Genomic DNA, 260789 nt, shown 5'->3' on the forward strand with positions numbered 1-260789 from the left:
TCACACCTGTAATCTCAGCACTTTAGGAGGCCGAGTCTGGCAGATCACGAGGTCAAGAGATAGAGACCATCCTGACCAACGTGGTGAAACCCCGTCTCTACTAAAAATACAAATTTGCTGGGTGTGGTGGTGCATGCCTGTAGTCCCAGCTACTCGGGAGGCTGAGGCAGGAGAATCGCTTGAATCCAGGAGGTGGGGGTTGCAGTGAGCTGAGACCGTGCCACTGCATTCCAGCCTGGTGACAGAGCGAGACTCTGTCTCAAAAAAAAGAAAAAGAAAAAAAAAAAGAAATTTTCTCAATTCCAACCTTATTTTGGGGGTTTACAATCAGCCTGCTTTTTCAGCCCTGCAGGGTACTTAATTTTTTGTCTCTTGATTTCCTTTTGGTTTTTCTTACAAACTTACTAATTGTTTCCTGAGCTCATCTCTTTCTTGTAATTCTTTGAGGAAAGTACCAATAATTTCCAGCACTCTTTGTGACATGTCTTCTATATGTCCTCCGGATCCATTTTCCACCCTACTCCTGGAGGTTGATCTGTAAGGATGGCATCAAGCTCCCTTGCCCTCTTGTGCCTAGTTGGTTTTGGCTAATGGGGAGCCATTGAAGGAGAGAGGAGGCAAGAGGAACAAGGTGAGAGTATTTATTTTCTGGCTCCTTCTCAGCAAAGTTGCCTTAGGCTTGCTGTCTCCTTTAAATAAAGATCACATCTTATCCGTAATTCTCTCCCTCTGGTTTAACTACTCCCTCAAGCTTAATTCCTTGAATGCAGGGGCGGTAACAGCCCTGTAATTAATTGGTAGCCCCATGCACTACACTATTTCCTATGGTTTCCTGTCCATAACTTTCTAAATTGTCCTTTTGCCAAACTTCTTTTGAATTACCCTAACTTGAATTGCCATCTGTTTCTTGCTGACCCTGATACTCACATAAATACCCTGATTATTTCCACTTACTTTTTTTTTTTTTTCCTTCCAGGGATCAACTTTTGTTTTAACTAGAATCCTTTTAGTTGAAAATCAAGAAACATAATTTGACCTATCTTAGGCCAAAAGTAGCATTTATTACCTTGAAAATGAAACTACGCAAAGAACACAGTTGAGCCTCAGAGAGTTTAGAACTAGGACTCTCTAGCTAGTCTTTAGAATAAAAGCAGTTCTCTTTCTTCAGTTTCAACTAGGAAAACCCTAGGTAAGGACCTGGCCCAGTCTGGATCACATGCTTAAGCCTGTGCCCAGACAGAAGCAGTGCCTACTAGCGGATTGGCAGCCCTGGGAGAACCGCATGGTGGGAATGAGAGCAGCAGTCCCCAAAATTAAATGGCTGTTAGTCCCATATATTTTCAATCACTCCCTGATTGTAATGACTCCACAGCAGAAAAAACACATGGGAATTTATATCTACTGCTAACTTCTTAAGTTCTGGATTTGGGGCTCTTATATTGTCAAAGTTTTCTACGAACTCTGAGAATATCTCTATGCGTGCAAAGTCCACAAAGATATGGTCACCTCTTTGGGAAACAGGGGTAGAGGTAGAGAGAGGAGGTGTGAAAAAGCAATTGTGCACAACGGAGGTCAAGTTTACCAGGAAATTGTAGTCGGATTTCCAGATAGTGCTGAGATAGGGTAATCATGAATTCGTAGAGAATCTAACTGCCTCGTTGTATGACTTTTCTTCTAGCAGCATTTGGCTGCTGGGGTGCAAATACTGGAAAAACTAAGTTGTTTCATTCAAAACAGACGTGGGGGTTTTTCTAAATTTTTCTATGTATGGTAAAAAGCAGATAAGGGACAGCGTTGAGGGTACTGGTATGAGTGCTACTACTAGTAATATGATGTTTGTAGAATCTCAGCTGGAAACAGAGAGACATGAAAAGAGGCTTATGGATTGGGAGAAAGACAGGTGAGAGAACTGGGGATCTCGTTTAATGTAAAAACTGTGGTCGGGGTGACAGTTGAACAAACCAGTATGTATTTATCTGCAGACACAAATAGTAAATATATACATTCCTTTATTAGGGTATGAACAAAATGATGAAGCTATGATAGTTTATTTCAACATACTGAACCAAAAAAATAAGAAAACTAATTTATTTGGAAAAGAAACAAATTCTGTACATGCAGGGTTGGCTTGATTGACGATAACGTATTTCAGAAAAAAAAAAAAAAATTTAGATAGACTACACATAATAAAACTTTCTATGTACACAGCAAATAGTAAATACTTTGGTAAATGACCAGACATTTGAAAAAATGAAAACACAGTTGTAAAACAAAGTACGTAAGAATATTGTGACCTTATTTAACTGTACAAAAAGCAATCATTCTCTCCAGTCTTCCATTTTCACTTACATTTTCTTTAACAGGATTAAGCCCCAAATTGAAGGGATTAAATCCTTTCTTCCTAATCCCTCGAGAATATCAGATTCTCTTTCAAATCTTTAACTGTTTACAAAGGAGCAGAGCACTTAAAGGGAAATGGTGGGAAACAAAGAGATTTCAATTCTGTGCCACTCATCCAGATTCTAATGGGGAATATTTCCCAAGTCCACTATCAATTCACTCAACTTGGTTTAAAAACATAATACCTGATTGTAGGACTAATTTGGTTTTTATTTAGCCCATCTGCAGCTTTAGCATTAAAAATCAGGTCCTGACATTAGCCCTTAGCTCAATATCTACAAATGAAATTTGGGAATTATATGACAGTGATATTAGCATATTTAAATGTAAAATGCAAAATGATTAATTTTTAAATATGCAAACTGCTACATTTTCTCAATAATCAATTCATGCACAAATAAAAAATGGCAATAGAAAAAGCAGAAAAATATGGATGTTTCTAAATGAGACAATTATAAAAATTTCATATATTAATATCAAGACAAGACTGGGGTCAGCTTACATTGTAAGAAAAACTATTACTGTATATGACTGGACAGCAAAACCCAGTCCTGTCTAAAAGCAATGGATCAAACTGTCTTCTCAAGTCCTTCCTGGCCATATTTCTATGTGCTACAATGAAACATTTTTAATAAATGCAATCTATCATAGAACTACAAGTTTTTATATTCCTAAATAATGAACTTAACTTTATTATAGCAATGATTTAAATACATGTGCTGTAAAAAAGAGAAAACAGTTGTAAACACACTCTTAATTTTTTTCTTTACCTGCAAGATATTTTTAAAAGATTACACAACTTCTTGATTCTTTAAGAACTAAGAACCAAAGTATTGAACATAATAAATAAATGTGCAACCTGGAGGCCTGGAAAAAGAGACAGAATACCAAATAACAAACCAGTGCATTAAAAATCCAGTATGTCAGTATTAAGACTTCTTCATCCAAATCCAGTTAGGTTTATTGCTATTATAAATAAGCTTCACATTAAGGCATCAGTCATTACCTACGAAAAAGATTTAGATTCAAAACAAGGAATATACACTGTACAACTTTTTTTCTCTCATTCTGATGTCATTACAGATATTATCAGTTTTAAATGTTAAGTCTTTGTATGGCAATATATAAATATCTTTAAACATATTACCTGAATATAGTTCAAATGTTTCTCTATATTTTGATACCTTAATTAATGTATATATTTAAAGTATATTCAATTAATGAGGAAACAGACAAAAGCAAATCAACGTAGATGGCAAAGGACTAAATATGAGACATTACAACCTCTAAAAAAAAATACTGTACAGTGACGATGAGCAGATCTTGGCCAAGTCATTTAACTTCCCTGAGCCTCATTCTTTCCATCTGTAATATTTCAATTACAGTTGCTCTGTCAAGCTGTTTTGAGATCAAATGAGATGATGTAAAAACACCTAGCAAACTGTGAAGCACTGCAAAAATTAATGGTATTATCGTAGGCCAAAAGATCTCAAGTTTCTGACAGTCTCTCTAACAAATAAAGTTATGGCCTGCTCCTTTTGCATTCACTTGAGAACTCCCAGTTTTGATTAGATTGTTATGGAAAGAATGGAGCCAAAATTTATGCAAAGATAAAATCTCTAAGTTTTAGCATTCAGAACTGTATAAAGTACAGTTTGTTGGGAGTGGGAAACAACTGCTTGAAGGGGTATACAGAACACCAAATAATAATGTATTAAAAATTCAGTATTTCAGTATTAAGACTTCTTCATCCAAAGACAGGTTTAACTTTAACTAGGCTCAGGCTACCTCTTGATACTTACTAAAAACAAATAGGGGCAGAATTCTCAAAAACCTTGGTTCCCGGCCTTTCATCAGTCTCTTCTAGAGAAACCTCCTTTTCCCTCATCATTGGCTAGCATGTAGCATAGTCACATTAAAAGAACTATCTCTTAACAACAGCTCAAGAGTTATAAAACCATAAAGAAACACAGCCAAAGTCAATTGCTGGTACATTATTCAGCCTGGCATAAATTTGAAATGATTCAATAATCCCTACCATGTTCTCCCTTTCAGTCCATAAGCCCTTCATCTACGTATAAATGGTTCTGGGCCAGCTTTTTCCAATCTTTGTTCTGAGGAACACTAGCTGGGTGAGATGTTAACAGGTAAAAAACATCTGTGTTAAGTATGTTGGGAATATGCAGGGCGAGATAAATTTATGTACCACACTGAACTGCTCAGTCTTTGATGTACTGACTGTACTTGCTAAAGAATGAAGTGTTCAGCATTTCCCAAACTCATCTGACCATAGAATCCCATTTTTCCCCTACAAAATATCTGGAGGGGCTAATAGTTCTTAGAATATTATTTGAAAATGCTATTCTGGCCTGATTCTAAACATTCCAGGGCTAAATCTGGCAATAGTTATGTTTTTAATTTCTGAAGAAGAATCATTTTTCTTACAAGGTCATCTACCATGATAACCTCCTGGTTTCCACTCTGTAAGTAGGCTTCCCAAAGCAACTAAAAACTAAATTTTCTTTACTACATACTAAGGAATTCAAAGAACTTATTCTTGCGTTAATGAGAATTAAGTTCTTTTTAAGGAGATACTTATATTCTTCCCCTAAGCATTAAAAATACAAAGATCTAATTCTAGATCCTAGGACCTAGAATCACAATTACTTTAAGGAAAAGAAAGTATTTTATTACAACATCACTGCAATTAATATTATCAACGACATAATAATTAGTAATGGTGCTAACAGTAGTAGTGTTGGTTAAGCATTTATTTTTGCATCCTAATCCTCATATCCACTCTATGAATTTAGGACCTACTATTACTCCCATTTTAAAGATAAGTACACTGAGGTTTACCAAGATTAACTGACTTGCCAAGGGTCACACATTGGAGTAAGGGCAGAACCTTAAACTCACGTCTGACCCCTCACCCCATGCTCTTAACCACATAATGCCATCTTTTATTTCAGTGACAAGACAAAAGTGTTTAGGCCACACTCTTGCTGTTAAACAGGAAAATTACATAAATGCAAATTGTGTGGAATAAGTTTTGGATTTCCTTTTGAGCAAACCCCCAGTCCTTTAAAGGATATACTTTAAAATTTTTTTTAAAGCAGAGGAAAATAGACTACTATTTACCAATGACAAGTTTATAGAGTTTTAAAACAAGAGGTTTTTTAAAAATCTGCATCCAAGGTGAAGACGTTATCTGTGGTTTCTGCCATAACTGCAAAACGCTGATACTCCGAAACTCGTTTCTCAAAGAAATTTGTTTTTCCTTCTAAAGAAATGTTTTCCATAAAATCAAAAGGATTTTCTGCCTGAAAAATCTAAAAAGGAAAGAAATATCATTAGACATTCTGAACAGATCAAATTACATCCCACAATAAGAGCAAAGATGACCAAAACAGAGGTCAGGTTTCTGGAAACTTGTCTAGTCAGTTACAAGATCCCATCATTCCCCTAAGACCCTGGAGGCACTCAAGGCTGACAAATCGTAAGATGACCCAAGATCGACCACTAACCTCCTCAAGAAACTCTACTAGCATCTCTGGCATTCTCATAAATAGAAAAAAACACAACTATTTCAGGAATTGAAATATTTAATACTGCCCAATTGAAAATGTTCTCACAGCTTGAGATATCCAATACACCATGAGCATTTTTCATAGGTATTACTATTAGTCACACATACATGATACTATAAAATGTTAAATTAGCAACAATCTACTGTGGTTCTAAATATGTTTCTTAGTTAATAAGAGAACAGATAATCAACAAATTGTCATTAAGGGACCATGATCAGGGAAGACACAATAAATGTTATCCATAGTCACTAGATGTCTCCAAATAAAAAGGGGGACTATGCTAACAAGAAGCTTTTTTACTACTTCAGAATTCAAGAAGCAAGCCCAGGCATGGTGGCTCAAGCCTGTAATCCCAGCACTTTGGGAGGCCGAGGTGGGTGGCATCACCTGAAATCAGGAATTCGAGAACAGCCTGACTGACATGATGAAACCCGTCTCTACTAAAAATACAAAAATTAGCTAGGCATCGTGGCAGGTGCCTGTAATCTAAGCTACTCAGGAGGCTGAGGCAGGAGAACTGCTTGAACCTGAGAGGCAGAGGTTGCAGTGAGCCGAGATCACGCCATTGCACTGCAATCTGGCTGACAGAGCAAGACTCCATCTCAAAAAAAAGAAAAAGAATTCAAGAAGCAGACTTGGAGATACAGCTTGATGGAAAGTGTGGGATATTTCAGTGATTCACAAGGGTAACAGAAGAGGATTTCTCAATTTAGGAGTATCCCAGCAAAAAATAAGAACACCACAGATAAACATATATTCAAGTAATCCAATTTTAAATATGGGCAGAGTGTCTAAATAGACAAACTAATACTTCTTTAAAGAGGATATACAAAATGAAAAGATGTTCAACATCACTATCCATTAGAGACAAGCAAATCAAGATCACAATGAGATATCACTTCATACCTACTCGGATGGCTATACTTTTTTAAAAAACAGGTAATAAGTGTTGGTGAGGATGTGGAGGAATTGGAACCCTCATACAGGGTGGGAATATAAAATTGTGCAGCTGCTTTAGAAAACAATCTGGAGTTCTTCTAATGATTAAACATGGAGTTACCATATGACCCAGCAATTTCACTCCTAGGTGTATACTTAAGAGGTATGAAAATACATCCACACAAAAATCTGTACATGAACGTTCATAGTAGCATTATTCACAATAGCTCAAAAGAGGAAACAACTTAAATGCCCATCGAATGGATAAATAAAATTTGGTATATCCATACAGTGGAATATTATTTGGTCATATAAGGGTATAAAGCACTGATACATGCTATAACATGAAGGTACCATGAAAACGTTACACTAAGGAAAGAAGAGAAACACAAAAGACCACATATTATTATGATTCCATTTGTATGAAATAGAATATACAGAAGAGGCAAATCTACAGACACAAAAATTAGATTAGTGGTTGCCTAAGACAAGGTGGGTAAGGGGAGGAAAGGGGAGTGACTGACTGCTAATAGAGATAGAGTTTCTTTTTGGGGTGATAAAAATGTTCTAAAATAGGTTGTTATGATGGTTGCACAACTCTGTGACTACGCTAAAAACTATTAATTGTACATTTTAAATGGGTGAATTGCAAGCTATGTGATTTATATCTTTAAATAAAGCTTTAAATATCTATATATCTTTTTTCCAAAAACTCGTATGCTGTGTGTGGCTGAGTGAAATTCTATGAAATTCCCCCATCAGAAATTGTATGTAAAAAGTGAGGGAAGATTGGAGCTGTGATACACAGCAAGATACAGTGAAAGGGCACTGAACCAACAGTCACAGACTCATTGGATTTTAGAACTGAAGACTTTTCAAAAAATTAGATCTAAGTCATTCACAGCACGGACAAAGTAACCAAGACCAAACTAAATTAAATGGCTTGTTTTTGGTGGTTTTTTTGTATGTTTTTTTTTTTTTTGAGACAGAGTTTCGGTCTTTTTGCCCAGGTTGGGGTGCAATGGCACAATCTTGGCTTACTGCAACCTGCCTCCTGGGTTCAAGCAATTCTCTCACCTCAGCCTCCTGAGTAGCTAGGATTCTAGTCACCCACCTCCATGCCCAGCTAATTGTTGTATTTTTAGTAGAGACAGGGTTTCAACATGTTGGCCAGGCCAGTCTTCAACTCCTGACCCCAGGCGATCCACTCGCTTCGGCCTCCCAAAGTGTTGGGATTACAGGCGTGAGCCCCTGTGCCCAGCCTTATTATTTTTATTTGTAGAGATAGGGTCTTGCTATATTGCTGAAACTAGTGTGGAACTCCTGTGTCAAGCAATCCTCCTGCCTTGGCCTCCAAAGTGCTAGGATTACAGGAGTCAGCCACAACGCCCAGCTCCTACGAGTTTTGATATATAGTAATCATATTGTCATTTACTTTATATTTTCAATTAATTTTTATTTTCATTTTAAATCACATTTTAAAGGAGATATACATATATGCAGAGAGAGAGAGACAGAGAGAGAGAGAGGGAGAAAGGGTCTCACTCTGTTGCTCAGGCTAGAGTGCCGTGGCACAATCTCAGCTCACAGCAACCTCTGCCTTCCGGGTTCAAGTGATCCTCCTAGCTCAGCCACCCGAGTAACTAGGACTACAGGCATGCCAACATGCCTGGCTAATTTTTTGTAGAAATAGGATTTCACCATGTTGCCTACGCTGGTCTCAAACTCCTAGTCTCAAGTGATTCTTCCACCTCAGCCTCCCAAAGTTCTGGGATTACAGGTGTGAGCCACTGCACCTGACCTAAAGGATATATTTTTTAATCTCTAAGTAGATGAAGCTTTTGGCAATTATTAAATCAATTTCTACTTTTATTGCATTAAAAATCTAAGGCCTGTATAATTTCTGCATTTTAGAATTTATTCAGATATTTTGAAGCCTGTGGAAAAACAAAGTTTTACATTGTGTTTAGATCTTTTTCTGCAGGAGGTGGCATGTTTTACATACCTACAGTTAGCAAGTTCCCAAAAGGAAAATCAGACCCAAGGGTCAGCAGTTTTCTAATAAGCAGCAGAACATGAACATGTGGATGTGAGGATATGGTAACGGGTTAAAGAATAGCGAATTCACTATAAGGCTTAAATAAGCAAATTCATTTTCTAATAACAAAAATATTGGTAAAAGTTATGAGCAAATACAATTTCTTTTAATACACATAGTTTATAAGTTTTTTTGTTTTGTTTTGTTTTTGAGACGGAGTCTCACTCTGTCGCCCAGCCTGGAGTGCAGTGGCACGATCTCAGTTCACTGCAAGCTCCGCCTCCCAGGTTCACGCCATTCTCCTGCCTCAGCCTCCAGAGTAGCTGGGACTATAGGTGCCCGCCACCACGCCTGGCTAATTTTTTGTATTTTTAGTAGAGACGGGGTTTCACCATGTTAGCCAGGATGGTCTCGATCTCCTGACCTTGTGATCCACCCGCCTCAGCCTCCCAAAGTGCTGGGATTACAGGCGTGAGGTTTATAAGTTTAAGAGATTATATTAATATAGTTATAATCTTGATTTCTCATTAATTAGTAAACACAGACAAGATCTTGCAACTAAAACGTTAAAATGTAGTTCATCTTACCAAAAAAACCTACGCCACACTTGACTCTTTAAGTACCTGGGTGGTTATCAGAATATAATTCTGCTATATCTGCTAATACAACATTAGCAAAATAGGTAATGATTACCACAGCATCATAGATTTCATAAGGATTCTCATTAAAGACAATTTAAATTTACATTTTTCACGACAAGAAATCAAAATCTGTAATTTCTAATTACCATGGTATAGTACATAGTGAATTTCTGTGTTTCACTTAAGTACAAAGTGACCATCTAGTGTGAGTTTATGTGTCTAATATTATTTTAAGTGCTTTAAGAGTATCAACTCATCAACAATCCTTTGTAGTAAATATTATTACTATCTCTATTTTATAGATGAGGAAATTGAGATAGTTAAGCAACTTGCCAAAGGTCACACAGCTAGAAAGTGGTGGAACAAGGATTCAAACCCAGATAGTGTGGCCGCAGGCTCCATGTCTTAAGTAATAGGAAAATAACACGTAATGAAATTCAGGTACATTATCTCTGATAAATGACAAAAATAACTTGGATAACTCTGTTCAAAGAGTTACATTATGACAGTTAATGTCTTCCTAATAACTATTCCATATTTAAAAATATTAACTCCCAAACTACAACATAGACACATGGAGATTTATAATATGCATACCTGAATATACATATGCATATTAAACCTAACCCCTTGAAAATAATCCTATTAAATATATAGCTGAGGCCGGGCGCGGTGGCTCAAGCCTGTAATCCCAGCACTTTGGGAGGCCGAGACGGGCGGATCACAAGGTCAGGAGATCGAGACCATCCTGGCTAACCCGGTGAAACCCCGTCTCTACTAAAAAATACAAAAAACTAGCCGGGCGAGGTGGTGGGCGCCTGTAATCCCAGCTACTTGGGAGGCTGAGGCAGGAGAATGGCGTAAACCCGGGAGGCGGAGCTTGCAGTGAGCTGAGATCCGGCCACTGCACTCTAGCCTGGGCGACAGAGCGAGACTCCGTCTCAAAAAAAATAAATAAATAAATAAATAAAAAATAAATAAATAAATAAATATATAGCTGAAATTATTGCAAAATAATTTATTGAGCTTATTAGTTCTAATATTTTACCAGCCTCCTACTTCAGTTATTAATTTTAAATTTCAAAGGATTTTGTAAAACCTTGTTCATATGAAACAAGTCTCTGTCATGGACATTTAAAAAATAGAACAGTATGTTACAAATGCTTTCAGTAAAATATATTTTAGGGTCCTTGCTTTCCTATAATATTTTAACTAGTAGTATCACATTTTTAAACACATTACCTTTGAGAATCCAAGTTCCACAAGTAATCTGTCAGCTACAAACTCAATGTACTGTTTCATCAAAATGCAATTCATTCCAATGAGGCCAACTGGCAAGGCTTCTGTTAAAAACTCCTGGGATGAAAACAAAAACAGAATAAAGTATAAACAAAACTATAAATATGTATGTTCCAAATAGAAATAAAACTTTTGTTTTATTTCTAAGACTGATTTTGTCCAAGGAAATATATTAGGATAAATTCTTTCAATGTAGCAAATGATGTCCGTATGTTTAAAAATGGTTGGGGTATTACTATTCACATTTTTTCACGTTTTCAAAGAGCCAAAATAAATGGAAATGAACTACCAAATTACTGGATTTCTTAAAGTAGCAGATATAAGACTTGGATTTGTATGCTTTCTCAATAGAAAAAAAAAGATACTTTGTTCTAAAATATCTGGAAAAAGATTCAAAGATGATCATCATAAAGAAGATGACCATGGAAGGGAGCTGGGAAAGAGAGAAAAACTCAATTAACAAAGAAAATGAGAAAAAAGAAAGAAACAGATTTGGGGGTTGGGAGATAAAATGAGCTCTAACCATACTGAAAGACTATGTAGTGGTAAAGTGTTAAGAGGAAAAATAAAAATATATTAACCACTTGGATTTAGTTCTCAAAATGACTAAAGATACCAAAGTGCCTGTTATGCCTTTTTCCTCTTCCAGTATACAAACTATGCCTGTTAAACTATGCGGTGTTACCAAAAAAAAAAAATAATTTTAGAATGATAAAAACACATCGTAAGTAGAACATCTAGCTCCTTCTAGTAAGAAATCTTCACATACTCTAACTTAATTGTTACTTTTCATTAATTTACTTATTCTTTCTATAAAAATTTGTGTATGCTTCAAGCTAGGTACCTCGCTACATTATTAAAAATACAAAACAAATAAAAAATCATCACTGTTCTCTAGTCACTAAAAATATAAAAATACAAAGCTACTATAATTAGCTGATTATAGCATAAAATTTGACAGAGATCAGTAAGACAGAAAAACAGCCCTGAAACAGGTTTTAGTATACATAAAACCTTAATATATAATAAAGACTGACTGAATAAAGCAAATTGTAAACTGACATAATAATTGTAATATATCATGTACTGGCAATGTCAGATCGACCATAATAAAATTGCTGGTATTTTTATTGACCTACAAAATGACCTACAAAATTTTTATTGACCTACGAAATTTCATATGAGTCAATATAATGGTGGAACAAACATCAGAGAAAGAGAGATGTGCTAATTACACAAACTTCCTGGTTTACCTGCTCAATTTGGACAGCATCAACAATGATCTCCCTGACCCTTTCTTCTGAAGGCTTATTTACTAAGTATTGGAACATCAGGCAAGCAAAGTCACAGTGAAGTCCCTAAAAGAGAAGAAAAACATCACTGTCAAATAACTGTTCATCAGCTATTTGCACACAGTGATGGGTCAAGCATCATATAAAGTGGTTCTAGGAATACAACGCAGAACTTCTGGAAAATGGAAGAGGGGTTAATAGGACTAGGAACTTCCTTCCTTCAAATCTCATTAAATGCCAATACAATAACCTATAACAAAAACGTTCAATGCCAGCAAATCTTAGTTCATCAACATTATAGAAAAACTAATTTATGAACAAACAATCTGCAAATAAAAGCATTTTGGAAAGGAAAATAAAGCAAGAAAGCCTGAAATGAAAATTCACTAATTTTTAAATTTCAAAAATAATTAAGGAATGATTGAAAAATAATGAGTAGTATTTAAATAACAGATTTCAAAAATACAACATTTGTAATTAAATAAGAAAGGCTAGCCGGGCGCGGTGGCTCAAGCCTGTAATCCCAGCACTTTGGGAGGCCGAGGCGGGCGGATCACGACGTCAGAAGATCAAGACCATCCTGGCTAATCCGGTGAAACTCCGTCTCTACTAAAAAATACAAAAAACTAGCTGGGCGACGTGGCGGGCGCCTGTAGTCCCAGCTACTCGGGAGGCTGAGGCAGGAGAATGGCGTAAACCCAGGGGGCGGAGCTTGCAGTGAGCCGAGATCGCGCCACTGCACTCCAGCCTTGGCGACAGAGCGAGACTCCGTCTAAAAAAAAAAAAAAAAAAAAAAAAAGAAAGGCTCAAGATAAAAATAAATTCAGTTCCAATGAAAATGGAAACTGACGTGGGGCTCAGTGGCTCATGCCTGTAACCAGCACTTTGGGAGGTCAAGGTGGGCGGATTGCTTGAGTCCAGGAGTTCAAGACCAGCCTGGGCAACATGGCAAAACCCAGTCTCTACAAAATAAATAAATAAATAAATAAATAGAAATAAAAAATACCAATAAGCAAATAATAAGAAAATGGAAACTGAACAATGATGAGTATCACCTGAAGCGATATAAAGCAGAGATGATCTTACAGATAACTCAACCAAAAATGAAAATAAACTTGTGAAATACCCCTGAGTATGGTTATACAAATGCAATAAATAGTATAGAATCTTAAGTAATTGGAGAATAGGCCAAGGAGAGTCAACCTAAAATAATCAGGACTCCAAAACACAGAATAGATAGTATAGAGCTAAATATCAAAAAAACAAAAAGAAAATTTCAAAAATTCAAAATGAAAAGAGAGAGAGGTCGGATATAGAAAGATGGAATTCCCAGGCCGGGCATGGTGGCTCATGTCTGTAATACAGCACTTTGGGAGGCCAAGGTGGGCAGATTCCTTGAGTTCAGGAATTTGAGACCAGCCTGGGCAACCTGACAAAACCTCATCTCTACAAAAAATACAAAAATTAGTCGGGCATGGTGGTGCATGCCTGTAGTCCCAGCTACTCAGGAGGCTGAGGCAGGATGATCCCTTGAACCTGGGAGGTCAAGGCTATAGTAAGCTGAGGTCATGCCACTGTACTCCAGCCTGGGTGACAGTAAGACCCTGTTTCAAAAAAAAAGGAAGAAAGAAGAAATTACCATCAAGGCTGAAAGATGTTAAAGTGTTGATGAAAACTGACAGGTAACTTATTACAGAGCGCAATACCAATCAAAATCTCAATGGAATTGGTGTGTGTGTGTGTGTGTGTGTGCTTGTAATTTATTTTAAAAGGCTTTAGAGCAGAAAAGAAAGGAAAGTACACAGAGGTCAAGTCCCAAGCGGGCACAGAGGTCAAGTGCCTAAATGGGATTGTTTTTAATTCAAAAGTTAATCTGGAAGGCTGGGCACAGGGGCTCATGCATATAATCCCAGTACTTTGGGAGGCCAAGGTGGGCAAATCACTTGAGCCTAGGAGTTCCAGACCAGCCTGGGCAACACAGTGAGACCCTGTATCTACAAAAATTTTTTTTTAAATTAACTGAATGTGGTGGTACATGTGTGTAGTTCCAGCTACTTAGGAGGCTGAGGTGGGAGGACTGCTTGAGCCCTGGAGGTCAAAGCTACAGTGAGCCAGGATCATGCCACTTGCACTCAGCCTGGGTGACAAAGAGAGACCCTGTCTCACAAAAAAAAAAAAAAAGAATAGACTAAATGGACAGAATCTTGTAAGAACACTTTCAAAAGAAAAGTTTCAATATTTACCCTACAAATTATTAAAATATATGAAACTATAATAATTAAAATGGTTTGTTATAGAATAAAATCTGATAGGTCAATAAGGAAGAAAAAATAGCCATGAAACTGATTTTAGCCTAATAAAACCTTAATAGATAATAAAGAAGACAGTGCAAGTCAATGAAGAAAGGATGGATTACTTAACAAGGCAAATTGAAAAAACTTCCTAAGAGTGTTTGAAATAAAATTAAGTTAAACTCTAATGTATTATTTACTATATTATATTTATGCTACATCCTACTTAGACTAAACAAATTCCAACTGTACTAGAGAGTTAAAGGTTAAAAAACCGAGAAGAAAATATGTGTAATTAATTTATCTCTGGAAGAGGATTACATAAAATTTAAGGTTTTGTATGTTAAAAGAACAAAAATTAAAAAGCAAAGGAAAAATCGGGAAAATATATGAAATAAATATAAGCAAATGTATATTTTATATTATATTTGTGCTATAAATATAACAAATGTTATAAACGTATACTTGTTGAAAGGACCCAATCAGTCACTGTACATTGGGAATACATCAATGAACAAGCAAGCATGACCTCTTCCTTTAAGGATAATAGACTACTGAAGAAATAACCTTAAAATAGTGAGAGCACTCAGAGTTAAATAAGAAAAATGTTAATATTAAACCGGAAACAAAAGCAAAAGATAAAAGTAGGCAACTACAGAAAAAATACAAATGACTAGTATCATTATGAAAAAAGTGTTCAATTTAAGTAATAAACAATGCAAATAAAACCAATAATGAAATACCAATTACCCCTATCAAATTTGCCAAACATTTAGCAAATTAATCTAAATTCTGGTGAGAGTATGGTAGAAAATGTTTATACATTGCTAGGTGGGGCTGAAAATTGTTATAAAATTACTGGAAAAAAATCTGCAAGTATGTATGTATGCATGGCTTTATAACTTAGTAATTCTACTTTTTGTGATCAAGCTTAGGAAAATAATATAAAGGGAGGACAAAGCTCATATATATGTAAAGGTATTCATTTTACACCATAGTAAAACAAAAAACCTGGAAATAATCTAAATTTCTAATTATCAAAGTCAAATAAATGATTCATTCATTAGCTCATATATCTAACAAAACTACTATTTTCAAAAGGTGCTTAATGCCATAGAAAAATGATTGCAGTATTTTGCCAAGTGGAAAAAGAACATCTCAACTCCTAAATATATGAATGATTAAAATATGTTTATATATCTAAATAGAATTAAATGTAGAAAAAAGTCTATAAAGAAATCAACAAAACAGTAAATGTGGTTCTCTGTGTGTTGAGATTTTTTATTCTCTCAATTCTCTATAACAATCCTATATGACATTTCTAACAAAAGTTATTAAAAATTTAAAGACATGAAAAAGCAAAAAGTAATTATACGAAGCATTTTATGGCATTTAAAAAAATACTTTCACATACGCTATTTCATGGCATTCTAACAAAATGGTTAATTTTTATAGTTGAAGAAACCAAAGTTCAGAGAAGTTAAGGATTAGCATAGGCAATAAATGTTAACTGAATGGCTATAATAGCCAAAACATTGAGAACAGAAAGATAAATACAACAAAGTCCCTGCACTAAGGAGCTTAAAGTCTAGCAGAAGAGAGAAATAAGAAGTACAATACATACTATGGACTCCAAGATATGGACAGTTGCAGGTTTCAAGCAGATACATAAAAGAAAGAGTGGCCAATTTCACCTAATTGATCAGGAAAGTTTTGAGATGTCCCTTCTGAGAAGGTAATCCAAAAAAGGTTAAAGAAAAAAAAAAGTGGTAAGAAAGATGGAAAGGGTATAGCAAGCAGAGGGAGACCAGGTTTAGTTACTGATTGGATGTGGCTGAAAAAGAAGCAGCAATCTAAAATGACTCCTAGATTTCAAATTAGATGACTGGAAAAGAAGGATAGAGACACTCAATGAAATAGGAAAAACAGAAGGAACAACAAATTTTTGGAGAAAGATGATGAGTTTGATTTCTGAAATAACAGGTTTGAGACACCTGGGGGAACTTCAAGGAGAAAATGTCGAACATGCACTAGCATACATGGGTTTGGCACTTAGGAAAGAATACCTGGGTCAAAGGGTAAGTTTTAGGAGTTATGAGCATTTAGATGGTAGCTGATTTCATGACAGTAAATAAGATCAGCCAGGAGGGCATATACAGTGAAGGAGCAAGGCCAGCGCGGGAACCTAGGAGGACACTGATATTAAGAATGACCAGGAGACTGAGGAGAAATGGTAAGAGACACAGGAGGAAAATGCAGTGTCTTAAAAGCAAGATGACGTGACTTCCTATTTTAATTACCAGGATACCTGTGTCACCATAGTATTTTTCAGGAGAAAGAAAAATAAATGGGCTGGGTACAGTGATTCATGCCTGTAATCCAGCACTTTGGGAGGCTGAGGCAGGCAGATCGCTTGAGCCCAGGAGTTCAAGACCAGCCTGGGCAACATGGTGAAGCCCTGTCTCTAAAAAAAAAAAATACCAAAATTAGGTCAGGTGTAGTGGCACCTGCAACAAGGGAAGGCACCTGCAACAGTCCCAGCAACGAGGGAGGCTGAAATGGGAGGGTTGCTTGAGTCCAGGGAAGGCGAGGCTACACTGAGCCATGATCGTGCCACTGTACTCTAGCCTGGGTGACAGAATGAGATCCTATCTCAAAAAAAAAAAAAAGATAGAAAAGAAAAATAGATGAACATCAAATATGAATACAAATATAGCTAGAAAAACATTCCGTTCCTTACTTCATCTCTGCTGATGAGTTCATTGGAAAAAGTGAGTCCTGGCATAAGACCTCTCTTCTTTAGCCAGAATATAGCAGCAAAAGATCCTGAGAAGAAAATTCCTTCTACAGCAGCAAAGGCCACCACTCTTTCCCCTGGGAGACATAAAATCATTTCAGTTTTTGAAATATCAGATACCGCAAACATTTAGATATATATATGCAAATATGTATATTTGATAAATAAATTTAATAAATAAATATTTATTGATATATATGGTGTATATATATCAATAAATACCACGACTGTTTGCAAAGAAACAAAATACACAAGTTAGTGCCATGGCCAAAGATCTCCATAGGAGAAAATGTGCCACCTCTACCTACTGGAGCAGAAAGGTATGCCTCCTTCAAATCCTCTGTCAGACAATGGACTTCTATAGGTCTTGGTGTCTGGACAAAGAAGGACCTTCCATACTCAAAACAACAAGTGATTTATGTGTGCCCCACACATGACTGTGAGTGCAGGTACATGCATATGTGTGCAGTATGTATACATATGTGTGTGTGTACTAGACTGGTGAGTAGAAGGTAGACTTTATGACAAGTGTCTTCCTCTGAAAGTAGGAGAGGTTGCTTAAGTTTGTATTTTCAGAAACTTATGGTATCTTACAGACCATCTGCAAACATTTCAAAAACCATTGGCATGGATCTGCAATTAAAAAAAAATAGATAAGCCCAACTGAGGATAATAAGTATATCTATTAGATAAAATATCCCCATAACATAAGCAAAAGTACGTTTTCTGCTAAATACAAAAGGGCCAATTTTAAAGGTTACTCATTGTTAGGCAAGGACTTCATAGAAATCCATCTCCTATTAAGAAACTGTCTACAGTGGCATCATATCTGTAACATTATGCAGGATGATCAGAGCTCTAACCCAAAAGGTCATTCACAAGGTGCTTATGTCACCACACTGCATATGCTTAAGAAAAGTATTTATATATGTCTAAGGAGAAAGGTTTGGTCTATTAGACTGTGAGATACAGGCAGCTGAGTGCTTGAGTGCATTACAAACCTTTTTCATAGATGACATCACGGTTTATACCTCAGTACATGTCACAGGACCACACACAAAGAAGTCACTTAATAAACAAGTCCTGAACTGACTCAATGGAACCTATAGAAGTACTAGATGGGAGAAGACATTAAAATCCACTCTAGGCTAAGTGCTGCAGTGGCTCACATCTGAAATATCAGCACTTTGGTAAACCGAGGAAGGAGGATCACTTGAATGCAGGAGTTAGAGACCAGCCTGGGCAACATAGCAAAACCCCATCTCTACAAAAAATTTAAAAATTAGCTGGGTGTGGTGGTGCATACCTGTAGTCACAGCTACCTGGGAGGTTGATGTGGGAGGAATGCTTGAGCCCAGGAGGTCAAGGCTGCAGTGTGCTATGATCACACCACTGCACTCCAGCTGGGCGACAGAGTGAGCCCATTTCAAAAATCATCATCAGCATAATCACTATTCTTAAGATAGAGACTTGTCATTAGTTTAACATATAACTTACTGTATCTTTTATCTTACTATTAAGATAACTTATAGTTATTGATACATTTTTCATTGACATTAAGGTAACATCAAAAGGATAATTATCTGTAAGGGAAGTAGACTATAATTAAATACAAACGTGAATAAAAGAAAAATTGGTATTTTTATTTTTATTAGAGAGTGGGGTCTTGCTCGTCACCCACGCTGTAGTGCAATGGCGCATTAATGGTTCAAACAGTCTCAAACTGCTGGGCTCAAACAATGCTCTCACCTCAGCCTCTGACGTAGCTGGGACTACAGGCGTGCGTCACCATGCCTGGCTAATTTTTTTATTTCTTTAGAGCTAAGGTCTCTCTATGTCACCCTGGCTGGTTTGAACTTCTGGCTCAAGCCATCCTCTCATCCCAGCCTCACAAGTAGCTGGGATTATAGGCACAAGCCACCGTGCCTAGTGGAAAATTGGTATTGTAACCATGCTATACATTCATGTGAATACTAAAGAATGAAAATCATAACATAGTTATAGAAGGCTATTCTTTTTTGGAGAAGATTAAAGGATTACAGGCGGCATATTTTACAATTTTTTGAGATATATGTGAAATAAAAAGAGGGTTCCGGAACATTTCTCCTAAAAACTATAGTGAATGTAAAGGCCTCATGATTCATTTTAGAGAGGGGAAGGTTGGATATATTTTTAAGATACAGCTGACCTCTATGATGGCAACGTACTAAGATTGTGTAGCTAATATTTTTTGAGGCTTGAAATAAAATTTCATTACATATATTAAGTTTTAATCTATGTATTTTAAAGTTCTTTAAAAATATTTTAAAAATTAAACAAGATGTCTCAATTTTTAAAAATCTATACAGATATATAATAAGGAAAATTTTTGCTCTATAGGAATTGAATCTTGTTATAACATAAACTTTCAGACAAACCAATAATTTTTAAAGAAATATTCTTAGTTTCTCTTTAGCTAAAAATAAAGGCTTATAAGAGTCTGGATATAAGGAAAGAATAGTTGCTATGCTGGATCTCAGTGCAAAAGGCACTAAGAAGGTCACCAAAAATGTTAGGCAAAACCCTAAGCCAGATGAAAGAGCTGTCCTTGTCAACTTATAGCTAGTAACGGTGCAGGTAGCCCAATCAGTTCATAAAATAGCACTTCCTCAGCTGGTTAAAGGAAAGTAACAGTGTGCAGCAAAGCAAGGCGATATTTCCATGTTACTGTCTTTTAGCTCCACTCCCAAAAACGAGAGTTACCAATGCACTCTTCACCCTTTTCCCTTTCCCTGTTCCACTCTACATTCATTCAACTCCCCCTCCACAATTTTAGAACGTGTTCTTTCCTCTGAGACCCTAAATTAGAACCCGAAATGGGGTTTCCCTTGAGATTAAGCAATATGAAGAATCTAGCTGGAGTCCTCATGTAGTTACATAGTGACTGCCAGCCTTCTCTGTTTTCTCTATTTCTAGGTTGTCCTTCTTGGGTAGTTCATGAAATACATGCTTCCTGTGGGCTTGCTCATCATTTTTCATCACTACTTGTCCATACTAGTATTTTCAGTGTATATGGAACACTCTGCCTTTTCCCTTCTTTTTTCTCTAAAGCCAGCATTTCCCATAGTGTTTCTGAAGCTCCTTGTGAGGGAATCAACTGAATACAAAAATGCAGATTTCTCAGTCCCATCTGGGCCTCCTACATCACTTTTGGCAGGATTCTTAAGAGTTTTTCCACAAATTCTCCAGATGATTTTTACATATATTGAGAACCAGTGCTTTTCTCATTCCTATTTAATTTTTTTTTGAGTCTGGGTCTTGCTCTGTCACCCAGGCTGGAGCACAGTGGATCATAGCTCACTGTAGCCTCAAACACCTGGGCTTAAGTGGTCCTCCTCCCTCAGCCTCCCAAGTAGCAGGGTCTACAGATGCATGCCACCATACCTGGCTAGTTTTTAAATTTGTTGTAGAGATGGGGGTCTTGCTTTGTTGCCCAGACTGGTCTTAAACTGCTGGCCTCAAGTGATCAACCTCAGTCTCCCAAAGCACTGGGATTACAGGCGTGAGTCACCATGCCCGGCTGCCTTTCTCATTTTTGAAATTAACTAAAGGCAAGGAGGCAAACATATCTGCTTCATCCCTGGTGTACTACATGCTGGCCCATATATGCACTACATCACTGGTTCTTCAGTGTGGTCCAGGAGTCCCTGAGAGATCTACAGACCCAGGAGACCTGTGAGGTCAAAACTATTTTCATAATAACATTAAGGCATTATTTATTTTTTTTAACTACCAGTCTCTCATACTTTACAATGGTATTTTCTAGAAGCTACATGACATATTCATAATAATCTGAAAAGCTAAATAAAATATTCCTCCCTTTTCTAACTATAATATGTATTTAAATGAGGCATATACTACATACATATACACTGCAACAAATCGAATGCAAAGGCAGATATGGTACGCCAACTGTTTTCTATTAAGTCGGACATTTAAAAGATTTATAGAAATTTAAAAGCATGCTATTTTTTTTTTTTTTGGGAAAATACAGAAACGTATATAAAAATGTTATCTGTATTAAAATGTAATGGGTTGATTATTGCTATCTTAGAATGCACTAATACATATTTTTAAATTATCTCAATGTTAATTTCTAATGCAGAAATATCAATACCTATAACCTACCCAAGTAAAGGCACTTTGGAGCTCTTAATAATTTTTAGGAGTACAAAGAGGCCTGAGACCAAAAATTTTGAGACTTGCTTCCTCACATAATGAATAAAACCAAAAAGTAAAGAACACCAATTAAAAACAGATAAGAATGAGATGTGTACTTAGAGCTATCCAAATGAAAGATAGAAATATTTTAATTAAATTTAGTAAATATTTATTGAGCAACTATTATGTGTAAGACATAATATGATACACTTCCTTAAAAAAATGCTATGGGATCTCAAGTCAGCCAGAAGGGTGTTTGCATTTAGCTTACCTATGAAAAATAAGCCTGTTATTACAAATTGTTTTTTTGTCCTGGTTGATTACACTAATCTTTAGTTTTTGAGAAACTAGATATTTGTTTCCTCAAAAATGTTAAGTTTTCACTTGCTTTAAATTCCTAAAATAGGCCAGGCGTGGTGGCTCATGCCTGCAATCCTAGCACTTTGGGAGGCCGAGGTGGGCGGATCATCTGAGATCAAGAGTTCAAGACTAACCTGGCCAACATGGTGAAACCCCTATCTCTACTAAAAAATACAAAAATAAGCTGGGCATGGTAGCAGGTGCCTGTAATCCCAGCTACTTAGGAGGCTGAGGCAGGGAGAACTGCTTGAACTTGGGAGGCAGCAGTTGCAGTGAGCCAAGATCACAGATCACGCCACCGCACTCCAGCCTGGGTGACAGAGTGACACTCTGTCTAAAAAAAAAATAAAAATTCCTAAAATAAACTTAAAAGCCAGGTACAAACTGTGAATTGCTATAATACTCTTGTTATTGCTATATGACTGACTCCTATTTAACTGTCATTATGCACTAACATCTTAACTTTTCAACTTCCAACTTATTAAGTAGAATAAGATAACAGCTTTATTTTACCAACACTTTCTAATTAATTATTAGGAATAATGATTTTGGTAAAGGTGCATTTGAGATATTTGTACTCCTTTTCCATGCTGTAACTTTGATTAGTACTGGCTAGTCACACCACATAAAATATTGTCATATCACCTGAGGCAAATCTGATCATATATAAATTAGAGCCACATACCAAAAGTAGATTTTCTATCTGCTATCCATCGCAAGGCCCAATCTGCTTTTTTCTTAACATATGGCATGGTTTCAATTGCATTAAATAAAAATTCCCTGTAAAAACAAAAGAATGAACAGCAAAGTTATTCACTTGTTTTTCTTTTTTTTTTGAGACAGAGTCTTGTACTCTCGCCCAGGCTGGAGTGCAGTGGCGCCATCTTGGCTCACTGCAAGCTCCGCCTCCCGGGTTCACGCCATTCTCCTGCCTCAGCCTCCCTAGTAGCTGGGACTACAGGTGCCCGCTACCACACCCAGCTAATTTTTTTGTATTTTTAGTAGAGACAGGGTTTCACTGTGTTAGCCAGTATGGTCTCGATCTCCTGACCTGGTGGATCCACCTGCCTTGGCCTCCCAACGTGCTGGGATTACAGCCCTGAGCCACCATGCCTGGCCTCACTTGTTTTTCTTAATTGGACTAAACTTAATCAGAGATAATAACTGTAACTCTATGGTATGATACCAGATCGGCAGTTTTTATACATTTTTACATGCCCATAAAATAGAAATAAAACTCAAATTATTAGTTTGAATCTGATTCATACAAAACCAGCTAAATCTGAGTATTCAATTTCTAAACAGAAGATGCTACTGAACAGTTCTTAAAGATAAAATATCTAAAGGTTAACTGGTTCTATAACAAGTTTTTTTTTTAACTCAATACATTATTAAGCAATAGAAAATATTATGCTCAGAAACTTCCATACTTGAATCTTTCCTTAACATTGAATTTTGGAATAAATTCTGATCTGAATATAACCAAGCAATATTTTGTAAATAAAATCCCAACAATACCTTTTCTTGGGATCTCTGATGTAAGTGTCTATCAGCAAACTGTACATCTCTGAATGAACATTCTCGATGAGAATTTGAAAGCCATAGAAACAGCGAGCCTCTGGAACCTGCACCTCCTGACTAAAGCGCTCCACCTAAGAAGAAAGGGAAACAGACATATCCAGTTCTATAGGCTCTCATTAAACACTGCAAATCAGAATCCGGACATCAGCATTATCACTTAAAAACTGCCTGTCACATAACAAACAGGTCAGAAAGACCTTATGGATTATTTTAAGCAGTATCATAGGCAGTACTGTTTATCCATCAATTATCCATGGTAAATTAGTTGCACAGTATATATATACACACATACATATCTATATACACACACACATTTTTTTTTTTTTTGAGATGGAGTCTCGCTCTGTCGCCAGGCTGGAGTGCAGTGGTGCCATCTTGGCTCACTGCAACCTCTGCCACCCGGGTTCAAGAAATTGTCCTGCCTCAGCCTCCCAAATACCTGGGACTACAGGCACGTGCCAACACACCCAGCTAATTTTTGTATTTTTAGTAGAAATGGGTTTTCACCATGTTGGTCAGGATGGTCTCAATCTCTTGACCCCGTTATCCGCCCACTTCGGCCTCCCAAAGTGCTGGGATTACAGGCATGAGCCACCGCACCTGGCCTATCTTTCTATTCTTTTTAAAAAGAAATTATGCCTTCTGATCAACCATAATTAAGTTTCAAAATGGGGAGCCAGAACCCAGTATTCTATTACAGAGCTCCAAAGGTTATTAAGGTGTGGGTTCTCTATTAAGCTTACCATCTGAGGGTAAAAATCAAACTCATGTTACTGCACGGTAAATAGTTTTGATTGGTATAATTTATGCTTGATTTAATAACATTTGCTGGTCAAAGGATAAGCAATTCATCAGAAAAACATTTAAAGAGTTAAGCTTCATCTAGTTCATTTTTTAGACATCTTTCCTCTGGCTCAATTTAATAATCTTAATGACATTATCATCATTTAACTGCTAAAGGAGAACAAAAGTTAAATCAAGAAAAATCTTACCAAATTTTCATTTACAATTCCATCACTGGCTGCAAAAAAGGCTAAGATGTGAGAGATGAAGTACTTCTCATCTGCTTTAAGCTTGTTCCAGTGAGGGAGATCCTTTGATAAGTCGACCTGGAATAAAAAGATTTTCAAAAATTTTAATTTGGAGTTAAGTTCTTCTCAACGTGTTTGGGAAACTGTTGGGAAACTAACTTCCATTGTAAAGTTAAGTAGGAATATCCCACTACCAGTAAACTATGGAAAAAGAAAGATGTTAGCATTGCAAAGAAATAGAACAAAAATGTTATGCTAATAAGTGTATTATATTGAGAATTTTTGTTAAATGATAGATTACAGCTACTCTTGGTGGGGGAGGGGGAACAACTAAACTACATGAGGCAAAGGAAATGTTAATTTATTACACCATGGTAACCATTTTACTATATATATGTATCTTATAACATCATGTCATATACCTTAAACATACACAATAAAATTTATCTTTTAAAAATTACAACAGAATCAAATTTTCTGGCTAATTAAGAAGCTGGCCAGGATGTACTTTAAAAATATCCAAATTAACATAATCTAGTGGCACCAGAGCAAATGAAAGAAGGGCTAAAAGGGGAGTAGGGAGAGTAAAAACTAGTCAAGAAGGCACTGAAGTGAATAAGCTAATGATTCTCAACAGTCATTGCTTTAACATTTTATACAATATTTGCTATGGTGTTAGATAATTAAGCACCTATTAACCAACTGTAGCTGCTACTTTACTGCCAGGTAATCAATCTACTTTTATATCCAGAAGTAATGCCAGGCAGGTAACAACCTGAGTTTTGTTTTGAGACGGAGTCTCGCTCTGTTGCCAGGCTGGAGTGCAGTGGCATGATCTTGGTTCATTGCAACCTCCGCCTCCTGGGTTCCAGCAATCCTTCTGCCTCAGCCTCCTGAGTAGCTGGGACTACAGGCAGGTGCCACTATGGCCAGCTAATTATTTATATTTTTTAGTAGAGATGGAGTTTCACCATGTTGGCCAGGATGGTCTCGATCTCTTGATCTCATGATCTGTTAGCCTCGGCCTCCCAAAGTGCTGGGATTACAGGCGTGAGTCACCACACCTGGCCTTGTCTTGTTTTTTTAAAGAGACGGGGTCTCACTATGTTGCCCAGGCTGGTCTCAATCTGCTGGCCTCATGCAATCCTCCTACCTCGGCCTCTCAAAGTGTTGGGATTACAGGTGTGAGCTACCACAGGTGACCAACAATCTGGTTTTTTGTTTGTTTGTTTTTGTTTTTGTTTTTGTTTTTGAGACGGAGTCTCGCTCTGTCGCCCAGGCTGGAGTGCAGTGGCCGGATCTCAGCTCACTGCAAGCTCCCCCTCCCGGGTTCGCGCCATTCTCCTGCCTCAGCCTCCCAAGCAGTTTATACGTAGGCATGGTTTCCATTGGGAATGGAAATATTTTTGAAAATGTTCATTAGAATTAGTCTTTGGAATTAAGGGAGATGTACTTTAGAATTTGGTGAAACCTACAATTTAAAAATTGTCTATTTTTTAAATTTTTGAGATGGGGTTTTACTCTGTCACCCAGTCTGGAATGCGGTGGCACAATCTCAGCTCACTGCAACCTCTGCCTCCTAGGCTCGAGCAATCCTCCCATCTCAGCCTCCAGAGGCACAGGTGGGACCACAGGCGCACAAAACCATGCCTGGCTAATTTTTTGTATTTTTGGTAGTGACAGGGTTTTGCCATGTTGCCCAGGCTGGTCTTGAACTCCTGAGCTCAAGTGATCTGCCCGCCTCGGCCTCCCAAAGTGCTGGGAGTACAGGCCTAAGCCTCTGCACCCAGCCAAAAATTGTCTTTCAATGTACCCTGTCTTAGTCAGTTCTGGGGGCTATAACAAATTACCATTGACTGGGTTGCTTAAACAGCATACTGTTATTCTTCTTTTTTAACATTTCTGGAAGCTAAATGCCCAAGATCAGGATGCCAGCCTAGTTGGGTTCTTGGTGAAGGCCCTCTTCCTAATTTACAGATGGCCACCTTCTTGCTGTATCCTGACATAGCAGAGAGAGAGAGATCATATCTCTCATGTCTCTTCTTATAAGGGCACTAATCCTATTCATGAGGGCTCCACCCACATGATCTAATTACCTCCCAAGATCCCACCTCCAAACAGCATCACACAGCATATGTAGACATCATTTTGACAGGGACAGGAGGCAGGGAAATTCTGGGCAGAAGAAGGTGGTCCCCGGCGAGGGCTCCACCCTCAATCCTGGAACTGCAGCCCAAAGTGACAACATGCATTCCTGTTCTCCCACTCGAATGTTGCCTTTTCCAAAACCACCCGTGGCCCTGCTACCCCACCCTATGCCCATAAAAACCCCAGGCTCTACCAGCAGAGAAGAGGAGAGGAGAAGAGGAGAAGCAGCTGGATGACAGAGACTATGGTTGAACATCAGAGAGAAGCAGCTTAACTTCAGAGGGACAGCTTGACAGCATCCTTTGGAGAGGAGTCCACTCTATCCTCTTTCCAGCTCCCCTTCCCACTGAGAGCCACTTTCATCAGCAATAAAATCCTCTGTATTCACCACCCTTCGATTTGTTCATGTAATCTGATTTTTCCTGGATGCTGAACAAGAGCTCGGGTGCCACAGGTGTGGATGCTAAAGGCTGTCACACTGACCCTCTGCCCTCACTGGTGGAGACCAACTGTTTCATGTGAAAAGGCAGATGGCCCACTGAACTGTTAAAACAAGCCATCCACGGACAGCAAAAGCTAAAAGAGAGTTGACTATAACACATTCCTTCTGGGTCTTCAAGGGTTGTGGGTACTCCCCACAGATACTGCCACGAGGCCTGCATGGAGTTTTGCTCCTGCTGGTGCCCAAAAGAACTTGCCCAAGCTCCTGCACCTGCTCACCTGCATGCTCCCTCCCTCAAGGGGTTGAGCACAGTGGGTTCAAGTGAGTGGAGTTTGCCCCTGCCAGCGCCAAAGCGGCCAGCTAGCTCCAGCATGTGCATTCCAGTTCCCACCTGCGAAGGGATCAGAGAAACTATCCTGCTTCAATTTTGTCAGAAAAAATCTTTTAAATATTTCTCAGGATTAACTTCATAAACAGTTGAAATATGTAACTGTCCTTGTCTTTTGCCTTTCTTCTATTTACTCTAACAAAGCCTCACCTTGGCACAGTAGCTCATGCCTGTAATCCCAGCACTTTGGGAGGCCGAGGCACGCAGATCACAAGGTCAGGCATTCAAGACCAGTCTGGCCAACATGGTGAAACCCCGTCTCTACTAAAAATAAAAATAATTAGCTGGGCGTGGAGGCAGGTGCTTGTAATCCCAGCTACTTGGGAGGCTGAGGCAGAAGAATCGCTTGAACCTGGGAGGCAGAGGTTGCAGTGAGCTGAGATTGCGCCACTGCACTCCAGCCCAGGGGACATTGGGAGGCTGAGGCAGGAGAATCACTTGAACCCAGGAGGCGGAAGTTGTAGTGAGCCAAGATTGTGCCACTTGGCAACAGAGAGAAACTCTGTCTCGAAACAACAACAATAACAAAACAAAAAACACAAAGCCTCAATCTCTTTGACCTTTCCAAAAAGGACTTAATGTCCCAACTTTTTAATCACATGCTATTTTCCAAACCCTTTTTCCCATTGATTTATTCTTTAAGTGTTTGCTGAGTACTTACGCTATTTTCCAAACCCTTTTTCCCATTAATTTATTCTTTAAGTGTTTGCTGAGCACTTACTGCACACCTGACACTGTGCTAAGCACTGGGGATACAACGGAGCAGGGTGGAGGAAACATTTGTCTTCATCTTTTAATATGCAACCTAAAAATCAAGTTCTGTTCTATTAAAAGCGCAACTTAGGTTTAACTGAAGGACATCTTCTTCATTCTAGTATACTATAACCCCTCACTTTTTTTTTTTTTTTGAGACAGTCTCACTCTGTTGCCCAGGCTGGAATACAGTGGCATGATCTTGGCTCACTGCAGCCTCTGCTACCCGGGCTCACGCGATTCTCCTGCCTCAACCTCCGAGTAGCTGGGATTATAGGCACCTGCTGCCACACCTGGCTAATTTTTGTATTTTTAGTAGAGACAGGGTTTTACCATGTTGTCCGGGCTGGTCTCGAACTCCTGACCTCAAGTGATCTGTCCACCTTAGCCTCCCAAAGTGCTGGGATTACAGGTGTGAGCCACATAAAATATATGTTTGATATTAAATGTTAATATTGTAAGATGCTTCCTTTTAAATATTAAAATTATGTCTTTGAACACTCACTTTCAAAGGTCTTGTAAATTTTATTTACACTACATTAGTCATATTTCCTTCCTGCCTAGCTTTTTCTTATTTGAGCAAATTCTCAATTTCATCATTTAAATACTGATTCCAAAATCCAAACTATATAATTATCGTAATTGCCTGAGTGGCTTTAAAGAAAAAAGTCCCAAACCCCAGACTTTTGTCTTTTGATCAGGGTTTCTGTTGATCAGCCATATTTAAGAATTAAGCTCAACCATTTAAGCTTATCAAATGGTAATTTACATAATTTGTAAATGAAAAATATGTGGAACTAAAAATGTGTTTGACTTATCTTCAAAATACGTATTTGAATCTTCCTATAATTACCTAAAAAACATGTATCAACCTGTAGATTTCAGTTTTTAAAAATTAGTGCTTCTTTGTTACAGGTCACATATTATCTTTGCTAAAGGATGCAAGTTAATTTCCAAATGAATTTCAAGAATCCTAAGAATCCTAAGTACCTTTTTAACATGATGAACCAAAAAGCCACCTGTGTATTCCACTTGTTCTCTGAACTGTATCGTACAAAAAAACTTTCTAAAAACCACAGACAGTTAGGGACAGTCAGGTGTGTCGAGCATTATGACCCAGTATGAAAATATTGGGTGTTTGTTTTTGTGTGGTTTGGTTTTTTGCTGTATATGTCAACTATAATATAACAAAGATGTTGACAATATATAACACTACAATGTAACAAAGATGGCAAATGGGTAAAATTAGTGTAATAGAACTTCAAACATTGGTGCCTTCTGATTTCTCAGTTAAATTTTCCCCCTTCTGTGCATAAAATAATAGTTTACATTTATTTAGTGCTTACTAAGTGCCAACTACCATTTTAAACATCTCATTAATCCTCATAACAACCCAAATAGCCAAGTACAACTAGCCCAATTTACTGATGAGGATACACAGAGAGGTCATGCAACTTTCCCAGTCCCATATCTAGTAAGTAGTGGCACAGGATTTGTACCTAGGCAGTCTGACCCCATAGCCTGCATTCTTAACAGCATGTGTTTAACATTTATAGAATTAACTTCTTGAAAAAATAGATAGATTCAAATCTATCTATCCAAATAGATACATCTATCTAAAAAGATACATATACGAACATATACAGAACAAGAGTGCTGTACAGGTAACACCCATCAAAGATCAAGACAATAACTATTTGTTCAGTTAGACTACAGGGCAATCATTTTCATGACCACTGTCCTTACCAACCAGCAAATATTTTCTAGTTTGCTGTGTTCAACTGATCTCCTAGGTGGAATTAACAGAAAGCATTCTACAGCTGGTCTTTCAGTGGCAACTCTGTCACGTCTGATGTAGCTGAGGGCACGGCCAAACTGGGAGCAGCACTGTGAATTCCACCTGGCTGACTCAGGAGTGAGTCCATGAAGAGTTTGAAGATCAAACTCTTCATGCAGCGCCTCCCTTTGTACAATCAGATAAGTCTCTCAGTTGGAAGCAGAGTTGCTCCAGCTTTCACTCATTTTTTGACTAGAGCTGCAATTTTACTTATTCTGCCGACCTTATAAGACTAGTGAGACTAGTCTTACTTGGCCATATCAAACTCAAAGTCTGTTTAAAATTTGAAAATGTTGGCCGGGCGCGGTGGCTCACGCCTGTAATCCCAGCACTTTGGGAGGCTGAAGTGGATGGATCACAAGGTCAGGAGTTTGAGACCAGCCTGGCCAACATGGTGAAACCCCATCTCTACTATAAATACAAAACTTAGCCGGGCGTGGCAGTGGGTGCCTGTAATCCCAGCTCTCGGGAGGCTGAGGCAGGAGAATCGCTTGAACCCGGGAGGTGGAGTTTGCAGTGAGCCGAGATCGTGCCACTGCACTCTAGCCTGGGTGACAGAGTGAGACTCTGTCTCAAAAAGAAAAAAAAAAGAAAAGAAAAAGAAAAAAGAAAATGTTCTAATACATTGGAAATAAAAATCTGGGAGAATTAGATGCCATTGTTGCAGCAGAAAACTAGTTTATAGATAGTAATCTAAACTAAAACATTGAGAACATCGTATTTAGTCTCAGTAATTCCAAAACTTATCTTCTGCAACTGATCTTCTTCAACGTATAAGTTAAAGTTTTTCAATATCCTGTAAAACAAGAAAGGAACACTGCACTATAGGACATGAATGCTATGAAGGCAATGCCACGTACCTCTTCCGCTGTCCAGAAGGAAGCCTGTGCCTGTTTATACATTTTCCAAATATCAGGGTACTGGATTGGAAAGATGACAAACCGGCGAGAACTCTTTCTTAGGAGGGGCTCTTCATTTGACTTTATTTCATTGTCGTTGGTATCTGAAGATGATCTCTTTGAAAAATAAAGTACAAACATGCTTTTTATATAGACATTTCTCCTTTATTCATACCTAAACATACATCTAGGGAAGTCAGGGAGACGGCACTGGTTTGAGAGCCTGTCTGCCTGGGTTGAATCCTTACTGTTACCTGGTAGCTGACTAATACTGTTAGGAAGTGCGTGTGTCACCATAGGAAGCTGCTTAACTTCTCTAACCCTCAGTCTCCTCAGCTGTAAAGTAATTCCTGCCTCATAGGTTTATTCTGATGATTAAAAGTGCTTTAAACAAAGCCTGGTATACAATAAGCACTCAAAAATTATTGTAATTATTGCTAGTTTGAGGATAAGTAGAAAGCTAGATCCATAAATGTCATGATGGACAAATTTCTAAGTTTGTGAACAAAATGTCCCTTTAGAGTCTCTCTGATATAGAATGCTGGAATGAATAAGCTACTGGTATAAGCTACTTTATTTTAATGTTTTTTCTTTCTGCTCTTCACTGAAATACTATAATATTTATCTGAAAACTCATTACCTACAACTTAACCTTTGTTCATCTTAACCTTCTGATACTCCAATTTGTTACTTCTATTTACATTTTAACATTACTGCATATGATCTCACTGTGGGCTGTCTCAAAGCTTTGTGAATAAAATGAGAAACACAAACCTGTATTCATACTGCTTCAAAATATGACTGCACTCTAAGAGCAAATGGTGCCATGTATATATATTTAAAATAGCGGGAACATCAGAAGAGGATCAGAAGAGTCGCACATGCATGAGAATGAGTATAAACAAAGGACAGACCAATAAGCTAAACATGTATAAACCAGGATTAGAACACATACAAATTCTAGACTCCTAACCAAAACTGTCTCTCTCTACTGTGACAGGCCCATTATGTTCCTTACTCCAGCCTCCACCCATTGTCACCTCACCAAAGCAAGTGTTATAGAGGAGGAGGCTAAGCCTTAGCAAGAAGAAAGCCCAAAATACAAGCATAAGGCTATGCAAATACAGGGGGACTTGCATGCTTTATACCTACTGCCATCACAGTACAGATTGTCTTGATTTTAACTATTTGTTTAAAGGTGTGGGCCTCCTCAGATACAACACTTGAGCCCTGGAGAAGAGGAACCAATTTTTATTTGTTGTGATGTTCCCAGAACTTAGTATCGTGCCAAGCATGTTAGCTAAGTAAATGGGCTGCTAATTTCTCTTCTTCCTGTACTCAGATTTCTAGGTACCTTTAGAAAATTGTAATTTAACATAGGACCTCAATACATCAGTGACACAACACAATAACCACTAAATCAATCACGTTTTCCCCTCTTCATATTACCCCAAAGGCCTGGGTTAGGTTCTAGATATAAGTACATAGCTCATTGCAATGTAATTCCCTGTTAATTGTCTATAGTTTCCTGTGCTTCTTGAAAGTAAAAACCATTTCCCCCTTGTAGAATCCCTGTGCTTAGCACAGTACCTGGCACTTAGTTGGTACTCATTCCACAAACATTTGAGTAATTTTTTTTTTAAGACTGGGTCTTGCTCTGTCACCCAGGCTAGAGTATATAGATCATAGCAGTGTGATCACAGATCACTGCAGTCTCAAACTCCTGTGCTCAAGTGATACTCCTGTCTCAGCCTCCCAAGTAGCTAGGACTATGTGCACACATCACCACGCCTGGATAATTTTTAAATTTTTTGTAGAGATGGGCATCATGCTATGCTGCCCAGACTGGTCTCAAACTCCTGGCCTTTGCTAGTTTTGTTACTGAAATTTGGGATATACTGAAAGTATGAAAGTTGGGAACTTCCATACTTTTGTTACTGAAAGTTGGGAAGGACACCACAAGTAGTCACTCTTCAGCACCAAATGCCCTGATGATGAATGAAGTTTTTAAATTATGATAAATAAATGATCTGCTGAAGACTAGTACCTTTAAGTTAGAATGAAAGTCACATTTGTATATACATTCCCCTGTTCTATCCTGAAAACCTGTAGATTAAGAGGAGGAGCTGGATTAGGAGTGTATTACAAAGGATTTTGCAATGTGAAGAGAAGGAGGTTAACCAACATCAACCCTTGAGCTGGGCTAGAGATGACATATTATTTCATAATGCTTAGATACGTGCGCAAACATACATTTAAATACAACTTCAGAAATTTCATGCATCTTGAAACTCTAGGCTCTCCAGAGTACCATCTGTGGACCTAATCTAACAACCCATATTTTAGAAGAAAAAAACAATGTGAAAAAAGATATGATGAGCAGGGCACAGTGGCTCATGCCTATAATCCTAGCACTTTGGGAGGCCGAGGCGGGCGGATCATGAGGTCAAGAGATCGAGACCATCCTGGCCAATGTGGTGAAACCCCCTCTCCACTAAAAGTACAAAAATGAGCTGGGTGTGGTGGCACGTGCCTGTAGTCCCAGCTACTCGGAAGGCTGAGGCAGGAGAATCACTTGAACCTGGGAGGCAGAGGTTGCAGTGAGCTGAGATCACGCCACTGCACTCAAGCCTGGCGACACAGCAAGACTCCATCTCAAAAAAAAAAAAAAAAAGGTATGATGGTATGTGACATTTTTGAAGAATTAGAAGTCATTTTCTATTTGAAGAACTAGAAGTCTGGACTTCATGGTAGTGGGGGACAATGGGAGGAGATGAAACCTAAAAGGCAGCAGAGAACACTTCCCAGTGAACTCTGTGATCCCCTTAATGTCACAAACACCAGGAGAAAATTTCACTTTTAAATGTTTTTATCCTTTTAAAATAGTAATAAAAATAACCAAAACAAATGTTTTATACTGTACAGAAAGGAAATCAGCAAATCATCAATGCATAAACTTGTGTTTCCAGGTTATCTTTTTTTTTTTTTTTTTGGATGACCTCAGATGAAAGTTTCTCTTGGTATCTCTGCTTAACTGAAGAATACCATGAGAGTGAAAAATAGGCAGTTAAAAAAAAAAATTTAGGCCGGGCGCGGTGGCTCAACCCTGTAATCCCAGCACTTTGGGAGGCCAAGGCGGGTGGATCACGAGGTCAGGAGATCGAGACCATCCTGGCTAACATGGTGAAACCCCGTCTCTACTAAAAATACAAAAAACTAGCCGGGCGTGGTGGCGGGCGCCTGTAGTCCCAGCTACTCGGAGGCTGAGGCAGGAGAATGGCGTAAACCCAGGAGGCGGAGCTTGCAGTGAGCCGAGATCGCGCCACTGCACTCCAGCCTGGGTGACACAGCAAGACTCCGTCTCAAAAAAAAAAAAAAAAAAAAGAATTTAAAACCCTGTAACCATTTGTACGGATTTTTCAGAGTTGAACCAAGCTTTTAATTTTTTTTCCAAAGCCAAACAAAATTGAAAAAAGAATATTTATAGTGACAATAATACAGTAGAGGCTTTATTATGCAAAGCAATCCAAACAGGTACTTGAAAATTGGCTAAAGGTAGGAATCATAAGAAAATGGTGTATTCCTTAAACTATGTGACTTAAACACATCATTTTTTTTTTTGAGACAGTCTCGCTCTGTCACCCAGGCTAGAGTGCAATGGCATGATCTCGGCTCACTGCAACCTCCGTCTCCCGGTTCAAGCAATTCTTCTGCCTCAGCCTCCTGAGTAGCTGGGATTACAAGTGCCCGCCACCATGCCCAGCTAACTATGGCACTTTTAGTAGAGATGGGGTTTCACCATGTTGGCCAGGCTGGTCTCAAACTTCTGACCTCAGGTGATTTACCCGCCTCAGGCTCCCAAAGTGCTGGGATTACAGGTGTGAGCCACTGTGCCCAGCCTAAACACATACATTTATTTATATTTATTTTTACTAATCTTCTGCCATATGGTCAAACTTTTTTAAACTTGGCTCACCGACTAAAGCCCCAAGTGTTTTGAATATTCCACACTATAATGTATCACCTACACTTTCTAGCTTTAAAATTTTTCTTTTTTTAGAGACAGAGTATTGCTCTTTCACCCAGCCTGGAGTGCAGTGGTATGATCATAGCTCACTGCAGCATCAAATTCCTGGGCTCTAGGGATCTTCCTGCCTCAGCCTGCAGAATAGCTGGGACTACAGACACATGCCTAGTTAATTTTTTTTAATTTTTGTAGAGATGGGGTCTTGCTATGTTGCCTAGGCTGGTCTCGAACTCCTGGCCTCAAGCGATCCTCCTGCTACAGCCTCCCAAAGTGCTGGGAGTACAGGTATGAGCCACCTCACCCAGCCTCTAGTGGGAACAGAAATATATTGGTGCCAGCTGGATGTGGTGGCTGGCCAGGTGTGGTGGCTCATGCCTGTAATCCCAGCATTTTGGAAGGCTAAGGTAGGCGGGCAGATCACTTGAGGTCAGGAGTCCAAGACCAGCCTGGCCAACATGTTGAAACCCCATCTTTACTAAAAATACAAAAATTAGCCACGCGTGCCGGCGCGTGCTTGTAATTCCAGCTACTTGGGAGGCTGAGGTGGGAAGACTGCTTGAACCCAGGAGGCAGAGGTTGCAACGAACCAAGATCACTGCACTCCAGCCTGGGCAACAGAGCAAGACTCCATCTCAAAAAACAAAACAAAACAAAAAGAAATATATGGATGCATGAGAGAGCAGCCTACTAGCCACAGAAACTTCAAAGCTCATGGGTATCTATATTTTTATAGGGTTAGTAAAGGAGCAAAATTGGTTAGTAGTAATCTGATTTTTAAAAAATTGTGGAGCAGGTCGAAGTGGGCTGCTTATATATAAAACACTTTGGCATCTAATAACTCTAACATGTATGCTATTGGGAGCCACTCAAGGTTTTTAATCAGGCAAATAACATAATCAGATGTATGTTTTAAGATTGCTTTTGTAGAAACATTGCTAGATTAGAAGAGAAATTAGAGGCAGATAGAACAATGAAAAGATTATTGTACTACCCATCTCTTGCCTGAACTAGAAACACACAAAAAAATTGATTTAAGTGATATTCAGAAGTAGAATGAATTATTCTTGCTAAAAATTTGAATTTGGGACAAGGGGACAAGGAACAGTTAAAGATGCCCTTGATGTTTCCAGCTCCAGTAACTGGGTGATAACAAGACATAAAAAATACATAGAAGGTGCTCAGTACCTGGAGAATAAATGAATAAATCAGACAAAAATTTTGCTTCTCACATTAGATGTTTAACAGAAGTTTAACTCCTCCCACCAAGCCAGGTGATAACAACAAAGTTACAAACACAATATCCTTACAAAGTCAACTAGGTCATTAGAAAAGATAACGAATTCAGGTCGTGTGCGGTGGCTCACGCCTGTAATCCCAGCACTTTGGGAGGCCAAGGCGGGCGGATCACCAGGTCAAGAGATTGAGACCATCTTGGTCAACATGGCGAAATCCCGTCTCTACTAAAAATACAAAAATTATCTGGGCATGGTGGCGTGCACCTGTAATCCCAGCTACTCGGGAGGCTGAGGCAGGAGAATCACTTGAACCCAGGAGGCAGAGGTTGCAGTGAGGCGAGATGGTGCCACTGCACTCCAGCCTGGCAACAGAGTGAGACTCTGGCTCAAAAAAAAAAAAAAAGAAAAAAGAAAAGAAAGGAAAAATATAATGAATTCAGTTTCAAGATGTCCAGTAAGCAGTTAAAAATATAACACTGCAGAACAGGAGTGATGGAGATCCCATTAGTGGTTGCCAAGGGAATGGATGTGATTATCCAGAGAGAACATACAGAGTAGCAACACAACTGAGGATACAGCTTTAGAGAATGCTGATATTTAAAGGGCAGATGAAAGAAGAGGAGCCAGCTGAGATTAAAACAGACTGAAATGGATGCAGGACAAGGAAAAGCAAAAGTAGGAATGATGTGATTTGCTAAAGCAAAGGATCCAGACTTTTAAGATAAATCAGACTAAGAAGTTAGGAATCAATTTTATGGCCAAAGATCTTCAAACATTGGAGGTCTGGAAGGCTCATACTCCAATTCTCCCCATTTGCCCCCATTTGCTGGCGTTCACTGCAGGGTACAGTTTGAAAATCTGTACCCCACAGATCTGGGGGAACAAATAGTCATGGAGAGTTTCTGAATGGGAATTAACATGAATAGAGGTTGCATTAGGAAGACTAATCAGAAACCCACGTATAGGATTAATTGATAAAAAACTAGATTTTGCAAGCAACTAAGGAACTAATTTCAAAGATGGAAATGAGGACTTGAATAAAGATGTGGCAGTTAGCATGAAAAAAGCAGCTTCAACAAGACTTCACCAGCCTAAGGTGTTGGCCAGGCTTTTTGGTAGGAACTGCGCCCCTTTTGGGAGTTTTTTGGGGGTTACAGGGTCAGTAACACAGAGGCACTGGTCTAATGAAGGATTAACTTGGCAATGGTAATTAGGATTGAATGGCAGGTAATATAGGAGATAGAGAAACAACAAAATTATTGTAGCTGCACAGGTGTGAAGCGATGAGAATTTGAAATAAAGTTTAGAAGTAGGCATTCCTTAGTGACATTCTACTGTCTTTTCCAGAATGGTACTTTCAGTTTCTGACTGACTCAATTTCTGGTCATCCAGTTGGGAGATATGCCTGGGCATGTCAGGACAACAATTTAGGTCAAGATTCCCCAGCAAGCATCTATGATGCCCCAGTCTAGGCTGGCATCATACCAGGCTCTTACCTCTCATCCAGCCCCAATTCTACCACTTCTGTTTCTTTGCCTTTATGTCTCTTCTACTTCTGTAAAATATCTGCATGTTGTCATAGTCATACACTACTTGTAAGTATCATTTTCATCCCACAAAATCTGACAGAACAAATGGGATACTGGCCCAGGTGCAAGAACTTGGTTTTAAATTTAGCTCCACTACTGAGTCCTGGGCATGCCATTTAATGTTTTCTGGCCTAAACTTTACGTTGAAAATAGACTACGAATTACATTAGCAATAGTTAACTCTGAGAAATTGACAAAAACTATGGACCCCTTTCTCAGAAGATTAACATCTGCACATAGAAAATCTACATACCACTTCAGACTTATAAAGTCCCTTCTAGTCTACCTATGGACTCTTTAACACAGTAGGGGGTTTTTGTTTTTGTTTTAATATGTGTACCAGGATCAGCTGAAGTACTTGTTAAAAATGCAGATCTCAAGAGATTTTGATTCACTATGTTTGGGGTGTGGGTCCAGCAATTTACATTTTTTACAAAATACTCCAAGTAAGTCTGATGTAGGTCTCCTACCACGTATGCACTCTGGCATCTAGAAAAACAAAGTGCTTCAGGCATCCCAGCATCTCAAGTTAAAAACTTTTGGACCACTAAAATTCATTCTGAATCTAAAATTCTGTCTGTCTTTGCGGGTCTGTATCGAGGTAGGAGTAATAAATAAAATTTAATATCCAGGTGTTAAGCCTGAATCACTGCTGGTGTCATTAGCATAAACAGCAAAGTCTGAATTTTCCCCTTTGAGTAAGGAAGTTGGTACTAAACGCATTTGTTTAAAAACAGGAAGAAAAAGCTTGAGGGATATTTACAGTTAGTTACTAAATGCTTACAAAAATCAAGTCAAATAAAATAAAATCCCAAACCTGGAATCTACAACTTTCCAAAGAAATGTAGGGCCAAGCATGAATTTCTTGGGGGTGGAAACGTTTGTTTCCTCCAAATCTTCACAGTATTAAAACAAGACACCACAGCAACAGGTTCCAGTAGTACAAAAAGCATTTCTCTTGTTCACAAACGACTTAGAAGTATTTGCAAAATGACAGTTTGCAAATTATATAGCAACAGTTTGAACTACCATACAATCCTAGAGTCTAACAAATTCTGGTTTATTTTAGGTACTTTTATCAGCGTAAGATCTGTGGACAGGATGAACAACTTAGGCTTAAAAGCACTTACAACTTTCGTGGCACTTTGCATAAAGCATTTTCCTTAATTCTCTGTGAAGTATCACTTCCATTGTATAAAGGAAGAAAGTGACTCCAAGATTCAGTTAGTTAAGGAGCCGGGCCGGAGCAAAACCGGCCTCCTACTCTGATTTTTTCATTGGGAGGAGGTCATGAGGATTTCGTGTCCCCTTCTACGTGTCATCTTCACCCCATCCACCTGTGTCAATTTCCACACGCGTTCTCCATCCCAAATGGTCTGCACCTCTCCAGCAGAGCCGCCACAGTCCTCTTTCCTTGCCTCAGTTTCCCTAGCCAGGGCTCCAAAACAGGGAAGGAGGGTGGGAGAGCGTGAGGCGGATAAACGCAGGGGTAAGTCTCACGCCGGCCTGAGGCCTCCAAGCGTCGTCCTTGGCTGGCTCCGGGGCAGAGCAGCGGAGCGGGACGCAAACCCAAAGTCAGCTCCTTCCTCCGCCCTCCCCGGGGACGGCCTCCTCGGCGCTCGCAACGACGAAGCCAGGCTGCGGCGAGGGAGGGCGGACAGGCCTGTCCTGACCGCGACGAATAACATTTCCTACAGCGGTCCTGCAACTTGCAATCTAACGGGCTGGCGTGTCTGCGGGGAGGGGGAAGAAGCGACAGCAACATTTACCTCATCCAGATCCAGCCCGGCCGCTTCCGGCCTTTCCGGGTCACCCATCGCGCAGACTCCGCCGAAGCTACAGGCGCTGAGGGAACTGAGCTAAGCAGGCTACCTCCAACTACGACAGGCCGCAGGTGGTCCGCTGGTCCGCTGGGTCCGCCCCGCCCCCAGCGCTAGGGACCCGGCCGGCCCCGCCCCGCCGCGCCGGCCCTGCTTTCTCGCCAGTCCATCGAGTGACTCTCCCAGCGCCGGCCTGGCCCCGCCTCCCCCACCTCGGGGCTCCGCCTAACCTCGGCCAGCCCCGCCTCCCCGCCTGCGGCCTAAGGGAATCTCCCCGCCCGGGCCGACCCGCTTCCCCAACCTGCGGCCTAAGGGATCCTCCCAGTCTCTGCCCGCCCTGCCTCCCAGCCTGCGGCCTTAGGGATTCTCCCAGTCTCGGCAGGCCCCGCCTCCCCTGCCTCGGGGCTCCGCCTATCCCGGCCAGCCCCACTTCCCCGCCTGCGGCCTAAGGAAATCTCCCCGCCTCCGCTGGCCCCGCCTTACTCTATTGCACCGCCCAGTGGCCCGGCTTTCCCCTGAGGGACGCCGCCGGCTCTGGACGGCCCAGCCTACTCCAGCTGGCCCCACCTCACCGCATCGGTCCCGCCTCCTCCGCTCGCCCCCTCCGGGCGCCCACTCCTGAGGACATCGCCTAGAGCCCTCGCGGTCTCTTTTTACTGCCGGCCCCGTGAGGGAGTCGGCTCGCTGCCCACCCTGCCCGGTCCCACCTCGCCTCGCCCTCCCCGGGTTCTAGCCACCTGGTGCGGCAGGTGTCTTGCAGGTCGGCTTGAGATTCCCGAGCTCACCCTCGTGGTGCACCAGGAACACGGTGCTTTGCGCTAGCCCGGCCTGTCCTGAGACACTGCGGGAGGCCAAGAGAACGCGCTGTTGCTGTGTGAAGCGCCGGGGACGGGGCAGCTACACCGCCAAACACTTCGGTAGGGAAAGGGCTGGCTGGTTTCGTGCGTAAGCAACCGAAAAGGGGAAGTGGCTGGGGGAAAGTGTGTGTGTGAATGCGGGTGAGTGAGGGGGAGAGGGACAAGTTACTAAAGTCAGGAAAACATTTTGAAAAAAAAAAAATTGTTTTGAAAAAAAATAGTTTGGTCTAACAAAAATAAAATGGAAGAGAGATTTAAGTAGTTTGAAGCTGAAAGACTGACGGGATCTTGCCGTGACCCGAACAGCATGCACCTGTTTTGTGGATGGCTGAAGGATGGTAAATAGGATCAAGATCTCACTGTAAGCGTTGAAAATGCCGAAAGCTCTTTCTCAAACCTGCCATAGAGTGGGGGTAGACAGTCCTTCTTAAAGCAACTACTGGGGTCAAATGCTAAGTGAAATTTTTTTCATCTGTGAACTTTAATAGCCACATAGATTCTACTAAGCAACTGAGTCTCAATTTACTATAGGCCACTTGGCAAATAATCAGATTCATTCACTTAATGTCATCAAACAATATTGTGTGTCGGGCATCATGTTTAGGCATTCATGATACAAACATGAATGAGTTTGGTGAAAAAGAATCATCGTGGGCATGCATTCTAGTTCCCTCACTTGTTAGCCATGCTACCTTGGGTCAACCTCTCTGAGACTCAGCTTTCTCATCTACAGGGTAAGAATAATAATCCCTTCCTCATAAGGTTGTTGTGTGAATTTAATAATATATTACTTGTTAAAACACTTATGGGGTGGGAAATTACCTTGATGCAATGGTAGCTTCCACGTACAAGTCAGGCCATCCCAGAGGGTCATGGAACTCGAGACCAGGAGTTCGAGACCAGCCTGACCAACATGGCAAAACCCCATCTCTACTAAAAATACAAAAATTAGCTGGTCGTGGTGGCGCATGCCTATAATTCCAGCTACTTGAGAGGCCGAGGCAGGAGAATCGCTTGAATCCGGGAGGCAGAGGTTGCAGTGAGCTTAGATCGCGCCATTGCACTCCTGCCTTGATGTCAAGAGCGAAACTCCGTCTCAAAAAACAAAACAAAACAAAAAAAATGTCCTTGGCTTTGCAGTCGTAAACGAAATACATTACAATTCTTCAACTGAAGAAGATAGGCAAAAATTGTTATGGTGTTTTGTTTGTTTTATGTGTGGGTTGTTTTTTGTTGTTGTTAAAATGGAGCAAAATAACAAATATAAAGATAAGACCTCAATGAGCATGGCACTAATGGAGAAGGGATTCTTCACAAAACCATATTTCTTCCCCCATCCTGTCTTCATTTGATGTGGATCAAAAGATAACATTGGCCATTTGGTTAAAAAATGCACTACGCTTTTATGCATTATAACTATGGCGTATACAATATGCCATAAAGACTATATGAAGATGTAGAATTCTGTTACTCCTAGAGATCTTGTAGTTACACATTTAATTGTTTACATAGTTACATTGTAACTAATATATACTTTACATACAATAAAGTAATGGGGAAGAGGAAAATGAAAGGATAGAGAAAATTATAGTAGTCAGGGTGTGGTGGAACCAAATTGCAGTTTTCTAAATGAAAATACATTCTTGGTACCTAAGAACAGAGTTCTGTATTAAAGTAGCAGACTCCTTTTTCAGTCAAGACCTCCTGTCCTTGGAACACATTAATTGTATCTTTAGCCTCCCTCTCCTACTTTACAGGTGTGTCCATTTCATTGATTGGTTGCACATGAAGTCTAGAATCTGATCAGCCTCATTGCCTAACCCTGTTCACAATAGGCTTTCATTAATTTACTAAGCAGTATATGCCTTTTTTTTTTTTTTAAGATGGAGTCTCATTCTGTCACCCAGGCTGGAGTGCAGTGGCGGGATCTTGGCTCACCGCAGCCTCTGCCTCCCAGGTTCAAGTGATTCTCCTGCCTCAGCTTCCCAAGTAGCTGGGATTACAGGCGCCTGCCACTACACCCAGCTAATTTTTGTATTTTTTTAGTAGAAACGGAGTTTCACCATGTTGGCCAGGCTGATGTCGAACTCCTAACCTCAAGTGATCCGCCCGCTTTGGCCTCCCAAAGTGCTGGGATTACAAGTGTGAGCTACTGCGCCCAGCTGGAATATGCCTTTTAATCTTAAACTGCACCACAGACCCATTCTGCCCTGCCACTTTCAAATTAATAGGATTGTTGTTCTCGATCTTGCCTCCTTCCTTGGGCTTTCCGTCAGCCAGTCTTCTTAGCTGCCACTTCACAAAATGGGTGTCAGTTCTGTGCCAAACAAGCATACAAGCTGTACCCTATTAAATCATTTTAAAACATAACAGCAAGGGGAAAGAGATTGAGGGGACTAACATATTTTGGTTAGGATGTGGGAAGGGGAGAGAGTGGAAGGATTATACCGTCTGAATCTTAATGTTACTGTTCATGTACTGTTTGATGCATCAGCCTTCCTTGCTGGTGGAAGGACCATATGGTCACTATGAGGACCATAGTGAGGATGAGCAAGAGTGCTCAGCAGGTAGAAGGTGGAGCCAGCACACATTTTTCTTTTGGAGAACTGCTGGAACCTGACTCCAGCTATAACTGGATTTATAACCAGTTATAATAAACCTACTGAGCAGTTATGGATGGTATCTGTGTTTCTTGGACAGAGCACGTGTGGGGCCAGAGTGGATCTCACCAGTGAGTGGCTGATTTAGGGATAACGTAGTTGTCAATCTGGCAGTAACATGATCATTCCCTTATGAATATTTAAGATTTACTGGGGGCTGGGCACGGTGGCTCACGCCTGTAATCCCAGCACTTTGGGAGGCCGAAGCTGGCGGATCACCTGAGGTCAGGAGTTCAAGACCAGCCTGGCCAACGTGGAGAAACCCAGTCTCTACTAAAAATATAAAATTAGCCGGGCGTGGTGGTGCAAGCCTGTAATCCCAGCTACTCGGGAGGCTGAGGCAGGAGAATTGCTTGAACCTGGGAGGCGGAAGTTGTGATGAGCCACGATTGCACCACTGCACTCCAGCTTGGGAAACAAGAGCGAAACTCCATCTCAAAAAAAAAAAAAAAAAAAAAAAAAGATTTACTTGGTCTTTCCTGCCCTTTTAATCTAAAAATGGAACTCTCATGTGTTCCATTATTTTTGTGTATGTTCAATACACATATGTTCCGTTCATCCTATTTTTAACATGCCTCACAACATAATTATTTATACATAATACATCTTACAAATTTCATTATGTCTAACAAGTCATTTGCTCCCATACTTAGTTTCTCTCAATTTCTGTGGCAGAATTGAATATTCTTAAATAACATAGCAAAAACACACAACAGTACTTAGAATAGTGTAGTCTGGATGAGTTTCCCCCAGGATGTTCAAAGTTATTGGGAGAGCAAATGAAAACAACAACGTGTGCAACTGAAAGATCTCAAGGAGTAAGAGGATTCTGCATCTTCATATGGACTTTATGGCATGTTTTATTTTCCAAAAATGGCCATACACTATTTCTGGTACCATATGCTGTTCCAGAACTTGGATACACCTCCCATTAAAAGGTGATGTCTAATGTGCTTTCTTTTGCATATGGGCCATCAATACTAACTTTTTTTTGTTTGTTTGAGACGGAGTCTTGCTTGGGCGCCCGGCTGGAGTGCAGTGGCACAATCTCGGCTTACTACAACCTCCGCCTTCTGGATTCAAGCGTTTCTCCTGCCTCAGCCTCCTGAGTAGCTGGGATTAGAGGCACGCACTACCACGTCTGGCTAATTTTTTGTATTTTTAGTAGAGACAGGGTTTCACCATGTTAGCAAGGGTCGTTTTGATCCCTTGACCTTGTGATCCGCCCGGTGACCCATTTCTCAAGCTTGATGTCTCAACACCCCTGCCTTTTTTTTTTTTTTTTTTGAGACAGAGTCTCGACTCTGTCGCCCAGACTGGAGTGCAGTAGCGTGATCTCAGCTCACTGCCATCTCCGCCTCCCAGATTCAAGGGGTTCTCCTGCCTCAGCCTCTGAGTAGCTGAGACTATAGGCACGCGCCACTATGTCCAGCTAATTTTTGTATTTTTGTAGAGATGGGTTTTCACCATGTTGACCAGGCTGGTCTCAAATTCCTGACCTCAAGTGATGGGCCTCCCCTGGCCTCCCAAAGTGCTGGAATTACAGGTGTGAGCCACCATGCCTGACCTCAACCCCTTTTAAATAAAAAAATTTTCACAGCCACTTTGATACTGACTTAAACTACATATGTATTGTTACTTAAGTATGTACAAACCTAAGACCAGTAACAAACTCCTTATTCTTGGAGCTTTACACAACTAAAAGTAGATTTATAAATTAAATACAAACAAGACGATAGAAATGATAAAATTCCAGTTTGCAACCAAAAGCAATGAATGATGATGTTGCTTTGCTGAAACTATATTGCATCAGTGTGAATTTTATAGTGACCATTAATGAAGCATGTTTTTTTTGCATCCTAGCCATGGGATAGATAACTTTTTCTATAACTCTTTTTATCAGTTGCCTTTCATAAGGAACAAATGTGTCATTTACATATTAAATTCTATTCTTTAAATTTTTGTCTATTTGACATAAGTGCCATCATAAATGGTTAACCAGGTAATTCAAGATACTGCATGTATATTAAGAATCAAAATAAGATGCTTGTGGAAAATTGGCAGATCCTGAACCCTAGTTTGAAAACCACTAAACAGGTCTATATTTAATGAGCCATTCTTTTATAATTCAGGAAGGCCTCCAGTGTGAAGGAAGGTGAGAATTTTGGAGTTAGGTTGGTTTAGAGCTAATTGGAATAGGCCAAGTGCAGGATAAAGCAAGCTTGAAATAAGGCAGTGGTAGTGAGGAATGCAAGAAGAATCCGTGCATGTGAGTTAAGTAAATGTACTCAAGATGACTTGATCAGTGGTTGGATATGGACTTTAGGGTAGAGGGAGGATTCTAGGATGACTATAAGTTTCTTTTTTCCTTCTTCTTTTTTTTTTTTTTTTTTTGAGATGTAGTTTTGTTCTTGTTGCCCAGGTTGGAGTGTAATGGCACAATCTCGGCTCACTGCAACCTCCGCCTCCTGAGTTCAAGCAATTGCCCTGCCTCAGCCTCTCAAGTAGCTGGGATTACAGGCATGTGCCACCATGCCCGGCTAATTTTTGTATTTTTAGTAGAGACGAGATTTCTCCATGTTGGTCAGGCTGGTCTCGAACTCCCGACCTCAGGTGATCTGCCTGCCTCAGCCTCCCGAAGTGCTGGGATTACAGGCATGAGCCACCGTGCCTGTCAATGACTACAAGTTTCTAATCCAGAGACTAGGCAGTTAGCAGTGCCTTTTGCCAATGAAGTCTTAGTAGGAAGACAGTGAGTTGTTTGGACATGTCAAGATGATGATTCTCATGAAATCCAGTTGGGGGTTTCTAGTTATGTGGTTCAGAACTGATGGGCTCAGCCGTAGATCTGATCCAACTGTGACAACCTGAAAGCCATACTTAGCAACCCTTCACATTAATAGTAAGTAAAGCAGTTTTTGCAAAAGAATTAGCAAGCAATATATATTTTTTCTAAAAAATTTCAAGTTTAGTACAAAGAACATTTTCCCTCTTAACTATTTCAGAATAAGTTGCTAATATGTCGAGGCTAAATGCAGAAAAAAAGAAGTGAGGCAATTTTCTTTTACTCATAAGTGTGAGAGCATTGGAAAGACAGGAGTTTTGGGTCATAAGAGTTGGATAATAAGACAACACTTCAAAGGTGCAGAGTTCCAGGTGAGATAAAATCAACAAGTTACAACAGTATGTTCCTAAATTGCATTGAAGTTGGTCATTTGAATCCATTGAATGAATTTTAACATTCTACTGGGCACTGGAGAGGAAAAGGTAATTGAGATGGAGTTCCTACAGTAAAGGAACCTAGAATAGAGGAAAAGGTAATTGAGATGCAGTTCCTACACTAAAGGAACTTAGAGTAAACGGTAATTGAGATGGAGTTCCTACACTAAAGGAACTTAGAGTAGAGGAAAAGGTAATTGAGATGGAGTTCCTACACTATAGAAACCTACAGAGTAGAAGGGGAAATCAAGCAGACACGTTATTCAGAGGGAGTACAAAGAAAGAAAGACAGCTTTGTCAAGGTGGAGGGTGGAGGGCAGGTCAAGGAGAGCACCTCAAAGAGGTGGGTAAACCGGATTCTGAATTATGAATAGGAACTAACCATTCCAAGATGAGGGGCCATGGAGAGTGGGCAGTAAGGTCAGAGGGAGCAGTATTTATACAGTCTCCAAGGTGACAGAGGTCATAACCTACCAGGGAACTGCAAGTCTTTCAGTATAACAAGATAGCAAGTAAATATAAGGCTGTAAAGCAGGATACCAATCATGAAGGGCCTTGTCGAGTTTGAACTTCATTTTACATTAGCCATCTGTGGAAAGTCAGTGTATTTTAAACAGGTGAGGGAGTAAAATGATTAATATGCATTTTAGAACTTGTTCTGCCTCTACATATTAAAGGAAACAAAACAAACAGAAACCAGTTAGTAAGCTATTGACATAATCTAGGTAGAAGGTGGTGGATGTGGATGTGGAGAGAAGTAGATTAACTCAAGAGTTCAATATTTAGTAACTGTAGGGCTTGATGGTTAATATGAACATAGGGGTAAAGAGGGAATTGAATGATTCCACATTTCTGATATGGGAACTAGATAATTTACTGATTCATAAATTATTTTTGACCAGGCATTGTGGTACACACTGGGCTTAAGAGAAGCGAACAAGGATAGAGTTTCTGATAGCCTCTGCTATTGTGGAGGGTCACTAGGAGAAGTCAGACAGTGAGCACGTAAACTAGTTTTGGATAGTACATGGATGGACCAAGAGTGGTGAGAGTTGGAATATCTGTGAAGCTGTTAAGGTGAAGTCATAGCTGTGGGAGGGCAGGGGCCCTCTTGTTACTGTACTTAACTTGCATTGGTTTAGGGCATTAGCAGTAGGGGAAAGTACAGAATGACCAAAATTTGCCCAGAAACCATAGTTCTTTTTCACTTTCTCAGATCACTTAAACACTTCAGCTGCTGTACCTTAAACTTGGCAAGATTTTGCCTCCCTTAAACAGGTGTCCCAAGATCTGCTGAAGTTTTATTTTAAAAATAAGAGAATCAGTGTTTTACAATGCTTCCAAGAAGTTCATGTGATCAAGAAAACGTACATCTCATCCAAGTCAAGGACCATAGCTTTTCTATATAGTGCTCTACTGATGCACTTATTATAGGTAATATAGTGGTTCCAGATATTTGGCACCTTTTATAAATAAATTCTTTCATTCAAAAATTATGAGTGAGGGCCAGGTGCGGTGGCTCACGCCTGTAATCCCAGCACTTTGGGATGCCGAGACGGGCTAATCACCTGAGGTCATGAGTTCAAGACCAGCCTGGCCAACATGGTGAAACCCCGTCTCTACAAAAATACAAAAATTGGCCCAGCATGATGGTGAGTGCCTGTAATCCCAGCTACTCAGGAGACTGAGGTGCGAGAATTGCTTGAGCCTGGGAGGCAGAGGATGCAGTGAGCCAAGATTGCACCTCTGCACTCCAGCCTGGGCAAAAGAGCGAGACTCCATCTCAAAAAAAAAAAAAGTGCTTACTTTGATCAAGGCCCTGTATTTCAGGTTACAGAATTTCTTTTAACATCTTAAACTTTATCAACATTGGACGTATCTTTTTAAATGCATGCTTCTCCACTTTCTTCCAGAGCATATAGAACAGTTTTGAGTGGATAACTATCCTGACGTAAATGTTAGCCTTGAGTGCTATGTTTGAATTGGGTAAGGCTGATGGCATGTCATCCTTATGTAGCAGGCGCAATATTTGCAGTATTCAGACTTCTAGACCTGGTGCTAACCAAATGTTTCTACATTAAATGGCTTAATTCTGTTGTGTTTTTTAATGTTTTCTAGCTTCCTTGATCTTAATTTCGCTATTTCTGGTCTGTGTTAAAGCAGGAACCTGATGATCAAAAACTCTTAAGAATTAAACCCTCTCCTTCTAATCACTGTACTTGGACTTCAGTGCCTATATTTTGAGGTTACTATGACTTTTTTTTTTTTTTTTTTTTGAGACGGAGTCTGGCTCTGTCTCCAGGCTGGAGTGCAGTGGCGTGATCTCATCTCACTGCAACCTCCGAACCCCTGGTTCAAGTGATACTCCTGCCTCAGCCTCCCAAGTAGCTGGGATTACAGGCACGCGCCACCACACCCAGCTAATTTTTTTATTTTTAGTAGAGATGGGGTTTCACCGTGTTAGCCAGGATGGTCTCGATCTCCTGACCTCATGATCCGCCCGCCTCGGCCTCCCAAAGTGTTGGGATTACAGGCGTGAGCCACGTCGCCGGGTTGACTGTTTTGTTTTTACTCACTCTTCCATACCCCAACCTGTTTCTTGGTAGTTGAGGATCACTATGACTGTTTTTATGTAGGCAGAATTTTAAAGAAAACAACACAAATTCAGGTATTTGTTCCATAAAGGTACTAAAAAGTAAATGTATTAAAGGTGATTGTCATATAAGCCTTCCATTTCTACAGGTAGTAACAGTGCCTGTGATTTCACTAGACAAAACTGAACATATAAAAACGTAGTCGGCTACCTGGGAGCCTGAGGCACTTTGTTTACAGATAGTTTCTTAGGGCTAACTCAAAACACATCTAACCAGAACCATGCCATAAGCTTGCCAGAGAATCACAATGCATTTAAACATCATAAATAGCCAAATTTCATCTTCCCCATTGAAGACAGCATTTCAGATACAAGTACATGGGCTGGTAATGTTTTTCCTGAAGAGATCCTACTTGTATCAAAGTCAGCCTGTAGCTGATTTAAAGTTTAAACACTGATTTAAAGTTTAGCAGCTAGAAATAGAGTCTGAAAAAGATTTAGAAAACTGAGTTATTTTACCCATGAAACACACACATCTGCCCTTTTAGAGCAAGCAGCTCTTTATACCTTATGAGAAAACTTAAGAACAAAAAGTTAGCTTTTCACTTTAAGGTACCATGGATGATTTTAGACAGTTCTTATATTATCAGAGTTCAAATTGTTATCCTTGGGGATAATTGCGCAGGACAAAAGTGTTTTTTAGAAATATTTAGCAAAAATGTATGAATTACTGCCTTTTCATAATGCAGCCAGGACTTTCATTGGAATGTTTGATTATCCTATGATCAACTCACTTATAGCTTCCACAGAATAGTACTGCACAACGTGTAGTATATGCAAGTTCCAGAATGCTTGGAGTTGTACCTCACTTTAGCACTAATTAGCTGTGTAACTTTGCGGAAGTTGTTTAACCTGTGTCTCCATTCCTCTTGAGGATCATAATAGTCTCTTTCTCACGGGGTAAAATAATGTATGTGGAACACTCAACAAGATGCATGGCACATACTAAGTACTATGATAAAAGTAATTTAGAGAAACAGAAGATACTTTGTTTAATCCAAGATACCTTGAGGTAAATTTAAAAGTCACATTTTAAATACATTCCTATTGTTTTTCATAAAACTATCACTTCTGTGGTAATCAAATGGTGTTTAAATAATCTGTTTATGCCTACTTATATAGGTTGATATAAACAGTAAAAATATTTTCATTCACTACCCAAGCACAGTCTATTGAAAGCACTTCAACCAGCCCCTTATCAGGAGGAAGAATCCAATCTAGGACTAGTTTCTCAACAGATGTACTTTTCCATAGGTTGTAAGTAGTTGTAAGTAGGAAAGGTTTGTCTCTCCGGAGCTTTCAGCGGGACATTTATATTTGTAAATAGAAAGGAAATATTCTTTGGGCAGTGTTTCACAATCACCTGGGATAATCTGAACGAAGATTTCTGGCCTCTACCGAAGACTTACTGAATCAGAAAGGAGGCAAGAGGATGAGGAATGCTTAAGAATCTGCATTAACAGACTCTACAACTGAATCTTACTACAGACGCATGGAAACTACTGCCTCAAGGGATTATCTCAACTTGAGTTTAAATATAGGAATTGCTGACTACCTTTAAACATGTAAAAATAGTAGCTTTATGGGAGGGATGTTGTTTGGGGGCAGCTACTAAATAGTGAAATCATTCCTTTAAAATACCCTCTCAAGTCTGCCCCAGTTATCCATTATTCTGGGTAGTCTTGGTATTCAGATGATTTAGGGAAAAAAATAGTAGTAGCAAACTCTGAAAACACTCAGTAAAGTTCATCCTTGGTCTTCTCTTCCTAAATTTGTTTTCAATTGTTAGATTTAAACACTAAACAAGACCAAAAGAGAACTTTATTTTACATGTCTTTATTTTACATTTAGAACCATTTTATGATTTACTTAAAAAAAAATCTGTTTTTAATATTACTAAAAGTATTTTTTAACCAAAATCTTGATTTAGGAAGACTTAAGACATTGTGCATTATTTTAAATATTTTCATTTCAGTAACTATTAAAAATAAATTCACAATTAGGGTTTCAAATGTCCTAATCATACCTAGTTTGTTCTCATTTAATATTTTATCAATCCCATCATGTGCATACAGAGGTTAAGGTGATATATAAGTTTTATATCTTTCAAACACATTGATGCTAATCAGCTCGTGATCTAATTACTATTTCATTTATTCAGAAATAGCATTTAGACATAAAAACCAATGTCTCACTTTGTAAAATAACCTTTGGCTAATTTACACACATCTAATACAGCGTGTTATATAAGTTTTAAGTAATACAATGAGTCACTACTATCATTCAGCTTTAAATATTTTTAGTGTTAACAGGGCTGAGAATATCATGTGGTTCAGTCTTCTGAAGGAAGTTATATAATAAAAGCATAGTGCCTTTGAACATGAAGACTATCCTCAAGGCCAGAAGTCCTACAAAGGAACTGAGAGATTCCAGAGAATTGCTCTCCTCATTTTTAATATGTAAAGTGACTGTTTTAAGTCACTTCACTGAAGACTTAGTGAAGAAAACAGTATTATTATGCCACTGAATAAAGCTACTTAAACCAGAGTAATTTTGGGATATTAATCCTAGGCTACATAATTAATGGGTCATCAAAAAAAAACCTGTCAGTTATTAGGTGTAAGTTAACTTCCTATACCAAGTAAGGGGTCACACTTCACTTCCCCCATTTGTAAAAAGAAAAGGTGGCCAGGCCAGTGCCATTTAGGATTCTCTGCTAACTGTAAAATGTGGACTGATTTTCTTCTGTTTCTTATAGTCCAGGTGTATATAAACTTCCAGTTCTTTAAATCAAAATTTTTATGCACATAGCCATGTCAGTGTATTGCCCTTAGTTTAAAAATGTACAACTACATAAATAAAAACTATTGTTTCTTCAATATTACTTGACATTTCTTCTGTAATTTCTTTATTTAAAAAAGTAAATGTAACAAGATACTTAAAAAAGGCTAGATACAAAAGTAGTTAAGCTGCTCACGAACATTTAAAATTTTCCAAAATGTATCTTCAATAATCATGATCTTATAAAACATTTTACAGTTATCAGAAAGTGCCCAGGCTGAGTTTACATAACTGAAATACCTTAGTACAAATGTCTAGTTAGAACTGAAGTGCAGTAACCTCTTGACTGACTGCTCGTTGAAATAGGGATACAAAGAAAAAGTTGATTGTGATTAAAGTATTGTGCATTGGCCCCATCATATGTACAAAAAAAGTGCCCTCACTCAAATGAGCAAATTACATGCAAAATATTAGTGATATCATTTAATATCCTAGAGCTCAATGCAGTCAAACCGCAATAAAAGTGGTTTTTGTAGGTAAAAGTGATTTCATCTCTTAAGATCTGAATGTCGAACTTTTTTACAAGTTCCATATACATGATACACAATTGCAGCCAACCACAAATTAAACACCATAAAAAAAGTTAAAATGAAAACACAGAACATACTTAATTTTTTATTTTGAAATTCCCTATTCCCTCTATACAAGAACCTTTGCTGAAACAGTTTCCACAAAGGCAGCAGTGAATTTTCAGAACATTTACATTTTTTCCCCCTCAGCAAAAAGATAAATCACAGTGTAAATTATGTTGTTCTGCTGTCATCTTTGGCTGGGGTTAGACCCAGAAGTTGGTGACTAGCAAACCAATATAGCCAAATGTTGCTAGTGCTCCTCAGGCCTTTAAGCTATAAACTGAGAAAGGAATGTCTGCATTTTATCTCTTTAAGGTACCACCAGGGGGGTATGACAGCATTAACTTCCATAAACTTTTATAGACAAATGGAAAAAATCTACAAAATTCGCTAGTAATATTACACAGCAATACACACTTTTTATACTCTACACAAAACCAAAATTCTTGGTCTTAATGGCGAGTAACAATTTCTGTTTGAGAATCTGTTTAGAGGAATAGAGTGGGACGTAAAGTCGAGAAATGCAAGTATTTGCAGTAGGAAGATGTTGGTCATCTGGTGGTCTTATTGTGATTGAGGGCATAGGCTGGAATCCTTCTTCACTGGCTGGCAATGATGGGCTTGATGTCCAAAAGTAAACCTAAACAGGAATTTAACAGGTTAATATTTAACTCTTAACTCTGGCAATATATACACAAAGCCCTATTGTTATGAAAGGAGATATTATTTTGAATTGGGTTTTAAATATATTTTCTTATACTAAAAAGGAAAGGGATCATTCATACCTCAAGACAGGTTTTTGTTGTTTTTTTTTCCCCAAGGGAGTAAGTCCAGAGTAGAGGGAAAAAAGGTGACTTTCTGTTACAGAGCCTCAGTATTTTCATCTGTAACATGAGGCTGTTGGACTAAATGGTTTCTAAGAGCCTTTCTTGCAGCTAAATTCCATAAACTGTCTATTAGTGGGAAAAAGGCTACCAAACAAAAGATATAGTCTTAGGTTCAAAACTCACACAGGTTATCTTAAAAAGTTATTTTGCATTAAGGAGCAAAATAAATAATAAAGCAAATAATAAAGCAAAAAAAGTATTTACTGCTACATTGTGATACGGAATCATTTTATAATAGTAATTATTGGGGAACATCTATGCATCAAAATTCATGCAATAAGCCATATTAACACTAAGTTATATCATATATCTATAATAAAACTTTGTGCAACACAGTGTAAATGATGCTCAGTAAATGTTAACTTAAGCTTTTTAACTTAACCAAAGATACGCCTCCCTGAAATATTTCACTGAACATGTAACATTCCTCATCAATCCATCCCTTCATACATACATATGCATGTGTCTCTCTCTCTTAAGGAAAAGCTTTTTTTAATCTAATCATTTTAAAACGCACAATTTAACAATGAAGTATATCCAACTTCCTAGAATGACTAGGAAACCTAAACAAACTTATGATTTCCTGAAGCACAGTTGCATGGGAAAGCTCATCTAGAATTCTATATAAAGGGACAGAAAAAGAAAAAAGAGAAAACCTAAGTATCAGGATCTATAAAATCTGAAAAGAAATAGAAAACTGGTACTCTGGAGATGAAGCTGATCCAAACCACTCATTTCATAGATAAGAAACAAGCTTAATGTAAAGTGTTTCTTCAAGGATGATTGTGGTTAACCAGGGTAGATGACCTCACTGCTGGATCTCCAAGAAGTTGGAAGAAGAGAAATACTTTTACTAGTGAATTATACACTCCAAGAGGGAAATAAACTGTAGCGTTACCCAGTAACTCTGGAAACCTATAATTTGCAGGACTAATTAATTCATGGGAGAACTGTTTCAGAAACCCCATTCTTATGTCCTCTAGATGCATCAGGATGAAACGAACAATATGTGAAGGATGACTTCCCAAAAAGAGGAGAAGGGTAAGGGGGAGGAAGATACCATGATATACTGCTTACACCCTAAACACAGATTTTCAATAAGAGTTTAAGGTTCACAAATTAAAGCTGTTGTCAGGAAATTCTGAGGTCTTCATAGAAGGTTTTCTTTTTTCTAAGATTGAGTCATTAGCAAATTTTTTCAGTAGAAGGCAGAAACTCATGAGATTTAAGTTGGCTGACTGGACTGAGGAAATACTGGTTTAAAAACGGCAGAAAATTAAAACTAGGGAATAGATTAAAACAGATAACTTAGAACTTATACCGGATAGCCAATCATTTCTATTTCTGTTTTTAGTGGTTCTTACAGACTTGATATGGCCCTTGTCTTAAGGAAACAAGGTGCCCTGAATCTAAAGACTGACTAAAGGTGGCAGAACTTAAGCTATTTAGGTGATCCTGAAACCAACAGGGACAGTTATGGTATATGGCCCTAGTGGGATCTTTAACAGCCACAAGACTGGGGAAGTCAAATGCTGACCAATTATATCAAACCTACCTGGTGAACAAACTAAGTCAAAATTACCAGGGTGGCTAAAAGCTGAGAAATGAACTGGGTGGCAGTTAGGACTGCTGAACAAACCCATCTCACCATAGCAGAGAAATATTAGAATACACTTAAGAGCCATGTAAAGATGAGTTCCCCTCCTTCCCTCCACCACCTCCAAAATAAACTCTTGCCTGAATGAAGGTAACTGGGAATCTGCAAGTTTTTTCTTTCCTGCACAAGTAACCACTTCCCCCTTATTCAAATAAAATAAAGGATATATCTAGAAATCTGATCATTTTAAAATATTTCCATGAGTGGTGTAGTTTAGAACTAAGGCTGATTAGACAGGGGAAACGTTCCAGGAACCATGAAGAGTACGAGTATAGAAAGGATCTTCCAAGGGTTTTTACATAAAGAATGTCCTTCCAATTTCTACAAGAAAGTCAGCAGCATACTGCCTTTCAAGATGAATGGGCAGGATGACTTGGTTATGGTTTTACTTGATGGGTGGACATCAGTTCCACTGAGAGGCAGACTTTCCACTAAGATCAAAGCTGCTGTTGTCTAATTTATGATTCTAAGTTAGCTGGGGCTCTGTACTAATAACATTCTGAACGATTTAGTACCCACATATCACAATTAAGCTACTCTCTTCCTAGTATGCAGATAACAATCAAGATAATACTCAGAAATTCTGTCAACACTTGGCACTAGTCAAAAGGATTAAGGATGTATACAGGGAGAAGCATATGTAGGCAGTACAAGAAAGAAAGATAAAAAGCCATGTTGCAACAATCAACTGTTATCTTCTGGGACTAAGGACAGCATATTAACAGCTAAATGTACTTCACTCTGCTTACAGCTTTAGTAATACTTCAGATATTGTTATAGAGCAGAAAAACAAAAACTGCCTTATTTGTGACCTTCTATAATTGCCCTACCCCAAATTAAAATGACCAACCATTACAAACCTAAAAGGCCATCATACATGGTATTTTTAAATTTTATAACCTTCTACAAGTCTTGTGAAATTTTGTGAAATAAATTTTAACTTACAAGATCTTGTCGTTCTGTCATGCTCATCTTCTCTACTATTGACCAGAACCAACGCTTGAACTGCAGAAGCTTCTCAGCATTTTCTCCTAAGAATGAAGAATGTAAATAAAATACACTATACCAGTTGTTGTTATTATCTGTAGAACATTACTAATCTTCTTATAATAAAAGGATGCAAGATTAAAACATTATTTAAGACTTGGGGGGAGTGTCTAATTCCTAATACAGGAAATTAATAGCATTTGCATAATGTAAAACCTCTACAGTTCATTAGTCAATCCTGACTCAATATGACCAAAACAAGACAAATGAACCACCAGCCTTAAACTTGGTATTTGCATGACCTTAATCTCATCTGTATGTCATTATTCTTATGATCTCAAGAAATGCAGATTCTCATTCTTTCACCGGGTGGGGAATGCAGAGAGGGGAGACCAGAGATTCTGCCTGTCTAAAATGCTTTCAGATGATGCCAATGCTGCTGATCCGAGGATCATACTTGGAGTGGCAAGATCTTAGGCAGTTTCTTTCGATACTCTGTCTTCCTTCCTAAATTTTTGGTTTGTAAATAAGACAAATTCTTATTAGTATTAAAAACTGTATTACAAGGTAGCACAAAAAATATTACAATTTATAATTTGGCTGAAGCTGCTTGCAAAATAGGAAAAATAAAGGGGAAAAAATCAGTACCTTTGTGTACATAATAATCTTGGAATATAGGTATAATCCTTTCACAGAGAACTTCTTGGAGCTTCTAATGTACAGTCACAGCTAAAAAGCCTATTCCTAGACCATAGGACTTTCAAAAGAAAGAATTGCAGCAAATCAAACACTGGAGACAAAGGTTTTTCTTTCAAGAGGATTATCACTACCACTCCTTATTCTTCCTAGATTCCTGGAATCTAGGAAGTGTTTGTGTGCTACTGTGTTTTTAGAAGTGCGATTTGGGTCCAGCTCTATAAAGCAATCATCATACAAATTCTTTCATTAGGGAGTTTAAGCAACATGAATCAGAAAAGCCCAGAGTTGTCACAGGGATTACTTTTTCTTAGTCAGTATATACGCATCCTTTTTTACACAGTTGCTCACCATGAAAAATTTTTGTCTGTATTCATATTTTTTGAAATGTAGAAAAATTAAGCAGTAAAAAAGAGTTAAGAATAACCTAATGCTAAGCCATCAAAATACTATTTACTTCAAAAATACCTTTAAAACTAATGTAAAAAAATTGTTTTAATGCTTGAGTAATACAAGCAATTTCCCAAACCCTATAAAGAGATCTAAGAACTTCAAACTCAGAAAATGCTGACTGACCTATCTATAGAGTTCATTCTTTAAACTTTTTAAAAATGTCCTACCTGATTCATCATTGAAAGAGGTAAAACTGATCAGCATTTGCACGTTGACTTCACCGCAGCCATTTACCAAAAGCCTAAAATCTTCTGCCGTTAAATCTTCTAATGAATTTTTTGGAAGCACATCTAGTAGACCTTTCCTCATTGCCTAGGGAATTTCAGAAACAATAATACTTCATTTTCCATGTAACATTTATTTATATTATTAAAGCACAAGATCTAATTTTAGCAGCCTTCTCTAAGAATGTTAGTTCCCATTTTAAACCAGAAAGGAAAAAAATTCAGTCCTGTATTTTTTATTAAGATTCAAAAGAGAGAAAGGCAGGAAGTGGGGAGGGAAGGCACAGTGAATAAGCTATAGGTTCAAAAGTGAAGTAGTAGTGTTATATACCAGTGGTTTAACAATTTTAAAAGTTATGTTAATAACAAACAGGCTAGTCATCAAGAATAGCTTCAGTCTTCAAAAGTGGTATCCTGTCAGCATCTCAGGAAAGATACATTGACAATAAACCTCCCAGATACAAACTCAAAAGCTAGATGTTTACTGAGAAATTATCATGTGCCAGGAATTGTCTTAGTACCTTACCTAATTCAATTTAATCTTACCCTCATTTTGCAGAGGAGGGATACAAGGCACAAAAAACCTAATTTGGTAACATCATACAGCTAGAGGGTGGTAGAGCCATGATTTAAACTCTAACAGTACGACTCCAAAGCCTGCACAATTATTGTAGCACGGGGATCAGAAACACTGAACACCACCAGTCATAAAGCTATATAAACATTTTACAGGCTGGGTGCGGTGGCTCATGCCTGTAATCCCAACACTTTGGGAGGCCGAGATGGGCGGATCACGAGATCAAGACCACCCTGGCCAACATGGTGAAACCCCGTCTCTACTAAAAATACAAAAATCAGCTGGGCGTGCTGGTGCGCACCTATAGTCCCAGCTACTCAGGAGGCTGAGACAGGAGAATAACTTGAACCCAGGAGGCAGAGGGTGCACTGAGCCAAGGTTGGGTCACTATACTCTAGCCTGGTGACAGAGTGAGACTCTATCTCAAAAAAAAAAAAAAAAAAATTTAACCCTGGATGGGGAAAGAATTAACATAGTAGGACTGATGTTACTCTTTAGAAGGGCCTGACTGTACAGCTGGCGTTGGCTGGTGTCTGAGAACTTGGTTTTTGCAATATTCCAACATTACTGGACGAGGCTGTTTTGAATGTCTGGAGCAATGAACCATGCTGTATCAGACTGCCTGGACTATTTGTGCAAACAATGCAGTTCAAGATGAATGTGTGCTTTCTTCAGGGATTCTGGAATTTCAGTAATCATGGCTGGTTGTGCAGACAGAAAATGCCAATGGAACTAGCCTCAAATAAAAACACTGAGCTCTGACTCCAAAGTGGGCTTCCCTAAGCACAAACAATGTATACATGTTGATACATTTCACTGGTGGAAGAATTGTGTTCTTTGCAATAACTCATCCCCCTGCTTGAGAGAGAATTTTGAAACCCTGCACCTGGATTCCTCAAGACTCGGCCTAATATTTCTTTTTTCCCCTACTGATCTTGCTGTGGGTCCTTTTGCTACAATAAACCATAGTTGTTAAGTACAACTGCTTCTGAGTCCTGTGAGTTCTTTTAGCAGGTTACCCAAATTAGCTTTGGTAATAAAACTAAAGGTGTTTGTGGTATCGAAAAGATTGGTTTGGGTCCTACCACTAACATTGTAGGACAAAGGACTAAGATATATTATTTTACACATACATTTTAAAATATAAAGACAATTCTTTATCTGACCAGAACGTAAGCGATGGAAACATTTTGGTATAAAAAGCCTTTGTTCCTCTCAGTCTGTCTCAGTAACTCTACCACTAAAACAGTAGGACCCTACAACAGTCATTCTGGTACCATAAGCACCTTTTCCACACTTTCATTTGCCAACGCTACTGTCTCACGATGGCGTGGTTTTTCCAATAGTTTTATCAAAAAGAAAATGAGTACTTGGTCTGAATTCTTAAAATTAGGTGCAATTTACATTGTAAATAAAATATTTTGGTCTAAAAACTTTGGCCTTTTATAAATAAGCTGAATATACTTAGCTAGGTTACCACACATGAAGACACAAATAGCCTCACTGGATCACACAACACTTTCTAGAAACACTTACATGTAAGGGCTGTTCTGCAACTACCAACATTCTGTGTTCTGCATATTTCCGCACATACTCATATACATTCTGTGGAGTGACTGGTATATTTACACCATTAGGAATGAGTTCGACCTGTGAAAAATTTACCAGTGCTATTTAAAGGCAATTTTGTCAAAGCAGTAAAACATTAACTGTTTATAAAACTAGTTCCTAAAATATTTAAATATAAACACAGTTCTTTATTTGACCAGAATCTAAGAGATGGAAACATTTTAGGCCATAAAAAAGTACAAGCTGCTGGGCGCAGTGGCTCACGCCTGTAATCCCAACACTCTGGGAGGCCGAGGTGGGTGGATCACAAGGTCAGGAGATTGAGACCATCCTGGTCAACATGGTGAAACCCCATCTCTACTAAAAATACAAAAATTAGGTGGGCATGGTGGCATATGCCTGTCATCCCAGCTACTGGGGAGGCTGAAGCAGAAGAATTGCTTGAACCAGGGAGTCAGAGGTTGCAGTGAACTGAGATGGTGCCACTGCACTCCAGCCTGGTGACAGAGCAAGGCTCCATCTCAAAAAAAAAAAAAAAGTACAAGCCCTTCTACCTCAGTCTGGCTCACTAACTCTTGATCCATCTTTAACACCTACAGTATCCATTTCTCCTATGTGTTCACACATGTTCTTCTCTTTCAGTCCCTAACTAAACTGTCTATACATAAGACAAGCACAGTAGATTAACCAAATTCTCTTGCCAGAATCAGAAAAGTGCATATTTGCTTTACCTGTCCTCCACCTTCTTCTTTACACAGGTCAATTGCAAATGCCAAATCCATTGCTGAGAAAACAGCATCAGCATCTGAACTCTGAGAAGCGAGGATTAGTTGCCGCAAACTCTCATACATTACAGGGTCAAAAAAAGCAAAATCATGCCAATTGACCTAAAAAAGTAATCATATGAAACTCAGTTATGAAAGAAACAGCTTCATTCAATTAATTAGTAAATTAAAATCTGATAAAGAATTTTATCTAATTTGAAGATATACCGACATAGAATAACTTCCCACTCGGTATATAACTGTTTAAAGAGGTAAGTTTAATAAATATTTGGCTCTGACAATATTTGCTTTTCAAAGCATAAGAAGGGTTATATTTTGAAAAAATATAAAGCCAAAAGCATAATAGTTTTAAAGTTCTAAAACTGCAAAACTTTGCACTACTTATTAAACACCAATTATGGGATTAAACACCAATTATGGGGAGCAGCTGGCTCTGAACTTAATATACATCTTATTCTTGATAGTAACATAAAATACAGATTATTAAATTCAATGATAAATCTGACACTCAAGGATATTTAGTAACTTGCCCCAAGGTCACTTTATTGGGTTAAACTTGGGTCTATTTGATTAGCTGTTTCCTAAACCCTGCTGAAGACTCAATGTATCAACCATTTTATGTTGCCAAGCTTTGAGTCTAGTTCTTTAAATAAGGACATTTTAGCTGGAACACTTTAAGAATTTAATAGGGTCAGAGTTAAAAAGAAAAAATCATATGATATTCATGTACTAATAGAAAATTATTCATCAGGTCTGATTAAAGAGAATTATTAGGAGACTACAGCTTTAACATGCTTATTTATCAGATGTGTGACATGTACCTCTGGAAAAAAACTAACATAAGTCCTCAAAGCCACTGGCTGGACACGGTGACTCACACCTATAATCCCAGCACTTTGGGAGGCCGATGGGGGGGAATCACTTGAGGTCAGGAGTTTGAGAACAGACTGGCCAACATGGTGAAACTCCATCTCTACTAAAAATACAAAAATTAGCCAGGCGTGGTTGTGTGCGCCTACAGTCCCAGCTACTTGGGAGGCTGATACGGGAGAATCGCTTGAACCTGGGAGGTGGAGGTTTACAGTGAGCTGAGGTCACACCACTGCACTCCAGCATGAGCACCGGGGCGGGACTCTATCTCACAAAAATTGATTAATTAAAGCCTTGATAGGTTCTTGGCTGCAACTTTGAAATGACAACAGCAGGTTCTCAAATAACATTATTTCATTATAAAGTTGATAAGAAAAAAATGGTTGCATTTCAATTAGAGTTGCAGTTTCCAAGAACTTGTTAACGACAATAAGAACTTACTCAATCCCAGCTACTCGGTAGGCTAACGCATGAGAATCACTTAAACCTGGGGGGTGGAGGTTGCAGTGAGCAGAGATTGTGCCACTGCACTCCAGCCTGGGTGACAGAGACCGTCTCAAAAAAAAAAAAAAAAAAAAAAAGGACTTAATCTATTCCATTTATTTTGTGTCAAGTAATTTCTCTAAAGTATTTTTAGGAACGTGGGCAGTTTTGTTTTAAATCAAAAGCTGCATAATTAGCATTGTATATTAATTTTAAAGCAAATGGTTTTTCTTTTCCCCCTGCCATCATAAAGGGAAGTGAAGGCTATCAAACTATCAAAACGCATAAAGAAGATAAGCTAATTCCATCATCCACAGATCAATATTGAGCATGCTGTGTTGTACTTCTTACATTCTTTGGCCACCCCCATGTACCTCTTGTATGTATTTTTGAAGTTGGAATGCTCTTTTTTTTTTTTTTGAGACAGGGTCTCGCTGTCACCCAGGCTGGAGTGCAGTGGTGCAGTCATGCCTCACTGAAGCCTCAAACTCCTGGGTTCAAGCAGATCCTCCTACCTCAGTCTCCCAAGTATAGCTGGGAGCACAAGTGCATGCCACCACACTCAGTTAACTTCTTACATTTTTGGTTGAGTCAGAGTCTCTTGTGCTATCCAGGCTGGTCTCGAACTCCTGGGCTCAAGAGATGCTTCTGCCCTGGCCTCCCAAAGTGTTGGGATTACAGGTGTCAGGCATGAGCCACTGTGCCTGGCCTGGAAGGCTCTTTTCAATACTACTACCTTCTCTACCACCCGGTACAACTAATAATAGTGGATACAATTTACTGAGCACTTACTATTTGCCAGGTACTTACGATGTTGTGTTTCTTACCAATTTATAAATGGGGAAACATGGCAGAAATGTCAGCATATTTGTTGGCAACAGGACGTAGGTCTGTCAGACCCCCAGCCCCGCCTGTGTTATCCACTCTGCTATGCCATCTCCCCATAGTCTTTTTCTGTCATTAATTTGTTATTAATTTTATTTTTGTTGACCATAATTGTATAATTAAATGTTTTAAAGTTACTTATAATGGCTGTAATGCTTTAAGATTTAATAGTTAATTAATGCTATAAACAGTATGCTAGCATTTGATTATTTTATAAAAGAAAATTTCTGCAATTGTGAATACAATTAAGTTCATCAAAATCACTTACTTTTCTACCAAGCAATACTTTAATTACATGTCTATTCAATGTGATAGGACATAGTTCATTCTGTAACAGACATAGTCCAAGAATCCTAAAAACAAAGACAGAGAAATAAGATTTAAATAATTCTAGAATACATATATCCCCCACACATATTTTGAGAAATTCTCTACAGCCTCCTTTCTATTCAGCATAAAGTACAGCACATACACTTTTCAAAAAACAAACAACAACAACAACAAAAAAAAACCAGGAATACCAGGCTGAGAATGTTTTGTTTTTGAGACAGGGTCTCACTCTGCCACCCAGGCTGAAGTGCAGTGGCACAGTCAGGTGATCCTCCTACCCCAGCCTCCCAAGTAGCTGGGACTATAGGAATGCAGCACCGTGCCCGCTAATTTTTTTTTTTTTTTTTTTTTAGTAAAGACAGGGTTTGGCCATGTTGCCCAGCCAGGTCTCCAACTCCTGGGCTCAAGTGATCCTCCCGGCTCAGTCTCCCAAAGTGCTGAGATTACAGGCGTGAGCCACCACACCCAGCCTACATACATTTTAAAACAAATATACTTTAGAAAATCTCATAAATTGAAATGTTTTAAAAAGATTCAAACCCAAGATTAAAGTTCTTTTACCTGCCAATGTTTCTGAAACAATTCAACCTTGCTTCTGTGTTCTTGCCAGGCCTTGGAGTGTAAAATCCTCTTTTCCCAGGTTGGTAAAACAAAGGGGCATTGTCATCACCATCGTCTGTATCATCTAAGTCCATATCTACTACACTTCGACTAGAGCCATGACGCTTTCGGTTTTCCTGCTAACAAAGAATATCAGAGAGTGAGCCCCAAGATTCATTGAAAAAACAAAACATACGAAATTGTTCTCTGAAATCATTCAAATGAAGTCAGGTAGGAAGAGCAACATAAATATTTAAACATATGTGTATAACAATGTTAAAGGTAAATCAACTTTTAATTTGCCCTTTCGGAATGTGACACACAAAGCTTGTGTATTATTAGGTCTTTAACATCTCTGTTGTTAAAGTCATTTTATGAAACCTGGGTAAGCTTCTTTCACTTTATTACCTGAAAATTCTTTTCACTGGATACAGAATTCTGTCATCACTTTGCTGAATTTCTGGACTTTTGGCTTCCAAAAGTGAGAAATCCACTGTCTTTCAAATCACTGTTACCCTATAGGTAAAGAACCATTCTTTGGCTGCTTTCAAGACTATTTCTTTATTTTACAGAAGTTTGATGATAATGTGTCTGGACACAGTTTTCTTTCAGTTTCTTCTGTTGAGTTCACTGACTCTTGAATCTGGAAATCTATGTCTTTTAACAAATTTAGGAAGTGTCCAGCCATGACTTATTTCTTCAAATATTTTTTCTATAGCAGTTTCTTCTCTTCCCCTGAGTATTTCAGTGACATACATGTTAGGTCTTTTAAAGCTGTCCCACAGGTCTCCCTGAAACTATTTTTTTGTTTTAAGTATTTTCTCTATCTGTTCTTCGGAAAGGGTAATTTCCATCTATCTTCAAGCTGACTGACACTTTCCTCCAACACCTTCATTCAGTTATTGACCCATCCTGTGAATTTTTTTCTTTCCAATATTGCACTTTTAATTATAAAAATTTCCCTTTGTTCTCTTTTGAAGTTCCTATGTGTCTGCTGAGAACCTCTATCTTTCCATTCACTAGTGTTCACCATTATCTTGCAGAACACAGGATAGTCTCTGATAATTCCAACAAGTGGGTCATCTCGTGGTTGCCATCTATTGGTTCTTTTCCTGAGAGGTGGGTCCAGTCTTTCCTGGTTCTTTGTATGCTGAGTAATTTTAGAGTGTGTCCTGGACATTGCGAAGTAGTTGTGAAAACTCTGAGTCTTAGTAAATCAATATGAATTTAGCAGGCAATCAACCTAGTTAGGTTCAAATTGGAAGTCTCACCTTCTATGTGCAATTGTTTCAATGCCAACTAAAAAGCCTCCCTTATGCTATAGCATGATATGTCACTTGTTTTCGTAATGTTGCCACCAGTTACTTCTTTGAAGAATGAGTCCTAGAACTCCTGACCTCGTGACTCACCCGCCTCGGACTCCCAAAGCTGGGATTACAGACTTGAGCCACTGTGCCCAGCGAATTAGCCCTAGGATTCTATACATCTTTCCCTCTCTGCTCTTCAATTTGTTACATATTCAAAGTAAAGCTTAATTCAAGCTGTGCTCAAATGGACACCAACCAATGGGTGGCATTACACTGAGCCGTAATTAAGCCAACCTTATTATTTGATTCTATGCCTAATACCGATATATTTACCTTTGCTTCTGTCTCTCTACTGTAAACATTCATTTTATTTATAAAGACAGTTTCTTCGGAAATCCTGCTTTCATCCCCTTTATTTAAATTTCCTTACAATTTAAATTCTGTGATTATCAGCACATGAATAAAATGTTCCTTACCTGTACCTTTTCTGAGGAGTCTACTAATCCAAGATCCAGGATACTATCAGCTCCATTTTCCCTGAAAACAAAAAGTCTTTCACATTCCAGATAACGGAGACTTCTAGTGTATAATTTAAATTTAAAAGGACTTACTTAAAAAATACATTCAAGTTTTGGAGTCAATAAATATCCAATGCATCCGCTAGTACTAATGCAGTATGAGCAGAGAAGCTGGTAATACAAATCTTTAAAAAAGTATATCACTAGATCCTACATGTATGATTCAAGATAATGGACTAAAGGCTACCTGACAAAATGAATGTGGTCTTCATAGCGGTGCTGGAACACTTCTACAATGCTCAGAGGGAGCACTATAGAAGAACAGAAAAATGTTCAGAAAGCAATCCAATAGGAATCAAATTCTCTAGTGAATTTAATGATTCTAGAACACTAATAAATTCACGGTTTACTCCAGAAAGCCAGGTGAAAGCCGTCAATATTGTTGAATATTGGTTGCATTCAACAGAAAACATGACTAAATATGCAACTCTTAACATATATTCACAAAAATTGTTTTACCAAAAAGGTACACTGTTCTTGATTTTTCTATAATGGACTAAGCTATATCAGTGTGCTGTAGCTCCAGAGACAGGGCAGAGGAATAAACAAACAGTACATAAAATCCAGAGAAGAAAACCAGGAGCATCAGCAAAGAAAATACAGTTCTCTCAATAGTCTTTGGCTTGGACCATTAAAGGCTCTGGAAGTGGCTGTTTAGCTCTAGTGCACAGCCTACCAGCTTATACATCTCTAGGACTGTATCTAATCTAAATTCCTAACTCAAAATCATGATTAGGAAGAAAAAAATACAAATTTTCATCTAAAATAATAAACACTTCAAAGCTTCAAACTGGGTATCAGAGTAGCCCCAGGATAGAAACTACAGCATAAATGTGACCAATTTTTTTTTTTTTTTTTTTTAAGACAGAGTCTCACTCTATCACACAGGCTAGAGTACAGTGGCGCAATCTCAGCTCACTACAACCTCTGTCTCCCGGGTTTAAGCAATTCTCCCTGCCTCAGCCTCCAAGTAGCTGGGATTACAGGCGCTCACCACCACACCCAGCTTATTTATTTACTTATTTTATTTATTTTTTGAGACAGAGTCTCGCTCTGTCGCCTAGGCTGGAGTGCAATGGCATGGTCTTGGCTCACTGCAACCTCTGCCTCCTGGGTTAAAGCCATTCTCTTGCCTCAGCCTCTCGAGTAGCTGGGATTACAGGTGCCTGCCATCATGCCCGGCTAATTTTTGTATTTTTCATAGAGACGGGGTTTCACCATGTTAGTCAGGCTGGTCTTGAACTCCTGACCTCGTGATCCACCCGCTTCAGCCTCCCAAAGTGCTAGGATTACAGGCATAAGCCATCGTGCCCAGACATTTAAAATTTTTTTTTTAGTACAGACACGGTTTCGCCATGTTGGCCAAGCTGGTCTTGAACTCCTGACCTCAGGTGATCTGCCCGCCTTGACCTTCCAAAGTGCTGGGATTACAGGTGCGAGCCACCACACCTGACCTTATCTTCCTAAATCACTTTTACTTGTCACCTTGGAAAAAGGGATATGTAATCTGTTAGATATTTTTTAGCTTTTATATTAAATTCATACTTTACAGAACAGAAAGCAAAAACCTGCATGAATTTTTAAGATAAATCAGGAAGACTAAAAGAAATTTCATGGTTATGGCAAGAACACAGGTATATTATGGCCTTTGCCAGGAGGGTATTCTGGTAAGTGAATTTGAGATTTACTTTCTTTCAAGTAATTTCTAAATAACCTAGATAACTATTAAAACCCTACCTTTCTAATACATGAGAAGAACTAAGCTGTCTCACTATGGAATTTAAGCTATCATTGAAAAATACATTAAAAAAATAAAAATGCATTTAAAACCTTATACTTTATGACATATTTTTTAAGATACGATGGCACCCACATACTGAAAATAAGTAGCTGATGTTTAAACTGAAATGCCTTCCCAATTGTACACATTACCGTCCATGTGCAATAATGAGTTCCATGGCCTCATCCACTCTTGCTCTCAGAGAATCTTCACTTGCTAGAAGGAGAAGCAGTTGAGCTGGGGATAATTCCAACAGCATGCCAGTGATTTTACTTGCAAATGCCTGTAAATGATGAACAAATGTTAACTTGACTACTCTCTAAAACCTCTTGTCTAATTACGTCTACAATCTTTTATTTAAAAAATTAATAATAAAACAAGAAACTTGGGTAACAAATACAAAAATTTCAGAACCAGGTCTTTTATGAAACTGGAAGATCAATCGTAGAAAAATTTGGCAGGGAATAAACAGTCCTTGCACTACCACATCTTGTTAAGGCTACTTATAATATTTGTATGACAAGTTTTCTTTTTAGGTTTTTTTATATCTCTGAGTTAAACATACATATACTCAACTTCCATATATATTTTTTTCTTCATCAGAGAGCCAGAAATATCTTTTACTTAGGGTTAAAAAAAAAGGGGGGGGGATAGGGTAAAGAAAAAGATACCTATGTTTAAGGCTGAGGACTTAACTAGAAGAAATAATAGTTTTCTGTTATTCCTTCACTATAAAATGTGTACATACAGTTATGCATAAAGACAAAAAACATAACTAATTTGTGTATTTCATATCATATAAAGAAAAACTCTTGATAGAACATTCAAAATAAAGTTCTTCCTGCTATACTAATCAGCATTAATGTGTTCCAACTACAGTTTGCTAACAGTCTGCTCCAAAAGTAGTAATAATTTGTTCAAATAAAGATACAAATAAATATAATGCACAGCAAATTATTTAGTATGCAAGGAAGGTAGAACGGAGACAGTGTCCCAACATAAGGTGGGTGGAGGAAAAAATAAATTCAAGCTATACAGTTACCCTTCAGTAAGCACTGCCTTATTCCCTCCTGAGCTTCCTTCTTACTGCAGAGCTAAAAAGAGTCCTCAACCATGTGGTTTTGCCAGTAGCTGACAATTTTTTTTAAACACCACCTTTAATTCAAAAGCAAAAAAATAACACAGCCAGTTAAGAGGTAACTAAGTACACAGTACACACTGGTTGCATTGCTTGTACACGAGGATAAAGTCTCTCTCCAAGTGCCTGCCGATGTGCTGGCAAAGGATCGGGATCATCACTGGGATTCCCTTCAGAGGCTGGCCTAAAGGGCCTAGTGTCGATGGAAAGCTGTCTTCTAAAGTCTCTGTAAGAGAAGGAAAACTATTATGACTTCATTTCCTTTGACTAACAAGTAAAAATATCAGCACAACTAGTAAAAAAGTTAGAAAACTAGAGCATACAGGTTGTTCAGTTATGGTACCAAGGTGGCAGAATGCCAAAACAGATGATGGTTAGGAAATAAAGATTATCTAGATTTTGTTACTTAATTTAAAAATTTTATTGTAAGGAGTAGGACCTTAACATACCAGATATCAAGAGTCCACACACAATTCTGGAAATTTTAGTCAAAAGTAAAATGCAATCCATCCTAACAAGAGAAAACCTCAAAGATTTTAAATAGCAGAATCTGCCAAAATTAATTTTTTTTTTTTTTTTTCTGAGATAGAGTTTTGCTCTTGTTTCCCAGGCTGGAATGCAAGGCAATGGCACGATCTCCGCTCACAGCAACCTCTGCCTCCCAGGCTCAAAGAATTCTCCTGCCTCAGCCTCCCAAGTAGCTGGGATTACAGGCATGCGCCACCACACCTGGCTAATTTTGTGTTTTTAGTAGAGACAGGGTTTCACCATGTTGGTCAGGCTGGTCTTGAACTCCTGACCTCAGATGATCCACCCACCTTGGCCTCCCAAAGTGCTGGGATTATAGGCGTGAGCCACCACATGTGGCCTGAAAAATTAAGATTGTTTAAGATAAACTTAGGAGAGAATGATACAGGTAAAAAAATTCAAACAGTAACTTGAGTCAGATAAAGAGAAAATAATTTCAACTGCCTCTGGGTTTTTAAAGCAGAACTTTTTATTAGTTAATAGACTATTCTTAGTTACTGTATTTTATTAACAGACTATTCTTAGTTACTATACATATGTTCAAAATTAAAACTTTACTTTTCTAAAAAACAATCCATAATTAAGATTCTTTCATTTACAGGCCTATCTCTAATTCATCCAAAAAGGTGGTACTGAATCAAAGACACAAAATTTACCTATCCCGGTCCCTCCGAGAACCTGCTCGCAAACCACTACTCCTCCTCATTTCCCTTTCTCTCTCCCTTTCCCGATCTCTCTCTCCTCGGTTCCTTAATCTCTGCATTAAACCTAGAAGAAAATAAGAAATATACTGTATTTAGATGAATGCAAATTCAACTACCTTAAATTTCAAAGTCAATGCAAAGAAATGAGACAAACGTAAAGAAAACATGACAGCTAAAGATTATCCTTCCCTCGCATCTATGTTGTTAACGCCTTTCTCTCCCTATGGGTTTTCAGGGTTAAAGGTGACTGTGTAGAATATACCTGGCACAAAATAGATGTTCACTCAATATTTGTTAATTTTCTCCCTTGTCATGTCAAAGTTGTGAAATAATATACAGCAAGTGAGGTTATGATAGTGTCACTATAAATAATGCTGAAATTTCTTACATGACTAATTTAAATATCATCTGTTCTTAGTTTTTGGCATGAAAGCATTAAAGGCCACCAGAGTATTACCTATGATTATGTTTAAATTCCTAAGCCCAAGCCAGAGTACGGTTTCCTGTAAGTGTACAAAAAAGATAGTTTTGAAATGTTATGATTTCCCAGTTTCCTCGAGTTTCGTCATTCACATCTCCTCATTTCTTTTCATTATAACATTAAAGAAAGTGAAATGGTGAAACTGATGAAAAGCTGAGGAACTCTCACCATCAATCCTTTCTATAGCTCATTCAGTCTCCATCCACCTACAAGTCTGATAATCTTCTGCTCCTACTTGATGTGAATCTCCTAAGGCTTTTGTAATTTTCACAAATTTTAAAATTTGCTCATTGTAATCTTAAAACTTAGCTAAGAGTCCTAACCCCAAAGTGCTGATCCTCAGTGAGGTAATAAGCTTGCACCAGGATTCTTTTTTTTGTAAGTCTTACTAAACAGTGAGCTTAGTGACACAGTTGATTTACACTTGGCTGCAAAATCTTCTTCTCACTGGGGAACAGCAACAAGTTTGGAAATCGTAATTTGAACAGCACTGCTCTTAAAATAGCATTTTCTTCTCAAATATCCATGTGGGTTAACTATTGAAGTGGAGGAAATGCTGCAATTTGCTCCGTGAATTTTTATATCACTATGTATTTTACAACCTCTTACCCACCCGCAACATGTAACAATTGAGATGAAAAACTAGTACAATCACAAACATTTATCAAAATCAATTTATCAAAATAAACGTAAAGAAACTGTCGTCAATTAGAATAGTTTAAATAACATTAAATCAATCTAGAATAAAATTATGTAAAAATGTAAATTTATACTCTCACACATATATAAACCATGATTACCACTGTTGGTTTGAGGGACAAGGAATTTTATGATGCTTGTTATCTGTAGACTACTTACTTGTGTGGGTGCCTTTGTTGGCATTTTGGATACACTCTAGATTTGGCAATTTTTCATTTGACAAAAATGCTTGTGCAATGGCTGTATAAAAACTTCGTGCTACACCACTGCCCTCTCCTGGCTCATCCTTAAATGTGACTTTTACTCTGTGTACAGCCATTGGTGTAGTAGCACATCTTCGACCAAAGTGATTGTTAAGCTGCCTCATAGTCTGCTGAATGAGAAGATCTCGATCCCGATCAACCTATTAAAACACATCAAGAAGTAGTAAATTCAATGTTGGAAAGTAGTTAGAATTTTTTGTAGTTTGAATTTTTCTATTTTCAATCTGAAAATCTAGTTTTAGCTTTTCCTTGAGAGTTTAAAAAACTACAAAGTAATCAGAGTTCTCAGAAGCTTATCCATTACGAAATACAATGTTTAAACCATTAAAGCACACAAGAATGTCTTGCAAATTAAATCAGGACAACAGAATTTAATTCAATTCTAACACTTTCTTTCAAAGGTTTATTGGAAAACAATAATCTTGTTCAATTTTGGGATACACCAGAATACCAAATAATCAGAGATGTTAAAAAAAAACAGAAAAAAACACAGATGAATTCCTTGATGACAAGCTAAGTGGGCGGGAGGCTGGAGGGGAATTAACCAAACTGGAAAATTGTTTGCATCTTTTCTCACAAAGATATATATAATCATTAATGAGTGTGTCTATCACCTATAGCTACATAAAAAGCCTCTGAAATCTGAGAGAAAGCCAACTTAGAAAAAAAAATGGGCACATCTACTGAGTTAAATACAACTATCCTAAATATATGAAATAATGTTTAACGTTGCTCAAAATAAGATAAATTCAAATTAAAACTATACTGAGGTGCTACTTCTTACCTATCAGATTAGCAAAAATCTAGAAGTTTAACAAATGCTGGCAAGACTGAGGCAAATCATGCATTCTCACATTGATGGTGAAAATGCAAAATTATGCAACTGCTATGCAGAAGTATCCGTCAATGTCTAGCAAAATCATATGCACACACTCTTTGACCCAGCAATTCCACGTCTAAGCATCTATCTCAGGGACACACTAGCAAAAAAACACAAGGCCATTCATCACACTATCTGTAATAGCAAAAGACTGGAAATAAGCCTGAATACCTAGCCTGTAAGGGATTAGCTGCAAAAACTGCGATAACAACTATAAAAGTGCAGTATATTAAGCAGCTATAAAAGGAAGGTAGAACATTTCACATTTTCTCTGGGATATACTATTAACTGAGAAAAGCAAGATGGAATAAAATGTATAGTATGTTTGGGGAGGTGGGAGGAAGTATGTAATTAATACACACATATGCTTATATGTTTTAAAAGGGAGGGAAGGAAATAAACTTGAAAAAATGGGTAAAAGAGACAAGAATAGACTTATATCCATTCTTTTGTAGAGTTCACTCTGCCACACTGTAGATATTTTACACTGATTACAAAATAAAACCAAAAGAGGAAAAAGGAATCCCTAAAATCTGAAAGCAAAAGGTCCTGATCATATAGAGCTGGTAGCAAAACCTACAAAGAGAAATTACTTCAAGTGACTTTAAAATAAACCTCCTTTAACTGTGTTATCTCTAACTGTATATGATCTAAGGACAAACATATGCAAATAAATCTTTAATTATTTTGAATAATCATTTTGTTAGTGGTAGTGTTGATGTTATAATTCTTTTTAAGAGACAGAGTCTCTCACATTATGTTGCCCAGGCTGTCCTCGAATTCCTGGACTCAAGCCATCCTTCCACCTCAGATTCCAGTGATGTAATTCTGACTGCTACTGTGTATGTTGTGGCATTAAAACAAATGAGTAATTTGATTAATGTTGTTGGGAAGTTGGATATTCAGTCTGAAAGAAAGGAGATAAAGACTTAAGATCTAAGAAGCAAGGCCAGGTGTGGTGGCTCACACCTCTAATCCCAGCACTTTGGGAGGCCAGGGCAGGTGGATCACCTGAGGTCGGGAGTTTGAGACCAGCCTGGCCAACATGGTGAAACCCTGTCTCTGTTAAAAATACAAAAATTAGCCAGGCATGGTTGCAGACACCTGTAATCCCAGCTACTCAGGAGGCTGAAGCAGGAGAGTCTCCTGAACCCAAGAGGTGGAGGTTGTAGTGAGCCAAGATCATGCCACTATGCTCTGGCCTGGGTGACAAAGCAAGACTCCACCTCAAAAAAAAAAAAAAAAAAAAAATCTAAAAAGCAAAAATAACAAAAACAATCTTGTGGTCCTACATCTTGAATTTGAATTGGGAGTATCAATATTAATTCATTATTTTATTTTTTTAAAAAAAGAACAAAATAAAATGCACTGCCAAACTGTTATCAATTAAAAAGGCCTAGAAACCATGATCGACCCAGTAGCAATTTGCAACCTTAGAGCACAGACTGTAATCTCAAAACACAATTTCCTACTAAAAGGAATCAAGGCTACTTTAAGAAATGGCTGATTTAAGGTCTGCGACAGGAAATGCACAAGATGAAACATACCAGGAAGTAAGAAAGTTATCAAAAATTACTGGGCCAATGCCAAAAGGACTGAGGAATCAAAATTGACTCAAGACTCCCATTAGCCAAAGAAGACACAATTTGAGCATCAATATGAATAATAATCTCAATGGAATTAAATACATAAAAAAATGTTTAAATCAAGGCATGCATAATGATACTTAAAAACTAAAACAAAAAAATTCATAGAGGATGCTAGGGAACCAAACTGCCAGAGAAAACCACTATTCTAAATTTGATGGTTACAATAAGAAAAAAATAAAAAGAAACCACACACACACACACACACACACACACACACACACACACACACACACACAAATAAAAAATAAATTGGGCAGTTTAACATTTCTTTTATTTTCTTTAATTTTTTAATTATAAGTACATATACCTAAGTAAAGCTATTATTATTTTGTATGTTTTAAAATTTATATAAATAGCATGCTACAGGTATAGTATAAGAAAATCTAAATACCTTTACCTCTAGTGATAAATCTCTTGACTGCTGGTTTCTCAGTTTTTCCATTTCTCTACGGAATTTTGATTCTTTTACCTCAAAACCACCCAATTCAGTCAGGATCTTAAAAAAAAAAAAAAAAGCATGACAGATTATTCCCTGAAATATGTGCTTATCAGGCAGAATGGAATTTAAAGTGCACAAAATACATACTGATCCAGGTTCTGCTCCAACATCTTCCATGAATACCCTGCCGAACAGTTCTAAAGAAAGGCGCCAACGTCCTAGCAGCATATCATGGGAAATAACCATTCCCATAAAGCTACACTGTGGCCTGTAAGAAGTTTAAGGGAAGGGGCGGGGGGGAGGAAATACTTTAGCCAATTTCAAAGACTGATGTTTTTTGTTCAATGGTAGTAACTTACTTTTTTTTTTTTTTTTTTAAATATTCTGAGGTCTTAACTTCCTCAAACTGCATCCTAACAGAGAACTTTTCCATAGCTACTTGTTCCCCACAGAACTTATTATTTTTCCTCCCTTATTCCTTCTGTCTTCTACATACGGATAAATCCCTGGGCTATGTCTTACCTTCATCTTTCATTTTATCTCCTCTCCTTAAAGTCCAATGTCCATCTCCATTTAGGTGACTCCCAGATCCACCTCTACTTCAAACTTGCACCATGAACCAGAATTTCCATTTGTTAAATAAATATGTCCACGTCAATGATGCTCAATTCAAACTCAGCATGGCTAAAACTTAATATGGCTTCTTCACCACAATGACAATTCTGATTTTTTTTCAATAGTACCATCTCTTTCCCTAATGCCCTGACTTAGAGCAGATTTTAATTTTTCTTCCTCCTGTTCCATCAAAGTAATCAAGTCCATCTTAAGTTTCTCTTCCTTTCCACCATGTCCTTTCTATCCCCAAAGTCAACATTCTGCCTCAGCATCTTTCCCCCAACTAACTGAAACTATTAATAATGACAAACACCTTTCTAACTGGCCTCCTTACCTCTAATTCTCTCCAGTCTGTTTCTGCACATTCTAACCACCTCAATTCAATCCATACTGCTTCTAGGAAGCTTGGGCCACCCAAGTCCACCCAAGCCTTATGTGGTTGTTAGACAATGTATATACAATGTATCTTATTTTCAAACTAGGTTTTAACTCCAATCTAAGCAAAAAAATTATTATGCCATGTAACCAAAAAACAGAGAGTCAACAAATCATACTGAGCCACAGTATATACTAACAAATTTTTATTAGATAAATAAAGAACCTACCTCTTGTAAGAGAATTACAGACTTGGAAAAGGAGCACAGATAAGTGTGAATCACAAATCTAGAAAGTTCAACTCTTTCTAATTATTCAGTTTCCCCTTAGCTGAGCTGCTAACAGCAAGTCTATAAATAGTAACTAAACATGGATATACATTTTTAACACTGTACTGAACAATAAAAACAAAGGGTCTTAGCAAATACCTGAAAGATGTGAGAGGTGGCCCTTCACTTTCAGTAAGTCCTATTTCTGCTAGTAAGCTACTTTTTAATTGTGCAGCAAGATCATGAGCAGATGGCCCTGGTTTTGAACTCTCAGCTTCTTCTGGCAGCACGGGCTGTTCTTCCCCTTCTTTTTTTTGCCGGTTTTGCATGTTCATTACATTTTTCAGATTGGCAGCATAAGACATTTTTGTTGGAAGAACCTATGAATATTTACATTTAAAAGTTACAAATGAAGGGAAAAAAACTAACGAGATTTTGTCCTCAACTTAGTAATACAGGAATCATATGCAAGTTTTTTTCCCTTTCTGGAGCTTCAATGGTTCTGATGGCCCTAGCTGACCACCAATTCCAATGCATTTACCAAACCAACCTCAGACAACAATTTTTTTTTTTTTTTTTTGAGACGGAGTCTCACTCTGTTGCCTAGGCGGGAGTACAGTGGCACAGTCTTGGCTTACTGCAACCTCCGTCTCCTGGGTTCAAGCGATTCTCCTGCCTCAGCCTCCCAAGTAGCTGGGGTTACAGGCGCCCACCACCATGCCCAGCTAATTTTTTTGTAATTTTAGTGGTAGATGGGGTTTGGCTATGTTGGCCAGTATGGTCTTGAACTCTTTTTTTTTTTTTTTACTCCGAGACGGAGTCTGGCTCTGTTGCCCAGGCTGGAGTGCAGTGGCCGGATCTCAGCTCACTGCAAGCCCCGCCTCCCGGGTTCACGCCATTCTCCTGCCTCAGCCTCCCAAGTAGCTGGGACTACAGGTGCCCGCCACCTCGCCCGGCTAATTTTTTTTTTTTGTATTTTAGTAGAGACGGGGTTTCACCGTGTTAGCCAGGATGGTCTCGATCTCCTGAACTCGTGATCCGCCCGTCTCGGCCTCCCGAAGTGCTGGGATTACAGGCTTGAGCCACCGCGCCCGGCCGGTCTTGAACTCTTGACCTCCAGTGATCCACCCACCTCACCCACCTAGCACTGGGATTACAGGCGTGAGCCACCACATCCGGCTTTCCCCCCGGCCCCCCTTAAATTCACTTTTTGGCCTGAGCACAGTGGCTCACGCCTGTAATCCTAGCACTCTGGGAGGCTGAAGTGGCTGGATCACTTGAGGTCAGAACTTGGAAACCAGCCTGGCCAACATAGCGAAACCCTGTCTTTACTAAAAATACAAAATAATTATCCGTGCGTGGTGGCGGGCACCTGTAATCTCAGCTACTTGGGAGACTGAGGCAGGAGAATAGCTTGAACCCAGGAGGAAGAGGTTGCAGTGAGCCAAGAATGTGCCACTACACTCTAGCCTGGGTGACAGAGCAAGACCCCATCTCACAAAAATAAATAAAATAAAATACAATAAAATAAATTCACTTCTTGCCTTGGAACTTCAGAGAACTTTTAAATAAATCTTTATAATATCGGTGGTACTTAAGTCTCATATATTTTTAATATTTTCAGTACTGCATTCTCTTTTTTATTACTGAGATAATAAAAAACATTCTGTTCAACTACATGTCTTCTAAACCTGCTTTTTAATGTTTTACTACGTTTTCAGTGGACAAACAGTAGAGTATAATTTTAGGCTCCCAAATCGGAGCTATATCTGAAAACTAGATCTACCACTTAACTAGTTGTGTGACACAGACATTCCCACATGAAGTTTACTTACTCTCTTCAAGACTCAATTTCTTACCCAAAAAATCAGGGTGATAATGCATTCTACCAAACATAGTTACGAAGATGGAGACCAATGCCCAGGAGACAGATTTAGCCCACAAATATTAGGTATCATCATTAATGCTATCTTATTTATCTAGTCTTGATTAAAATTAGTTCAGCAAGTTAAAGTTGTAGCCAAAATTACACATGCTCATCTACAGACTTTTATTATACATGAAAAATTTAAATTTTCAGCCACATACAGCAGTCAGCTCTGTGAAACAGACAAAGCACATAAGGAGGATGGTATTTTATGGATGAAGTGATCTGACAGCAAGTTAATGACAGTGTTGGAATTCTTCCTACATTATATCACAAGGCAGGAAATTCTGACACTTCATTTCAGAAAATATAATAGTCTAAATTAATGCATTTCTAAAAATCTATATGCTGGGACAAGTTGTCCTTAATAAATATTATATTGCAAAAACTTTTACTGTCTTACCTCTAGGCAGTTTCTATCCACTGTAACCTCCATTAAACATTTCCCACTACTGGCAGATGAAGAATAAAGACCCTGACTTGGACGGCCAAAAAGATCCTCCTTTCTAGCATTTGGCTGAAATTTTAACAGAAATATTCTAGTTACATTGAATACTTTAAAGAAAATAAACTCAATCAGAAAGAAACCTTAAGACTAACTTGTTTAATTCACCTGCAACAGATGTGGCTGATCAGCCAAGGGGATGGCTTCAGCCAGAGGCACTTCAAATGGATTTGGGGGTATACACCCAAGGAATGTCATGGAGTCTGAACGTCGGAAAAATGGATGGTTTTGGCCGGTTTCTGCAGGAAGAGAGTCATCATCCTTATCATTCAAGGTAGCACCTAAACATAAAAAGATAAAATGTTTTGTTTTTTAGGAAAATTATTTAATTACTGGATTAGGGTAACAGACCTTTAATCTGCTCAATCCAAAATTCCTACTACCTCTTTTATAAAATTTTAATGCCACACAAAAACAAGTTTATAGTCCAAACTTTTGGTATTTTAAAGTAAATGTAACAGTTTAATATGGTTACAATGTAAGTTTTATGTTATGTGCAAATTTTATGTTATGCGTATGTTACAATAAAAAATGCAAAATAAAAATCAGCATTTAACAATATTGTGCCATTTTGTATTGGACAGAGGTTTCCCATATCCTCCTCTTTATCTTTTGAGATACCCACCACCCAAATACAGTTAGATTCATGAGTATGTTCAGGACCCAACTCACTGACAACTCCAAACAGAGGAGATGATCAGGAGCTGAAACCTGAGCATTTGCTAAACAGAGAGTAATGTCTGAACAATTTACATATCTTGATAGTAAGTCAGTACACTAGCACCAAATCTCCTCAATGGAGTAAAACTTTGGCAGTGCCTTGTTTGCATATCACATATCAACGGCAGTGAGCTATGGCTGGGGTTCTCAAAAAATGGCAGTTAGGCCACTTGTCTTTCCACAGGTTGAATAAAAGTACTAGTTGATAATAACAAACTGGCGAATGCATTATTTAGCCCCATTTGAAATAACTGAAACCCACAAATAAACTCCACTAGACCCCAAAGTGTGATACTGAAACTTTTGGATAAAAGCATGGAGTTGGGATATTTTCTCTTTTCATTGTATTAATTGCTAGCATTCTGATATTTAGGAGCTGTAACTGGTAATTCTCATTTTCTTGACTAAATCTATTTTGCATCAATATTAACAAAGGTTTTGCTAAGATTTTATTAAATGTAATAACAGTACATTAGGAGTAAAGGTAAACATAATACTAAGATAAATATAAGATAGAAGATAAAGAAAAAATACTGTTGGAAAGTTTGTAACATTTCTTTAATACATCCTTAGTTTTGCAATGTATAATGCAAGAATGTGTAAGCACAAATGGACAGAAAATGTAAGAAATGAGACATAGAGAAGAAAAGAGAAATTCCCACCCAGACAGAAAATAATGAAGTTAAAAAGCTTGAAGGGGAACTACTGAGGCAGCCATTTCTTGAAGTAGATTAGCAGATTTTCTGTGCACTAACTTTGATTGGTGTCATCATCATTTTCATGTTCTGAATCTTCATTATCAATACCCAGTTCCAAGAGTTCTCGTGTCCTTTAAAAAGACAAGTGAGTCATTTTACCTAAAGTATTTGTATAATATGAACAGTAGCAAAAGTCAGGGAAAACACAAGCAAAAACACACTAAAAAGGTCACTAATGTATCTAACCAATTTCAAACATTGCAATATATTGTCAGAATCTGGGAAATGGTAGAGTGAACAGGTTTATGTACTATTATTACAAAATGGACTCAACAGAAGAAAAAGCAAATCACCTAAGAAATAGCGAGCACCTACATAAACTCTAACAGAAAACATGGACTGGGCATGGTAACTCATGCCTGTAATCCCAACACTTTGGGAGGCTAAGGCAGGGGGATCACTTAGGCCAGGACTTAAGACCAGCCTGAGAAACATCATGAGACACTGTCTCTCCAAAACATTAAGAAATTAGCCAGGCATGGTAGCACACGCCTGTAAGTCCTATCTACTTGGAAGGCTAAGGCAGGAGGATCTCTTGAGCCCAGGAGTTCAAGGCTGCAGTGAGCTTTGATTGCACCACCACATTCCAGCCTGGGAAACACAGTCAGACCCCATCCCTTTAAAAAAAAAAAAAAAAAGGAAAAAATGAAGATGACAGATAATCAGGCCAAACTATCTCAAGCATGAAGTTTAACCAGATTCTTAGGTTTCCTATTTTAAGTGAAGAGTGGCAATGGGGAAAGGCTGGATAAATTCAAGCCCACTTTCCCACATGAAATGGTCCTGTGCTAGTTCTCTTTTGCAATGCTATTCTCCTTACTTCAAATTTTGACAATGTACTAATAGAGACCATACCAAGCAAGTATTTCTCAAATCAATCTCATGGCAAGAATGGATACCTTTTGCGTTCTAGTTGAGGTGTATCCAATGTTGTCTGCTGATTCATTGCCTTAATCCAGTATATAAGTGCTTGAAAAACATATGCCACATGCTTCAATGAGCAAACATCCAAAACTGGAAGAACATCAGAATGCTCATCATTATGAGACCGCATTAGAGACAGAGCATAATTTAGGAAGTCTCCTCGTGCAGACATCATCCCTTGACGGGCACTAAGCAAGGTGGCACGTCTATAAGAACAGAAAGAAATGGCAATGTTTATTAGAAGAACACAAATGTGAAATTTACTATCATAAATAAGCAAAATTAGCTGAGAATATTCATAAATACAAAGTAGTTAAGCCTGCTGCTCAGCTTTAGAAATATAACCACTATGCATGATTTACAGTCTTATACTTTGTATAGAAAAGGAATTCCAGTATCCTTTGGAAGGGCAAAAGGAACTCCTTCCCTGAAGAGAGTGATTCTCAAACTTCAGGGTCCATCAAAGTCACCTGGAGGGCTTATTAAAACAGACCTCTGGTCTAATCCCCAGAGTTTTAGTAGGTCTGGGGTAGAGCCCCAGAATATGCATTTCTAAATAGCTCTTACGTGAGGTTGATGGTGCTGTTATCTAGGGACCATACTTTGAAAATCACTTCACTAAAATGACACCAAAAACACAAGCAATGAAAGAAAACATAGATATCCTGGGCAACATGGTGAAACCCTGTCTCTACTAAAAGTACAAAAATTAGCTGGGCATGGTGGCAGGCGCCTGTAATCCCAGCTACCTGAGAACTGCTTGAAACTGGGAGGTGAAGGTTGCAGTGAGCCCAGATCACGCCACTGCACTCAGCCTTGGCAACAGAGCAAGACCCTGTCTCAAAAAAGAAACAAACCAACAAACACCCAGATATAAATTGGAATTTATGAAAATTAAAATTGTACTTTCAAAGGTACCATCAAGAAAGTGAAAAGATATCCCGGAGAATGGGACAAAATCTTCCCAAATTATATATTTGATAATGGGCTTATAAGCAGAATAAAGAACTCATACACCTCAATTTTAAAAGACAAGCCAATTTCAAAAATGGGCAAGGCCGGGTGCAGAGGCTTACACCTGTAATCCCAGCACTTTGGGAGACCAAGGTGGGTGGATCACTTCAGGTCACGAGTTCAAGACTAGCCTGGCCAAAATGGCAAAACTCCATCTCTACTAAAAATACAAAAAAGTTGGCTGGGCGTGGTGGCAGGTGCCTGTAATCCCAGATACTCAGGGGGCTGAGGCAGGTGACTCGCTTGAGCCCGGGAGGCGGAGGTTGCAGTGAGCCAAGATCACACCACTGTACTCCAGCCTGGACAATAAGAGCCAAACTCGTTTCAACAATAACAACAAAAAAAGGTGGGGGAGGGGGGGTAGGATCCAAATAAGACATTTCTCCAAAGAAGATAAACGAATGGCCAGTTAGCCCATGCAAAGATGATCAACATCACTGACCATTAGGGAAATGCAAATCAAAGATACTAGGTCACACCCACTGGGATAGTTATAACAAAAGACAGATAGTAAGTGTTGGTGAAAATGTAGAAAAACTAAAACTCTCATACATACACTGCTACTAGAGAATGTCTTCCTCTTTGGAAAACAGTATTGCCAGTTCTTCAAAGGGTTACAAACAGTTACCATATGGCCCAGCAGTTCCATAACTAGGTATACATTCAAGAGAACTGAAAATACACATCTACACAAAAATCTATACACAAAAGTTCATATGAACATTATGCATAATAGTGGAAAGGTGAAAACAACCCAAATGTACAACCGATGAATGGATAAACAAAATATAGTATGCTCATACAATGAAATATTACTAGGAAATGAAAAATAATGAAGTACTGATGTATGCTAAATATAGATGAACCTGAAAATCATTATGCTAAGTTAAAGAACCCAGTCACAAAAGACCACATACTGTATGACTCCATTTACAGGAAATATCCAGAATCTATTGAGAGGGAAAACAGATTAACGGTTGCTTAGGAAGGGGAAGGGGGGGAAGTAGGGGAAAATGAAGAATGATTGCTAATAGGTTTTCTGTAGAGAAGATTAAAATATTCCAAAATTCATTATGATGGTTATACAGGGCTGGAAAACTATGGAATTGGACACTTTAAATGGGTAAATTATATATGATATGTGAATCATTACATTAAAGCTGACAGAACACCGCCACCAATCATGATCCGTTATCAGAATTCTATGTTCTCTGGGGTAAGGACTACAGCCTAACAAAGATAAGGCTTTCGTCTTTGTGAAGCAGCCTTTCTAGGACAGGAAAGCTGCCACCTCTCAAATCTCTATCTTTAGTACAGATATCTTTACCAACCATTCAATTCTGCATAATTGACATTTCTACCATTTTTTCCCCAGTTCTCACGTGTTCAAAAGCAAGTTTGTCCATTACACTACTCTAGGTTTTTCTCTTTAATTTTCCTATTAGTTATTCAGGATCAAGGTCTAAATATAAATGATGCCCCTGCTACTTAATCCCTCAACAAGGCCCTAAATTCTGTTTTTGATTTCAATGCTTCTCTCCCCTCCTTTTGGTCTTCACTGCTCTACTTTAGTAACTATTACCTCTACTGTAGATGCCTATCACTGTCTTTCTAAGTAATCTCTTAGACCTTTGTCTTTCCTCACTTTATGATCTGCCCAGAGTAACAAAGTTGTTTATCCTGAGGTCGAGATAGAACCAAATCCTTGGATTTTGACTTTAGGTATGAGGTACTTTTACTATATTACTGCTGTTGCTCTGTTGTTCAATATTTGAGCTGATACCTACTCCTGAAAAAGGTCACTTTTTTAACTGAATAGAAAAGAATATAACAAATACATAGATATATATTTTAATTATAATTCAACAGGCTAGGGGAGGCAGAAAAAAAGAAAGGTGATTTGAGAAAAAAAGAGCAGCACTGGTAATCGCACATACTTTCCCCCTCCTGAGTACAAAGTACATTCATAACCAATCATAGTCAAATAACTTTCTAAGAGGAGAGGGGGAGGTCTTGAGGATAATGAGACAAACATAGAGACCAATAACTTCAAAAATAAAAAGGCTTTAGTATCAGATTCCTATGATATGAATGGATTTTTAAAAATAGCTTGGATGGTAACTAGCCTATTCTGCCTCAACAAGTAATGCAAGCAAGTCATTTCTTTCTCCCTTCACAGTAAGATGAGGTCTTACATAACAGCAACTAAAAAGCTTTACCCTTCTAGGATACAAAGATTCTATCTAAACACACAAGTATAGATACTCCTCGACTGAAGATGTGGTTATGTCCTGATAAACTCATCATAAGTGCATTTAATACCCCCAATAAACCCATCATAAAGTAAAAAAAAATTATAAATTGGGGACCAGGCAAGGTGGCTCGCACCTGGAATCCCAGCACTTTGGGAGGCCAAGACGGGCGGATCACACGGTCAGGAGATCTAGACCATCCTGGCTAACACGGCGAAACCCCCTCTCTACTAAAAATACAAAAAATTAGCCGGGCGCGGTGGCGGGCACCTGTAGTCCCAGCTACTCAGGAGGCTGAGGCGGGAGAATGGCGTGAACCCGGGAGGCGGAGCTTGCAGTGAGTCAAGATGGCGCCACTGCACTCCAGCCTGGGTGAGAGCGCGAGACTCCATCTCAACAACAACAAAAAAATTGTAAGTTGGAGATCCATTTTAAGTTGGGGACGTTCTGTATATATGAAGAATTTCATACCGTCTGCCTTCAAGTGTTCGTAAGCTAGCTTCTTCTCGCGCAGTCATCCTCTCTCTTCTCGCTGAATTCTGAGAAGCGTGAAGAGGATGATTTGGATGTCCAGGATCACCAGCAGATGCTAATGCAGAACCATAACGTAATTGAGCTTCAGTAGAATCCATAATACTGACCATCCAGTTCCAAGTGGGAATAAGCTTTTCTTCTACATAGTTCTATGAAGACCAAACTAAAATAGTTAAAACTATCCAAACATAGCTAAATTCGATACAGCAGCAGTATGTCAACTTTTAAACATTTGTAACATTTAATTCCCCTAATACTGGAATTCTCATAATTGACAGCCAAAAAAATACACTGGAATGAGAAACTTTTCAGTGCTTTCATACCTGTAAGTTTACTGCATCTTGGTAAGTCAATTTCACGGCTGCTGGAATCTGAGAGTATACTAGGTGATTATACTTAGGAATAAGGCCCATCAAGTCCGAGATTTGTCTAATGACAATGCTGTAAGCCCTGGCTAAACTGCTTGCAGATGTTAGATAACTGCTGGCGTTGCTAGCTTCCAAAGCAGCTGCTGCAGCTGCAGCACTTGTACTGATGGTACCACTCCGGCGTAAGTTGGAAGGATCAATATAAATCAAACCCGCTGAACTTGCTATAAGGAAAAACGACAACGACAATGAGCTAATGTTAGTTCTTAATTGTGTTTCTCTGGGATTATATATACTTATGTAAATCTAAATGGTCAATTGTGGTAGTCAAGCAAAAAACTTTGCCCAAACCACACTATTTTGGGGAGGGGAGTATGGAGGGGACAAGAATTAATATAAAGTTCTCAACTGGGGGAAATCTGATCCCCATAGCACCCCCCCACACACCCTGCCAAAGGGTCTATACATTTGGCAGTATCTGCAGACATTCTTGGTTATCACAACTGTGGGAGCCAAGGGGAGGGGAAGAAGGGTGAGAGGGGTTTTACTGGCATCTAGTGGGTGTAGGTTAGGGATGCTGCTTAACATCCCACAATGCACAAGACAGCCTCCCACAATTATCCAGCCCAAAAATGCAATAATGCAAAGACTGGGAAACCCAGCTATAATCATATGTACATAATTTTTATATTTGAAACTCAACAAAACAATGAGGAACTATCATAAAACTAATTTTATCCCCAGATGAACATGCATAAGTTTAAAAATCTATCTAAGTATTCTTAGGAATACCAAGTTTTCAGACTTGCCTGCTGGTGTCGATGTACTGGAAGGGGCTGTACTGGCTGCTCGCTGATGCTGGGTGTTGCGGACAGCCCACTGCATTGAGCGGGGAGCTTGGGCAGCACCATTGGCATGGGAGCTATTTGTGGTTCTTTCTAATGGTTCATCGAGCATAAAGGTCTCCTGTTCTATGTCGTCACTCTGACTACTGCTGCTATCAGAATCACTCGAGTCATTCGATTGAGAATCATCTTCAGAAAAGAAGGCAGGAACACTGCTTGCTCCTAAAATTTTTATTTTTAAAACCAAAAACATTGTGAGTTTAATAATTAAAATTACAATCTACTCCCTCATTCAGGAAAACATACATATTAAACATACATATTAAACACAATCCCAGACTGTATTTAATAATCCACAAAACCCACCACTAAAATAGTTTTTATTAGAAAATAACTTAAGTCTGGCTCTGTGGCTTAGGCAGGAGTGCAGTGTCACCATCTCGGCTCACTGCAACCTCTGCCTCCTGGGTTCAAGTTATTCGTATGCCTCAGTCTCCTAAATAAATAACTTTTAGTTGGGTGTAGGCACATGCCTATAATCCCAACAACTGAGGAGGCTGAGGTGGGACGACTCCTTGAGCTCAGGAACTCAAGACCAGTCTGGGCAACATAGCAAGATCCCATCTCTTAAAAAAAAAAAAAAAAAATTAGCCCGATGTGCTGGCTTGCACCTGTAGTCCCAGCTACTCAGGGGGCTGAGGTAGGAGCTCAGGAGGTCAAGGCTGGAAAGAACTCTGACTGCACCACTGGAATATCCAGCCTGGGTGACAGAGTGAGACCCAATTCCAAAAAAAAACAAAAGACAAGAAAATACAAATCTTTTAAATAAACTTTAAAATTCATTCATTATTTAATAACCAGAAAAGCTGGAGAGTTACTAAAATAATACTTTCTTTTCTAATACCCAGAGAACAAGGATGAAGTTATAAAAATGCTTAGCTGCCCTTGCGTATATCACACAAAGTATGAACAAATCCACACTGAATACACACACACAGCCTTAGCATAAGCAAGAAGGTTGTTGGGATAAGGCAACATACCTGCTTCTGAACCAGCAGTTGCTGCAGTGACAACGCTTCTGCGCCCACTAGCATTATCTTGGTTGCTGTGGTTACTTTCACTATCGCTTTCTGTTTCAGCTGCTGCTAACAAGTCCAGCTCCATATCACTCCCTAAAAAAATACATTTAAATAAGAAAAAAGCACACACTCACTATGGTTTAAAACAGGGTCTGATAAGCCAGAATATCATAAGGGTGGTAACTAAGAAGGCATGGGGGGTGGGAGTTGGGGAGAAGGGGAATTGTGTGAGAGAGAAGGGATAACTACTAAAAAAAGACTCAGTAACTACTCAACCTTAGAAGAATGGCTAGGGAAATTATGGTAGTCAACAGACTAGCACATCAGGGCAGTGCAGGGGAGGACTGAAAGTAAATATACAAGTTATCAGCATCTGGGTGTAATTATGGGTGATTTATTTTCCTTTAATTTCCAAATGTTTCATAATGCACCTATGATTTAGTTTTTAAAAGTCTTTTAAGAAACTGACTTAAAAAGAAAAAATGGAAATTATTTTATATATGTATTATATATAGCACCTAAATTTTCCAAATAGATGCTATAGAAACCCTTGGCAGAAAGTTTAAATTGACCATTTCACTACACATTCAAATGAGGTTTCTCGCTGTATTTAATATCTCCCTTTAAAAGTACCTGATTTACTCATACTGAGTAATTTCTCAAATAACCTGCATACCGTCTTCATCATGCTCATCATGTTGTCCCTCTGCCTCAGCATTTTCTTCCCCATGTTCTTCCTGTTCATCGTGATGATCCTCTTCTCCAGCCACACCCTCCACCACCTCAACCTAAATCCAGAATCTTATTTGTAGACAATCAAAGTACATAATAAACCTTTATCTCTACCAGCGTTCTCCCAAAGTAGCTAGTTAACTAAAATGCAAAGATCCCTAACCATAGAGAATTCAAAATCATGTATCAAGCAGTTTTGAAAATCTTCATCTGTTAGTGACAATTTGCTATCAAAAATTACATCCTGGCCAGGCACAGTGGCTCACACCTATAATCCCAACATTCTGGGAGGCCGAGATGGAGACGGGCGGATCACAAAGTCAAGAGATCAAAACCATCCTGGCCAACATGGTGAGACCCCAAATCTGCTAAAAACACAAAAATTAGCCAGGTGTGGTGCGTGCCTGTAGTCTCAGCTACTCGGGAGGCTGAGGCAGGAGAATCGCTTGAACCCGGGAGGCAGAGGTTGCAGTGAGCTGAGATCGCACCACTGCACTCCAGCCTGGGTGACAGAGTGAGACTCCGTCTCAAAAAAAAACAAAAACAAAAACAAAAACAAAAACAAAAAAACAGAATACCTTTGCTGTTAACACTGAGACTATCTCAACTCTTAATCCTTAGGTAAAGACAACTTTGTGTCCAATTTCCTAATATCCAGTAAGTCACAAATTATTAAAATAATTTTACTATGTATAACCACAAATGAGAATATATAACAAACACCTAAAAACTGGATGCAAATGCATATAGTAGTCTCAAGCTACTATTAATGTAATTTCTAGTGACTACTCTTCTTTTCCCACAAAATAAAAGCTTTTTAAATCTACCACAATTAAAATCACCTCTTCCACATCCGCTGAAACAATATCATCCTGTTCTTCATCTCTGCCCCGAACAGGCTGTGACTGGCTGATGCGCCTCTGTTGTGGATTCCTGATGATGTAGGATGACTGAGACTGACTGGAGCTGTAAAGAATCAGAAGCTTATGAGTATACTGCTGCCACAGCTCAGATATGCAACACATATTTTTATCTAACTCATTTATTACATCTGAGACACTTGCTAGAATGTGACTTTAAATCTGAGCTGAGAATTCTTGGAAACCAACAATACTTAATCTATAATATATCAGAAAATATAAATCTCAGAATGTTTTTTTCTTTTTAAGTCATTTCAAATCTGTGTTGATGCACATATTTGTATGAGTCCATCCCATCGAAAAATTCTACAGGAAAATTTTTCCTCCTCCACCAGCAGGTCTCAGTTTCCAAAGGCTCTGACAGCACCATTTGTCCATTAACAGGAAGTGTTTAATACAAGTGATCTAACTTTTAGGAGATCTGACATGATTTCTACTTTGAATGAGCTTATTAACTAATGACTTGCTGATGTTTGTGGGGAAAATATCAGTTCAAAAGCATGATTTTAAAATAGAGTCATAACCAAAGGTAAAGTGGCAAAAGTTTCACTTCCCTAAACACCTGACTTGGAAACAACCAAGAAAAGACAGTTGACTGGATTATAAAAGGAAAAGGGAGAACCAGAAAATACAGCTTAAAATACAGGCCAGAAATCTGAAATTGGCTAAATAACCCTGTCACCTATTATTTATAAAGAAATGGGGGGTAAAAGATGTTGAAATCAAAAGATCTTTAAGTGATTGCACTGACAGGTTCTTTCCTTATCTCAGTTGCTATGAGAAATGAGAATCAAACCAATTACACCTGAGAGTTGACTGAAACATCATGCTTTCAAACAAACAGATAAGTGGTCTCAATATGATGTTTAACACTAGAACTGTAAGTAACTGGTAAAACGGAGATTATGGATTACAAAAGTGGGAAAGGCTAAGAGAAAATCTGTAGAGATGAAAAAGGGTATTTCCAATCACTAAAGAGATTTCAATATTAAAACATAAAAGTCAGCATTGTGTGAAGCCACAACTAATGAGTATTTCTTTTTTAAAACAAACATCCTGGAACAAACATCCAAAGAACTATAGTCCCCTCAAAGTGCTTACTTTAAGAAGTTATGCACTTAGTATGTGTAATACTGCCAAAACAGGCTGGGTATAGTGGCTAATGCGTGTAATCCCAATGTTCTGAGAGGCTGAGGTGGGAGGATTGCTTGAGGACAGGAATTTAAGATCAACTTGGGCAACATGGCGAGACCCAATCTCTACAAGAAATTTAAAAAGAGTAATTTAAAAATACCAATACATAAAACATATTACATGAACATTCCTTACCTGAAATGCTTGGGACCAGAGTGTTTGATCTTGTGTGTGTCGGTTTTTTTTTGGGTTTTTTTGTTTGTTTGTTTGTTTGTTTTGGAGTATCTACATTACATATATTTACCAGTTGAGCATCCTCAATCCCAAAATCCAAAATGCTCCAACAAGCATTTCCTCTGAGCATCATGATGGTGCTCAGAAAGTTTCAGGTTTTGCAGCATTTCAGATTTCACACTTTCAGATTAGGAATACTCAACCTGTGTAACTCCCCAGTTACCTGTGTGACTTCAACTTTTTTCCCAACAGACTTGCTGGCACAGTGAAGCACAACAGTCCTGAAACCTCGTCTAAAAAGTCCTGTTAATACACTTCTAAGTTTTGGGGACTTCTAGTTCCGGCAATTTGGCAGACTGTGCAGAGAAACCACTCTTGTTAAGGAACACACATATATGCTAGATATTTAAAAAAAAAAAAAAAAGGACAGCTATGCTGGTGATAAAGAGAAATGATTATCCTGTATAAAACTTGGAGAGAATAGTCCCAAAGGTACCTACTGATGTCTCTTGGGCTAGAAGGGCTTCAAGGAACCACAGATTTCACATGAGAGTCCGGAGGCTAAGCAAAGGATAAAAAGTCATCACAGTAATCTCCTCTTCTGTCCCCCTCACATATACAAAGCTGAACATAAATCTTAAAAGGACAACACCATGAAGCAGTGAAACAGAAAAATCATACCTCAAGAGACTTACCTATGTCAGCCATGAATGGATGCAGAAGTTCTCTTTTGAGAACTTCTAACTACAAGTCTGCATTTTAGAGAGTTTTGGACTGCACTCTACACTATAAAGTCTGGTTCAGTGTTGGTTAACTGTGTGGCGGCTCAACACTATCAGCAAGCACCAAGCAGTCTTCCTCTCTACTCTGCCATCTACTATCCAGGAGGATACAAAAAAAAGGAAGGATCTGTCAAGACAAGTCTAGCATCTAAACTTTAACTAGCTGTGTTACACTGGAGAAGTTGCCTAACTTTTCTGAGCCGTAGTTTCCCCATTTTACAAACTAGAATGATAGTGGTTATCTATGACGTATTGGGAAAATTAAAACAGGTAATGTGTCTACAATACTTAGGAAAGTTCCTAGTACATACTAAAATTTCAGTAACTATTAGTTACTGTTATATGAAAGACATGGAAATAAAGTAGAAACAGATTATTTGTTAAGAACATAACAAGAACATTTTCAAGAGGTGGAAAGAAGCAACGGAAAAAACCACTCTTAAGACTTCACACTCAATGGGGTGATATACACCATCTATAATCCAACACAAGTGAAATCCCAGAGAATGGTCAAGTCTGTGTTTTTAAACTTAAGATATCCTTGGAATACTAGTCAAAATACACCCTTTATGGGTAAGAATGTACTGTACTATCATAGAACTTTTAACAGTTGAAGAAAACATTAGCACTATTTCTTGATTATAACATGAGATCTCCTGCTGGGAAGATTTAGGAAGTTGCCTCAAGAAACAAACAAAGGGAATGGAATAAAGAGAGTTTAAGAGTATATAATACTTTAATAACGAAACTAAGAACAAGATGACACAAAATCTTGAAACTTACTAGGAACAGTTTCATGGGCAGTGTTTAGAGATGAGATGATCCCAAAATCTGTTCAACAGCCATCAATTTTTTATGTTCCAGAACAAGATCAAGGGAAGGATACTAAGAATTCACAAACTAATACCACTTAAGTAACTAATGAGTTCCTCACAGGGTATCAAGACCAGGAAAATCATATGGAGTTCAAGCAGATCTCACTAACAGAATCATTTAATAACGGGATAGATTTGACAAGTCTGAAGATATACAGCTTGATTTATAAGTTTTCAACAAGTCCTGGAGGTATATCAGTATCAAGGACACTATGGGAGAGCTCTGTCAGACAAAACTGGATTTAAAGGGACACCTGACATTAAAGGAAAAATTGGGACACATATACTGGCATATAGGAGAATAGTGAGAGCAGATACTCAACACCAACCCAGATCAAACCCAAGGATGACAACTTGGGAGCTATCCCAAATACTAAAGCAGGCCGCCCTTAGTAACAGAGACGTTCTCCAGAAAAGGAGGAGAAGGGTCTTTAGATCCTAAAGGTCCCTATTAAAACATCATCACACGTGCACATGGTTATAAAATCAGACTTGAAAAAGCAAAATACACTAAATATTTGCCAAAGATCTAGAGCATTACTACTGAAAAGTCTGGTACCTAAACCAGCAGAAGTGGCATCACCTGAGAACTTGAAAGACATACAAAGTTGGAGGCCCCACCTCCCGACCTCTAGAGTGGGCATTTATATTTTAATAAGAGCCCCAAGTCATTTTCATACATATTAAAGTTTGAGAAGCAGTGTGCTAAAGAACGTCAGAAAGTTTTAAGTTGCTCAACATCCTGATTCAACAAGCTTACAGTGTAATTAGGGAAACTATCAAACAAATAGAAAAGATAAATGAAACTTAAGAACAAATAATCTTATAATTAGAAACATTTATAATGGAGTTATTTTAGCCCTGTCCTTGATAATATCGTTGTTGTAGAAAAATATTTAAAATTCCAGCTTTTTGGCTGTTATTTATGTTATACAAATGATCAGGTACACCACCTGAGTGCTTATGCAAAGGTTTTAGAAGTCAAACACGACATTTCCAAGGAAAGGATTAATTGGAATCTGTTACCTGGTAGCAATTTTACCTGCTAGACTGATCAGATGACGGTCGTGGTGGTAGTGGTTCCACTGAAAATAATTCTTCACTGCCCTGCATGGCATCTATGCTAGTACTAGCCAGGGTAAATGGTGCAGTTGGACGAGCAATCCCCATTCTGACAGGAACAATCAGTGACTCTGCTACGTTGCACAATTCTTCCACAGCATAAGGTAGCAATGCTTGGAATACACGCTTGCATTTTCCAATTGGCTGTGGAATAAAGTTGCTAGAACAAAAAGAGAAATATAAGCAACCTATCTCTTCATATACATAAATCACTATCACAAAAACAGTGTGAAAATGGTATCCAAGCCAAAATCAAAAAGGATGCCTTACTTTTTCTTTTTGGATGAAGCCATTTCCACACTCAGAATGACAAAAACTCTTGCCACTGAACGTAGAAACCTCATTGTCACAGCAATAGCTTCTTCTCTACGTCCAGGTGTGTATTTGTTTTGGAGTTCTTTCACTAGTGTACCTAGTAGAGTATCTAAAAGCTTTACAAAATTATATTCACTCTATTAATGTTAAGATATTTCATACGATGTTTAGACATTCATAAAGTTATAAGTTCTAACGTTTTTTAAGCATTAACATTTCATAAAACCTCAAAACAAATTTAACCAAAACATTTATAAGGTCAATTTATGAAATATACCTGCCAATGTGCTTGACATATAGTGATTCCTAAATGTATGATTTCTTATTTTTTGTCCCACAGTCCTCAGTATATCAACTAATATTTAGAAGAACAATACCAAATATATCAAATCAGAGGAAGAATATGTTTAACTCAGTCTGGGGCACTTTCCAAAACAGCAAGGCAGACTCAACTGTTGAAATGAATAAATTCATAATCCCATCTCTCCCTCACGGAACCTCTGTTACTTTCTAGTCTCTTTTCTGTGTGTAGTTTCTTGTATAAATATTAGCTACAGAAAACACCCAATTTTCATAGTTTGGTTGTTGTTTTTAATGTTATTTACAATAAGATTTATTTTTAAATTACTGCATCACATTCCAGTAAGTGGTCAGGTTATAATTTGATTCAAGATTACACTATTATTGGGCTGATAAAAGTATTTTTCTGTTTTTAAATTTTACATTATTCTGTGACATGCCTTTATTTTTCTCATATCATAAATTTCTTTATGACAGGTTCTGAGGGCACTGATAGTTTTATGGCTTTCCAGAGAGAAGAAGAGATGCAATCCCACCCCATCCCTATCTGAGTGTGTTATTACCATAACCTCATTAGCACTGGATCTTGAGGTTTAAATTCTTTCCTAGTTTCACAGCAAAGAAGAGTACTTTAAAAGCATACTTTTCAGGTACTTGCAATACATATTCAAAGAACTTACCAAAATATCTGCTGTACACTTAACTATAAGGCAATGAGTGAAACAGTCCAGTCGAATTGTGCCACTTTGCTGATTGAGGTATACTTGCTCCTCTGGCAAAAGATGGCCTATTCTACTGCTGGCACTAAGACTTGAGGAGGAAGGAAAAACAGAATGAACTGTAAAAGGTCTACACTAATGTAGGAAATACATAAAGCTAAAAAGGTTTTAATGAATACGTACGGGTCTTTATTCTCCTGCGACCCAAACATAATCATAGATTTCAAGGCATTCCAGTCCTGAAGAACACGCTCCAATGCAAGCTGGGCAAATCTTGGAGGCTCTAAATCATGATCAGGCATATCTGAATCTAAAATGAAAAAGAAATATGACCAAAACAAAAATAAAACATATTGCTTCCCACAAGTGTCATAAATGTCTAATTTACTCACCTTCAGGACTGGCTGTTTTTCGGTTACGATCTTCCCTGATTCGAGGTGGTCTGTACTGGCAATGCTCCACCGTCTGCCTTGCGACTGTCTGTACTAAGAACAGTAAGAGATGCTCTCCCCTGCAAAATAGAATGTTGTCGTGAGAAGGGAGGCCGAAAAGCTACTCAGGTATGCTGCGCTCTTCTGATTTAACTTACTGTAAGTCCTAAAAATCCTACTTGCCTGCTGTTTGGCAGAGTAACCAGATTAGTAGCAGTGAGCAGGCGATAAAGTAGATCAAGACGAGCCGATTTCTGTCCAGCAATAAGAGTTTTACATTTACATTTCTCCCAACAATCACAGTAGGCTGTTGGTGACGTCCGTTTGAGTCTATAGAGAATTTATACACAAGTACAAAAACTGAAAGTTTTTAAACATACAAAGGTTTATGTTGACATTATGAAGGTATAACTCACTGAAACCAGAGAGAGCCCTTGTTAATTCCTAAATGCAAAGTATAACTGTCAAAGCTTATATAACAAAAGGATTACTTGGTAGTAATGACATCTATAAACCAACACAGAATTCCTATGAGAAGAGGTACTCTAAGGTATAGCCACTTTTGGAATTTCTTCCCTAATTCCCCACCGCTCCAGTCCAGTTCAAGTGGTCCTCCCATATGACCTAATGAACCCTATAACTCTATGGGCAGATATTTCTTGCTTGTGGCCTCTGATAGGATTGGGAACACTGTCAGGACTATTCACCACCACCACCCTGGCATCTAGTACCCTTGGCAAACAATCAATAACAACAGATTATCACACTTTTAGGTGCTTAAAATAAGGAAGACAAAAATACCAACCAGAATTCTTTTAACAAAAATTATAAATAAGCAATGCAATATCTATTAAAATTTTTCACTTGTCCTATACAATTACTTAATGGTATAGTAGATGGTTTTTACAGTCCAATTCTCTATTATAACATTTGTAGCCATTTATACTGAAGTCCCTATCCATAATCCTAAAACACCACAGATGTTAGTGCTAGGTATTTCATTGCTTCTCAGGTCTGTGAAAACCAACAAAACTAGTTGTGGTAACTGTTGCTGAATGAAAGATTGTTGCATTTAGTTTAAGTAAGACACAGTCCAAACATTCACCATGATTCCTTCCAGGCCTATGGCAATTTTCTCCTAGTATACCCTACTACAGGGCACCTGAGACCTCTGCTGCATAATACACTCGGGAACATTCTGTAGATATATTTCTCAAAATACTAATCTGATCCTAGTTACAATGTATAATCACCTACTTTTATTTAAGGAGGGCAATGTTACCACTAGCAAAGAAACCAAACATTTCACAGTATAGTTTAAATCAAGAATCACATTATTATACATAAACTGACTTAAATAAGAGAAACATAACCTCATGCTTTCTAAATTAAAACATGACTATCGATTATTTCCATACAGCAATATAAATCTAAACAGTTTATAATATTAAACTAAAGAAAACTAGAATTGTACTCACTTGCAATCATGACCTTTATGACAAACCCTTGCACATTCCGTACAACAACAAAGTGACTCCAGCAAGCCACAAGTTCGACACTCAAAAATATCCTAAAATTAAGAGTGTACTTTTAAAGGAATAATTATAAGTATGCGTATATCTCATCATAATTATCATTTCTGGTATTTTCTAAAACAATTCAATCTCAAAATTATTGTGCTTTGGAAAACTAGGACTTATAAAGGGCTACAGCAAATACACAGTTTATAATATACAAATAGAAATATTACCAGTTGAAAAAAATAATTTGTATCATCCCCAAAAAGGCACTGTAGTTATAAAATCTGTATCAAGATTTGCAGATCAGATTATACTACCCAGTGAAAATTTCCACTTTTCATGGTATGCCATATTTAACTGAGCAATCAGCTCTTCTGCCTCATTTACTTAGGAATTAAATCAACTTTCTTCATATCAGACTTAACAATTCCAAAGCTGAAAACTGTAAGTCTAGTGATAGTCATAGGGAAAAAAGACACAAAGATATGATTAACACAGGAAAATGTAAAAATAACTTACCTGGTTAATGTGCTCTGCTCCAGTCCATGTAAAACTGCAAGTGTCATTACAACATAAGACATATAAAGGAGAGTCATCAGGGTTGGTACCTGATGGGCAAACCATTCCCATGAATACATCTTCCTCTTTTTCACTTGAGGATACTTCAGCTAAAAAAGCAAGAACACATCAGTTCATCTTGCAGCAAAGGACTTAATTAGCCATCCAATGTCTTCAAATGGAAGGCCTTAGCATACACACAGTATAAACCAGAAATTATATATCAATTTTAAAAAGTGATATACAAAGATGACATGCAAAGAAATCTAACCAACTCTGGAACAATGTAAAGCATAATTATATCATACCCACATACGACGCCCATAAATAAACACACTATACATCAGCCATCTGAATCCTTAGCTCTGTTTCAGGCGGTTAAGACTCAAGTCCCGGCTCTATTTAGCAAATTATAGACCATCTCATAAACTATCAGTATTTTAAAAAGATAACTACTTTAATCTTTCAAAGGCTGGAAGGTAAGAATTGATATTCCTTAATGCTTTCTATTTAGTAGGAATTCTAAGTCAGAAATAACAAGACATTTGTCTATTATTCTGTAAAGTTATATCACTTAACACCAATTAACTACCAAGAGGTTCTATGAGTAACCCATCTTATTTTCCAAAGATTTTACACTGTTCATTATGGAGTATTTTTAAATCAATAAATTTATATTAGTTGTATTTTGATGGAAAGTTGGAAGATACAGTACACTTCAAGAAAGAATAACACATGAATTTCACACACACACACAAATCTTGATCGTTTCCAACCAATTGTATCATTTACATATATGGAAATTCAGTCTGAATAATTATAATATGTGTACAGAAGAGAATCTATCCAAACCGAAAAATATGTAACTCATTTAGGATCTGAAATAAATTACCTTTTGCAATTTTCTGAGCAGTTTCCAAGATGGTAATTGCAGCAGGATAAGCTCGGCCACTTACAGCTGACATAAATGGGGTCATCCCTCTTGCATCCCTAAAATAAGAAAAATTATATGTAAAAATATTAATTACTACTTATTTTCCTTCCTGATAAAATAAATGTTCATGATAAAACAAAAACCTAAATTTTGTTTTAGTCTTTCACATATAAATATACAACTCAATCAAGCTAAACATAAAAGCCAGTTTGTATTCATTTAGTGTACACTACATGATATTGAGACGGTCTCTTTCACTCAACAGAGCTTAGTAGTAGAGGGAGTATCGTGCTGGATTTTGATAAATTGTTTTAAATTTACATAACTGTTGTCCATATAGTGTCAGAAGATAAACTTTAATAGTAAAAGCTAAGCTAAGCTAAATCTTCATATGAAAACTGTATCAAAACCTCTTACTTGGCAGAAAGAAGTTCTCGTAGATAGGGCTGGAGAACCACACTGTCACATAACAATTTTAATATAAAATGAGCATTCGCCTTTCGATCCTTGGATTCTACTACAGATGGCTCTGTGGAAGGACCTGTAATTAAGCAGATCCATTTGGTACAAAACAAGAATGAAGAAGACACAGTAAAGGAATATTCTGGGCTACTCTGCCTATGGGGTACATAAGCACATAGATAATAGGGCACACTGCCTATGGGGTAGCTAGCCCTGCTCTGCAAGGAGCAGTTACAATTTTTTTTAAAGAATATCCTGGAATAATATATCAGGCATATAAGCCACCAGAACAATACTCTAGTATCAGTAATAAATTAACTTCATCACAAAGAATTTAAACCTATGAACAACATTTTACAAATCTCGTCTGATTTCTAAGTGTATGTACATAGACACCACATATTTGCACTGACAGATGGAAGGTAATTCAGAGAATTAGATGTTTTTCAAGCAAAGAAAAGTCTCTGTGAAATAAAGTGTAGATCTGTAGAACCCTATATCCAAACTGTGTCCTTTTTTCTTCCAGATGACTAGGCAGACAAAGAGTACAGATTCTTACCTGGAATAGTGGAGGTGCTTGGTCCTTGACCAGTACCGGTCGCTGCTGTGGTAAGAGATCCCACAGCGGGGGCCAGGATAAAATCAATGTCACCATCTTTCAGTAAACAGAACAGTAGGATGTATATCATTATAGGCAACATATTCCTAACATGTTCTCTTAACTGGCCTTAAGGCTTTTCTCTGCAAGCCAAAGGTCAAACAGGATAGAGTTTAAGTGGAAACTTCTTTTCCAAACTATAAGAGAAGGAATCCACTAGGCAAATCTATTGACTTATCTTGATAAATTACTAATAAAGGGATTATTGAGCTTCTTACCGGTACAGAAATAAATATTTCAGTAAAAGTGGAACACCTGACAAGAGTTCTGGAATTTTAATTTTTAAAATATAAATACCTTAAATCTAATTTTTATAGCTAAACTAGTTATAATATTCATCATACTACTTTGAAATCTCTCAAATTTCTACATATCCCTTTAAAATGTTAAAATTATTTCCTTTCATGACCTGCTCTTTTTGTTAAACACTAAATGAAATTAAATAACAGCTCTTACCAGGATCCATCGCAGGAGGGTCAGGAACCCAACTAGGGGGAGCTATGGGGGGTGAAACTGGATCCTGGTGGTCACTGGATGAAGCTCCAGCTTCATGTCTACCCAAACCAGCTGCTCTCAACGAACGTCTCATCATTTCCCGTAATCTCAAACTAAAAGAACATGAACAAAATCAGAGCTCACTACCATATCTACACATAATGAAATGGTGTACAGAACTTCTCATCTGAGAAGATGAAAGTATGTCCTACAAGCAAGCACTCCAGGCAAGGGAAGTGAAGTACAAATGCCAATTCTGGAATCACAGAATAAGTCAGAGAGGGATAGAAATAAAACTGGGGGCTCCTAGTACACCGTTCAGCACTAAAGTCACTATCTTAAGCTCCCACACAAACTTAAGCACAGGGAACGAAAGCTGCGGTGAAGTAAGATTAGAAATAATCTTTCATACAGTTCAGATAAAAGAACAGCTAAACATTAAAACGAAAAGTTTCTATCCCCCATTTATAATCAGTAATAATTAAGTTTAATAGTAGACATCAGCAATCATACTGATTAGCACAAAACCAGTATTGTTCAACACTAAATCCCTTTTATAATCTCAAAAGCAACTGAACTAATATCCACGCAATGAGTAGTTTTAAAACAAACACCAATTTAGATTTTTACACACAAAAAAAGAATTTTTAACAGTATAACTTGCATCCCAAAGAAATAAATGAATGAAACTAGAGTTTATAAAATGTGTTGTTAGATTAATGTGTGGGCATGATTTTTTTTCCTCCTGCTATAAAAAAAAAAAATACTGTACAGGTGTACACATTACTAAAAAGAAAAAGAAATAATCACAAACACAGAACTCGTTAGGGGAAGTGGGAACTACCTGTATGAAAATCTATACTTTACCTTTGAATAAAACCTTACAACGGCTACAAAATTAATACATTTAGAACTAACAATGATTTAAGAGAGAGCACAAAAGGCAAATCCCTTCACTCAGTCACAATTTTAGAGCTTGTAAATGGATAAAGAGTAAAAATTTCATGTTGAGGGCCAGACAACACATAAGGGACTTCATTCTCCCATGTAGAATTAATCTCAGACATGACATTCTCATGTGAAAGACCTAACACCTTACTAGATACGCATAATACATCTAGAAATAATTTCAAGTTTTATTAATGTTTAAATCTCTAATTGCAATTGTTATTTAACTGAGGATAAATGTGTTTTTCCATATCAATACATTTTTAATTTTATAAGGAACTTTTTTTAAAAAGGCATTCACAAAAATTACTTTTAGAGGCTATGTTCAGGAACATATCTATTTTATAAGACTTATTTATGACTTTTTTTGGAATAAAAACACTCTAGAAGATTCTGCAATGTAAATGTTACTGTCTCAAATAATATATTTGCCATTATAGTATTCACTATTAAAAAATAACTATAGTTAATTCTTTTATAGTATCAATATCTTCTTTTTTCCAATTTAGAAACTGGAGTTTAAGAGTTTTTATAATGTGGATGGGAGCATGGCACAGTGACTGTTTCAGTCCAGGTCACTTCCCTGTCCAAAGACATCACCGAGAGGAAAAGGAAGACTCCTTACCAGTAACAGCACACACCATGGTGACTGTTCACACTGTGATGCTCCTATACAATTTTAATTAAGCTCAACAGACACCTGGTATCCTAATGTGTCTTGCTCAAAGCACAAAGAAAAAAAAAATCAGCAATAATTGGGAGACACTACAAATAACCTGAAAATAAATGCATGTTTTGGCCTTTTCAAGAATGCTTACACCAGAGTCATAAACTCAATGGCTAATGGGTCAGAAAGGTAAAATAAGGGCAGTCAGGTGTAAGAAATAGGGGTAGTGACAAGCTAGAGGCACACATGCTTATCTAAAGGCATTCAAATTAAAGGAAAAAAAAAATTTAACATTGCGCAGGCCAAACAAAAAACATGTGGGCTATTCTCCAACTTCTAGCTTAAAGCAGATTAAGAATAAATGAAGATAAATTGAGACCATAGTCTCATCTTGAACTTGCAAACTCCCAACTTTGTTGCTGTGATGTAGTCAATTCAATATTAAATGAGGGGGTCATTCCTTGTCATTTTTAAAATTGTCCTTAACCTCTTTTCTTCATTAGGTCTTGGGAACATTTTTAAGTACAATGCCCAGCTCCTCATATAGATTCTTAAAAAACAAAAAACAAAAAACAAAAAAAGAAAATTATTCTTCAAGATGTTGTACACAATTCATGAAGATTCACCTGTATCCTCAGTGGCTGAGGACAATACTGAGGAGATACCACCTTGGCTGCTAAGATTCAGAGTTTTGACATTTCTTCGTATAGGCTTGCCTGGAGTCATCGTATTTTCTGACAATATGGAAGAATTCAAGGATGATGTAATTTCCTCTTTGTAAGCACGTTATATCCATGCTACAGAAGCCTTAGAATCCAGTCATGTTCAAACATAACACTGTGACAAAAAAGCGAAGGTCATGTGTCTTCCAGATTAACAATCTCTAGAGTACATACACCTGCAATCAGATGCATCAATCAAGCTTTCCACTAAATCTGCCCTTTGTACTCAGGAACTATTGAGTCACATAATAAAACTTCTGAGTCAAATCATCATCTGAAGGCATTTAACAGTATTCCATTCAATATTGAAATTGCATCAGTTTTGAGCTTACAGCTCATGAATCCCAGCCTGCATACTCATCAAGGGGCATCGCCTAGAAAATCCATTGGAGGCTAGAGGAGGGTTTCACTTCAATGAAGCAGTCTGTGGACTTCCTACTGCCCGGCGTGGATAATAAGACTCCTGTGCTTTCATCTGTTCAACCAGCAGCCCTGAGTTTGAACTGGTTAAGAGCACTGCAGTGAAATCTTCGGCAAATTCCTCAAAGGAGCTTACTCTGCAAATTATTTCTGTGAGCAACACATCACCCACTCTTGAAGCTCCTTTTAGTCTTTGCCTTCAAAATAATCCTGACATGAAAAAAAGATGGCAGCACTGGCATTGGACCAACCATATCAGAGTCCAACTTGATTTGCACCTGTAATTTCCCTGAGGAAATGAAATACCTGAAATAATTCAGACACTAATTTCTTCATGAAGAATTTAAGTTGCTTCCCACTTTAGACCAAACACTTTGTCTGCCTAATATAGTCCTGAATAAATAAACTGGTGATAATTTCCATTTTGTTTAGTCTATATAACGCTTTTGCACTGTTTCAATTATAATTTGGTCACCCACGAATACTTTTTGATAAATCTCACTTCAGGATGTTTTTGAACCTGGGAAAGTATCAACTTGGATCAACTTGGTAGCCTTCCTGTTGCCAATTTAAGAATACACATTTTTAAAGGAATAGTTAACTACGAAACAGAAAATAGGCAAGGAGAATCTTCATTTTAAGCAGACTTTGCAACCTACCACATTAGCACATAGTAAGCAGTGCTTCCATTAATGATCTTGTCAAGCAGACAATAAATTTTTTTCCTACAGAAAGAAAACTATATCCTGAATTCTTTATATTCATTATCTAGTCAAATACCTAGCAATATTTAATGTGTTATAAAAGTTTGTCCATCCCAAAACTCAGCCTGAAAATTTAAACATCAAACATCCATAATATACATCAGCCTTTCATTTTTTTCCCAGATCAAGATATCTGAGAAACTGACCTAAATAAGCAATCTGAAAAGATTAAGGTTCCTTCAATTATTATACTACTTGTTCTTCAAATAAGACAGTAACTTCCTAGGAAGCAAGATGATGAATTTAGAACAAATTAAAAGAAACAAATTTAAACTACTTGTCTAAATTATCTCAAATTTATTAAGTGTCCCAGCTCTACCTTAAACTTTAATTTGTTAGATTATTTTTCCCAGGGTGTTATTGGGAGGAACAAAAATGAAACAAAAAAGGACCCACCAATTCATGTACACGACAGGTAAGAGATACACTGCTCTCTGTACTTGGTTTTTTCCTCCAATTAAAGTTTCCTGGTAAAAATCACATTACCTTCGGCTACTTGACGATCCAGCCCGATTACCTGGGCCATTACTTGAGACAACTGATATTGCATTTGCAATGGCCTCAACAGCAGAAAGCCTTTCTGCAAATGTATTTCTTTCAGAACGCTCCGCTTCTGAAAAATGAGAAAAAATTAAGATCAATTTAAGTTTTAAAACTAATACACTGAGTATGTACAGTCCACTAAACACTAATTTCTATATATTTAGTACTCTAATTCACATATTAGATAACCAATTGTTCAATTTTTCCTCCTTAGAGCAACTAACACTTAAGACAGATTGAACTATAAGATCTTTCATATGTGATTTATTTCCTTATTCCGCCTTACTTCTCAATCCACGAAGGGAAAAAATAAGGTCATTAATAAGAAGACTGAAATTTAGCTTTCACAATTAAAATAGAAAAAGACCTACTTACCAGTATTTCAGTCTTAGTTTATGTATTATGTATAATACTTACTGATTCAATGATAATGATAGAAAGGTCAGAAACCTGCAAACCACTATTCAAAAATGTAGCTACCAGAATATCATCAGCAAATTTAAAATTAAAAAAAAAAAATTATGAATTACATATTTACACTGTTCTCAATTTCTGCCTTCATTTAGCCAATTAAAAAGTTTATGTCAAAAAAAAAAAAAAGCTTATTTACCTTCCAAAAAAACACCTCACTAAGTGATTTTTCTCCTCTATATTCTAAAAATTTAGATAAAAGTTGCCTCAATGTAACTTGGCTTAACTTGCTAAATAATTCTCATGTAATAAATGTCATCTGCAATTATAAAATCAGTAAAGTTCATTTAGTATTATATATCCAGTTTGTATATATCATATAGTATTAAAGACAATAAAAACACACTAGTGGAAAATTTTGTTACATACCCATCTTTACCTTCCGAGAAAGTAAAAAAAAAAAAAAAAAGGACACACAAATCTTTATAGTGATTTGCTTTTCTTTAACAACTGTTACATTTTCAAAATTGCCTAAAAACTCCCTTTAAAGACCTTGCTATAGTTCTTAATCTCACCCTCTTCTTCTTTAGTTTCTTTATTGCTGGTTGGAAAGCAAACTGATACACAAGCATGCAAAATATTTCGATTTCCATCACATCTGTGGCTGATGAATGTCTGTAGCATCTGTAGATTCTGCTCTAAAACAACCGCTTGCTCAAGATTCATTAGATATTGTCGACAGGCCTCATAGTCACAGCGCAGAATGTGTTGCATTAAGGTTTGTTTCTGTGCTCAGACAAATTAGGGGGAAAAAACCTCAATGAATTTGAGTAGCACATTACATATATTAAAAATTTCTCATGGCCAACACAATAATATATAATCAGATTTGCAAATAAGTAGAGACAGTTTCAGGTGGCCTATCAAAAGAAACAGAACTTAAGGGTAGACTTTAAGCAGAACATACAATCGACAGGAATAGAGAAGGGAGGATAAACTTTATGTTAAGGACAAGTACATATTTTTAGCTTTCTCAACTAACTCAACTCTGCAACTGAAACGGGAAAGCAGCCACATACAATGCATAAATTAATAGGAGTGGCTGGATTTGGCCTTTGGGCCATAGTCTGCCAATCCCTGGTTTTTACTTCATGTTATATAACTATCTAATTAGAACCCTATTAATAATGATAGCCAATTAAGCAAAGGATATAAATTTTATTCCAGGCTTACTCTCACCTTCTTAGGCTTTTGTGTGTGTGTCAGACAGCGTCTCACTCTGTCATCCAGGCTGCAGTGCAGTGATGTGAACACAGCCCACTACAGCATCAACCTCCTGGGCTCAAGTAATCCTCCCACCTCAGCCTCCCATGTAGCTGGCATGTACCACCACAGCAGGCTTATTTTTTGTGGAGGCAGAGTTTTGCCATGTTGCCCAGGCTGGTCTCAAACTCCTGGGCTCAAGTGATGCCCCACCTCAGCCTCCCAAAGTGCTGGGCATGTGCAACCTACACCCAGCCCTCTTATGCTGTTAAAGTTTATATGAAAACCAAAACCTTCCATTCTGCAGGAATCATGACAGGTGTAATTTAATTAACAAAGACACAGTGGTATTGGTAAGTATTTATAGAACATATCATTTGCTTTCTGACAAATAGCATGAACATACCAAGAAGTTCATTCTTTCAGAATGGAAAACTGTAGTTGTGGAATATTTAATGAACTGAATATAAAGCTTTAGTTTTATAAAATAAAGTCATTCATTTTAACTATAACTAGAAAAAGGCAGGTGGGAAAAGAGCATGTGGGAGTATAAAGGAAAAAAGAAAACTGCATTTGAACAACTTGTCACCTTCTGGAAAACTGTCAAAATAAGCTCTCTCCTCTCCCCAACTTGAGAGCGGGTGGAGAATAGATGTCCACACAGGAAAACACACTTAAACAACTATTTTCACTAACAACCACACGTGAGATAGGCCACTTTGACTGTGGAACTAACTATGGCTCTGAAGTCACCTCATCAATAGCAAGCTCCAGTACACGAAGAGCTTAATACTAAACGTTCCAAAACATAGGGAAATTTATACATAATATGTTAAGAGAAAATGTCAAACAAAGTCTCCCTGAAAACAAAGAACACAGTACTTTCAAAGGGCAACTAAAATCAAGATATTTTGTGGTACACTGCTGTCATATACACTAGTTTCATGCAATAGCCAATTATTTAGTCAGAAGCAGCTACTACTCTACAGGAAACTCATCTCCAACCTGCCAGACTGTAGATGGGCTCTCACACTGAGGGTATCAATACTACTTAGTTGTGTTACAAGCAGAAAAGTTTACTCTGCATCATTGTATGTTACATCTGTCACTTATTCTTATAGCAAAAGGCAGAGTGAGTTCGATAAAAAATTTCTTGTGGGACTACTGTGTGGTAGGCCCTAGTCACTGAGGTATAAAGACTAATGATGACACACCTTATCCCTACCTGTGGGATGATGACTCTACCTGTCAGATGCTGACAAAGTGAAGAGGTCACAGAATCAAATGGCTACACTTGAAGTAATATAAATGAGTGAAGGAGGCTGTGTGTAAAAGAGATAACAGAAGTTGTATACTAAATGGCATCACTAGCACTTGGAGCAACAAACTCTAAGTAGTGAGAACTGCAATGAATTGTAAAGACCAGTCTAATGTTTTTGGGATATAGATTACAAGGCCCAATCTCACCAGATCTTCTATCTTTTGAGAGCAACTGAGAATCTAGATTTTAAATATAAATCCTGTGGTTTTTCAGTATTGGTAACCCATCAAGAATTCTAAAATGATATGAAGGCTATTTCTAGACATCAAGTTCAGACCACAGCTACCTCTGTATCATCACCTCCTTTAGTTTGAAACCACTAGTGCAATAGGTTACAAGCAAACCTAAGCTAAGAATGAGTCTGGGTCTCTATTTTAGATGCAGTTCTAAAAAGTACTGTTCACCTCCAACCTAATGGAGGGTGAATATGCCCCCATATTAAACTCCATTTCCATCCTTTATAGAAAAACTGCTCAAAAAAGTTGTATTTATCTTCAGCTCCTCACCTCTCATTTTCTCCTAAGTTCACTCTAACAATGCTTTCATCCCCGCTATCAACAATGACCTAGATGGAGCTAAATCCAACAGTCAATACTCAGTATTCACTTCACTGACCTACTGCATCATTTGACACAGTTGGTCCCAGCATCCTGATTGACACGTGCTCTTCATTTGACTTCCAGGACACAATTCATTCTAGCTTTCCTCCAGCCCTGTGGATGTTCCTTCTCGATCTCTTGTGCTCGTTTCCCTTTATCACCCTGACATTTAAATGTTGAGACTATTCTCAAGGCTCAGTCCTTGGACCTTTTCTCCTCACAACCTCTATGATCTTGTTCAGTATAATTTCTCTAAAAAAAAAACTCCCAAGTAAATTTCTCCAGCTTGAGCCTTCCTCTGTTAGTCAGACGTATACATCTAACTTTCTACTCACCATCTCCTCTTGGTTCAGGAATCTATCGATAATCTTCTAATAGACAACTTAAATTTCACCTGTCTAAAACCAAATTCTTGAACCTTCACCTTCACTTCTTCTATCAGAAGAGACATCTATTACAATGTCTTCACATTCACTTCCTCTATTGGAAGAGATATCTTAAACTTCACATGTCTAAAACCAAACTCTTGAATCTTCACCTCTACAGTCTTCAACTCAATGACAACTTCATTCTTCCAAAATCATTAACCCTCTTGCTTCGTCTATTTGATACCCTACATTTAGCCACTAGCAAATGCATTAGTTCTGCCTTAAAAAGATACCTAGTACAGTTATGTGCTTCATAAAAACATTATGGTCAATGATGGACCACATATATGACTGTGGTACTGTAAGATTATAATGGAGCTGAAAAGTTCCTATTGCCTAGTGACATCATAGCTGTCGTTAAATCATACTGTTTGTGGCAATGCTGGCATAAACAAACCTACTGTACTGCCAATCATATAAAAGTACAGTACATACAATTTATGTACAGTATAACATTTGATAATGATAAAAAAACTAGGTCACTGATTTCTAAAGTATTTACTATACTTTCTTTGGTTATTTTAGAGTGTACTTCTTCTATTTTTTTTTTTAAAGTTAACTAAAACAGCCTAAGGCAGGTCCTTCAGGAGGTATTACAGAAGAAGGCACTGTAAATTGTACATTTTTTTAAAAGGCAATAAAAAATTTTAAAAATAGAAAAAGTGCTTAATACCTGGGTGATGTAACAATCTGTACAAAAAACCCTGTACATGAGTTTACCTTGCAGTAAAAGCTCACACGTACTCCCAAGCCTAAAAGTTTTTTTTTTTTTTTCAAAAAAGAAAATAAAACTCTGACAAAAACAAAACAAACAAAAACCTTAAGGATATAGGAAAGAAAACATTTTAGATAGCTACACTGTGTGTGTGTTTTAAGACAGTCTCACTCTGTCACCCAGGCTGGAGTGCAGTGGCATGATCTCAGCTCACTGCAACCTCCACCTCCAACTACCAGGTTCAAGCCGTTCTTGTGCCTGAGCCTCTTAAGTAGCTGAAATTACAGGCACAACCACGCCCGGTTTTTTTTTTTTTTTTTAAATTATTATTATTATACTTTGAGTTCTAGGGTACATGTGCATAACGTGCAGGTTTGTTACATATGTGTACTTGTAGCATGTTGCTGTGCTGCACCCATCAACTCGTCAGCACCCATCAACTCGTCATTTACATCAGGTATAACTCCCAATGCAATCCCTCCCCCCTCCCCGCTCCCCGCTCCCCGTGATAGGCCCCGGTGTGTGATGTTCCCCTTCCCGAGTCCAAGTGATCTCATTGTTCAGTTCCCACCTATGAGTGAGAACATGCGGTGTTTGGTTTTCTGTTCTTGCGATAGTTTGCTAAGAATGATGGTTTCCAGCTGCATCCATGTCCCTACAAAGGACACAAACTCATCCTTTTTTATGGCTGCATAGTATTCCATGGTGTATATGTGCCACATTTTCTTAATCCAGTCTGTCACTGATGGACATTTGGGTTGATTCCAAGTCTTTGCTATTGTGAATAGTGCCGCAATAAACATACGTGTGCATAATTTTTGTATTTTTTATAGAGACAGGGTTTTGCTATGTTGCCCAGGCTGGCCTCAAACTCCTTGCCTAAGTGATCCACCCACTTTGGCCTCCCAAAGTGCTGGGATTACAGGTACCATCCACTGTGCCTGACTGTGTACAATGTGTTTTAAGTGTATTATTACAAACAAATCAACAGTTTTAAAAAAATTTAGTGTAGCCTAAGTGTACAGTGTTTATAAAGTCTACGGCAGTGTACAGTAGTAACATAAGCCTTCATATTCACTTACCACTCACTCACTGACTTACCCAGAGCAACTTTCAATCTTCTAACCTTCATTTGTGGTAAATGCCCTATCAGGTGCACCTTTTTTTTTTTTATCCTTTAGACCATATTTTTACTATACCTTTCCTATGTTTATGTAAACAAATACTTATCACTGTGTTACAAATGCCTACAGTATCCAGTGTAGAAATAAACTATATAGGTTTGTACCCTAGGAGCAATAGGCTATACCATCTAGGTTCATGTAAGTGCACTATATGATGTTTGTACAACAATGAAATCACCTAACAATGTGTTTCTCAGAATGTATCCCTGTCATTAAGCAACACAAGACAATGTATTTAGAATCTAGTCACATTTCACTCATAACTCCATCCCCTGGGCTAAGTCACTATCATCTCCCACCTGGATTATTATCATATCCCTCCTAACTGGCACTCCTACTTACTCACATTCACCCTAGTACTCTCAGCACGTCGTAAGTGATCCTTTTAAGATGTTCAGTGATACCAGGTCAATCTTGGCTGAAATTGCTCCAATAGCTTCTAATGCACTGTCTCCACATCTAACAAATACTCAATGACAACATGTTTAAAACTACATTCATCCTTTTCCCTTATCCCATTTGTTCCCCCCTGTTATATTTCCTCCCTACCATCAAACATGTCCAAATCAGAAGCTTTATTAATTCTTCCATTTACAGCTAAAATCCAGTTACCAAGCTTTGTAGGTTCTAGTTCCTTAAGATCTCTTAAATCCATCCCCTCCTTCCTTGTTTCCAAAAGTTGACGTTTACTTTGTTTCTAACCTGGATTATTGCCTTAACTTCTTTTTTCTTTTTTTAGTGTTTCTTTTGTTTTGTTTTGTTTTGTTTTGAGATGCAGTCACGCTCTGTTACCCAGGCTGGAGTGCAGTGGTGCGATCTTGGCTCACTGCAACCTCCGCCTCCAGGGTTCAAGTGATTCTTGTGCCTCAGCCTCCTGAGTAGCTGGGATTACAGACGTGCGCCATCATGCCCAGCTAATTTTTGTATTTTCAGTAGAGACAGGGTTTCACCATGTTGGCCGGGCTGGCTTCAAACTCCTGACCTCCAGTGATCTGCCCGCATCTGCCTCCCAAAGTACTGGGATTACAGGCGTGAGCCACCACGCACAGCCTACATTAACCTTTTTATCTGATCTTTAAACTCCTGATCTCTATCAACTGCTCTCTAAACACCCACCAGCCACTGCTAATCTTTTTTAAAAAATCAAAAGCATGTCATTCAATGGCTTATAATCCTCCTCCTCCTCCTCACTTTCAGGCTAAAGTTTAGGTAATGTTAGGTGAGCACACAAACACCCTAGTGCCTCTCTCCAGCCTTTTCAGTTGCTACTCACTGACCCATAGGATACCTACCAGAATTCTGGTCATATCAAAAAAAAGTACTTTCTCCCAATTAAGATTCACAAAGGTTGCTCTTGGTGCCTGGGATAATACCTCCCAACTCCATCCCTGTGTCTAGGGGACGCCTATCTGATCTGTCCAGGTATCGTTTCTTAAAGGAAGTCTTTGGTACAGTCACAGTATGATTTATATCTCTCCCCTTTGTGCTCCTACAACATTGTGTACACCTTGCTCAAACACTTAAATTACATATAATCACTGATGTACTTGTCTATGTTGTCTTAATAGACTATTAGCTCTTTCAGGGAAGAAAGGGGCAATGAATGATCTATTTAAGATTGTTGCAAGATCTATTCAAGACTATTTAGTGGTGTTTTCTGAATAAAAATGCCTAGTAGTTTCAAAACTCAAATTACCTCTACGGCCATGATGATAATAGCAGCTTTCTTTTTGATTGTTGAATTGGCAGGAAGATTTATTAAAGAATGCACACCCATTCCAAGACTACTAATAGGTGGAAGATCCAGCCAATCGGGATCCCTTATTCCTCCCATGCAATCTTTGGCCATTGGATAGATAGTACCATTTCCATCTCGAAGAATAATGGGAGATTCCTATAATAATGGGAAAACAGTAAAGTTTGACTCCTAATCAAAAGATGTATCTGATTTTTACGACAGGCATATTTGTTTTCAAATTAGATTTTAGTAATAACAATAAGAAACCTAGTATTCAAATGTGTTAAATATTCTAAATTTTTGAATAATTTATTAACAAGCTAACCAGAGCCAGACAGACCCCCTAACTTCAGAAAAATGCCACTGTTGTCCTATCACTTTTCAAAAGCAAAAATGAGCCTCTACCTGTCCAGCAGTGAAAATGGCTACATTCCTCTCATTCTGACCAAGGAAAGCAATGCTGCTTGTAGGAAAATTATTTTCCTGTTCTGCTTTTCCTGTAGCAAGATCAAAGATACAGTATCGTACCCAATTTCCAGTCTTCAGAACAGCATGAACACCTTCAGAAGCACATAAATGAGAAGAAAAATTGTTATATATCTTATCTCTAATATAACATCTACAATACTTTAACTTCTCTGGCCACACTTGTAAGTCAATTCAAACAGATACATGCCATTCCATAATGTTACAGACAGGGAACAAAAAAATGCCAATGCCCTGAATTATTTTATCATATTCCCATTTCCTGAACAAGTATTAATGGAATATAGAATATGCCAGCTGAAAAAGTTACAAAATTTACCTTTGGAATCTACATTCACTGCTAATATTTCTGTTTTTTCAGGTATACAAAGCTTTTTAGGAGTCCTTTGGAAACAGTCGGGAACCTTCGGTGTTCCACCAGTTTTGACAACCTGCATGACACAAAAGGAATTTTGCTTTCAAACTCCATAATAAACTCAAGGAGTCAGTTCCAATATTCACTTGCTGAATGACTTCTTTACACTTACCTGCAATTCATCAATTCTAAGTAACCTACAATCCTGCAGGAGAGAAGAAGGGTCAGCATCTGGACCAGAACTGCTCTGACAATTTGTATTACTGGAAGTTCCTGGAAATTTTACAGCAACATAGGCACCATCCACTTTTAGCACCTGGAAGTATAGGCAAATTCAATGAACATTAAAATAAAATCAACATACAAATTCTATTCACTGAACTAATTTAACGTTAAAGGAATCCAATTCTTTGTATGTTTCTTCAACGATCACCAAGTTATAAAATTAACCTAGACAGACTCACCAAAGTTTTGCTATTGACATCTATATGCAAGGCTCATTTGCTAGAGAAAACTGACCCACGCAGCCACTGATTACAGTCTGTGAATGTTTTCAGCAATCAATTGAAAAACTTAAGTATATAGCCCATGGGATCCTCCCATCTCCCCTCTTAATTACATTAAAGCAGTTTTCTGTCTGACAGAACTTTCTTGAAAATGGCAACATTCTACACGGGCAGTGTCCAATGTGGCAGCCATTAGCTGTAAGTGGCTACTGAGCCCTTGAAATGAAGCTAATGTGACTAAGGTGCTGACTTTTTTAAGTTATTTGATTTTAACAAATTGAAACAGCCACATATACAGCTAGTGGCTACAATACAGTCAGCACAGGGATAGGGTCAGCAATGCACAGAAAGACAAGCACAGAACTTGAAACCAGGACAAATTTGGGTCCCGCTTCTGCTACTTGATGCTTTTTATTTTAAGCCAGTATCTTATTCTTAGAAGAAAACACCCACCCATAAACTACAGGTCTATTTTGAGAATCAAATGAAATAGTATATGAGAAAGACCTTTGTAAGCTGCAGAACCTGGTATATCTGCTCTTTCCTTTAAGTATAAATGAAAGACTATCACATTTCAGAAACTACTGAGTAATCCTGAAAACCTTTACTTTACAGACATTCTACAACTGCAAGTGCATTTTAAATATGTATCAGTAGAAGAGTGAAATTAATGGCATTCAAACTGATGATTTCTTAGAAGGCAAAACTTTCTTCAGGGTGAAGAGAAAAAGTGGAAGGTGACTTGTAAAAAGATTTTTCAGTACTATGTAAGAATTTTAAATGTCAGGGAAGATGATCTCAATTAGAACTGTCTAACAGATCCAAAGAATGGGCTGTACCAAAAAGTAATGTATCTCTGTGCAACTTTTCTACAAATCTAAAATTATTCCCAAATAATAGGTTTTTTTCTAAAAGCAACAGATCATCACAAATGCTCAAGGAGAGGCAAAATCTCTTTGTCAGGGACTGAGAAGATAGATCTGCATCAGATGCCGGGTGCAACTAAAGATACCACTGAAGCTAATCAATAAAACAGCCCTGAAGAAAGGACTCAAATATGAACCACAAATCCCTGGATAACCAAGATCATTATAGTTCTGTTAGTAATTAATTCTTAGGTATTTTGAACAAACCTTGCCAACAGGAACATTCTTGACATCTTCCACAAAAACCACTTCCCGAAGAGACCACTGCTCTTCATTCACCTTTTCTTCTTCTTTTGGTGCAGGGGTTGACCGTCGTCGTTCTTAGACAACAACAAAATGGTAAGTACCAAAAAGAAAATGTAAAAGAGACTTTATAGATTTCATCTAAATTTATAAGAAAGATTATCTTTAAATGGATACTAAGTGAAGGTTCTCAAAAATTTCCTAAGCTACTGCTTTATGAATTGGAGTTTTCTAATCAATCTGTACTTCAAATAAATTCACAGTGAAAAACAACAATAACCATTAATGTTTAACTGTATTAACACTAGTATAAACAAGTGCAAAGAAATAGGATAAAATGTATTTTGTACTCCCAAAATTAGGGTTATCTAACCAAAGTTTAAAAAGGAAGATCTGCCAGATAGTTTTAAGAAAATTATCGCATAACTACTAAAGTCTAACTTTTAATTTCCTAAATTGCAAAGCAATTACATCATAAAATTTATTTTAAGGGACTTTTGAAAAAATTCTATCCATAGTGTGGTAGTAAGTTTATAAATTCTACAAATTTTGAGCAAAAGTTGTGACCAAGACATAACCAATTTACAATAATAAGAGTCTCAACAAAAGTGAGTAGACAGACTAGCTAGTGGCAATTATTTCCTTCTATTACTATAATGAATTTCACATATCTTTTTAAAACTCTAATTCTGAAAAACAACAGAAATAGTCAACACTGTAAATACCATCTTTCTATTCAAAGAAAGTTATGCAAAAAAAAAAATCAAAGTAATAGAGATACAAATTATATAAAAAGATGTAAAAAATGATATGAGTTGCCTTAAATCAGAAACAAACTAAACACAGCTGTCTGCATGAGACCAATTTTGACCAATGTGTACAACAAATAAAACTTACTATATGGCATTGATGCACTGCTGGCAATTGAGGACGCATCACTACAGGTGGATGCTGGAGATGGTGGAGGACCCATTTCTGTTTTCACTGGCTCCTGCTTACTTTCAGGCCTGAGATAAGAAATAAGATTTTCCTTATAATTAGATAAATGAAATAATGGAAACTAGTATTTTTTAAAGACACCACAAGTATTTTCTTATAAGAGAATGAATATTAAAAATATTTTTATTAAATTGTGTATTTATACTAATTTTTTACTGTATATTTTTAAGACTCAAGAATAAAAGGTACACAATGCATACTTTCAAATAGTGGTTTAATATGGGAAGGAAAAATATAAAAGCTACCAACAACTTGAGACAATGATTCAGATAAGCTTTACCTAAAAATAACAACAAAATTTCCACTTAATTTATCAACACAGCTTTATCAAAGCCTCTTGAGCACGTAAGTTTCACACTGCAACACTGCTAAGATTTGGATATGGCAATTTAACCGGAAAAAAAAAATGGTAAAGGCAAGTAAGTAAAAAGCCCATTAGACCATTAATTTCTTAAGAGTTCAAAGAAGAAACTCTAGTCACAACGGTTTATAAAAATTTATTCTTAAATGATCTGGTGACAGGATTAAAAAACTGGCCTTCTTTGAGTTATTTAATACTCTGTTTAAGAAAATAACTACAGCAACTAAACGGCATTCTACAGATGGTACAAACATAAATATTTTTATTCATTAAAGGGTAGAAATCAGTTTTTAATCAGAAAAGCCACTGATTACTCACAAATTTGTTATTTATATACCTATTATAATCTGGACCATCATCTTAACCCTCTTGTCTCCTATTACTCTCATCAGAAATTTCACCTGAGTTTAGAAACAATCCAAAAGAAAGCTGGTATTATTTTCACTGGGATCTTAACAAGAGTGATCTGGATAAGCACACAGCGAATACTCCTGGCTGCTCCACAAGTGCTGCGATGGTGGGGAGAAGTCAATACTGACTAATCACTAGCATACCTTTAAAGTGAATGCATTTCGATGACTGGCAAACAAGGGTACTACTGACATGAAAAAGACTATGTTCTTAACATTTAATTTCACTTAGTTCTTTTGCTAATATTTGAAATGGCTGACTTAAAGGAAGATCTTGAAAAACTTCATAAATTACAGGCTTTAAATAGCATGTTCTATTCTAATCTTGTTTATATTTGTACACATCAAAATTATTTCAAATGTTCTTTACAAAGTTCGTAAGACAATGAAAATGTTTTGTTACTTTTATTTTTAGTACAAAATTCAATGTAATTAGAAGAAAAGTCTACAAATCTTTTTTTAAAAACCAAGACAGAGAAAGAACACTAAAACTAAAAGCAAAACCTTAATTAGGTATAAAGTGCAATAGCTTTGGTTTGTTAAAAATTACATTTAACTTAACAGTAATCACTGTTTCTACATTTAAGTTTGCACTTTTGACACTGAGAATGACAGCAGTAAAGTCAGTAAATTTATAATCATAACATCTGAGTATAAATGGAAAGTAAACTAAAAAAGTTTGGAACCTTAAAAAGCTGTAGGTACAGTAAAATCTCTATCATTTTTCAATGACTGAATACATTTAGAAAAAAAGAAAATACACTGATGTTTTAAATGTTATTTCTAGAACGTGATTATCACTACTCTCCCACATAACTATACTGGTCACCTATATTTTATAAGATTAAGAAAAAATGTTATTTAACAATTTTACTAAAGTTTTAAAGTTCACATACCAAACAACCAAATTACAGTACAAACGATTATTTTTAAAGATGAGTAGATGTTTCTAAAAGCACAGGTGTTAAGATCTCTGTACCACTCTCCAAACAATAAGCCAGCCCCAGAAATGTGGGGCTATACAAAATTCAGTGGTGTTTCTATTCACAAATCCCTTCAACCCAAAAAACGTTTACAAATTCTTTACAGATATTTCCCTCTTGAGTACATTAACCTGTAAAAAACCCTTTCAATAATCAAGATGTAGGGCAGGAAGTTAGGTAGAAATTAAGATGATTACACAAGGAGAGAGGAGAATGTCGGCTTAATAGTAAGGCTTAAACATATTATTACTGCCACAAAACACCTGCAAAGGATATCGCTAATAACAAAACAAGGGCATCAAAAGAACGCTACAATGTCATCTGGATATTAAAATCAACTGTTTTAATACACAAATATTAGCCAAGTTACAAACAGTAAAATTTAGCAATTCCTTTCGAATTTCCTGGGAACCTTAACAAGACCCTATCATGTTAAGAGTTTACAACTTCACTATATACCTCTAAGTCTTCCTGGATTATTCTCATTCATATGCAGAGCAAACAAGGAACTGGTGTAAAAGCACGATTAGTTAAGGTATAGTACTTACTTAGCTTCAGTGGTTTTGCTAGCTTTTTCCATGTTTTTCAAGCTTTCAGGAGATCTAAGTTGAAATCTACAGCTGTCATTCATATTCCAAACTGACTCCATTAAGACACCAACTTTAGGAATCCCAGCACTAATTGAAAATGCAACTGCTCCAGCATGATAAAGAGGGTTATTTCTCAAGCATACCTAGCAAACAAAAGAAAACCATCATCAAGATGACATAACTTTAAATATATATATACATATAAAATATTTATTTCAAATGGATGAAATATAATACATAAAAGTACTGGGCTTCCTAGTTTCCCAATATAATCTTACCCAATCAATAAGGCTGAAAAAGCATCACCTTAAAGGTCTTCATTAAGAAAATTTGTTTCTAGGCCGGGTGTGGTGGTGGCTCTCGCCTGTAATTCCACCACTTTGGGAGGCCGAGGCAGGTGGATCATGAGGTCAGGAGTTCAAGACCAGCCTGGCCAAGATGGTGAAACCCCATCTCTATTAAAAATACACAAATTAGCTGGGCGTGGTGGCACGTGCCTGTAATTCCAGCTACTTGGGAGGCTGAGGCAGAGAACTGCTTAAACCCGGGAGGCGGAGGTTGCAGTGAGCCCAGATCACACCACTGCACTCCAGCCTGGGCGACAGAATGAGACTCCATCTCAGAAAAAAAAAAAAAAGAAGAAGAAGAAGAAAAAGAAAAGAAAATTCGTTTCTAATATTAAGGAACAGGAATAATTTCAACAATTTTGCTAAAAATTTAGCATTAACTTTAAATTTTCATGCAGCAGATATCCCAACCATTCTGCTACAAACAGAGCAGAAACAGCAGAGAAGAAACTAAAAGGCATTATCACTTAAAAAGCAAAATGTGAATAAAACAATTATACTTGTCTGTTTCCTACAATTTGAAATAACTTTTTCCCTTAATTCATGATAGGCTCTATAACTTCATCTCTATAGATGTGTCTTTCTTCCAGAAGACTATTGTTTCTTGCTAGCCAGAAGGTTCCATGAATAATTTTTCTTTTAAATTAAGAAAGAATATGTAGACATTAGTGTCAGAAGTTTAACTGAGTTCAGGAGTAAATAACCTACAGAGGAAAAAAAAAAAACTCTCACTGTCAGGGACTAACCTCAGGTCATACTCTGAAAACCAATGGCCTTCAAGACAGCACTGTTAAACACACCAACAATATCTCCATCTTAGATAGAAACACTTTTTCTGGAGATACCTTTTGATTTCTCCAATATCCCCATCTTACTATGTGATAGATGACCAGAGGTATATACAAAGATCATGATTTTTTGTGGCTTATAATTAAATGAAACAAACAAAAGAAGATGGTGGTACATCTGAAAAGTGCAGGAACTGGAAACATTGGCTTAGAGGTACAGTTCTACCAAAGAATAGTTGTGTATCATTAACTCTAACTCCGTGGCATAAAATGAATAGTTCTTAAGATGACCTATAAATACAGATGCTGCTGAATACTCTAAGTGACCAACAGTTATTTTTTATGTTAAGACATGAATATTTTCCTTGTTCTGCAGCTGCAACTGCCCTCAGCCTCCAGTATTCTACAAGTTTAAAATACAACTTTGGTTCTATACCAAGGTATTTTAATATGTTATCTTTCAGCAATTTAGTGTCAAGCTTTTTTATTGATAGCTTTTCTCCAGTGCATCTTTAAAGTATTTTTTCTCCTCTCCCTGCCTACAGTAATGCCATCCTACCTGCTGATATGGCAGCTGCTGCAACATCCTGCTAGTACATGAGTGCAATTAAAGAATGTCCAGGACATCTGAAATCAGTATTTAAATTAAATAGGCAAAGGGGGGATCCTACAAAGGAGGAAAAGAGGGGCAAAGAGAGGGGGTAGGAGCAGAGGGAAAAAGAGAGAGCATACCCTGTCCAAAGAAACTAATATAAATAATGAAGGCCAATCAATAATATTCAAAATAGTGGGTAATCGCTGAAAATTTTCTGGTTAGAAGACCAATAGGCAGAAGAAAACCATGACTAAGACCAAGAAAAAAGGTGTCATGAAGAAAGAGAATAGGTACATTTTACTACCTTTGTACTGAGGAAAAAAAACCTGCATTTAAAGTGCTAGATGAAGAAATTAACACATTCTATAATTAGAAACCACCATTTTGTCTTAAGTTTTAAGGATTACGTTTTTAAACATTCATAACAGCATTTGCTGTAATGAATATAAGCATTAAGTTTTACCCAGAAGATAAACCTCAACCAGAATGTAATAAATTAGACGTTCTCAGACTCATTTGATCTCAAGACCTTTTTTCATTGTTAAGTATTACTGCATATCCCAAAAACCTTATGTTTATATGGGTCATATCTAGTTTTAATAATCAGTAAATTAAAACTGAGTAAATCAAACATATTAGTAATTGAAATTGAGAAAATTTTAAATATTTTACAGTAATAAAACCCCCACATTCATATAAACAATTTTTATGGAAAATAGATTTGCAAAAAAACAGCGGCGAGACAAGTAACATTGTTTATATTTTAGCAAATCTCTTAATGTCAGACAGCTGTATTCTCATGTCTGCTTCTGCATTCAATCTGGTGATACCTTCTTCTGACAAAGCTAATTCAGCTAATAGGAAGCTAATAGGAAGCTAATTCAGCCTGACACAAATATGTAATAGAAAAAGAAAGGAAATTTTCAGACTCTGAAGGGGTTGAGGAGAAGGCAGGAGTCTCTGGACCACACTTAGAGAACCACTGAGATATTAAGAATATCAGCTTCCAGAAAATAGTACCTGTAGAAGCCTAAAACCATCTCATTCAGGGTCAAAAACCAGAAAGTGGTAGAAATGGGGATTTGACAAAGCCCCCTGCCTCATGCTGACAACATCCCCATAGAGCAGTATCTTTCAAACTGTTTAGTCGTAAGAATCACCCGGGATGTTTGTTAAAGACAATGATGCCTGGCCCTAACACCAAACAAACTTAAACATTTCAGGTAAGAGGTTCCAGATTCTGCATTTTAAAAGTAGCAAGTGATTCTTAAAACCAGGGAACCTTGCCCCATAGGGAAACCTACTGATACTGGACCAAAATCTATACAGTATTACTCTACTGAATGAAGGAAGAATGATGTGACACATACATGTTATTGGAAACTGATTCTTCAAATGATGCTTACCTGTAAAATTGCTTACAAGGGAAGAAAGTGATTCTGAAGAGAAATGAGGTCCCTTAAGACAGGAAGACAGGCTTAATTCATCACTTACCTGGGTACCAACAGTGATGTTCGGCATTGAAGAAATACCAGCACTGGATTTAGGTTTTTTATTTTTCGCTCTAGCTTTCTCTAACATTTTCTTCCTTTGACTAAAAGGAACTACACCCCTGAAAACAAAAAACACAAATTGGTCAAATAAGCAGTAAAACAGCCCACTAAATAAATTTGAAATTACACATATTATCAGTTAAGCATTTCTGGCATTTATCCAGTAATTTCGCCTCAGAAAACTATTAACGTGTACAATTTCATCTTAATTCTAATTTGTCCATAAGATTAATAACTGGATCTACTTTTATTAAACCTTTATAATTAAATTTTATGGGAAATTCATCAATTGATTTCCTTTTTTTTTTTTGAGACAGGGCCTTGCTCTGCTGCCCAGGCTAGAGTGTAGGTGGCTGATCTCAGCTCACTGCACTCTCTACCTCCTGGGCTCAAGAGATCCTCCTGCCTCAGCCTCCCAAGTAGCTGAGGCTACAGGCACCCACCACCACACCCAGTTACTTTTTGTATTTTTTGTAAAGACTAGGTCTCACGGTATTGCCCAGGCTGGTCTCGAACTCCCAGACCTAGTAAGGGCTTAGCTTAATTAAAGTGATTGATTTGCGTTCAGTTGAAGCGATCCTCTGGCCTTGGCCTCCCAAAGTGCTGGGATTACACGTGTAAGCCACTGTACCTGGCCCTAATTGATACATTTTCTTCCAAATAATTATACTTCATTAGGAAACTCCCCTGTATATTGTTTCCAAAATGCAAATTTGCTGTTAACTCCTTAAAATACAACACAGAAAAAATGTGAGGTCACCTTCTAACAGTAAAGCTATAATTAAATAAGGTAGAGAATATTCATACAATGAAATAAAAAAAAAAATCCTATAACCTATACTTTCAATTATGTAAAAGCAAAGTACATGATTATGTAGAGGAAAAAAAGATTTAAAATACCCCCAAATGTTAATTGTAGTTATCTCTCGTGGTAGGATTCTAAAGGATTTGTGTTTCTACTTTATATTTTATAAAACTTATTAATTATATTCACTAAGTATGTACTACTTTTATAAATGTAACTGTTACAGTTTTTTAAAATGTTACTTTGTTCCAAAGTGAAATTTCCCTTCCATAAGGCATTATCTTTTAATTGACCTTCTCATGTTGGTATTCCACTACTCAAAGCATCTCTCTATACATATACAAGCATTCACTGATAAATTCCTCCTCCCTATAGACTCACCACCAATATAAATTGTTCTCCAGCTGAGCGCAGGTGTAAAGGGCACAGCAATGTAAAGAAACTATCCGCTCTCCTTGAAGTTCCGAGTAAGTCTGAGCAGTGTGCTCTAATTTAGAAGCCACAGAACTTAAAGTTTCATCCACCCATGTAGCAACCTAAAGAATAAAATATTAGAACTTTAAAAAAAATCAAGCCATCTTTTCAAAAGGATTGTGGTAAAAACTAGGGCAAGGCATATATACTTTAAAGACTGGAGTTCTAAAATGTTTTGAGTTAAATGCTATAAAAATAAGTAATTCAGAGAGGTTCTTAGTAAGACTAGAAACTAAAATATCTTCTTCACACAAATCAAAATAGCAGTTACTGAAATGAATCTCTAAGGCCATCTTTAAGGTCAGAAGTAAACATCTGCTCTACCAATTTTTAAAAGAATTTAGTGACTTTAGGCCAGGTGTCATGCCTGTAATCCCAGCACTTCGAGGGAGGATCACTGGGGGCCAGGAGTTTGAGACTAGCCTGAGCAACACAGTGAGACTCTGCCTCTGCAAAAAAGTTTTAAAAATCAGTAGGGCACAGTGGTGTGTGCCTACAGTATTAGCTACTCGGAAGGCTTGAGTTCAAGGCTGCAGTGAGCTACGACCATTGCACTGCAGCCTGGACAACAAAGCAAGACCCCAACTCAAAAAAACAAAAACAAAACAAAAGAATTCAGTGACTTTAAAGCCAAACCGATAATATGAGGCATAATATCCATACTTTCTCATTTGGTATTTCCTAGCTTCTCAACATCTTTTCTTAGCAATTTTCTCGAATATTTTTGCCTTTCCTTAAACCAGAAAGCTTTTTTTTTTTATGTGAGACGGAGTCTTGCACTGTCGCCTGGGCTGGAGTGCAGTGAGTGGTATGATCTCAGCTCACTGCAACCTCCACCTCCCAGGTTCAAGCAATTCTCCTGCCTCAGCCTCCTGAGGAGCTGGGATTACAAGCACCCGCCACCACATCCAGTTAATTTTTTGTATTTTTAGTACAGATGGGGTTTCACTATGTTGGCCAGACTGGCCTTGAACGCCTGACCTCATGATCTACCCACCTCAGCATTTCTATTTTTAAAGTTACAGTATAAACTAGCCAACAAAAATATACATTAGATTACTAAGGCTTGAGACACTTTGTATTTATGTTAACATAGAAAGATCGAAAATGAAAAGATGGAAAAGGAGCAAAAAAAGAAAAAAAGAAAACAATAATTAAAGCATGAAATGTTTATCAATGCAAAGTGTTTCATACCTTGTTATTTTCTGTAGCTACAGTTGCTCTTATGCTGTTTGCAGACAGGAGGACTATCTTTTCATTGGTTAACCCCAAAAATGTTGCTCGTGGATGATGTAATGAAGGATTCTTTGAAAGCATTAAAAAAAATTACTATTTTATATGCTGATATGTAGAGCTATTCAATCCAAGATTTCATAAAATAAAATACCTGGGCATTTCTGTAAGGCTCAGATTCACTCCATTTCCACTGATAAAGTTCTCCTTTACTGCTGACAGCCAAAAGTTCAGAATATAGAGCCCCAATACAGATGAATTTTGTTCCATCCTATAAAGTAAAATACAATACTATAAATATAAAAATTGCCAAATCTACTGATTTGAACACTGTCACTTTAATCACTTCATCAAATCTAGATTAATTATGAAAACACATAAACTACAACTACATCAAGTCTTTAGCACAGCCTACAAGGTATCCAATTAAGGTGGCCCTGGCTCCCTCCATTAACTCACCTCCATTCACACTGGCCTTCTTCCTATTCTTGGACCATGTCCACTATGACCCTACCCTTGGACCACTGTCCTTGCTGTTCCCTCTGTCTTGTTACTCTTTCTCAGGTGACATTCCCTCAAGAGACTGTCTCTGATGACGCTATGTACGGAACCACCACTCTCACATTCAGTTCCTTATGCTGCTTTCTTTTTAATCCACAGCACTTCACAACTTGACACATCTGTTTATACACTATCTCACTCAAGTATAAGCTTTGTCTTATTCACCACTGTAACTTAAGAACTTAAGTGTACAAGTAGGTGCTCAATCAATGTGCTGAATGAGTGAAGGGAAAAAAAGAAAAACAGAATAAGGAGCTGAAGCAGAGAAAAACGATGTCAAATCAAAAGATTCTTTCCCTGTAAGCTCTTTCAAGCTATGGAAACAAATGCCTATATTTAAGGTAATAATTTGTTCACTTTTATGCTGACATACATGCAGTAAGTTGAAATGCAATTAAATTATAAAAAGCTTGGCTAATAAATGTAAATAAATAATAATTTTCTTTAACATAAAACCAATGATCAGAGCCACAAAGCTACCTAGAAATCTCACAGCAAAATTTGCCAATAACAGATTTTAGGTTGCAAAAATGCTATTGGTCTATACACGGTACTTCTCCACTTTCTTTGGGATTCTGACCCCAGGGTATGATAAATAAACAGTGTCTTTCTGGTTTTCTGCCAAAATTTAATTTTATTTGATCAGATGGTAACGTTATAGTGCTCAGCTAAAACTTGTAAAGTTTACAAGATTTATTAATATAACACAATAACAACAGGTTATGCCTGACTGTTACACAGAAATAATACTAATTTTAATCTTCTATTTTACCTATACCAGTCAACCCTATTTTCAAGTCACTTTTATTGGGGGATGTAAAAGAGACCAAATTTGGAATTCTCCAAGTTAGCAATTCTTCCCTTACCTTTAGCATGGATATCTACAAACCATTACTGACTTTCTCCATAGAAGCTGCATCAAATTTTACCTTTCTACTTCATATTCTCTTCTCAATCCTACGGTTAAGAATTAACTATAATAGAATCAGACTAAGTGAGTCCCAAACCTAGATCCAACACTTATTAAGTATGTGACTTCAGGTAAACTATACAATTTCTCTGAACCCATTTCTTCATTTCTAAAATGGGTATTAAGGTAATGCAAATCATGGTAAGGGAGAGGGGACTGCACGGTAAAAACCAAATGGAGTAACATATATAGTTGACCCTTGAACAATATGGGTTTGAACTGTTAGGGTCTGCTTATGGTTCTCTTCAGCCTCTGCCATCATTGAGACAGCAAAAACAACTTCTCTTCTAACTCTTCCTTCCCCTCCTCAGCCTATTCAACGTGAAGATAATGAGAATAAAGACCTTAACGGTAATACACTTCCACTTAATGAATACTAAATATATGCTCTTTTCCTTAGGATTTTCTTAATAACATTTTCTTCTCTAACTTACTTTATTGTATAAATACAGTATATACTACATATAACATACAAAATATGTGTTAATCAACTTTATGTTGTTGCTAAGGCTCCCAGTCAACAGGAGGCTATAGTAAGTTTTGGGGGAGTTACAATTACGTGGATTTTCAACTGCATGAGGAGTGGGTGCTTCTAACCCCTTCATAGTTCAAGGGTCAGCTGGATAAAGTACACAGCACAGAGCCCAGTGCAAAAAGCACTCAATCAAATTCGACTATGACTAATCTCCTCCCCTGACTTCATCTCTGACTCAACCAGAAAATGATAGCTCTCAGGCACAGGCTTCCTCAATATTCCTAGCTCTAGATTTGCTTAATGAAAGCGCCATTCTCACCTCCTCCCTTCTCCACATCTCAGAGAAAGAAGGATTTTCCTCCCCTATTTAAAGATAACCCACAGACACATTGTAGGCAACTCCTTCTCATATCCCCCAACAACCATCCGAACAAATCTCTCCTTCAGTCCTAACATGGTACAGTGAATTACTGCCTGGGCATGTTTCACCTTACCAGTTTTCAGTGATGGCTACAACATTTTTTCCAACTGCCAAATCAATGCCCAATGTATTTCATCAATCCATCTTCTCTTTAAACTCTTCAAATGATTTGCCTCAGTTTATTATCTGTTATGGAACCCATCCTTCTCTCCTCACTTCACAGGTCACCATTCTCTACTGGTCTTCCATCTACCCTCCATCTCCCTGGCACTACTACCATGCACTACTATGCATGGTCTTCCCTCCATCTCCCTGGTACTACCATGCACTCCCTGCCACTGATTCTGTCTTTGTCCCTGTATTCAAATTGTGCTTCACCTTCAGCCTCAGTGACTGCATCCACTAGAGCATCATGCTTTTAAATGCGTAAATCTCGTATCTCCAGACTTACCTACAGCTGTCTTAAAAAGCACAATGACATCTCTAAAATGAATCTGCCATCTCCTGCAAAGCTGTGCCTTCCCTGTAGTCCCTATCTCTATGAATGACCTCACCACCCACCTGGTAATGGGAGACATGACAATCAAATTGACTGATGAGAGAAAAGAAAGAGATGAGGGGTGCTCCCAGGTTCCCATGTCTACGATGCTCTCTCAGATTTTTTTTTTTTTTGGAGATGGAGCCTTGCTCCATCGCCCAGGCTGGAGTGCAGTGGCTCGATCTCGGCTCACTGCAAGCTCCGCCTCCCGGGTTCCCGCCATTCTCCTGCCTCAGCCTCCCAAGTAGCTGGGACTACAGGCGCCTGCCACCACGCCCGGCTAATTTTTTATATTTTCAGTAGAGACGGGGTTTCACCGTGTTAGCCAGGATGGTCTCGATCTCCTGACCTCGTGATCCGCCCGCCTCGGCCTCCCGAAGTATTGGGATCACAGGCGTGAGCCACCGCGCCCTGCCAGATTCTTCTCTTTCTCTGTCCCCATAACCCTGCTTTGGCTGAGATCCTCACAATTTCCTTGATCCTCACAATTTTCTCATAACTGACTTTCGATTTTTCCTGTTTCTTTCTCCCATCATGCCAGTAATGTTCGCCTCCTTAAAACTAATCAAATACAACAAAACAAAACCCCACCAATCACATCAAGTCACTTCTCTAAGGACTCTATTGACGTCTAAATTGCTGCAAAACAATATCCTAACTCCTTGCTTGGCAAACTGCCTAGTCATCCCACCTCTTCTCCTTCTCCCCACCACAAAGCAGCAATTCTGAATTTTTCATTGTTCCTCAAACACATCATGACCTTTCGTGACTCTGGGCCCATGCCTAATACGTTTGAAATACCTTTGTGTCTTGGTCAATGCCCACCTCACCTTACAAATGCTGCTTAAATGTCGCCTCCTCTGCGACGCCTTTGCCAGATCTCTCAGGCGGTATGGGCCATTTCCCATTCTGAACCCCTATGGCACTTTATTCATACTTTCAGTCTAGCGTTGACCACACTGTGATCACATTATATTCTATTTAATGATTGTGTTCCCCACTGAATTCCTTGTGGAAAGGCCAATATCATACTCACAACTACATTACCATATGCCAGCTTGGTATATGACACAAAGCAGGAACACACTCATCAATTGTTGAATGAGCAAATGAATCTTAACTCCAGCTTCTTTGGGTAAAAATGCCTTACGAGAGCAGTACAATCCTGAACAAACCATCCCAGTAGCAAGAGCCTGGTGCATGGTGCATGGTGCATGAGGCCCTCTCGGAACTGCCTTGTCTTTATCTTTCAGAAATAGGGCAATGTCCCCCAGGGTGATAAGGCCTGGATGAGCCAATTAAACCCCTACAGGCCCTGAAAATCCACTATGGACAAATGAAGATGAATAGCACAACTATGAACCCACAGGAAGAGAACAAAAAAATTACCTACTAGGTCTTGCCTGCTTCAGATTTATCCATATTAAAGAAAATTATTATATGTACAGAAATACAAAATAAATACACAAGGACAGTATTTTAGCTCACTCATTTCATAAGTCATAGAAAATAATGTTTTTATTAAATATGAATTGCTGCTTCTGAGCAAGCTGACATCTGCTCAATCCAACTAGAGAAAGTGGCTATGCACGTTTCCTTAAAGAGCAGTAGTTTGTAGCTCTATTTTTCAACAAAAAGAAGTTGAATCAGTAAATCTGCAACTGTCCAACATAAATGGATCGTAAATTTAACTAGAAATCCTTCCTCAAAGGGGGAAGGAAAACTATTAAAAATATGAGACATGAAATAGTGGCCAAAGCTTTAAAAAACACTTGGCCCAGCAACACCAACTCTATTAACTGGCCACACCTATGTTTACTAATTTATACTGTGAAAAAGTTAGCCTGTCTATTCCTAAATTTTGCCCCACAAAACTTGGTTTTCACATATTTTCTACTATGAGCAAACACTGGTTTTATCATTAGGTAGCAGCTCCAACTCCTGTCACCAAATACAATGTACTGCATGTCATGATTGGAATGGATGGCAACTACAGGATACACTGCAATTTGGCCAACTGTGTCCATTCACACTTCATTTCTCTCTGCCTATCCACTTTTTCATATGCTTTTTATGCCGAGCTTTTCCTTTTTATGATCATTTTTCATTTTGTTCTTACTTCATATTAAATTACATTTGTGACACATCTAGTTAATCCTGGAAGTTTCCAGATGTCAATAAAAACAAATCAAAGATCTTCCCCAGCCAACTCCACTTTTAGAACCCTCTGCCTTCATTCTCCTCAGTGTGGGAAGCACAATGAAGGTGAAGCAGTATAACCAGCAAGTCTGATCAGCTGGTTCCAACAGGGAGATTGCTCCAAAGAGCTTAAACAAGGGGTCAAATGAAATGGTCCATTTCCTCTCAACACCATTCAAAGAAACAGAGTAACATACAACTCTACAATATAAAGGGAATAAATCTACTTATTGTTTCCTCTACACTACATAAAAATAGACCCAGAACAGTAAGGAATATTAATTTTTTTTAGCATGGGAACAGAACTTTGCTCTGTCGCCCAGGCTGGAGTGCAGTGGCATGATCTTGGCTCACTGCAACCTCTGCCTCCTGGGTTCCAGCGATTCGCCCACCTTAGCCTCCCGGGTTCCAGCGATTCTCCCACCTCAGCCTCCCAAGTAGCTGGGACTACAGATGCACGCTACCATGCCTGGCTAATTTTTGTATTTTTAGTAGAGACAAGGTTTCACCATGTTGGCCGGCCTGGTCTCGAACACCTGATCTCAAGTGATCTGCCTTGGCCTCCCAAAGTGGTGGGATTACAGACCTGAGCCACCAGCCCTGCCAGTTAATGTTAATTAACAGGACTGAGTTGGGTGCAGTGGCTCATGCCTGTAATCCCAGCACTTTGAGAGGCCGAGGTGGGTAGATCACGAGGTCAGGAGATCGAGACCATCCTGGCTAACATGGTGAAACCCCGTCTCTACTAAAAAATACAAAAGAATTAGCTGGGTGTGGTGGTGGGCGCCTGCAGTCCCAGCCACTCGAGAGGCTAAGGCAGGAGAATGGCGTGAACCTGGGAGGCAGAGCTTGCAGTGAGCTGAGATCGCGCCACTGCACTCCAGCCTGGGTGACAGAGCGAGACTCCACCTCGGGGGAAAAAAAAAAAAACAGTTCTGAGTTGCTGAATCACTTTTGCATCTTCATCACATAAGTCTCATCGAGCACTTTCTGAGAGCTTAGTGAAAATACAGAATGTATGCACCCCTTAAATTGAAACAGTTTTGTTGCAGAGCACAAAGCAAAGTTTTTATGTTCAGCTTCAGCAAGTTTACCTAGCATAGATTTCTCTGTAATTTTTCTCCCTCCACTCCCATCAACTTTTATTACTTAGCTCTTTGTGTTTGACTTTTAACAGTCATTGCTACTACTGTGGCTTCATCTTCCCCTTTTAAGTCCCTTTAGATTCTTTCTATTAAAATAAATTTTGGTCAGGCGTGGAGGCTCACGCCTTTAATTCCAGCACTTTGGGAGGCCGAGGCAGGCAGATCACTTGAGGGAGGCCAGGAGTTCGAGAACACCCCGGCCAATACGGCAAAACCCTGTCTCTACTAAAAATACAAAAACTAGCTGGGCATGGTGGCACATGCCTGTAATCCCAGCTACTGGGGAGGCTGAGGCACAAGAATCACTTGAACTCGGGAGGCAGTGGTTGCAGTGAGCCAAGATCATACCACTGCACTACAGCCTGGGTGACAGAGCAAGACTCTTATCTCAAAAAACTAACTAACTAACTAAATACATAAATAAATTTTATTGTGTATATTTGAAGTTTACAACATGTTATAGGATACATGTAGATATTTACATTGTTACTATAATAGATCAACATATCTATCATCTCACAGTTACTATTTTGTGACAAGAGCAGCTAAAATCTACTCAACAAAATCCATAATATGATACCATTTTATTAACTGTAATCCTCATGACATACATTACAGCTCTGGATTTGCGTCCTACATGTCTGCTGTGGATCCTTTAACCCCATTTTCCTTTCCTCACACCCCCACACTCCTTGTCAGCCCATGGTAACCACTGCTTTATTCTCTACTTCTGCATATTTGACCTTTAAATTAAAAAAAAAAAAAGACTTCACATATAAGTGAGATCACGCAGTATGTTTTTTCCCTGTGTCTTGCTTATTTCACTTAGCATAATGTCCTCTAGGTCTATCCATGTTGTGGCAAATGGATCTTTATTAAGCTGAATATTTTTCCTTTTTTTCTGTTGTGTCTGTGTGTGTGTTTTCTTTATCCATTTGTCCATGAAGGACACTTAAGTTTTTTCCATATATTACCTCATTACAAATAATACTACAATGAATATGAGAGTGCAGATACTTTTTTTTGGGGGGGGGGGGAGACAGAGTTTCGCTCTTGCTGCCCAAGGTGGAATGAAATGGCGCAATCTCAGCTCACTGCAACCTCCGCCTCCCAGGTTCACACGGCTCTCCTGCCTCAGCCTCCCGAGATGCTGGGATTACAGGCACATGCCACCACACCCAGCTAATTCTTTGTATTTTTAGTAGAGACCAGGTTTCACCACATTGGCCAGGTTGGTCTCGAACTCCTGACCTCAGGTGATCCACCCAGCTCGGCCTCCCAAACTGCTGGGATTACACACGTGGGCCACCATGCCCAGCCCAAGTGCAGATATGCATGATTTCCTCTCCTCTGCATACATACATAATAGGGATTGCTGGGTCCTACGGTGGCTCTATTTCTAACTTCTTTAGGAACTTTCATACTGCTTTCCAAAATAGCCATACCAATCTATGTTCCCAATAGCATATAAGGGTTCTCTTTTCTCTGTATCACTGTCAACATGTGCTATCTCTTGTCTTTTCCATAACAACTATCCTAATGGGTGCAAGATGGTGTGCCACAGTGGTTTTAATTTGCATTTCCCTGACAATTACTGACTTATTAAGCACCTTTTCAAATATGTTAGCCATTTTTATGTCTTCTTCGAAGAAATGTCTTATAAGGTCCTTACCCGCTTTTTAATCAGGTTATTTTTCTGCTACTGACTTCAAGTGTTCTTTATAAATTTTGAATATTAACTCCTTATGAGATGCATGGTTTGCAAATAGTTTTTCACAGTCTACAGGGTGCCTTTTTATTTTGTTGATTGTTTTCTTTACTGTACACAAAGACTTTTTGTTTCATGTAGTTCCATTTACTTATTCTTGCTTTTGAAGTTTGAGTTTTTGGTGTGAAATCCAAAAATCACTGCCATGAGCAACGTCTAGGAGCTTTCCTTAAACTTTCTTACAGTCTGTAAGGTTTCATACTTCACATTTAGGTCTTTTGTCTATTGAGTCAATTTTTATGTATTGTCTAAGATAGGAATCCAATTTTACATGTGAAAATCCAGTTTTCCCAGTACCACTTATACTATCTTTTCCCCACTGGTGCCCTTCTCAAAAATTAGTTAATAATGTATGTTTGAATTTATTTCTGGGCTCTCTATTCTGTTCCATTGGTCTATGTTTCTGTTTTTATGCCAGTACCATATGGTTTTGATTGCTTATAGCTTTGTTTATTTTAAACCAAGAAGTATGGTGCCTACAATTTTCCCATTATTGCCTTCACTATTTGGGGTATTTTATAGTTCTTTACAAATTTTAGGATTGCTTTTCTATTTCTATGAAGAATGCCACTGGAATTCTTATAGAGATTACGTATGAATCTGTACGTTATTTTGAGCAGTATAACAATACTAATTCTTCCCATCCATGAAGCTCTCTAGACTCAAGAGATCCTCTCACCTCAGCCTCCCAAAGTGCTGAGATTATAAGCACGAGCCACAGCACCTAGCCAAGATTATTTTCTTAATTTCTTTTCTAGCTAGGCTGTTACTTGTGTATAGGAATACTGCTGATTTTTGTATGCTGACCTTGTAGCCTGCAACTTTAATGAATTTATTAATTCTAACAGGTTTTTTTGTGAAATTTTGGAGGTGGTTCTACATATAAGATCATGTTATCTGCAAATAGAGATAATTGTACTTCTTCCTTTCCAATCTGGTTCTTTTATTTCTTTTTCTTGTTTGATGTTCATTAGTGCTTCTAGTACTATGATGAATGGAACTGGCAAGAGCAGGCATCCCTGCCTTACATTAAATATTAGTGGAAAACCTCTGAGTTGTTCCCTGTTGATTGTTAGCTATGGGTTTTTTCATATATGGTTTCTATTATATGGAGGAGCTTTCCTTTCACACCTAAACTGTTAAAGAGTTTTATCAAGAAACAATGCTCGACCGGGCATGGTGGCTCACGCCTGTAATCCCAGCACTTTGGGAGGCCGAGGTGAGCGGATCATGAGGTCAGGAGATCGAGACTATCCTGGCTAACACAGTGAAACCCTGTCTCTACTAAAAATATAAAAAATCTGCTGGGCGTGGTGGCGGGCGCCTGTAGTCCCAGCTACTCAGGAGGCTGAGGCAGGAGAATGGCGTGAACCCAGGAGGCAGAGCTTGCAGTGAGCCAAGATCACGCCACTGCACTCCAGCCTGGGCAACAGAGCGAGACTCCGTCTCAAAAAAAAAAGAATGCTCAACTTTTCCAAATGCTTTTTCTGCGTCAATCAAGGTGTTCATGTGATTTTCAGGTTTCATACTGCTAACACGATCTAGCACATTGATTAATGTGTATATATAAAGCCAGCCTCATGCCAGGAATAAATTCTACCTGGTCATCATGTATAATCTTTCTGATATGTATTGAATTCAGTTTCCTGAATTTTTTTGGAGGATTTCTGCATCAATGTTCAAAAATATTATTAGCCTATGGTTTTCTTTTCCTCTGGCGTCTTCGTCTGGCTTAGGCCTTGTAAAATGTGTTTGGTTCAGATTTTTATTGGAAGTAGGCTGGTATAAACACATGTATAATTACAATTTACTTGCAGACATTCAGCAACATACTAAATTTCTAAACTAGAAAAAATAAATTGCAAAAATGACCAAGAGAAAATACAGTCATGTTATAGAACCACCTAATTGAAAGATTACCTCTTCTCACCAAAGTAAATGAATTATCGAAGCTATTCCAGAAATACAAAATGTAACGAGCAGTCATACAAGTCAAAAAAACAGTAAAAAACAGTAGATGCATGGATGGTTAGACGGAAAGGTGGACAGATGGAAGGATGGAAAGAATGGCTAGAGAAGGGTGAGTAAAGGGAGCAGGGAGAAAGGAGTCGGAGGCAGAGTATGGGAGGAGAGAAGAAGGAAGAGAAGGAGGGGGAGACAAGAAAGAAAGGATGGATTTTAGGGAGTAGGGATAGCATAATAAGAAAGTTGATGTTTTGGGGTAAAAACCTTCAGAAACCAGTATAAACTTGGCTAGTTTGACTGTGAGCATCATAACCTTGGACTTAGAGCACAGACTTAGTTAGGCACTCCCTCCCCTTCTCACTTTGGTACATATAGGCTGCCCTTAATTTCCTATTACACTAAATTATTACTGTAATAAAATGTTTTCATAACTTGAGTTCATTCTAGTCCAGTCAGATAAAGGGGGCATGCATGATCTGTATCTTTTTGGTCTGTGTCCAATTCACTACCAACAGAGAACCTGGCACATAAAATACAACTCCCACATAAACGTACTTGGAAATAACCCAACAGGGCTCTCTCACCCTCCCATGATCTGCAGGAACTGCCTGTTCTCCCTTTGTGGGACAGGACCATGTTTCTCCTTGCTCTTTGCACTTTACATAAACTAACTCATTTAATTCTCATAACAAACCCATAATGTAAAAATTATTACTATCTCTATCTATATGAGAAAACCAAGGCAGAGAGAAGAAAGAACTTGATCAAGGTCACACAACTAGACAGTGGCAGGGTTAAGATAGGAAATCCAGCAGCTTGACTTCAGAGTCCACACTCTTTGTAATCATTCTGCGCAGCCTCCTGTGATTTCCCAATGCCTCCTGTGCTATTGTGTAGCTATTATGTATGTATGTATGGAAATCTATTATAGTGCTTACTCAGATTACTATTATTTTTCTTCTTCCTATAAAATCTCTTACTCTAACATCTAACAAAAGGTCTAACACATGGCATATATTTAGTCAAGGTTTCTAAATTAATAATGATTGAATGACCCTTACTTCTGTCTTTATGGAGCTTTCAAGATGCCTATAATTTTTAATTATGCTTTTATATTATATTAGTTTTGACATTTAATTCAAAGAATAATTTTGGGAAATCTTTGTATTTTACAGTCACCTCAAATATTTTCAGTTCAATATTATACCACAAAACCTTAAAGAAAAGAGAACATCCTATCATTAAAATAATTTTATTAGCTTACAAATGGTAAAACTGCCAGGCACAGTGGCTCACGCCTGTAATCCCTGCACTTTGGGAGGTTGAGGAGGGTGGATCACCTGAGGTCAGGAGTTCAAGACCATCCTGGCCAACATGGTGAAACTCCATCTCTTCTAAAAATACAAAAAACTAGCTGGACATGGTGGCGGGTGCCTGTAATCCCAGCTACTCAGGAGGCTGAGGCAGCAGAATCATTTGAACACAGGAGACAGAGGTTGCAGTGAGCCGAGATCGCATCACTACACTCCAACCTGGGCGACAAGAGCGAAATTTCGTCAAAAAAAAAAAAAAAGGTAGAATTTTGAGGAACTGGTTGCTCCTCTAAATGGATGCTGGGAAAGTAGGTACTAATCCAGCTCCTTTACCAACAGAATTAACTTTGTACCCTAACAAGAGGCAAAATGAAAATTACTATGAACATTAACAACCATACTTAATATTTAAGAGTATTGTATTAGCTCATTTCTGAAATTAAACTAGGATGCATATTTTGATTGCCCCTACTCCTTAAAAAAAGCTACTCCTTCCCATATTTAAAAAGAAACTTCATTGCTACATCTGCCATTTACAAGCCATGTGAAATAAACAAAGACATGAAGTTTCCTTCTCCATAAAAATGAATGGATCAGAGGCAAGCCAAAGGTCTTTTCCAGCTATATTCCAAGTTTACTACTGTGTACAAAACTGAGACTATCCTTTAGCAGCCTGGTATGTCAAGAACGTAGAAATAACACTTTCAGTCAAAATAATGCAAGTTACCAAGATTTTTTTAAAAAGCAAACCCCAATCAAGATTATAAAGGAAGCCACACTTTAAGAATATTACTTTGAATGAGTAATCATCACCTGTCTCCTACACTAAACCTCACAAGTTTCTTAGGACTGGCTCAATATCCAATCTTGTGATTAATATAGCCCCCATAAGTAGCAAGGTACTAGGCAATTAGCAGCAATGTCTGTGGCATGAAGGAGATAAAATGATAGATGCATGCTCTGCAACTGCTCTAGTTTCCCAGTGTCACCCTTAGTACGACATTCAAACTGTCTTGAGCTGGGAATTCCTACTGGATCCCTCATTAGACAAGCCCCTACTCTTGGCAGACCACTCTCATCTGGTGCTGGTACCTCCTCTCCCCAGTGGTAAATACCAAATGCATCCTGACACCCTATCTCCCTGCATTCTCCACCTACCTCTCTATTCCCTATCAAGCCTCCCCCCAAAACCTTCTGCTCCTCAGGAATCACTACCCCTAACTAATTTTGGGAAACCAATATAGGTCTCACATATTGCCAGTTTCTGCACATGGTATTTATCCTGTGCCTCTGTATAATACTTTGTTTTCCTAAAGTTAGTTAAAAACAAGATCTTCTTTCCCTTTAATAGCTCTCTATATTCTCTTGTAGCATTCAGCCCTGCAAACAAGCACCTAATGGTATTTATTGATCACTATGCTAATGCTTAACAGTTTAATTAAAGGCTTAAGCTGTTTTCTGTCCCAGAATTCAAGTATGATTTTTAGATTTCAATCATGTGCTAATAAAAAGTGTTTTTCGATGTTGCTATTTTAAATTTGGTGTTTAATGGAAAAAAGAATATAGGTAGGATATACTTTGTTTCACATACCACTCTTCTTCCATTCACTCAGTGGCTAAACAAACCAAGGAATAATGCACTAAAAGTCTAAAGTGCCAAGATTTCATGATGCACTTACAACTGTCTATAAAAACAAAGTGTACTTAAAAACATATCTATCATATTTTTAGCCAGGCCAACAAGGGCTAGCTAAATCTAACAGAGAGTATAATGACCAGGCTTGCTAAACTTGCACTATTCAGAAATACTTTCATTAATCAAAAATAATACATGACAAAGAAACCTAGATTAATAATACATGATGGCCCTATTAAAACATAATTCAAGAGTCCTCTTTTACTTCCTGCCAATATGAAACAGACACAGCTCCAGCATGATTCAGGCAAGAGAAATAGGAAACGGTAAATGATGTACCAAAAGAAAAAAAAAAAAGTGAAAGCCCAATGGTTTAAATCACTCCCTACCACATGAAGTAAAAGTAGAACTTGGGACATTTCTAGTTTTAGGGAAATAAGTAAAAGAATGCAATTCAGGGAAAGTTTGGCAGTTGCCAAAGAAGACAGAATAACCTTTTGCTTCCAAAGAGACTGATTAAAATTCAGGTTCCTTCTTGCATTCAAGCTTGCCACATGAGCTGAATGCAGAGGAAAATAAATGAACTACAACAAGACTCACGGTAACTATGGAAACGTAAATTTGGAAAGTTAAATAATATTTCCCTTCAATATCCCAGATTCAAGTTCTAAATCAAAGAAAGGAAAGAAATCCTTATCAGGCTCCCTTTATCTGCTAGTAGGGCCCCAAAGTTCCCATCTTCTTTTAGTTTATTTCTGCTTCAGAAAAATTCCTACCCAAATGGTTCTGGAAATAAGAAAAAAGAGACACAGTAAAAAACAAGTGAAAAACATGGGTTCCAATAGGAGCCTCTGAAGATGAACTATCAATTACATACATACCATGAACAGGATGCATCAACTCTGTTTCACTTATGGCAGTGATGGATTTTTAAAGATTCAAATCAATTACCAAATCCTAGATGTTTTCTATAATCCAGTCATTGCACTGTTCCTCAGGATGCAGAGCATACTCCCCTAGCCCATTCCTGTTCAGTCAGCTTTGTCTCCCACAGCATTCACAGCAAAGGATCTGTCAGAACTCACTGCCATTAAATGGCATAGTTAACTAATCAAGGAACACAGATCCCTAATCTTGTCATGATATACATGCTGTATCAATGACCAAAAACACACCCTGCAGAAACTGGTGTCCACTTGACTTTAGAAATTTGACAAAACAAATTTCTACCAAGGAATGTAACATCATTTATTAGAGTAATTATTACCAGAAAGGAAGTACTGGAATAGCATGCTGATGTGTTATCTAGAACTACCATCCTAATTACTCTGATTTACTTCATCAAGCAGTAAGATACGTTGCACCACTGAATACATCTCACTGAGATGACTCATGGAGTGCCAAATAAAGATACATTCTATTTATATTTTAAAACAAAACAAAAATATTGTTTTATATTTGTGTTTTTCCTTGAGTGATAGTACAAAAACCAGAATAAATAAAATGGAAACCTTGGAGGGAGGGGTTGTCAGGGATCCACTTAAATGGAAGCGGTGTGAATTTTTTCCAAATACCTTATCAGGCCACCACTGCAAATCTTCTCCTAGAGATACTGGACTTTGAACAGGTGTATTCTTCTTATCCAAGTTTGGCTCTCCTTCCTTGCTGGTAGAGCCCCTTTCATTATCAAATGAGGCTCCATCAAGCCACCTTCGTTCACGTAAACGTAAAACGGATTCACGTTCACGCAACAGCTCAGAGTCTCTCTCTAAGGGAAGAAGGAGAACTGGTATGCAATTGGGTCACACCAGTGGGATAAAAGTAAGCCACTCTCTAGTAAAGACCCTTCAGGATGCAACTAACAGCAGTTTATCTACTCATAAAAATTTATGTAAATGTATATCTAATAAGGCTGACATGCAACATTCAAAACATCAACCCTTTCAAGTGAATGTATAAAAATTATAACTAGTATTTTAAAAAATTAGAGGCAGACTTTTCTATATTTCAACTATATGGTTTTAGAGCTGAACTGCTTTATTCTGAACTATATTTGGTTTTTTTAAAAGAATTTTAAATTGTTGGCTTGCATTAGAAATGCTTACTATGAATTCAATTTATATACTAGAAAATATACACTCCTCATTTGTCTACTGGTGGGTTTAAAAAGCACATAAATTTAGAACTTCCACATGTTACACATATAAGCAAACTCAAAAAATGTACACATAGAAAAAACCCTAAAAAGGTTAAACTATGAATCCATTAATATAAGCTAAGTAGAAAGTTTTTAAAAACCAAGCCCTTGTTTAGAGTAATTTTTATAGGACAGATTTTTATGAATAAGTCTTAAAATTTTTTGAGGAACCAGACAGTCTGTTTTTTTAAAAAGGAATCTTTATAAAACGATTTCCTTACCAAAATGCTTCCCATGGCTACTGGCCTACAAACTATCTAAAGCCAGTTTTTCTTAAGTTGCTCATATATTACTTTTTAAATAACATAACCAAAATAAACTTTCTAAGAATAGGATAAATAAGGATTAGAAACAATAATTAAATTGAACTATACAAAACTGCCATATATATAGGTCAAAAGTGGTCAAGTATTAGCTATTCCATATGGTTCAAACTAAAAGTAATGCCTACATAGAATGAACATAGGAAAAGAGACATTTGGCCAGGTACGGTGGCTCATGACTGTAATCCCAGCACTTTGGGAGGCCAAGGTGGGTGGATCACTTGAGGTCAGGAGTTTGAGACCAGCCTGACCAATATGGTGAAACCATGTCACTACTAAAAATACAAAATCAGCCTGGTGAGGTGGCCAATGCCTGTAATCTCAGCTACTTGGGAGGCTGAGGCAGGAGAATCACTTGAACCAGGGAGGCAGATTGCAGTGACCCAAGATCATGCCATTGCCCTACAGCCTGAGCAACAAGAACGAAACTCCGTTTCAAAAAAGAAAGGCGGGGGGGAGGGGGGAAGAGACATTTAAAGGAGTTATTTATGTTAGATATGGAATATTTGAAAATATTACTTGATACATTTAAGGCAGTAAAGTATGCATTTATTTTTAAATTCATAATGCTATTACATAGTGCATTCAATATATTAAAAGATCACCACAGATCTGTTATTTTAAAACTTTATTCCTAAGTACTAAAAGTATATGCAGCAAGCTCTCAATATAACATGGCATATTTTCCAGTTTAAAGATCAGTAAATACAGCTAATTTCTGTTATTTGAATCAAGTAGTTTTACATTCTGGAAAGTAAAAATATTGACAATTATAATGTAAACAAGCTATACACAAACATATGCAGAGAAAGGCAGGATTAATTATTTCAAAATCTTTCTAACCTCTACCATGTACTGTATCTTTTAAGGATTTCAAACTTTTTTTTTTGGAGAAAAAAAAAAAAGCCTGCACTCCCAGGCTGGAATACAGTGGCGTGATCTCAGCTCACTGCAAGCTCCGCCTCCTGGGTTTACACCATTCTCCTGCCTCAGCCTCCCAAGTAACTGTGACTACAGGCACCCACCACCACGCCCGACTAATTTTTTTTGTATTTTTCTAGTAGACATTGGGTTTCACTGTGTTAGCCAGAATGGTCTCCATCTCCTGACCTCATGATCCACCCACCTCGGCCTCCCAAAGTGCTGGGAATACAGGCATGAGCCATCATGCCCGGCCTCAAACTTCTGAAAATAGCATTTTAGGCTGGGCGCAGTGGCTCATGCCTGTAATCACAAAACTTTGGGAGGCTAAGATGGGCGGATCACCTCAGGTCAGGAGTTCAAGACCAGCCTGGCTAACACGGTGAAACCCAGTCTCTACTAAAAATACAAAATTTATCTGGGCATGGTGGCAGGCACCTGTAATTTCAGCTACTCAGGAGGCTGAGGCAGGAGAATCTCTTGAACCCAGGAGGTGGAGGCTGCAGTGAGCTGAGATCATACCACTGTACTCCAGCCTGGGCAACAGAGTGAGACATTGTCTCAAAAAAAAAAAAAAAAAGAAGCGTTTTAATAAACTAAACATTTCTACACATTTAATATTGGTCCTAAACCCATTCTAGTAAGTTTTTTCACATTTCATTATTTTATCTAACCAGGATTTAAAATAAACAGATCACTTATTTTAAACAAATAAACTAAGACTTGTTTTCTGAATGCTGCATGTCACTGTAAAGTAGAATTCTGCTTTTAGTTCAGAATCCATATTCCTAATTAAAAATACATTTAGGTGAAGTCATAGTCCTTGACATCAATTCCACAATGTAAATAAGATCAACTCTAAAATACTATTGTGGCTCTTCAAAATAATAAATAATTTTAATGCTAAAGCATTCATAAAAAACTAATAATAACTGCAATATTAGAAGTTCAAATACAGTAAGTCGATTCTACCACTATCTTTCCATATAGCTAGCCTGCGACAATAAATAAATAAATAAATAAATAAATAAATAAATGCAAAATTACCTCGAGATGAGCCTAGCCTGGAAAGTGATGAACGACGAAATGAAGGGTAACCAAAATAGCTAATGTCTTCAGAAAACATGGCATCCGCATCAATAATGACACTTGGGTGGGCAGAATGAATGTCAGCATCAAGGAGAGACATAAGATCCTCTATAAACAGAAACAAACCACTGAAGGATACACACAAAGAGCATCTGTAGACTGCTGAAAGATCTCTAAAAATTAAAATACATTAAAAAACTAGGGACTGACATCACCTGAGGAAAAACACAACTTACATTACTAACAAATATTTTAAGAACACCAAATGCATAAATGTTGCCTGAGCTACTTACTACATAATCACAAGAAATATAGATCACTCGTTAAGATATAACACTTGTGGCCAGGCGCAGTGGCTCACGCCTGTAATCCCAGCACTTTGGGAGGCCGAGGCAGGCAGATCACAAGGTCAGGAGATGGAGACCATCCTGGACAACTCGGTGAAAACCCGTCTCTATTAAAATACAAAAAACTAGCCGGGCATGGTGGCGGATGCCGGCAGTCCCAGCTACTCAGGAGGCTGAAGCAGGAGAATGGTGTGAACACAGGAGGCAGAGCTTACAGTAAGCTGAGATCTCACACTGCACTCCAGCTTGGGTGACAGAGCAAGACTCCGTCTCAAAAAAAATAAATAAAAAAAAAAGATACAACACTTGTGACATCACAGAGATAAGACAGTCAAGATCAAAATGTAGTTCAGTTATTACATATTTTCAGTAATAAAGGCATCAAAAAACAATACTGTAGAGTCATGTGTCATCTAGTTATAAAGCTATGCACATACAGCCATGTCTTTGTTGGGATCAAGCACAAATCCACTGAGCAAAACTACTTCCCCATTTTCCCTTAAAAGAAACTTTACAATCAAATCAAGCAGTTCTACAATGAAAAATATCTACCACCTTGAAAATAATACTCAGAAAAGTCTATGTACTTTAAATTCCATTCCCCAGTTCAAAGAGCACTCCAGCACTGAGAAAAACATGACAGTGATCCACCAACCTCCAGGCAAATAAGATTCGCTGGCTGTATCATCCCCATCATCTCCATCTTCATCATCCCGGCTAAGTAAATTATTTACAGCAAGGTTCACATCAAGATTTGTTCGCTGAAGTTCTCGAATAATGACACTTCTGGATTTGCCTTGTAAAACAACTTGGGCCTGAAATAAAAAATAAAAAGAAGTGCTATGGTAATTTTCTTTTGATTAAATTATTTATCAAAATCAGCTTTCTAGGACAGGGCGTGGTGGCTCAAGCCTGTAATCCCAGCACTTTGGAAGGCCAAGGCGGGCGGATCACCTGAGGTCAGGAGTTTAAGACCAGCCTGGCCAACATGGCGAAACCCCGTCTACACTAAAAAATACAAAAATTAGCTGGGTGTGCTGGCTACACCCGTTAATTCCAGCTACTTGGGAGGCTGAGGCATGAGAACTGCTTGAATTCAGGAAACAGAGGTTGCAGTGAGCTGAGATCAAGCCACTGCACTCCAGCCTGGGCAGCAGAGTGAGACTGCCTCTCAAAAAAAAACAAAAAACAAAACAAAACAAAACAAAATAAACTTTATAGGATCAAAATAGAAAAAGTTATTTCAGAATTCATGATATGAGTCATGACTACAACCCACATATTCAGTAAAACCTCACCTTGTCCTGTTGTCTGACATTAAGTGTTCTATAAGATCCATACCTGTGAAATCAGCTCCTCTGGAATGACAGATGCTGGAATAACTGGCTGGGGCTGACTGCCCAAAAGCCCAGACCCTCGATCCCGTCCTGTCCGAATAACTCGAGTCTGCCGCCGGGAATCTCGAGCTCCAGCTGACGACCTACCAGAGGATCCTCCACCACTTCCACCCACTCCAGAACTCCAGCGGCTTCTAAATATTGGAGAATTTATAAAATTAGCATTTTTAAACAATCATTCTGATGGCTTGGGTCTCACTGTTATTATTTTCAGCTAAAATAAAATTATTTGTCTAATTGACATAACATGTTACGTAGTGTTTTGACGAAAGAATAAGGTAATAGAACTGGGCTTTAAAATAATAATACTGTTTTTTAAAGAAATGGGATCTTGCTATGTTGCCCAGGCTAGAGAGCAGTGGTTATTCACAAGTACAAACAAAATACACTACAGCCTAGAACTCCTGGGCTGAAGTGATCCTCCTGCCTCAGCCTCCTGAGTAGCTGGGGACCACAGGCATGCACTAAGATACCTGATAACTGTCCCAATTTTTTTGTGTTTTTGAGATGAGGTCTTGCTATGTGGGCCAGGCTGGTCTCAAAACTCCTGGGCTCAAGCAATCTTCCCGTCTCAGCCTCCTGAGCAGCCAGGATTACAGGTGTGTACTACCATGCCCAATCCAATTTCTTTAATGCTTAAATATAACTTCACTTTTTATAAAGATAAACATCACACTTTTGCATCCTTACAAAAAAAAATTTTTTTGAGACAGAGTCTCCCTCTGTCACCCAACCTGGGGTGCAGTGGCAACATTTTGGCTCACTGCAACCTCTGCCTCTGCCTCCTGAGTAGCTGGGATTACGGGTGTGGGCCACCACAGCCTGGCTTTTTTTTTTTTTTTCAGCCTGGCTAATTTTTATATTTTTAGTAGAGACAGGTTTTCATCATATTGGTCAGGCTAGTCTCGAACCCCTGAACTCAGGTGATCTGCCCACCTTGGCCTCCCAAAGTCCTGGGGAAATAATTTTTTAAAGCCACCTATGTATTTTTAATCACAACTACAAAATGAACACATCGGCCAGGCACGGTGGCTCACACCTGTAATCCCAACACTTTGAGAGGCCAAGATGGGTGGATCACGAGGTCAGGAGTTCAAGACTAGCCTGGCCAACATGGAGAAACCCTGTCTGTACTAAAAATAGAAAAATTAGCTGGGCATGGTGGCACGTGCCTGTAATCCCAGCTACTCCGGAGGTTGAGGAAGGAGAACTGCTTGAACCAGGACCCGGGAGACAGAGGTAGCAGTGAGCCAAGATCGCGCCACTGCACTCCAGCCTGGGTAACAGAGCGAGACTCTGTCTCAAAACAAACAAATAAATAAATAAATAAATAAATAAATAAATAAATAAAAAAATAAAATAAATAAAATAAAGTGAACACATCTTGCCTTTGCATGAAAGACCTATCAGACTTAACTACCAACGTTGTTACACAAAAACTAAAATTCAGAGTTTAGAATTCAGTGCTTCCCATGAAATAAACATTCATTTGCTAAGATAGTACTGCATTAATATTCAGCACTATCAACCACCTTGTCCAAGAGGGAGCTGCTATTTAAATATGGTAATTTTTTCCTGTGAGAAAACAACTTAGAAAGGGCATGACATCTACATCTTCACTTACTGCCCAAACATGAACATTAAGAAGATTCAAATCAACTCATCTAGATAACCATGACTGCCTTCTGTACTTAATCACATCTTAAAGAAAATGGTCACACAAGTCACTTCAGCTTTTTAAATTAGGGCAGCGTCTGTTCTCTTCAAAATGAATCTAATACTTGGAGATCATTTGACCTAGATAGAGGTATTTTACTCTCAATTCCTACTGTACTCACTGCCTAAGGCTGAAACCTTCAAACTCCCAATGCAAACAGACTTCATTTCAATTTGATTTTCCAAACCATTTCCCCCCTTTAGAAGTTTGGAATACATTAACCAATAATGATTCTTAAATCAGTATATACCAAACTTCCATGGTTTCTCCTCTCACTTGACTGGAAAGTCCAATCTCTGGTTAAACAAAAAAAACTGTTTAAATAGTTTCCTCAGTAAAATGAAAAAATAAACCTAGAGAAGCTGTTGTCATCCTTTTGATGGGCTTCTGTACTTGCTGATGCACACTACCAATTCATGTTTATGCAGTATCTGTATTTATAGCCTAAGAACTGCCCAAGATAACTCTGGAGAAAAGCAATATAGTGCATCCTCAAGGCTGCAGTATGAAACAGCATTTATTTCAGTTAATAAATGTCATGTTTAAATAACTGTTCATTAAAAAGCACATTACGTCAACAAAAAAAGGAAATTAAAAAAACAATCCAGGCTGGGTATGGTGGCTCACACCTGTAATCCCAACACTTTGGAAGGCCCAGGAGGGAGGATTACCTGAGCCCAAAAGTTTGAGATCACCCTAGGCAACATGGCAAGACCCCATCTCTACAAAAAATAAAAAAATTAGCCAGCCATGGTGGCACTCACGTGTAGTCCCAGCAGGGAGGCTGAAGTGGGAGGATGGCTTGAGCCCAGGAAGTGGAGGCTGCAGTGAGCCATGATTGTGCCACTGCACTCCAGCCTTGGCTACAGATCAAGACTCTGTCTCACAGAAAGAGACCAGAGGAGAGAGGGATAGGGAAGAGGGGAGACAGAAGAGCAAAGGGGGAAAGGGGACAGGAAGGGAGAGGGAGAGGAAAGAAAAAAGAAAACAAGCCCCACTTAACAGTAGCATCAAAAAGAATAAAGTACTTAGGAATAAAACCTAAGACTTACAACCTGAAAAGTAGAAAACACTGCTGAAAGAAATTTAAAGACGACACAGATAAGAAAGGTGTCTTGGGTTCATGAATTGAAAGACTGAATATTGCTAAGATGTCTATACCACCCAAAGCATTCAACACAATCCCTATCAAAATCCCAATGACTTTTCTTCTTTAGCAAATAAAAAATTAGCTGGGCATGGTGGCTCATGTCTGTAATCCCAGCACTTTGGGAAGCCAAGGCGGGAGGATCGTTGGAGGCCAAGGTGGGATAATCGCTTGAGCTCAGGAGTTCCAGAACAGCCCCGGCAACACAGCGAGACCTGACTCTAGAAAAAAATCAAAACATTAGCCAGGCATGGTGAAACGCGTCAATGGTCTCAGCTATGCCGGAGACTGAGGCAGGCAGAATGCCTGAGCCCAATAGGTTGAGGCTTCAGTGAGTCATCCATGTTTGTGCCACTGCATTCCAGCCTGGGTAACAGCGCAAAACTTTGTCTTAAAAACAAAACAAACACAAAAAAAGAATGGAAAAGTTTGTCCCTAAAAATTCACATGGAATCTCAGGCAAGCCCAGACAGCCAAAACAGTTTTGAAAAAGAACAAAGTTGAAGGATTCACACTTCACAATTTCAAAGCATATAACAAAGCTAAAGTATTTAAAACAGTATAGGTTGGGGATAACGACAAAAAAGACCAATGAAACAAAATGGAACCCAGAAATAAACCCTCATATATATGGCCAAATTATCTTCCACAGGTGCTAAGACCACTTGGGGGGAAAAAATGGTCTCTTCAACAAGTGGTGCTGGGAAGAGTGGATATCCACATGCAAAAGAATGAAGTTGAACCCTTATCTTACATTATATACAAAAATTAACTCAAAATGAATTAAAGACCTTAGCATAAGACCTAAAATGATAAAACTTCTAAAAGAAAACATAAGGGAAAAGCTTCACAGACTTGGTGATTATTGCTTAGATATGATGCCAAAAAACACAGGCAACAAAAGCAAAAATAAACAAATGGCACTACATCAAACTTTAAAACTTTGTGTATCAAAGGACACAATCAACAGACAACCTACAGAATGAGAGAAAATATTTGCAAATCATATATCCAGTAAGAGGATAACATCCAGAATATATAAATAACTCCTACAACTCAACCATAAAAAATTAAATAACCTGATGAAAAAATGGGCAATGGACTTGAAATGACATTTCTCCAAACATTATATATAAATGGCCAACAAGCATATGAAAAGATGTTTAACATCATTAATCATCAGAGAAATCCAAACCAAATCACAATGAAATATCAACTAATACTGATTAGGATGGCTACTATCAAGCAAAAAAAAAATTACAAGTGTTGCGAGTATGTGTAGAAACTGGAACCCATGTGCACTGTTGGTGGGACTGTGAAATGGCACAATCACTTTTGGAAAACAATATGGAGATTCCTCAAAACATTAAAAGAACTACCATATGACCCACAATTGCACTTCCGGTATATATTCAAAATAATTGAAACCAAGGTCTTAAAGATACTTGCAAACCCATGTTCAAAGCAGCATCATTCACAATTGCCAAGTAGTAGAAGCTACCCAAGTGTCCAACAAAATGTGATACATACATACAACAGACTATTATTCAGCTTTTAAAAGGAAGGAAATCCTATCACATGCTACAACATGGATGAACTTTCAGAACATTATGCTAACTGAAATAAGCCTGTCACAAAAAAAAAAAAAAAGACCTCAATGGTTCCACTTATATGAGTCATCTTAAGTAGACATTCACAGAAACAAAGTAGAATTGGTGGCTACCAGGGACTAGAGAGAGAGAAAAAAAGAGTAGTTGTTATTTAACGGGTATAAAGTTCCGACTTCACAAGATGAAAAAGTTCGAGAAAGCTGTTTCACAATAGTGTGGACATACTTAACCCTACTAAATTGTATACTTAAAAATGATTATAATGGTAAATTTTATGGTTTTACAATTAAATTTTAAATTCACTTAAAACTGAAGTTGTATTAAAGAAAGTACTACTCTAGAAAGTAGACGTTTTCAAGTTATATATTAAAACAATTATGCATCAGAAAACAACACACAACCAATGAAACACAAATAGGGAATAAAATCAACTACTAATCAACTACTTGTGTGCCTACAGTCCCAGCTACTTGGAAGGCTGAGGCAGGAGGACTGCTTGAGCCCAGGAATTTGAGGCTGCAGTGAGCTATCAACACACTACTGCACTATAGGCTGGGTGTCAGAGTGAGACCCTGTCTCTAAAAGAAGTTTCTTAAATTGTTTTTAAAATTAACTACCGGCCAGACATGGTGGCTCACGCCTGTAATCCCAGCACTTTGGGAGGCTGAGGTGGGCGGATCACTTGAGGTCAGGAGTTCAGGACCAGCCTGGCCTATATGGTGAAACCCCCATCTCTACTAAAATACAAAAATTAGCCAGATGTTGTGGTGGGCGCCTGTAGTCCCAGCTACTTGGGGGGACTGAGGCAGGAGAATCACTTGAACCCAGGAGACAGAGGTTACAGTAAGCTGAGATCGCACCACTGCACTCCAGCCTGGGTGACAGAGTGAGACTCCATCTCCAACAACAACAACAACAACAAAAATCAACTATTAAATCAGCACTTTTACTTTATAGTTTCCTATGAGTTTTAAAAACTAAGTCTTTCAGGAAAAACTATCTTCAGGCATTTTTAAAAACATTCAAGAGCTAAAATATATAAATTATTTCAATGTGTGAAAACAGGAAAAACCACATTAAAGAGTCTTAAAATGATATAATTATAACTATATATACCAGTTTGCCTATGATAGTGCCCGTTTAAGCCTATTGGCTAAGCCTAATTATTAATTTCACTCAAAAACATCCCTGTTCAGACAATAAATTATATGGTCATCACAGATAAAAGGGAAGACTCGATATTTTCACTAAGAAATTCATCACCAATTTTTTCCACAAGCAAGTACTATTACAAGCCTGATCAGAAATAGCATCCAAGTACACATCTGCTCCTGGGCAGACCTTACAGGCATCTCAAACTCAAATCTCCATGGGAGGGAGATAAGTTACGTAAACAAGGGAAGCCAAGATAAGAGGGAAGACAGGAGAGACTATCTGCCTATCTAAAAACACTCAAATTATTTTCTTTAAGCACTGCTGATTTAATCCATTACACCACCAGCAGCTGCCAGTTTACAATCTCTGCTACGCAAGCCCTCGATTGAGTTTAAAGACAACCGTCAAAGTATCTCTCTGGTTTCTCCATTCACCTGACTGTTACCATAGAGAATACAGGTATTCCCACTCTGGCCTGCCGTGTGCAGTGTTTTCTCCTATCAGAATCCAAACCACCTACCAGTCGCCATACCTCAATCACCCCTGAACATTCCTCTAACCAGCTCACTATCTATATAAAGATTAATGTGTTAAACTAAGCATATTCTAATAGAAGTCTATTGGTAGTCACAAAGGATAGTATTGGAATCAGCTGATTTCTTTTATCTATAATTACAGTGAGCAAAGTAATTTTTAATGTTAAACTAAAAAATACTGGGAAAACTTGTTTCTACTTTCTGTGGTTTGCTTATCAAATTAATCCTACAATTTTGACCCCATTACACAGTTCTCAAGGTACACAGAATGACTCAAAATGAACTAAGGATATCATGCCTAGTATGCAATTAGTCCACAGCTTGCAAACTTAAAGCCCATGGGCCAAGTCTTGTTCTTAAAGGTGGCTGGTTTAAAATGTGTCAGTATCATCAAAAACAAGAAGAGTCTGAGAAACAGTCATAGTCAAGAGGAATCTAATGAGAAATGGTGACTAAATATAATATGGAGTCTTGGATGGGATCTTAGAACAGAAAAAGGACATTACAAAAAACTAAGGAAATGTGAATAACCTATAGACAACTTTAGTATCATTACTCAATCATTAATTGTAACAAATGTACCATACTAACATAAGATTTTAATAATAGTGGAAACTAGACATAGGGTAGGTACATGGGAACTCTCAGTATGATGTTTGAAATTTTTTTGTCAATCTAAAACCATAGGCTGGGTTCACACCTGTAATCCCAGAACTTTGGGAGACCAAGGTGGGCAGATCTTGAGCTCAGGAGATCAAGACCAGTCTGGACAACCTGTCAAAACCCAGTCTCCACAAAAAAATAATTAGCTGGGCATGGTGGCACATGCCCGTAGACCCAGCTACTTGGGAGGCTGAGGTAGGAGGATGGCTTGAACCCAAGAGGTGGAGGTTGCAGTAAGCCAAAATCACGCCACTGCATTCCAACCTGGGTGACAGAGCCAGATCCTGTCTCCAAAAAAAAAAAAAAAAAAAAAAAAAACCTATCCTAAAATAGGTTATAGGTTATTTTTTAAATGTACATACACATGCGTGCACACACGTTTGAATGATGTGACTGTGTGTATTTATTTCCATGAAAATATCAATTAGTCCCAACATTTAAGATAAGAAATTATCACACAATCCAGATTTACAAGTTTTCTTGGGACAAAATAAGGCAGGGAGGGGCACACAGATTTGAACTTGCCAGCCGTGGCCCTTTATTTTCCTACAGCCAACACCAGTTTACCAGCTGCCTCCTTTAAAAACAGGGAATCCAGTTTGTCAGAATCGTGCTACAAACTATCTTACCTACCTGGCGGGGGCTCCAACTATTTGCAAGTAAAAATATACATTTCAATTCATGTGCTATTAGCTAAGAGTAAACCCTAAAGGAATATGGTAGCTCAAATCAACGAAAAGCAGCTTATACCTATCATCTATTGTTCAATGGTCACAAGTAACAGAATAGAACTTTCGACACTAAGAGGTCCATATTCACCTTACTATTTATTAAACACAAATAAACTCCCTTCTCTTCCCCAAATAAATCTGGTGCTCTTACCCTTAAAGCAGGTTTAAAATGAGTTTAACAAAAATACCTAGGAGATTTTTTAAATACTTTGCAGGATAAACTTGAATTATTAAAGAAAGAAAACAGTAGCAGCCAGAAATCTTTAGCACACAAATCTGACAAGTAGCAAAATCTTCTAAGGAAAAAGCATTAAATGGACCAGTATGTATTCCTAAAAATAATCAGTCAAAATTAATGATCAATTCCCAATTATCCATGCTGGTCGGGCATAGTGGCTCATGCCTGTTATCTCAGCACTTTGGGAAACTGGAGCAGGCAGATCGCTTGAGGTCCAGGAGTTCAAGACCAGCCTGGGCAACATGGCAAAATCTGCTCTACCAAAAATACAAAAATTAGCAGGGTGTGGTGGGACATGCCTGTAGTGGGTCAAGATCACATTACTGCACTCCCGCCCAGGCAACAGAGGGAGATCCTGTCTCTCAAAAAAATCCACGCTAAAAAACTGTACCAATAATCCCAACTCTCTCAAACGTGGCTCTCAAAGAGACCGCTCACTCCCTGATCCAGGACAACTCCCAGCAGCAAAAGTGAGTAGGCACGGACTCTGCAGGATGGGAGTGGGGACCAAGGTCTCCGAGGACAGTCTCTTTCATATTGGATTGTATTTGGTAAATTTGTGGTTTAAAGACTCCCCTTTGAGGACTCAAGATTTGCCTGTCCTAGATTCCCTAATACATGTTATAAATTGCAAGCTTCTTTAAAATTAATTGTAATTAACACAGAAATTGAAAAACAAAAAAAAAAGAGCATCATACAAATCAAGGAAACACATTATAAAGGAAAATACGTGTGATTGTAAAAAAAATCTGATTTACAAAATAATCACAATTTCACCTTCAACAAACTGCAAACAATTTTTTCATACAGGCCAAGAGAAACAATCAGAATTTAAGTGCTTACACTTTGTAAACATCTGCAAACTCAAATATAAGTAAACAAATCACTGGCATCAAGTTGGTCAGGAGGTACTACGACACTTTACAGTATTGCAATCACGGGCCTAATGCTTAAAGAATGCTTACACAGTCTGTTCTGGCAGAGAGAACAGAGGCACGAAGAGGGGGTTACGGGGAGTGTAAGCAATGGATAAGGGGACTCAGAAAACCAACGATTCTGTCTACATTTTAAAGTTTTAAAATTAGCCCTAATCTCCTTCAGAGTAGGTCTACAGAGGTTTTATTCAAACTCAAGTATACGCCTTTATTACTAGATTTGTTGTATATTTTTATTAACAAAGTCACAAAATTCTACCGTTCTACTTCAGTCATTCTGCCATACATTCTATCATAATTGGTTATTTCCAAGTTTTAAGAGGATTTAAGTCTAAGACAATTTGAGCAACATAGTAAGGTAAATGGGTTATAAACCAGAGAACAAAACAAATATCCATGAGACCATAATGATGCAAATAACATAAAAGAAAAAGAAATAAAATAGAATAAAAAATAAGGCCAGGCGCGGTGGCTGACACCTGTAATCCTAGCACTTTGGGAGGCCGAGGAGGGCAGATCACTTGAGGTCAGGAGTTCAAGACCAGACTGGCCAACATAGTGAAACCGTCTCTACTAAAAATACAAAAATTAGCCAAGCGTGGCGGTGCGCGCCTGTAATCACACCTACTCAGGAGTCTGAGGTACAAGAATCACTTGAACCCAGAAGCAGAGGCTGCAGTGACCTGACATCACACCACTGCACTCCAGCCTGGGTGACAGAGTGAGACTCTGTCTCAAATTAGATAAATAAATAAATTCATAAAAAGTAAACAAATAAAGAAATGGGGTAGAGGAGGGAAAGTTCTTCCTTACAGTTGAATTCCAATTAATAACTGTAAAAGAAATGATGAGAATCTTTTTTAAAAATCACCATTTGGCCAACACCACAGTAGCAACTGATTCAGACAAAAAAAGAATCATCAACAAATGTTAAACTCAGCAAGCAAAAGTATGATGAGAAATAGGATATTTGCAGAGTCACAAAGTATCTCCCCACAAAACACATATCAATGAAAAATAGGAAAATAGTTAACTTTATAGTGGAGAAACAGGTAAACACCATCTTAACTAATCACAGGACACCTCCTTTCCAGTAATAAAACAATAGTAACGTCACATGCCACCTGATATGATGCACTGAAAAGGGCACATCATCACTTCTGTGGTATTCTTGCAAAAAATATATCACTTAAGTTTAATCACGAGAAATGATAGACAAATCCAAACATTCTACAAAATAACCACTGGTTTTTCAAACTCATCAGGGTTGGAAAGATAAAAACAGAGGATCTGGCCCAGATTAGAGGTAACTAAAAAAGCATGGCTGCCTGGGGAACATAGTGAGAGACCCTGTCTCCACAAAAAATTTAAAAATTACCTACAAAGAAAATTTTAAAGTTAGCCAGGTGTGGTGGTGGCCCATGCCTATAGTCCTAGCTACTTGAGAGGCTGAGGCAGGAGGACTGCGTTAAGTCCCAGAGTTCAAGGTTATAGTGAGTTATCATTGTGCCACCGCACTCCGGCCTGGGCAACAGAACAAGATCCTACCACTATTTTTAAAAAAAAAAAAAAAAAAAAGCAGCAGCAGCAGCATGACAACTCAACGCAACTGGGATCCTGGACTGAATCCTGGACAAAAGGGTATTAGTGGACAACTGGAGAAATTTAAATAAACTCTGTATATTAAGCAATAATCAATGTTAATTTCTTGGTTTTGATAAGATGATTATGTAAATGTAACCATTAACATTTAGGGAAGCTGGGTGCAACATATACAGAAATTCTTTGTGCTATTTTTGTAAACTTTTTTTAAGGTCAAATTATTTCAAAATGAAAAGTAAAATTTAAAAATAAATAAGAGTAGGTCAGGTGCAGCGGCTCAGGCTTGTAATCCCAACACTTTGGGAGGCCAAGCCGGGTGGATCACCTGAGGTCCGGAGTTCGAGACCAGCCTGGCCAAAATGGTGAAACCCCATCTCTACTAAAAATACAAAAATTAGGTGGTCGTGGTGTCACACGCCTGTAGTCCCAGGTACTTGGGAGGCTGAGGCAGGAGAATCACTTGAACCCGGGAGGCAGAGGTTGTAGTGAGTCGAGATCACGCCACTGCACTCCAGTCTAGGTGACAAGAGACTCCGCCTCAAAAAAAATTAAAAATTAAAAATTAAATAGAGTATAGGATTAGGAACAAATGCCAGTATATAAACTGATAAGCAAAACCTGGAATGAGCAGACTTTTACTGTAAAGGGCCAAATCATAAACAGTTTATGCTTTGGAAGCTAGTCTGTCCCAACTACTCATCTCTGCTGTTATAGTACAAAGACAGCCACAGATAATAAGTATGGCTGTCTTTCAATAAAAACAGGGGTGGCTGGATTTGGCATGCAGGCTATACTTTACTGATCCTTGAACTAAACAAAAAAATGTTCATCTTTAAGAAAGGTACTATTTGGCAATGGTATAACAGGTAATACTTACTCTTACATGTAATCAAAATGTTTCCAGTTTTATCACATGAAATAAAATTTCATGTTATTACATGCTACTTTCAGAATTCTTTATCATACACTGTGTGCCTAGGACCATTAAAAGAGCACATATAACATTTTAATAAAGACAAGAGCTATATTTAGTATAGCTAAAGGATGTACTCAACTAAGTAACTTTCCTCACATTCCAAAATAAATTTAGTTCAGCATGAAAACACAAACGCAAAGAAAGTAATCATTTTGGCATTCCCCCTCAACTCCTTTTTTCTTTTTTGTTTTTGTTTTTGAGACAGGGGTCTCTCATTTCCATTGCCCAGGATGGTATACAGTGGCATTATCACGGCCCACTGCAGCCTCAACTTCCTGGGCTCAGATGATCCTCCCACCTCAGCCTCCTGGGTAGCTAGGACTACAGGCATGCGCAACCACATTCAGCTACTTTTTCGTATTTGTAGTAGAAATGGCGTTTTGCCATGTTGCCCAGGCCGGTCTTAAACTCCAAGACTCAACAGATCCACTCACCTTGGCCTCCCAACGTGCTGAGAGGTGTAAACCACCGTACCCAATCCCAATTTTCAAATCTAACTTTTACTTTACCTACCAATTTGTGGTCTAGAGGAAAAAAAGCCAAAAACTTTCTCCTCTATTTAATCATATTTTGAAACTAGTTAAACTGCTTCTAGTTTTCTGTGAGCAGCCTTTGAACACACATGCTGACTGAAGTAGCATAATCTAATCATTAACTGGTTACTTTCAGAAAATCTGGCCAGTTACACCAATCAAGGTATAAAATGAGTAAAAGCATCTGGCTCGAAATTTGTATATGGCTTCTTTTCTTTTTTTTTTGAGACGGAGTCTTGCTCTGTCGCCCAGGCTGGAGTGCAGTGGCGCGATCTCAGCTCACTGCAACCTACGCCTCCCAGGTTCACGCCATTCTCCTGCTTCAGCCTCCCAAGTGGCTGGGACTATAGGTGCTCTCCACTACGCCCGGCTAATTTTTTGTATTCTTTAGCAGAGACGGGGTTTCACCGTGTTAGCCAGGATGGTCTCGATCTCCGGACCTTGTGATCCGCCCGCCTCAGCCTCCTAAAGTGTTGGGATTACAGGCGTGAGCCACCGCGCCCGGCCGTATATGGTTTCTTTAGTTTAACAGTATACAAACTTTAGATAAAAGTGGCTGAGTGTAATGGCTCAGATGTGTAATCCCAAAACTCTAGGAGGCCAAAGCAGGAGAATCACTTGAGGCCAGGAGTTTAAGACCAGCCTGGGCAACACAGCAAGACCCTATTTCTACAAAAAAATAAAAATAATAAAATAAGTAAGGTTTAATTACATCATTTACAAACTTCATTAAATTGATTCAGAAAGAACTACCAGATTTGGATGCCAAAAATAAATAAATATTAGACTTTCTTTTACCCAAGAATAAGTTGTAAGAGAGGACTAAAGATAAAATCATTTAAAATTTTAAATGAAATAAATGGCATGATATTATAAACACATATAAACATTATACACATTTTTTAAAGATCAAGAGCCTAAATTAATTGTAATTAGCCTGTGTGGGTTATTTTTATCATGGTGGCTCACCCTGAGCAATATGAACTCCTGCCCAGAGTTCAGGAGAATTTTCTCACTCCATTGCTAGATATAATGTTGAAGATGATCATTCAGACTGAGAGCACTCAAAGGAAGATGATACAGACCATCAGTAAGATGGTGCCTTCAACAGGCCACAACTTACCCTAAGGTGTTGCCTGCCAGCCTGCCCAGAGTCTCAGAACCTGAGAGAAACCACGGGGAGTCGCTTGTCCTACCAGGCCTTGACGTCCTCCCTGCCCCCGAGTTGCTGTTCAACTTTGACCTGGGGGAAAACAAGAGGTAAATTTTTGAAGACCAACATTACAACCCGGTTATTTCAAATTGCATTGCTTAATTTGGAAATGATCTATAAAATCATTTCAGTTAAAGAGTAGATGTGACTTGATACTTACTAAACATGTACTATCAATCTTCTGATAGCTGCTTCTGTTAAGTGATAATCAGCTACTCTGCTACTTTTAATGTTACTACTTTGGCTGTGAATCACTGCTTGCATAAAAATTAAAATTAAACTAGAAAGTAATAGTTTCACTGTTTTAAAAGCATATAATTTTCTGTGATGCTTTAAGTTGAGGGTTACCAAAATCAAAACACAGGTTTAATATAATACCTAAGAGCTAAATACATATTAAATAGAAAGGACATAATATCTTACCCATCATTATTATCAGGTTTACCCAATTCCAATCTGTCTGGCTGTACTGAAAAACCAATCCTGCAAACTCTACCATCCTAAAAGCAAAGAAAACAGAAAAAATTCTCCAAGTAAAAATATGTATTAAAATTTGAATTTATTCAATAGATTCTGTGCCCATCACTGTCAGTCAATTCAGAAGACAACAAATAAACTCCCTTCCAAAAGGTGCTCACACCTGAGATGGGGAAATATGACATACATACACTGTCAAGAAACCAGCAGAAAATAATTTACAACATCTCGATCTGACACAATTCAAACTAAGAAAATGACCGGATTTAGGAGCCTCCCCCATTCTGTTACTAATTAGTTTTACACTCTGGCAAATCATGTAAGCTTTCTCTGGGCCAGAGGAGGAAAGAGAACTGGGAGATCTTCAAGATAACTCTTTCAAGTAACTGCTATTTTCCTGTTATAAAGGAAGAAACACAATGATGCACAATTCTATTTTAACTGTTTATTTTTCATTTCTCTGAGAGTGAATAATTTACCTCAAGAAGAAAGGCAGCATGATTTGGTCCCACCACACACTGTTTAATAGTAGCCTGTTCCAATACATTCAAAGGGGGGTGGCTGAGAGATTAAAAAAAAGAAAAAGTAAGTAAAACTATTTTTTAAATGGTAAATACGTCATAGGGTTTATTCTTAAAATCAATTAGAAAAAAAAAAGTTGGCAACACCTGTTTTTTAAACTAATATTTACTTTAAAGCAATAATTTAAAAATATCTCCATAATCATTTATATTTCCCTGTATGCCAGATTAAAAAAAAAAAAAGCATGAATGTAATTTATAATTCAAATAAGCCCAACTCATAAAAAGCTGATAGATTAAAAGATTCTTAAAGTCTAACAATCACATTAATCTTAATCATATCAGGCTGCTGCCTAAATATGAGTTTTTTCTTAATAAAGAAAAATTGTTCTTTGTCAGAAGATTTAAATATTTTAAAACTCTTACCTGTTTAAATTATATTTGTTCAGCTTCTCAGAAACTTCCCGTAACCTTTAAAACAAAACAAAACATTAACAAATCACATGGACAGATCTTTTGTAAACAAATAATTCTGACAGGTACTTGTACTATTATTTTGGTAATTTCCAATAGTAGCACACAAAACAATTGCTATGGTAAGAATGTTTTTCATATTCTAGAATGTTTTTCATATTCTTTCATTTTTGTCCCAAAAAGATCACAAGCAGACTCTGCAATTTCCTTCCCTCACCACCCCATTTGCAACCTCAGTAACAATGATAATCGTATTAATCCCATTTTCTCATTAATCCCAGGTGAGAAAACTGAAGCTTCTAGAGTTTATAGAAAAGGTAGCATAAAGTTGTTGGTACCTGAACCAATGCCCAACCAAAGGCTCATTTGTTTAAAAAAAACAAAACAAAAACTGTTATCCATGCCAAGAGATTCTTGAGTGCACATGGATATCATGAAATGAAAATAGAAAGCCTAATTGACTTAATGCATCATCTCAAGTTCTTGAACGGTCTTATAACACAATACTGAACAAACCAGAGCACCAATGTCCTTATCTATATAAAGTAAGAACAACACCTCCCATTTCTAATAGCATTTAAAACAGTATTGAACAGATTTAGAAAAATCTCAAAGGGCTACATAACAAAGAGATATTAACTTGTATTTTCTGTTACGATTTTATTGTTTCTCTTAAGAAAACAGTCTTGAATATAAAACACTGTAATAGCTAAACTAAACTAGGTACTTTGTCAACCTAAGGAAGTCATTTTACAATGTAAAGATATAATCAAATGTAGATTTTAAGAGTTCAATTCTATTATCAAAAAAATAAAAACACTGCCTGATCTGATCTTTTAAAATTTTTTTCAGAAATAATCCTTGTAAAAGCTGAGAATTGTAGAAAGCAATGGGAAAAATTAGAACATTAAATCAATAGAAAAGTCCACGAATTCTGCTCTCTAAAGAGTGACAAAAATGAATAAAATCAAATTTCAATCATTTGTACTAACAGATAAAAATGTTATACATACTCCAAAAATAAATGACATTAAAGCCAGTTTAGGACTTAAAAACTGCCACAAAGCATATATAATCTATGGGAAAATAACCTAATTATTCCAGTAAGAGATTCAATTAGGAGTCAGCTGTTCTTTAACTTTATCCTGTGAGTTCTATCCTCCTAGTGAAGGGCGTCTTTCAAAGGTGCACAGTAACTGTCTCATATTGAATTGCATTCAGTATCTAAAGTAACTTTCTTTTTTTCTGAGTCTTGCTCTGTTGCCCAGGCTGGAGTGCAATGGTGTGATCTCCGCTCATTGCAACCTCCATTTCCTGGGTTCAAGCGATTCTCATGCCTCAGCCTCCCGAGTAAGCTGGAATTACAGGCACCTGCCACCACACCGGCTAATTTTTGTATTTTAGTACAGATGCGGTTTCGTCATTTTGGCCAGGCTGGTCTCAAACTCCTGACTGCAATAGATCCACCCAACTCGGCCTCCCAAAGCACTGAGATTACACGCATGAGCCACCACGCCCAGCCTAAAGTGACTTTCAAATGCGGCCATATTTTATTTCTCTGTGAAGAAGTAGATACTTACTGGTGACCTTATTCTCACTCCTAAAGAACAGTATCTGATCATGTGTGATTTGGCCCCCAATAAAATACATTTTCATTTTTGTAGCCCAGTTTTGCATTTACTGCCATTAACAAAACATGTTTTCATTGGTTCAAGAAAGTTAAGCTTTTTCAAAGAATTCCAGTTTGCCCATTTACAGAGCACACTTCTGTGTTCCAAGATAAAACACCTTAAGAGTAATGTACTGTGGAACCCATGAGCTCTGAGAGAAGGCTGACTAGAAAATAGGGAGAAGATAAACAACAGTGGGTTTGCTCTGGAAAGTAACAGCAGCCTTTAGAAGACCTTAAGAAGCAGAAGGAGCTCTCACTTTCTTGGGTCCACATTTACTATAAGTAATCACAGTAGTGACACTTTCAGAAGATAACCTGTTCACTGGCATGCAACTAAACTCATTCATTTCCATTCCTTTGTTAGTAGCTCAAAAGTGCCTCCAGAGCTTTCACAAAATATATAGTATTGGTAGAGAAAAAAAATTGTCAAGGCCTTTTTCAAAACTGGACAATGCCTCAGAATAAGAATTAAATGTTGTTTCCATGGCTCCAAATATTCCAGGCAATTATTTGTAAAACTAAAATAAGCCTTGAGGATATCAGAATGCTAAAAGATATTTGAACTCAAGAACTCTAATTTCAGGCTATCGGGAGAGACAGCACAAATGGTTACTGCTATCAATTAAATTTTCTAATCTTAAAAGTCCTGGTGAGACCCCTAACCACATCTGAAATACATGTCTGAAATGCACATCAATTTGTATGGGAAACAATGCCACCGAACAGCAAGAAATCTGGGGTTTACTCCCAGCTCATCTACTACTACCTGGACTCACTAAAAGTCCACTAGGTCTCAAGTTCTCATCTATGTGAGAAAGAACTCTTTTAGTCATCTCTGGTTCTGAAAATTCTTATTCCTGAAATTCTGTTTTTTTGTCTCTTTTGAGACTGGGTCTCACTCTGTCGCCCAGGCTGGAGTACAGTGGTGCAATCACAGCTCACTACAACCTCATCTTCCCAGGCTCAATCTAGCTTCCTGCCTCAGCCTCCTGAGTAAATGGAACTACAGCCTGTAGCTAATTTTTCTATTTTTTGCAGAGATAGCATTTTAGCATGTTGCCCAGGCTGTACTCCTGGGCTCAACGGATCCACTCGTCTTGGCCTCCCAAAGTGCTGGGATTACAGGCATGGGCCACAGTGCCCAGCCTCAGTCCTGAAATGCTTATGAATATATGAAAAGCAAGTGTATCAATGGAAGATATATATGTAATGTTTACAAAGAAATATTCAATTTTTATCGTACCCATTTGAAACTTTCAAATGATTTTATACAGACATTTAGAATGCTTCCCCAAATATCAAATTTTTAAAAACTCTTAAATTCAGTCCATAGATTTACATAAAATGTATCATCCTTTCAAATCTCAAGACAGTTATCATGACTAAACTGGGCCCTACAAATTAGTTTACATGAATCCAGATAACAGTAACAAATAAATCTTCACCGCCAAAAAAAGTAAGCTATATTTAAGAAGTATTTATTTATCTTTTACATTATAGAGTCCTCAGTAGACAGGCAAATCACAGAATCACTGCAGGCCTGTGATAACATTCGTTTAAATTTGCTAACTTATCCATGCTGTTCCCTTCCTTTAGCCAAAAAAAAATGAAGTTTTTTTAGTTTGCTAATTATTCTATATAATAGAGATTCGCCTACTTTAAAGGATCTTCATACAATGTTTACAATAGGCAATACTACATAGGCAATATTAACAAAAGTTTACTCTCTCTTTAAAACAAAAAGAAACTCACACTGAAGCTCACCAAATTCCATTTCAGAATAAATTTTTACATGTGGTTATGATGAAAAACAATTTTAAGAGTACAGCATAATATTAGCAAATAACCTCATTGGCCAGGCACAGTGGCTCATGCCTATAATCCCAGCACTTTGGGAGGCCGAGATGGGCGGATCACCTGAGGTCAGGAGTTCAAGACGAGCCTGACCAATATGGCAAAGCCTCGTTTCTACTAAAAATACAAAAATTAGCTGGGCACGGTGGTGCATGCCTGTAGTCCCAGCTACCCAGGAGGCTAAGGCAGGAGAATCACTTGAACCCGGGAGGCAGAGAGCCAGGATCAGTGAGCCGAGATCGTGCCATTGCACTCCAGCCTGGGTGACAGAGCAAGACTCCATCTCAAAAATAATAATAATAATAATCAAATAACAAAAACAAAGAAAATAACCTCATAATAGCATTTAATCTCATTCAAGGACCGACAGGTGAACTTTGGTGAGGTGGTTGTAACACACAATGAATAAGTTAGCAAAAAGCTTCTGACAATCCTTAGTACTCTACACTTCTATTCTCTACGTTTATTCTATATTCTGATTAAATAAACTATTTCATTTCTTTAAATGTATAGATCATTTTACAGATCTAGAGGCTGAAATTTTTCTTTAAAGTAACAAAGTAAGGTAACAGCAAATTGATGTTAATTAACAGAGACAGGAAAACAGTGTAACGGTACTTGGTAGAAGCTAACATATTTCATTGCTATACTTGAAATCCCCTATAAGTTCAAGCTCATTCTCCCCAAATTTAACATTACAATTTCAAAGGTTATTTATCTTTTCACTGATCCTCAACTGGCAACAGCACTAAGTGCAGGTTCTTCAGTTTCATAATTCTCTGCCTACCTCTGTCATATATCTGAATGTTCAAATACCCCTAAACCGGACTAACCCTGACGGATCCTTTCTTGCTGAATTTCTAAAGCCAAAAAAAAAAAAGGTATAGTTAAATCCTTCAAAGGCTTCAATTCTCAAAGACAGAAAGATATTTCTGACATCACATTCTCTACAAGGTGATGGTTTCCATATACCTGGAACTGTTAAACAAGGTACATCCACTCATGTTTCGTGACTCTCAGCAATCACCTTAATGGCAAAGGTGGCATCATCTGCCACCAGTGCATTTCCTCCAGTCTCATTCCACTTATTTCCCACCCAGATCAAATGCCACCTCCTCCATGAATCTTTCCTAGTAATTTCCTTCCTACAGAAGTCTACAAATTCTCCCATACCTAGTCATTTGTGTTTCTATCTGAACTGTCTTCACAGACTCTAAGCTAAGACAGAATACAACTTGCCAAGTCTTTCCTTACCCCTCTGCTTTTATGGATACAGTTCCAACAATGAAAAAAGTACATTACTGGTACATAACTCATTTCAGAGGTAGAAAATGTTCCTGATCTTAATCTCAACAAAACTAACTCTCCAGGTCTTCCATCTCAAATTAAACATGTGAACAGTGTGAATATACAGATTTAAGATAGTTGCCCATATAACTCTTAAAAGATCACTTACCATGGAAGGAAAAAAAAACACTAATCATCATTTCCTAACAATCATATTAGGAAACTGCCTTTAAAGTGACCCCACTCCACCCCAACTCTGGATATCCACTCATGGAATAAAACTTTTACATACCTGTATAATTTTATTTTGAAGTAAAGGGCTTAATAATTCATGCAAAGAACCAATAGATACAGTCAGTGAAGGTTACCTAAAACACTAAATCACAGACTCCTGCAGAAAAAGTCTTAAAATCCACCTCTTGTCATCCATGTCAGAGAAAGCAGGTATTGCCAAAACAAAAATGCAGTACACTTAAAAAATCTGTGACCAGCTATATTCTGGTAGAAAAAGAAATACTGTAAGAATATTTCTGGCATTTCTCCAATGGCAAACTGTCTAAATCTAAAAGCCTACGTCTTGGAGTGGTGATCTTGCCTACATGTTTTTTCGTTTTGGAGCAACTACTGTGTACTACATATATGGTAGAGACGAGCACCTCTCTAACAAGACAACGTATCTCTAACCACAGAACATGGTCCACAGTTAAATATATCATGCACTTTCTTAAGTATAGAGGCAGTCAGTCCTCAATTTTTACACAGTTCTTTTACGCAACTTTTGCACCATACCATAAACACTGCCACTTCTTAAACGCTTCTTCTCATGCCAACTGTTTCATGTTATCACTGATATCAATAAATTTCACACTATCACGTGGGGTGGTCCCACCTGCCAGCCACTATACCTGAGGGAAAAGGCTATATAAACTTTGGACCCTTTCTGACGATCATTTACTGGTGCCAATATCTAGAAGGCACATCCCCACTCCAGCCCCACCCCCAGCAAACTGACATCCTGGGCTAGTTTATTCAATGCAAAGGGTATCCCAACCCCAAATCCCTTTCCACACAGTCCTGGAGGAAGCCAATGGCGAACCACCTAAGGCAAGTTCACAGGGGAGCCCAAAGGAGATCTTTGTTATAAGACCTCCTATACCAACTGAGTCTTCAGCTCATGTTGCATCATGGATTTGTTTCTGGGTGAAGGGAGCAATGCCTTTCCCCCTATGCACTCTGTATTACAACAAACATTAGGAGCTACCTTGGCCTATGAGGTTGGGAATGGCAAACAGCCAGGAAGGATTATTCCTATAGCCTTAGAAGTATCCTTTCCCCCAGATGAATTACAATCTCACACAAATATATACACTCCACTGGGGCTGGGGCTACCATAAAGAGTCACACTAGCCTTCTGTTTGCCTCAGCCCAAGCAAGAAGCACCAACCAGTGAGGAAGGAGTCTCTTCATCTGTGTATGAAAAACTTGCTCGTTATATGCCTGAAAGTTGAATTAGACACTCGATTTTCAGACACATTTTTAAAAATCCATTTTTCAATGCTTGTATCTGAATTTAACCCTGATCTTCGGTACTCCAACTCTAGGATTTCATGGAACAGTAAACGTGAAGTGAGGGTAGGAAAATGAGAGATGCAATATAATTATTTTGACAACACACACAGAAAAAAAATCACTATGTTTTCACATCAAAAAATGTAGGAAGGCCATAATCTTAGAATAAATAAATATAAATTTAGCTATATTTAAAACTCCCCATTTGGTCCTTAATTTTTCTCATCTCACAGTTGACCAAAGGAGACTTAAGAGTTTAACAATGAGGAACCAATGAGTAAGACTCTTGTGATGGCCACACAGGAACTAAAAATGTTACCAGGAACAAAAGAATTTAGGCTTCAAGAAAGCGAAGACCATATATGTTCATTTCTTTCTAGCTCTTACAGGAGGGTTTCTGTTTTTGTTTTTTTCTCAAGGAACACAGTCCTGCTCTGTCACCCAGACAGAGTGGTGGTGCAGTGGTCTAAGCATAGCTCACTGCAGCCTCAAACTCCTGGGTTCAAGAGATCCTCCTGCCTCAGCCTCCTGAGTAGCTGGGATTACAAGCGCATGTCACCACACCAGGCTAATTTTTATTTCTTGTAGAGACAAGGGTGGGGTGGGTGGGCATAGGGCGGAAGTGTCTTGCTATGTTGCACAGGCTGGTCTCAAACTCCTGGCTTCAAACGATCCTATCTGCCTTGGGCTGCCGAAGCCCTGGTATTACTGGTGTCAGCCATCATGCCCAGCCTAGGAGGGTTTTCTCTGAAAGTAAATCAGAACCTTTGGTTGTGGTGGAAAATGCATATAATATTCTTTAACACAGTTTCCTCAGCAGCTTCCTTTCTTCACCTCTTATAAGGTTTGATTCTCAAACTTGTTAAATCTCAGGACCACCTTATACTCTTAAAAACTATCGAGGACCCCAAAAATCTTTTGTTTATGTGGGCTACATCTGTTGATAACACTAAAGCTAACCAATAAAATTTCTGAATATTTAAAAAATAAACTAATTACATATTGACATAAATTACCTTCCTGTAAAAAATGTTCCCAAAAATATTTGACAGGCAGAGTTCTTTCACATTTTTGCAAACCTCTTTATTATCAGGCTTCATATAAATTAGATTCTCTGATCTGCTTCTGCCTTTATCTATCACAGTATATTGTTTTGGTATATAAAGTATATGAAGAAAAGCTGGCCCTTGATAGAAAAGTTAGAGAAAAGTGAGGTATATTTTAATATCCTTTCCAGATAACCACAGGCATTATTTCTTTGAGATTATACCAAAACTCCGCAAATGATTTCTTAAAGGTTGAGAGCAATGTGGAAATCTGAAACCTATTAATGAACTTTGAATAACTCGAACATGATTTTGTCATTTGGACCAGCATACACTGGTCATTTGGAAAACACTGATTTACTGACTGACACAGATACTCAAAAATCACATTTGCTAATGTTACTGTCAATCTACAGTGTCAAACTCACAGCGATGGGTACAAGTTTCCCAAAATTCTAAAATTTGCTTGAAAGCTCAAATTTATCACTATAAACAAAGACCTTCGTTGTTTTCCTCAAGGTAACAGGCTTGCTTACTCATTTTCAAGAAAATGTCTATTAAATATCCAAGTCTGAATAACCATTATTTGTCAGTCAGTCTCAAATAAAAATTGTTTCCATGAAAAAAGGGGCTTGTTCAGTGTGCAACTCAAACAAATGCCAAAGTGCTTTTAAAACGATCTTATGCTCAAAAGTAAAGATTTAATAAAGTTAATAACTTCTGTTTCATCAAGGATATTTTGAAGTGAAACTGGCTTTTTCCCCTACAAGTACAAGAAAAGCAAAGAATACAATGACAACTAGTTGTCCAGTTTGGTGCCACTGTTTTGATTTCTGCCAAAAAGCCAGTATTTTAGCCACCACTGCTTTTAAACCACAGCACAGATGTCAAAATGGTGAAAAAGCCTCCGTTTTATTATAAAGACAGTTTTGACCTCAGAGCCCCGTAAGAATCTTGGAGGTTCACAGACCACACTCTGAGAACTGCCATACTCTAAATGACAGTGCCATTAAAGTGACCAATATTAAATCGACATTGGGGGGAAAATGAATAATAGTTCATTCTTCTTACTAAAACAGCCACAAATGCCAACCAAAATAACCTCCTACTTATATGCCTTTTAAATGCTTCTCAAATTATGGATATTCTTTTTAGTCTCCCTCTGTCGCCCAGGCTGGAGTGCAATGCTGCAGTATCAGCTCACCGCAGCCTCCGCCTCCTGGGTTCTATCAATTCTCCTGCCTCAGCCTTCTAAGTGGCTGGTATTACAAGCACACACCACCACACCTGGCTAATTTTTTAGAGATGGAGTTTCGCCATGTTGGCCAGGCTGGTCTCAAACAAACTCCTGACCTCAGGTGATCCACCCACCTTGACCTCCCAGGGATATTCTTTTCAACCGATAGATAAATTTATGGGGTGCATGCATACAACGTGTACATGTACACAACGTGTATACGTGTATACATGTATACAATGTGTAATAATCAAATCAGCATAATTGGGATTTCACCTCAAACATTTATCATTTGTGCTAAGAAGATTCCAAATCTTCTCAAGCTATTTTGAAATATACAACAAATTATTGATAACTATAGTCACCACACCGTGCTACTGAACACTAGAACTTATTCCTTCTTAACTGTATTTTTGTACCCGTTAACCAATCTGTCTTCATCCTACCTTCCCCACTACCTTTCCTAGTCTTTAGTAAACACCATTCGTTCTACTCTACACCACTATGAGATCAACTTTTTTTCGCTCCCATATATGAATGAGAACATGCAGTTTCTGTCTTCCTGTGCCTGGCTTATTTCACTTAATATAATGTCTTCCTGGCTCATCCATGTTGTTGCAAATGACAAGATTTCATTATTTTTTATGGCTAAACAGTATCCCACTGTATATATACACTACATTTTAAAACTCCAGTCATCTGCTGAGGGGACACTTAAGTTGATTCCCTATCTTGGCTACTGTGACTAGTGCTGTGATAAACATCTCTTAAATATACTGATTTCAATTCTTTTGGACATATACCCAGCAGTAGGATTGTTGGATCATATGGTGGTTCTATTTTTTAGTTTTTTGAGGATCCTCCATGCTGTTTTCCATAATGGCTGTACTAACTTACATTCCCACCAACAGTATATGAGAGTTCTCATTTCTCCACATTAAATTACGGATATCCTTTTCTCTTAAAAAAAAAAAGACAAGGTCTTACTATGTTGCTCAGGCCTCAAACTCCTAGACTCAAGTGATCCTCCCACCTCAGTCTCCCCAGTAGCTGAGACTATGGATGCATTCCACCATGACCAGCATTCGATATTCTTTGATGCTACATCAAAACTCGGCAAGTCATAGTTTCTCAAAAACTAATTACAATGTTAAATCTGAAACCCTATCAATGAATTTTTCACACAGTTATAAAAAATCTGTTGGTGTAATCCTGTACTTTGAATACATTGCCTATGCCTGATTCCGTGTGTGTGTGTGTGTGTGTGTGTGTTTTTTTTTTAAAGACAGAGTCACAGAGTCTCGCTCTGTCGCCCAGGCTGGAGTGCAGTGGCACGATCTCAGCTCACTGCAACCTCTGCCTCCCGGGTTCAAGCGATTCTCCTGCCTCAGCCTCCTGAGTAGCTGGGATTACATGCACCCACCACCATGCCTGGCTAATTTTTGTATTGTTAGTAGAGACGGGGTTTCACCTTGTTGGCTAGGCTGGTCTCCAACTCCTGACCTCATGATCTATCCGGCTCGTCCTCCCAAAGTGCTGGGATCACAGGTGTGAGCCACTGCGCCCGGCCTCTGAATCTGTTCAGATTATAAAATGGTGTAGCAGCTGGGTATGATGGCTCATGCCTGTAATCCTAGCAACTCAGGAGGCTGAGCAGAAGGATCTCTTGAGTCCGGGAGTTTGAGGTAAAAGTGAGCTATGATCGCCACACTGCACTCCAGCCTGGACACAGAGCTTAGCAACTATAGGCATCCGGGTTTGACACATAAGAATTAAAGAATTACTACAAGGTTATTTCTTTGGCGAAAAGCAATCTGATCACAGTCTTATAATTCAGATTTCAGCTTGCACATTGATCCTTGTTAACCTTTGCTCAGTCACAAGCCTTAACCACATTTTATTTCTTTAAATTTGGCTCAACAATTTCTAAAACAGTAGTATCACTTTTCTCACTTACTGCCTACCCAAATAAATCTGTGCCAAGTAGCAAACATCTGACTGACTTTACTCTTGGGTTAAATGACCCCAAATTGAAAGACAAAACAAAACACAGAAAGACAAAACAAAAGGTGGTTTTTGTACGGCAAGTTCCATCTGTTGGCTTCTTCAATCACAGTTTGTAAGGAGGACTTACACTTTTATTAATGCTTATGGAGATGATAAATGCCAGTTTATATATAATGCATTCACATTATCCTAAATAACATTCACCTTCAAGATGCATTCAAAGAAGAAAATGAAGTTTCTAAATAAATATTGTAACTTCATAAAGGGATATAAGCGTTTTTAATGTGAACTACTTCTAACTATTCCCGTTAGTATCACTTTTAGTTGAAACTGTCAAAAAGATTTCTATTAAACTGAGAAAATGATGTTTCTCTAGTTTGCAGAGAAAAATGCTCTGCAAACTAGAGAAAAATTACATTATTCATGGTCATTTCATTGGCTAAACTTTGTAAAAATTTATACCTACAACGAATTTCTTCCTCTAACCTGAAAAATACTCTGATTAGAAATTCTTATATTGTATCACAAATAACACTTTCCCTAATTAGGTGAAAACGAGACCAAAATCCCAAACTACCAGGGCCATTTGAAAGATAAACACGTCTCTGAAAAACAAAATGCTGAACACACACACACACACACACACACACACAAAATGAGTCATGTTTCTTTAAAGCAAAATCAATCATGTTATTTTCAGCTCCATTCAAAACAGGAAAGGGGAAAGCATACACATGCCAAACAAGAAGAAATTTGGTAAGAAAAGATTCAGGATACGGCTTTTATACACTAATTATTCTTAATAATTTCATAAGTCCTTCTGTCTTATCTGATTTCATTTGCTTAACAGTAAGACTATATTTACATACATGCAAGAATCAAACTACGCTAGCAGATAGGACCAAAAGACTTCTTCAGAGCTCCTGACCAAAAAAGTGTAGCATCCGACCAAAATTTCAAGAGAATATACTAGGCTTTCTTCACCGTAGACCATCCACATTCTGAATACCTGTGACTTCATTCCTTAAAGCATCTCCCAAATGGGGATAATGTATTCAAATTACCACAAACCCAAACTTAACTCTCTATACAAATAAAATGTCTAATGAGATAGCTGATGTACTTCACACTATAAACACTGCTATTTGGTAAGTTATTCAGTCCTTGAGAAAGAACTGTAAACTGAAATAATACCTGTAATGAAATCTGATTTCTCTATAGAAACAAGAAAATGAGGGGGTTATATTCCTGATCGAGGATCTTGATGCCATTAGTTTCTGGAGAGATTCTTTGTACAAGATTTACGGAGATGGCTTCTTGTTGCCATTTTATTAACATCAAAGATGAAATCGCAGTTTTGCTGCCTTTGAAACAGTCATTTTATGTCCTAAGCTGCCATCTCATCAGCCCTGGGCACCACACCTACTCTCTGGTGAGGGGTAGCCTGGTGAGGTGGGAAGAGTATGCTATAGTGTCACAGAAACCTGGGTTTGATTCCATCTCTACTTTAACTGGCTCTGGAACTTTGATACAGCTTATTTTAACATCCCAGAGGCATGGAAGGTTTCTTCTTCTATTAAATGCAGATAGAAACTACCACTTGTCTGGTAGTGTTGCTGTAAGGATTCAAGATAATTTTGTAATGTACCTTGGAAAGAGCAGGCACTTAAGTGTTCAATAAATGGCAGCCATTTATCAACATTACTGAAATGTATTTTTCATCCTTGGATAGCTCACTATATTGCTACTTCAACTCTGCCAAGCTCTGGCTTGAAGTGGTTCTCAAACTAAATAGGGCCCTATTTGATTCCTAAGATCTGCTAGGAACTTAAGGATCCAGGGAATGACAGCTAACTCTGGGAGTTCTTCGAAAAAGAAAGCTGTGAACACACTGTAACTCCCTGTTTCTTATACATGAGTTTTTATTTCAGCGTTTTTTTCTCTTCTTGTCACTGTCACTCTAATCACATCTCTCTCTCTTCCAGAAGGAGCCTGTACTCCAAACACAATTCCCTAACGAAATTATACTCCCAAACTACTCTTTTATTTTTGTTTACATAACTATTCCCTTGGTCTTAGAATAACCATATCCCTTCTGAATGGCACTGTCAGAAAAAAGAAAACAGGTAGGTACGTAGGTAGGTAGGTAGGTGACAGATATTAGACAGACTGATGGAATAACTATATCCCTACGGCCTTCTGCACACGTAGCTACTAGTCTCAAGCCTACACTGAAACGAACTGTGGGAAACTTTAATTTACCCTTCATTCCAGACTAAACTAGGCATTTCTCTAAATTCCAATATACCTAGTGCATACTTCCCAACAGCGCTTCTCATACTCAAACTACTTGTGCAACAAAATATCTGTCTCCCTCACTGCCAAACAAACTCTAAGGCAAGAACCATGTTTTATTAATTTCAAAATTCCCAATACCTGACACATAGTAAATGCTTATTTATCTGCATGGGGGGAGCTTAATAAATGGGCATTCATGTCTTAGCTCTAAGCCCTACATTGCCTCAAAACGGTGGATTTGTGACTTTTTAAAAAATCTTTCTTTCAAAATTTTTAAACGCTTAAAAAGTAATTTTTGGCCAAGCACAATGGCTCACACCTGTAATCCCAGCACTTTGGGAGGCCAAGGCGGGCAGATCACTTGAGGCCAGGAATTTAAGACCAGCCTGGGTAACAGCAAAACCCCATCTCCACTAAAAATACAAAAATTAGCCAGGGGTGGTGGTGCATGCCTATGATCCTAGCTACTCGGGAGGCTGAGGCACAAGAATCACTTGAACCTGGGAGGCAGAGGTTGCAGTGAGCCAAGAGTGTGCCACTGGCACTCCAGCTTAGGCAACAGAGTGAGCCTCTGTCTCAAAAAATAAAAATAAAATAAATAAAAAATAAAAAGTGGTTTTAAAACATTCTGCTGTGACCAATATTAGCAGACTAGGTTTTATAAAACACACTAAACAAATGTTGTCCTGCAAAATAATCCCCCGTAGGCTACACTGTAATTCAAATGGTGCTACAAGAGTATGAGGAATTTTTGAAACTCTAAGAATTAGCCCCAGAAAGAGTTTACCAGATAAACAGGAAAGTCACTCAGTACTTTATAGTCGTGGGATACTCTCCCAGTCCTCTCTCCTAAGAAGACAATCTTCTTTCTCCTCTCCCTCTCCCTCCTCTGTGGTTTATATCTGGGTTGGTGTTAAGGAAATGTGCTGCAGGGACCAAATGGAAACTGGAAGCAATAGCAAGGGGGAAGGAGAACTCATCAGGAAGCAAAATTACAGATAAAAGCCTATTATAGTGCAGAGCCTGGCTGCCTAAACGCCTTACATTGGTAACAGGAATCTAACTGGTGAAGTGCCTTAATATGAAAATTACAGAAAGTCCAATCACTGGAGGTCTTCCAATGGGCAAGTAATACAATAAAATATTCTAACATCTAATGCTTACCAGAATAGGAATAATTGGATATAAACATACACATTAAATTTTTTCTTTGGTTTGGGCAATCAACAACATTGTAGCTTTCGTGAAAAGGCAAAATTAGTGGTCAAAAGTCCTGAGTTTTGACTCCTACCTCTGACACTGTGTAACCTTGGATACATCATTTAAAATCTCTTGCTCTCATGTTCCCACTTCTGTCAAAAATGTATCTGTTTCACAAAGTTGTTTGGAGAAATAAGTAACATCACATGCAAAAGTAATGTGTACCCTCTAAAATAAGAGTGCCTAAATATGGATCATCGAAATCCCCGTGCAACAATTAAAAAGACATATTCTTAGGCCCCACTTAAACCTACTATATCAGAAATCTCTAAATACAAGGCTCAATAATTTATATCCTGGCTAAATAAATATTAGTACATGCATGAAATATCTCTGGAAGGAATAATACTAATCACCTATGAGGAAGGGAAGTAGAAGGCCAGGAAACAGAAGAGGGATGGAGGCTTTTCACTGTCTGCCAATTTACAATTATTTATTTATTTATTTATTTATTTACTTACTTACTTTTATTTTTTGAGACAGTGTCTTGCACTGTTGCCCAGGCTGGAGTGCAGTGGCATGATCTTGGCTCACTGCAACCTCCGCCTCCCAGGTTCAAGCGATTCTCCTGCCTCAGCCTCCTGAGTAGCTGGGATTACAGGCACCTGCCACCACACCTGGCTAATTTTTTTGTATTTTTAATAGAGACGTGGTTTCACTATGGTGGCCAGGCTGGTCTCAAATTCCTGACCTCATGATCCGCCCAGCTAGGCCTCCCAAAGTGCTGGGATTACAGGTACAATTTTTTATTTTTAGACTACATGAACATATTACCAACTTAAAATTGTTTTTAAAAAAAGTCTACACATCCACAGTAATTCTAATGGCTCAACTGGGTTTGGAACTCACGACTCACTCTAAAACACCATAAATACACAAAAGGATTAAAATATTCACAAAAGTAGGGGTCCGTTTAGGGAGGCAGTAAATAAGCATACTATTTCCAGTTTGGAGACTGTTGCTTAGGACAGCCCCCTCTTAGAAATTCACAATTCACACCTCCATTAAGCCTCCAATAAGCCCTACAATGAAAAGGCCTGTTTATGCTTAATCTTATGCTTCCCAAATTGAAGCTGAACATGGAACACTCGCTATTAAGATCTTGGGGAACCAGAGGACACTGGTTTGAGAGCTAAGGTTCCTGAAGTAGAGCAAGTCTTAGTCATCTCTCTACCCCAGAACCCAAAAGAGTGTATCTAGAACATAGAAACCTCCTCCAAAAGGTAGAACTCAACAGTGACAGTCTGCTTTTCCTGTCTTTTCTCCTCATCTAAAAATGGTTTCCCAATTTCCTTATCAACTGAAAGGATTTTTTAAAGAGCATAATAATCTACTGTGCCTAAAATCATATTGTTAAAAAATGTAAAATACTGGCCAGGCATGGTGGCTCACACCTGTAATCCCAGCACTTTGGGAGGCTGAGGCAGGTGGATCACGAGGTCAGGAGATCGAGACCATCCTGGCCAACACGGTGAAACCCTATCTCTATTAAAAATACAAAAATTAGCCGGGCGTTGTAGGGCACACCTATAGTCCCAGCTACTCAGGAGGCTAAGGCAGGAAAATCACTTGAACCCAGGAGACGGAAGTTGTAGTGAGCAGAGATCTCGCCACTGCACTTCAGCCAGGACAACAAAGCAAGACTCCATCTCACCAAAAAAAAAAAAAAAAAACAGGTAAAATACCTACAACCCAAATAAATGTTTTCAATCCAAATAATACGGCAGTAGGTATTTTTATTCCTTTAAGTGGGAAAATGAAAGATCTTTATGATTCAAAAGTGCCTTGTTTTAGGAGACAGCAATAGATTTCAGTATTGTTTTTCCTTCTCCAATATAAGCAGACCCTGCTGGGCATCTTTATTCCCATTAAGCCAACTAATCAAGTGAGCTGTACAATCAAACCACTTGACAACCTCATTTTTTACTGAAAACCTACAGATCTGCATAATCAGAATGGGTCTAAAAGCTATATCAAATGGCTCTTTGAAGTCTGCACCTACTTCAATGCACTGTAATGGGTCTCTAATCTAGAAACCCTTCCTTCAGCTATCTAAACCAAAGGAGTCAAACAAATGTCATCAAAATTTAAAAACCTGCCACAGCCAAATTTAAGGACTCTAGCATTGTGTTTTGTCACTATGGAGCACAAATTAACACAAATGATTCCTCTCTGTGTGGTACCACAACTACCATAATAAAAGCTTGGTTTTAGTCTTCAAGAATCCACCAGAAAATGCTTCCAGTTCTTTCTCTTACAATAAATATTAAGTTGGTACAAAAGTAATTGCAGCTTGCCATTAAAATTGCGAGAACCAGGTCAGGCGCGGTAGCTCACCTGTAATCCCACCACTTTGGGAGGTCAAGGCAGGTGGATCACTTGAGGTCAGAAGTTCCAGACCAGCCTGGCCAACATGGTAAAATCCAGTCTCTACTAAAAATACAAAAATTAGCTAGGTGTGGTGGCGCACGCCCATAATCCCAGCTACCTAGGAGGCTGAGGCAGGAAAATCACTTGAACCCAGGAGGTGGAGGCTGCAGTGAGCTGAGATCGTGCCACTGCACTCCAGCCTGAGTGACAAGAGTGAAACTCAGTCTCAAAAAAAGAAAAAAAAAAATTGCAAGAACTGCAATTACTTTTGTACCAACCTAATAGCTCAATGTACACTGACTCAACAGACTCAACAAGCGGTCCCAGACTAATATTTTAGTTTACAGACTTAGTTTACAGACTAATATTTTAGTTTACAGACTAATATTACTGACCAAGTAACATCTCACCCCATCTCAGTGTCCTCTCATCTTCTCTCAGTAGATACGGGGGCGGGGTGGGTGCAGGAGGGACAAGTGGGTCTTTTAGATAGTGCATGGATATGACAGTAAGAGAGCTAATCTTGGGAAAGACTATGAAGAAGAGCTGCCTACCTTCCAGTCCCTAATTATCTTCCCCAATACTGCTGCCTTTTTTGCCGTGCTTTTTTAAAAAATGCCTGGAAATCACTTACTAGTCACAGAGATACATCTCAAGGCATAACAAGTTTGTTGGTATAATCAGCTACCTCCTCTCTTCGGGTTTCTGAAAGGGGAAGATGGTGGAGGAGTAAGTAGGGGTATATGCAAACATTAAACTCATCTCCAGCCAGATGCTCTTTGTAACCGCTACCATCTCAAACCTGTCCTAGTAATTAATCACTGTTAGGAGAACACAAATGTTTGTAAAACGCGGTCGCCATCATCATAGCTACAACACAGCAGTGTAGCCCTCCTGTTTCCCACAAAAATAACTGGCATCTGTTTAATACTTCAGTGTGTATAAAAACAGAAAACAAACCTAACAAAATGGAGGCAGTCTTATTAGAATATTATCAATAAATAATAGTGTCATAATATTGTCATAATAAGTGTCAATTCACACTTGGACCATACAGATCCTTTGTCCTAGACTAAATTCTCTATACTTCCTTCTTACCCTGACCACTCCACCAACCCGGATTGTGGACAGTCCGTGTAAAAAACATTCTACAGATGTGGTTGGTCCTGTTATCTCCACTTTCTCTCCTTTCCATCAAAAGCTGAAAAAAGTGAGTAAAACTAAAACAAAAAGGAAAACAACGTACGAAACACTTCTTAACAAGTATTTACTGAATATTATGTGCAGATATGCAAATCAGTAGAGTGAAAGAATGGCTGAAGTACGGATGATGCACTGAGTTCACCCTGAGGAAAACGTCTCCTACCCTATATATGTAGCTATGAAAGGCAACTGTAAAAAAGAGAAAACCAAAAGACAAAGCCGAGATGAAATACAAGATGAGTATCTCCACACAAGAAAAATAGAGTAAAAGAGACTGGGTGCCAGAGCTGGGTTCATCCTAGAAGCCAGTTAGGCCCACATTTTTAGTAGAACACTATGTAACTGAAACTTTTAATAGTAACCATTAAAATAATGGAAATACAGTCTGTAACTTTTGAATCAAGAGGGAGGGAAAAAAAGGAATGCAGAAAACTAACCATCTAACAGAAGAGGAAAAAAACAGCAAAGAGGCCGGGCATGGTGGCTCATGCCTGTAATCCCAGCACTTTGGGAGGCCAAGGAGTTCGAGGTCAGCCTGACCAACATCGTGGTCAGCTTGAGGTCAGGCGCTCGAGACCAGCCTGATCAACATGGTGAAACCCCGTCCATACTAAAAATACAAATATTAGCCACACATGGTGGTACATGCCTGTAATCCCAGCTACTCGGGAGACTGACACAGAAGAATCACTTGAACCTGGGAGGCAGAGGCTGCAGAGAGCCGAGATCATGCCACTCCAGCCTGGGCAACAAAGCTAGACTCAAAAAAAAAAAAAAAACCAGCAGCAGCAGCAGCAAAGTAAATGGATCAAAAAATATGAAATTCAGAGAGCAGAAGTAAGTCTACTTATTCAAATAGATTAATCTCACATATTACAAGTCAAAGATTAAGGAGAAAAAAGTCAGGTATCAGTAGCGAAAAAGACAGTATTAATAGGGACAGAGATTACATAATAATAAAAGGAACAAACTACAAAGAACACTGAATAATGTTCATGAATCTGAAAGTTTCTAACACCACAGCCTCAACAACATATATAACAAAAACTGGCCATTTGAGAAGCTGTCAACTCTGGGAAGGTTCAGGCATGAGAATCTCTTGAGCCCAGGAGGCAGAGTTTGCAGTGAGCCGAGACCCCACCTCTGCACCACTCTGCCTGGGTGACAGAGCAGGACCTTGTCTCAAACAAACAAACAAACCAAACCATCAGATCTCATGAGAACTCACTATCATGAGAACAGCATGGGGGAACTACCCCCATGATCCAATCACCTCCCATCGGGTCCCTCCCTTGACATGTGGGGATTATGGGGATCACAATTCAAGATGAGATTTGGGTGGGGACACAGCCACGCCATATCCACTTCTTTCAGATACTGACAGTTCAAGCAGACAAAATATCAGTAAAGGCAGAAACACTGACAAAGAACATCAACAACCTTTCTTTAACGAATATACAGAAACCCGCTCCCCAAAGTGAGGAGTCACAAATTTGTTTTTAAGGCATAAAGCACTTATCTCTGACTTCTGAATTTAACAGATAAGTAAAACTTCCTCCAAATTATAAGAACAAATATAATTTTACCAACTTTTTATTTTTCCAAATGAGATTCAGAAAAGAACAACTACTATTACTAACATTTAAGAAAAGATGATTTTTAAATTTTAAAAAGTCAAAAAAGAAAAAAGAGCAATCTAAAACAAAATATTTTTCTCACTAATCATGGACTGTGAAGATTTTCTTAGAAAATGGCACCACAGCAGAGAATTGTACAATTCAATATTTCTTAACTGTTTTGATCTCAGGGAAAAGAAACATACAGATATTTCCATTTAATAGTGAGTCTCTGGTATAACAGTCTCCTTGTTTTACATTTGAGAAAACAAATGACTACAGAGGTTAAGTGATTTACCTGTAATTACTCAGTTAAGAGGAAAAGTGGGAAAGAAGGCATGTAAGAAAACCTTCCCTCTATCCTTGCCATCATGCCACAATCTGCCACAGGTCCAATTCAATTAACAAATACTTCCTGAATGCCCCCAGTATAAGGTTTTACAAGAAATAAAATGAACTATAAAATACAGCAGGGGAGGAGGTCAGGGAGAGGAGACCAACAGAATCACCCGTGGAGAGGGCTTCTCTACATACTCGGGAATACCACCCTTAATAGTGGGCCACAGTTACAGAATCCAGTGTAACCTACCCTTCAAGAAGCCTAAACTTCAGGAAAAAAGGAAAGCTGAGAACCACTGATTCAAATCCACACATCTCAAGTAGTTTATAATCTACTTGTAAAAGCAAAGTAAGTAGAAAAACACTTCAAAAAAGAAATATAACACAAGGGTAGAGGGAGACAGACACACACACACACAAAAATACACAAACCCTGATTACAGTGACTTTAGAATAATTTTTTTAAAGCCTGAAGATCAACAGAAGCCTCACAAAATTAAATCTTGAGTGAGGCTTGAGTGCACTTTGATAAGTTAGTTATTAAATGCGCATATCCTGGGATACTCATATTCAGGAGGAAAATGCAGAGTTATTACAACGCCAATAGCAGGCTTCAAGCCTCTCCTTGAGAACAAACAACAGACCACGGTCAAGAACCACAGACACAAGAGTAGAGATTATGAGAAAAGTGTGTGTGCTAAAGAGAGAATCACATTAAAACACACACACGGTATGGAGAAGTTGTATATTTAGAGAAAACAGGAATAATTTTCATGCATGTAACTTCTAGTTAAATGTATGTATATCTTAAATACCTCCTGCAATTCCACTAAGATGACAAATTTTGAAACACAAATGAATTCTAAAGTTACAAGGACAAAGAGAAAAAGGAGGCTAGTGCATTCAACAAATTTTGAAAGCTGGAAAGCCGACAGACAAGTAGTCAATGAGTTCACGACAAAACCTAAACCCTACATGGTAGGAGGAAGCCGAAAATGAACAGGTCAATTTTTAGGAATTGGAGGCATCACATTCCTCTAAAGCCTGAAGATAACACAAAACAGGAACTGTTGGAAATGAGCATAAGGAGCAGTTAAACCCCTAGCTCTCCACCCTCTACACAGGAGACTGCTCCCCTTCCAGAGGCTAAACATTTCCTACTTAGCAAAATTCAACCAGAGTAATAATAGCCTGGGAACACACCCAGAATCGGTGTGGGAGGGAGAAGGGATGTCAGAGACCAGAAGAAAAAGTGAAAGCTGTCTGTTAAAATCAGTAATCAGCCCCCATCCCAGAATGCTTACAGTCACTCTCATACCTGACAGGATTCCTCTTTGGGGAAACCAGTCCAAAAAGAAAAATATATATATTTAACAGAATATTTTTTAAGAAGTTGGTCTGATGGAAAACAGGGGAGAAAAGGTAAGAAAATCACCGTAGCTATGAAGGTGTCACACATTCAACCACTAGGAATTCCAAAAAGAGAAAAATGGTAAAATGGATGGGGAGAGAAAAGTATTAAAGAAATAACAAGAAAATTTCCTGAATGACAGGAGCTTCCAGAATAAAGGGACCCATGAAGTATTTGGACCCAAAATACAATGAATAAGGAAAGGACCTACATCAAGGTACATCAGTGTGAAATTTCTCAACCAAGGGACTAAAGGAAGACCCTAAAATATCTCAGGGCATGAGGTCTTAAGGCATAGGGTTAGGGGGATGTCAAGCAGAAAGAATCAAAACAGAACTGAACTCCTCAAAAGGGACACTGGAAGTTATGAAATAATGATGCAATGCCTTCAAAATTTTGAGGAAAAATTATTCCCAACCAGAAATATATCTAGCCAACACAAAGCCAAAAAAAATTTGGTTTCATCTTAATAAACCAAAAAAATGGCATACCAAAAACAGAGTAGGGACAAGCCTTTCTGAAAATGACACAGAACTTTTTAAACAATCAAAATGGATCCAAAATTCCTTAAAATGCCACTGAAACAGTTAAGTGAAAAAAACAAAAATCAATCCTGCCTTTTTGGATGAAGTACTATACATAGACTCACTAGTCCAACCAACTTTACAGCAATGATTCTCATCTTTTCCTCAAAGGTGATAGACTATTAAAGGTACTATTTGTGTTTAAAATGTATACGAGCAATTTTAATCATCTTTCAATATTTTAAAGGTTAGTATACATTAACAGAAATCGTCAGGAGTGCCCTAAAAATCTGAACTGTGGCTGTGCACGATGGCTTATGCCTGTAATCCCAGCACTTAGGGAGGTCAAGGAGGGAGGAACACAGAGTCCATGGGTTTGAGACCAATGTGGGCAACATAGTGAGACCCCGTCTCTACAAAAAACAAAAATTAGCTGTGCATGGTGGTACACGCCTATAGTCACAGCTACTCGGGAGGCTGACGTCAGAGTATCGCTTTTGAGCCTTGGAGGTTGAGGCTGCAGTGAGCCATGATTGTGCCACTGCACTCCACCCTGAGTGACAGAGCAAGACCTTGTCTCAAAAAAGAAAAATCTGAATTGCGTACATCAATAAGTAGAGGTAGACAACACATTGTTACAGGGTTCCTAGGCTCCATGAAGCCACTGAGAAGCCCCAAGATGCTCTAAAAGGAAGGACAGCACCATGTAAGACAGAAGGCATGAGAATATAATACCCACAATGCTTCAGTCAAGGGTGGAAGAGATGGGTAAACAGCCATAGAGCAGATGGAAGACAGGAGCTTGGGGTGAAGAAGAGCGAGGAACAGAGCAAAGACCAAAATAAAACACACACACAGACAAATTTAGGGACAAGTCTCTTTAAAAACCAAAAGAACTCTGCTGGGCTACAAAGGAGTTCCAAGTTCCACCTAAAACCAGCAAGTCTAAAAGGGCCTTGACCTTACTTCTCTAAACTCTCTTACTAGTTTGAGTTATTGGCTTGACCAGACAAGCAAGAAAAACTCTAACCACAACAATCAAGACCTAAAGGCCTGACCTTTAAACTAAATCAAGAGCTTTCATCTGAAACACCAACAAAGGGTTACTGAGTCGCTCAACACATACCAAAAAATAATTTGAAACAGAAATTCATTGGAATGATGGCAAAGGTTACTTAGACATTTGCATCAACAGGGTATTACAGCACACAATATGCTTAGTACAGAGCCTAGCACAAAATGTTAGCTGCTCCTGCTGTTTCTTCTGTTACCATTTCTGACTGAAAGAAAAACTGTTAAATGAGACTGGTAAAAAGGAATTTGGGGATGCAGAAATGCTGTTATTACAACTGCTACTTCTTATAATCAGTACCACTTTGGATGAAGAGATCACAGGTGAACCCAAATATCTATCATTACATCCCATTAAAAAATAAGCACTCTTGAAAGATATTCAAAATAGATCTCATAACTAACTCAATACCTGGACATAACTGAAGTTCATGTATAAATTGTTCTGTATTTCATATTTACTGTAAAAATAATGTGAAGCATGGAATCTATCAAATTCCTGGTTATCTCAACTTCTCCAAATTACATTTACAATTACCTCTATCCCACCCAAGTGACCTATCAAAAATACCTACAACAAGTATAATTAAGGTACCACAGTCCAGTAAGCACTTCCTCTTTTGACCTCTTCCAGAATTTCTCGGCTCTATTTCTTTTTTGAGACAGGTCTCACTATGTTGTCCAGGCTGGAGTGTAGTGGCTATTCACAGACACAATCATATACTGCACTACAGCCTCAAACTCTCAAACTCCTGGGTTCCAGTGATCCTTCCACCTCAGCCTTCCCCAGTAGGTGGGACTATAGGAACAAGCTACTGCACCCAGCTAATCCCATTCAATTTTGCAATTAATCATTTATTGCTTTGAATTGTCACCTCTGATACTGCTATTCTACCTTTTACATTTCTATTTTCCGAACTATATAGTAAGCTTACCCTTAAGGATAAGGCCTGTAACTTTTTGCACATCTAGGCATTTAGTACAAAGGAGGTACTGTGTGGATTGACTAAAGATATTAGAATATTATACAAAACCAGAGACCAACTGTTCACAAACTTTCTCACCCAAACACATAAAAGATAGAAACAATTCAGTGTTACTATGGTAATGATATAATGATTATAATATGATGTGCGTAGCCCGCCATATCACACCCTAGCATGTAAGGATGGAGAAGCAAGAGCTTCATAAATAGGTACCGGCACACTGACTTCAAACATGAACCATGGTCCCTGTTTCAACATTCACATGGAGATCAGATGCGGTGACTCACACCTGTAATCTCTACACTCCAGGAGGCCAAGGCGGGTGGATCACCTGAGGTCAGGAGTTTGAGACCAGCCTGGTCAACATGGCCAGGCTGGTAGAAACCCCGTCTCTACTAAAAATAAAAAAATTAGCTGGGTGTGGTGATGCACGCCTGTAATCCTAACTACCTGGGAGACTGAGGCGGCAGAATCGCTTGAACCCAGGAGGCAGAGGTTTCTGTCAGTCAATCACAGCACTGCACTCCAGACAGGGCACCAGAGCAAGACTCCGTCTCAAAAGAAGAAAAATGAGCATGGAGACTGTCACTTTATACATGGTGTCCTCTCCCACGCAAAAGGGAAGAAAATATATGCGATAATGATCCTGTCCTCTGCCAACAGATTAAAATTTTCATAGTTTTTTTTTAAAATTCATGTAGACAAAAGCTAACGGTTAATGTACTGTTGTACTGTTTTTAAAGGCTGGAGCACAGTCTTTTACTATGACATTTTGTTTTTATCTACAAATATTTAAAACTTTAGTTCATATAGGCCAGGCACGGTGGATCATGCCTGTAATCCCAGCACTCCGGGTGGCCGAGACAGGCGGATCACAAGGTCAGGAGTTCGAGACCAGCCTGGCCAATATGGTGAAATCCTACCTCTACTAAAAATACAAAAATCATTCGGGTGTGGTGGAGGGCTCCTGTAGTTCCAGCTACTCTGGAGGCTGAGGCAGGAGAAATGCTTGAACCCGGGAGGCGGAGGCTGCAGTGAACCAAGATCGCGGCACTGCACTCCAGCCTGGGTGACAGAGTGAGACTCTGTCTCAAAAAAAAAAAAAAGATCTGTGCTCAGAGACCCACCACTACGCGGCTGTACAGCAAGAGAACCACACTATCTCCTTCAACTCAAATTTCTTCCCCAAGAACAGTGTCAGGATGTGAAATAAAACAACGTTTGGAAAACACAGTGCTTCGTGCATAGTAACAATGCTAAAAATAACATTGCACTAAAATAACATTAAAATGTGCAAACCTCATGATTTACCTAATCAGCCTCTAAATATTATATAATTCTAGCCCAGAAACTTACGTTCTTCAATCTCCATAGGAAGACCTCCACAAAACAATAATTTACTATAATGTCAGTTTCTACCAGTGTTCCATGTAATCACACAAAGAAAACTTCTGTATTGATTATAAAACTCACAGCCCATTAGGCTTTCAAAATATCTCTAATATAAAAGATTCTCCAACATTTATGTCAAACCATGATTAAGAAAAAGTTCCTGGTCAGGGACGGTAGCTCATGCCCGTAATCCCAGCACTCTGGGAGGCCGAAGCAGATGGATCACTTGAGCCCACGAGTTCAAGATCAGTCTGGGCAACATGGTAAAACTCGAAACTCCATCTCTACTAAAAATACAAAAATTAGCCAGGTGTGATAGCACACACCTGTAATCCCAGCTGCTCGGGAGGCTGAGGTATGAGAATCACTTGAACCTGGGAAGCAGAAGTCACAGTGAGCTGAGATCACACCACTGCACTCCAGCCCCGGCAACAGAGTGAGACTGACAAGAAAGAACGGAAGAAAGGAAGAGAGAGAGAGAAAGAAAGAGAGAGAGAGAGAAAAGGAGGGAAGGAGGGAAGAAAAGCTCCTCTGTGATACACTGAGCTTTTTAACTTTTTAGCCACTGTTTCTGTCTTGGCTTCAAGAAAGCCTAAAAAATGATTTTACTTAATTTGACACTTCGCTAACATTTCTATCATCTTTCCCATCCAGAACTTCTTACTCCTTCCCCTCTGTTAGCCCTAGGCAGACCCTTAAAAACTGTCTAGTCTCACACATCCTTGTCTTATGAGTAACAAGAAGGCTTTCAGATATAAGGCCTCTTTTGATTAGAAACAAAATATGTGTATGTATAAAGCATATGTACAAAATAAACACAGGATCTTTCTCACATTCACACAAAAGATCCTGCGACTTCTTCACATATTCGATGTAATAAAAACTGCAAAATACCCAAGAAAAATGGCACATATGACTAACAACCCCTTGAAAACTGACGACAAATAGTATCAAAATACTCCCTTAGGCACAGCTATGAAATAATAAGCCCTATTTCCAATAAACTTTACATGCAAACAGATGTGTCTTCTTCGTATTAATCATACTGGCAAGCTACACATTTATTTCAACAATAATGCCCCACACCCAAAATATTTTTGGAGTTTTCCTTTTGGAAGTGGCATTAAGGTTTATTTAGAATGCCACTGCATACCCAGTCCCCAGTACAATGCCTGACACACAGTAGGCACGCAAACTATTAAATGAATATACACAATAGTAGTATTTCCGGGCAGATGTGTCTCTGAAAATAGAAAACATTCAGTCCTAAAGCTTACTAATTAAATGGATGATGAAGCCGAGTAGTTCTTTTTCCTTTTTTTTGTATCAGAAGGGTAACGTGCTGATGATGTCATAACAAGGTTTGAGGGTGGCACATCTCATATATGCATATGAAGACCCAATCATCACGCTTATAATAGACTACAAAAGGATCCTGAGTAGTTTTTATAAAATACTATTTCTTAGAAAATACACCCTGAGTCTGAGCAGAGTCATAGTAAAGAACTAATCACTAACTCACATTTCAATCTTTAAGTCTCAGAAGACATCACGTTTCACATTTCCTAAACGATGTACCTAATCAATCCCCTGACTATATGAGTAATACTAGTGATGTCAAAGAAACACATTTATAATGACTCGCCTTCTGATTCGGACCTAGATGCTTTTAGGGGGGCCTCTGTGATGGTAAACCAATTGTCGAGTTCAATAATTCTCTCTAGAAATTGTTCATTAGTAGTTATACTTCCATAATATGCATTATTCTGTCCAATGCCATAAATGTTAAGTCCTTATAGTTTGTTTTCAAATACATGGTATCAGTGTTTTCTAAAACATTCATAGTACCCAAATCTCTTTCTAAATAATTATGCTTTACTATTAATTTATCATTTTTCTTAATGATCACCGTGGTTTAAAAGAAATCCATAAATTATTTGATACTTCTCCCATCAAGAGGTAGAGTCTAATTACTCTTCCTCATATATAAGCTAGCCTGATGACTTGCTTCTTGCAAAGATAATAAGGCAGAAGTGACACTGCAAAACTTCTAAGGCTAGGTCATAAAAAGGAATTCCAGCCTGGTTTTATTTCTTGGGATGCATGCCTTAACATGGTAGCCCTGGCTACTAATTAAATGGATGATTAAGAAAAAGTTCCTGGTCAGGGACGGTAGCTCATGCCCGTAATCCCAGCACTCTGGGAGCCCTGGCTACCACGTTAAGGACGCTGGCTAATCGAAGTCTCCATGTTAAAGAAACTACACAGATAGAGGTGCCTAAGGAATCCCAGCTGTTGCAGACCCCAGTTGTTTGAGTCCTTAAACGAAGAAGCCTTCTAGATGACTCCAGCGTTTGACTGCAACTGCATGAGAAACACAGAGTAAGAACCACCTAGCAAGTACTGTCAATTCCCAGAAGTGTGAGATAATAATAATATATGATTGTTGTTTTATCCATTAAGTTTGGGTTGGTTTACTGCCCAGCAATAAAAAATCAGGATGATGAACAAAGAGAGAACTTCAATATTTTCTTGGGCCCTGGCTCCATTAGTGTATGACTAAAGCCTCATTTATGCTTCATCTTTACTATCTTCCTTACCATCTTCCTTCTACTGTACTACAACTTAAAAAACAAATTTTCTTCCTATTAATATTAAGGATTTTTATTTTCTTTTTTTTTTTGAGACGGAGTCTTGCTCTGTCACCCAGGCTGGACTGCAGTGGCACAGTCTCGGCTCACTGCGAGCTCCACCTCCTGGGTTCACGCCACTCTCCTGCTTCAGCCTCCCAAGTAGCTGGGACTACAGGTGCTCACCACCACGCCTGGCTAACTTTTTGTATTTTTAGTAGACTGGGTTTCACCACGTTAGCCAGGATGGTCTCAATCTTCTGACCTCGTTATCCACCCGCCTCGGCCTCCAAAAGTGTTGGGATTATAGGCATAAGCCACCGCACCCGGCCAAGAAGGATTATTTTTTAAAACACATAAAAACTTTCTATTAATTTATATCTATGAACTTCCTTCAACATTTATTTCAAATACTTATTTATAAATCTATTTAACCATAGACTCATCTGAGTAGTACATTTGCTCAAAATAAAAAACAATCCTTTTTTTTTTTTTTTTTTTTTTTTTTGGAGACCGAGTCTCGCTCTGTCACCTAGGCTGGCATGCAGTGGTGCGATCTTGGCTCACTGCAAGCTCCACCTCCCAGGTTCACGCTATTCTCCTGCCTCGGCCTCCCAAGTAGCTGGGACTACGGGTGCCACCACGCCCGGCTAATTTTTTGTATTTTTAATAGAGACGGGGTTTCACCGTGTTAGCCAGGATGGTCTCAGTCTCCTGACCTGGTGATTCACCTGCCTCGGCCTCCCAAAGTGCTGGGATTACAGGCGTGAGCCACCGCGCCCGGTCAAAGCCAATCCTTATGTAGTATCAAGAAGCAACACTTTGGGCCAGGCATGGTGGCTCAGGCCTGTAATCCCAGTACTTTGGGAGGCTGAGGTGGGTGGATCACTTGAGGTCAGGAGTTCAAGACCAACCAGTCAACATGGTGAAACCCCGTCTCTACTAAAAACACAAAAATTAACCTAGCTTGGTGGCAGGCACCTGTAATCCCAGCTACTCAGGAGACTGCGCTGAAATCGTGCCAATGCACTCCAGCCTCGGCAACAGTGAGACTCCATCTCAAAAAAAAACCAAAAAAGTCACACTTTTATATATACAACTGACAGGCCAACTCTCAACAATCACACCCGGTAACGAATACTGATAGAAATGTTATTTCCTCGTCCCTGCAATCAGGAGACTGCATAAGGAAACAAAAGTTGACAAACCCAAAACCCTCACCAACCATTAATCTCTTAGTAAAATGGTCTCCAAACATCCCTGTAAATGTAACAAGTGCACAAACTGGCCTATCGCTTCCACATCTTTTGAAGCTAAGCCACTGCTAGTCACAGGCTGTTAATCTGACAATACCATGTAGTCCAATGCAAAATATTTGCAAAATGAAATTGCCAATCTTGCAAAAGCTACAAGACTTCATGAGGTCTAGAGAAAGCAATGCTGAGAAATTCAACAAAACGTACATACACGTCAGTGGCAAACAAACATATACACAGACCAATTAAAAGACAATGAATAGGCCGTACGCGGTGGCTCAAGCCTGTAATCCCAGCACTTTGGGAGGCCGAGACAGGCGGATCACGAGGTCAGGAGATCAAGACCATCCTGGCTAACACGGTGAAACCCTGTCTCTACTAAAAAATACAAAAAACTAGCCCGGCGAGGTGGCGGGCGTCTGTAGTCCCAGCTACTCGGGAGGCTGAGGCAGGAGAATGGCGTGAACCCGGGAGGTGGAGCTTGCAGTGAGCTGAGATCCGGCCACTGCACTCCAGCCTGGGCGACAGAGCGAGACTCCGTCTAAAAAAAAAAAAAAAAAAAGACAATGAATATCGAAGATGGGTGTGGTGGCTCACGCCTGTAATCCCAACACTTTGGGATGCCGAAGCAGGATAATCCCTGGAGCCTAAGAATTTAGTATCAGCCTGGGCACCATAGTGAGACCCCATCTCTACTTGGGAGGCTGAGGTGAGAGAATCATTTCAGCCCAGGAGGTTGATGCTGCAGTGTACAGTGATGGTGCCACTGCACTCCATCCTGGGCAGCAAAGCAAGACGCTGTCTCAAAGAAAATTAAACTGAAAGTGACAATTGTACTTTAATATAGAATGTCAACATCAAATGATTACATGTAGCCCTTGGAAAAACCACAAATATGTTTGTAAAAATCACTCCACGATAAAATTCAAATGAAACCAAATACAGCATGTGAACTTTGACTGAATTCTGGTTTAAAAATTCCCACTATTATACACACACATTTTGAGGACAGGTGGAGAAAAATGAATATACACTGAGTATTGGATGGTATTAGGGAAGTTTTGTTAATTTCCTATAAAGTGTGATAACGGTACAGTGGTTATATAGAAAAAGGAGAAAAAGGTTCATATTTAGAAGATACAAGCACATGTATTTAAAAATGAAGTATTACAATGACTGCAACTTTCAAATAGTTCAAAGTTATTTACATACACACATATTTTGCAAATATAGCAAAATCTTAGTAAGTTAGGCAGGAATATCATCATCCTTATTCAGCCAAGAAGTTACAGAAGATCCATCTTCCTCCCTTTACAATCCTTAGGATTAAAGATTTTCTTATAAAAGGGAGGGGGAAAATATGTCAGAAGCGTTCGAACCACAGCAAATCCATCCTGAATTGTAGACGCTGGTTGAAGTAAGGCTGAGACCTACTAGGCTGCGTTCCCAGACAGTTAGGCATTCTAAGTCACAGGATGAGATAAGAGGTCAGGACAAGATACAGGCCATAAAGACCTTGCTGATAAAACAGGTAGCAGTAAAGAAGCTGGCTAAAACCCACCAAAACCGAGAGGGCAACGTGAGTGACCTCTGGTAGTCCTCACTACTACACTCCCAACAGTGCCATGACAGTTTACAAATGCCATGGCAACGTCAGGAAGTTACCCTATATGGTCTAAAATGGGGAGGAACCCTCAGTTCCTAGTAACTGCCTACTCCTTTCCCAGAAAAACTCATGAATAATCCCTATTATTAAGATCAGGAAATAACATTCTATCGGTATATGTTACCAGTATGATGGTTGAGAGTTGGCCTGTCAGGTGTATTATTTACTAGGGTATATGCTACTGTTTAGCATATAATAAAGAAATAACCATAAAAATTAGCAATCAGCAGCCTTTGGGGACTGCTCTGCCTACCAACTAGCCATTCTCTTTTCCTTTACCTTTTTAATAAACTTGCTTTCACTTAAAAAAAAAAAATTTACTGAACCTAGAAGGTATTATCTACCTTCTAAAAGGTTATCCATATAATTCATTGTTTGTTCTTTCAATTCTTCTGCATGTTTGAAAATGTTTACAATAGAATACTGGAAAAAACAAAAATAAAAATCTCACTAAAACTACACAAACACACACACACACCCCAGTCAAGAATCTCCATTTAAGGAATGCCTCCTAAAGAAAATACAGAGGAAAAAAAGAAAAAGGTAAAGTTATAATGTGCTACCTTTCACCTGAACCTGGGAGGCGGAGGTTGCAATGAGCTGAGATCACGCCACTGCACCCTAGTCAGGGGGACAGAGCAAGACTCTATCTCAAAAAAAAAAAAAAAAAGATTTATATTTCTTTTAAGAAGTTTCTAGGGCCAGGCATGGTGGCTCACACCTGTAATCCCAACACTTTGAGAGGCTAAGGAAGGCAGATCACTTGAGGCCAGGAGTTCGAGACCACCCTGGCCAGCATGGCGAAACTCCATCTCTACTAAAAATATAAAAACTAGCCGAGCATGGTGGCACACGCCTGGAGTCCCAGCTGCTCTGGAGGCTGAGGCACAAGAATTGCTTGAACCAGGAAGGCAGCGGTTGCAGTAAGCCAAGATCCTGCCACTGCACTCCAGCCTGGGCAACAGAGTGAGACTCTGTCTTTAAAAAAACAAAAAATTTCTGGAGGAAAAAATATTTTAGATGAAACTAAATCACCATTCTTTATTCAATGACTTTCATGTTCTTATTTTAGGTGAATAGTTAAATAAGCTATAACACTTTCCTAGGAATGTATTCTTTTTCTTTTTCTTGAGACGGAGTCTCGCTCTCGCCCAGGCTGGAGTGCAGTGGCACACTCTCGGCTCACTGCAACTTCTGCCTCCCGGTTTCAAGCAATTCTCCTGCCTCAGCTTCCTGAGTAGCTGGGATTACAGTCGCGCACCACCACCCCTGGCTAATTTTTGTATTTTTAGTAGAGACAGGGTTTCACCATGTTGGTCAGGCTGGTCTCTTAACTCCTGACCTCGTGATCTGTCCGCGTTGGCCTCCCAAAGTGCTGGGATTACAGGCATGAGCCACCGCGTCTGGCCAGAATTTATTCTTTTTCTATTATTAAAATAACATACATACATATACAGAAGTATATAAAATACAAAATCATATCAAGAAATATCAAAAGTAATCAACCATAACCCAGAGGCAAGTATACCATCATTTTGTTTTAGCACTTAAGAAACTTTAGTCTTTACCACGGTTAGTATCATAGACTTTTTCAAACCTCTTAGATAGAAAAAATACATTGTCTTTTATTCAGTTCAGTGATTCTACAGGTCTCTCCAAAAGATTTGCAGGTTTTTTCCCCAACGACAGTGAGGCATTTGACCTGAATCATCCATTCAAGCTTGATCGTCCTAATTAACAATAGCAAACACCAACAACTTGGCTGGAGAGAGGTGAAGTACATTCTTTGTAGCTGTGAAATCAAGCAACTTGCCTACATGGAAAATGGAATTCACACCCCTTAGTGCACTGGTTCCACTACTCTACGCCTAACCAACTATATTACCAGTTATGGCCAATTTATGGCCTAGCACGTCATATTTACTTGATCATGATATTACCAAAGTCATTATTGAAGATAATTAACAAGATATCCTTTTCTACAAGAAAATTATTCAACTGATTTGAAACTCTATGTACACATCAGTCTAAGCATCCTGGGCTTCTTTTAGTTTCTCAAATACACAGCAGTCTCTCACCTTAGGGTCTTCGCATGTGCTCTTCCTTCTGCCTAGAGAGCTCTTCTAGTTCTTAACACCTTGTCCTACATCCTACAGCTCCCCCACCAACCCCTCAGCCTACCTCCTTTTCATTCACTATCCTGATTCTCATTTTCAACACTTCTTCAGGTAAGTTTTTTCCCTGCCCAAGACTGAACTGGTGCCTCTAGTGAAAAATCCTGAACTTTCCCCTTTTACTGTACTTGTCACACAGTCCTGTAATTGTCTCTTTTCATGAACCAACCACCACCACCAGATACCCAAGACTAGAATGACAGGCACCAGACGCCCCTAAATCTTGCTGAATAATTAAACACCATTTTAATGACTTCACACACACACACATACACACACGCGCGCGCGCGCACACACACACACGCGCGCACACACCCCTGTTTGGATACATATACACAAACACCGTGTATTCATATTTACAATTACATAAATACACAAACATACATATACACAGTGTGTGTTCACATTAATACATAATTACATACACACACACACACACACACACACACACACACGCAGAAAAACAAGTAACTTCCTCTATCCTTTGCAAAGGAAATGCAGTAAGGCTAAGTTAATGTAGGGTGGAGTCTTTGCCACTTAACTAATCACCTAAGCACTCCGGCCCTCAGTTTCGTCAGCTATAAAATAAAACCTAAAATCCTTCTTGGTGTAAAGTTTCGATGAACATCTCAAAACATTCTACTCAGCAGTGTAAAGTCACAAGGTAATATCTATTACAGTCTAATACACAGAACAATGGGTTTCCTGGAAAACAGAAGTTAAAAAGCTTCTCATTGAGCATTTGGCAGTACTAGGACCTCCTAAACGGCCTTCCCAAAAAACAAGAGCAACACCCTTAATCCATCAGAAATCAAAGGTAAACAAACATTTTCAAACTCAGGTGATATGCCATCATCAATGCGCTTTTGCTTTATCACACACTTGATAAAGCTGCACTCCAGCCTGAGCGACACAGCGAGACTCTATGTCAAAAAACAAAATAAAATAAAGGGGGAAGGGGTGAGGAAGCAATAAAGAAGACCTGGGGATGCTTTTTAAGAGCTCCTCTTCAGTTAAACTAACAGATAGCAAGAGTTTAGAAAGCTCTATTTTCTGTCCACTACTACTAAATACCTATTAGAATAAGTACAAAAAAAGTAGAAGGGCAGGTCTGAGGCAGGAAATAAAAATCAAACCTTAAAATGGCAGAACTGGCCAACATATATCAAATGTAACTCATAAAACAGTATCTATAGCTCTACAATCACACAGATTCAAGGCTGAAATGGACTTTCAGACATTAAATATACCTCCTCATTTACAAACAAGTAAAATGAAACTCACTGCATGAAAATGACTATGTGACTGGTCAGTGGAATGACCAAGCCTCCTAACTCCAACTCTATAGTCTTTCCAGTTCTCAGAGCTCTCTTCCATAGGGCCTGTCTGTGGTAGGCACACAGTATCTTTCGGATACACAGTATCACTCTACAAATTCTGCAGAAATTGCAATACTTGATAATTAGTGTCAATATCATAAAACAAACTTTCCAAAGATAGATAAAATGTTATTACAAAATTTAACAGATATATCTAAATTCAAATTATCTATCTATCTATCTATCTATATATATATACTTTTTTTTTTTTCCTTGAGACAGAGTCTTGCTCTGTCACCAGGCTGGACTGCAGGGTCGCGATCTAGGCTCAGTGCAACCTCCGACTCCCTGGTTCAAGCGATTCTCCTGCCTCAGCCTCCCAAGTAGCTGGGATTACAGGTACACACCACCACACTCAGGTAATTTTTTTTGTATTTTTAGTAGAAACAGAGTTTCACCTTGTTGGCCAGGATGGTCTCGATCTCGTAACCTCATAATCTGCCTGCCTCGGCCTCCCAAAGTGCTGCCCGACCTGGTCTCATTTTTAAGTATCTCTGTGCGAGCAGCATTTGAAGAGGCCATATAGTCAATTCCAGCCTGTGCACAATGAGCAAACAGACTCCCTGCAAGGCTCAGGTATCCTATCTTCCCTCCATCAATGCCTATAGACCAAAATTCAAGAGAACTGAAGGAAGAGGATAAACCAGTTCACAGGTCCTGCAACCTTGTCTTCAAAGTCCTTCCTACGCAACCATTAGATCCTTCTTCCCTATCACTTATATTATCAATTAGCACTTAATTCCTTCTTTACATGTCTGTCTCCTCATTAAACTGAAAGCTCCATGAGGGCAGAGGCCAGCCATCTTTGTATTCCAATGTATACACAGGTTAGCTGGCAAAGTATTTGTTGCACTGGGTTAAAGAATAAAAATCTGGCTGGGTGCAGTGGCTCATGCCTGTAATCCCAGGACTTTGGGAGGCCAAGGCAGGCGGATCAACTGAGGTCAGGAGTTCGAGATCAGCCTGGCCAATATGGCAAAACCCCATCTCTACTAAAAATACAAAAAATTAGCCAGGCATGGTGGCACGCGCCTGTAATCCCAGCTACTCGGGAGACTGAGGCAGGAGAATCGCTTGAACCCAGGAGGTGGAGGTTGCAGTAAGCCGAAATCGCCACTGCACTCCAGCCTGGGCAACAAGAGTGAAACTCTGCCACAACAACAATAACAAAAAAAAGAATAAAAATCTTTTTCCCACTTTCCTTGTTTACTTATTTTCCATTCATCAACATAATTAAGTAAAAGAAATCATGGACAATCATAGATTCACAGTTTCTTCCTCTGAGTCATTCTATAATACAAAAACCCTTTTCCAAATATTCCATGTTCATAGATTGGAAGAATCAGTATTGTTAAAATGTCTATACTACCCAAAGCAACCTATACATTCAATGCCACCTCTATCAAAATACCAATGACGTTCTTCACAGAAACAGAAAAAACAATCCTAAAATTTATATGGAACCACAGAAGACCCAAAATAGCCAAAGCTATCCTGAGCAAAAGAACAAAATTGGAGGAATCACATTAGCTGACTTCAAATTATACTACAGAGTTATAGTAACCAAAAAGCACGGTACTGGCATAAAAACAGACACACAGACCAATGGAACAGAAAAGAGAACCCAGAAACAAATCCATACATTTACAGTGAACTCATTTTCAACAAAGGTGCCAAGAACATACACTGGGGAAAAAACAGTCTCTTCAATAAATGGTGATGAGAAAATTGGATGTCCATATGCAGAAGAATAAAACTAGACCCCTGTTTCTCACCATACTCAGAAATCAAATCGAAATGGGTTAAACTTAAATCTAAGACCTCAAAGTTTGAAACTTCCCCCCAAAAAATTGGGGAAATTCTCCAGGACATTGGACTGGGCAAAGATTTCTTGAGTAATACCCTACAAGCACAGGCAACTAAAGCAAAAATGGACAAATGGGATCACATCAAGTTAAAAAGTTTCTGCAGGCTGAGCGCGGAGGCTCATACTAGCACTTTGGGAGGCCAAGGAGGCTGGATCACAAGGTCAGGAGTTCGAGACCAGCCTAGCCAACATGGTCAAACCCTGTCTCTACTAAAAATACAAAAATTAGCTGGGCATGGTGGTGGGTGCCTGTAATTCCAGGTACTCAGGAGGCTGAGGCAGGAAAATTGCTTGAACCCAGGAGGTAGAGGTTGCAGTGAGCCAAGATCATGCCACTGCACTCCAGCCTGGGCAACAGAGCAAGATTCCATCTCAAAAAATAAAAACAAATAAATAAATAAATAAATAAGCAAGCTTCTGCAAACTAAAGCAAACAATCCACCAAGTGAAGAGACAATACACAAAATGGGAGAAAATATTTACAACTATCCATCTGATAAGAGATTAATAATGAGAATATATAAGGAGCGCAAACAACTCTACAGAAAAAAATCTAATTAAAAATGAGCAAAATGTCTGAAGAGATATTTCTCAAAAGACATATAAATGGCAAACAGGTATATGATGAAAAAAAGCTATTTCCTACCACAACCACAAGAACATGGAAATAGGAGTTAAAAAAAGACCAAATGATCTAGCACAACTCTCTCATTTTACAAATGAGTTGTATCATTTATTCAAGGTCGTATCATCATATGGCCAGTGTCGGATACAAAGAACAAATTCACGATCTTGCTTACTCCAACTTACATTCCATCTACCACCATATCAGACTATCTAAAAATTTAAATCACTACATATTATCTCATCAATTTTTTTTTTTTTTTTGAGACAGAGCCTCACTCTGTCGCCCAGGCTGGAGTACAATGGCACGATCTCGGCTCACTGCAACCTCTACCTCCCAGGTTCAAGTGACTCTCCTGCCTCAGCCTCCTGAGTAGCTAGGATTACAGGCGCTCGCCACCACGCCTGGCTGATTTTTGTATTTTTGGTAGAGACAGGGTTTCGCCACATTGGCCGTGCTGGTCTCGAACTCCTGACCTCAGGTGATCGGCCAGCTTCGGCCTCCCAAAGTGCTGGGATTACAGGTGTGAGCCACTGTGCCCAGCCTATATCTCATCAATTTACAATCACATCTAAAAATGCAAAGTTTTCTTTAAACTAATCTATGTTATCTTAGAATAAACCATTTTGGCTGGGTGCAGTGGCTCACACCTGTAATCCCAACACTTTGGGAGGCCAAAGGAGGTCAGGAGTTTGAGACTAGCCTGGCCAACATGGTGAAACCCCGTTTCTACTAAAAATACAAAAAATTAGCCAGGCGTGGTGGCAGGCATCTGTAGTCCAAGCTACTCGGGAGGCTAAGGCAGGAGAATTGCTTGAACGTGGGAGGTAGAGGTTGCAGTGAGCCAAGAAGGCACCACTGCACTCCAGCCTGGGCGACAGAGCAAGACTCTGTCTCAAAAAAAAAAAAAAAAAAAAATTCAAAAATGCACATGCGGAGAATGTTTCTATCTCTAGTATTCTGACATGGATGCCAAAAATATGTAGCATAATGTGTTACCACTGAAGGAAGTTGGGTGATAGATACATGGTACCTCTCTGTACTAATTTGCATCTTCTTTTGAGTCTGTAATTATTTGAAAATAAAAGTTTAGAAAAACAAGCTAGGTGCAGTGGCACTCACCTGTAATCCTAGCTACTTGTCTGTAATCCCAGCTACTCCCAGGAAGCTGAGGCAAGAGGGTTGCTTGAGCCCAGGAGTTGAAGATCAGCCTAGGCAACACAGCAAGACTCTGTCTCAAAAAAAAAAAAAAAAAAGATACAAAAACAATACATGGCATACCCACCTGATGCCACTCCCTGAGCTTGCTAATCTACAACCTCACTCTTCTCCAAGCTTTCCCCATGAGCCAGAAAAAGTTCCAAACACTTCTCAACCCAAAGTTTCAGGATGGTTTGGTACGGCAATTGAAACACACCAGCCATCCCTGGCGTAGCACTTTTTGCACATGGGAAGCACACAAGCATTTATCCAACAAGAAAAACTAATCTAACACTGTTCTCAAACTCTGTGCAGGCAACAGCATGGAAAACATTTACACAGCCCAAACTCTACCTCTTGTACCAGTCTTTCATAGTGCTACTATCTATGGATGAGCCTCATTTCTCCCAGCTAGACTGTGACCTTACAAGCACCCAAATGCATTTTAAAAAGCTATCCTTTCAGTATCTCACAGTTATATAGAGGACCTAGAATTTATGTAACTTAATCTAAATTTTTCCAATTTCGTGGTTTAAAAAAAAAAGCGAACAAAAACACACTACTCTAGCTTAAAGTCTTCTCTCTTAATTGGGAAAATTATTTCCTCGCATTTTAGTTTTACCACGCACACACAAGGTGGGAGTAAAATTCAAGGAACAGAAGAGAGGAAGAGAGAGAGAGAAAATCAAGGAACAGGAAAATATTCTATTCTCAAACAGACAGGTATAAAACCTGTAAGTCAAACGGGAAAAGGAAGGTTGGAGGCAGTGAAGAACTGGCAAGTTTGGCCCTATTTGCCATCATCAATTAATGTTAAGACAAAGAAAAGAGGTCTTCAAGCTCTGCTGCTCCTGAAGACTACACAGTGGTCTTCAAGCTTTGCTGCTCCTTATGACAGTCCATCCCATGAGATGCACTGCTTTAAATCAAGAGACCTCCTAACTGGGAAAAGCCACCACAATCCATGATTTTACTACAATTTGATCAGGTATGTTACAATAATTTCAATTCAACTGTCAGAAAAACCTTCTACTTAAAAAAAAAAAAACTTAAACGAATCATGTCCCCAATCCCCAAAACATGCTATTATCTCTCAAGAATGTCTTAAAATTGATCAAAGAAAGACAAAGACTGAATCTTCATGTCAATTGAAGAAGCTTTTTACATTCCCAGAGCCCTCTGAAGAGCAGAGAGACCCTAGAGAAAAGCAAAATACCAACTGTCCTCAAGTCCCTGCCACTCTAGAGTTTCATGAAACCAGAAACATTCAGGGACGGTATGGGGTGGCTGCTAATTCCTGTACTGTACTACAGTACTGACTCCTGTCTCTGCATGCAAGTGTCACATGTACTCTTCAGCAGCTCTCAGCTCTCAAAAGTAGCAGAAAGATGAGCAGATGCCAACAAAATCAGCCCACATGTCATCTCTGACCTACAAACCATGGCCTGCCAACCTATACTACAGGAATCACTCATTTCTGTTTCTGCATCCCCTAGGCAGTGACAGAATTCTACCAGCGATCATTTCATGTAGCAGCAATTTGGGTTCATCCTCCTATTGACAACTATAGGAGGCAAAAAAAAAAAAGTACTTCCCCCAAAAAACAACTACAGAAACAAAAGGTCCCACTGCCCATACTCCCCCTACTCAATTATTCTCTAATCTACATATAATAATCAGAATACCTGATAAGCAGAAAAAACACAATCACTTAAGGAAAACATCTATGAATTTCCTGGAGATGAAGACAAGTTTAAACATCACTAGAAATATAAGCCTATTAAGAGAATGAATATTTAGCCAGGCATGGTGGCTCATGCTTGTAATCCCAGCACTTTGGGGGGCTGAGGCAGGAGAATCACTTGAGTCTCAGAGTTTGAGACCGGCCTGGGCAACATGATGAAACCCCATCTCTATGAAAAATACAAAAATTAGCCAGGTGTGGTGGCATGCACCTGTAGTCCCAGCTACTAGGGAAGCTGAGGTGCGAGGACTACTTGAGCCTGGGAGATTGAGACTGCAGTGAGCCAATACTGCGTCACTGCACTCCAGACTGAGTGACAGAGCGAGACCTTGTCTCCAAAAAAGAAAAAGAAAAGAAAGAAAAAGAAAAAGAAAGAGAGAGAGAGAGAGAATGAGAGAACAAATGTTTTAACTACAATTGCCCACAATTTCATAAAAATTGTTTGATTGGTAATGCTTCCTTAAAAGACTTAAAGTAGGGTTTGTAGAGACAAAGGATGTTACAGAGCAATAATTGGACAAGTTCGAATTACTTCTGGACAAGAAACAAAGTCACTACTACAACATAAGAAAACAGATAATGAGTTGAAAAAAACCTAATACCCCTCTCCCCAAAGCCTTCCATATAAAACTCTGTTTTCATCATTTAGAAATTAAAATAACCCTACCATATTGTCTGTGCTTTCTTAGCTTTCTCCATCAAATTAACTTCCTAATCTCAAATTTAGCTTTTCTTTAGGCTTAAAAAACCATCTTCCTCCACTTCTCACTTCATAACAAGGAGGCTGTCACAGAAAACACCCAATGAATTTCCATCATGCCTGTAAGTAAGAGTCTTGAAGACACAGGTAAGGCCATCTCTGGAGTTCCAGGTTGTCTGTGAGGTAGACCTGGTATCTGAATTCAAGTAAAGACCTGGAATACCTCATCATCTGAATTCTGAACAGCAGATTCATGCTGGAGCAGAGCCAGTTTCTTGAAACGGCAGGTTCTCGACACTTCTATATTACAGAAATGGGGTCTGAACTCATGGGGAAGAAAATAAAAACTTATCTACTGATCCATTCATCACAGTGCTTTGTAGACTAACCATTATCATAATCGTTATAACTAGCAATCTAGAATACAACCATTACATTTAATGGAATTCTAAAATATAATCTTTTTTACATATACTAGTATGTTTTTTAATTAACACAAAAATTTGCTGTCAAGAAAAATCTAGGTTTTTATTATCAGTGGATTTTTCCTATGAAAAATATTGTAACAAATTGAAGCCAAGAAAAACTTCAGGCCAGCCACGGTGTCTCCTGCAAACCACAGTGTCTCCTAACAAACCCCTTGAAGGGGTTTGTTAACCACTACACTTGGGAGGCCAAAGTGGGAAGACAGCTTGAGGCCAGGAGTCTGAGACCAGACTGGGCAACACAGCAGGACCATGTCTCTAATTTTAAATAAATAAATAAATAAATAAGGCCAGGCACAGTGGTTCATGCCTGTAATCCCAGCACCTTGGAGAGGCTAAGAAAGGATAATTGCTTGAGCCCAGGAGTTTAAGACCAGTCTGGGCAACACAGAGAGACTCCAACTCTACAAAAAATTAAACATCAGCCATGTGTGATAATGCAAGCCTGCAGTCCCAAATACCCAGGAGGCTGAGGCAGGAGGATCGCTTGAGCCCAGAAGGTCAAGGCTGCAGTGAGCCATGTTCACATCACTACACTTCAAGAGCCTGTCTCAAAAAAAAAAAAAAAAAATTAAAATAATAAACAAGAAAAAAATAAAGATTAGAGAATAGCTAGAAAGAGCAAACTACCCAAATTTACATCAGCTAGAAAGCAGATTTAAAAACTGTGGTACAGTCATGAAATAAGTACTACCTTTTTTGTTTGAGACAGAGTCTCACTCTGTTGCCCAGGCTGGAGTGCAATGGCGTGATCTTGGCTCACTGCAACCTCCGCCTCCCTGGTTCAAGCAAAGAAAATACTACTTTTAATCTAAAAGAAAAAACCACTACATGCTGCAACACAGATCTGTCGCAAAAGCATTGTTCTAAGCAAAAGAAAACAGATACATGATTACATTTCTATGAAATTCAAAAAGGAAAAAATTACATGAGAGAAAGCGCAACACTGGTTGCTAGGTAGTCAGGACCTAGGGGGACATGACTGAAAATACAAAGGGACACCAGGTAACTTTTTGGGGTGATGAAAATGTTCTGTACCTGGATTGTGGTGGTGGTTACACAACTGTACACGTTTGCCGAAATTCATCAAACTGTACACCTAAAATGGGTTAATTTTACTGATTGTAAAGTATAACTCAATAAAGATGAAAATAAGAGTCAAAGACATTTTATCAAGTGAATGATACTGTCAGAAATTGAACAAATAACAGTACTTTAGCTGTGCAAGTAACATAAATTGTATATTTACAAGTAAAATAACATTAAATATTAACACCTTCTTTAATATCCTGACAAAATGACAATGTTACAAAGCATGGTTATCTAAGAATTTATTGTATTTCTAATTTTGAAGGGGTTTGTTAACCACCACACTGATTCTCTCCAGAAAGTAGTAAGAAATATGATCTCAGAGAATAATTTATTATAGCCAAGTCCAATTGACTAATACCTCACCTGTCTATTAATTTATGAAAATGCTGCAAACTTTTCACATGACAATCTTATTTCTCAAAGTGATGAATCACTTAATTTCAAGAATCCTATCTTATCATCATTATCTAACAACTACAAGAGACTGCTGACAAAACGCTGTCTTTCTGAAGGTTAAGAAGTTATAGCACTGAGGCCAGGCATGGTGGCTCACGCCTGTAATCCCAACACTTTGGGAGGCCAAGGCAGGTGGATCACCTGAGGTCAGGCATACAAGAACAGCCTGACCAACATGGTGAAACCCTGTCTCTACTAAAAATTGGCTGGGCGTGGTGGCTCACACTTGTAATCTCAGCTACTTGGGAAGCTGAGGCAGGAGAATTGCTTGAACCCGGGAGGCAGAGGTTGCAGTGAGCAGAGATCATGCCATTGCACTCCAGCCTGGGCAACAAGAGCGAAACTCCAACTCAAAAAAAAACAAAACAAAACAAAACAAAATCAAGTTATAGCACTGAGCTTTTTTCTGAGTTTTTTTGTTTGTTTGTTTGTTTGTTTGTTTTTTGAGACAGAGCCTCGTTCTGTCGCCCAGGCTGGAGTGCAGTGGCGTGATCTCGGCTCACTGCAAGCTCCGCCTCCTGGGTTCACGCCATTCTCCTGCCTCAGCGTCCCAAGTAGCTGGGATTACAGGTGCCCACCACCATGCCCGGCTAATTTTTTTTGTATTTTCAGTAGAGACGGGGTTTCACAGTGTTAGCCAGGATGGCCTAGATCTCCTGACCTCGTGATCCGCCCACCTTGGCCTCCCAAAGTGCTGGGATTACAGGTGTGAGCCACCGCGCCCGGCCAGCACTGAGCTTTAAGGAACTAAATAATTCCCCAGTGGCCCCTTCTTCTAAGGTTACAATCCAAGCAAGTTTCTCTTATTCTACGAATGTCAAATTTTTTAACATGTTAGAACCCAATCAGCTTTATTAAGTAAAATTATCAAAATTGTCAATCACAAATAAGCATTGATGAGACAACAGGAAAATCTGGGCAATTTTGTTATTAAGGATTTTTCAGGTTTTTTTTTTAAAGGCTTCATATTTTGAGATATATAGTGAAACTATAGCAATTAAATTACCTGAGAGAGGAGAATAAATGGAGAGAGAGTTGAAATCAGATTGGTCATGAGTTGACAACTCTTGAGACTGGGTGATGGCAACATGGTTGTTCACTATATTATTCTCTCTACTCTTGTATATGCTTAAAGTTTTCCAAAATAAAAAAGCTTAAAAATAATACTCGAGAAAACTTAAAAAAAAGTTCTAAAAATAAATCAACAATTCATAACCACAGTGAGCCAAGAGAAGTGGCTATTTTCATTTGACCAGAATGCCAAGGAGTCAAAATTACAGAAACATGGATGCTAACTGGAGTCTGTCTTCTTAATGAGAAACATGTGTAATATGGCTGAGCACAGTGGCTCACGCCTGTAATTCCAACACTTTGGGAGGCCTAGGTGGGCAGATCACGAGGTCAGGAGTTCGAGATCAGCCTGACCAACGTGGTGAAACCCCATCTCTACTAAAAATACAAAAATTAGCCGGGCATGGTGGCTGGCACCTGTAATCCCAGCTACTCAGGAGGCTGACGCAGGAGAACTGCTTGAACCCAGGAAGCAGAGGTTGCAGTGAGCCAAGATTGCACCAATATGGTGCCACTGCACTCCAGCCTGGGCAAGAGCAAGACTCAAAAAAACAAAATAAATATGTATGATAAAATGAGGGAAGCGAGACATTAAGTACATCCTCCTGCAACATAAAATTGCTCCCTTTAATATACCTTATAAGACCTACGTCCGTGTAACTCAGTCTTCAGCAATTAAATTTTCCTTTAGAGACTATATCCTAAATAACCTAACTGTCTAATTGTTAGGGGAAAAAACTCTGACCTTTCCTAATTTCACCCATTATTCCTAGTCATATTCCTGTGTATCCTGTAATTTTCTTCACAAGTGTCTGTTTATTCCTAGTCCTATGATTCAGCCACAGATTTCCTGATTTATAAAATTGCTCTGCCTTTGTTTTGATTTTCTATTTTTGTTTGGTTATTCTATACCCTGTTGTTAATCTTACTTAAGCAAATTCATTTAAACGTTTTATTAGGCCAGACTTCTTTTCCAATAGAATAAATCTAGTATTGGTTTTTTATTGTCTGTTTTTGTTTTTGATATGGAGTCTCACTGTCACCCAAGCTGGAGTGCAGTGGCACAATCGTGGCTCACTGCAACCTCGGCCTCCCAGGTTCAAGCAATTCTTCTGCCTCAGGCTCTTGAGTAGCCGCAACTACAGGTGCCCACCACCACGCCCAGTTAATTTTTGTATCTTAATAGAGATGTGGTTTCACCATGTTGGCCAGGCTGGTCTCAAACTTCTGACCTCAGATGATCTGCCCACCTCAGCCTCCCAAAGTGCTGGCATTACAGGTGTGAGCCACCGCACCTGGCATAATGAATTTAGTATTGTTTTTAGGTAACAATTTCAATAATCAAATGGTGAGATTTCTCACTGATTTGGTGATATGATGCTCTATCCCACACAACCTAATGTCTGGGGGGGGGGGGGTTTGATTGATTTTTGTTGTTGTTTTTGTTTTGTTTTTTGATGCAGCACAATAAAATTTCAAGCAGCTTTCAATTATCATAACCTCTACTCACCACAACCTTTGTTGTGGTTCATATAATCCCTGGCATATTTTCTGGCTCCTACTGAGAGGGTGAAGATATATCTGAGTCTTTAAAACCTAAAAGTTCTTAATAAACATAACAAACACTAAATGCCAAGACTTGTGCAAAAACACACTTTCTATGCCAACACTATCCAAGAGAACTTTCAGTGACGATGGCACTGCTCTGTACCTGCACTGTCCAATGTGGTAGTGAGTAGCTACGTGGGGCTACAGAGAATTTAAAATGTGACTAGTTATGGATGAAGTGACTTAAATTTTTATTTAATTTCAATTAATCTTAATTAATTTTTTCTTTTTTTTTTTTTTTTGAGACAGAGTCTTGCTCTGTTGCCCAGGCTGGAGTGCAGTGGCACGATCTCGGCTCACTGCAAGCTCTGCCTCACGGACTCAAGTTCTGCCTCATGGGCTCAAGTAATTCTCCTGCCTCAACCTCTTGAGTAGCTGGGATTACAGGCGTCTACCACCACACCCGGCTAATTTTTGCATTTTTAGTAGAGATGGGGTTTTGCCATGTTGGCCAGGCTAAGGGGTCTTGAACTCCTGACGTCAAGTGATTCGCCCGCCTCAGCCACCCAAAGTGCTGGGATTACAGGCGTGAGCCACTGGCCAGACCTTAATCTTAATTTAAATAATCATGTTTTAAAAATTAAGAATATATATTACGGCCAGGCATGCTGGCTCATGCCTGTAATCCCAGCATTTTGGGAGACTGAGGCAGACGGATCACCTGAGGTTAGGTTCAAGAGCAGCCTAGTCAACATGACGAAACCCCACCTCTACTAAAAAATACAAAAATTAGCCAGACAGCAGTGTGGGTCTATAATCTCAGCTACTAGGGAGGCTGAGGAGGGAGAATCACTTGAACCCGGGAGGTAGGTGTTGCACTGAGCTGAGACCAGCCGGGTCACTGCCTCCAGCCTGGATGACAGAGTGAAACTGTGTCTCAAAAAACAACAACAAAAAAATGTATATTGCTTGAAATATTCTTCATAAAAGTCATTTTCACTTATTTTTACAACTAAATGCATTGAAGATCATCTAGGATGGGCTTCCTTAACCTTAGCGCAACTGACATTTTGGACCCCGTGATTCTTTGCTGTGGGGGCTATCCTGTGCGTTATAGGAGGTTTAACAGCATTTCTGGCCTCCATCCACTAGAGGCCAGTAGCAGTGCCCCAGCTGTGACAATAAAAAAATGTCTCCATGCACTGCCCAATATGGGGAGGAGGTGGGGTGTGGAGGGTGCAAAATCACACCAAGCTGAGAAGTACTAATCTAGAACTAAGAGTCAATTCTGCTCTCAATGCTAAGGATATTCTAGGGCAACTTTTTTGAGTTCCTGCTTTGCTATCTGGAAACCAAGCAACACATAAAAAGTTAAAAGTAACCATCTCTTCATAATGTTTTCCACAGAATCCACATTATAATATTGATCTTTTCCCATCCACTGTCTCAACTGTTCCTCCCTGACCTTGAGGAGAGTGCTACACCTAATTCAGAGACTGATGTGGGAGGTTCTAAGAGGTTAAACGACTAGGCTACCAGCACAGTTTCAAACTCCTGTCTATAGTATCTTACCTTGTGTTATAACACCTGAAAGGGAAACTCCTTAGAGAAAAATCCTTTTGATATGACAATCTCAATAAAGACTGTTTATGATTGCCCAATACATTGTAATGCCAAAAGGCAAATCTCACAGGAAAATCCCACATACAGACAAGCAATTAAGAACTGGTTTGTTTTGTAACTAACCTGCATCTTGAGGAATAATTCAGGACAAGGACAACAAATGTCATAGCCACATCACCTTAAGATGACCTATCCTAACCTAGTACCAAGAAAAGGTTAAGAGGGTCAGCCTCTGAAAAGAAGGCATAAACCGATCAGGAGCCCTAGAGAGAGCAGTTGAGGGGAAAATGGAACCAAAACTCTAAGACAGGTGGCTGCCTGAAGGCTGGGATGCCTGAGACAGCAAAACCATTCTGGAATACAAGCCACGTGAAGTGGAATGGAGCCCTGAACTTAAAAAAAAAAGGTCAGAAGACCCATCATGTGGACCTCAGCTGTCTCTCAGTAGCTGTACCCCTGGATAAATGCTGTAAATCTCTGTGCCTATTTTTTCAGCTCATTAGTGAGGCACTTTCCAGGCTATTAGTGAGCAGGCCTTTCCAGCTCTCCCCTCAAGCTCGACATGCAGAACCACATTCTTTATATTGTTTTACTGTTTCTCTGAGACAATGTTTTAAGCAGGAACATAGCACTAACTCAAGAAATCCACTGGAAAGGAGATCAAAATGTCCAAAGTATCTGAGCACTGAATGGTTTCAATTCAATTCAATGAATATTTGCTTGAGGGCCCAGCATTCTGTGCCAGGTACCCTGTAATCATTCTCAGAAGTCACAGCCAACATCCTCTTCTTTCCACCCCAGCCATCCCCACCTGTATTCATCAATTTCATTCAGGCATCATTATTATTCATTATTGGCAAGTCTGAAAACACAAATTATAAAAAAAAAAAAAGATACTTTTTCATGCTTTGTACATTTTAGACACTTGAGACATCAGGCTATTATGCTGAAGAAAATATTTGACTTTTTAACAGGATGTGGGTAAAGAAAGAAAACGTATTTGGAGAAGAAAACACTACTGTTTTGGGAACCAAAAGTTTTCTTCAACTGAGCAATTTATTTGCAGTACCATTCTGCCTGTCTAATCTTATTACTTTTAGACCAAAGTATAAAGTCGATTTACACCCTTTTCATACGTAACTATGATGATCATTTTATTTGTGACTCTCATACATTTCTCATAATAAAAAAAAAAAAGTCAAGTTACAGTAGCAGTCTCTTTTTTATTGGCCAAACTTACTAAAACTTGGTAAAGTTTTTATCTTTAGATGAAAATACGCTTATTCTAGTTAATCAAAAGGTTCCAGAAAACCAGTCTCTTTCGGAAACAGATTTTTCTCAAGTGACAGGTTGATCCTATTACTTTACAACTAGGTATGCAAAAAGGAGCCTTCCTTTTGAAAGGGAGACACAGAACAGCTCCTGCCACAAATCAATTACTTCAAAACTTTGGGTATGTGCCTATTTTAAATGCTGCCTTCACAAATCTCAACGGACAAGACATGTTTACCGCTACTAGATACAACCATATAGGTCTTTATCATTTCACCTACAGTACCTTTCTATTTTTCAAATATCTGCCACCTTGATGCACATGCTCAAGTTCACTTTTTTCCTAATTTCATGAAATTAAAAGTCACAATGATCTAAATATTTTTAACGCTGTATAATGATAAACAATCAAAGCTGATTGTTTATACTAGGAATGGAAAAAGAAGAATTAGCATTTAAAAAGATACATTACTCATAAATTTCTCAAATAGATGAAGCAAAAGGAATGCTCAAAAATGAATCAAAATGCCCAACACAACCACAAAATAGGTTTTGGCATGCAGAGTCAACTGAGTAAGCTAGTCAGGATTTTTGGTACATAAAGTTAAGACTAATATAGAAAACATGCCCTACTTCTCTCCTCTCTGGTGTAATTCTGTAAGTAACAAGACAAGCACTACCAACATGGTTCTATTAATGACCGTAGAGTTATCCTCACTACTAGCCTGTTTCTAAATTTTACCAAAATATCTTATGTTAATGTGTCCAAAAGATCTTTAATGCAGTAAAATCAGACTAAGAACCACATAACAAAATGTTAAATAACTTAAAAGTTATTTCAGAATTTAAAAAAATTATGTGACAACTCTGAGTGGTTAGTATTTTCAGTAAGTATTTCAAAAGATTCCCAAACATGTTAAATACAATATGGCTACAGCAAAGATTAGGCAAATCCGAACCAAGTGCAGAAACTAAACCGCCAGCTCTGGATTTAAAAGCTGTCTGCTCCACTTGAGGCGGTTAGATACAGAGACAAGAGGCCAGTATCTCAACAGCAAGTTAGGCCTCTTCCTCCCTCCGGGAAGCGCATAATAGGGCATCTGCAACTTAAGTCACCCGGTCACTTAGCAAAAATCCTAACTTCTAAACTTGGGACCAGATGGCCTTCTATACGCAAAAGAAACGTAGAGAGCAGTGAAGTATTGGGGGAGAGGAAGACTTAAAATGCTCCACTTTCTGATCCTGTAAACATTTAGCCCATCATTAGATCTAAGCCTTAGATTCTAAGACATGCTTTAATGGAGGCCTCCCTCAACCACCTCCTGAGTCTGTTTTCCAACAGTGAAGGAACTTTTCCTGCTTTATCACAGTTCCCTAAGAGCATGCGGCACTGCAATTCAATATCCTAAACTGGCAAGGAACGGTGGCGGAAGAAAGGGAGAAATCCAAACCAAAGCAGCCTTCTTATAAAAGACAAAAATTAAAATAAAATCATAATTCATACTCCGCCCATAGCAAACCCAACCCAGAAATTTACAGCGCGTTAAGAAAAGCAGCATTGCGAACTGCAAACGTAAGAGTTTTCCTTTGACACTCTACGCACGGTTTTCAGCTGTCAAATTACAACTCAGGAAAACACTATCATTAGAATAGAAAAGGAAACAAAAAAGCTCGCATCACAGGGGCTGGTAGCAGGAGCTGCCAGCACCATTTCAGGAGGAGAGCAAAGGGAATCCAATGCACTTCCCCACCCCAGCTTGAATCCATCCCCTCCTGGGGCAGACAAACCTCACTGCAGGGGCTCAAATTTAATAATAATAACAATAATCATGGCGCTTCCTCCCTCACTCCCTCCCCCAACCATCACCTCCCCCCTGCCCCCAGCGATCTGCCGGGAATCGGCTTCTCCCCCCTACCCCACCCCGGGATTCCCAGGTCCAGACCACCCCACCGGACACAGCTGCCGGGGGCACGGGACGAGACGAGCCCAGCCCAGCCTACCCCGGGGCCCCTGGCCCCGCTTCTCTTCTTCCCTCTCTTTTTACCTCCACCATCCCCCATCCGCATTGTCTGTCTCAATTCAACTTTGACTAATATGGATTCCTCGGGCCTTGGCCGGGCAGTAATTACCGCCTGCCCCCCGGGAGCCAGAAACCATCCCCCCATCCCCGCCGAGTTCAACGCCGCTCCTCTCGGGAGGGGGGAGGGGGTTTACACCGCGCTCTCCGGTCTACACCGCGAGTCCCGTCTACACCGCGCTCCCCCCGCGGCCCCCTGCCCCCGGGATCAGAAGTTTGCCCCGGAAGGAGCCTAGCAGGAGGCAGTAAGGACCCCCGCACCCCACCCCATCTGGCCGGCCGGCGCGTAAACACCCGCACCCGCCCGGTACGGCCCGTGGGGGAGGGGAGGGAGGGAAGGCGCCCCTCCCCCCGCGCCCGCCGACCCGCCGGCCCTATTACCTGTCATTGAGCTGGTCCTCGGTGCCCGGCAGCGGGTGAACCACGAAATGGATGGACGTCATGGTGCTTTCCTTCTCGTCCTCCTCCCGAGGGCGGCCCCCTCCCGCGCTCGCCCGCCCCCCAGCCCTCTACCCCTCCCCAAAACCCACAGCCGCCGCCGCCTCCCAGTCCCCAAATGGAGGGAAGCAAATACGCAGGGGCCGCCGCCGCCTCCCTGCCGGGCGTGTGTCCGTGGCCCGGAGGGGTGGGCAGGAGGGCGAATCCACACGCCACCCGCTCCCCCGGCGACAGCCCGGAGTGCGAGGCTGGCGGCCGGGACCAGGGGCGCGCCGCCGGCCAGCGGCAGACGGGCGTTGGGAGAGGGGCGGCCGGGGGAGGAGAGGGGCGGCTGCTGGCTGCGGGCTACGGGGACGGTCTGGTCCCGGCGGCGGACGGGGTCCGGACTAGGGGAGGTGGAGAAGGAGATGAGCCCGCACCGCGCGTCACTAGCGAGAAGCCGCCGCCGCCGCCGCCAACACCGCCGCCGCCATCTTCACTTCTGCCCCAGTTTCTCCGTCTCGCAGGCTCCGCTCCGGAGCGGCGGGGGAGGGGCGAACGGGAGGAGGAGGAGGAGGAGGGAGGAGACCGGCGGGCGGGGGCGCGGCGGCGAGAGGCGGGGCTCCGGGAAACGGGCGGTAAGGCCCCCTCGATTGGGCGGCTCAACGTTGTCCGGCCACGACGCTGTAAGGCGCGTGCCGATTGGTCCGTTCGGCTCCCGAGCCCAGCCCCGCCGGGGGTGGGATGTCTCCAGAGTGAGTGTTCCGGAGAGCACGTGTTAGGGAAGGAGGTGGCTGCGGGCGAGCCCGCCGGGAGGGAGGGTAAGTGTGAGTCCCAGAGGAGGTGAGGAGGAAGAGGGGCTCTTGCGTTCTCTCGCCCGTATTCCCCTGGGGCAGCCCTAATTATTTGGCGGATCCTTAGGAGTTTCTTGTTGCCTCTCATCTTTCATCCGCAGTTGTATTTAAAGTGGAAGTTGGTAAAATCAGTTAAGGGGCAAGACATATACAGGCTTTTATTGGAAAAGTAAGTAGTTATGTAAGGGCCTTTCCAGAAAGAGATGGTAGGATCATGGAGTTGACTTTGCAGCAACTTCTATTTCCTCAGTCTCCCCAGTTTCCTCACCACCATCACATGTCCAAAGACAAAATGTGGAAATTTCCACTAATTTCCTGATATAAATGATTCGTGATTTTTTATTACTTTTTAATGAAAGACGATAAACCTGTTCTACAAAGGAGTTCAATTTGTTATCAGTGGAATCAGAACGGAAAATTATTATTTTTTTTTTTCTGAGACTGAGTTTCACTCTTGTTGCTCAGGCTGGAGTGCAATGGCGAGGTCTTGACTCACCTCAACCTCCGCCTCCCAGGTTCAAGCGATTTTCCTGCCTCAGCCTATGGAGTAGCTGGGATTGCAGTCATGCGCCACGGCTAATTTTGTATTTCTTTTTTAGTAGAGACGTGGTTTCACCATATTGACCAGGCTGGTCTCGAACTTCCAACCTCAGGTGATCCACCCGCCTCAGCCTCCCAAAGTGCTGGGATTACAGGCCTGAGCCACTGCGCCTGGCCAAGATAGGATCTTTTAAAACTGAATTCCTTCTATTAGACACGTTCAGAGTTTTGGCCACCGCGCCTGGTGGCTCACGCCTGTAATCCCAGCACTTTGGGAGGCCGAGGCTGGCGGATCACCTGAGGTCAGGAGTTCAAGACCAGCCTGGCCAACTTCGTGATACCCTCATCTCTACTAAAAATGCAAGAATTAGCCAAGCGTGGTGGTGCGCGCCTGTAATCCCCACTATTCAGGAGGCTGAAGCAGAAGAATCGCTTGAACCCGGCAAGTTGCAGTGAGCTGAGATCACGCCACTGCACTCCAGCCTAAGCAACAGAACCAGACTCCATCTCAAAAAAAAATTTTTTTTTAATCGAATACATTTTTTTTTTTCCCCTAAGGAACCAATTCAGGACTTTCTTCTCAAAGGTCTATGACCTCCTTTAAAAGATCAAGTACCTCTTCGAAGGCAAAAACTGAGAACATGAAATTCCTTCTACAGAAGTGGTCTGTTAATGAATTACACACACACAGTTTTGCTTAGGAAGTTCTTTTGACCAAAATGTGTGAAAAATTACTTATAAATCAGGATAGACCGGTACCGTTGAGGCAGATAATGGAACACTTTTGTAGGTTACCAGCTCAACCATTGGCCCAGATTAGTTTAGACTAAAAAGTGATTTCAAGGTCACTATTAGATGTCCCTGTGAGTCCTGAGGAAGGAGGGTAAACCAGTAGACACCACTAGATTTCAAGCCAAACTGATCTAAAAAAAAATTTTTTTTTTTTTTTGAGATGGAGTTTTTGCTGTGTCACCCAGGCTGGAGTGCAATGGCGCTATCTCGGCTCATTGCCACCTCCGCCTCCTGGGTTCAGGTGATTGAGGTGCCTGGGATTACAGGCACCTCCACCATGGGTAATTTTTGTATTTTTAGTAGAGACAGGGTTTCACCGTGTTGGCCAGGCTGGTCTCGAACTCCTGACCTCAGGTGATCCACCCGCCTCAGCGTCCCAAAGTGTTGGGATTACAGGCGGGAGCCACTGCGCCCAGCCCAGATCTAAATTTCAGTTCTGTTTCTGCTACTTAACTACGTGGCCTTACTTGGATTTAGATTAGATTTGGCCAGGTGCGCTAGCTCACGCCTCTAATTCCAGCACTTTGGGAGGCCGAGGCAGGTAGATCACCTGAGGTCAGGAATTTGAGGCCAGCCTGGCCAACATGGTGAAACCCTGCCTCTACTAAAAATACAAAAGTTAGCCGGGAGTGTTGTGGCCGTAGTCCGAACTACTCCAGAGGCTGAGGTAGGAGAATTGCTTGCTCAAACCCGGGAGGCGGAGGTTGCAGTAAGCCAAAATCGTGCCACTGCACTCCAGCCTGGGCGACAGAGTGAGAATCCGTCTTAAAAAAAAAAAAAAAAAAAAATAGATTTAACCTACCATTGCATCTTTTTTCCTCATTTGTTAAATATTCCATAGTAATTATCTATCTACACAGGGTTGCAGTGAGGTCTAAATAAGGTAATGTATGTCAGACACCTAGGCTCAGCAAATGGAAACATTTACTTGTCAGATGCTATGTTCCACTTTTTTTTTTTTTTTTAAGGAAGGATTTCATTCCCATCACCAGGCTGGAGTACAATGACATGATCTCAGCTCACTGCAACCTCTACCTAGCAGGCTCAAGCAATTCTTCTGCCCCCGCCTCCCGAGTAGCTGGGACTATGGGCACAGGCTACCACGCCCGGCTAATTTTTGTATTTTTTTGTAGAGATGGGGTTTTGCCATGCTGCTCAGGCTGGTCTTGATCTCCTGGGCTCAAGCGATTGGCCCACCTTGCCCTCCCATCTATGTTCAACTTTTACACTTTATACCTTTTAATACTTGAATCACACTATAGGGTAAATTATAATATCCCCGTTACCTAGATGAGGACACCAGGGCTCAAGCACCTGAGGTAAGTACTGAAGCTGAGACTGAAATCCAGGTCTTCTGACTTGGATTCCATTGTTCTTTCCACTGTACCACAACTGCCATCTAGAAGTTAATAATTTAGAAGGAGCAGACTATTCAAAGCCAATAGAGAAAAAAAATGATATGATAAATGGAAGAAGAGTAATGTGGAGGTTGAAGGAGGAAGTGATTCCAGCCAAGAGAATTAAGAAAAGTCACTTAAGCTGAGCCTTCTTTTTTTTTGTGAGACGGAGCTTCACTCTTGTTGCCCAGGCTGGAGTGCAATGGTGCAATCTTGGCTCACTGCAACCTCCGCCTCGCAGGTTCAAGCGATTCTCCTGCCTCAGCCTCTCAAGTAGCTGGGACTAGAGGCGCCTGCCACAACGCCCAGCTAATTTTTTGTATTTTTAGTAGAGATGGGGTTTCGCCATGTTGGCCAGGCTGGTCTTAAACTCCTGACGTCAGGTGATCTACCCGCCTTAGCCTCCCCAAGTGATGGGATTACAGACTTGAGCCACCACACCTGGCCAAGCTGAGCTTTCAAGAATGTTCTGAGCAGGCCGGGCGTGGTGGCGCACGCCTGTAATCCCGCATTTGGGGAGGCCGAGGTAGGCGGATCACGAGGTCAGGAGATCGAGACCATCTTGGCTAACACGGTGAAACCCTGTCTCTACTAAAAATACAAAAAAAAACAAAAATTAGCTGGGCGTGGTGGCATGCACCTGTAATCCCAGCTGCTGGGGAGGCTGAGGCAGGAGAATGGCATGAACCCAGGAGGCGGAGTTTGCAGTGAGCCGAGATCCCGCCACTGCACTCCAGCCTGGGCGACAGAGCGAGACTGGGTCTCAAAAACAAACAAACAAAAAAAAAAAAACAAAGAAAAAAGAATGTTTTGAGCAAATAGAATACCTGGCTTAAATCTAATCTGTTTAGAATTGCCCCCTAACCACACCATGCCCATAGTTTGCCTCGCTTCTCTTTCTTCCAAATCTCTCCTTCATCTTTTCATTATGCTTTTATCCTGTTTTCAACTTGATTTACCCACTCCTAGTTTCCTAGAACTGAGACTTTTTCTCCTGGTTGAAAGTTGGTCTGCTCCCTCTAGAGAGCCTATTGGCAAACCGCCTCTCTGGTCTTTGATAATCATCTTGGCTTTGCTACCTTTTTGTTGTCCCAGATGGCATATTAGGAAGAATTTTCCTCTCCCAGGGCTGTAACACCTTGGTGGGTCACACTTTGAACAGAGAAAAACAAGTAAAGGCATGGAGTTGTGAAAGACCATCACATGTGTGGGGGCTGAGGAAATACAGATAAGGGAATGGAGATAAGCAGGGGTCAACAGAAGCTCTTTGAAGAGTAAAGTGCAGTACAACCTTAGAAAACAGACTCCTTTTTAAAGGGAGCTCCTTTCTAATAATTAGAACTAATTCTCCCTTCAAGGACAGCTGGAAAAGTCAGGCAAAGTATTTCTTCACATTTGCTTAATGGCCCAAGAAAGCTAACAAAATAATGATGAATTACCAAAGCAGGGTCCAAGGAATGAATAAGACCCAAGTGAGTCCTCTGTTTGGAGCCACTTTTTCCCCTGGGATGCATCTCAGTTCCAGAAATACAAACTGAGAAGCTGAGGTAGAGCAGGTCTGACAGGTACTTGGGGCTAAGACAACAGGGATTGATGTCTAGTTTCACCCAGTGCAGTGGGGAGTGCTAACAAACCCCTCTTACTCAGTGTTCATACCTGAAGGACTGCCTCTCTGAAATAAGCCATATCTTAGATTTGGTTTCCCCAAAAGCAGACCTTGAGACAAGGATTTGGCTGTAAATCGTTTATTTGGAGGCTGATTGCAGGAAGCACTGTGTGGGAATGGAGAAATGTATGAGGATAGGAGAAACGCCAATAAAAGGTGGGCGTTTTACTACCACAGGCGACTGGGACCCAATCCCACTCCATCTCACAGTAGTTAAGGGTTGCTCCTAGGTTGTTCAACTAACTAAGCTGTTAATAGCTAGGTTAATGTCCAACAAAATTCATTGTCTTATATACAAAAAAAGAATTAGGAAATTAACATTTTAAAACACCATTTAAAATAATATTAAAAATGATTAAATAATATATAAGAACAACCAATAAAAGATGCACAAAGCCTGTACACAGGTTTAAAGTATTTTTGAGGAGCTTCCAGACCGCTGACAACGTGGAGGTGCTGGGAGAGTGGCATGAACACAGAAGGCATGGAAGCTCCTTACGCTTCTCTCCCATACCTAGTCCTATGCATCTCTTCCATCCGGCTGTTCCTGGGTTGTATCCATTAGGGTAAACCGGTAAACACCTCTTGGGCTCAATGAGAAGGAAGAGAACACATTCTGCTCTTCAGATCTATATACTGATCCCCACTACAACCAGTGAACCGAAATGTTGAATCTGGATGGGGGCCCTGGTGACTGAGATGGCATCCTCTAAAGATCTAGGGCACTCTCTTGGCCCTGGTCTTCATCCTTTGCAGGCTGTGTGTACACAACAAGGATATTTCCTGGAGGGAATTCATGAAACAGCACTACCTAAGTCCAAGCCAAGAATTCAGAAAATACAAATGCGCGCTGGGTGCGGTGGCTCACTCCTGTAATACCAGCATTTTGGGAGGCCGAGGCGGGCGGATCACAAGGTCAGGAGATCGAGACCATCTTGGCTAACATGGTGAAAACCCGTCTCTACTAAAAATACAAAAAATTAGCCGGGCGTGGTGGTGGGCACCTATAGTCCCAGCTACTCGGGAGGCTGAGGCAGGAGAATGGCATGAACCCAGGAGGTGGAGCTTGCAGTGAGCCGAGATTGTGCCACTGCACTCCAGCCTGGGCAACAGAGCGAGACTCCATCTCAAAAAAGAAAGAAAGAAAGAAAAGAATATACAAATGCAGTGTCCTCATGAGGGAAAAAGAAGCTCTGAAAACAAGAGCTCTTGGATGTTCATCTATACCCATGGTACAAATGGAGCATATATGCGTCAATGGCAACTGAAATGACCGCTACAGAAATGCATGTATATAGACCCAGAATGCCCTGAAAGAACTCAGGTGTCACCAGGAGAATTCAAAAAAAGCAACACATTGTCTGGGTACAGTGGCTCACAACTATATTCCCAACACTTAAGGCCAGGAGTCAAGACCAGCCTGGGCAACATAGCCAGGCCCCATCTATACAAAAAAGAAAAAAATTACTAGCCGGGCAAGGTGGCGGGTGCCTGTAGTCCCAGCTACTTGGGAGGCTGAGGCAGGAGAATGGCGTGAACCCGGGAGGCGGAGCTTGCAGGGAGCCGAGATCCGGCCACTGCACTCCAGCCTGGGTGACAGAGCAAGACTCCGTCTCAAAAAAAAAAAAAAAAAGAAAAGAAAAAAATTTACCCGACATAATGGTGCACACGTGTAGTCCTAACTACTGGGGAGGCTGAGGCAGGGGAATTGCTTGAGCCCTGGAGATCGAGGCTGCTGTGAGCCATGATTGCACCACTGCACTCCAGCCCAGAAAGCAGAGCAAGACCCTGTCTCTCTTTTTTTTGTTGTTTTTTGAGACGGAGTTTCACTCTTGTCACCCAGGCTGGAGTGCAATGGCACAGTCTGGGCTCACTGCAACCTCCACCTCCTGGGTTCAAGCAATCCGCCTGCCTCAGCCTCCCGAGTAGCTGGGATTACAGGCACCCACCACCACGCCTGGGTAATTTTTGTATTTTTAGTAGAGACGGGGTTTCACCATATTGGCCAGTCTAGTCTTGGACTCCTGATCTCAGGTGACACCCTGGCTTCCCAACGTGCTGGGATTACAGATGTGAGCCACTGCACCCAGCCAACCCTGTCTCTTAAAAAAAAAAAAAAAAAAAAAAAAGCTACACAGAGAGCAGAAGCTTCAACTACATTGAATTTCATTGTAACATGGATGAGTAGGTTGATAGCACAGAGGACCAGAAGATGGATGAGACTGTCAGCTACTAGAAGGTCTACCCACATCTCCAAATTTTGGTTGAGTGTTCTGTGCTTCCCAGGTAGTGGCCCCTGTCTACATCAGTCGCCCCTGCCACTCTCTTCTTTGCATTTATGTATCAGTGTTTTCCAACTACTTAGAGTTATGTATCATATGGTTTCTTGATACCATACCTTTGCCTGTGTTGTTTCTCTGCCTGGAATACATTTCTGTCCTATTTACCTAATTTACTCTTACATTTTTTTTTCCAAGATTCAGCTCATATGCCATCTCTTCTTGACTAACCCAAGACTTTTTCTGATATCAATTCTCCTTATATCTACCCAAGCTGAATGATCTTCCCTTCCTTTAAATAAATTATATCAAAAAGAATTTTTCTTTAGAGAAATCAAAGATGATCTAAATACATGGAGGGGCCAGGCATGGTGGCTCACACCTATAATCCCAGCACTTTGGGAGGAGGAGGCAGGAGGATCACTTGAGCCCACGAGTTCAAGACCAGCCTAGGCAACATAATGACACCCATCTCTATTTTTAAAAAAAAAAAATTTTAAATAAAAAAATAGGCCGGGCACAGTAGCTCACGCCTGTAACCCCCACACTTTGGGAAGCCGAGACAGGCGAATCACCTGAGGTCAGGAATTCAAGACCAGCATGGCCAATATGGTGAAACCCCGTGTCTACTGAAAATACAAAAATCAGCTGGGTAGTGCATACCTGTAATCCCAGCTACATGAGAAGCTGAGGCAGGAGAATTGTTTGAACAGAAAAGACACAGAAAAAGATGTTCATAGCAGCATTCTTTGTAACAGCCCCAAACTGTAAATAATCCAAATAACCATGAAAAATAGAATATTATGGCATGTTCATGCAGTGTAATACCATGCAGTAATAAATATGAATGAACCAAAGCTCTTTGCAAAACCTGAATGAATCTCACAAAAATAATGTTAAATAAAAGAAATCAGAAATGGTACAATTTCACTGATATAAGCTTCAAAAACTGGCAAAGTGACACTCTGTTGTTAAGGATGCATGTTTAGGGAGCAAAACTAAGAAAAGCAAACGAGGTTACCTTAAGGGGTAGCAGTTACTTTATGGGGGAGGAAGGAGTTTTCATTAGAAAGTAGCACAAGGGGAATCTCTGGAGTGCTGACAGTGATCTATTTTTTGACCTGGGTTTTGGTTACAGGGTGTTCATTTATTATCATTTACTTGGCTGTACAATTTTTTTTTTTTTTTAATACAGAGTCTTGTTCTGTCACACAGGCTGGAGTGCAGTGGTGTGATCTCAGCTCACTGCAACCTATACCCCCTGGATTCAAGCAGTTCTCCTGCCTCAGCCTCCTGAGTAGCTGGGATTACAGATGCCCGCCACCACGCCCAGCTAATGTTTTGTATTTTAGTAGGGAGGGGGTTTCACCATGTTGGCCAGGCTGGTCTCGAACTCCTGACCTCGAGTGATCCACCCGTCTTGGCCTCCGAAAGTGCTGGGATCACAGGCATGAGCCACTGCGCCCAGCCTTAGCTGTACATTTTTATTTTGCATACTTTTCTATATGTGTGCTAAATTTCACTATAAGAAAAGATTTTTGGCTGGGCACAGTGGTTCACGCCTGTGATCCCAGCACTTTAGAAGGCGAGGCGGGCAGATCACCTGAGGTCAGGAGTTCGAGACCAGCCTGACCAACATGATGAAACCCCGTTTCTACTAAAAATACAAAGATTAACCAGGCGCGGTGGCAGACACCTGTAATCCTGGCTACTGGGGAGGCTGAGACAGGAGAATCTCTTTAACCCAGGAGGCAGAGGTTGCAGTGAGCCGAGATCACGACACTGCACTCCAGCCTAGGCTGCAGAGTGGGACTCTGTCTCAAAAAAAAAAAAAAAAAGATCTTTTTACGGTGGCTCATGCTTGTAAACTTAGCACTTTGGGAGTCTGAGGCGGGTGGATTACTTGATAGTTGGAGACCAGCCTGGGCAACACAGTGAAACCCCGTCTCTACCAAAAACACAGAAAATTAGCCAGGCATGGTGGTGAACGCCTATAGACCCAGATACTGGGGATGCTGAGGGAGGAGGAACACTTGAGCCTGGGAGGTGAACTGAGATTGCGTCACTATACTCCAGCCTGGGTGACAGAGCGAGACTGTCTCAAAAAAAAAAAAAAAAAGATAGAAAGATAAAAATAATGTTTTATATGAAAGGAGAGAACATTAGCACTCCCCTTGACAAGGATGGAAGAGGCTCTCAGACCTGACAACATGCATGAGGTTAAGGCATTGCCACCTACTTCATGGCATCTAAACACCATGTTGTTGTTGTTGTTTAAAGACCGACCCTACCTGATACCTATATACATATGGAAATATTAACCCAAGGTGAATTGTAAACCTAAATGCAAGAGCTAAAGCTCTAAAATTCAGAAGAAAACATATGAGTGAATCTTTGTGACCTTGGATTAAGCAATGGTTTCTTAGATATAAAAGCACAAACAGCAAAGAAAAAAAAAGATAAATTGAATTTAACTCATTTTATTTTAATTCGATAGATAAATTGGACTTAAACAAATTTAACACTTTTGTGTTTCAAAGGATGCCATCAAGAAAGGCAACCCATGGAATGGGAGAAGATATTTGCAAATTATATATTTGATAAGGGACTAGTGTCTGGAGTATGTGTGTATGTGTGTGTGTGTGTGTGTGTATATATATATATATCTTACAACTCAACAATAAAAAGACAAATAACCCCATTTTTAAATGGGCAAAGGGGAAACAAGAGGCTGAAAATGAGCTCGAATTTATTTATTTTTTTCAGACAGGGTCTTTCTCTGTCATCCAAGGCTGGAGTACAGTAGCACAATCATGGCTCACTACCGCCTCAACCTCCCAGGCTAAAGTGATCCTCCCACCTCAGCCTCCCAAGTAGCTGGAACTATAGGTGTGTGCCACTATATCTGGTATTCCTGGGCTCAAGCAGTCCTCCTGCTTCAGCCTTCCAAAGTGCTGAAGGATTACAGGCGTAAGCCACTGCACCTGGTTTTAAACGTATGAAAGAAGATGAGTAAAAAACAGTAAAGTCCTGGGTTGTGAAGATGTAATAATACAAAAAGTAGAAGGCAGGATATTTGACTCCCGACTGTTCCATCAAGGACTGTAGTCTGGAAAATAAGTATTTTGAAGGTGAAAAATTAAAGCTCATATTAGGATAAAAGACTATCAGAGAGCACTGAGTTGTCTGAAATTAAGTCAAGCCTCCTAACCCGGATAAAACACATCATAGTGCCAAATAAAGTTAAAAATCCAGCCAGGCGTGGTGGCTCACGCCTGTAATCCTAGCACTTTGGGAGGCCGAGGCGGGTGGATCTCTTTGAGCTCAAGAGTTCAAGACCAGCCTGGGCAGCATGGTGAAATTCCATCTCTACAAAAAATACCAAAATGAGCTGGGTGTGGTGGCTCATACCTGTGGTTCCAGCTGTTCAGGAGGCTGAGGCTGGAGGGTTGCTTGAAATGGGTGGCGGAGGTTGCAGTGAGCTGAGACACATCACTGCGCCCCAGCCTGGGCAACAGAGTGAGACCTTGTCTGAAAAACAAATACATACATAAATATATAAATAAAATAAAGTTAAAAATCTGAAAAAATAAAATGGGTAAATTATTTCCATCAGTATTTCTCTAAGGAATATATGCAAGTGGCCAATATGCACATGAAAATATTCTCAACATCATTAGTCATCGAAGAAATGCAAATCAAACCAATGATGTGATACTGCTGCTTCTCAACTGCTAAGATGGCTAACATTAAAAAGACAGATAAATGTTGGCAAGGATGTGGAAAATTAAAACCTTCATATATTCTTGATGGGAATGTAAAATAGAGCAACTACTTTGGAAAACAGTTTGGCAGTTTTGACATTTCCTCAAAAAGTCAAACACAGAGTTACCATAAGCCATTCCTAGATACCAACCCAAGAGAATTGAAAATGTATGTTCACACAAAAACTTCTACACAAATGTTCATTATAGCATTATTATTTTTACTATTTTGAAATGGAGTTTTGCTCTTGTCACCCAGGCTGGAGTGCAATGGCACGATCTCGGCTCACTGCAACCTCCGCCTCCCAGGTTCAAGCGATTCTTCTGCCTCAGCCTCCCGACTAGCTGGGATTACAGGCATCCGCCACCATGCCCAGCTAATCTTTGTATTTTTAGTAGAGATGGGATTTCATCATGTTGGCTGGGCTGGTCTCAAACTCCTGACCTCAGGTGATCTACCAACCTGAGCCTCCCAAAGTGCTGGGATTACAGGTGTGAGCCACTGCACCCAGCTTTTTTAATTACACACTTTAAATAGGTTAATTTTATAGTATGTGCATTATATCTCAATACATTTGCTATTTTAAAAAGAGGGGCCAACCACAGGGGCTCAAACTGTAATCCCAACACTTTGGAAGGCGAGGTGGAGGATCGCTTGAGCCCAGGAGTTTGAGACTAGCCTGGGCAACACAGGGAGACCTCATCTCTACCAAAATAAATAAATAAATAAATAAAGGAGGAAAGATATGTATCACTTTTAAGTTTTCAACTAGCAGCATACTGAGTTCAGGTTTATATATACAATTTTTAATTAAGCTAGCTTCTACCTTTTCACTGCATTAAAAAAATCCCTATCATTCATCCAATAAAGCGATTTATTGGCCGGGTGAGGTGGTTCATGCCTGTAATCCCAGCACTTTGGGAGGCTGATGCAGGCGGATCATTTGAGGCCAGGAGCTGGAGACCAGCCTGGCCAACATTGCAAAACCCGTCTTTACTAAAAACACAAGAAAATTAGCCAGGCGAGGTGGCAGACACCCGTAATCCCAGCTACTGGGGAGGCTAAGGTATGAGAATTGCTTAAACTCAGGAGGCAGAGGTTGCAGTGAGCCAACACCATGCCACTGCACTCCAGTCTGGGTGACAGAGCAAGACACTATCTCAAAATAAATACATACATACATATATATAATCTATCTATCTATATATATGAGACTATATATGACTGTATGCCAAGCACTGTTACAGATACATGCTATGGGATAAGTAAGGTTTCTGCCAGCCTCATGGGGCTTACAGTCAGTGACAAGAAGTGGGAGAGGTGAGATTTCAGATGCTTCAACAAGAGAAGTAACTTGCCCAAAGTCACACAGTATGTAGTAGTCATTATGGAAAGCAAGATCAATCCCATGGGACCCTAGTGGTCATTTAACCTAATGCCCTCTTTTCACATAAGAATCTGAGGCTCGGGGAGGCTAAATTGCTCAGTGACACCTGGCTTGTTACACACTGCCACAAATATACAAGCGTCTGAAGTGTAGGAGCGCAAGGGGACCCTAGGTTCTCAGGGTCAATCCTCTAAGACCTCTTTCAACTAGCTTAATGGGCCTTGGCAGCTTAAGGTGCTCTCAGAAATATTAAAAGACCTCCAAGATGCATTAACAACTGTTTGTCGCTCTTTGCCACCTGCTAGGCATTGTGCCATGCACTGAGAACCCGGCAATTACCAAGACAGTTGCAGTTTATGCCCCGTGGGTGCATGGAATCTGGTCGTGCACAAGTGCAGGTTTGATAGCTATTCCAGTGGCTACCTGAGCCTCATCTTTGGAGACAAAGATACCTACAGATTTCTGGGCTGCTCCACACTGCTGTGATTTTGTTGATCTGGAGTCAGCCTGGAATCTGTGATTATTCCAGTTTGTGAATTATCCAGGACTTTTGCTCCCCTAGAAACTCTTTGCAGGTGTTTCTAGTGTACCAGTGATTTGAGGAACCACTGACCTGCTATACCCCACAACTTGGCTTTATTTTTTTTCTTTTTATTATTTATTTAAATATTTATTTATTTTCACAACTTGACTTTTAGAACTGAGAGACTTACGCAATCCCACAACCAGATCAAATATGTTTAATGCCCAAACCCCAGGGCAAAGCATTCATTCATTCACTGAACAAACATTGAGCTCCTACCATGTACCATGCAGTATGTTGGGCGCTAGAACCACAACAAAGAATAAGAGCACAGGTCCTGCTCTCATGGGGCTTCCATTTGGTGGGGGTGGGAGTAGGAGGCAGAGAGAAAGACAGAAAAGAAAAAAACTGTTATTCTAGTGATGGAAAGTACTACAAAATGAGACTGAGCGCTGAGTCAGCAGAAGGTATACTAGGTTGAACCTCATAAAATAGCCAGTATTTCACCATTTTTGATCTACAGAAACAACAATTTCTTGTGGTTCAGCTTTATAAATAGGATTTCAAAGGAGATTGAGTCCTTTCTCTCCAGGATAAAAAGGGAAGGTGGCTGGCCAGACACAGTGGCTCATGCCTGTAATCCCAACACTTTGGGAGGCTGAGGCTGCAGATCACTTTGAGTTCGGACATTCGAGACCAGCCTGGCCAACATGGCGAAACCCCGTCTCTAATAAAAATACAAAAATTAGCCAGGCATGGTGACACATGCCTATAATCCCAGCTACTCGGGAGGCTGTTGCAGGAGAATCCCTTGAACCCGGGAGTTGGAGTTTGCAGTGAGCCGAAATCGTGCTACTGCACTCCAGCCTGGGCGACAGAGCGAGACCCTGTCTCAAAAAAAAAAGGGGGGGGAAGGTGGCCTCACAAGATGGATATGATTTGAACATGTGAAGGATAAATAAAAGCCTAGAGGAAGGATGTGGTTAGAGCAGTGTCTCTGAGGAGAAATTGTGGACAAGAAGTGGGAAAGCAGGACAGAATGAGACATTGATTCCATGGATATAGAGGGAATACTGTGCTGGGAGCTGCACAGCTCATGAAAGAAGTATAATGCACACTTTCTGTTCTTAACAAGCCTACGAGGCTGGGCTCAGTGGCTTACGCCTGTAATCCCAACACTTTGGAAGACCGAGGCAGGCGGATCACCTGAGGTCGGGAGTTTCAGACCAGCCTGACCAACATGGAAAATCCGTGTCTCTACTAAAAATACAAAATTAGCCGGGTGTGGTGGCAGATGCCTGTAATCCCAGCTACTCGGGAGACTGAGGCAGGAGAATCGCTTGAACCCAGGAGGCTGAGGTTGCAGTGAGATCGTGCCATTACACTACAATCTGGGCAACAAGAGTGAAACTCCTGTCTCCAAAAAAAAAAAAAAATGCCTACACTTCGGTTAAAGACATGGTAAAACACATGAATAATAAAAAATCAAATACCCACCTCCACACAAAGATTCATGCCCTAAACACCCCTCCTGCCATTGGTCGCCCTGCCGAAAGCTACCTGTCTGCACTCCCTGACCCCAGTGCTACTTCCTCTATGATGTTATTCTCTTCTCCACAGTTAGGAGAGATGGCTCCCACCCCTGATTCCATGGCTCACTCTTTCTAGGTCTTCTCTTTTTCTTTATTATTATTAGTATTATTTTCTGTTGAGACAGGGTCTTGCTCTGCTGCTCATACTAGAGTGCAGCAGCACAATCACAGCTCACTGCAGCCTTAACTGTCTGCGCTCAAGTGATCCTTCTGTCTCAGCCTCCTGAGTAGCTGGGACTACAGTTTGGTGCCACCATGTTGGCTAATTTTTTTTTTTTTTTTTTTGAGATAGAGTCTTGCTCTGTCACCCAGGCTGGAGTGCAGTGGCATGATCTTGGCTCAGTGCAACCTCCGCCTCCCGGGTTCAAGCGATTCTCCTGCCTCAACCTCCCAAGTAGCTGGGATTACAGGTGCCTGCCACCATGCCTGGCTAATGTTTTTTATATTTTTACTAGAGATTGGGTTTCACCATGTTGCCCAGGCTGGTCTCGAACTCCTTATCTTCAGTAACCCACCCGTCTCTGCCTCCCAAAGTGCGGGATTATAGGCATGAGCCACCACGCCCAGCCTAATTATTTTTTTTATTTTTTGTAGAGACAGGGTCTTGTTATGTTGCCCCGACTGGTCTCGAACCCCTAGCCTCAAGCCATCCCCCTGCCTTGGCCTTCCATTTCTCTACTTTATACCACAGTTATTCACTAAGCTTGTCTTTGTTCAGTGTACTTCCTCATGGAAAAACTGAGGTGACATTCATCCTGGTTTTTCTACCAGTGTGTAAGTGTCACTAGCCCAGAAGATAATAAATGAATGAATGAATGATAACTATCACTATGTTGCCCAGGCTGGGCTTGAACCCCTGGCCTCCAGTGATCCTCTCACCTCAGCCTCCCAAGTAGCTGGGATTATAGACGTGCCCCACCATGCCTAGCTCAAAATTTTGCTGTATATTTAGGGTTATGTAAGGCTGTAGTAAATTGTTATAAGGAACAAATTTAGGGATTAAAGTACAATTTAGTTCTGGGGTGAGCTACCTGCCAAAGTAAGGTCCCTGTCCTGGGGCATCTTTTAGCTCCATCTCACAAAGACAAAACTTTCACTGTGAGGGGCCAGCCTGTTTATTCAACATGACCAAACTCCGTGCTGCTGTCTCCCCTGCTCCGCTCCGCCTGCCGGGGGCTCTCAGCTGAGTACATGACCAGCTCATAGCAGCTCTAGAGCCAGCTTTGGCCTGCTCCATTGCTGTATGGTACAGAAAACTCCCACTCTGTCCATCCAAACAAATCCTCACCAGACACCTGTCAGCCCCTTCTCTTTGGAAATGGTGCGCATCTGCTGGCCACATTTCCCAAGGCTGCCTGTGTGTACCTGGAAAGCACGGGTTCCTTCTCATCTATCTTTTCTGTAGAAGAAACAGCCCCTTCAACTTTTCCTGCTAGGCCTCATTTTCCAGCCACTGCAGTTGCTACCAGAGCTCTACATTGGACCCAGGTTGGCTAAGTCTATATGATTCAGGAGTTGATTATTCCAGTGTGTGAATTATCCAGGCCTTTTGCTCCCCAACCTCCACCACGCCTCTCCCCCCCCCCCCCCCCCCCACCAATTCTCTCTACTTCTGCTGTTTATGTGTCAGGAAATTTTAGTGCTCAGTAACATCTCCCTCAGTGTCTGGGAAGAATACCAATACTTACATTTGTTTGGTGCTTTGCAGTCTACAAAATGACATTTCATGCACAAACTTACTTTTAGCCTCCTAAAAGTCCTGCAGAGTAGATTGCATTATTCTCTTCTCTAGCTAAGCAGTGATAAATGACTTGTCTGTGACCACACAATCAGAAAGTACAATTGGGCCTTGAACTCAGCTCACAATTCTCTATCCAGTGTTGTCACTATCAAACCCACAGGGAATGCAAATTTTCCAATTTTGCTATCCATTAGAAGTCATGGAAAGAGCTGCTTGGGAGACGGATTTCCTGATACTTACAATGAGGTTGATTTAATTCTGACTGCCTCAGTGGCTGGAACATTTCACTTTGGCAGCCAGGCTGGAGTGCAGTGGACCCCTTGAGGGGTCCACAGATTCAACAACCATATGCACCGACCCTAAATGGATACACTTTCTGAGAAGTGTATTTTTTTAAATTGTCACTCTTGGGGTAATAGTGTGTATCCGTTGGCATTCTGTCCACTGGATCATGTACTAATCATCCAAACAAACAAAAATCAACATCTACATCATGTTTTACAACTTCTGAAGCATTCTGCAATAACTCTCTAATCTATACATGGAAGGAAAATAACTGTATGAATATCCCCACTTTACAGATGAGAAAAATAAGTCTGAGAGAGCAACTCTGAGTAACTTTCCCAAAGTCACACAATTAGGGACCATTGGGGAAGAGTGGATATTTGACTCCTAATCTTTGGACTAGTTATCCATAATATCTATATTCCATATACTGATGCTAATTAACATGTGTATAGGCCTTTAAAGTCTGCGGGTTTTTTTGTTTTTTGTTTTTTGTTTTTTGTTTTGAGACAGAGGGGTCTTTTGCCAGGCTGGAGCGCAGTGCACAATCTCGGCTCACTACAACTTCTGTTCCGCCTTCTCTGTTCAAGCAATTCTCCTGCCTCAGCCTCCCGAGTAGCTAGGACTACAGGCACGCGCCAGCATGCCCAGCTAGTTTTTGTATTTTTAGTAGAGACGGGGTTTCACCATGTTGGCCAGGATGGTCTCAATCTCTTGACTTCACGATCCACTCACCTTGGCCTCCCAAAGTGCTGGGATTACAGGCATGAGCCACTGCACCCGGCCAGGGCTCTAAAGTTTTACTGGACATTTTCACAATATTAGTCCATTCCATCTTCAGCAACACCTGTGAGTAGATACTGTTATTAATTATCCCAATAGTGTATTTATTTATTTATTTATTTATTTATTTATTTATTTCGAGACGGAATTTCGCTCTTGTTGCCCAGGCTGGAGTGCAGTGGTGCAATCTCAGCTCACCACACCTCCTCCTCCGGGTTCAAGCAATTCTCCTGCCACAGCCTCTCGAGTAGCTGGGTTTACAGGCATGCGCCACCACGCCCAGCTAATTTTGTATTTTTAGTAGAGACGGGGTTTCACCATGTTGGTCAGGCTGGACTCAACTCCTGACCTCAAGTGATCCTCCCGCCTCAGCCTCCCAACGTGCTGGAATTACATGCGTGAGCCACCACACCCGGCCCCAATATTGCTTTTAAATTCTGTCAGATTATCACTATACCCTTTCACCTCGGTGTAGGAAAGACAATTCTCAAAAACATGTATTTATTCATTCAGCAGATGTTTTGAGTACCTCATATGTAAAACTCTACACTCACTACTTTGGTCAGAGCCTATGACTTCTGTATTCCTGATTTTCCTTCGTATTTAGCAGAATCAGAACATCATACTTGTGATTAGCTAGAAACAAGGGCAGACAGACTAACCTAGTATTTTGTAATCAGAAATGGATGATGAGTTTTGCAGAAGGGAAGTGACTAGGCAAAATAGGCGGGTGCACAAATGGCACCAGATGCTTTAGTGAGTGGTTGTTTCCACAGACTAGAAATCGGTTTTATGACCGGGCGTAGTGGTTCATGCCTGTAATCCCAGCACTTTGGGAGGCCGAGGTGGACGGATCACGAAGTCAGGAGATCAAGACCATCCTGGCCAACATGGTGAAACCCCGTCTCTACTAAAAATACAAAAATTAGCTGGGTGTGGTGGCATGTGCCTGTAATCCCAGCTACTAGGGAGACTGAGGCAGGAGAATTGCTTGAACCAGGGAGTCAGAGGTTGCAGTGAGCCGAGATCGCACCACTGTACTCCAGCCTGGCGACAGAGTGAGACTCCATCTCAAAAAAAAAAAAAAAATCGGTTTTATATATGCAGTCTATACAGGACCATTAGCCTAGTCTTGGTCTTTCAGCCATGTTCACACAGAGATACCAATCATTATGAGTAATGTCATTGTCAAATGTTGAGAATAATATTACAGAACATGGTTATTGAATCAACCAATGATTAAAGGTTGGCTCTGGCACCTACCTTGAACTGGCTCAAGTTCTGGAGTTCCCATGCATAGGGAAATCAGTGGTGTATTATTTCAGTGATTAAGAGAAGAGGAAAAGGTCACACACCTTTTCTTTATCTTTTATTCACTTCTTCCTTCTCTTTCTCTTTTTACCCTCTATTCTCTATAGCTACCCAATGAGGGAAGGTCAGTGATTAAATGGAGACCCAGGATTGGAAGAAGGTTATCAAAAGACAAAGTTACAACAAATGTAGTTTTAGATTTTTTTTTTTGGAGACAGTTTTGCTCTTGTCACCCAGGCTGGAGTGCAATGGTGCAATCTCAGCTCACTGCAACCTCCACCTCCTGGGTTCAAGCGATTCTCCTGCCTCAGCCTCCCGAGTAGCTGGGACTACAGGCGCCCACCACCACGCCTGGCTAATTTTTGTATTTTTAGTAGACACAGGGTTTCACCATATTGGCCAGGCTGTCTCAAACTCTGACCTTGTGATTCGCCCACCTCGGCATCCCAAAGTCCCAAAGTGCTGGGATTACAGGTGTGAGCTACTGCGACTGGCCTCAGTTGCCTCTTTTTTTTTTTTTTTTTGAGATGGAGTTTCGCTCTTGTTGCCCAGGCTGGAGTGCAATGGTGTGATCTTGGCTCACCGCAACCTCCGCCTCCCGGGTTCCAGTGATTCTCCTGCCTCAGCCTCCTGGAATTACAGGCATGCGCCACCATGCCCAGCCAATTTTATATTTTTAGTAGAGACAGGGTTTCTTCACGTTGGTCAACCTGGTCTCAAACTCCTGAACTCAAGCAATCCACCCGCCTCGACCTTCCCAAGTGCTGGGATTATGGGCGTGAGCCACCACGCCCAGCCCAGATGGCACTCTTAAAAGAGGTAACTGAGCCAGGTGCCATGGCTCATGCCTGTAATCCCAGAACTTTGGGAGGCCGAGGTGGGCAGATTGTCTGAGCTCAGGAGTTCGCGACCAGCCTGGGCAACACGGTGAAACCCCATCTCTACTATAATACATAAAATTAGCCAGGCGTGGCAGCGGGCACCTGTATTCCCGACTACTTGGAGGCTGAGGCAGGAGAACTGCTTTAACCCAGGAGGTGGAGGCTGCAGTGAGCCGAGATCGTGCCACTGCACTCCAGCCTGGGTGACAGAGTGGAATGAGACTCCATATCAAAAATGTGTGCCATGATTCCAGGCAGGTCCCTAACTTTTTTTTTTTTTTTTTTGAGACAGAGTCTCACTCTGTGGCCCAGGCTGGACTGCATGATCTTGGCTCACTGCAACCTCTGCCTCCCAGGTTCAAGCAATTCTCCTGCCTCAGCCTCCCGAGTAGCTGGGACTACGGGTGTGCAGCATCATGACCGACTAATTTTTGTATTTCTAGTAGAGACGGGGTTTCCTTATGTTTGCCAGGCTGGTCTCAAACTCCTGACTTCAGGTGATCCTCCCACCTCAGCCTCCCAAAGTGCTGGGATTACAGGCATGAGCCACTGTGCCCTACCAGGTCCCTAACTCTTATACATCCCAAAGCTTCAACCTGTCTGTGTCCACCTTCCGCCCCTTTCCTGAGATCCTCTCTCATTTTCCTCCTGCTTTCCTCTGTTTCTCATTTTACAAAAATCAAAGCTCATCTTTTTCCTTGTCAGTTCCTTTAGCACTAAGCTGGGTCATTTCAGTTGATCTATACTAAATGAAGGCAATGTTTCTTGACCCTAACAACAAGAAAATCCCCTTTAACAGAATTATCAGGCCCACTTTTGAAGTGAATTTCATCCAAAACAAATGTAAAGCAAATCAAATCAATACGTTAAAGGCAGCCTTGTAAAGTAGGCCCTCCTCTCATTTTAATAAGCCCAATAAAAGGGGTTGTCTCCCCCAGTGCCTGGGAATCTCTAAAATATGGGTGAGATTTCATGTCAATAAGGGTCATTTGCATTAGGTCTTGCTCTGTTGCTCAGGGTGGAGTGCAATGATGCGATCCCGGGTCACTGCAGCCTCAACCTCCTGGATTTAAGTGATTCTCCCACCTCAGCCCCCTGGATAGCTGGGACTACAGGTGGGCACCACCACACACAGCTAATCTTGTTTTTTGTTTTTGTTTTTTTTTTTTTTTTTTTTAATAGAAATGAGGTCTCACTATAATGCCCAGGCTGGTCTCAAACTCCTGGGCTCAAGTGATCCTCCTGCCTCAGCCTTTCAGGATGTTGGAATTACAGGCATGAGTCACCACCTGGCTGAAATTGTTTTTTAAATTCTAAATGAACTTGCAAAAATGAGAATAAAAGGAGACTTTGAAGCTGTCCTCACAGGATTAACAAAAATTCTGTGACTCACGCCTGTAATCCTAGCACTTTGGGAGGCTGAGGCAGGCGAATTGCTTGAGTCCAGGAAATCGAGACCAGCCTGGGCAACATGGTGAAACCCCATCTCCACAAAAATATACAAAAATTAGCTGGGCATGGTGGCGCACGCCTGTAGTTCCAGCTACTCAGGAGGCTAAGACGAGAGGATTGCTTGTGCCTGAGAGGATGAGGTTGCAGTGAGCCGAGACTGTGCCACTGCACTGCAACCTGGGCAACAGAGACAGTCCTTGTCTCAAAAAAATAGAATAAAATAAACACACACACGCACACACACACACACAAACCAAAAAAAAAAAAAAAAAAACCTCTCGATATAATTAAGCATGAATCAGGGTGCACTAATACTGCGCATTTGCATCCTGATTGTTCCTATGGATAGTATCTCTGACCTTAGAATCATAAGGCTTTAAATAATTGCTTAAGATGTTTTTCAGATCCTGAATTCCAGCCAAACAACTGACATCAACCAGTTTGAAGACCCCCATAGAAGAATGAAATCAGCATGAGAACACAGTTTCTTCATCCCTGTCCCATGACTTCACCTTGCCCTCTTTGGCCCACTCCTAAACTCTTAAAAACTCTAGCACCAAACGGTCGGGCCTGGTGGCTCACACCTGTAATCCCAGCACTTTGAGAGGATAAGGTGGGCGGATCACAAGGTCAGGAGATCGAGACCATCCTGACTAACACAGTGAAACCCCGCCTTTACTAAAAATACAAAAAATTAGCCAGGTGTGGTGGCACGTGCCAGTAGTCCAGCTACATGGGAGGCTGAGGCAGGAGAATAGCTTGAACCTGGGAGGCGGAGGTTGTAGTGAACTGAGATCACGCCATTGCACTCCAGCCTGGGCGACAAGAGCAAAACTCTGTCTCAAAAACAAAACAAAACAGGCCAGGTGTGGTGGCTCACGCCTATAATCCCAGTACTTTGGGAGGCCAAGGCAGGCGATCACAAGGTCAAGAGATCAAGACCATCCTGGCTAACACGGTGAAACCCCATCTGTACTAAAACTACAAAAAATTAGCCAGGTGTGGTGGCAGGCGCCTGTAGTCCCAGCTACTAGGGAGACTGAGGCAGGAGAATGGCATGAACCCGGGAGGCGGATCTTGCAGTGAGCCGAGATCACGCCACTGCACTCCAGCCTGGGCGACAGAGCGAGACTCCGTCTGAAAAACAAAAAAAACTCTAGCCCCAAACTTCTTGGGGAGATGGATTTGAGGTTTCCCCTTGTTGCCTCGTTCGGTGGCCCTATGATGAATCCTCTTTCTCTGCATGTAACATGGTGTCTCCACGTATTGACTTGTTGAGTGCATCCGGCGATAGACCTATTATGGTTGCATTTTGGGGTGTTTTCCCTGGAGTCTATTCCCTGGGGTGACTTCTGGTACTTTACAATTAACAGTAAGTGGAATAAAATATTTAATCCAGGAGATCTGTGATGAGATTTATTGTGTAGGAAGGACGCCAATCAAATTTGGAACTCTTATCCATATTCTAGACAGGGGAGTCTTTGTTCTGAAAAATTCAAAGACTCCCGCATCTTGAATATGGAGAAATACAAAAAAAAAAAAAGAAGAAGAAGAAGAAGGAAGACTAGAACTGCATGAATTTCCATTTCTAGAACTACTAAGGGGATAACATAAGGGTGGCTCAGGCCTATAATCCAAGCGATTGGGAGGCCAAGCGGGCGGATCACTTGAGGTCAGGAGTTGGAGACCAACTTGGCCAACATGGGCGTGGTGGGCGTGGTGGTGGGTGCCTGTAATCCCAGCTACTCAGGAGGCTGAGGCAGGAGAATCGCTTGGACCTGGGAGGCGGAGGTTGCAGTGAGCCAAGATCGCACCACTGCACTCCAGCCTGGGCGACAGAGTGAGACTCCATCTCAAAAAAAAAAAAAAAATCTTCCTGCTACAAACTTAAATGCTGGATAAAACACAACAAACATCCCTTTAAATGTGTAGCTGAGCCCCTGAGAAAGCAAGGGAAATCTCCAAAGGCCAAAATCAAAGCTGAAACTGGAAACTAGAGAGAGAGAAGGGCTAAGGCTGCCGCTGCAAAAGCTTGGCTGCAGGTATTGGCCTCCATCTAGGTCATCAGGGTACTTGGTTTTTCATGACCACAAGGGGACAGTAGAGTAGGCATAGAGTTGGAACTGAGACCCCTGCTTGTAGCTAAAAACTTTGAATGGTTATGCCCTTAGGGAAGGGAAGAACTAGAAAACATCCACTCACTAACACAGGGAAATAATAAGGAAGCTTGTCTGTTTCAGCTTAGACTTTAAATAGGGATTAAAAAAAAGTCACGTCTGATCATTTCACACTATGGCTTGCCCTAACATGAGTTTGGGGCTCAGTTTATTCCACTTCTGTGATTCGCACATCTTCAAGCTATGACATTAATATAGAATGTGGAGCTGAGCGTGGTGGGTGTGCACTTGTAATCCCAGCTATACAAGAGGCTCAGGCAGGAGAATCATTTGAGCCTAGGAGTTCGAGACGAGCCATCAGCAGCCTGGGCAACACAGGAAATTCATGATTCAAACAAAACAAAGCAGGACTCTGGCAGAAGCAAACACACACACACACATTTCTGAAAAACATACCTTCAACTCAGGTTGCACAGAGGCTGTCCTGGTAAAAGCCTGCTTAAGCTGAAGATGAAATTACAATAGAAATTTAGTATTCACACTAAGTTCCAAGCAGAATACATTTTTTTTTTTTTTTTCTGAGATGGAGTCTCACTCTGTTGCCCAGGCTGGAGTGCAGTGGTGCAATCTTGACTCACTAAAACCTCCGCCTCCCGGACTCAAGCAATTCTCCTGCCTCGGACTCCTGAGTAGCTGGGGTTACAGGTGCATAGAGATGGGGTTTCACCATGTTGGCCAGGCTGGTCTCGAACTTCCAACCTCGAGTAATCCGCCTGCTTCAGCCTCCCAAAGTGTTGGGATTACAGGTGTGAGCCACTGTGCCTGGCCCATAATAAATAAAATTAACTCTACACCTTGACATGTTGTAGAAAATTTCAAAACATCAAAAAGTATGAGCTGGAGAACAATTTACCTACAGAGGCTGACAAGAAAAGCAACAATAAAAACCAAAAACTAATGGAATAATATCTTCAAAGTGCTGAGAAAAAATAACTGCCATCCTAGTTTACCTATCATGGTGGAGAAATAGTGAAGTATAGACATTTCAAGCATATGAGAGAGTTCACCATCAAGAGAACCTCACTGTAGGGACTACTCACAGAGATATATTCAGAAGAAGGACACTGAACTCAGGAGAGAGCAACACTCAAGAATCAGTGATGAACAAACAAATCAGGAAATACCTGGGCAAATTCAACAAGTGTTGATTACAGGAAAACCAGTGAAAACAACGTAACAAGAAAAAGCGAGACTAAACTATGAAACAATATGGAAGTGAGGGGGAATAATCCAAGTGAAGTCACTCTACAGTCTAGTATAGTTTCAGAGAGGAGGAAAGCTATGGCAATGATGATTAACTTAGACATTGTCAAGTTACATGTGCTTACTGAAAAATTTAAGGGTAACCACAAAAGTAATAGAAATTCAGTGAATGGCTTCTAAACCAGAAGAGATGAAAATAGATGGTGGTTTCAAAGAGGAGAAAAAGAATTTTACCAGAATAGTTGGGAAGGAATTTTCCACACCCAGACTGGCCAGTGCACGTGGAGGAGTCCAGGCTGTGAAGAGGGGAAACTTGTTCTTAAATGACAATGAATCCAGATTGGGTCTTCCAAGAGACCAGTCAATGGAATTCCAGGAAAGTCAAGAAGCCTCAGTAGGGACACAAATGTCAAAGCTCAGGAGATGTCAAAGTTCATTCATGGGATGAATGAACACTTAGTGGCTAAGGTTGTCCAGGAAAGCTGTTCCTCCAAGCTATTTGCAGACCAGTTAGTGTTTGAAATGTATGTGCTATCTACTATTTTCTATTACACTTCAAAAGTAGCATTTAATTCTGATTTTAAAATAATATATATCAAATGTCAAACATTCTAGACATTCAGAAAGTATAAAGAATAATTCAACTTCTTAATGCAACTATATGGTTAGAGCATCTCTACTATATTTTAAGTGTTACACCAACTCAGCAATATGTCCTGGAAACTACCTCCTGTGGAACTTTGCATTCAAATGCAGTGAGAGAGGAAATTCCTGCAGTAACTCCACCTTATCCCAGGAGGTACCTCCCAATCTCCATTGTGAGTAGAAAAGCAGAAAAACAAAGGGTCAAAACTCAGACGAAGAGCTTAGCCATCTCAGTAAAATCTGAGGGTTTTGAACTGGAAATCAAGTTCACAAATGCAGAGACCCTTTCCACGTCTAAATCACACAAGGAAAATAAAAATAATGTAAAAAAAATGTAAATAAAATTTACATTACATTGTTCATGCAGTCTTCTCTCAGTGTGTGTTCTCTTAAATACAGCATTCTGCTTTCATACTGATTTTTCCGCCTATTATAGTTAACAGATCTATGCTAGGTCATTTGTGGTCCACTTATCACTTGATTTGTTTAATTTTCTTATGAGACATTTTGCTACCTATAGAAGTGATTATCAATGCTATCCTAACCTCTCTAAGCTGCAGTTTCCTCATTGTGTTATAGACATGGTTGTACCTAGTACACTGAGTTACTTGAAATATAAATAAACTTATTTTATGTATATAACCTGGCATTTAATTAATGTAAATGTCATCCTTCTTCTGGTAATCTAGAGATGATCGGCAAGCTGAATCCAGGCAGTATAGGTTTTGCTGGATTCGCGGGTGTTTTTTTTTTTCGTTTATTTATTTAATTTAATATTTAGTTAGTTAGTTAGTTAGAGACAGAGTCGTGCTCTGTCACCTAGGCTGGAATGCAGGGGCACAATCTCAGGTCACTGCGACCTCCACCTCCTGGGTTCAAGAGATTCTTCTGCCTCAGTCTCCTGAGTAGCTGGGATTATAAGAGCCCGCCACCACACCCAGCTAATTTTTGTATTTTTTAGTAGAGACAGGGTTTCACCATATTGGCCAGGCTGGTCTGGAACTCCTGACCTTGTGATCCTCCTGCCTCAGGCTTCCAAAGTGCTGGGATTACAGGTGTGAGTCACTGCGCCCAGCCAGCTAATTTTATTTTTTAACTCCACAAGTGCTAACTGCCAGGTTTTGTTTTGTTTTGTTTTGTTTCTTTGAGACAGAGTCTCACTCTGTCACCCAGGCTGGAGTGCAATGGCGTGATCTTGGCTAACTGCAGCCTCCACCTCCTGGGTTCAAGCAATTCTCCTGCCTCAGCCTCCCAAGTAGCTAGGATTACAGGCACACACCACCATGCCCGGTCAATTTTTTATATTTTTAGTAGAGATGGGTTTCACCATATTGGCCAGGCTGGTCTCGAATTCCTGACCTCAAGTGATCCACTCTCCTCGGCCTCCCAAAGTGTTGGGATTACAGGCGTGAGCCACCACGCCTGGCAGGTTTTTGCTTTAAATTGAAATATTTGCTAAATTAAAAATCAGGAAATGCCACACAAAAATCCCTATATCCAAAATCACTTAAAATTTTTGGAGATCATGTCACCCACCTTCCCATCTGTCAACAGCTGTCCCTTTATAATCAAATTTACACTCCCAGTTGGTCCCTGTCTCTGTGCTCTCATACCAGGCCACCCTCATTTACTGTGTCCTGTACCTGGCCATTGTAGGCATATGACTTTGACACTAATCTTATATTTCCTGTCCTGGATTATTGCCTAAAATAATCACTCAAAAACTCGATATTTATGGCAAAACAGTCTTCTTTAAGTACACATAAGTTATAAAATGTCAAAAACTAAAGTCCCCTACTGTGTGTTACATTTCATTTTATCTAGTTACTTAAGGTTACAATATAAAATATTTTTACCTTTAATATTAACAATTAACCCATTAATTATACAAGTTGTAACTGATTTGCAGTTATTCTAAGTTTTATATCTAGATGCTGCTGCCTGTTTCCTATTAGTGACAAACCGCCCCCTAATCATGTCCTGCTTCAAACAAGGTAACATCACAAAGCAGCCTCCGAAATTGTAACTGTTTGAATATCCTTAATCTTCAGCAACTTCAATAACTCCCCAAAATATATGTAATCAGAGAATTAACTTTTACACCTTTTGGTTATTGTTTGCTTGAACCATAAAACAGAGCTCTTTCTGGGTGTTTGGTTCTGATGTGTTTTAGTTAGTTTTTAATTTCTTATTACTACAACTCTAATTTTCTTACACAATTATCTACTTCTAATAGGTTTCATTAAAAAAGGCATGTAACTGATGCCTAATTTTATATTGCTTGTCTATTTGTTTTGTTTTAGCCAGAGTTTGGCAGACTTTGTAGACAAAATGAAACCTTTGTCTAAAACTTTTAACACTTAAATAATCATAATACACTCAATTTTTGCTCTGCCGAAAATCTTCACACTAATGCTCTAATGCAATTGAGTGGTGGAAAACAATAGACACAGTTTTTTCTCAAAGGGATTTGGAAGTCACTCAAAATTAATTCCTCACTGATGAGCAGAGAAGAATCTCTCAAGAAGAATTTCTCAAAAGCACGTGGAAAATTTCCATGACCTCTGCAGCGTATAAGACAGTATTTAAAAAGTCACTGAGGGCCGGGTGTGGTGGCTCACACCTGTAATCCTGGCAATTTGGGAGGCCAAGGCAGGCGCATTACTTGAGGTCACAAGCTCAAGACCAGCCTGGCCAACATGGTGAAACCCCATCTCTACTAAAAAATTTAGCTGGGCATGGTGGTGGGTACCTGTAATCTCAGCTACTCAGGAGGTTTAGGTAGGAGAATCGCTTGAACCTGGGGGGCGGAGGTTGCAGTGAACCGAGATGACGGCACTGCACTCCAGCCTGGGCAACAGAGCAAGACTCCATCTGAAAAAAAAAAAAAAAAAGTAATTGAATATCATTGAACTTACTTTGAAACAGACTGTGTACCCAGAATCTAGAAAACTACATTTTCTGAGTCACAAAGGCCGTGTTTGTACTGCCTCTCAAAATTTTTATTTTGCTCTTCTTTATTTTTCAGTTCTGTCTTCTTCAACTTCCCAATTTCTTTTCCCTTTTTTGAGACAGAGTCTCTCTCTGTTGCCAAGGCTGGAGTACAGTGTTACAATCTTGGCTCACTGCAACCTCCACCTCCCAGGCTTAAGCAGTTCTCCTACCTCAGCCTCCCCAGTAGCTGGGATTACATGCGCCCACCACCACACCCAGCTAAATTTTGAAATTTTAGTAAGTCAGGGTTTCACCATGTTGGCCAGGCTGGTCTCAAACTCCTGACCTCAGGTGATCTGCACACCTCGGCCTTCCAAAATCCTGGGATTACAGGCATAAGCCACTGCACCCAGGCCCTTTGTCCTGCTTTTCTCATGTGGGTTACCTACTTTGCCCCTAAAGCATTTCAGTTTCCAGCCCCTGAAACAGTAACAACCTAAGGCTGCAGACAGGAATGTATCAGCTCAGTAATTCAGGGACTTCTATGCAGTGGGGAGACTGTTTCAGATCCTACCCCACCTGGAAGTGAAAAATTTCTGTGAAAATTCATGGCAACTGCCGGGGCACGGTGGCTCACGCCTGTAATCCCAGCACTTTGGGAGGCCGAGGCGGGCAGATCACCTGAGGTCCGGAGTTCAAGACCAGTCTGGCTAACATGGTGAAACCCCGTCTGCACTAAAAATACAAAAATTAGCCGGGTGTGGTGGTGCATGCCTGTAATTCCAACTACTCGGGAGGCTGAGGCAGGAGAATTACTTGAACCTGGGAGGCGGAGGTTGCAGTGAGCCGAGATCATGCCACTGCAATCCAGCCTGGGTTACAGAGCGAGACTCTGCCTCAAAAAACAAAAAACAAAAAAAAAAAACATCGTGGCAACCAATTACACCTCCTCACAGGTATAACATAGAGAGCTATAACTGGAGAGCTGCAGGTCAGCATGGTAAGGAAAGCTCCCCCACCATGATACGCACCTTTCCACTGAGTGCACAAAGTGAAAGACCCCACTCTCGCAAGCCTGAGACAACAGGGGTTTAGAGGTTTTGAAAAGCATTTGATGATTCACTATTTTACGGGAAAAGCTCTCTTTCCAGAGGCAATCAAGATGGACAGTTTGCCTGATAATCAAAAGACTTGCTTACAAAATCAAGTTTTTTGGGGAAAAAAAAAAACAAAAACAAAAGACACATAGATACATTTTATTTTAACTCAAAACATAAAAGCACGTATAACATATAAACACCGGTCTTTAAATGTAGAGCGAAATCTTTTCTTTTAGCATGGATCAATAGGTTGCAATTCTGAGTTGTCTTTCCTGCATAAGCCAGACCCATGATGCCCTTGATAAGGCAATCAGATGGCAGGCATTCCTCTTCCTCAACCTTTTTGTTCTATTCAGGCCATCAACTGATTGGATGAGACTCACACATACTGGGGAGGGTAATCGGCTTTACCCAGTCTACCAACTCAAATGTCAATCTCCACCAGAAACATCCTCACAGACATACCCAGAATGATGTTTGATCAAATATCTAAACACCCTATGTCCAAGTCAACTGGCACATGAAATTAACCGTCACAGTTACTCATTAAAAACAGAGACACCTATGTTGAATTCAAAGAAAGATGTTTATATAAAAGATGCATTTAAAACAGAAAGAGAAGTTAGAAATAGAAAGATAAAAACAGATACATACCAGGCAATCATAAGAAATTAAGTGGCCGGGCATGGTGGCTCACGCCTGTTATCCCACCCCTTTGGGAGGCTGAGGCGGGCGGATCACGAGGTTAGGAGATCAAGACCACCCTGGCTAACACGGTGAAACCCCTTCTCTACTAAAAAATGCAAAAACATTAGCTGGGCGTGGTGGTGGGCGCCTGTTGTCCCAGCTACTCGGGAGGCTGAGGCAGGAGAATCCCTTCAACCCAGGAGGCTGAGATCGTGCCACTGAACTCTGGCCTGGGCGACAGAGTGAGACTCTGTCTCAAAAAAAAAAAGAAAAGAAAAGAAATTAAAAGAAACCCAAGGGAGCAATCTCTTTTTTTGTTGTTGTTGTTTTTTTTTTTTTGAGATGGAGTCTTACTGTGTTGCCCAGGCACGTGTGATCTTGGCACACTGCAACCTCCATCTCCTGGGTTCCAGTGATTCTCCTGCCTCAGCCTCACAAGTAGCTGGGATTACAAGCGTCCGCCCCCACACCTGGCTAATTTTTTGTATTTTTAGTAGAGACGAGGTTTCACCATGTTGGCCAGTCTGGTCTCAAACTCCTGACCTCAAGTGATCCACCCACCCCAGCCTCCCAATGTACTGGGATTACAGGCTTGAGCCACTACGCCTGGCCTGGGAGAAATCTTAATATCTGACAAAATAGAATTTAAGTAAAAAATAGCATAAGAGTTAGTACAGGATAGTCTATGTTAATAAATACAAGATGGTATAACCACCATGTACATATAAACAATAAATCAGCTTCAAATACATATTAAATGAAGAATGATAGAAATAGATGAATCAACAATTATAGTTGGATTTTTTTTAATTTTTTAAGAGAAAGGGTCTCACTATGTTGCCCAGGCTGGAATGCAGTGAGCTAGTCACAGGCATGATCATAGCTCACTGCAGCCTTGAACTCCTGGGCTCAAGCAATCCTCCAGCCTCAGCTTCCCAAATAGCTGAGACTACAAGTACACGCCTTTTTTTTTTTTTTTTTTTTTTTAGTTGTAGTAATGGAAGTGTCCCTATGTTCCCCAGGCTTGTCTTGAACTCCAGGGCTCAATGATCCTCCCACCTCAGCCTCCCAGAGTGTTGGGATTATAGGTGTGAGCTACTGTGCATGAGCTGCTACTGTGCATGAGCTACTACTGTGCCTGGCCTGAAAAATGTAATTAATAAGCTTGAGCTGATTGAAAAAAAAATAAAAAGGTGACTAAGATCTTTAGCACAATTTCATTTGTGTAGATTAAAAATAAGTTTACAAAAAATAATGATGCCTGTTTTATTTGGATGCATACAAACAGACAAATTTAAAAAAATGAGAGGCTTTGGATGAACCCATAATTACAGAAATAATAACTCAGGTCTTAGAAAATAATGATAGAGGCTGGGTGCAGTGGCTCATGCCTGTAATCCCAACAATCTGGGAGGCTGAGGAGGGTGGATCACCTGAGGTTGGGAGTTCGAGACCAGCCTGACCGACATGAAGAAACCCCATCCCTACTAAAAATACGAAAATTAGCCAGGCGTGGTGGTGCATTCCTGTAAACCCAGCTACTAGCGAGGCTGAGGCAGGAGAATCACATGAACCTGGGAGGCGGAAGTTGTGGTGAGCCAAGACTGTGCCATTGTACTCCAGCCTGGGCAACAAGAGTAAAACTCCGTCTCAAAAGATAAATAGGCCAGGCGCAGTGGCTCACGCCTGTAATCCCAGCACTTTGGAAGACAGAGGTGGGTGGATCACCTGAGGTCGGGAGTTCGAGACCAGCCTGACCAACATGGAGGAACTCCGTATCTACTAAAAATAAAAAATTAGCCGGGCGTGGTGGCACATGCTTGTAATCCCAGCTACCTGGGAGGCTGAGGCAGGAGAATTGCTTGAACCCGGAAGGCAGAGGTTGTGGTGAGCTGAGATCATGCCATTGCACTCCAGCCTGGGCAATAAGAGTGAAACTCTATCTCAAAAAAAAAAGAAAAAAAAAGATAAATAAATAAATAAAATAATGACAGCAACACCTCCCTGTCCATAACTCTTCTTATCCCCTCCCAAAAGAGATATTCCTCCGTATGAAGAGTAAATCTCAAATAATGTTAAGCATGAGTTGAGGCTGGGCACAGTAGCTTACCCCTGTAATACCACAGTATTTTAGGAGACTGAAGCAGAAGGGTTGCTTGAGGCCAGGAGTTCGAGACCAGTCTGGGCAACACAGTGAGACCCTGTCTCTACAAAAAAATTAGCTGGGCATAGTGGTGCACACCTGTAGTTCCAGCTGCTCGGGAGGCTGAGACGGGAGGATCATTTGAGCTTGGGAGGTTGAGACTGCAGTGAGCCATGATTGTGCCACTGCACTCCAGCCTGGGTGACAGTGAGCTGATGAGAGAGGTCATCCATGTTTCTGGAGACAGAAAGCAGAAAATGGAGCGGTAGCTGACAAAGCACAGGGCTGGAAACTGTATCGTGAATATTTCAGGTGTGGTTTTCACTGAGGAAGGGGCTGATTTCCCTGTGGAAACTCAGAGACATTCAAGACTCAAAGACCCAAAAATGGCAAGTATAACAGAGGGCAGATGTGAAGTGTGAAACAGACTCCTGAAAACAGGAGTCTGCCTGTGGAGCAGTTGCCTTTCCTTCCCCTGCTTTGTCAGGCTGCCTAGTGTTTACCCTTGAGGCTAAAATAAATAGGAAGATCCTTCTCTAAGAAAACTGACCAGCCTGTCTGGAGAGAACTAGATGACAGTGTAGGAACTCTGCATTTTAGTATTTTGGGGTCCCAAAGCAAATTGGCTGACTCCCAACTACTCATCTGTGATCAAAGCCTTCCATTCCGGCCGGGTGCAGTGGCTCAGGCCTGTAATCCCAGCACTTTGGGAGGCTGAGACGGGCGGATCACGAGGTCGGGAGATCGAGACCACGCTGGCTAACACGGTGAAACCCCGTCTCTACTAAAAAAAATACAAAAAAAAAAAAAAAAAAAAAACTAGCCGGGCAAGGCGGCGGGTGCCTGTAGTCCCAGCTACTCGGCTGAGGCAGGAGAATGGCGTGAACCCGGGAGGCGGAGCTTGCAGTGAGCCGAGATCCAGCCGCTGCACTCCAGCCTGGGCGACAGAGCGAGACTCCGTCTCAAAAAAAAGAAAAAGAAAAAAAGCCTTCCATTCCACAAGCTCATCCACATAGTCAAGTTCCCAATAAATAAGCTTTCCAATTGCTTCATTTTTAATATCAATGAGCAACCCAGGATCACTAGACAGTCGAGAAAAGGCTGCAGCAAGAAAGAGAAAAACCAAATTAAACAGAGAAATCAGCCCTAGAAGAGACAAATGATTCAGAGAACATTGGATAACTTAAAAATAATACCCTATTATATATTCAGAAACAGTTGGGAAATAAAAATTGCACCCTAAAAACTAGAAAAATATAAAAACCATTGAATCAGAGAACAAGAGAGAAATTTAGGGAATTTTATTTTTATTTATTTTTGAGATGGAGTCTCACTCTGTCACCTAAGCTGAAGTGCAGTGGCATGATCTCGGCTCACTGCAACCTCCATCACCCGGGTTCAAGTGATTCTCCTGCCTCATCCTCTCAAGTAGCTGGGATTACAGGTGCCCGCCACCATGCCAGTCTAATTTTTTTATATTTAGTAGAGACAGGTTTTGACCATGTTGGCCAGGCTGGTCTTGAACTCCTGACCTCAAGTGATCCACCTGCCTTGGCTTTAAATGATTGTTAAATTTTAAGAGTTTAATAGAAGGCTTGGGAGATAAAGTTGAAGAAATCTCTTAGAAAGTAAAACAAATAAACAGAGGAAGGAAATGTGAGAGTACGGTAATGAAGTCTTTCTCTCATTAATTAGAATTTCAGGAAAGAGAACAGAAACAAAGGGGTAGAAATAAAGTCATGGAGAAGAATTGATTTTTGCCAACTCCTTGTATCCTCAGACAACTTAAGGTTGCAACTAATTCCAAATTAAATATTTGTTTTTTCTTTTCTTTCTTTTTTTTTTTTTTTTTTTTTGAGATGGAGTCTCGCTCTGTCGCCCAGGCGGGAGTGCAGTGGCACCATCTCTGCTCACTGCAAGCTCTGCCTCCCAGGTTCACGCCATTCTCCTGCCTCAGCCTCCTGAGTAGCTGGGACTACAGGCACCCGCCACCACGCCCGGCTAATTTTTTGTATTTTTGGTACAGGCGGGGTTTCACCGTGGTCTCGATCTCCTGACCTCGTGATCCTCCTGCCTCGGCCTCCCAAAGTGCTGAGATTACAGGCGTGAGCCACCGCGCCTGGCCCCACTGCCCCCTTTTCTCAACTATAGGATAATAAAATACTTAAGCTTTTAGAAAAATATCATATGCTAAAAACCAGGCTTATGCCTAAGTGGTTATTTGGTTTCTGGAAGAACTGTATGGTGTCAATGTAGGGAGGTGCATGAGCTAGTGGTAGAGATTGGGGAGGCATTGCCATGGGCCTGCTATGCATCCCAGAAGCATAACAATAATTATACCTCTCAAACAAGCTATGCAAATTATAAAATATAAGTCATGGTTCTCTTTGCCTTGAGAAAACATAAAAATATCCCATTTTTCATCTAGACAAAATTTTAAAACAAAGTAAAACTAGGGACATTACTGAGCATCTCACCTAAAATGATAGCGAACCTGGCATTGTTCTACAGTTGGTGTTTTGCCTGCTCCCCACGTGGTCTAATTTGTTTTTGCCAACAACTGCACAGTTTTGCAAGGCTTGGTGCACACAGGTTTTTCTTATTGTTCTCCTTTTGTGTCTGATTTTTCTCAGCTGTTGTCAGTTGTGTATACCTATGTGAGTTTTGTTTGTTTTGGAACTGTCACTATTTTAAAACATTGTCAAAACAAAAGTCTTTTATTATCTTTTACAAAATGTGCTAATATTTCATTGTATATCAAGGAATGATGCCAATGATGGTAATGTGCAGTGAAGAGCTTTATCATTATTAATAATTAATCAGAGTTCATCTATTGGCCAGAGAATGATTCAGCTTCCACTAGAATGATTCAGCTTCCACTTGGGAAGTTATAGAAAGCTTGAAGTTCATAAAATTATGTGATAGGCAGTATCAATGCAAACTTACCTGCAAATTACAAAACATCTTAGGTAAATTGCAAAGCTTTAAGGATACAATTTTGGTGGGATATGGACTTCAAAGAATGCAATATTCTGTTACTTATTGTTCTCTCCCACTTAAAAAAAAATCAGTCATGAAGAACTTCTGATGGAAAATTGCTTTGACAATTTTTAGGAAGCATTGAAATTTTTCAGAAAGCATGAAACAGTTGAAGTTTATTTTAAAACATTGCAACTTGAGAGTACACATTTATTTATTATTTTATTATTATTATTTTTTGAGATAGAGTCTTGCTCTGTTGCCAGGCTGGAGTAGAGTGGCACGATCTCGGCTCACTGCAACCTCCGCCTCCCGGGTTCAAGTGATTCTCCTGCCTCAGTCTCCCAAGTAGCTGGGACTCGGGAGAGCTCCACTATGCTTAGCTAATTTTTGTATTTTTAGTAGAGACAGGGTTTCACCATGTTGGTCAGGTTGGTCTCAATCTCTTGACCTCATGATCCACCCACCTCAGCCTTTCAAAGTGCTGGGATTACAGGTGTGAGTCACCATGCCCTGCCTGATATTTGTGGTAAAACCACTGCAAATAGATTACCTTTACTCATTCCAGACAAGTTGAAAAGAGTAAGACATTCTTAGGTGAAAATATTTCATTTTTCTTGGAAAACAGTTTTTTTTTTTTTTTTTTTTTTTTTTAAACAGGGTCTCTCTCTTTTGCCCAGGCTGGAGTGCAGTGGCACAATCTTAGCTCACTACACTCTCAACCTCCTGGCTCAAGAGATCCTCCCTCCTCAGCCTCTTGAGTAGCTGGGACTACAGGTGCACACCACCACACCTGGCTAATTTTTAAATATTTTTTTGTAGAGACAGGTTTTCACTATGTTGCTCAGGCTGGTCTGGAACTCCTGGGCTCAAGTGATCTACCCACCTCAGCCTCCCAAAGTGCTGGGATTGCAAGTGTGAGCCACCGTGGCCAGCCAGCACTTGCTTTTAAGAGTTTATTTCATCTGATAATAAAAATTATTTTTTGGTGTCTATGAATTGATTTATATAAATATATAAATTCACAATCATTGAAATGATAAAGACAGGATAGTTGCAGGACATCATATATATGATTATTTTTCTCAGCATATTCAATACTGTATTATAAGACTGATAGTACAAAGAAAAAACTATTGGTTTATGCAAGATGACCACAGAAAATATCAAAGACTACTTTTTTTTGAGAGGTTACAAGATGTTTTCTTATGTAATCTAATCGATACTGACATCAATGCTACAAGATAGGTCGGGCAAGCATTTAGCATCCTTCATTATTTCGTTTTCCTTTTAGTTGATACATAATAACTGTACAAATTTATGGGTTCAGAGTAATATTGTGATACGTGTATATAATGTGTAACAATCAAATCAGGGGAATTAGCATATAGATCACCTCAGATATTTATCATTTGTTTGTGTTGGGAATATTCAAAATCTTCTCTTCTAGCTTTTTGAACATATACATGAAATTATTGTTAACCAGCCAGGTGTGGTGGTGCGTGCCATAGTTCTAGCTACTCAGGAGGCTGAGGCGGAAGACTAGCTTCAGCCCAAGAGTTGCTGGGTAACACAGAGCATCTCCCTTTAAAGAAAAAAAAATTGGCAGGTTGTGGTAGTTCATGCCCATAATCCCAGTACTTTGGGAGGCTGAGGCTGGTGTATGGCTTGAGCTCAGGAGTTCGAGACCAGCCTGGACAACATGGCAAAACCCTGTCTCTACAAAAAACACACACACACACACAAAAAATTAGCTGGGCATATCTGTGAGTGCCTGTGGTCCCAGCACTCAGGAGGCTGAGGCAAGAGGATCACTTGAGTCCAGGAGGTTGGTGCTGCAATAAGCCATGATCGCGCCACTGCACTCCAGCCTAGGTGACCGAACGAGACCCTGTCTCAAACAAAATAAAATAAAATAAATTTTTTTAAAATTTAAATTATTGGAGGTCTCTACTTGCAGGGCAATGTGAGAGCAGAGTACTGTCAGTGGCAGCGGGAGCACTTAGAAGTTCTTTCCACTCTTTAACAAAGTATTGATTGAAAGAAGTGTCACTGAAGCTGTAACCAAAGGGGGCATTGTGCTTCCAGAAAAATCTCAAGGAAAGGTATGGCAGTAGTTGTTGGATCAGGCTCTAAAGGAAAGGGCGAAGAAATTCAACCAGTTAGTGTGAAAGTTGAAGATAAAGTTCTCCCACAATATGAAGGCACCGAAGTAGTTCTAGATGACAAGGATTTTTTTTTCCTTCCTTCCTTCTTTCCTTCCTTCCTTCCTTCCTTCCTTCCTTCCTTCCTTCCTTCCTTCCATTTGGCAGGGTCTCACTGTGTCACCCAGGCAGGAAGGAGTACAGTGGCACAATCACAGCTCACTGCAGCCTCAACCTCTCAGGCTTAAGCAATCCTCCCACCTCAGCCTCTCGAGCAGCTGGAACTACAGGTGCATGCCACCACACCCAGCAGATTTTTGTATTTTTTGTAGAGATGGGGTTTCACCATGTTGCCCAGGCTGGTCTTGAACTCCTGGGCTCAAGCCACCCCCTTGGCTTCCCAGAGTGCTGAGATTACAGGTATCAGCCACCATGCTGGACCCTGCCAGGAATTATTTCTTATTCAGAGATGGTGACATTCTTGGAAAATACGTAGACTGAAATCAATCACTATTAAAATGCATCAACATGAAGCTGCCCATTCCACTGAATTTCTGAAACCTTTCATCACGTAAGTAGTTTCCATGTCTCTTTTATAATAAACTAATGATAGCTAATATGAATAAATAAAATAAATTCTTGTTAACCATACTCACCCTACAATGCTATAGATCACTAGAACTTACTCCTTTTCTTTATCTGGAATTTTGTACTTGTTAACCAATCTCTCCCTACCTTACCCTCCCCTTTACCCTTCCCATCCTCTAAGAACAACAGTTCTGCTCTCTGTTTCTATGGGCTCTTTTATTTTTTTTTTAGCTCTCACATATGAGTGAGAATGCATGGTATTTATCTTTCTGTGTCTGACTTATTTCACTTAACATAGTGTCCTCCAGGCTCATCCATGTTGTTGCAAATGACAGAATTTCTTTCTTTCTTTCTTTCTTTCTTTCTTTCTTTCTTTCTTTCTTTCTTTTTTTCTTTTTTTGAGATGGAGTCACGTTCTGTCGCCCAGGCTGGAGTGCAGAGGCGCGATCTCTGCTCACTGCAACCTCTGCCTCCTAGGTTCAAGCAATTCTCCTGCCTCAGCCTCCTGAGTAGCTGAGATTACAGGCACGCACCACCACGCCTGGCTAAGTTTTGTATTTTTAGTAGAGATGGGGTTTCATCATGTGGGTCAGGCTGGTCTTGAACTCCTGACTGCATGATCCGCCCGCCTCAGCCTCCCAAAGTGCTGGGATTACAGGCATGAACCACTGCACCTGGCCAAATTACATTCTTTTTTTTATGGCTGAATGGTATTCCATTGTGTATATATGCCACATTTTCTTTATCCATTTATTTGTTGATGGACATTTTTAGGTGGATTCCATATCTTGGCTATTGCGATAATGCTGCAATAAACATGGGGGTGGACGGTGCAGATATCTCTTCAATAAACTGATATCTCTTCAATAAACTGATTTCCTTTCCTTAAAGAGTTTTTTTTTTTTTTTTTTTTTTTTTTTTTGAGACAGGGTATTGCTCTGTTGCCTAGGCTGGAGTGCAGTGGTGTGATCTCAGCTTACTGCAGCCTTGACCTCCTGGGCTTAAGGGGTTGTCCTGCCTTAGCCTCCTGAGTAGCTGGGACCACAGGTATGTACCAACACACCTGGTTAATTTTTGTATTTTTAGTAGAGACTGGGTTTTATTATGTTGCCCAGGCTGGTCTTGAATTCCTGGGCTCAAGCTATTTACCCACCTCGGTCTCCCGAAGTCCTGGGATTACAGGCATGAGCCACCACACCTGACCAAGACACTCTTTGAATGTAATCTTTTGCTGGGCATAGTGGTTCACGCCTGAAAATCTAGCACTTCAGGAGGCTGAGGTTCGCAGATCACTTGAAGTCAGAAGTTCAAGACCAGCCTGACCAACAGGGTGAAACCCTGTCTCTACTAAAAATACAAAAATTAGACAGGTGTTGTGGTATGTGCCTGTAATCGCAGCTACTTGGGAGGCTGAGGCAGGAGAATCACTTGAACGTGGGAGGCAGAGGTGAGTGAATATCAATATCAGTGAGCCAATATCATGCCACTGCACTCCAGCCTAGGGGACAGAGTGAGACTCTGTCTCAAACAAAAAAAAAAGAAAGAAAAAGAGAAAAAAAGACAGTGTCTTATTGATGATGAAGACATGGCCAAGACTAGCTCTCCAGGGTTATATAATTATTTGCAGGAAATCAGAGTCAATATGAATAAGACACAAGATTATGCCTAAGATACTGCTGCGAACATGAGTGAAAAGTTAACAGAGTGTTGTAGTCAAGTGTATGTAAGAAAAGTCAAGACTGTTATTCCAGGTGGTCTTGTCACACTCATCCTCTAAATTAGTCATATGAGGTCTAGAAGGAAATGAAAGAACATCACAATTTTCTAGTTTCAATTTTTTATATTCTACTTCTCCTGTATCTGTGAAGATACTGGCAGCATAAAATAGTTTATAAGCCTGGGCGAGATGGTGTAACCCCGTCTCTACAAAACCTTTAAAAAAATTAGCTGCAGTGGTGGTATGCACCTGTAGTCCCAGACATTCAGGAGGCTGAGGCAAGAGGATAGCTTGAGCCTGGAAGGTGGAGGCAGCAGTGAGCTGAGACTGCACCACTGCACTCCAGTCTGGGCAACAGAGCAAGACTCTGTCTCAAAAAATAAAATAAAATAGAATAGAATAAAATAGTTTATAAATGTAGTTGAAAGTGTAACATGCTAGACGATGTGTAATTCTTTCTAAACCTATAGAATTGGTCATCATAGTTCATTATATAGTTCACTACTGTGGGGAACTTCTAGAGATTATTCAAAGACTCCCAAGCTTTTGCAATCAGCTCTTTAATTACACAGGTAACTAGTGAATTGAGCAGTTTGCTGGAATAGATTTTCAAATTTGACTTTCTGCTTGCTTCAATTGTCTTTATCACATGAAAAGTAAGTATGTGGTTGGATAATACACAATTGTTACTGTTGCTACTTTAAGATTTCTGAAATAGTTTACCATTGATGAAAATGAAATAAAGTATACCCTATTATTTTGAATAAAAATGTCTGTCTTTGCTTTTGTTGGGTCTAACTTAATTTTTAAAATGTTGAAAAAAAAAGAAAGTACAGTGTGGCTAAATTTTCATGCCCCGTGATCTTTCATTGCTAATGCAATCTGATACCAACTCTCGGTGCTTCTAATGAGGGAAGATTGTGCCAATGAGAACCTGACTCTGACAAAGCTGAAAAAACAGCTGACATCTCCATATCCTGAACTATATCTCGGAAAGTGTGGATTCATGAGAAGGATCCTGTCTGGGGAAGACTAGAATCTTGTCAAATGGATTAATCTCAAATTAAGAACCTTATTTGGAAGCATCTTATAAGATTTTTTTTTTTTTGAGAAGAGTTTTTCTCTTATCACTCAGGCTGGAGTGTCACTCAGGCTGGAGTGTCACTCAGGCAATGGCGTGATCTCGGCTTAGTGCAACCTCCACCTCCAGGGTTCAAGCAATTCTCCTACCTCAGCCTCCTGAGCAGCTGGGACTACAGGCACACGCCACCATGCCCTGCTAATTTTGTATTTTTAGCAGAGACCAGGTTTCGCCATGTTGGCCAGGCTAGTCTCAAACTCCTGACCTCAGATGATCCGCCTGCCTTGGCTTCCCAAAGTGCTGGGATTACAGGCATGAACCACCACGCCCGGCTGCAACTTTTTTTGGAGACGGGGTCTAGCTCCGTCCGCAGGCTGGACTGCAGTGGCGCCTCCCAGGTTCACGCCATCTCCTGCCTCAGCCTCCTGAGCAAGTGGGACTACAGGTGCCCGCCACCATGCCCGGCTAATTTTGTTTTTTTTTTGTATTTTTAGTAGAGACGGGGTTTCACCATGTTAGCCAGGATGGTCTTGATCTCCTGACCTTGTGATCCTCCCGCCTCAGCCTCCCAAAGTGCTAGGATTACAGGCATGAGCCACTGCACCCGGCCTCTGGCTGCATCTTGTAAGATTTCTTATCCCATTACCAAGCCAAACAATCTTTGTGTGATTGGAGAGATGTTGGTGAAGGCACATGTCTTGAAATTGGTCTCTTTGAGGGCTTGAAGCTGAGGCAGAATATTTCCATTGGTGTCACCCACTCCAAAATGTGTAATATTCCTTTCTTACATTTTATATGTATAATATTTCTTATGTTTTAAAGCAGATCTTTGAATAATTGAAAGTGATACTCTTTCTCTGCAGCATGGAAAAGAACAAAACTACAAACATTTGTTTATGACTTTCTGGGTCTTGTGCATTATTTGTATACTGACCAATGCCTTCTAAACAAAAACAAAAATGAAAACAAAAACCATGTTTTCGAGGCCGTTTTGGAAAATATAGATACTACTAACTTCCTCAAAACTGTGAAAAGCCTTCGCCAAGTACACATTGATGGAAAGAAAACTCCAGCTCGGGTCCTGGGAGGGACCCTTTTGAGGTGTGGCAGCCCATCCAGTCACACTGCCTTTTTATTTTTATTTTTATTTTATTTATTTATTTATTGAGACAAAGCCTAGCTCTGCCACCCAGGCTGGAGTGTAGTGGCGTGATCTCAGCTCACTGCAACCTCTGCCTCCCTGGTTCAAGTGATTCTCCTGCCTCAACCTCCCGAGTAACTGGGATTACAGGTATGTGCCACCATGCCCGGCTAATTTTTTTTTCTATTTTTAGTAGAGACAGAGTTTCACCATGTTGGCCAGGCTGGTCTCAAACTCCTGGCCTCAAGTGATGCACCCACCACAGCCTTTCAAAGTGCTGGGATTACAGGCGTGAACCACCACGCCAGGCCTCACACTGCCTTTTAGAGGAAAGCAGCTCTGCATGTTGGTCAGCGTGCATTGGTGTCAAAGACCCTGTCAACAGCCTCAACCACATTGTCTACTGCTGTGGATATCTTCAACTTCCTCCAAGCCAGATCCCCAAATCACCATCTTTTCAAGAGGTTTTGTCAAGTAATAGTAGCACAATATCATCAACCACAGGTGTTGAAGTAAGGGTAAGGCAGGTGATGAAGTCCTTATTGAACTTGAAGAGAAGCTCGTGTGTGTACTTAAGAAAAAAAAAGGAACGCCAATTTTCCAAACAATTCTACAGGGAGGAGTTCACTTACCGCTTGGCTTGTTAGTCAGATAGTTTGGTTGTACTGAAAGAAGAAAATCTTCCAGTTCAGGTCCTGGAATCACAAACATATTTCTGGTGGAAAAAAAAAACAAAAAAAAACAAAAAAAACAGAACTACAGGCTTTTGGCCAAGCCTATATAGTTGGAAGAATAACTTGGAAGGACAAAGCTTCAAACTTTTCATCACTGAAGCAGATTATTCCGCAGGCTGGAATTGAGTGTGACAAAGACACTTTCTTGATTTCTCTGCAGTCAGGAAACTGTGGTAACCTGAAAACCCTCAGAACACTTTGGAGTGTTACTTCTGTTTCAACAATCTTCAAGTGGAAAGTGAATCCGTAATCCCTTCCCTGCTGACAAAGACAGCAGTAATGAGGCCAGTACTGCCAAAAATGACTTCATTGACTTCAGAACAAAGGAAATGAAATAACAGGAATTGAACTCAAAGAGTTGTAGAGGATCCTGGTGTTCTAATTTTTTTTTTTTTTTTTGAGACGGAGTCTCGCTGTGTCACCCAGCCTGGAGTGCAGTGACGTGATCTCGTGATCTCGTGATCTTGGCTCACTGCAACCTCCACCTCCCAGGTTCAAGCAATTCTCCTGTCTCAGCTTCCCAAGTAACTGGGATTACAGCCTCACGCCACCACACCCGGCTAATTTTCATATTTTTAGTAAAGATGGGGGTTTCACCATATTGGTCACGCTGATCTCAAATACACCTGCCTTGTGATACACCTGCCTCAGCCTTGACCTCGTGATACACCTGCCTCAGCCTCCCAAAGTGCTGGGATTACAGGCGTGAGCCACCGCGCCCAGCCTTTTCTTTCTTTTCTTTTTTTTGAGACGGAGTCTCGCTCTTGTTGCCCAGGCTGGAGTGCAGTGGTACGATCTCAGCTCACTGCAATCTCTGCCTCCCAGGTTCAAGTGATTCTCTTGCCTCAGCTTCCTAAGTAGCTGGGATTACAGACACCCACCACCATGCCCAGCTAATTTTTGTACTTTTAGTACAAAATTGGCCAGGCTGGTCTTGAACTCCTGACCTCAGGTGATCTGCCCGCCTCGGCCTCCCAAAGTGCTGGGATTACAGGCGTGAACCACTGCACCCAGCCTCCTGGCCTTTTCTTTTTTTTTTTTTTTTTTTTTTGAGATGGAGTCTTGCTCTGTCACCCAGGCTGGAGTGCAGTGGTGCCATCTCGTCTTGCTGCAACCTCCACCTCCCCGGTTCAAGCAATTCTCCCACTTAGCCTCCTGAGTAGCTGGAATTACAGGTGCCTGTCACCACGCCCTGCTAAGTTTTGTATTTTTTAGTAGAGATGGGTTTTTACCATGTTGGCCAGGCTGGTCTTGAACTTCTGACCTCAGGTGATCTGCCTGCCTCGGTCTCTCAAAGTGCTGGGATTACAGGCGTGAGCCACCATGCCTGGCCAATCCTGGTGTTCTTGATCCCAGCCCATCCTCAACTGGTCACCGGACCACGGATTCCATTTAATAACACAGACCTTCATGAGGCAGGGTTTCAACACTCATTTCCATCAAAGCAAGACTTAAAGTCAATTCTATGGTAATGAACATATTTGTCTTATTTTTTAAAAGATCACACAACTTATTAAGCCAAAGGGGCAGCATTGTTTTTGTTGAAATTTCTTTTGAGCAGAATTAAAATTTACTTTTTGTTCTGTTTTTCTCTATGTGCACAACTTGTATTTATTTTAATTTTAATTAATATTAAAATTAATGTATTTTACTTTATTTACATTCATTTAATTTTAAAATTTATTTTAATTTTCAAAAAGTGGTCATTAGTTTTTACTTGAAAAACCAAATTAGAAAAGCAAAACTTTTTAAATAATTTTCTAAGAGAAGGAAAAACATTTCCAAGGCAATACAATTAATCATATGCAAAGTTTTATGTGTGTATTTATATGCGTTTTTCTGGGAGTAAAATCTATAGCTTTCATTAGACTCTCAGAGTGGTTTATAACTCAAGAAATGTTCATAACTCAAGAACCACAGACATAATTGGAAATTACATCTTAGTTTTCATAATGTAAGTAAGAATCAAGATTGATGTTTGGAAATCTTTGGGTGTGAACACATGCACCCATTGATATCTACTTTCACCAATGCCAAACATCCTTCATTTCCTCTCCTACCGTCTAGGTTTTAGTACGTTTGATTTTGTTTTTTATTAGTGATTAGGGAATTTAAGACCATTTTGTTTAGATGATCTTAGGTTGCTTTCATGTTTTTTAATTTAAATGAGTGAGTAGCAGTAAGGATAACTTTTAGGCCGGCTCATGCCTGCAATCCCAGCACTTTGGGAGGCCAAGGTGGGAGGATTACTTGAGCCCAGGAGTTCAAGACTAGTCTGGGCAACACAGTGAGATCTCTCTTTAAAAAAAAAAAAAAAAAAAAAAACAAAAAAAACCCACACAAGCCAAGCATGGTAGTGTGTGCCTTTAGTAGTAGAGGCCTAGGTGGGAGGATCTCTCTTTTTTTTTTTTTTTTTGAGACAGAGTCTCACTCTGTCGCCAGGCTGGAATGCAGTGGCACGATCTCGGCTCACTGCAACCTCAGCTTCCCGGGTTCAAGTGATTCTCCTGCCTCAGTCTCCTGAGTAGCTGGGATTATAGGCGTGCACCACCACGCCCAGCTAATTTTTGTATTTTTAGTAGAGACGGGGTTTCATCATGTTGGCCAGGATGGTCTAATTCCTGACCTCGTGATCTGCCCACCTCTGCCTCCCAAAATGCTGGAATTACAGGTGTGAGCCACGGCGCCTGGCTTGAGGTGGGAGGATCTCTTGAGCCAGGAGTTCAAGGGTGCTGTGAGCTCTTTGCACCACAGCACTCCAGCCTGGGTGACAGAGCTATTTCCTGTCTCTAAATAAACAAATAAAAATGAAATATAAATTTTTTGAAGACCCTGTCTTATTAAAAACAAAAAGATAAGTGGAAGCAAAACACAGATATGATGTCCAGTTCTATTCATTTTGTGATGTATTTTTAATGGAGAGTGATGGACAGAGAGACTTCCAAAAAAGCATACGGTAAAGCTTATTCATTATACAGAAAATGACCAAACAATTTTGAAGCAAGCTCAATAAAAAATTACTTGACTCATCTATTAAAAACAACTTTATTATACAAAACAGTCTTTCATAGATGAAGGCACCACTACCCACGTACTATCAAGACATATGCTTTGAGATATTATTTTAATTGTAGGAGAGACTATTTAGTGCTGATCTAGCAACAGCTATCAGTCTGTGATCTGCATAGGCAGCATTTATCCTTGGCTTAAAATACGAAAACCCACTGGTGCACATGAAGATTTCATCCACAATCACAGCATTATTAGCATAGCCTTGTCCAACTGAGAGAAAGAATTAGAAACTACTATTAACCACAATAATAAGATTTAATGTTTTTCTTATTTATTTATTTATTTATTTGAGACAGAGTCTTGCTCTTGTCACCCAGGCTGGAGTGCAGTGGCGCAATCTTGGCTCACTGCAACCTCCGCCTCCCGTGTTCAAGCGATTCTCCTGCCTCAGTCTCCTGAGTAACTGGGATTACAAGTGCCCAACACCATGCCCAGCTAATTTTTATATTTTTAGTAGAGATGGGGTTTTGCCATGTTGGCCAGGCTGGTCTCAAACTCCTGACTTCAGACGATCTGCCCACCTCGGCCTCCCAAAGTGCTGGGATTGCAGGCATGAGCCACCATGCCCAGCCAAAATGTAATGTTTCTAATTCTCCGATTTCCTTAGTTGTCTGTCCCCAGCAGCCTATCTCTGACACCACTTTTTATAACATTGCATTTCACAGACATATCACTTCCAACAAGGAAGACTTCAAGGCTCCTTCTGTCTTGTGGTTCTGCTGCCTTTTAGAGCCTGGGAGAGCTCCACTGCACTGTTTGCATCTGGTGGCAGGAGATGATTGCACCAGAGGTTTTAGGGGCCATGCCTGATATAGTTCGGATATTCCCTCCAAATCTTATGTTGAAATTTGATCCTCAAGGTTGGAGCTAGGGCTTGGCAGGAAGTGTTTGGGTCATTGGGCAGATCCCTCATGAATAACTTGGTGCTGTCCTCGAGATAATGAGTCCTTGCTTTATTCGTTCACAGGAGATCTGGTTGTTAAAAAGAGTCTGGGGGCCGGGCGCGGTGGCTCACGCCTGTAATCCTAGCACTTTGGGAGGCAGAGACGGGCGGATCAATGAGGTCAGGGAAATCGAGACCATCCTGGCTAACACGGTGAAACCCTCGCCTCTACTAAAAATAATAAAAAAAAAACTAGCCAGGCTGCAGGTGGTGGGCTGTAGTCCCAGCTACTCCGGGAGGCTGAGGCAGGAGAACATGTGAACCCGGGAGGCGGAGCTTGCAGTGAGCTGAGATCCGGGCCACTGCACTCCAGCCCAGCTGGCTGGTGAGCAAGACTCCCACCTCAAAAAAAAAAAAAAAATTAGCCCGGGCGCTGTGGCGGTGGCACCTGTAGTCCCAGTAGCTACTCGAGGCTGAGGCAGAATGGCCTGAACCTGGGAGGCGGAGCTTGCAGGAGTGGAGATTGGCGCCATCGCACTCCAGCCTGGGCGACAGAGCGAGACTCCATCTCAAAAAAAAAAAAAAGAGTCTGGGGGCCAGGTGGCTCATGACTGTAATCCCAGCACTTTGGGAGGCCAAGGCGCAGGAGGATCAGAGCCCAGGAATTCGAGACTAGCCTAGGCAACGTAGTGCGACCCATCTCATATATAGTATATGTATTATGTATATATAGGCCGGGTGCGGTGGCTCACGCCTATAATCCCAGCACTTTGGGAGGCCAAGGCGGGCAGATCACCTGAGGTCAGGAGTTTGAGACCAACCTGGCCAACAGAGTGAAATCCCGTCTCTACTGAAAATACAAAAACTTAGCTGAGTGTGGTGACATGTGCCTGTAATCCCAGCTACAGGGATTGGGAGGCTGAGGCAGGAGAATTGCTTGAACCCGGGAGGCGGAGGTTTCAGTGAGCCAAGACTGCACCACTGCACTCCAGCCTGAGTGACAGAGTGAGACTCTGCCTCAAAAAAACAAACATATATATGTGTGTGTGTGTATGTAGCCAGGTGTGGTGACATGCACCTGTAGATCCAATTACTTGGGAGGCTGGGATGGGAGGATTGCTTGACCCCAGAAGGTGGAGGCTGAAGTGAGCCATGATTGTGCCATTGCACTCTAGCCAGGATGACAAAGCGAGGCTCTGTCTCTAACAAACAAAATAAAACAAAAAAGAGTCTGGGACCACCTTCCCATTGCTCTTTCTCCCTCTCTTGCCATGTGACCCACCTATTCCTCCTTTGCCTTCCACTATGATTGAAAGCTTCTTGAGGCCCTTGCCAGAAGTTGATGCTGGTGCCATGCTGCTTGTATAGACTGCAGAACCATGAATCAAATAATCCTTTCTTTATAAACTGCCAAGCCTCGGATATTCCTTTATAGCAATGCAAAATGGACTAACACAAGGCCTAAAGTTGCATACTATTCTGTTGAACAGCATACATTCTACTGGACAGGACACAGTCACACTGCCCCACTTGGATGCAAAGGAACAAGGAAACATGGCCTACTGGTGTGCCAAGGAAGTGAAAGCATAGGTGTTGGGGAACAGCCAATATTTGCTTCTGCTAACCAAATATTTGTTTCATCTTTCCTTCTACACATAGAATACTGCCCCTTCCACCTGCGAAGATGAACAGTTCAAAGTCCCAGCCAGTTACTACCTTCAGCTCAAAAAGGGAGACCTACAAGGTAGGTGTTGATGTGCGTCACCTACTGTCAGGTGTGGATGTGGCTCCTTCTGTGCCAAATCAGCACTTACACCAGCCTGAGAATGAACACCCCCTTACATTTTGTGCCCGAGCCATCTCACTTGCCTCATTCTAGTACTGGCCCTGCCTCTTGCCATGCTAATATAAAATGATGGAACACAGAATTGCTGCCTTTATCACTCACGTTTGGAAGAGAAAATAGAAGACACACAGCAGTCATTGGTCAAGAGAAAATGTGAAATCCTCTAGGTGTTCATGCCTTCAATTAGGTTCTAATTTTTCTCTCTGGGAGGAACTTTCTATTGCTTTCTGTGGCTCCTGCAGCCACCCTCTAGCATGGTTTTCATTCATTGCACATCATCTTCCCCCGCCACAACTGAAGTGTATATCTGGGGAATGCCCTTCTTGAGCAAGATTGGGGGCTTAAAACTTTGAACAGTCAAAAGCAAAAAACTTGGGATCCTGGATTCAAAAACTTTGTAGGCTTCCCATCTCTTTACCTCCAGTCAGTTCCATGTGCCAGTAACCCAAAGTTTCTTCCTAGACATAGTTTTGAAGCCTGCCTTATTTTCTTTAGTTCCCTTCTGCCTCCCTCTTCCCCCACACCTCTTCCAACTTAATGGTTGCCACCTCACACTACCATACCTGGCTTAGAAGGCCACTCCCTTAATTTGATCTTTGGCACAAAGCTCATCCACTTTGTTCAACTCATAAATTTTCTTGGAACTTTGTTACTCAAAGCCTTGTTTGTTCTCATATCTTCCAGTTCAGAGTCTAAAAAATGTTGGGGTTTCCAACTCAGCAGGACACTGAATTTCTGGACTCTATTCCTTTTTTACTTCTGCTTGTAAATTGGCCAGTTTTTCCAGTGATCATCACTTTCTTGTAATAGTCTGTCCAGTGCAGTCAATAACAACCAACACACAGTACTAATGTGCTGTTTTCTAATTTCTTCCTACAGAGCTACAGGTTCAATAGGCACAGGTGACAATTTTATCAAATTTTTTGCCTAGTCTTTTTTTTTAATATTTATTTTTATTTTTGACACAGAGTCTCACTTTGTCAACTAGGCTGGAGTGCCATGGCACGATCTCAGCTCACTGCAACCTCCGCCTCCCAGGCTCAAACAATTCTCCTGCCTCAGCCTCTTGGGTAGCTGGGATTACAGGCGCCCACCACCATGCCCAGCTAATTTTTTGTATTTTTCTTTTTTTTTTTGAGATGGAGTCCCACTCTGTCACCCAGGCTAGAAGGCAGTGGTGCGATCTCGGCTTACTGCAACCTCCGTCTCCCAGGTTCAAGCATTTCTTCTGCCTCAACCTCCCGAGTAGCTGGGATTACAAGTGCACGCCACCATGCCCGGCTAATTTTTTTGTATTTTTAGTAGAGATGGGGTTTCACCATGCTGGCCAGGCTGGTCTTGAATTTCTGACCTTGTGATCCACCCACCTCGACCTCCCAAAGTGCTGGGATTACAGGCGTGAGCCACCGCACCTGGCCTTTTGTTTTTGAAAGAGAGTCTCACTCCTTCACCCAGGCTGCAGTACAGTTGCATGATCTCTGCTCACTGCAACCTCCACCTCCTGGTGCAAGCAATTCTCATGTCTCACCCTCCCAAGTATCTGGGATTACAGATGTGTGCCACCACACCCGGCTAATTTTTGTATTTTAGTAGAGACGGGGGTCTCACCATGTTGGCCAGGCTGGTCTCAAACTCCTGACCTCAGATGATCCACCCACCTCGGCCTCCCAAAGTGCTGGGATTACAGGAGTGAGGTACCGCCCACAGCTTGCCACTTTATAAAACAGATCTCCAGTCATCCACTCTGCCAAATCTGTTCCCTTGCTGCCTACTAACTGAGGCACAAGTTTGTGTGTGTGTGTGTGTTTTAACAGCACTTTTGGTACTAATTTCTGTATAAGTTGGAATGAGGAATTCTGGCTACTGTTTCAAACAACCCTGAAATCTCTCTACTTTAACCCAACAAAGTATTTCTTGCTGGCTTCACAGTCCAGAGTGGGGCTGCAGAAGTGCTCTGGCCGGGCGCGGTGGCTCATGCCTGTAATCCCAGCACTTTGGGAGGCTGAGGCGGGCGGATCACGAGGTCAGGAGATCGAGACCATCCTGGCTAACACGGTGAAACCCCGTCTCTACTAAAAATACAAAATATTAGCCGGGCATGGCGGCGGGCGCCTGTAGTTCCAGCTACTTGGGAGGCTGAGGCAGGAGAACGGAGTGAACCCAGGAGGCGGAGCTTGCAGTGAGCTGAGATCGCGCCACTGCATTCCAGCCTGGGCGACAGAGCGAGACTCCAACTCAAAAAAATAAAAAAAAGAAGAAGAAGTGCTCTGCACCCCGCCCCGCAGTCACTCAGGGACCAGCCTGCTATCTGGGCCTCCGGTATGTTCCAGGGCTTCAGACTCCATCTCAGAATCCTCTGGATTTGGGGACATGTGAGAGAGACAGAATAAAGTATTTTACAAGAAATTTTAAAGACCGTATCTGAATGCAGCACATTTTGTCTACATTCTGTTGGCCAGAATCCTAATATGCTTGGAAATTGGAAGCTGGGTAACATGCTTATAGAACTGTGTGCAGTACAAGATTACATGGGCTGTGAGTCAGGATCCAGTGGGTATGCTTGGCTTCTTTAGGGAAAAAATGCACAGATGCTTATAAAATCACAGGCATCCCTCAGAGATATTGCAGGTTCAGTTCTGGACCACCACAATAAAGCAAATATTGTAGTAAAGTGAGTCATACAAATTTTTTTGTTTCCGAGTGCATATAAAAGTTATGTTTACGCTATACTGTAACCTATTAAATGTGCAATAGCATTATGTTTGAAAAACAGGCCAAGCGCGATGGCTCATGCCTGTAATTCCAGCACTTTGGGAGGCTGAAGTAGGTGGATTGCTTGAGCTCAAGACTTTGAGACCAACCTGGGCAACATGGTGATACCCAAAATACGAAAATTAGCTGAGCATGGTAGCATGCGTCTGTGGTCCCAGCTACTCAAGAAGCTGAAATGGGAGGATCATCAGAGCCAGGGAAGTCGAGGTTGCAGTGAACTGTGATCACACCACTGCACTCCAGCCTGGGTGACAGAATGAGACCCTGTCTCAAAAAAATAAAAATAAAAATAAACAGAAAATTTAAAAATGCTGTATTTAAAAAACTCCAATGTACATAATTTAAAATATTTTATTTTATTTTTTTGAGACAAAGTCTCACTCTTGTTCCCCAGGCTGGAGTGCAATGGTGCGATCTCGGTTCACTGCAACCTCCACCTCCCGGGGTTCAAGCGATTCTCCTGCCTCAGCCCTACAGAGTAGCTGGGATTACGGGCGCCTGCCACCATGCCCAGCTAATTTTTGTATTTTTAGGAGAGACAGGGTTTCACCATGTTGGCCAGGCTGGTCTCGAACTCCTGACCTCAGGTGATCCACCCGATTACAGGTGTGAGCCACTGCACCCAGCCTAAAATATTTTATTGTTAAAAATGCTAATGATCATCTGAGCCTTCAGTGAGTTGCAATCTTTTCGTTGGTGAAGGGTCTTGCCTTGATGTTGATGGCTGCTGACAGATTAGGGTGGTGGTTGCTGAAGTTTGGGGTGGCTGGGGCAATTTCTTAAAATAAGACAATAGTGAAGTCTGCCACATTGACTCTTCCTTTCACAAAGGATTTCTCTGTATCATGCAACACTGTTAGATAGCATTTTACCCACAGTAGAACTTCTTTCAAAATTGGAGTCAGTTGACTCTGGGCACACCGCCTGGGAGTTAGCCGTGCTCTGTAAGGAGCAGCCAAAAAAGAAAAATAAAAAAAATGGAAGCAATCCTCTCAAACCCTGCCCGTCCTTTATCAGCTCAGAAGGTGGAATATTCTAAATCCTTTGTTGCTATTTCAACAATGTTCATAGCATCTTCACACCAGGAGTAGCTTCCATCTCAAGAAACCATTTTTTTTTTCTTTTGAGACAGACTCTTGCTCTGTCGCCCAGGCTGGAGCGCAGTGGCGCGATCTCGGCTCACTGCAAGCTCCGCCTCCCGGGTTCACGCCATTCTCCTGCCTCAGCTTCCCGAGTAGCCGGGACTACAGGCGCCCACCACCATGCCCGGCTAATTTTTTGTATTTTTAGTAGAGACGGGGTTTCGCCGTGTTAGCCAGGATGGTCTCGATCTCCCAACCTCGTGATCCACCCGCCTCGGCCTCCCAAAGTGCTGGGATTACAGGCGTGAGCCACCGCGCCTGGCCCCTTTCCAGAAGGTTTTCAATTTACTTTCCCAGAGGAATCACTCTATGGCAACTATAGCCTTATGAAATGTATTCCTTAAAGAGTAAGACTTGAAAGTCAAAATTACTCCTTGACCCATGGACTCTCAGAATGGATGTTATGCTAGCAGGCATGGAGACAACATTGATTTCCTTGTACATCTTCACTAGAGTTCTTGAGCAGCAACATTTTGAAAGGATTTTTTTGTTTTTCCCTGAACAGTACGTCTCAACAGTGGGCTTAAAATATTCAATAAACCATGCTGTAAACAGATATGCCATCATGCAGGTTTTGTTGTTCCATTTATACAGCATAGGCAAAGTAGATTTAGCATAATTCTGAGGGGCCCTGGGATTTTTAGAACAGTCAATGAGCACCAGCTTCAAATTAAAGTCACCAGTGGCATTAGCCCTTAATAAGAGAGTAAGCCTGTCCTTTGAAGCTTTGAAGCCAGGCATTGCCTACTCTTCTCTAGCTATGAAAGTCCTAGATTGCCTCTTCTTCTAATAGAAGGCTGTTTTGTCTACACTGAAAATCTGTTGTTTAGTGTAGCCATCTTCATTAATGAGCTTAGCTAGATCTTCTGGATAACTTGCTGCAGTTTCTCCATCAGCACTTGCTGCTTCACCTTGTACTTTTAGGTTATGGAGATGGCTTCTTTCTTTAAACCTCAAGGACCAACCTCTGCTAGCTTCAAACATTTCTTCTACAGAATCCTCACCTCTCAGCCTTCATAGGACTGAAGTGAGTCAAGGCCTTTATCCGGATTAGGTTTTGGCTTAAGGGAGTGTTGTGGCAAATTTGATCTTTTTTTTTTTTTTTTTTTTGAGACAGATTCACTCTGTCACCCAGGCTGGAGTGCAGTGGCACTATCTTGGCTCACTGCAGCTTCTACCTCCCGGGTTGAAGTGATTCTCCTGTCTCAGCCTCCTGAATAGCTGGGATTACAGGCATGAGCCACTGTGCCTGGCTAGTTTTTTTATTTTTAGTAGAGACAGGGTTTTACCATGTTGGCCAGGCTTGTCTCGAACTGCTGATCTCAAGTGATCTACCTGCCTCAGCCTCCCAAAGTACTGGGATTATAGGCATGAGACACTGCACCCGGCCTGGATTTGTTCTTCCATTCAGACCACTCTTTCTCCATATCAGCAATAAGTCTGTTTAGTTTTCATGCCACTCATGTGTTCACTGGAGTAGCACTTTTAATTTCCTTCAAGAACTTTGCCTGTGCATTCACAACTTGGTCAACTGTTTGGTATAAGAGACTCGGCTTTCATCCTACCTCGGCTTTCAACGTGGCTTCTTCACTAAGCCTAATCATTTCCAGCTTTTGATTTAAAATGAGAGATATGCAATTCTTCCTTTTACTTCAACACTTACAGGCCATTGTAGGATTATTCATTGACCTAATTTCAATATTGCTTTGTCTCAGTGAATAGGGAAGCCTAAGAAAAAAGACAGAGGTGGGGAATGGCAGGTCAGTGGAGCAGTCAGAACACACATGTTATTAAGTTTTTCGTCTTATATGGGCACAGTCTGTAGTGCCCCAAAACAATTATTTAGGTTGGTGAAAAAATAATTGCAGTTCTTGCTATTACTTTTAATGTCAAAAACTGCAATTACTTTTGCACCAACCTAATACGATTGTAACATTAAAGATCACTGATCCCAAATCACCATAACAGATATAATAATGAGAAAATCTGAAATATGAGAATTGCCAAAATGTGACACAGACATGAAGTGAGCACTTCTTGTTGGACAAATGGCGCTGATAGACTTGCTTAAAGCAGGTTGGGAGGCTAAGATGGGCAGATCACCAGACGTCAGGAGTTCGAGACTAGTCTGGCCAACATGGTGAAATCCCGTCTCTACAAAACATGAACAAACATTAGCCAGGCAACGTGGTGTGCACCTGTAATCCCAGCTACTCGTGAGAAGTGCAGTAAAGTGGCATGCAATAAAATGATTTTCTCATAGACATGTGTGGTTCAGTTTTTTTTTCTTAGCTGTGTTCCTGAGCAGCTGCAGATTGCTGAGCCTAGAGAAGTGAGAGGTTGCGAACTGGTAAACTTTTACTTTATTTTATTTTGAGACAGGTTCTTGCTCTTTTGCCCAGGCTGAAGTTCAGTGGTGCAATCATAGCTTACTGCAACCTCAAACTCCTGGGCTCAAGAGACCCTTCGGCCTCAGCCTCTGGAGTAGCTGGCTTTACAGGTGTGTGCCACCACACCTGGATAATATTTTTAAAATCTTTTTTAGCGATGGGGTCTTGCTAGATTGCCCAGGCTGGAGTAAACTTTTATTTTAAAGCAGAGAAGCCTCAGCAGACAATTTTTTATTTTGGTAAACTTAAGAGACAGCTACTTAGTTCTTAGTCCCTGGTGCCATGGCAAGTGGGTATTTGAAAATTCTGAACCTTTTAATGTTGTTTTTTCAGGTGGGTTATCA

At 39.7% G+C, this 260789-nt stretch overlaps 2 protein-coding genes, 1 long non-coding RNA gene, 1 other non-coding gene and 1 pseudogene across 15 annotated transcripts; 2 read left to right on the top strand and 3 right to left on the bottom strand.

The window, feature by feature from the left end:
* Window positions 1-1991: 1991 nt before the first annotated feature.
* On the bottom strand, window positions 1992-40446 carry RRM2B (ribonucleotide reductase regulatory TP53 inducible subunit M2B). Of its 4 annotated transcripts, none has more exons than XM_031669696.1 (9): window positions 40335-40446; window positions 30888-31043; window positions 24421-24537; window positions 23366-23499; window positions 22533-22627; window positions 17231-17364; window positions 12161-12265; window positions 10851-10964; window positions 1992-5732 (listed from the first exon to the last, which is right to left on the bottom strand). In XM_031669696.1, the coding sequence occupies exons 2-9, from the start codon at window positions 30927-30929 to the stop codon at window positions 5580-5582; spliced, it is 894 nt and encodes a 297-aa protein (XP_031525556.1). In that variant the 5' UTR covers window positions 30930-31043; window positions 40335-40446; the 3' UTR covers window positions 1992-5579. The 4 variants fall into 4 exon arrangements, with proteins under 4 accessions (XP_031525556.1, XP_031525557.1, XP_003903089.2 ...); XM_031669697.1 differs by having other exon boundaries at window positions 40383-40405; XM_003903040.4 differs by lacking the exon at window positions 40335-40446 and adding an exon at window positions 39547-39773.
* Window positions 40447-51870: 11424 nt separating this feature from the next.
* Window positions 51871-206323, bottom strand: UBR5 (ubiquitin protein ligase E3 component n-recognin 5). Of its 9 annotated transcripts, none has more exons than XM_017962206.3 (59): window positions 205784-206290; window positions 155347-155391; window positions 154879-154960; window positions 154346-154422; window positions 153833-153952; window positions 140811-141000; window positions 140125-140284; window positions 139081-139230; window positions 136167-136378; window positions 121756-121872; window positions 121563-121673; window positions 120276-120430; window positions 119031-119148; window positions 115765-115949; window positions 113361-113470; window positions 112428-112540; window positions 110961-111104; window positions 110753-110864; window positions 110353-110507; window positions 109906-110103; window positions 103275-103485; window positions 102232-102358; window positions 98186-98337; window positions 97631-97726; window positions 97027-97150; window positions 96568-96665; window positions 95637-95785; window positions 95076-95167; window positions 93781-93927; window positions 93559-93677; window positions 93350-93476; window positions 93128-93257; window positions 92103-92263; window positions 91753-91992; window positions 87608-87731; window positions 86710-86821; window positions 85995-86126; window positions 84919-85176; window positions 84065-84333; window positions 83679-83890; window positions 79917-80147; window positions 79015-79088; window positions 77648-77820; window positions 77438-77551; window positions 75267-75487; window positions 73996-74116; window positions 73807-73905; window positions 70777-71020; window positions 69390-69501; window positions 68287-68431; window positions 67220-67350; window positions 65186-65246; window positions 63364-63539; window positions 62741-62825; window positions 60181-60336; window positions 59417-59530; window positions 57247-57391; window positions 55889-55974; window positions 51871-53039 (listed from the first exon to the last, which is right to left on the bottom strand). In XM_017962206.3, the coding sequence occupies exons 1-59, from the start codon at window positions 205843-205845 to the stop codon at window positions 52827-52829; spliced, it is 8397 nt and encodes a 2798-aa protein (XP_017817695.2). In that variant the 5' UTR covers window positions 205846-206290; the 3' UTR covers window positions 51871-52826. The 9 variants fall into 9 exon arrangements, 7 of the variants coding, with proteins under 7 accessions (XP_017817695.2, XP_021798241.1, XP_021798243.1 ...); XM_021942549.2 differs by having other exon boundaries at window positions 51872-53039; window positions 63364-63542; window positions 205784-206323; XM_021942551.2 differs by having other exon boundaries at window positions 52411-53039; window positions 136167-136360; window positions 205784-205883.
* On the bottom strand, window positions 181861-181970 carry LOC116268767 (annotated as a pseudogene).
* LOC116276391 lies at window positions 183904-197702 on the top strand. The gene is made up of 3 exons (XR_004185892.1): window positions 183904-183949; window positions 192890-192891; window positions 197591-197702. It is a non-coding gene; the product is annotated as an uncharacterized LOC116276391 (long non-coding RNA).
* A 9163-nt stretch (window positions 206324-215486) lies between the features above and the next one.
* On the top strand, window positions 215487-215612 carry LOC116268757. The gene has a single exon (XR_004175924.1). It is a non-coding gene; the product is annotated as a U6atac minor spliceosomal RNA (small nuclear RNA).
* The last annotated feature ends 45177 nt before the right edge of the window (window positions 215613-260789 follow it).

This window comes from Papio anubis, chromosome 8, assembly GCF_008728515.1.
Source record: "Papio anubis isolate 15944 chromosome 8, Panubis1.0, whole genome shotgun sequence".
In the NCBI taxonomy this organism is placed as follows: Eukaryota; Metazoa; Chordata; class Mammalia; order Primates; family Cercopithecidae; genus Papio; species Papio anubis.

Bases quoted from the DNA above. Each gene is read 5' to 3' on its own strand.
- RRM2B (XM_003903040.4), bottom strand. From the start codon at position 39,594: ATGGGTGACCCGGAAAGGCCGGAAGCGGCCGGGCTGGATCTGGATGAG. The intron at 12,266-17,230 runs GTAAGGAACGGA...CTTCTCTTTTAG, and splicing joins AACTCATCAGCAGAGATGAA to GGACTTCACTGTGACTTTGC. The intron at 5,733-10,850 runs GTAATGTGTTTA...TTTCCTTTTTAG, and splicing joins TGGAACTTGGATTCTCAAAG to ATTTTTCAGGCAGAAAATCC.
- UBR5 (XM_021942547.2), bottom strand. From the start codon at position 205,845: ATGACGTCCATCCATTTCGTGGTTCACCCGCTGCCGGGCACCGAGGAC. The intron at 85,177-85,994 runs GTATGTTGCCTT...TAAAAATTTTAG, and splicing joins AACTGCTGGTTCAGAAGCAG to GAGCAAGCAGTGTTCCTGCC. The intron at 84,334-84,918 runs GCAAGTCTGAAA...TTTTCCTTATAG, and splicing joins CAGTACATCGACACCAGCAG to CAAGTTCAGCGGGTTTGATT.